At 41.1% G+C, this 267,990-nt stretch overlaps 1 protein-coding gene and 2 pseudogenes across 1 annotated transcript; 1 reads left to right on the top strand and 2 right to left on the bottom strand.

The window, feature by feature from the left end:
* The first annotated feature begins 15,514 nt into the window (after positions 1-15,514).
* On the top strand, positions 15,515-17,066 carry LOC131482534 (speedy protein A-like; annotated as a pseudogene).
* Positions 17,067-31,118: 14,052 nt separating this feature from the next.
* On the bottom strand, positions 31,119-237,497 carry GAREM1 (GRB2 associated regulator of MAPK1 subtype 1). The gene is made up of 6 exons (XM_004579563.4): positions 236,896-237,497; positions 162,732-162,872; positions 73,144-73,274; positions 55,616-56,788; positions 33,520-33,686; positions 31,119-32,208 (listed from the first exon to the last, which is right to left on the bottom strand). The coding sequence occupies exons 1-6, from the start codon at positions 237,014-237,016 to the stop codon at positions 31,314-31,316; spliced, it is 2,628 nt and encodes an 875-aa protein (XP_004579620.2). The 5' UTR covers positions 237,017-237,497; the 3' UTR covers positions 31,119-31,313.
* Positions 83,267-83,354, bottom strand: LOC118758133 (small nucleolar RNA SNORA70; annotated as a pseudogene).
* Positions 237,498-267,990: the final 30,493 nt, after the last annotated feature.

Here is a 267,990-nt window from a genome sequence, read left to right as displayed (position 1 = left end):
TGTTCATGATCTTCCTATATTATCAAGGCTAACTTACTTTATTTGAAGTCTGTGACTTATATGTCATGTGTATTCAAAAATGATCTTCACAGCAACATTTAACTAAGCAATTGCCCTCTGTATTATACTCAAGTTATCACATAAAATTACCCAAGTCTGAAGGAAAGAAACAAAAAACAAAAACAATGATTAGTGATTTTCAAACTTTTGATAACGGATTTCCAAATTGAATGATGGCAGTGTTAAATGTTCCCCCCCTTTTTTATTTTAAATTTTGAGTTATGTGGTACAATTTCATACAGGCTGGGATTCCCCCCAAACTTCCACCCCCAACAGATTTTCTCCATCTTACTACAATAGTGTAGTCCTTCATAAGGAATCATAATTCTATCAGTCTCTTATGTAAGTGTACCCCGCCCGACATTATTGGTGTGGGCAGTGTCAGACAGTCCAGCATCCCCTTGTCTACACAGGTCCAACAGTTTCATTGGGAATCCATCTTATGTAGAGACAGTTTTCTGAATTTCTGGTCCTTCTCTCTGGGGGACAAAAGAACTCCTAGAAACCCACCTAGAACACCCAGTAGACATCCTTTCTGTAGAGTGTCAGCAGTTTTAGGACTGTCCAGTTCAGACTCTTTGGTGAAATAGAGCAGTGTGTTCCTATTAAGTCTCTGGTAATTGTTCTTCAAACAGTCACTATAAGCCAATGTTGTTATCTTGTGACACTTCAGGCAGTCAATAAGCAAGATGCCTTGTGCATCGCAGAGAAACTGTGACCACGGCCTTTGCTCTCGACCAGTCCCTTTTGCTTGGTCTTGATCAGTTGCATCTTGGTAGCCACTGTTTTGATTGTGTTTTGTCCTCAGCGTCATTCTGATCAATCCTTCAATCTATTATATTCTTGAAAGAAATGTTTCAAGATCTTGATTCCACTTGCCTAAGATGTCCATTAAAAGCTCTGCCTTTGTGTGCAGATGAGCCAGGCACAACTTTTTGGCTCTTAGGCAGAAAAGGTGCTCAGCTTTAATGTCTCGGGCATCATTGTGTCAGCTGAATCCACTGAGATGCCTGTGGTATTGGCTACTGCTAACCATCAGTCTTTTACAACTAGGGCATGAGCAAGATCAACTTTTTCCTTCCAGATTGATGTGGTTAGTCTATCGTTGTGGCTGTCATGTTCAACATTATCTTGTCTCCTCTTAAAATGAGTTTTAGGGAATATAGAGTATTTCACCATTTTCTACCTAAACATCATCCTAAATTTGATGCCTGTTCTCATTTCAATGTTTAGCAAAATTCATATTGCTCTGATAGAGGCTCTTTTCAACCTACTGTTTAATCCTTCTTAGTCCCTCACACTGCCTTCTATCCATACATGTTCTAACAATGTAGTCAGAATTTATTTTAATGAAAAAGAATTGAAATCCATGAATATTTTGAAGGTTCATATATATTATGAATATTATATATATCAGTAAAATGATGTTCATCAACACCAAGTAGCTATATTGAGTACAGATTTTAGTTACCTGTTGGTTTCAGATTTTATGTTTTTAGGTAATATATGGATATTTGTCTTATAGTTGTTTCCAAACAATATAATGAGAGCATATAGCAGTTAATGTAGTAATGTGTGATTGGTAGTGACTATTTCTGCTTTTTAAATTCCACAAGAGCTGTTGTCTCAGGTATCCTTAAAGTGACTGTGGAGGCGGAGGCATCCCAGCCTGTCAGGATCCAGTACCTCCCAGGCATCCCAGCCTGTCAGGATCCAGTACCTCCCAGGATGTAACACCAGAGATTCTCCTTTGATTACTTTTTTCCACAGTCTCTCTACCCTGTGATTATTCAACATAAATGTCCTTGGGGCTCGTGTTGTGGCACGATGTGCTGAATTGTTGCCTGTAACAGTGACATTTGAGCACCAGTTCAAGTCCTGACTGCTCCACTTCTGATCCAACTTTGTACTGATGCTCCTGTAAAAGCAGCAGGAGATGGCCCTGATCTTTGTGTGGGACACATTCACTCACGTGGGAGACCTGAAGGAAGTTCCTGGATTCCTCCTGGTCCAGTCCTGGCCATACCAGCTATTTGTGGAGTAACCTGTGAATAAAAGTTTTCTCCCACTCTCCGTAGCTTTGCCTTTCAAATAAATAAAACCAATCTTTAAAAAAAATGTACGTGTTCTTGCATAATTAATTGTTTCCCAAATAGGTGGACCTCAAGACCTTCTAGCACACCTCCTAACATGTTCCTTCAACCCTGGAGAATGAGGATGCTGACCTTGGTCCATAGACCTGTTTCCATGCTGATGCTCGACAGTTCGATGTAGCACAGCAAGCTATCACACTGTGCTTGGCAGGCCCATAATTGTAAGTCTCTAAGGCCATTTGTTTCCATCAGTTTTGACTGATGAGGAGCAGCGGGTATTTCTGGAAACCAGCTAGAGTGATACTTCCCTGTGGTGATAACACAGAGCTGTTTGCAATTCATCAGGACCACTTGCTTTAAAGCTATGTGGTTCTTAAATAATTTTTAGTTTGGTATATTCTACCTTATTTTAAATCTTGCTTCTCCTGGAGGAGCAGCTTAGAAGGGAAAAAAGTTTCCTCTGGCTTATACTTTGGTCATTCATAGCCTAAGAGCAGACCGCTCTAGTTGTCTGGTGTATAGTGAAGCAGATGCAAAGGAAAGATCACATGGTGAGCCAGGAAGGAGGGAGCTAGGCTAAACTCAGCCGAAACAACCCAGTCTCCACTGAGAACCAGCCTCTGAGGCCAAATTCCAGTGGCAGATCTATGTATCTATGTATGTATCTATCTATCATCTATCTATAGGAAAGGTAGACATATTGAGAGAAGGAGAAAAATCATCCATCCGCTGGATTACTCCCCAAATGACCACAATGGCTGGAGCTGAGATGATCTGAAGCCAGGAGCCAGGTGCCTCCTCCAGGTTTCCTACTCAAAATTCGAGTCATCTAAAGATCACCCACTCTCCCCTACACCCAGACATCATAATTAAATAGATGTCCGCCTTGATCCAATAACCATTAACAAGACTTCTGGGTGCTTATAGGACATGTGACTGCTATGCAGACCAATACAGCAGTGCACAATTTCAGTTTGCGTTGACACTATTTACATAGAATTTAAGCACACCACATTTCATAGACAAAATGATTTTCCAGCAGAAACTCACAGACACTCATACGACTCTTTCCTGCTCTTTTTTCGTCCTGGGGGGGTATTAACGACTTTCTTAAATACCAAAGAGAGATGGAATATTGGTTAGTCTAAATGTTCAAATGATCTCGAATCTCTACTGATATTGTTACTGATAATATCAGAAGGAATGACTAGGGCTCCAATCAGACTATCTTGAGTACCATTAATAATATTGAAAAAACAATGAGAACAGCAGAGAGGACAGTTATCTTTGGTGTCCAGAGCATAAGGTCAAATTGCACCACTAACATCGGACTGCCAAAGCCAGTGAGTGCACCAGCGGCTCTCTGTGAGGTTGACTCCAGTGTGGAGATCCAGTTTATATCCAAAAGGAGGAGCTCACCCCGTTTACAATTATTAATGATAGGAAGTGTTCTTCAGAGCAATCAGATGGCTGGAAAATCTGTTTTGGAAAAACATCATTAATCATTGGTCATTTACACACCTGAAAGGTTCTAGTTCAAGTTAGGTGGAAACAGCAGCCAAGCTGGGTCATCCGTGAGCTTTTGGGGTCTTAGAGATCTTCACTCACCGGTCAGAAGGGAACTAAGGTTATTTTTGTGGGGAAGGGGAAGGCACGTGCCATGTAAGGGTGGGGAGTCAGGGGCTTAGGACTCTGTGAGCTATTTTGTGTGCACGATTCTGTTAAACCCACTAAGCAGTTTTTGTCCTTGGTGATCCTGTTTATCCTTATTTGGCAGAGGGCAAACACTACGTTTGGAATTGATTTTGATCAGGCTCAGAGTTTATGATGCTTTGACTAAGTGAGTTGTCCCCAGAGAAGAGGCCTGACTCAGCAAGTGGGAGGTGGCACTTACAAACTCCCTAAATACAACTTCTGGGACCAGCATTGTAGCACAGTGTGTAAAGTAGCAATGTGGAATAATGTTTACCCAAAAACAAAAGATGAGCTCTTAGCTCCCTTCCCTGACCCTGAAGATGAACGTTGGTGGCGCCATTCCTTTGACAATGACCAAGGTGGGCCAGTCTGCTTGCTAAGGGATGGGGATTGAGATATTAATTTTACCCCTTGGTTCTCCCTCAAGGGAAGAATGTATTCTTTTTTTAAAAAAAGATTTATTTATTTTTATTACAAAGTCAGATATACAGAGAGGAGGAGAGACAGAGAGGAAGATCTTCCGTCTGATGATTCACTCCCCAAGTGAGCCGCAACAGGCCGGTGCGCTCCGATCCGATGCCGGGAACCTGGAACCTCTTCCGGGTCTCCCACACGGGTGCAGGGTCCCAAAGCCTTGGGCCGTCCTCGACTGCTTTCCCAGGCCACAAGCAGGGAGCTGGATGGGAAGTGGAGCTGCCGGGATTAGAACCGGCGCCCATATGGGATCCTAGGGCATTCAAGGTGAGGACTTTAGCTGCTAGGCCACTGTGCCGGACCCAGAATGTATTCTTTAGACGGAATAACCCACTCTGGGAAGATTGAGAAATACAATTTTATATTCAAGAAAAATGACTCAGAGACCCACAAAATCCTAACTGCCTACCATCCAGTCTGACTCCTCACACACAATCATTTTGCAGCAAGTGATAGAATTTCAGTTTTAGCTTCCTAAGTAATTGGATTTTTAAAACATATTTTTCCAGTAACTACAATGAGGACATCTAGTCTGGAGTGAAATTTATTCGAAAGCAATGTGCTGCTAACTTAGCTAATGTGTGGAGTTTGCGGATCTTTCAAGTATTTCCAATATTATATGCTTGTATTCATACTCCATGGGTCACAATGAAAAGGTCTACTTTTTAAAATCATTGTTTGATATTTGTAGAACAAAAAGAAAAAGTAAGAATCACCCCAGGTCCCTAAGAATTTGCCTTTCCAGAACAAACAGCTTCCTGTTGTAGCTATCCCCTTCGTGAGACTTGGTCATTATAAACTTTAATGGCAGTGATTTGGTGCAACTGAGTGGCTAATGTTGTGAAATACTTTGCTTGGGATGTGAACTTGGAAACCCATCTCATGTCCTAACCCTGTGGAATTGTCGGGATGGTGTTGATAAAGCTGCAGCAGGTGAGATAAGGCAGCCCATCCCAGGATGTCCTATCAGCAACACCCCACTGGTGCTGATCTGTACATCTTGGCCACACAGTCCCACACTCATGCCAGAGTCCTCGGTGGCCACAGTTCAGCAGAACTTTCTGGTTTCCTCATCATCATTTCCTCTACAAGCTTGAAGACAATATTATGGTAAATATTTTAAAAAGGACTTCACATCAGGCCAGAATGGAATCCATTTCTCCTCTTGGAAGTTGACAGTCCCAAGAAACTCACTCATTTACTGTTCATGGTTTCTCTCCCATCTGAGTCTTCTGATGACTGGCTGGCCCTGCCTCATAGTGTTCCTTCTTCTGTTTTTAGCTTTTTGGATCAAGTGTAACCACAATCCAAGAAGGAACAAGGAAAGGGGAGAAATTGAAGAAGGGTGGCCTTCAGGGGGAGATGGGAGTTGGCTTGAGGTCTTGCTCTGAGACCCCCCCGATGAGTGACCTGCAAGCAGCCACAAAAGGAGCAACCCCCAAGAGACAGGGTCCCCTGAAACAGGCCCCTTTCCCCAGGTGTCACTCGGAGAGTGCCAGCTGGGAGCTCATGGGGGCCCCTGGCGCAGGAGTCCACAAGTATAATCAGCTGGTACCTGTCCAAGTCTATAAGGAACGAGAAAGGGTAGCTGCCTTTAAAGACAGAACAGTCACTGCTGGTTGAATCTTCCACATGTCAAAGAAAGACAAAATTCAGAGAGAGCTGAGGTTCAAGGTGACCACTCCCTCTACCCCAGCGGTAACATTCCGGGCCCCTGGGTATAAATAAAAATTTACAAGCTTGCTTAAGCAGATGGAGACTTTATTGGCTTGCAAACCTGAACCTTGGGAAGGTGGGGCTCAGGCTGGTCCTAGAATGACAGGAATCGGAAACATCTGTGCCACCAGGACTTCCTCTTGCCCTCTACTGCCCTCTGCTCCACCTCTCTGCGAGCTTTGTTCTCAGCACCAGCTCCCTGTTTGTGACTTTGTGACTGAGCTGTGTTTGCTGGTAGGACGGAAGAGGTCCTGGCAGCTCTGCCACACACTGGATGCTGTCCTTTCTGCCTCCGGCTCCCTCTTGATACCTGGCAGGAAGATTTCTGAAACTTGTTATTCCTTTGAAAGGCAAAGATAAACAGATTTTCCCCCCATCCACTGGTTTGTTCCCCAGAGGGGTAAGAAGCAGGCTGACGCCAGGAACTGGGAACTTATTCTATGTCTCCTAGGGTGTCGGGAACCCAGTACCAGCTGCCTCCCAGGAAGTTGACATAGGGAGTAGGACCAAGACTCATCGCACTCTGATGCAAGATGCAGGCACCCGAGCGCCACCTTAAGGTGGTTAGTAAACATCCTCCCTTGGTGGGGGAGACTTTGATCTGGCTTAGGCTACAATGTCAACTTCTTATGGTACGGGACCAGAGGCTCACGATGAACCAAATGTAGTTCAAGTGCACCCCCCTGTGGCCAAAATCAGGATGAAAACACAGCCGCTGGGAAGTGACTGGATTGGGTGGCTGCACTTCTGCAGCCAGTGGCTGCTATAAATAACGAAAGTTGGAATGTTTAGAATGTAATCATAATTTTTAAAAAGATTAGATAGTATTCCATTCCTCAACCAGCTGGTCACAGAGATCGTTGATTGTGCACTTTCCCATTTGAAAAACACTGCTGGTGCTGAGGAAGGAGTCTGGGAGTGTGGCCTTGTCTGCCTCTCTCGTGGACACTATTTCATCATCTCCCCATCTCCCTTCGGGCCATCTCCACCTTCTTCCCCAGTGGGCTGGTTTGTTCTGGAAGACTCCATTAATGGCAGGCGCTCCTCCTGGGGTTGCTGCTGGTGGAGCCAGGCCACCTGCCCCCGCATGCATCAGCCGGCTGCAGCTCCTACGTAGATGTTGTTTCACACCCTCTGACATGATGCTATGTTTTATCACAAAAGTGAAGGAAATCTCGGGGCCCGGCAGCGTGGCCTAGCGGCTAACGTCCTCGCCTTGAACGCGCCGGGATCCCATATGGGCGCCGGTTCTAATCCCGGCAGCTCCACTTCCCATCCAGCTCCCTGCTTGTGGCCTGGGAAAGCAGTCGAGGACGGCCCAATGCAATGGGACACTGCACCCGCATGGGAGACCCGGAAGAGGTTCCTGGTTCCCGGCTTTGGATCGGCGCAGCACCGGCCTGTTGCGGCTCACTTGGGGAGTGAATCATTGGACGGAAGATCTTCCTCTCTGTCTCTCCTCCTCTCTGTATACCCGGCTTTCCAATAAAAATGAATGAATCTTTAAAAAAAAAAAAGTGAAGGAAATCTCTTTCTTCAAAGCAGTGTTGGCAGCATGGGGAGAAAATTTCTACCACAGTGTTCCTTTTGCCTTTTCTTTGCATTTTACTGTTTCCCTAGGACGTGGATGACGAACCCAGAAGGATGCCTAGGGGAAAACCATCAGACCCCTGAACAGCATGAGAACTCAGAAATTCCACCTCACTGCCAAGAAACTGGGTACTGATTTTCTAACCAACTATAGATATGACATTTGCCCACTTCTTCTTCTTCTTCTTCAGATTTTGTTTTTTACTTGACAGTCAAATTTATAGAAAGAAGGAGAGACAGAGAGAAAGATCTTCCAATCCACTGGTTTACTCCCCAGGTAGCTGCAATGGCTGGTGCTAACCTGAACCAGGAGCCAGAAGCTTCTTTCAGGTCTCCTATGTGGGTGCAGGGTCCCAAGGTTTTGGGCCATCTTCCTCTGCTTTCTCAGGCTACAGTCAGGGAGCTGGATAGGAAGTGGAACACCCTGGACTCAAGCTGGTGCCCATAATGGATCCCAGTGCATGCAAGGCGAGGACTTTAACCACTAGGTTATCATGCCAGGCCCTCTTCTTTTTAAAAAAAAAAATATTTATTTTTTAGTTTATTTGAAAGATAGTGTTGTGGAGAGGGGAAGTAGGAGAGGCTGAGACAGTCTTCCATCTGCTGGCTCGTTTCCCAAGTGGCTGTAACACCCAGGGCCAGACCAGACCAGAGCCAGAAGCCTGGAATTCCATCTGAGCCTCCTACATGGTTGGCAGGGGTCCAAGCACTGGGGCACCTGCCGTTGCTTTAAGACACGCTGGCAAAGTCACTTTGTTATTTCCAATGCTGCAGGTGAGGTGTGATTCCCCACTCACACTTGAGCTTCTAAGGGTGTCCTTGTACAGTTGTACTGCAGTGTTCTGGATTCAGCACACCACCAAAAATGTTAATTCCAATTTCTGCTGAACGCTAGCACAAGCCCTGTTTCATTCATCCATTCAACAAATACTTTCTTTTATTCACTCACGCAACTAATATTTGTATGATCATTAACACATAGTTTCAAATTGAGAAACTTGTTCTTACTATGCTGGAAACTGTCCCACCGATAGCATTCATTTCCAAAAAGCAGTGAATGAAGGAGGTTTTTAGAAATGTAAGCATACTGCATGAAGGCTATGTCAGCTGGCTAATTTTATCAGCCTGTGTTTGGGTTTAGAAATCTTATGTCTATGTAGGGAACTCGGCATTGATAGTGATGCAATGCTTTCTGAGATTTTCTGGAACACTTGTGTCTTTCTTACCCGAGCATTTCTTACCTGTGTCATCTTACCAGGTGCCACAACTCCGCCCATTGTTTTTTTTTTTTTTTTTTTTTTTGGAACAAACTGAAAGAGAAGGACTTAGACCTCTTTCAGAAAGAAAATGAGTACAACTGAGAAAATACAGGTTTTTACTATTTTAAAACAGCCACATCTAAAAATTTGGTTTTCTCCCTCTGTTACAATCCCGCTGCCCACCTGCTTTGTATTCCCTTGCTCCCCTGTGGCTGATTTTACACCTTTTCCTGGCTTATTAACACTTGCCATTCAGTGGTCTGTCCTCACACATCCGTGGCAGCCACAGTCCAATTTAGCAGTGAAGTGACTGTTCCTGGCTGCGACACAGGCTAATTTGAACAATCTGTAGTCCTCTGTCTAGTTTATTTTAATTGTCAGCCTTCTGTGGGTGCTATCTCAGAGCCGGAGAGGACGTGTTTGTGGCTGAGTTCAGGGGAACAGATGCTCAGCTAATCTTCCCACGGAGAAGGTAACCAGGTTGACTAGCGCCACACCAGCTTGGGGGCTGTGTGCGTGTGTGGGGGGATGTGTGTGTTTCTGCTTTTGCAGCCTCATTTCATTTTAAATATTGGAATGCTTCTATGACAAGCTTTTAGAAAACGTGGCCAAATATTAGACTTTTGGGATTCTTGAGGTTCTTACTCATCTTTACATTCTGAACACACACTCTCTCTCTCTCACACACACACACACACACACACACACACACACACACACATTCTGCCCCTGTTAGCCACTTACTACGAACACTTGGGAGTACTCTGTATATATGCGCGGAGAAGAACTGGGTCGAGTAATGCAATCAAAAGACTGGTAGCCAAGGGCCCAGAGCTGTAGCCTAGCAGCTAAAATCCTTGCCTTTCATGCGCCAGGATCCCATGTGGGCACCGGTTCTAATCCCAGGTGGCCCCACTTCCCATCCAGCTTCCTGCTTATGGCCTGGAAAAGCAGTCGAGGACAGCACAAAGCTTTGGGACCCTGCAACTATGTAGGAAGCCTGGAAGCACTCCTGGCTCCTGGCTTTGGATTGGCTCAGTGCTGGCCGATGCAACTGCTTAGGGAGTGAATCAATGGATGGAAGCTCTTCCTTTCTGTTTCTTCTCCTCTCTTTATGTCTGACTTTCCAATAAAAATGAAATAAATCTTCAAAAAAAAAAAAGAATGATAGCCAAAAATAGCAATACATTTTAAGGAATTAATTTTGGGGGAAGATAGTTCAATCTCATTAGGAATACTAATTACTATTGCAGATAATTAGGCTTAGATCGTATTCAGGGGACATTTGTCACTCACCTATGAAATGCAATTGTGTCATTTTCCCTCTTAGAATGACAGTCCTCTTGTCTGGCATAAAATACTGGGAAATGAACAAAACATGTCACCACCAATTTTAAATCCTCATAAAATTTGCATTCAACACCATAACTGTTCAGCAAAATGACAGTACTTTCCTAAAATCCAGAATTCATTTCCTTGTTAGTTTACAGGATTTATTTTTGAAGTTGTTTTTCTGTGATTTGCCGCTTGCGTAGGTGTGACTTTAGTGCTACAATGTCCGAGGCCTTGGCTCTGATCGTGACCTTTGTCTGATGCATCGGGGTACGTGGGGGCTAGGAGTTAGGGAGGGGGGGATGTGCATTCCTAGCCACAAAACCTATTTCCCTGTGGAGATAATGTTTTCTTTGAGTGTACAGACAAAAACAAATCAACATACACAAGAAAACCAGCCCGAATTGGCGCACGTTAGGGGAAGGTTTAGAAGTTAAGTTTAACTGAAAGTGAATCGCCTGGCAGCTACTCCACTTGGGGTAGCCTACTCGGGAACAATAGAGAGACATCTGAATAAATTATAGCACCAGATGTTGGAGAGCCTGAAGAACGTCCACAAGCAGGTGTGCTCTAGGAATATATCCTAAAGAGACCTTGAAGCAGCCGTTGCAGGGGAGTGTTGAAAGCTAAGTGCCTGTCTTGGGAAACCTCCCCTCCGCTCCCACCTGTATGACACCTCCTCCTCTGACAGCCTCCTTTCGGGTGCTTCCGTTCTTGCTCCCTATTAATAGTCTGCTTGTCCTTCTTCTTCTTCCTTTTTTTAAAAAAGACATTTATTATTTAATTGTGAAATAGAGCAACAGAGAGGGAGAGACATGCGGAGAGAAAGACTTAAGTTCCCTGCCTAAAACTGAAGCCAGGATCCGGAAACTCTATCCCAGTCTCTTGCATGGGTGGCAGGGACCCAAACCTTCGATGCGGCGATACCTTGTCTGCTGCTGTCCCAGTTGCATTAACCGGAAGCAGGATTGGAAGCAGAATAGCAGGGACTCCAAACAGTACTTTTGCATGAGATGTAGGTGTCCCAAATGGTATCCCTTCTTTTCTTTTCTTCTCTCTTTTTTTTAAGATTTATTTTTCTTAGAAAGGCAGATATACAGAGAGAAGGAGGTACAAAAACAGATCTTCCATCCAAGGGTTCACTCCTCAAGCGGCCACAATGGTTGGAACCGAGCTGATCCAAAACCAGGAGCCTGGAGCTTCTTCCAGGTCTCCCACGTGGAAGGGGGTGGAGCGTTTCCAAGGTTTTGAACCATCCTCGACTGCTTTCCCAGGCCACAACACAGGCATGGAGTTGGATGGGAAATGGAGCAGCTGGGACATGAACCGGCGCCCATATGGGATCCCGGGACACGCAAGGTGAGGATTTAGCCACAAGGCCTTCATGCTTACTAATCCATTGTCCCACCCACTTGTCTCTCTGTTTGTACTTTGGTCACAACACCTAGACAGTTCCGACATACTTTCTTCACATGTCTATTCCTTTTCTCTCACCTATAATCCCCTTCAGGACTAACTTTGTATCTCCCAGTGTTTGTTCTGTCAGTGCCTGGCAGCCCCTAGTGTTGTGAGAAGCAACAGGTTGGGGCCAGTGTCACAAGTGGTAGAAGAATTTACAGTCAGATAGAGTTGGATTTATTGCCCATGTTGCAAGGATGCTGAGAGGTCATTCGCTGCACAAGGTAGCTTCATCATTGCCCGACTGGGTTTTGACTTTTTGTGGTCCAGTGAATTTCTCCAGTCAAATCATTTTCCTTTCTGGATGGAGCTGGGAAACTTGCACTGCCTTTAGCCAGGGACTTTTCAAGTCAGCTAAGTACCCTGGCAATCCTCCAAATGAAATATTTTTTTTTACCTTACTTATTTCACATGAAATATTTCATAACTCTGCACTCAGTGGATCTATCTTGACTCCACAGCTAGACAGAAAGCCAGATCTCGTGTTTTTTGGCATGTTCCCCAGGGGTTCAACATTGAGAGGAACAGAAATACTGGTAGGTAAAGATCTACTCATTGCAAGTCCTCAGACAAATGCACCCCAACTTCTTTCCTGTAGTTTCACTTGGTTTCGGTCAGGAAGTGCAATGGAAACCACCATTGGCTACAGGGAGATTTAGACCACAGAGAGATTCAGTTTTTTTTTTTTTTTTAGGAAATTAGATTTTTTATCCAATCAAAGTTGGAACTAGGTACTGGATTAATGAGTGGGAAGAAAAGAGATAAACGAGAGAATATGAGGTGTGGGGTTGATGTATTGGGCTCAGAATATTTGTGCAAAAGGTCAACTGATGTTCTCAAGGATAAAAAAAGTTTCCAGTAAAAGGCAAGCACAATTTTATAGCAGAAAATGATGACAGTAATTGTCTAGTTTGGCTGTTTGTTTCCTTGCTAATATTACATCACCGAGTCACACAAGCGTGGTGAAGAGGGGACAATAAAAATAAGTTATCAATGCACTATTAACTCGGTGTGCTCTCACCTATTAATAAGACATTGATGTCTCCTCTTATGCGTGTCCCATCGAGAGGCACTTTCTCATTACCTCCAAGCGGCATACACCAAATGGCTTTTTTAATATACTGATGCCTGTGGATGCTTGGTGCTAAAGACTTGTTTAAATGGTCAAAGATATCCTATTTAAGAAACAGGAAACACTTACATTGCACATTATCAACATTACAACAGAATCTCATTATCCATTAGCTGGTATTTGTGCGATTTATAACTCACTTTAGATTGAGTTTTGCAGAATTTCATGATCTTTGCCACATCATCAGCTGAAAACGTAGGTACCGCGCCTTTGCTCATCAGTTTGCTATTAGTAGCGAGGATTATGGCCTTGTGTTTTCAAGGCTGCAGAAGTCTTTTAGGAGATGTTGCTAATTAACTATTAAATAAATGCTTGGATGAAGTCATCATCATAACAAATAAGTGACTTGGAAATTGCTTTCCATAAAATGGAATGAGTTAAATTTCTTTCTTGGTGGTTTTCTTAACCTCTGCCTGTCTTCTCTGGATCTCAGCCAGAACACTCTGCAGTGTACTGCTGTTTAGACTTGTGCCCTCTTGCAAGTTTTCGAAGAAGGAGCTGGGGACCAAGTACTCCATGAAATGGCCTCTGGGAGTTAAAGATGTTTGACACAGCTGAGGATGTTTCTTTCCTTGGAAGCAGATCTGGCACATGCACCTGCTCATTCACACAGGCAGAGAAGGAAATCCAGGAAAGGCGAATGTTTCAAACCATAGCAAGAAGGCCACATTGTAACTTAGAGATCATCATTACATTGAATTTTTTTTTTCTTCTACCATTTTGAATGAGAAGTAGAAAAAGTAAAGCTAGGAAAAGTGTGTGTCTTGTAATTTTTTAAAAACAATGCCATGTTATTTCATTGGATTAAAAACTAAATATGTTTTGATTTTTAGTATATATAAGTAAAAGGAAAATATAGATATTTCATACACTTCATATTTGGCCTCTTTTACATCGATTTATTATTTATTCAAACTCAGAGTTACAGAAGAAAGAAGCGATAGGGAGAGAGATCTTTCATCTACTGATTCACCTTCCAGATGACTTCAATAGCCAGGACTAGATCAGGCTTAAACCGGGAGCCAGGCGCTCCACCCACGTCTCCCACATGGGTGGCAGGCACCCAAACCTTTGGGCCATCTTTTGCTATATTTTCTCAGTGCATTAGCTGGTAACTGGATCAGAAGTGAGGCAGCTGGAACATGAACAGTGCCCATCTGGGATGCCAGCATCACAGGCGGTGGCTTTATCTGTCATGTGTATATGGAATGCTCTGGTAGAAGGTGGCAGATTTACTTGCAACACTACAATACCAGCCCTTCTCCCCCGCTATCCTTTTTAAAAACATTACATGAAGATCTCACCCATTTTATCTGTAACTCTGCCTTTCAAATAAATAATCTTTTTTTTTTTTTTTTTTTTTTTTTTTTTAAGCAGTAGCTTACAACCCAGCAGCACAATGGGTCACTTAGACATGTTCACCTTTGGGGAGGAATGGCCCAGCAGTGCTGGAATGAGGACTTGGGAGCTGGGAAGAGGATGACAGGCCTAGAGCAGGGCATGATGGGAAGGAAACAAGGAGGAAAGGGCTGTTGTAATTTTGGAGGAAAGAAGAGAATTTGCTGCATTTGATCCACCAACTGCTCCAGGCACTCACCCACGCACTCAAGCATATACTACAAAATAGCCACCATGGGTAAATTGCATGAGCGCATTGCCGTGGTGGAAGATTAAGAGAGGAGACCCAGTTCTTGAACTCATAAATAGTATCCAAGTGCCAACTCTTCCAGGGCAAAGGTCAGCCCCTCTTGGTGCGTTCCCCACTTGCCATGCTGAGGACACAGAATGGCCGTCCCTGCCTGAGCTCAGGCACCAGCTTTGTCACTTTCCCGCTGGAGTTAGCTTTCCTCCTCCAAGGAAATGAAAGCCCAACTTTTCCTTATTAAAGCCTTTTTAGTTTCTTCAATACCATTGCTAAGACTGTGTTTAAACTTTTCAAAGTTGAAGAAAGGTAGATGCGGTTTATACTGGATAGAGGGGTAGAACAATTCATTAACTGGCCTTTGTGGAATATACAACACTTGTATTTTTGTTTTGATTGAACTTTTTAAAAAACATTTTTTCTGATTTGCCTCATACATCAATGTGCATTTTTCTTTTCAGTAAGGTCTATGATATCTACTGCTTTCATTTGTGGGTGCTGTGGTGGTAAGAATCATTACTTCTAGGCTGAGGGATGTAGAACAGCGAAAAGAGGAGGTAACTCTGTCCACTGACTGACTAGATTGCATGCCAAAGAAATCAGCTTCATTACTTCTCTTGCTTTAAAATCAAGTTTAAAAATAGAAAAAAATTTATTTCAGAATGGTTTAAAACAAGTTTGTTTTTTCAGGTTTATTTTTATTTATTGGAAAGACAGAGTGACAGAGAGGAGGCAAAAACAGAGAGAAAAAGAAATTTGGACCAAGGAAGATCTGGGAACCCAAAACTCCATCTGGGACTCCCATGTAGGTGGCAGAGCACTTGGGTCATCTTCTGCTACTTTTTTCAGGTGTATTAGCAGGAAGCCAGATTGAAAGCAGAGAAGCTACAACTTGAACTGGCAATACAGTATGGGATACTGACATTGCCTTGCCAATAAAAATAAATAAATCTTAAAATAAATTTACAAAACACTGAGGAGACACCTGGTCAACAGCTAGGATGAAACCAAGAAGCAGCCGGCTGCAGACTGCATCCCACAGCAGGACTTTTGGGAAACCAAAATGAGACACAATCAGGTGTATTGTGAGACGCCACCTACTGTCACTATTCATGTAAAACCAGGGCCAAATAGAGCACATCAGCCTAAAAAAGGCATTAATCTGAAGCATCCTATGTTAAAAGATAGTTGGCAAGCTTCGGAAAAAAAATGCACATAATAACAACAAATCTAAACGTCCCAAAGGACCTTACTAGTGATACAGCATCAGGAAATGACTGCTTTCTTTAAATTATTTGATGACGATTTAATTCAAGATTTCTTGTGGACGGGCTGCTGCTGTAAAATTGCAAACAAGTATCTTTTGGCATGACCTTTGTTTATTTCAAGAGGGCTAAATATACTATAAGTGCACATACCAGGATAAATTTCTTTATTGCATTGTACCTGGCTAACACTGTGGAAGAAGATGAGGAGGAGTCTAAGTATGAGATTTTCCTATGGGCTTTAGAGAAAAACTGGAGAAAACTGTTCCCTAATTTCCTAAAGTTAAGGGACCAGCTCTGGGACATAATTGAATATAGGGCTATTGTGAGCAGGCGATGCTGTGAGGAGGTTATGGCCATTGCACCAACCCACTGTATCTGGCAACGAGAACGTTCTGTGTATCACGGTGGAGCTGTCAGAAGCTACAACCGACATGAAGTTCAACTGCCCCGAGGACCTAGCGCCACGCCAGCAGATTGTTCACTCTGTGGTAGAAGAGGGAGCTGTGTTAGACTAGGACTGTCTTCAGCATCATCTTCACCCAGTGACACAGCAGAGGTGTAGCCACACAACTCATTTTCAATGAATGTGACAGCTAATCCTTTTCAAGTTTATAACTATTCTCAAGCCAATGATCATCCATCAAACAAAGAAAATGAAATTAATTTGATGAAGGAAGACAACACTACGCAGTGGTTTACAGGAAGTGAAGAATGAAGTGGCTCAACTTTGGCAATTTGGAATCACCAGTACAAAACGTCAGACTAACCGCGAGACGAGTGTCCAAATGCGACATTTAGAGCAGTTTTGCAGTATTATACATGTTTAGCTTTTGTTATTTTTTCAAAATTATTCGTAAAAGTTAAACCATAGTAATAGCTAAAAATAACAATCTATGAAAGTAATTTTCATCTATGGAAATTTGATTTTATTATGTCTCCATGTTAAAATTAGCTGCCGTCTTCTGGTGCACTCAAGCAAGGTGTGGTTGGAACTTCCTCAACTTGACAAGAAAAGCTAATTCAATGAAGAGAAAAACTTAGGTTATTCTATCGATTAGAAAATACCATTTGAAATGGCTTAAAAACTGTTCACCTCTGTGACCAGTCTGCCAGTGGGGAAGTCTAGCAAAATAAGGAAATGATCCATATGGAAAGTCACAATAGGATTCTTCTGCATAGAACAAAATATGTGCTATAAATTATAAGTTCACAAAACTGTTAAAGTAGAAAATTTCTATAAATACTAACTACAAACTACTTTCCCTTTGCTGTAGGGTTTTTTTTTCTCTTTTTTATTAGCATTTGTTTTCAAGCTATCCTGCCAGTTACGTATTGAAACAATTTGTGAATGATTATGTGATAACATATTTATGGTTGTAGAAACAAACGAATACATCCATAAATTATTTGATACTGGAAAAAAATTTACAAAACAAAAGTTGTGAGGTAGTAGTACAAAAATTCCCATGACCCCTACCTACCTTGTTTTCCCAGCTAGTATTTCCTATCAGTGTCTTTGACGTCATTCCTGTCCACATTCAGAGATTCCCAGGGACACTCCTGAGGGCATCCTGCAAGCAGCCGTGGTTCTGAAGGGTTAATTTCTGGTTTGGGGTGTTTCCTTCAGTGTGGGTAGAAACCTGGGAGATTGCAGCTGCTTGCATAAAAGGTGCGTAGAATGGGAAGGTGGTCTTTTGAGATCACATCAAAAGCTCCTACTCAGTGGCCTAAGTTTTCATTTCAGAATCCCAAAATGAGTTTAATGAAATGACTGACTTGCGTTAAGAAACTAGGTCTTGGCTTTCACCAGAATGTGCTGGGGGTGGCTGAGTCTTGACCCCAGCTGTCTGGAGTTTCTCTGAACTCTGGATTCCACATAGGCCTTGTCAGGAGCATTCAGTCATCAGTCACTCAACCAACCAGCCAGCTGGGCACTTACTATAGCCAGGTATTGTGCTATTGGTTAAAGACACATAAACTAATATGACCCACAATTTCCTTCTCTCAGGCCCTCAGAGACAAGAGGCTTTAATTAATCTATAGTTGTATCAAAAAGCTTATTTTACAAGTGGCATTTAGTCCAGTTGTTCAGATGCCTGCATACCACATTGGAATGTTTGGATTTGATTCCTGGCCCAGGCTCCTGACTCCAGCTCCCTACTGATGCAGACCCTGGGAAACAGCAGGTGACAGCTCAAGGAACTGAGCTCCTGCAATCCTCGTGGGAGACCTAGATTTAGATGCTGGCTGCTGGCCGTGGTCCCGGCCTGGTCTCAGCTGTTGGCAGGCTTTGGGAGCACGAACCAGAATATGGGAGTTCTCTGCATTTACGTTTCTTTCTGTCTCTCTGCTGCTGCTGGAATAAAAAGAAATAAGTTTTCAATCTATTCTTTTAAAAAAAGATTTATTTATTTTTATTGGAAAGTCAGATTTATAAAGAGAAGGAGAGACAGAAAGGTCTTTCATTTGCTGGTTCACTCCCCAAGATACTACCCTAGCCACAACAGCTGGAGCTGAGCCAATCTGAAGCCAGGAGCCAGGAGTTTCTTCCAGGTCTCCCACATGGGTACAGGGTCCCAAGGCATTGGGCCGTCCTTACCTGCTTTCCCAGTCCACAAGCAGGGAGCTGGATAGGAAGTGGAGCAGCTGGGATATGAACAAGCACCCAAATAGGATCCCAGGTATGCAAGGCGAGGATTTAGCCACTAGGCTATTGTGCTGGGCCCAAGAAATACATTTTAACAGTTTATTTTAAAGTCACCTTCATGTCCATTAGTCATTTCTTTTTTCCTTTCTTTCCTTTTCCTTTTCTCTTTTTGTCCTCTTGCCTCCTCTCTTTGCTTTCTTTTCAACCATGCAGATTGAAAGCTTGGCATACCTCATGGCCTCCTTCTCTCCAAACAGGAATGGTGGCAGGGTGTTGGATGAGAGATAGTCCTATGCTTTCATCCATGAAAACAGATTCATACACTTGTATATTTCAGTGAGGAGGGGAATCCTACTTCAATTAACAGGCAACTGTTTCTTCTGAAACAGGAAAAACTAAAAGCTAGTTGTGTCTGTCTGAGACCAACTACACATTTGTTGGGCTCAGCACAAAATGTAAACGAGCAGAAAGCAGCAGCAGGGGAATAGCCTGAGCCTGGGCACTTCTGAGTGTGAGGTCTCATGCTTAGCACATGAACTGCCAGGAGACTGGCCGTGCACTTACTCTACATGGGGAGGGCACGTTGCCTGTGCCCTCCCAACAGCTTCGCTCCTATTGAACCTCATGTCCGAGAAGAATTCAACTATTCCATCCCAAGATACTGCCCTAGACCAGCATTTCTTCCAACCTGGTCTGTGATTTCACGTTTGATGTTGGATAAATATTGTTAAATATAATCATCAGATTTTATTGAGAATTCTTCAAAGCCTTTAACATTGATAAGCAGTAATTCCAAGAGGTGAAATAGATTACACAGTACTCTGCAAAAATTGTTAATGGGTGTGAGACAATGAAAATGCGGGCACGAGTAAGAATTTGATCTCAGAAAGTGAATGATCTAACTTATCCTAGTGTTGAGTTTTATCCTCAACTTCTGGTTCATGTACCAAAAATAATTCCCAGGATGACCCCTGTCTCTATAACCATATGACATTGAACATGTATGAGTACATATGACTCACATGACTGACACTGTTTGAGCACCTATCCGCTGTCTGCTTTCCTCTTCTCTGCCACTCACAGAGTTCTGATTTGTTCAGGAATGAATTATTCACCTCTGTGACTCTTGCAGCTGTTATGGTTGTACATCCTCGCTTTAGCGAATTGGGCATCTGTGGATTGGCTCTTTTGGGAAACACCTTTCATGACTAAAAAGGGACAATGTTTAGTTGCTGGTGTCTTATTCTTCAGAGTTGCAACCATTCCTTCTGACTTACAGTCAAGAAAAGTATGTGTAGGTACAGGTTCCAAGTCATGAGGCGGAGGATGAAAGCTAAGAAGCAATAAGATTTATGGAACAGGAGCCCTGAAGGGGCCTGGCTCCCAGATGACCTCCCTGAGCCACTGGGTGAGTACCAGTTACCTCCTTTGGGCCTTTTGATAGTTTTGAAAACTGCACCCCACCTCGACTAAGCCATCCTGGTTGGGCTTTGGGTCTGTAGAGACAAACACAAGCTTGAGTGACAGACTACTTCCACTGCAACACTCCTAACACTGTTGCTGTGTTCTCTTGATGCCCTGTTCCCTGGTTTCTGTCCAGCTGCCCAGATTCAGCCTGGGGACAGCCCTCTAGGCCTTGTCTCTCACTGCTTCTAAGTTGTGACAGCTGTTCCCCAGCTGCTGCTGACGTTGCTAGCCCTGAAACATGGCCTCTAAAATTCCCCGGAGTCAGTGTGGTAGCTCTCTTTGAGGAAACCTCATGTTCTCCATGTTTGAATGTTTCAGAGGGCAGAGCAGATGGATGGAGAGAGGGTCCCTGGCGTTCAGGAATGCCCACAGTAGAGTCTCACCTAGCTTCTCTGCTGATGGATTCTGTGACTGGCTCCCCTCTCATCCTTTCAGCCAGGGGCAGGGCTGGCATGGAACCCATGGTTTGAGGATTGTCAGTCAATCAGGTGTTTACAAGTCCCACCAAAAGAAGTAGCTCATAAAACGCAAAGAGAATTTTTACGATTCTAGAGGTTCGGAAGACCAACAGTAAGGCACCAATAGATTTTGTGTCTGGTGAGGGCCCTCTTGTGGTAGATGGTGTCTTCTTGCTGGAATCCCTAAGGTGGAAGGGGCTAGCTAGTTCTCTGGGGAGGACCTGTGGCACCTGCAGCAGCAGTCTAGCTGGAGGCTGTACCCAGGAACTGCCAGGGGGTAAGGACTAGCCACAAGGCCCTGTAGCCATGGCAGGGCTGGGTACTGCGGCCAGGTCTGGAAACCAGAGAGCAGCCATGTTGGGTAACCCAAGAGCCAATGAAACATGTTGCCCACCGTGTATATTGGGTAGATTTCTTAGGGGGGATGTCATGAGTTGAGGAATTGGTGGGTGAATATTTAGTTGATATTAAAATTTCGAACCTGCCTTTAGCATCCATTTAGTATTTATTGAGAAGGTAAACTTCACTGTTTGAGAAGATGTTAGGCACCTTCCCCAAGTTATTTCTAAGGATTAACTCGTACAAGGGCAGACCAGCTACCCTTGCTTCCTCCTTCTGCCAGTGACAGCTAGACAATTTCTCCAACGCAGTGCACTAAAGTGATCTCTTTGACTATGAATAAAAACATATTTTTGAAAATCAAGGTAATAAAAAAAAAATGGAGAGGAAGACACAGAGAGGGAGAGTGAGCATAATTTCCAGCCGCTGCCTACTCCCAGGTACCTGTAGTGGTGCAGGCCTTGATGGAGGCTGAAGCAGGGAGCCATCAATTCCCCAGTGTATCACTGCTGTCCTCCTCTGCCAAGGTACCCTTGAACAGGAAGCGGGAATTGGGAGTGAGCCAGGATGTTAACATGGGGACTCCCATGTGGGGCATGGGCACCCCCAAAGGACATCTTCACTGCTGTTCCACATGCCAACCCCAGATGTTTTACAGCATCATAATGTGCTAGCTGGAGATGGAACGAAAAAAGAAAACTGGAAATCAGGACAAGGTGAAATTTAGGCTACATCTGGGAAAAGATCTAGGAAGTCCCTAGGAAAGCAGTGAGAGAAGAAGACCAGAAGAGAATGAGTTCATGGTCCTTATCTGGGCACACAGTGAGTTAAGGGAGCGGGTAAGTTGGGTCGAGAGGTGAGATGTGCCAGGAACAAAATCACAGCCCAGGAGCTGGGCGCTGGCCTCACTGGATCCTGCCTGTGAGTCAGCTCTTCCCCTGCCACGGCGACAGCTGACGTCTCCTTGGTAATCCTCCCAAGACAGTCACAAAACCTATGGGAGGGAGATCCTCCCAAAGTGGTCAATATTGGTAACTGGCCAGACAGAAAAAAATCAATCAATCAATCAATCAATCAATCATATGCCTCTTAAAGAAGTGGGCCATGCATCCTCTCTCAAGCTTTAAATCTGGGGAGTTACATTTACTGGTCATCTGAATAAAAACAAGCACTTTATCTTCTTCCATGTTCCAAACTGTTCTTTTGCAGTTAGTATCTGGAGCAGATAAGCTAATTATCTAAGCCTCCAAACAACACACAAGCAAAGATTAACTGATTCATAGTTCACAGTCCTTTGTAAGTTACTCTAAGAGTATGTTATGCAAGCTGCCTTTTCCTTCTGCCAGAACAAATAACTTCCACATCCATCTGTTACCCAGGATGAGGAACAGGCAAATCTTGCTTCCCCAAATGTTCTGCCGACAAGTAGTGTACACAGAACTGTCTCATGGCAACAAGACCTCACGTGGAGCTCTTATCCAACAGGAACACTACAAAGGAAGTTGACAGTCTCAAGGCCTGAGAGAGAACAGGCCAGAAAATAACCTGATTCAAAGTTTATCACCTTGAAAGAGCAGGTGAACATGTATAAAAATTGGGATATGGGTCATGCACCATAAGAGTTGGCGAACATTTTAAGTTTCGAAACAAGGAAGAGGACAGAAGGCCGAGCTGGGAAGTGTCCCGTGTCTGAAAAGGGCACCTGCTGATGTGGACAGCTCTAGATGCGGGATCGGAGCACCAGGGTGGCAGAGGGTTCAAGCCGCTTCCAGGACTCAGACTTGGAGACCCAGCGGGTGTGTGAGTGATCCTGCCTTGGACAGGTGAACAGTTACATAACTTCTCATGATTGCATTGGCTGCACTGACCGAATGATTTTTACTGCACTTTCAGCTTTAGAAAGGGGCCAATAGGAGACATATGCAGGATTGGTGTAGTATTCATGTTCATGTCGACAACTAACCCAAAGCGAGGGGCCTTCCTGTGTGGCATGGGGAAACGAAAAGACTGAGGAAAGCAATAGAGCAGAGGAGTTTACTATGAGTAAACCTCTCCTGTGTCCTGGTGGCCCACTACCAGAAGTCACATTGCTCCTAGGGACAAAAATCTAACTAACTATAGTTACATAAAAGTTTTAACTGGTAGCAACACCCCTTCAAGATGGCCACTTCAAACAAAAAAACAAAATCTGCACAGTCTCCACCTTAAAAGTTGATTCAAAAAAGGCTGCTTCTATTTTGTTGCCAGCTGTACTTTGAGAGTAGTGAAGAGCACACAAAGAATGAAGGATGTTAGCCGAGGTTTGATCATTTCTGGTTTTCTTAGGATTTCTTACTTTTGTTGTCGTTATTGTTGGTCCTTCCTTCCTGGATCCCTCAGGTAGGTTCACAGTTTGTTGTTCTAGGTGAAGTGGTGTCAAAGGACATGTTGCAAGGAAGTTTCAGTTTGAGGGTTTTGTTTCTCAAAAACAACGGACTTGGTGCGATGGCTCAGTGGCTAAATCCTTGCCTTGCATGTGCTGGGATCCCATGTGGGTGGGTGCCAGTTTGTGCACCAGCTGCTTCACTTCCCATCCAGCTCCCTTCTTGTAGCCTGGGAAAGCAGTAAAAGATGACCCAAAGCCTTGGGACCCTGCACCCGCTTGGGAGACCTAAAAGAAGTTCTTGGCTCCTGGCTTCGGATCAGCTCAGCTTTGGCCATTGTGGCCACTTGGGGAGTGAACCAGTGGACGAAAGACCTTTCTGCATCTCCTTTTTTCTGTAAATCTGCCTCTCCAATAAAAATAAATAAATCTTACAAAAAAGTTAACCAACAAGATAACAATAGTACTATATACTAATATATGTGTAATATATTTAACAAGCAATAAGTGCAACCTCTTCCTACTGAAGGGTTTCTAACTGGCATTATTCACTTTCAGAAATGCAGAGACACAGAATCAGGAGGTAGTAGGATATACAACAGGTTAATTCTGGCAACATCTTTACTCTTTGGCTACTTTTGACTCATTCTTCCCCACTTAGCGTTGGTTAGAGGTAATCCTTGGGTAGCCATTGGCTAAGTGGGGAAGTCTGACACCCTGTGGCCATATTTAGTCCTACAGTTGTTCCCCTGTCAGGAGCTGCACACTGTAAACTCTGCCTAGCAACTATCAGACATACAGTAGGACAAAGGTGTGTGTGCGAGTGTGCACGCATGTGTGCTGTCTCGAACTCTTCTATATTTCTGCATTCTATGCCTGTCTCGTTAGAAAGTCCAATGAGTCATACTTTTTGATCAAAGAGTAGGAGTGTGCAGAGCTTGTATTTTATGAGCAGTTTTCCCTTGATTTCTACCTCGCACACTGACCAGAAGTTACTAGTTTAGGTTTGTCTCCTGATTTTTTAGTCTTATAACCTGGAGGACTGGGGTAGAGCATTTCATTAATTAAAAATAAATATTAAAAGTTATTTTTTAAAAATCAAAGGTGTAGTAAATTGGGAGACTGTGCTGTAATTGAATGAATATGGAATAGGGAACCAGGAGATTTTATTTTAGCAGTGGTCTGTCCTAATCAAAATCTGCCTGTGTCAGGTTATTTTTCCCCCAATGGGTTGGTGGGTTGGTTGGCTGGTGGTTTGGTTGGTTTGTTTTTTTTTCTTTTTGGGTTAAGATTTATTTATTTTACTTGAAAGTTGGAGTTAGAGAGAGAGGGAGAAAAGGAGGGGAAGAAAGAGAGAGAGACAGAGAGAGAGACAGAGAGAGAGACAGAGACAGAGAGAAGGAGAGAAAGATCTTCCATTTGATGCTTCACTCCTAAGATGTCTGCAATGGCTGGGGCTGGGTTAGGCTGAAGCCAGGATCCTGGAGCTTCTTCTGTGTCTCCCACATAGGTGGCATGGGCCAAAGCACATGGGACATTTTCTGCTGCTTTCCCAGGTTATTAACAGGGAACTGAATGAGAAGTGGAGCAGCCAGGACACAAATCGGAGCCCATAAAGGGTGATGGCATCATAGGTGATGGCTTAACCAACTAAGCCACCACACTACTCCCTCTCCATGTGTTTCATTCCTATGGAGTGAAGAGGATGGGCCAGATCACTCGAAAGTTCCACTGTGGCTCTAAATTTCTATTATCTGTGCCACGGTGATATTTCTTTATCTTTTTTTAAGATTTATTTTTATGGGACAGTCATATGTACAGAGAGGAGGAGAGACAGAGAGGTGGATCTTCCTTCTGTTGCTTTGCTCTCCAAGTGGCTGCATCAGCTGGAGCTGAGCCAATCTGAAGCCAGGAGCCCGGAGCCTCTTCCGGGTCTCCCACTTGGGTGCAGGGTCCGAAAGTCTTGCGCCATCCTCCACTGCTTTCCCAGGCCATAAGCAGGGAGCTGGATGGGAAGCGGGGCTGCCAGGATTAGAACCGGCACTCATATGGGACCCCAGCACATGTGAGGTGAACACTTTAGCCACTAGGCTACACGCCAGGCCCACAGAGTCTATACTTTTAATTTCTGTGCTTCACTGCCTCCAGCTCTGAAACCATTCTTAGCTTTGGTCATTCAATCCTTTGTAGTACTTTTTAATTGCTTTTGTCGTTAAGATCTAATAGTTGAGTCTGCTTATGGGAACATGTGGATCTTTTCTGGTTCATTTTACATACATCATTCATTGGCCAATGACACAAATTCAATCTGAGATCCCTGAGTTTGCGTCTTCTTTCTCCACCTACTCAGATGAGCACAAAGGTCCAGTGGAATCATTCATCTGGCTTTGTGTCTTTCTATGACCACATGCTGGCCTCCTTGACTTTGGTCAAGGCAGAACTAGCCACCATTAGGAATGCAATGGCTTTCAGGAATCATTCAGCTAACTTTGAGAGCTTGTTTGGAGGTTCTAGCAGGGGAGTGCAGCTACTCATACACCCTTGACCGAAGACCCGTCCTCCTCTAGCAGGAATGGTCATCCTCTTTGAACCAGGGTGCAGCTTCAGGAGGGATGCACATGGAGCGGTGAGGGAGGAAGAGGACACCTGCCTAGCCAGCCAGACCAGCCGAATCAACCCTGGCTATCGATCGATGAAGTGACAGATGTCACAGCCAGATAGCCCTCATATCCTCAACCAACTTTTAAGAAGCATATGCTTCAAAAGATACAATGAAGTTGTGCCTGATACCAAGCAACTGAGAGCTCACAAAGGAAAAGGTAAGTCACACAGAGGAAGCTGCAGCAGCCCAAGGAAGTAGACTGAATGAGCTTGGGGATGATAACCTGTATATTCTGAATGATGTATGGGTTATTTAAGGGGTCTGGGATAGAAACGATCATGGTAGAGGACATTCTAAGGGAAAATTTGTTTCATTAAAATCAGATTTGATTTATTAAAGTTTCCGTACTACCCTAACCCCTTCTTTTTTTTTTCCCGCCCCTCCCGCCGCCGGGCCTAATCCCTTCTTAAAGATTTATTTATTTGAAAGAGCTTCAGGGGAGAGGGAGAGAGCCCACAGAGAAGTCTTGCATTTGCTGATTTGTTCCTTAAGTGGTTACAAAGGCTAGGGTTGGGTCAGGCCAAGGCCAGGAGTTAGGAGCTTCATCTGAATCTTCCAGGTGAGTAACAGTAGCCCAGACCCTTGAGACACCTCCCATTGCCTTTCCCAGGCTCATTAGCAAGGAGCTGGATTGGAGTGGAGCATCTGGCACTCAAGCAAGTACCCATATGGGAAGCTGGCAGAGGCTCTACCCGCTACACCACAATGCCGGTCCTGTTGCTATTTGATGCTTTCAATATGACTTTTCGCAATCTTAGATATTCAGGAACTGGATGACATTTGATTCCAACCTGTTGCATTTCAATCTCAAATTGATTTTGCATTATCCCATGGAGGAGTCAATGCCTTTGTTTGCTTGATCAAAATGCTCCCAGGACCTTGAGATAAATCCTTAGGATTCTTTTTTGCCAACCTATGTCAAACCTACAGTTCCTTCCAGCACACACCATTAGAAGGCAGGAAGGTGACCACAAAAACGGTTATTCACATGTTTTGTTCCTGTTAAACAGTAAGCAGGTTAATTAATAGGATGCATGCTTTGGAGATGAAGAGGAAAACCTAGGCCAGAAAATGCTGGCAGTCAAAGTTCAGGCTATGTAAGAACTCTCCTAACCAATCTCTTCAGCTTCTCAGTGAGCCACTGGAGGATGCTGCAGCTTGCTGGTGGCTTAGGACTTGTCTCCAGTGCTCTCTGCCACTTCTGCTCCCTGCTTCAGATACACTTAACAAAACGGAAGCCAAAGAGAGAATGAGTTTGTGTTACCTCCTTCTCTCCCTGCTCTTGCTCTTGAACATGTGTGTTCTTGTTTGCTCTTAAAGGTCACCAGTCCATCAATCTTCCTCTTCTCCATCTGTTGATCATACAGGTATTGGATTTTCTGTGAGCACCAGCCATTACCTAGTTACCAGGTTTTTCTGACTATTTAAAAAGCTGCAATCTCTTCATGCAGAATGGGCCTGCAGTACTAGGAATCCCTGAATACACATTCCCCACTTCTTACTGAGGGTGAACAGAATCCCATGCCTGACTCACTAAGGAACAACTGGCAGCACAACTTCAAACACTTATTTATTGGTAGACATTTCAGAACCATTTATATCAACACACACAATGAATTTTCTTAGACATAGTATACTGTTTCATCTTGAGGTACACATTGGGCCCATCATATAATGCTCTGGGAATAAATGCAACTGTTACCTTGTAGCTAACAATCCAAGTTTTCCAAGCAAAGACACAGCAGAGATGGTTACAATGTATTTTCAAAGAATATGCCATGTTCATGTAAGGAAAAATCCCCAGATTCATAATTGGGCTCAATTTTGAAGCTTAAACAGCATTTAAATGGAACTTCATCATGAAAATGGGAGAAAAATTTCATAGCTTAGAAATTATCTAAGCCCTACTACAAGAGATTGTAAACAAAGGAAATCTGCACTCTGATGTTTTACAAAAATTCAGAGGGTAAAATAAGAGCAGCAAAGTTACAGAAGGTATTTGTATCACAAAGAAACATTTTAAAACACCAAGTTTTGAGGAATAAAGGATGTGATTCAGTATGAGGAGGCCCTAAGGACCTGCCATATTACAACCCCATAGGATGAAAGTTCCACTTTGCACCATTTGTACTCTGGACTATTTACTCTTGCCCTAGCAGGCTCTAGATTACTGGAAAAATAGTAGAGACTGATAGAATGGATGCTTATGACAGCATTGAACGTCCAGTAGAAGGGGTTTCTAGAAGACTGAAATTAAAATTTCCTTTGAACAGTTTCCTAGGTTCTTTGAAGAATTCATTTTCTTTTTCAGTTTGTTATTCAAACCATTAATCATATGCATGAGGATGGAGAGCCCCTCTGTCCGTCCACACCCACTCCCTGAACTTCTCAGAAAGCTGTTCGGATGATGTGCCAGTGGTTCTGGAATGCGAATGGATGCCGTGTCTGTCAACATTTGGAATGGACTGTCCCAACAGTTCCCTTAAGATTGCCGTAGTTCTACATGAGACAAGAATAAACATTGCAATTTAGCTGAGTGGGTGAATCACTTCAACTTCATAAACTTGAACGGTCCATGTGGATGGAGCTAAGTAAGCATACATATCACAGTTCATAAACGTGAACAGCTCAGCTTATAGAGGAGAGGACGTGCAGACCTTTACAAAATCCTGAGATGGAACTTCCCCCTTTCAACGAGAATCACGACCACACTCTACATTTTAGCTGCTTGGCTTGGCTTATTGCTGATTTTCCTTTCCTATGGGGATAGGATGATTTTAGTCATGATTTTATGGACATCAAAAGGGTCCTGTTTATAAAGACACTGCCCCAAAGCACCACGGTCACTGTTCCAATTTCAGGGAAACTGCTAGAAGGGGAAGGAGTATTCAGTCTTGACCTGGATATCGTGTTTTCCATGCAAAGTCATGGCTCTCAGAAGGCAAGGGCCACTTCCTTCTCCTCCCTGTGCTGCATGGCTGGTCTGAATGCCTTGTCTAGTCAATGTTTTCTTCGGACAGCAGCCCGGCTCGGCAATGGCCATTATGTTGATGGATGTCTTTGGAGATGCCAGAAGAGTTTTGACCATTAGAAAAATTCCAAGTCAGTAAAAAGAAAACAGTAGTGAGAGACTCAGATACCAAGTTTTAATGGCCTTGGACATGGGAGGTTTATTTCGTGGCCCGGAACAGGAGCTGCCACGTCTTCCCTCCATGGGCTCTTTGAAGACAGCTCATACTCCAAGCTCCACACATCCAGTCGCCTGGAGGATTTCATGTTTGTTTTGCTCACATCATACATAGTCTCAGCAACTATGATTTTAAATAGAAACAATATATAAGGTCCCAGGGGAAAGGGCTGGGTCAAGTTTTCATAATTGTCAGGTGGTATCAGGGGAGTCCCTGGTACGTAAAAGGTGCTTAATAAATGTTAAACAGGGGAACCGAAGCCCACAATCCTCACTCTCAAGTAGCCTCTGGGTTGTCAAGCAATAAAAATTTGGCAAATGAAAAGAAAATCACACTTGTTTTGTGTAAGGTTTTTGCAAAGGAGAAAAGACAGAGGTCAGCTCCTTAGGGACAGCAACCATCCTGGGCACCCCAAACCAGCTCTCTTCCTAACCTTCTGAGTCCGAGAGTCCTGTTTAAGCATGTCAGACTGGCACCGGCCAATGCACGTGCAAAATCCTTTCAATTCTGTCTTTGCTGGTTTCATAGCAGAGGGAAGTCCTTCCCTTACACAGAGGGATGCTTTCACAATGTGATGTCCCCTCACAGGTGGCACGTGGGACTGGCAACCTCTTCAGAGATCTGATAGTTAATTTTGAAGAGGTGCTCCTGTGTGTCAGTTCTATGGGGCAATTGCTTTACTGTGAGTATACTGTTTCCATTTTGGAATATATATGAAAACAAATGCTTTTAAAAAAAAGAACAAAGAAAGACCTCTGGTGAAAAATTGGAATAGGCATCAATTCACCTGTACTCTATATAATATTGATTACAAACATGTATTTTTAATGCCAAGAACTAGAGCCATATTCCACAGGTCTACAAAAACAAGACTGGTGAGTCTTGTTACTTATTTTTGATGATCAGGAAGAGGAGATAAGAAAATGTGACCCGAATCTGCCAGTCAAGTTGACACCTTGGTGGTGGTTCAACCTCACCCTAACGGCCAGTGTGCACCTTGGTCACAGATCTGCATGTCCAGGATGTAGGACTGATTTTTCAGAGGTAGGGCTGTTTGCATGATGTCTTGCTGAGAGAACTAGAATTCTTCTAAGATTTATATCCCTTCCAAAAGTCAGGAATGATGAGACCATGATATTTTAGACTATTTAATCACATTTAGCACACACAAAAATCTCAGATTAATGTCTTGGGATACTTGGAATGATAATAATGTATTTTCTTTGGGAGAGAGGAAAGGAATTTACAAAATAAACAAGTACTCTGATATGCATGTTTAAAATTACTCAACAGATGCAGCACACACAATAATAAAGGCTGGTGCGTTGGATATGTGAGTTGTTCTGTTGCATGAAGCATGCTGAGGAGACCTGGCACACCCCAATGTTCTTCAGAGCTCTTACAGACAAGGGGCCACACCTTCAACTCAAGAATTACAATTCAACAGAGACTGCCATTTTCCCAAACAACAGCACGGGAGAGGACAGGCAAAAATCCCAGCCTGACAATGGGCTGACAACCAAGCTTACATTTTCAACACAGGCCCTTCCCTGATTTTTTTCTGCAAGTTTTCCATGATACAAGGTTTCTTGTGACTGGGTTCTGAGAATCTTTGAGTCATCCTGTCCACTATTCCTAAGAGAAATCACCCTAGTCAATGGTCCCCCATCTCAACGGATCTATGAAAGTGAGCACATGTTCTCTAACATATCAGATTACAAAATTCAGTCGACAACGTTTCTGTGTGTACGTTGAACCAATACTTGCAGATACACATCCACATGCGTGTTTTGCTGCTTCTCTGCCTCAATCAAGCAGTGGTTACAGGTAAGTCACGGTGCTCACGAATGATTTGTGTGAAAGGACATCCCTAGAAATTTGTATTTTTAAAGACCTATCCTCTTTCAACACATGACTTTTGCCAAAACGCCTCTCGAGAAAAAGATCCCCCCCCCAAGCATGTAACTGAAGTGTCATTTCATATTGTGAACATTTTCAGGCACAGAGTAATACAACTAGCATTAAACAATAGAATGACAGAGCACAGAGTACATAGTTAATTGTCTAAAGTCAACTCCCTCCAAAGAAGGGAACTGTTGTTCAGAAGTTTTCGTTTTTTTTTTTTAATTTTTATGTCTTTCGGCTTTGGCTACTTCGTAATAAATATCACACTTTCTCACATAAACCTACTTGGGTAACAATGATTTCTCTGAACATGCCTTTTTTCCTTCTAGCAGCTGTTGAGTGTTGAGTGACGTACAAGGCACACCTCTAAGTGTTCTGTACAACATTTTTATTGATGTACAAAATAGCCTGTTCACCATTCAAAAACGTCATCTGCATAGTAAGGTTCTCTTATCCTTATTTACAGAGAAGGTTTATAGTGCAAAAAACAAGAAACTGTGTCCCAGCCCAGCCCTTCTAGCACGCACCCTGATCAGTTCCGTCCCATGCTAGCTGGGGTTATTTGGCTATATTTTGGGCCTCCAGCCGTTAATGAATTGCATTATTTTCTTCACCTGCAGTTTGCTCAATTTGAAATCCTCTGAGAGGATTTCTTCTGTTAGCTGAACAAGCAAATTCCCATCAATCTTTTCAGTGGCAAAGAATGATATGACGTCTTCAGACAAACCGATGAACCGTAACGACTTAGACACTTCTTCTATGGAGAGTCCCGAGAGATCGGCAGGTGGTTGCCACGGGGAACCGTCACCACAGGACCTGGGCGCCAGCTGCAGGTGCAGTGGGGATGAAAATGGGTAGGAGATGGAGAAGATGTCCTGCATGCCCTTTTTAACAAAATACTGGTCCTCAGAGAGATCTGGAGACCCCGACTTGGGGTCTTCCTCAGCACCATCGATTTTCAGAGGCAAGGGAGGTGTTTCCGAGGCGGCTTTCTCTTCCACTGGCTTTGGAGCCCTGGGCGGTAAGGCAGGGCACGAGACACTCTGTTTTGCTATGCCAGCTGGGACGGTGCTCTCATCCGTGCTCTCCAGAGAGTAGCTGGCTGACTTGGGACAACCAGAGACACCACTACTGAATTCTGCTGTGCTTGGGCCAGGGGTGCTGCCCAGGGGCTCGCAGCTGTCAAAATCTAGGGGTGCTGGGCAGTTTCTCTTTGGTGTGCCTGGCGTCTTCTGTCGTGGGTAACTGTAACTCCTGCTCGGATCCAGCAGGAAGTCGCTCCGGGTCTGGCTCTCGGATGCTGCCGAGTAGTGGTTGGGCCACGAGAGCCTGGAGGCCAAGGCTTCCGTGGAAGGACTCCCGAACGGGGACTTCACATCCACAGAATCTGTGTTCCCGCGGGTGCATGGATAGCAGGACACAGGAGCACTTTCTGAAGGACTTGTGTCACTCTTAGTGACGCTGCATAAAAGGAAACAGAGAGGGTAATTAGCAGAAAATAATCATTATTGGAAAAAAAAAAGAGATTGAATCCCAAGCCTTTCATTATCAACAGATGTGATTTCCAAGTGTAAGAGCACAGTTGGAAAAAAAAAAAGTTTGGGATTTCTCATCATTCAATAAAGTACCTACTAGCCCTGCCAGGTTTCTAAGAATCTTAACAAAATACCTGGACAATGATGAATAAGTACCTAAGGATTTAAAGCAGTGCAGAAGAGAAGGAACCAAGACAGCTAAAAGCATCTCTTTGCTAGTAGGTGCTTGCATCATTATGGTGAGAGAAATTCGAAGGCCAGGCTTAGCTTTGCACCAACAGGTGTCAAGATTGATCTGTGGTGTCTGCAGTGGGCTCAGGGGGACTCGGAGAGGGTTGATGGGTGCCTCCTGCTGGCCATGCTTGTACGATGACATCACCATTACCTGTGACACGGCCTCTACCTGCAAGTCTGAAACAGGAAGAAACACTTCCCATAAATGCCTGGGCTTCTCTACCGGTGAGTGACAGGAGCCTTGACACTGCAAAATCCAGAGAACCAAAAATACCTACAGAAACAGGGCTGCTTTAACCCGTACACTGCAAAAGCAACAGCAAAGCGCTGTGTGTGCAAGGTGGGCGTCGGGCTGACGAGGGGGCAGACAGTGGAAGCAACCCCTGGAACCGAGGCTGTTGCTTCTGGAGGAGAATCATAGTATGTCCTAGAATCACCGTATATCAAAGCTGATGTCCTCCCGTCATGGGCTGCCCAAGAGAACAGGGTGGAGGGGGGGAATCTGTTTCTTCAGACAACAGTTGAGAGTTACATGGCGAAAGGTAAAGTGTAACTCAATCACATGCAAGAATTGCATTTTTTAAAAAAGTGCTGGCATTTGGCAACAATGGAAGATATTGTGTTGTCCTGTAGGAGTATGGAGGGCAGGAGAGGGGAAGCCAGGTGAGGCAGTGAAGGGGGCCTGGGTGCTGGCTGCAGGCGCTGTCCCAGTGGGAAGAATTGGATGCTGCCTAGCGAACACTGGAGCATTCAAGGGCTGTCGCCTGAGTCTCCACTCGGTTTTACTCCTGTATTTCTCGGTTACCTGGGGCAGCCTTTCTTCCCAGCACACCAGCCCTTGCCTCCGAACTCAAAACCAACAGGAGTCACAGCACACTCTTTTTGATAAAATCATGAAACAACTTCTCCCCACCCACCCAGCGAGGTACTGGTGACCTTGAAAAAGACTCTCAGGAACCAGGGGAGGAGCTGAGGTGGCCGGGGGCCTGTTTGTCAGACTTACATGTTGTGCAGCCCTGATGAGTAGTAGGACAAGGTGGGGCTGGGAGAGCGAGTTTGCGGCCGTGCTGGCTTGGCGGTGCGAGGAGGGATGGAGGGGCTTGTGGACAGAGGCTTGGCGCTTCGGGGCGGGACAGGCGGGGCATTCAGGAGCCGGCATTCTTCTCTGACCTAGTGCAGAAAAGAACACTACAGGTTAGCAGTGGGACTGACATGGCCGCCAGGGCCCAGCTGCAAGGTCCTCTGACCATGTGCCAACATCATGGCAGGGGTGAGGCTAGTGTGAGAAGATGGGAGGCAGCCACACAAAGGCTGCCAGAATCAACTTGGATGCCTGTGAAAAGATTGATTTTTTTTTTAATTTGAATGTTTTTATTATCGTTTTATGGTACAGTTTCACAGGCCCTGGATTTCCCTTACCATCGTCTCAAGTCACTTCCCCACCAACCCACTGAGTTCCCCTATATTATTACTATGTATAGTTCTTCATAAACAGTCATATGTCCATCATTGCAGGAATGGACAATGGCAGAGAGCCCAGCATCCTACTGTCAAGATAAAGTTAAGAGTTTCACTGGGAGTCCATCTTTACTCTGGAAGTAGAGATGCATACTGTTTTGTATCCTCACACTTGGATATGATAGTCTCCATTACAGTACTATACATCCTCTTAAATGAAAAGCCACAATACAAAATCAGCAACAAGAAGAAAAATAGAAATTTACAAAGCCATGAAGTTAAATAACCTGCTACTGGATATGACAGCCTCTATTACACAGTTACTGTAGATTCCCTTAAATGAAAAGCCATAAAAGAAAACCAACATCAGGAAGAAAAACGCCATGAAGTTAAATAACATGCTATTGAATGACTAATGTGTCGCTGGAGAAATGAAAAAGAAAATCAAGAACCTTCTTGGAGAAAATAATGCTAATGTATGATCTATGAGTCACTGAAGAATTTAATGAGAAACTGTGTTGAAGAGATGAAATTAAAACAAATCAAAATCCATGAGATATAGCTTCCCATGATCTTTGTTGGTGGGGCATGTCTCCTGTAGGCAACAAATAGACGGGTTTTGTTTATTTAATCCAGTCTACTAATCTACGATGTTTGATTGATGAGCTTTTTTTTAGATTGATGAGTTTAAGCCATTTACATTCAGGGTTAATATGAATGGGTGGTAATTTGGTCCTGGCATTTTAGCAAAGGTTTGTTAATTGTTTTAGTCTTCTGTTGTTATTTTACTGGGATGTTCTTCATATTTGCTTTTGGTTTTGGTGGGTGCTATTCCTCTTCTCTGTCAACAGAACACCTTAAAGTATCATTTGTAGGGGAAGTTTGGAAGAGGCATTTTCTTTTAACTTTTTTTTTTTAACTGTGGAGGAATTTTATTTCATTTTCAAAGTCAAAGGAAAGCTTTGCTGGGTACGTTATCCTGGGCCAGCAATTTTTTTTCTTTTAAAATCTGGAATATGTCGCTCCATTCTCTTCTGGCCTGTAGAATTTCCTGTGAGAGGTCAGCTTTGAATTTAATTGGCATTCCTTTATATGTCAATATATTTTTTTTTACGTGCACATTTAAGACTCTTTTCTTTATGTTAGATGGAAGAGAGCTTGATTATCACGTGTTGTGGTAAAGACCGCTTTTGGTCAAGCCTGTTGGGACTTCTGTGACCCTCCTGGATATTGTTTCCTAATTCTTTCTCTAGATTAGGGAAATTTTCCCTTATTATTTCACTCAATACACCTTTAGACCCAGTTTCTCTTTCTGCACCTTTTATCTCTTATATTTGGCCTTTTAATAATGTCTTTCAATTCTTGAATATCTTTTTTTTGGCTTTACCCAGCTCTGCTTCCAGTTTTTTGTTTGTTTCCTCCTGGAGACAGGAAATATCTTCCAGTTCTGAGATTCTTTTTTCTGCTTGCTTCATTCTATTTTGGAGACTCTCCATTGTGCTTTTAATTTGTTCCACTATATTCTTCTTTTCTGATATATCAGCATTCATTTGATTCATTTCCTGTGTGACATATTCCTTAAATTCCTTGAACTCCTATATTATGTGCTTCTCGTTGTTGATAAGAAGCTTTATAACAAGTGTTTTGAATTCTGTATCCCCCATTTTCTCAATGTATTCTTCAGTTAACTCTGAGGTTGCCAAAGGTTCTTTGTGTCTTTGTGTCTTTGTCTCTTTTTTTGCTCTTGGTCATTGTACTTCTGGTTAGCAGAGTCTTCTCCTTGGGGCAGGTTTCTAAGCTGTGTCACCCATAGGTCTACAATGCAATTTTACTTCCTGTGGTTGGTACACAGTTCTTTGTTTGAAGTCACTTGTGCCATTTCCTCCAGTGAGTTCCAGGTCTAGGTTCTTATGTTAGATTTCTATCACGGTCTCTGTAGCCCTAGCTCATGACTCACCACTCTCCATCTCCTGTGATACCATGCTAAGGCTGCACCATTATCTATACAACTTGTTCCCATTTCTGGTTGGAGCAGGTCCCAGGATTAAGGAGACACCAGGTATCCTATATAGCTAGGTTGTTGTTGGTGCTTATCTTGCTGGAACCTGTTGGTTGTCAGGTCTGAGGGCTACAAGGACCTATTTTGACCCGTACAATGCCAAAGTCGCTATTATTTTCCCCATGGGACCAAGGCAATGCACTGAGCTCAGTGAATCTGCTCCCAGCTCAGAGCATGTGCAGCTCACTGTTGTCCCTGTAGTCTTAAAGCTTGTGCCACAGTGTGCAAAATGGCACCTGACGTGCACTACTAGAGTTCCTGATCTCCTGGCCATCAGGTTTGGGAGCTACCCGGACATATCTTGGGTGGAACCTGTAGGATGCTAAGTTGTTGCAGTTCACTGAGTCAGAAATGAGTTCACTCCCAGCTCAGTGCATGCATGTGCAGTCCTCTCCCATATCTTTTGTCTCCCTATACAAAATGGCACCCCATTTGAACTGTGCTGTGAAATCCACCCTCTTCCCGCACCACCTGTATGGGACCTGCTGGTCTTCTCTGTTCCTGTTCAAATCAAACAGACCAGCAGGATGGGCAGTTCTTTGTCTGGGTTCACCTCCTGAGCTCCCGGTGAAAGTCCCTTCTCACCACACTGTTGTGTCCACTGCTTTCCTGTGTCTGTCAGACTCCAGGTGCCCCTCTGCCGTTGTTCTGTCCTCTCCTATTTCCTGAAGTGTGCCCTCTCTGCTTCACATTGGCTAATGTTTCTCTGGTTAAACGTTTCCTTACCCTATTCCGCTATCTTGATTCTCCTTCAACAGACTGATTTTGAAAGGAACAGCTTGGCCAATGCTCGCTGCTGCTGAAACGCAGCAAATAAGGTGGAAGAAAGCCAGTTTCCTTGGCTAAGGAGCTATGGAACCGCGAGGCAGAAGGGAACAAAAGTACTAAGGGGGAAGGATACACAGCGCTCATGAGTTCCACAGGGGAGTCCACCCTCAATCTGAGTTGCTTGTTCACTGTTCCAGTGGAATTCAGCTGGATTCAGACCAACCAGCTTTCTCCAGGCCTAACTTATCACGGATGGCATCATGGGTAAAGCTACCACCTGGGATGCCAGCACTCTATGCAGGTCTTGTTCCCAAATGGGCGCCGGTTTGTATTTTGGCTGCTCCACTTCTGATCCAGCTTCTTGTTGATGACCTAGGACAGCAAAAGATGAACCTCTTGGCCTTGACCTGGTCCAGACCTGGCCATTGCAGGTATCTGGGGGGTGGGGGGTGGGGGGTGAACCAGCAGCTGGAAGCTCTCTCTGTAACCGAGTTTCAAGTAAATCAAAAAACCTTAAATAAGTTTTCCTCTGTAAAGCTACATGGCAACCATGATAGAGCCTGTTAATCTGCAGAGCCTAGGTTAGGGCACCCAGGAAATCGCATTCCTAACAAGCTCCTGGATGAAGCAACTGCTCCAGGAGCTATTTTGAGAAACCAGGTTGTAAATGGAGAAATTCTGCAACTCCCCAAATCTAAATCCTGTCATTTTCTGAGGAAGTGGTTTCTTACCCTCTCTGTTTCTTTATATGGGCAAGGCTGCAAGTGGACTGTGACATATTCGCTTGGGGAGTCTGTCTACCATGACCCCATTGCTTCCCAGTCACCTCTGGTGTTTAAGAACACATTTCCCATTCAAATGCACACTCTTGGGCCTGGCACAGTAGTAGCCTAGTGGCTAAAGTCCTTGCCTTGCACAGGCCGGGATTCCGTATGGGCACCAGTTCCCATCCAGCTCCCTGCCTGTGTTGTGGCCTGGGAAAGCAGTCAAGGACAGCACAAAGGCTTGGGACTCTGCACCGGCGTGGGAAACTTGGAAGACACTCTGGGCTCCTGGTTTCGTATCACCTCAGCACCAACCATTGTAGTTGCTTGGGGCGTGAATCAGCGGACAGAAGATCCTCCTCTCTGTCTCTCTTCATCTCTGTATATCTGACTGTCTAACAAAAATACAATAAATCTTTTAAAAACAAAACAAAACAAACAAACAAAAACCCACAAAACATACAAGTGCACACTCTTCATGTACTTTACTAAATCAGACAGCAGGGGGCAGCCTGCACCTGGTTCTACTGGTCTACCCTCAACTACCAGGGCAAAAAAACCCCAGAGCTGACTGAGACTGTCAAAAATGTTGAGCTTTAATGCTCTCCTCTGCTTTTAGGACAAGCTCCCACTGATTTTTTCCCGCGCCTTTGCCTTCTACTCCTTTCTTTCAAGCAGTTGTAGGGTAACAGAATGAAAGAGGCACCTCCCAGTTTCTTGGCAGACAAGTTTTTGCTCAAGACAACAAGAAATGAGCTTACAGGATGACTTTGTACCTTTTGACAGCTTAACACGGCTTGCATACTACACCTCCAAGCCATACTCCATGCCTGATCACTTGCCATGGAAAACCAGCCAGTAGCAAAAGTCACATGACCTAGGGTGGCCTGGGAGCACTGAAGCTAGGCAAAATGAGGCAGTCTGAAAAGTTTCATGGCTGCCTTCCTTCCTGCAGCTAGGGCTCACCTGCAGGACCACGGCCCAGTCACAGTGGCCGCTGGGTTGCCAAGAGAGAATTTTTTTCAAAAGATTTGTTTCTGTTTATTTGAAAGCAGATCAGATTTATAGAGAGAAGGAGAGACAGGGAGAAAGCTCTTCCATCTGCTGGCTCACTCCCCAAGTGGCCGCACCAGCTGAAACTGAGCTGATACAGAGCCAGGAATAGGAGCTTCCTCTGGGTCTCCCACGTGGGTGCAGGGTCCCAAAGCTTTGGGCCGTCCTCAACTGTGTCCCAGGCCACAAACAGGGAGTTGGATGGGAAGTGGACCAGCCAGGACATGCACCAGCCCACATGTGGGATCTTGGCCTGTGCAAGGTGAGGATTTAGCCATTAGGCTATTGTGTGCCCTCAGCTCACCTTTTTTTTTTTTTTTTTTTGAAGTCTGGAGAAGCTATTTAGGCTAAAACTAAATATTCAGAGAAACAGATATCTTCCTTAACACTGGTGGCCTTCTTCCTATTGAGATTCACACAGGAGGTGAGGGGTGTTGGTCAGGCTCTGGCAGCTGACCTCTGAGAACCTAGGGAAAAGTGGGGCTTGCAGAATAAGAAGTGGCTCCGGGACAGGATCTCACCCCATTGTGGGATCTTTGTTGGATCCAGAAGACTAAAAAGGATGCTGGAGTTCTGGTTTGCGTCATCCTACTCCCTGGCTTTTGGGGGCAGGATAGGATTGTGCCCTCTGCTTCCCGTCCTGCTGGTGATCTGTATAGTGGCTAAGTTTCTTTCCCCTCTTGGGAAAAGTCTGCACAGCATAGGCTAAATGGCTGTGATCTCATTATGGGTGAACATGGTATTACTGATGCTTCAGCAACTGAAATCAGAGAAAATGGGAGGAGTCAGCCAGCTCACTTTTAGGTTTAAAAACAGATAATTTTTTGCTTCTTCATCATGGATTAGACTGGAAGGAGAGGGAAACCTGGCAAATGCTGAATTCAGAATTTTCTGAATTGTGGAATTAGTCACTCAATATGACACTTCATTAGACTATGTACCTGAGATGTCAATTTATGATATGAGAGAGCTGGTGCTGTGCCACAGCACATTAAGCTGGTGCTGGCACTGCTGGCATCCCATGGGAACACTAGCCCCAAGCTATCCAGCTCCCTGCTAATGCACCTGGGAGAGCAGCAGACAATGGCTCCAGGGCTTGGGCCTTGCTACCCACTGAGAGACCCAGATGAAGTTCCTGGCTCAGGCCCGGCCATTGCAGCTGTTTGGGGGATGAACCAGTGTGTGAAAGACCTCTCTCTTTCTCAAGTAAATAAAACTTTTTAAAAAGTTCATAGTTATTGTAACTTATCTTTTAATTTCATTTTTATGAGTTTTTTTTAAGAGTCATTTATTTTACTTGAAAGTCAGAGTTATATACATAGAGCGAGAAAGACAGATTTTCCGGCTGCCGGTTCATTCCCCAATTGGCCACAATGACCAGGGCTGGGTTGATCTGAAGCCAAGATCTTCTGGATCACTCACAAGAGTGGAGGGGTCCAAGGACTCGAGCCATCATCCTTTGCTGTTTTCCCAGATCATTAGCAGGGAGCTGGATCGAAAGTGGAGCAGCCAGGATTCGAACCAGTGCCCATATGGGATTCTGGAGCAAGAGGATTACCTTGATACACTACTGTACTGGCCCTTTATGTGAGTTTTTGAAATCACCTTTTTGGGGCCAGTACAGTGGAGCTAACCCTCTACAGTGCCAGCATCCTATGTGGGTGCTAGTTGCTCTGCTTCCAATTCAGCTCCCTGCTTATGGCCTGGGAAAGCAGCAGAGGATGGCTCAAGTCCTTGGACCCCTGTATTCTTGTGGGAGATCCAGAAGATCTTGGCTTCAGATCAACCCAGCCCTGGCCACTGTGGTCATTTGGGGGAGTGAACTAGCAGACAGAAGCTCTCTCTTTCTCTGTAACCCTTTCCAGTTAAATAAATAGTTTTTTTTTTTTAAAGCATCCTTATACACACTTAGTTTCAAGTGACTGGCCAGGTCTTGGAATTCAGAGCAGAGCAGAAGCCATCAGCACATGAATGTGATCTAAGGGAAGGGCTTTCTTCCTGTTCTGTAACGTACCATGTCCTGGCAGCCAAGGTTCCTCAGCCCTGGACTGTCCTGAGGACTTCCCACTAGGTTCCCATGGTGTATAGGGAAAGGAAGAGAAAAACGTGTTTGGAGGTTCCAGGGCTTGGTGTGGAAAAGCTTCTGAGGTGACCACAGGAGCCCTGAACCGAATGAGAAAGCTAATATGCATGCCTTCGTGGTTTCCACTCTGATAAGACAGGATGTCAGTGTGGACAAGCGCCTGGGGCCAGAGAGATTTTCCTCCAGGGTTATAGGAACACAGATTGTATAGCTGTGTAAAGTCATCTGGAAAGACCTTTGCTTTAAAAGGGACCCTGTCCATGAAAAGACTTTCAGGTGTCATTCTCTCGAGGAACAAAATGAGTGGCATGTGCTTGACCAGGCAGGTGGTGCAATGGCCCTTCGTGGGGGGACACAGTGATGCCCCAGCTAGCAAACCTCTAACTGATTTCGTTACTTTCAGTTTCTTGGACTGGCTGCTCCCATGTCCCATTTCCTCGAGTTTCATGGGAAGAATTCTATGGCTTGGCAGAACATACTCATTTTGGGATCTGAAAGTTATACAGGGTGACTGCTTCCTGTCTGTCTTCCTGCCTCTTACACCCTTGGAACCACAGTCATCCCACTTTGATTCAAATGGGACATTTACATCCAAGATGAAGGTGGCTGTGCTTTCAATGCATTTCATTGACAATAAAAGGCGATTTATAAGAATGGACAGCCTATCACAATTTCTAGCTTCCCTTCATATTTGATTTTACATGTATGTGCTGCATTTTCAGTGCATTCCTTCTAAAACCTCAGTATGTGGCTTTCATCATGTTCCTGATCATCTCCAGCAGGCCCCCTTGGCTTACTGGATAAAGGCCAGACTGTGGTCTGGCTGCCACACCCTTCCCTAGTTACTTCCTCTGTATTCCTCTCTCTGAATATGCAGGTCCACCTAGAGTAGTACATTCAGTGCCACCTGCACCTGCCCTGTGCTTTCTTACCTGAGGTTTCTGCTGACGATCCCCATTGAAACACCCCTTGCTCACAGCCCAGCCCTGAAGGCCATGTGCTGTCTGGGACCATTCCATGTAGGGACCAAGCCAGATCCCTATTTCTGCATACAGCTAGCCACTGTGATACTTTTTAATCTACATGTACATGTAATTAGCCTGGGAGTGAAAATGGTTATTACTGCCATGCAAAAGGCAGAATTTGGGGATCTGTCACGTCTGGCATAGATATGTCACATGAGATGTCAGGCAGAGGTTAAAAGATATTACTACAATTATAACAGAAAGGTACTGTTATTTTTACACACAGAACATAGACTGCCTTTTGTGATTTTATGCAGAAATTATTGAAAATTCATCTGCCTGGGTGTTATTCCTTTGTGTTAATGGAGAAGAAAAAAGGTGCCTGCAGAACTGGCAGCTACTCCACCTTCACCTCCACTACACTTTGACGTACCATGGAATAAACATGACAATGACTGTACTTCCAAACCAAGAGAGGTGGTGGCTTTGTCAGCCATCTCCAGAGTGCTCTCACTTCAAACATGAAGATAGAAAAAAACAACAACACGTGGAGTTCTGTAGACTGAAGTCTTCCTACCTAGTTCCAGTGTGAACGACTTGAACTGGCAACAGCAGGAGGAAGAGCTGCCTCTGCTGAGGTGAGCGTTGCCACTCACCCCAGACGGGCTGACCTTTGCCTGTCTGGGCGATTTCTGGGTGCTAGAAGCTTGGGTGTTCACAGAGTGGCTCCAGGCACTGTGGCCATCTTGTTTAGGACACGGCCCATGAGCACAAATGAGGTTTAAGGGACAGCCTGAAGGGCCACCTTCCACTTGTTGTCAGAGCCTGGCTTCACCCATAGGTCCCTGGCATGCAGCTTCACTATGCATTCGCTCCACTTCTAGCGCAGTCCTCTCCTGCCTGCTCCTTCTCAGAAAGCCATTGCCTCTTCTAAAATGCTCAAGGATTCAATTCTGATCGAATCAGAGACACCACTACCTCCATGTCAATACAACTCCCCTTGCTGCTCATGTAGCAGGGTGCTCTCCCAGGGGAAGTAGAAACTGATTTATCAAAAGGCGGTGATCAGGTTCACAGGGCATAATGCAATGAAGGTATATTCAAGAGACAGCCATTTAATACACTGAAACCACCTGAGAGTGGAAACTGAAGTAAGTGGTAAAAAGTATCTGTCCCTGGAACCAACAGCTTGGGTCATTGGTAGGTCCATTTCCTTTGTCACTGATTGAAGAACATGGCCATTGCATTCTCATTTGTCTCAATATGGTATTAATTCCATGTCACTATTTATTTGCTCATCAAATCCATGTGATTTCCTACAATGGGATCACTGAGCTTGGGTTAAGTATACAAAAATAGAAGAAAACTACAAACTACTTAAAAAAGAAATTGAACAAGACCTCAAAAGATGGAGTAACATCCCATGGTCCTGGATAGGTAAAATCAATATCATTAAAATGTCTATACTGCCAAAAGCAATATATACATTCAACGCAATCCCAATCAAATTGCCCAAAACATTCTTCATGGAAGTGGAAACAATGATCCAAAGATTCATCTGGAAACACAAAAAACCATGGATAGCTAGAACCATCCTGAAGAACAGGAAGTTAGCAGGGGGAATCACAGTTCCGGACCTCTGGACATACTATATAGGGCAGTGGTTATCAAAACAGCGTGGTACTGGCACAAAGATAGAGAGGAAGATCAATGGAGCAGAATAGAAACACCAGAAGGGAACCCAAACAGGTACAGCCAAATAATCTTTGACAAAAAGACAAACGACAATCCAGGCAAATGGGAAGGTCTGTTCAATAAATGCTGTTGGGACAACTGGTTAATAGCCTGCAAAAACAAAAAGATAGATCCACATCTCTCACCATACACTAAGATCAGATCTAAATGGACAACAGGTCTAAACCTACATCCAGAAACCTTCAAACTTTTGGAAGAAAATGTTGGAAACACACTGCAACACTTAGGGGTAGGCCCTCACTTCCTAAAAAAGACTCCAAAAGCAGTAGAAATCAAGACCAAAATAAACAATTGGGACCTCATCAAACTAAGAAGCTTCTGTACAGCTAGAGAAACAATCAACAAAGTAAAAAGGCAACCCACAGAATGGGAGAAGATCTTCGCACACGACATCTCCAGAATATACAAAGAGCTACAAAACAACCAAAATGTCAAAACAAACAAGCTACTCAAGAAATGGGCACGGGAAACGGGCAAACACTTCACAAAGGAACAAACCCAAATGGCAAATAAACATATGAAAAAATGCTCAAGTTCCCTGGCAATAAGGGAAATCCAAATTAAAACATCAATGAGGTACCACCTAACGCCAGTAAGACTGGCCCACATGAATAAAAGCACCAACAACACTTGTTGGCGAGGTTGCGGGGAAAAGGGAACCCTACTCCACTGCTGGTGGGGCTGCAGGCTGGTACAGCCTCTATGGAAATCAGTATGGAGAATATTCAAACAACTCAAAATCAACATACCATATGATCCAGCAATAGCACTCCTAGGAATATATCCAGAACAACTGTTTTACGAGAAACCAACATGCACTCCTATGTTCATAGCAGCACAATCAGTAATTGCAAAAACATGGAAGCAACCAAAATGCCCATCAACAGAGGATTGGATAAGAAAGCTATGGTTCACCTACTCCATGGAATACTACTCAGCTATTAAAAAAAACGAAATGCAGTTCTTTGTGGCCAAATGGGCCAAACTGGAAACCATAATGCTAAGGGAAATGAGCCAATCCCAAAAGGTTAAATACCACATGTTTGCCTTAATTTAAGATGATATGATGTTATGTATAACATGTTATGTTATGAATGTTATATGTTGTGTATAAACTAAAACTGAAATGTAAGTGAGGTGGTCACTGAAGGTGGCTAGGAACTCGCATTTACTTTTAACATATTGGTTAGTCATTACTATGTCAATTAATACCATAATGATGTAAATTTTTGCTGATGGTATGTTGGAGCTTTCAATTGACTGGGATGATACTCTGCTGGCTCTGTCTTCAGACCAGAGAGGGTATACCTAAGAAGCCGTTGAACTTGACTGGACAATAAGATGCTGGACTCTATCTTTGGTATACGCTTGCAATGGGGAAATCTCAACTGAACTTGAGCTGTGGTTATGCAACAAGGTGGAGGAATCCACCATGGTGAGAGGGTTTGGGGAGAGGTGGGGAGAACCCAAGTACCTATGTAACTGTGTCACATAATACAATGTAATTAATGAATTACAAATAATAAATAATAAAAAAAAGTATACAAAAATAAGACACCCATAAAGTTACTTATATGTATGTGAGAAAGGGAGAAAAAAAACACAAGTGAGATACACACTAGTAACAACAGAGGTATGTACGAGAGTACATGGGGGCACCACGAATTTACTGAAGGTAGGAGGAGGAAACTAAACTCCTGGGGAATTTTATGGAGGGAGTTCTAAGAAAGACAGACTGAGATTGTCCAGTGGGACACCAGATGCTGCTGCTGCGGTTTACGAGTGTGGGTGAGGCAACACACCCTGGTGCCACTTATCAGAAGGAACGTCAAACAGTTCAATATTCTTTCTACAGAGAAAATCCAAAGCTACCATGACACTAAGATTGTGGTGGAAGGACATAGAAGGTTGACGCCCCAAAGACAGACAGGAGAAGAAACACACAGAGAGAAAACCTTGAGACTTCTGGATATTCAAGGAGGATAGCCATGACCAGATGACAGTAAGAAGTTGAGAGATGGGGTGACTATGGAAGATGATGGTGTGAATGAACAGAGACTCCAGAAAGCCAAGCAAAGGGCTGGAGGAGATGCACCTGATGTGACAGTTAACAGGTCCCTGGTGAGCTTAGCAGATGAGGCTGGAGTCAAGCGTGGGGGGGCAGGTCAGAAAGCAGATTCTGCTAAGTTGCAGCTTGGGTGGGAGGTAAGATTAGTCAGGGAGGACAAGACCACAGTCTTTCCTGGACATTGGCTAGTTGTGACAAAAGGATATCAGACTGAGAAAGGCATGCCTATTTTATGTTTTCTAATTGTTTAAAGCTTGAAGAAACACAGAAATTGTGCCATAGTATGTGCATGCATGCCGGGCATGTAACTTGGAGGTCAAATGATAATGGACATGGGATCCTGTGCTCTTCTCTTTCACCTAAGAAGATGGAGAAAAGACAAACACTTTTTGTTACTGTTTGCTGTTGTCAAGCCATCACTGGCCATAGAGAGCCAGCGAAGGGTCCAAGGGGGGCTTGTCCCTCAAGAGCTAAGGCAAAGAGGAAACGCACCTAAAAGATCAAATGGCTCTGGACAGCTTCATGCATCTAGGTAAAACAGTTAGCCAAAAGTCAAACCTAACTTGATTTCTGGTTAAAAACAAATGGGCTGTTTTTTGGGCTTTAGAACACAATGCAGAAAAGTTTAACTTGTTTTCCTGATTCCTGAAATACACACACACCTTTCCTTTCCCCTCTGTGTTCCCTACTGTTTAGTGAGAAAAGAATCAGACACAGGATGAAGGACCAATCATTTGTGTAAAATAGACAACAAGATCTTGCTAAAGAGCTACATGTTAAAAATAATGCCTAAAATGTGTTCTTCATACAAAGTTTGTAGGTGCATGACTGGAAAAATTAGATGTGGATGTTTGTAGAACAAAATGTCAAAAACTACACACCATTAGAAGTCCATATTTATTACTTATGAACTCACTGCTTTTACTTCTTATGGCTTTTCTAAATTATTCATGGGGATTTAAAAGAATATAAGAAATAAAAGATGCACCAAGTATCTATAAAATAGCACCATGTACGATTGAAAGCTTTTTAGTGTGATAGTGTTTCTTGAAAAGATTTTGTTTATCAGAACTCAGAAACTCTCTATGCATGTCCTATGGCAGAAATCACAGCTCTTTACTAAGTGGACCAATGAGTTCAGAGAGGTAAACAAACACTTGACTGTGACACATTCTTTCCTGAAGAGTCTTCAGATTTCCTTTTTGGGGAAAAGGGAAAATTTCTTCTTTTTTATATGATTTATTTATTTTTATTGGAAAGGTAGATCTACAGAGAGAAAGAGACAGAGAGACTGAGCTGCCATCCACTGGTTCATTCCCCAAGTGGCAGCAATTGCCTAAGCTGAGTGAACCTGAAACCAGGAGCCAAGATCCTCCTCCAGGTCTCCCATGCTGGTGCAGGGTCCCAAAGCTTTGGGCCGTCCTTTGCTGCTTTCCCAGACTACAAGCTGGGGGGCTGGATGGGAAGTGAAGTAGCTGGGACTTGAAGCAGCACCCACATGGGATCCCAGTGGAGGGAGAATATTAGTTATTGAGCCATTGTATTAGTTCCAAAAGGGCAGTTTCATAGCAGTGGTTGCTGAGCTCCTAAATGGAAGGCACCAATTCAGAAATATACTTGCTGAGGGGGCCACATACTTCCTTAGTTGATGGTCTAACATCTACTGGCACAGGCCCAAGTTGGGGCAAGGACAGCTGTGGAGCTGCTGTTCAAAAATCACATGGCTTGAGACTGTGAGCAACCACTAAAGGAGATTCTGGAATATTTCAGGGGAGGAGGGATACTTTTTGTTTCTGTATTGACAATGCTTTAGGAACTACATCGCTGGAGGTGAGTGTGATGTAGAAAGCAGACCCACCTTTACGATGAGTTTCCCTCTCTAAAAAGCCAAATTGAGGATAATGCTGGCAATGCAAAGAAAGGAGGTTAACAACCATGCTTCCTTGAACTTGTCTTTTTGCCATCACTGCATGCTCTCTGCCCCATATTTTACATTTCTTCCCACACTCCCTCCTCCCAGATAACCAAATCATTACAGCCTTAAGAAATCTTATTTATAAAGAGGCTTTTATACAAAGAGTTCATAACCCTGTCATATAGCCACCAGTGGATATTTTCACTCAAAGAGAAATTAAAGTGACAAAGTGCAGTAAAAGAACTTCTATTTGATTCACTGGGCAAGGGCAAATGTGATGTATAGTCAGAATGCTCATTTTCAGATGCACAAATTTCTTTCTCCCAGTTTTGTACACTGAGAAGGACCTGAAGTACACCCTTCTCAGCCAAGGCCTGCAATCCCCAAGCCTCAGGCAAGGGAAGGCGGGGAGAGACCAGCAACCCCTCAATTGGAGGCAACAGGGCAAGTGGATCTGAAAAGAAGCACTTGTTTAAACTCTAGGGTGCTTCTGTAGGATCAGAAGAAGGTCTGTGCACTGGGGAATAAGAAAAAAAAAAAAAGATCTTCCAGAGCAAAGAGTAAAATGCATGGCAGATGCATGTAGATAACACAGAACCTTCTTAACCATGCAACAAACAAACCCAAAAACATATTTGAAAGACTGATAGAAAGGGAGAGGGGATGACACTCCATTTGTTGTTTCAATTCCTTAAATGGCCACAAAAGTCAGGGCTGGGCCATTCAGACACTAGCAGTCTGGAACTCCATCCAGGGTCTCTCACATGGGTGGCATGGGTACAAACATGTAAGCCAACTTCTCATCCTTTGTCAGGCGCATTAGTAGGGAACTGGATCAGAAATACAACAGCTGGGACTCAAACTGGCACTTCAAACTGGGATGCTGATGCGACAGGTGCCAGTTCAACTTGCTCTGCGATAGTACCAGTCCAATTAATGCTATTTTATATAAGTGGTACCTAAGAGTGCATATTTGAAACAACCCTTGTCTAGGAGAACACTATAGGCATCTCATCAGTCTGCTAGTCCCACAGGGTTTAGATAGACACAGAAGAAAACAGAACCCTCTTGGACTGGCAGCTTCCGTTTAGAAAGAACCTCCATGCAACAGAAAGCAGTTAATTTCAAAGTCACTAAAACACAATAATATTTTTGCCCTTATCCCATTTAAAAAATGAGAAATGAGGTATGCTTACTTACAGAGTGTGTCTTAGGAGTTTTAACTAAAATGCACTGTCCCCAGGAGAATGAATGAAACGTCCCAGGTGACTGACTCATTAGTGGAAGCCTGAGTGAATCTTTTGGTAGAGCTGCTATTTTGCAAAATAAATAACCATTTCCACATTCATATTTGTAGTACCTATACTTGAACATTAATATATTGGTCTTATTTAAGAAAACCTGTTCTTTAGATTCTTTTCCAATATAAACATTTGATAGAGGGAAAAAGCCCAAATATGAAACAAAAAATCAGAGTAGAATCTGTTTTCACAGCTACTCTCCAAACATTTTAACAGGACTTTCCAACGTGGGTGGCCACGTGAGGCCAGAATTCCACAGGATGTACACATACCGTGTTATGGGTTTTGGGGGGTATGGTATTGTATCCAAGGTTAACGTCCTAGCTTTGACATTTGTTTTTATGAAAGATTTATTTAATTTATTTGAAAGACAGAATTAGAGAAAGAGAGGGAGATGTATAGAAAGGAAGAGATCTTGTATCTGCCATTTCACTCCCCAATGGCTGCCCTGGCCAGGGCTGAGGTAGGTGAAAGCCAGGAACTTGGAATTCAATCTGGGTCTCCCACGTGGGTACAGGGGCCCAAACACTTAGGCCATCTTCTACTGCTTTCCCAGCCACATTAGCAGAGAGTGGATTAGAAGGGAAGTACCTGGGACTCTCTGAGCCCAAGTCCATATGGGTTGCTGGCAACAGCTTGTCTGGCTGTACCATGATGCTGCCCCAAGCGTTGATATTTCTATCCAGGGTATTAGTTTCCTGACATTTGTGCCAGTCAGAGAGTCACACAAGGCTTTCCCCAGGCATTCTATAATTTCTCAAAATCCTTCTCTACTCATTTAAGGGCTCCATGTTCCTAAGATCCACGGGTAAATCCACAGAATTTCTGCACTCTGTATTTTTCTTTTTCTTTTTTTTTTTGCTTAGGATGATGGAAAATTTCATGATGTCCTCACAGTGAAGACTACAACTTAACATCTATCTTACCAAGTAGACATTCTAAGAGCTGCATTAACAAAATGTTAACTTTTGAAATGAATATTATGTTTGGGCAATATTGTTAGAAGTTTAGCAAAATGACACTCCTCACAAGGCACTTTTGGGATGTGAAGATCAGCGGCCCTGTCTTGGGCTACGGCTGACTTTTCTGGCACAGCTGCCTAGGGTGACAGGCCCATCTCCATCCGGCATCTTGGGAAGGGTATTACATACCCGCAGGGAGTGACTGCCTGTCACTGCCCCTTTCTTAATGAAGGACAGAGGGAAAAATCCTCTTTAAAATAACTTTCTCTCTTCCCCTAAATTGGGACCCATCTTACATTAAATTATCACTCCTATTTACTCTGAATGCTTACTAAGTGACAGGGAAAAGTGCATACTTTGCATAATAAAATGATGCAGTGAGGAAGTTATTAACTCCACAGGAACTCACTTAGGGAGGCTAAATATTTTGTTCAAGGTATGAGGCCCCCGAGCAGCAGAGTGAGGGATCACACCCATGTGGGGCTCTTAGACATGGCAACCTGTGTGGTTAATGACCTACCACACAGTGTGACACATCCCCTCTCTCCCCCATTCCACTGAGAAGGGAAAGCTATCTCCTTGTATTTTATCACCGACTCACAGCCTGTCTCAGGCACATTCAGACCCTCCAACCTACATGTGTGGAGCTGAATCAATGTTTTCAAGCACCGACTAGATTAGGCGTGGTTACACTGGCATTAAACCCCAGAGCACAGCCTGCACAACAAAAGCCTTATGATAGACCTCTTGTTTCCTGATGATGAATCTATGGTACCAACTCTACTTTATAGTTCAACTTCTACATTATTTCTCATAAGCCATGGGGTATGTCCTTGCCCATCACAACGATGAACAAATTCATCAATACTGCTGGAAAATTTGGCTTAAGCCAGTGGGTGACAAGCTAGAGTCCTTTTACAATTTTTCTCCCAAGGATTGCAGGAGTTGTTGCCCAAGGAAAAGTGAATGGGTTTTTTTCTTTCTCTGTTACTGAAGACAGATGGAAGGTGGTTGATCACTGGCTCCTGAGGTCCCCAGGTTAGGCTCCTGCCACCCAAATAGTTACACAAAGAGTTATGATTCTATGTTTTTGATAATCATTTCTAACTCACTTCACAGCACTGAGAATCAAGCCTGGGAGCCAAACAGTCTATATATAGAACTCGGTACAGTAAAAAAATCTTCGTATCACTGTGTGCTCCAAAATGGCATTTTCTAAAAAGGAAAGAAAAAAAAAATCGAAGACAGCTCTGGAAGACTGCCACTTGTGCAGTGTATTGGGCTGAACGTTTCAGACACATCGATCAATACCTAGGGAATAAAAATGGTGACTAGGAGCTCAGTGGTGGAAGCCAGAGGATATGATTGGAGTAAATCCATGAGTCAGTAAGGTTAACTTATTTGTGAGATATTGTCAGGCTATGCTGCTCTGGGGTGCCTCGCAGAATTTTAAAAAGTGGAAATGCCGGGTTTGGCGCGGTAGCCTAGCAGCTGAAGTCCTCACCTTGCACACACTGGGATCCCATATGGGTGCCGGTTCATATCCCGGTGGCCCCATTTCCCATCCAGCTCCCTGCCTGTGGCCTGGGAAAGCAGTGAAAGATGACCCAAAGAGGCTCCGGGATCCTGGCTTCAGATTGGCTCAGCTCTGGCCATTGCAGCCGCTTGTGGAGTGAATCAATGGATGGAAGATCTTCCTCTCTGTCTCTCCTCCTCTCTGTATATCTGATTTTCCAATAAAAATAAGTAAATTCTTTTTTTTTAAGTGGAAAAGCCATCATCCACGGAGCTGGGCAGGCTCCCTGAGGCAGGGCTCAGTGGGAGCTAGGGGATCCAGGTAGCAGGGTCACTTCCACCCAATTAAGCCTGGAACTGGTGATTTTCCAGTGGAATGTTCCTGTGAGAGAGGGAAGAGTTTCTGAGAAGCAGTGTTCTGCTTAAAAGAAGAAAACTATCTTAAGCAGGCATTATAGAGACACACAGCGACACCAAGTACAAGGGACACTGACAAAGTGTCTTTACAGGACTGTGCTGGGGACTCTGCCACTGAGGATTTTCTGTTCAACCTCCCAGCCTTCAGTTACCCTGTTGAAGATACAGGTTGGAAAAGGCTGACAGGCACGGGCTGAATGATGTCAGGGCTGCAATACCATGCCAGAAACACAGCACATGTGGTGGCTGAATGGGACAGATTTATTCTCACTTTCCCAGAAAAAAAAGGAAGGTATTCAAGATCTGCTGCAGAGGAGTGGATGGTGTGATGCCTGGGACATCCACTTCCCATGGGAGCGTACAAGTTCCAAGTCCTAGCTACTGTGCTTCGGGTCCAGCTTTCTGTTGACAGAGGCTGGAATAGCAGATGATGGCTGAAATACTTCGACCTTTGCCCGTGACATCAGATGGGACTCCTGGCTCCAGGTTTCAGCCTGTCCCAGCTCCTGCTGCTGTGACCATCTGGGGAATGAACCGGTGAACTGAAGATGTCTCTAACTATCCTTCTGCTTTTCAAATAAATACATGAATCTTTAACAACCACTTCTGCTGGGGGAAAGAACAGACATTGATGGTCACAGCTGGGAGCCACAAGGGAATCAGAAGAATGGGCTGGTGTGCACCACCCACACCCAGATCTCAGCACAGCTGGGATGCTGTGTATCACCCCATGGCCTGGATCTCAATGCAGCTGGGTTACTAGTACCGTTCATTTGTCAATTGCTAGCTTTGCTTCCTTGCCATACTAGACACCCTTTCTCCTACTCCCCCATCACCCCTGCACCCTACACGGCTGATGATCTTGCGACCCAGGCTGTCATCGTCCCAGCCAAAGTCCTGTTGGAAGCTTCTCACCATCTTTAACGATGAGGTGGGATGGCTGTGAGAATCAAGGTGCACCTCAGCCCATGCTCATGTTACCGCAAACACTCTGTGAAGAGCTTCTATTCAGTCCTGTGGGAGCACTTTGAATTTATGCTCCATAAAGTTCTCTTTTGAAAATCACAAGCTGAAACCACATCTAACAATTATGACGTTCTCTGGATCCCACACACATCCTAAAGATGGAAAATTTGCTTCATGGTCACAGAACCCACAAAAAATATGACTTCATTGGAAATGCCTAAATTTTTAATAAAGAATATTAAATGATTTCAGGTGTTTATATAAAAAAATCCTGTACGTGTATAGGCTTCTGTAAACACAGGAATGCTCCAAAAGGATTCTCTTACGTCACAAGAAATTACAGCTTAGGCTGGAGGCCAACATCACTTTAAGAGATTTCTTTTAGTTTCAAATTTAACTCTCATGTTTTTGTTTCAGTACCAAGGTCAAGATCGGACCGCTTAATATTTATGTTCTTACTCATCTTTCATTAGCCACAGTAAAAACAAATGATGTTAGTTTCCTAACTCTAAACTTGATTACATAAATGACCCTGGGTGTGACCACCTTGGATGAATCCATCAGTCAGTCAACAAACATGAGTCGCAGCTATGTGAGAAGCAGGATCAAAGTTGAATAAGAAAAGCTCGTGTGACCTTATTACAACCTTCAAGGAACATCAACTGGACCCGTGAGTTAAGACATCCCTAAAGCTACCTAGAGCACTTGCCAGGAGGTGTATACCCTAGTTTTTACATTAAGATTTATCTGAGAGACACACAAAAGAAGGAGACAAAGTATTCCCATTTACTGGTTAGTTCCCTAAATGCCAGCAACAGGCCTAAGGCAGGGAAGTAGAAATGCAATTCAGGTCTCTTGCATGGTGTACGGGTGGCAGAAACCCAGTGAGTTGAGGCATTACTGCTGCCTCCCAAGGTCTGAAATAGCAGGAAGCTGGATTCTAGAATGGAGGCCAGGCAGGTACTCAGATGTGAAATGTGGATGCTTTCACTGTTAGGCTAAATGTTGTTCTCTCCCCTTGAATTTTACCTAGCTTCTTGGGAACACCCTCAGGGAACCTCTGACCCACCAAGACTCCTCTGCATATTCCATGACTCCACTGAATGAATGCAATGACCTCTGTGTTTGTGCCATATGATCCCATCCACAAAAGATCATCTATGGTGTGGGGCACGTCTAGACCTGCAGATTGTCAGGAGTTCTTAGGTTCTGGAACAAACAGTTGTAGGTGGATCATCTTTCAGGAAAGTTGGTGGCAACAAGAGCTCTTTATGGACATCTAAGCAGGCTGCCTAGTGCCAACTGCTGCCTAGTACTATGCCCCAGGCCCAGCCTTCAGCCACCACTGCCCTTCATGCAGGTGGGCCAGGAGAACTTCCTGGTTTGCCCCGGCTGTGCTAAAAGCTGCCCAGGCTCCTGCCCCCTTGCCCAGGCCATTGCCTGGGACTGTCTGGAATATTCCTATTTCCTGTCTCTCTGCCCTTCCAATATGGAGACTCCTAAATTCCTTAAAATGTCATAATTGTGAGCAAAACTTCTCTCATCCCTCAACCAGATGTTCCTTTTTCTCCTCCTAATCCTGACTTGCTCTCATTTCCATGGTCATTGTTTGAATTTGTCCAGCAGCCACCTCTGTTCATCTGCCATCCTCCCTGGAAGGCCCAACAGTTCCAGGGCTCAGAGCCCAGGTCTCACGGACAGCAGCTGTGTTTCCAGCATCTGGCCTAGTTAACTCTATGGTTTAGGAACCGGGTTCTACCTACCTCTAGAGTTCCAGAGAGATGTCCCAAGACCACTCAGGAGAAACAGATAGTGGGCAGGGAGCACAAGGAAGAGTCAGATTTATTTATTGGAAAGACAGATCAGATTTACAGAGAGAATGAGACACAGAGAAATGACCACAACAGCCGGAGATGAGCTAATTCAAAACCAGGAGTCAGGAACATCTTCCTGGTCTCCCATGCAGGTATAGGGTTCCAAGGCTTTGGGCCATCCTCTGCTGCTTTCCCGGGCAACAAGCTGGGAGCTGGATGGGAAGTGGAGCAGCTGATGAACCGGCACTCAAATGGGATCCTGGCACTTGGAAGGGGAGCATTAGTCAATTCAGCCATCATGCAACCCCCCTCCCCTGCTGCTATGAGTTCTAAATTTTTTAACTCTTCTGTATTGTGGTACTCATGTAAGTTTTTAAAAAAGTCTTCTACAGATAGACAAAAATGAATTCATTCTAATGGATATTGTTGAATAATTCATCAGAATCATTCCCAAATACTTTTAGCATGTTCTCCCTATAGCTATATAATGAAATTCAATGACCACAATGTAGTAAATTTCGAAGTAACTACCAAAGAACAAGGTTAAATTACAAGACCCTTTCTCTGTCTCCTTCTGATCTCTTTATATCAAAATGTGCTAAAAGGCTCAACAAGCTTTGATGAGTTATGTTTAAATAGACCCACGTGGGTGTCTGCTGACATGTGTGCATCTTCATGCACACACAGAAACATACCCATCCTGTATCTCAACCCAGTCTGCTTTCCCTCCCTCCCCCAAATACATTTCTGTCTTTCCCCTCACTGTAAAAGGCCCTCAGATCTGCCTCGCTGCTCAGGTTAAACATCGAGTTGTTATCAATTAGGTCCTTTCCTTCACGACCCATGGACAATTCATCAGTAAACACTGTTGGGTCTAACCCTGCAACAAACTCCCCTATCCCCGCCACCTGCCATGGTCCAGGGCACTGACACCTCACACCTGTGCCAGTCTCACTGTCTCTTCTCTGGCCTTCCAGTTGCCACTGTCTCCTCCCAACACAGAAGTCTAAGCCTTTCCTATGTCTCACCTAACACAGAGCAGCACTCTATCCTACCAGGCAAAAATAACAGGGCTAGCACTGATATTCCACTCCAACTCAAGCAAGTATGTTCATTCTGAGAATGTGCAATTTAGGGAGGTTTTGGTGTGTGTGTGTTAAAGAAAATTAGTGATGGAAAGATACAGCATGGAAAACAGAAAACATGGCACACAGTTGGAAAGCAGAAATGACTTACGGCTTCAGATTTGGGAGGCACTGGAGGTGGAGGTAGGGAAATATCTGAAGACTTCATGGCGACTCCCAGGGTCCCAGGGGCAGGAAGAGGTGAAGCTGTACATTTGGATCGGCCCGAACCTCGGAACTGCTCACACCTGCTCTTCTCGCTCTGGGAGCGAGTGAGAGGCTGCTGGCTGGCCTTGCCTTCCTCCAGCCACAGCTCTTCGTAAGGAAGTTCTGACTTGCCTGGGATGCCCGCTGAGTCTTCACTAGCTTCTGGGAAAAGGTAGTCACTCCCACTGTCACCAGAGTCCTGATAGGGCAGGATGTCATGAGGAAAAGGGGTCCATTCTCCCCCCAGGTCCCTGCAACCATGGAGGTTGACTTCGCTGTTGCCATGGAGATTGTTGCCATACACACAGACAGAAAGCCGGTGGAAGGACTGGGTGAGCTCATCACGCGCATAGCTAAGGGAATTGGGCACGTGGTTGTGGCCGGAGCACCGGCCCTTCTTGGGGCTCTTGCAGTCTTCATTCCAGTCAGTTTTCACATCACGGACGGCGCGTGAGTACTCATCAATGTCAAACTGTTCTTGGCAGATACCCAGCCAGTGATGGATCAGGGTTTCAGGCCATACCTCCCCCTTCACCAAGTGTTCTGGGAGGCTGAACTTAGGGACAGTCAAGTGCAAAGGGAAGTGCATGGGGAGGATCTTGTTGTTCCGCAACACACAGCAAACCACCACTGTCTTGGTCTGGATGTTCACGAACTTGTAGCGGTGCCCCTCGCGGATGAAGTGGAGGTCGTAGGGGTTCCTGGGAGGAGGGCTGGGCACAGTCACGTTCACAGGAAGTCTGGTTTTCTCTACAATGTTCCGGATGGTGTGCTCGCCCTCCTGCATCTGCAGTTCCAGGGGACTGCGAGTGCTGAACCTGCCCTTGCACTGGAAGGGGAGGCTGATGCTTTCATTGGTCCGGTGATTCATGCAAATGAGGCATGGCATTTTGCCTTTGCCCAGCTTGCTGATGGAGTTGAGCTTCCCAATCTTTTTGAAGATGGTGTTGAGTCGTGACTTTTCCTTGAAAGTCTTTGCATAAAGGATTTCTGCCTGTCCCATTAGAGTCAGCTCATCCCCGGTACACAGGGTGATGTTGTAAACTTCGGTGTCCTCATTGCATTCACCGGAAGCAACCTGTAACAGGATAAATCAAATTTTAGGCTCTTTTCCTTTGGTCAATTCACATCAGAAGCACACACACTTACAGGGGAAAGTTCTCTACTGTGTTTTAATACTGCATTTAGACACTCCAGTTCTTTTATAATATTTATGTGGCTAAGAAGAACTACTTGTGATATAAGGTATTACACTTTTAGAAACTTCCTGCTTTTCAAATGCCCAGCGGATGCATACTTACTTTGGGGCATTGAAATTATCTTCGTATCTTTTTTAGTGATAAATACTGCTTTTACAAACATCAATTTGTAGAAAATTTTTTTTCATTTTTCTTCATTTTTTAAACATCAAGTGATCAGCAGTTAGTACTCTGTTATTTTAGGTCAGCTCTAGGAAATTGTTTATTATTTAAAATTTTATTAACTTTTACTTTTTTTTAAAAGTATTTGTTTGAAAGGTAGAATCACGCTCATACACAGAGCAATGTTCTAATTGTTGGTTCACTCCTCAAATGCCTTAAATAGATGGGCTGAGCCAGGCTGAAGCCAGGTGCCAAAACTCCATGCAGATCACCTTGGGAGGAATCCAAGCACAAGAGCCACCATCTGCTGCCTCCTAGTCACATTAGTAGGAAGCTGGATTGGAAGTAGAGGTACGACTCAAACCCAGGCACCCCCAATAAGGATGTGGGCATTCCAAGTGATCACTTAACTCAATGTGTCACATGCGCACCACATTGCATCTTACTTTTGGTAAATTTTTTGACTTGAACAATTCATAATTGACAGAAAAGATTAAAAATGCTTTATTTCTTCCTTTTATGGTATAAATTACTCAGGTTCAGTAATCTATAGCAAATGTAAAATAAAATATAAGTGAAAAAATTCATATAAACTGACCACTAAAGAGAATTTCTATAGGGCCCAGTGCCATAGCCCAGTGGCTAAATCCTTGCCTTTCACATGCTGGGATTCATATGGGCGCCAGTTTGTGTCCTGGCTGCTCCACAGCTCCCTGCTTGTGGCCTGGGAAAGCAGCAGAGGATGGTCCAAACATGGACCCTGCATCCATGTGGGAGACGCGGACGAAGCTCCCGGTTTCAGATTGGCTCAGCTCTGGCTGTTGCGGCCACTTGGGGTGTGAATCAGCAGATGAAAGATCTTCCTCTCTGTCTCTCCTTCTTTTTGTAAACCTGACTTTCCAATTAAAAATAGTTTAAAAAATAATTTGGTAACAATTATTATACAAAAAGAAAGGAGAGAGCTATCCCTCTACCTCTGTTGCATGAAGACAATTTTGCCACTTGAATCTCTATCATCTGTTCATTTCCCCCTGTGAATGTACCTCATCGATTTTAACAGCGATGGAATGCATTCTACGAATGGACATGGCTTAATTTATTTTGATCAGTTCCTTATTTTTAGACATATGGTCTTCCAGTGTTAAGCAATTATGAGTAATACTGTGATGAACTTCTTGATAGTTTGGTTATTCCCTTAGGATAAAGCACCAGATGTAGAACTGCATGAACAAAAGTTGTATCTCTTCTTTTTGAAAAGCTGAACTATGTGTATTGTATCTCATCAAGGCTATAATTATCTATATTTCTATTACATGAAGTTATGAATTTCCACATGTATTTCTTTATTTTATTTTTATTGGAAAGTCAGACATACAGAGGAGAGACAGAGAGGAAGATCTTCCATCGATTCACTCCCCAAGTGGCTGCAATGGAGCTGTGCCAATCCGAAGCTAGGAGCCAGGAGCCTCTTCTTGGTTTCCCATATAGGTGCAGGGTCCCTAGGCTTTGGGTCATCCTCGACTGCTTTCCCAGGCCACAATCTGGAAGCCGGATGGAAAACAGGACTGCCGGAATACAAACAGGCGCCCATATGGAATCCTGTTGTGTGCAAGGCAAGGACTTTAGCTGCTAGGCTACTGTGCTGGGACCTCTGTATGCATTTCATGCTTACCAATGTGAAAGGTAAAGCATTTATCCTGAATTTATTTACTCATATTTTTATTTTAAAGATTTTCAGTTATTAAGTATAATAATTTTCTAAGATATTTATCTGGTTATTTGGATATCTTCTTACTGATTATTTTTATGTGACTGGAAAGTCAGATTGCTTGAACTTAAACTTTATAGTTTCTTTAAACCTTACTGCAGGCCCCGGTCTCCCAAGGATTAACTCCACAGCTTAGCTTGTTTCTCAGAGCATAACAGGATTGGTAATTTTGGCCTGATACATCTAGCCATTGGCTTAACCGCAAGTTCCTGCTTCCTATTTGTCAAGTTATCTGCCAGGGGATTGGATAAAACTCAAGGGATTTAGGGTGGCCACTAGAGGATTGGATAAACACTAGGAGGAACTGAAGGGATTTAGGGTTGCCACTACTGGGAGGAACTCGAAGGATTTAAGGTGGCCACTTGAGGACTGGATAAACACTGGGAGGAGCTAAGCAGAGTATAAAAGAAAGCCTGGAGTTGCAATAAAGATCAATCTGTCATCGATCGGCATTCGGTGTACTGCGTCTTGTGTTGTGTTGGCTCTCTGCGTATTGTCTTTTGTGTAACCCTAGTCCCTCCGCTCGGCTCGGGGTACGTGGCGACAAGGGCATTGCCAACACCTTACATTTTTTCCCTTCAGTGTAATCAGCATTTTGAAATCTTTCCTGTGTGCTTTTGCGCCTGGGTGCAAGGATTTGAGTAACGTGATATGGTGAGCTCTAAACTGGCGGTGCTTTTAGCTTCCCCTCCAACTGTGGGGACTTTGGCCAAGTCACTCATGAGTGGGTGAGCTACCTGCACCCGTTGGGTATGGATAGTAATGTTTCTGCTGTGTTGGAATGTACAGGTAGCTTCCCATAGCAAAGAATTATCCAGTCTGAAAGTTCAACAGTACTGAGACAGACATGTTGATATAACTGCCAATATCTTCTAGTCCTTTGATGGTTCCACTTACTATTTAACTGAATTTCCATCGGTGTATTATTTAGACAATTAACTGAGTGCCCAATTTATTTTCCAAATAGTTATACATTTCCTGACTTGTGAATTATACACTAAATCTATAAAAAACACATCCAAATGCATACTTTTTTGTATTTATTCAGGGTAACATTTATTCTAGTGAGTTATTTTCCTTCCCAACTGTTTAAATTTCTACATATTTATCACACAGTTTTAGATCTAGTAACAAAAATCCTCACGTGTGACATTCTGACTCACAAATTCGAAAGGCAAGAAACAAGAGAAACAAAAGCAAACGATAAATTACAGATTGATAGAGTCTATAATGTCTTTGAAACCTATGAAAAGATGTTCAACTTTCACTTAATAAGAAAAACTCAAAATTACAGTAAAGGGCATGGCATTCTGGTACAGCGGGTTAAACAGCTGCTTGCATATCTGCTTCCCATATCAGAATGCTGGTTCAAGTCCAGGATGCTCCACTTCCCATCCAGCTCCTTGCTCATGTGCCTGGGAAAGCAGTAGAGACACCATTTGTCATGTACCACTCACTGATAAACATCCAGAAGCTTGACCAAGACTCAGTGGATGAGGCTACGGGATAAAAGGCCTTCTGGTCCAAAGCTGGAGACAATGCAGCATGACAACAGCCCTGGTGGGGATCTGGACATCACAAAACCCAAAAAACACATGTGCTTGTCCCTCCACTTAGCCATCCTCTGTGTAAGAACTCACCCTGAAGACGTCCCTCCAACAGAGTAGAAATTCTGTGGACAAAGTGACTTACTACAGTATTGCCTGTATTGGTAAATATATCAGAAACAATCCAAATGCTTATACACAGGAGACTGATGGAATAAACTATGTTTTTTTTTTCACCCACACAAGAGTGTATACAAACTAGAATAGAGATGATGTGGGTGGACATTTGGTTTAGTGGTTCAGCTGCTGCTTGGGATTCCCACACCCCATTATGGAGTGCCTTGGTCTTATTCTTGCTACTCTGCTTTGGATCCAGCTTTCAGCTGATGTGTTTCTTGGGACACAGGAGATGATGCCCAAGTGCTTTGGTCTCTGCCACTCATACGGGAGACCTGGACAGAGCTTCTGGTTTCAACTTGGTCCAGCACTGGTTGTTGTGGGCATTCGTGGAGTGACCCAGCAGATGGTGCCTAGTTTATAAAATGGGAAGACTACCATTTGTTTTATTGGTCATGTGAATGCATGTAAACCAGTGTCAATAGTTTCTGCACTGTACGTTGTCTAAATGGATGTAATCCTTAGCATTACTTCTTCTGACAATAAAACACTTTACTTACTATAATTATTTCATGTGGCATTTCATATTTCTCTCTATATTTTCTTTAAGATTGATCGATTTTTACTGGAAAGGCAGATCTACAGAGTGGAGAGACAGAGAAAGATCTTTTGTCCACTGGTTCACTCCCGAAGTGACTGCTGAGCAGATACAAAACCCAGGAACTTCTTTCAGGTCTCCCATGTGTGCAGGGCCCACAGGCTTTGGGCCGTCCTCCACTGCCTTCTCAGGCTACAAGCAGGGAGCTGGATGGGAAGTTGACCAGCCAGGACATAAACTGGTGCCCATATGGGATCCCGGTACTTTCAAGGCGAGGAGTTAGCTATTGAGTCATTATGCCAGGACCTTTCTCTCTATATTGTAAAGATTTATTTACTTATTTATTTGAAAGACATTGTTACAGAGACATAAAAAGAAATAGACATGTCTTCCTTCTGTTGGCTCATGCCCCAAATGTCCACAACAGCCAGACCTGGGTCTGGCTAAAACCAGGAGCCTAAAATCTGCATCTGCTTTCCCAGCTACATTAGCAGGGAGCTAGACTGGAAGTGGAGAGCCAGGACTAAAACTGGTAACAACATGGGATGCCTGTATTGCAGGACCACAACATCTATAACTTTATACTTCAGTTCTAAGCTGTCTTACACTATGGTTTTAAAGCCCAAACCTCAACTTGTAAACATTATCCATCTCTCTGTACCAAAGACTTGCCCAAATTTTTGTTATATATGTTCTGCCAGAATAAAGCTTCATGTCAGGATAGAGCCTGAAATATCATTAGTCATATCTCTTTTTTAAAAGAATTATTTTATTTTTATTACAAAGTCAGATATACAGAGAAGAGGAGAGACAAAGAGGAAGATCTTCTGTCTGATGATTCACTCCCCAAGTGAGCGCAATGGCTGGTGTTGCGTGGATCTGAAGCTGGGAACCAGGAACCTCTTCCGGGTCTCCCACATGGGTGCAGGGTCCCAAAGCATAGGGCCATTCTCGACTGCCTTCCCAGGCCACAAGCAGGGAGCTGGATGGGAAGTGGAGCTGCCAGGATTAGAACCGGCGCCCACATGGGATCCCGGTGTGTTCAAGGCAAGGACTTTAGGAGCTAGGCCACAGCGCCGGGCCCCATTAGTCATATCTTGAAGGAAGTGAACATATGGAATAATTCAAAATATATCACTTTTGAATAGACTAAAACTGCAAAACTCTGAGTCACAGTGCTATACTTCCTTTTCACTGGAACTTTGTAAACAAATTGGCAGGTCCCCCATTTGGGTAAGCATGGAGACAGGGATGTTGAGATGAAGGGTATGAATGAGATTTGAGAAGCATATGAACACACACACAACACACACTCACTCATACGCAAACTATTCCCAGCAAAAATACAGAGAGCCAACAGGGCTTCCCAATGGGGAAGGAATAACAAAACTCATATTTCTCTTTAAATTGATACCAGATTTCTCTTTATAAGCATGTACCTTCCAGAATGAGGAAATTATAGGTGTAGCAAAGCACCAAATGAACTGAAATAGAAGTCAGCCAGCTTTGGAGATGTGAATCAGACAGTGCATGTACTAATGAAACAAGTCCAAATGACCCTTCTTAAATGATACTGTCTGGCCTTGTCAATGAAGTTATCTTGGCGTGTATGTGTGTGTACATCTTGGTAAGTTACTCCTACTTTCTTTTTTTTTTAATTTTAAAGATTTATTCATTTTATTACAGCCAGATATACACAGAGGAGGAGAGACAGAGAGGAAGATCTTCCGTCCGATGATTCACTCCCCAAGTGAGCCGCGACGGGCCAGTGCTGCGCCGATCCGATGCCGGGAACCTGGAACCTTCTCCAGGTCTCCCACGCGGGTGCAGTGTTCCAATGCATTGGGCCGTCCTCAACTGCTTTCCCAGGCCACAAGCAGGGAGCTGGATGGGAAGTGGAGCTGCCGGGATTAGAACTGGCGCCCATATGGGATCCTGGGGCGTTTAAGGCGAGGACTTTAGCCGCTAGGCCACGCCGCTGGGCCCAAGTTACTCCTACTTTCATACATAAAAATGTGTAACATATGTGAGTGCAATCTGCAATTCCGTGCCTCTAACTCTGATGTCATCATTAATGCCAGCAATTAGCCCTGCATAAATTCTTAGGCTAACTATATTAGAAGGCCAGTTTTGTGGTCGCTCTCAGTGACAGATGAAGAATCCCATAAACGAATGCTCTTTTTTGGCAGCTGAGCTGGGCTCCTTAGGTTTCTACAGATGTGATTGATTTGCATAATTTCCTTCCTCTTTTATTATTTTTTTTAACAGTGAAAGAAACAAAGCATTCTGTCTAAGTGCTTCGGTATGTGTGCCTGGTTAACATTTCCAGCTTCAATGCTTCCTGAGAGGAAGTAATTCAGAATGTGTTATCTAAACAACTCTAATAGGTCTAATCCAGGAAACAATCAGGACTTTGCTGTTCGTAATATCACTCAGTTATTACCCCATGGTCAGGAAACATCTTAACACCCGGATGTAAATTTTACACGCACACACTCTGATGGTTCTTAACAAACAAAACATACAACAGAGGTTAACATCCCAACTCTGCAGCAAAAATCAGGATTGACTGATATGTAGGTTAAACAGATAACATATCATTAATGTCATATCTTATACCAAATTCAACTTTTATAATTCTTTGAGAGAAAAAGGCAGAAAATGATAAAGAAAGCACATTAAGGGTTAAGATTGAATGTCAATCCTGAGTGCTCCCTCCAAGCCCCCTACAGGAAACAGGGCAAAGATGACAAGTAGGATGGCGATGGCTTGGTGATGGTACGGTGATGGCACGGCAGAGGGCTAGCCAGCGGGGAGTGCTGCAGAGGTTGCAAAACCTCAGATGATTAAAAAGAAAAAAAACATCAGAGCTGTCTTGAAACACTAAAATAATTAACCCTGCAATTGTGTTCAGTGTATCATCCTCAATGAATCTTGAAAATAAATGACATCTGACTCATCCTGAGGAAAATATGCATTTTTTTAAAACCACAAAATAAAAAAAAAATAGCTACATTTAAACTCATTTAATCTTCTCTCTGAAAATGCCTCTTTACATCAGGCAAAATTCAGGTAGCACAGCAGTCAGTCATCTCTGATGACGGGGGAAGGCAGCCAAGAACCAGGCAGTACATCAGCAGGTTTCTGAGCAGCCAGGAAGGCGGGAGGCTATTAGTGTTAGGACCTACAGGGAATGTCGCTGTGGACCTAACCGGTGTCCTGACTCCTGTCTAATCAAAGCTCTAGAACACAAGGTGAGCAGCTCCCAGCTCATGGCAGTGCATAGGTGGGAATGAGAAACTCAAGCTGGAAATACAGCCTACAGACTCCTACAGTAGATATCCTAACAGCACAAGACACAACAAACAGACCCCTCAGAAACCCACTTCTCCACAGGAACGTCTCATTGAGCTGTTCAGGGTTTTGATGAATTATAGAACAGGAGATGAAGGATAGTTTAAATTTGATCTAGGTTTCTCTATAAGATGGCAGAATATTACAAAATATTTTGTGAACTGGAGGAAAATTTAATCATTTTGGATAGCATCTGTTAAAAATCCATAGCCACCCCCAAAGCTGGCAAGCCAGATCACTTTGCTGCAAAGTCTTAAACAGCTCACAGAAATGATTTCTCTTTTGAAAACAACAGACAAACAAACAAACAAACCAAAAACAACTCAGGAAAAACCTGTCTCCCTGGCATTATTTAACACTTATAAAACAGAACAAGAAGATTCCTTTTCTGAATTACCAATACAGAAACAGGCGGTGATATTTTAAACTCAGGATGACTGCTACAAATGAATTGTACTCTGAAAACATAAGAAACCACAAAGATCACTAACACTTCAGCACTATTATTTTGCACTATTTTCCAGGACAATGATGGGACAGCTAATGTATACAGAATTCTAAACAAAATCTCCTTTGGTTTTGTCTGTACTTGAAAAGACAAATGTGGGAGAGCATAAATAATCCTGACAAGAGTAGAATCAAAAGCAGCCAAAGAGCTCTTCCATTAATGAATTTTCAAGGTCTTGTCTATAGCCGTTCTGTTAAAGTGAATAAAGAAAGTAAGATGAGACATGTTTAATTTGTTAACTGTGTTATCTATGGAAATAAGACACAGTTTAACAGGCTGGCCAAGAGGGAAGGTCTTTATTTCCTCAGTGCATTTTCAGATGGCAACTTTCAAAAGGTTAACTAATACATTAGGATAAAAGGCATACAGATTGCCTCTCATCTGTGACGTGGGAAAGAGACTGGTTGATTATCAGTGGCTTGGATGCCTTGGGAGAAATTTAAAGTTCAGTGTCAAGTTGCATGGATCATGTTAAAGTTTAGAACTCTTGTCTATCTATTTGGTGGTGCATTTCAGTCTCTTCAGTTTCTCTGTTACACTGCTTCTAGCCTTCAGACCACAAAGCAAGAGCCAAAGTCCTACTAGCTTGTTAACACCTTAACAATTTTGGGTTAAAACTTTACATTAATGTGTTGGAAGGGGTTCATTTTGAGTCATGATGTTCAACTGATGAGAAACTATGCTGATGGCGATAGAGAAAATATCAAGGCAATGTGCAGGATTTTATTATTATTCAAACACTGGCATCATACTCTCGTGTGAGTAAGATCTACAAAGCTGTATGGTTTTTGCATTCATAAGAGCTGCCAAAGTCTGTGTGTCAGACTGTAACTGTTCTAAAAACAAAAAATGAGGGGTTTGGCTTTGTATCAGACAAAATGCAGTAATGATTGAACATGTTTAGCTATTTTAAAATAAGAAATGAATTAACTATCCAAGCTATAGTGTCACTGTGAAAGTATATTCTGATTTCTGATCACATTCTTGAGTCTTACCTCAAATCCACAAATAGAATATGACAGACCTCAGACAGTGGCTGGATTGAAGTGGCTTTGCCTAAACAGGCTGGCGAACACCATTCTTACTTTTCATATGTGTTCAAAGTAGAATTAGTAGATGTCCAGATGCCAAATGTGACAACTATAAAACTTGAAGCTTGCAAATCTTAGTCATATTGAATTACTTATGGTATTTTATCATTTTACTCTTGGTTACATTTCTTAGCACAGATGCTCTCTGAATTACAATGGGATTACATCTTGATAAACCCACTGTAAGTTACAAATGCACTTAAGACACCTGATCTGCTGAACATTCTGGCTTAGCCACCAAGCATGCTGTAGTGTGTTGGCTGTTCACTCGCACGATTACAGGGCTGACAGGGAGCTGTGCTTGTTACCCCTCACAGCTTCACCAAACAGCATCACACTGCATGTTTCCAGCCTAGGAAAGATCCAAATCCAAAACTCAAAGGACAGATTCTAGGTAAGAAATCACATCACAGTCAAGTGAAAAATCCCCAAGTCAAGTCATCAGAGACTGGCACTGTGTGCTCTGGGTTAAGTCGCTGTTTGCAAGACCAGCAACTTATATCAAAGTGCCAGCTGTAGTCTTAGCAACTCCATTTCTGATCCAGCTTCCTGCTAATGTTCCTATCAAGGTAGGGGAAGATGGCCCAAGTACTTGGGTCCTTGCCACACATGTGGGAAAAGAGGATGGAGTTCCTGGCTTCTAATATTGGCCTGGCCCATCCTGGCTCCTACGGCCATTTGCGGTACCAGTGGCCTGCCCTGGATCATACAATATGGATAGTTTTTAAGAGTCTGAGCCAGCAGAAATGGTGCCCATCCTCCACACCTTCATGAAATCCCACACTCTGGGTTGCCTTTCCCAGCTGAGACAATGCAAACTTGTTTTGCCTTGGAGGGGAATCTGTAGTGGAACAGCTGAAAGCATGGGCCTCACCAGTTGAAATGAAAAAGACTGCAACGTTATATCAGGCTCCCTCAGGTTGGGGTGCAGTACTTTTAAATGCAGAGAGCCTGGGGTCTCTAGCAGTCAGGAGAGGATACCTTGGACCCAACGCCAAATCCAAGGCTGCTCCTTCTTCTCACACCCTCCAAACTGTCACTAGAGAGAGAATCTCTTTCAAAAGTGCATTTGTGGCTCATTAGTTTGATGGCAGGGAAAGCATGCATGGGAAAGTCTCTCACCATCACTGGATGAAGTTTGAAAGGCTGGAAGACATTTAAAATAACTCACTAAGAAATGCTGTAATAAGTCTCCAAAAACAGAATTTAAAGTGAATGGTATTTTGAAATAATAAAAAAAGCTATTATATACTAATCTTAACATGACGGACTCCTAATATAAGACACTGAGCATAAAGTATTAAAGAATAAGTGAAATAATCTGTGGTGGGACAAGGCTTACAAATGTGAGGCAATTTCAAATGCATTTATGTTCTGACTCGGATTAGCACATTTTTCTTTTTTTTTAAAAAGTAAATTATTTATTTGAAAGAGTTACACACACATGCACACACCTGCTTTTTCAATCCCCAGATAGCTAAAATAGCCTGGGCTGGACTAGGCTGAAATTAGGAGCTAACAAGCCTCCTGTCCACGTGGGTGATAGCTGCCCAAGTACTTGGTTCATCTTCTGCTGCGTTTTAGCAGAGAGCTGGATCAGAAGTGGAGCAGACGGGACAGGAATCAGCATCCCCGTGGGATGCTGGCATCATAAGCAGCAGTTTTACCTGCTACACTACAACACCACAGCACTGCACTGGCACAACTTTTCTTATGGGGATTGACAACAGCAAATTGTATCATCTCTTGCAACTACTCTGCTGTGCTTTTGGGCTAAAAGCAGCCAGAGACAAAATACAAACAAGTGGACACTGCTTTGCATAAAAACGTACAAAAATAGGCCTACCAGGTAATTGCAAAGGACTTGAACTGAACTGAACTGAAGGATCTCACCCCCAATCTGGAGATGAAGATTCCATGGGCCCAAGGGCTCTGACAACCTGTGTAAGCTCACAGTCACTGCCTGGACCTGGGGCTTGAACTCAGCTCCAAATGTAGAGCCTGTGTCACTATACACTCAGATTCATTCATTAGCTCACAATGACTTGTTTAGAGGGGAAAAAAAGGCCTTGGAATTGGTGTGGATTCTTAAAATTTCACTTTTTTAAAAATTACTAAGATATATAGCAATGAGCCTTTTCTGGGGACTGCCAACTCAGGAATAGGAATCTGCTGACTTAGGGAAAAAACATGAGAATAGAGTTGGTTGATGAAAAAATGAAAAGAAGTAAGAAAAAGCTGTTAGACGCATACACAATTAAGCAGGAAAGCAAGTAAACAGCAACAAAACTGTTTCCCTAAGGAAATCCAAAGCTGAATGGAAAAAAGTGTAAAAAAAAAAAAAACAGAGAGATAGGAGACTGCTGTTCATTTTCTTTCTTTCAAAGTTTCATTTTAGTTATTTAAAAAGACAGAATGACGGAGAAATTATATCTGCTGGTTCACTCCCCCAAATCACAGTAACAGGGTGGGCCACATGAAAACCAGAAGCCAGGAGCTCCATCTGGGTTTCCATGTGGACAACAGGAGCTGAGGTGTCTGGTTCATCTTCTGCCACCTTCTCAGATGCATTTTTAGCAGGGAGTTGGAGTGCAACTGGAGCAGCTGGAACTCACATTGGCGCTCAGATGGGATGCTGCTGTTGGCCTTGCAAGGGGTGCTTGAAGCTGCAAGGCCACATCAGCCCCTGACTGCTATTATGGACACATAATCTCTTTTACCTTCACAGGGAAGAGCAGCACAGAACACACTGTCCCATCTTACATTTTCAGTTTCTATGTTGCACCTCACTTTCTCAAATATTATCTACTTAAAAAGTTTCTGAACCCATCAGGAATGGGATTTTTACTGGAGTTGCACATCTTGCAGTCACACGTCCTCAACCAGTGAGGACTGGCTGTCTCAGAGCACACTCCGTGAACCCTTCTGTTGATCTGGGTTCCAAGCTTACATGGCAGAACCTCCACTCTGCCTGAGTCCAACTCTCCATCTACTCTGCTGCACCACCCTGTTTAACTTCCTCTTCAGGTCTCTCAGCCCATTATGATTTCCTTCCTGCCAAGGCTCCCAATGGCTTCCCACATTGCCAAATTCATGTTAGCTTTGAATCCTCTAACTCAACTGCTACATAGCATGTAGCACAGTTGCACATTTCTCCTTGAAACTTGGCTTCTGGGGCAGCCCCTGCTTTGAGTCCTTCTACCTCATTGCCATCCTTTTCAGCCTCTTCTTCTAGAACTCCAAATGGTTGGGGGAAATGTCTTGTTTTCTTCACCTAGGCTCCAGGTTGGGGTTTCTCAAGACTAGCACTAAGAACATTTGGGGTGGGATCACTTGTTGCTGTGGGGGAGCCTGACAAGTGTGCTCTATGGAATGCATAGGGGTGTTTCTGGCCTCTACTCATTACGAGGCAGGCAACAGCCTCCATCCCATAATCGTGACAATCAAAACTGTGTGCAGACATTACCAAATTCTCTTGAGGGCCAAACTCATCTACGGTTGACAACCACTAGTGGAGATAAACTCAACTAGAATGATGGCTTCAAATATCTCCCAGAAGTCAAGAAGGCCCAAAGACCTTTCTTCAAGCTCCAGACTAGCTGCTTTCTTGGAATCTTCATGCATTTGCTGGTTGAAGAGCTGGAAACTTCTTGTGCCCATCAATTGTGAAGGAATCAGGCAGATATTTTAAACATGTTGAGGTACTTTTTTAAGGACAAATTTTTCTTTAATTTCAATTTTAAGGAATGCTGTATTTCAAAACAACATAGCACTAGCCATTAAACTAAAATTTTGTTACTGTCTTGGAAGAAAAATCAGAACTAGCACTTTCTTTTTTCAATGTGTGCTTTATTCCAGGTTATGATTCATTTCAGCTTAGACTTCCGTATACCACAAATAGAGGTATATATCAATATTTCTTTCCAACAGTAATTGTATCTTTCTATTCTCAAGTTGCCAGTGAGTTATCAATTCTTAGCTGCAAGTGTCTGCTTTGATGGCTTATTCTAACGGTCTAATTCATGATGATTTTGAAGTGAAGAATAGAGGTAAAATTGTCAAAGGAGGTTTGAAATTTATCTTTTAAAAATGTTTTCCTGGATAATAGGCACATTTATGAATAAACATAACAGCTTCTCGTGTTTCTCTCCTTTGCTGGGAAGTTATAATCAAACACCTCATGTCTTTACACTCTCCACAGCTCTTACACAGATGTTATAAACAAAACTACTTCTAATTAAAGAAGATCATGACTTTCCACACTTATTTCTGGGCTAGGCAGTATCTAATTTTGCCATGATTCTCATCAGTTTATTTAATCACTTGGGAGCTTGTTCACTAAAGACGTAAACTTTTCCCTACTTTCTATGTAAAATTTCTGAGGTTCCTATATAAAATGGTTCTTTGAACAGAATTGAATAATATTTTAATGATTCATGCAAGCTAGATGTGATGGCTTTTAAAACTTTAGATGTAGCAGACTATACATATTAAATATTTAGTTTGCAAAACATGGAGTGTAACTCAAATCTTATTAGCTTCATGGAGGTTACAAGCTCACATTTCATACACTCACTTGTGCTTTTCAACATTTAAATGGCATCTTTGGTGTAAACATTTTAAAAATTAGTCAATCAATTCTATATAGTAAAAATTTCATTAAAAGGTATATGTTCAGCATTGAAAGGTCTGCATTTTAGTATTTTCTCAAACACTCTTGATTTGAATACAAAATTCACCAATAAAAAGCTGCCACAGGTATTTTAAAAAAAATGGTGCATGAAAACAGTATTAGTAAAAGACAGAAGGTTTTATATATATACGTGTATATGTGTGTGTGTGTGTATATATATATATATATATAAAGATTTATTTTTATTGGAATGGAAGATCAGATTTACGAAGAGAGGGAGAGCCAGAGAGAAAGATCTTCCATCTGCTGGTTCACTCCCCAAAGGTCTATAATGGCGAGTCCTGAGCTGATCCGAACCCAGGATCCAGAAGCATCTTCTGGGCCTCCCATGCAGGTACAAAAATCCCAAGGCTCTGAGCCATCCTCTACTGCTTTCCCAGGCCACAAGCAGGGAGCTGGGTGGGAAGTGGAGCAGCCAGGACATGAACTGGCACCCATTTGGGATCCTAGCACTTGCAAGATAAGGATTTAGCCTTTGAGCCATCATGCTATGCCCAGAAAGTTTTATATTTTAAGACAGGTGGAAATCTTAAAAGTCATAAAAATTTTATGTCTAACTTTTACCATTTATTAGTAAATTAGATCTTTTTAGAAAAGAGCTTCAAAGCATTAATTTTCTAAACAATGCTTTTTCATATAGATAATCTTTGATATGTTTTAGGGAGAGGTTTAAATTAGATCAAGGCACTAGTGAAATAGAACTTGGTTAATCTCTGCAAATGAATCTTAGTAAGTTTAAATATAACCGACCTTGACTTCGCCTATACCTGCAGGTGTGACCATCTGGGGAGTGAACCAGCGGATAAAAGACATCTCTTTTTCTGTAATTCTGCTTCTAAAATAAAGTTCTCACAATTTTTCAATGTAAAGGCAGGGTGGTTTTGATGTCTCATAACCTGGACCACTGAAGAAACTAAAACTACATAAATGCTTTTGTAAATAAGTATGCTTTACTTGTAAAGATTTTTTGACGTATAAAACTTCACCCTCCCTAATTACAAAACTAAGAAAGCACAAAAGCTTTGGCTAATTTAATAACTGAGTTCCGTGAGCAGTCTGTCCCAGGCATTTCCCTGCTTTCCAGAAGTGTGTGGGTGGAGTGACTCATCCATCCACAAAGACACTGGTGCGTGTTATGGGCTAAGATACCTTGCAGTCTGGTGGGTTTTTTTTCCTTTTTTTACATTGAGTGGATTTCTAAGAAATAAGAACCTTGTCCCTAAATGTTGAAATGTCTACAGAACATGACTTAGCTGGACTTCCTGCTGAAGTGACATTAAAAAGGAAATCCTTTCAATGAACACTTTCTAAAATGTTTTAGCATGTCAGTGGATGTTGCAGGAGAAAACGCAGGAGATTTTCAGCACCCGGACTGGCTTCTGTCTGGTTGCCTGAAATAGGTGGTGGCCTGGCTCCTCTAGTCAGTGCCTTCTCAGTATCAGGGCTTGTCAAAGGACCTCACTTAACACGAACAAGGGGGAATGCACACTCTTTTAAGAATGCAAAACAAATCAAGCACAGCAAATACATTTTAGCTTTTCTCTGGGTTATATGTATTTTTTCTTTTTCTTCTCCCCATGGTGGACTTGTTGTACTCAAGGGGATACATCATGGGAATGTAACAGAAATTAATATGTTCATAGGAAACAGAGAGAAATAAGTCCTCATGCATGCACTACAAGAATGGACTCACAATGAAATGACTGACAATCTCCTACATTATTGGGAGACACCCCCGTGGCAGCATGATAGACTTATGAAAATTCATGAAAGACACCCATTGTAAGACTGGAGGGGAGAAGAGACGGAAGGGGAGGGAACTTGAGGAGGCAAAAGGGGGACCCCAGTTCCAACTAAACTGTACCAACTGTATCAACTAAACTGTATGAACTAAGAAAAAGAAAAAATGCAAAACAAATGAAGTACAGCAAATACAATTTAGTTTTCTTCTGGGTAAGATTCTATACATCCATTAATCTCTGCATGTATCGAAATAGATAGTCTGTAAAGAATGGATATTGCTAAACTCGGGGTACACTCTGGAATACCTCTATCCCTGCTGCCACACGCCCTTTTTAAAAATATTGTTGGTATTCGCTTCATCATTTGCCTGCTGCTCCTACAAGTGGAACAGCCAGCTTCATGGACTTGGTCCAAAAAATGGTTACACATTAGGAACTGAAGCCCAAATTAAGAAAAAAAAAATTAGATAATGCCAATAAATATAGTATACTGTCAGGCAATCAGGTTAGCTCTTCAATGCATGAAATTCCACCCACTAATTCATGAGGAAGTTGGGACTTTCCTGGGAAGCCCAGATGTGCACTTACTGTGTACACACAGTTGGAAGTTAAGTGACTTTAGAGAAGGTAAATATTTAGTTCTTGAAGAGCTACCTTCACGTTGAATGTTATTTCCTCCATGACGTATACGCGTTCAGGAAACGCTTTAGCCACCTCTTCCACACTGTTGAAATATTGTACTGGCTCCTTTATATCTCGGTCTTGCTCCAGCAGCTTGAATTGCCCTAAAACACAGGATAACCAAAAGAGATGTGAAATGTTTATGCTGAATACCTGTCACTGTGGTGACAGCTTCCTCCTTGTTCATGCCAACTCTCTTAATTAGATTTCTGTTCATCATCACTTGTTTTAAAAGTTGGCATGGCAACCGACTTTGTTAAACCAGCACACATTATATGTGTGTTTAGGTATCAGTTTAAAGATCAAAACAGGGTTTTTTCCCCTTTTGCTTACATTCTGAGGCTCTTATCAGAGACGCCAAAATCAAACTGACGTGGATGCTTGTCATTTGATCCTAAAAGTGAAAGCTTTGCTGCTCATGGTTTTTGACAGTATACTGTCATTCAGTTGTAGTAATACCTGCATATATTATAACCTAAAAGCAAGGCCTCAATAATAATCCAGCAAAATTATTTTTTTAAGTTAGCACTTAGGAATTTGTAAATAGAATAACATAATATATTAGATTCCTGGCTTTCACAGAATTTATATTTTTGGTTTTATTTTTATGTATGTTATTTGAAAGATGCACACATATACATTCATGGCAGAGATAAACACAGTGATCTTGCATTTGCTGGTTCATCCCCTAGATGCCTGCAGCAGTCAGGACTAGATCAGCCAGAGGCCAAGAAATAGGAACTCAGGGTCTCTCAAGTGGGTGGCTGAGACCCAAGTATTTGAGCCATGACCTGCAGCCTCCTGGGATGAGCATGGGTAGGAAGCTCTATTTGAAGCAGCATAGTCAGGACTCAAGCCAGACACCATAATATGGGATGTAGGTGTCATTTCAATCACTGTGTTACACACCCTGATACTTTTGGAACCTGAGCGCAATTTAATGATGCGTGAATCACATCAGGAGTTCAAGAGCTGCTGGACACTGCTGAGGCACAGCGTGAAGAGCGAACAGAGAGGCCGGCTGTAGAGTGAGTGCCATACTCCTTCCCTCTTACATTACTGTGGATGAAATTCATGTGAGTGGTGTATGGAATCATAGTATTCACAATGTGGAAGATGTATGAAGAACTTGAACGTATTCTTTAAAATGTCAAGCATCTATTATGTTGTTTACACCATATCAATATTTATGACACAGCTGCTACATTCTGGAGTTGTGTTCAGTCTAGAACAAGAGTCCATCAAGTCAAGGACACAAGGTTTCTTGGCACTTAGTTTCTGAATTCTGTTTACAACAACATAAAAGCTGTTATGAGGCATATCTCAGCACATGTCTACCCAGCATTAGGCAGAAACTGGACAATTTTCATTCATACACTCACACACACTTTTGGTGTCTATCAGGTACCCCAGATATCCCAACAGGAGATATACAGCAATCACAGAAGGAAGTGGGCAGTGTGCATATGTCAGAAGGTGCCACTAATAATGGGACAGAGCAGGAGGATGAGAATGTAGGGTAGTCAGAGCAGGTGCTGCTGAGAAGGTGAACTTGAAGGCAGGTGAGAATGAGACATAGCGGGAGCTGGGGATGGAGTTCTCTGAATTGTAAACATAAGCAACTGAGACTCAGCTAGGCCTGCTGCCAGAGTGGCTGCTGAGAGGGGAATATGGGGCGATCGGGAAGATAGGCTGCCAGGGAGATAAAGGATGGTTAGATCATCAAGGCTGATAGCAACTCTGTTCTCCAACTCAGTGGAGAAAGCATGACGTTACTGGTGCTGCAGAGGATCCTTGTGGTGATTATGTTGAGAAGACTGCAAAGGTGCAAGGCAGAGAAGCAGGGACAGCAGGGAGGAAGTCATGAGAAGGTGTTCCAAGCAACTGAAGAAACTGTTACCATGAAGCAAGAAAGTGCAGGCTTGAAGGATGGAGGGAAGATTAGGAGTTTAATCTAAGATGTCTACTGGATGCACAAATGGAGAAAGCTCAAAAGCTCTTAGATGGACATACAAACAGGGAAGCAAGGACAGGGTCTCTGGAAATGATCAGCTGGAAGTCATCAATATACTGATGCTATTTAAAGTCATCCCATTGGAGCCCGTTTTGTGGTGAAGTGGGTTCAGCTTCCATCGGTGACACCAGCAGCATCCATGAGTGCTGGTTCAAGTTCCATCTGATCCAGCTCCTTGCTAATGCACCTGAGGAAGCAGCAAAAGATGACACAAACAACTTGGGTCCCGGCACTCATGTGGGAGACCCGGGGAAAGACCTAGCACCAGGCTTTAGCCTGGTTCGGCTCTGATCGTTGTGGCCATTTAGGGAGTGAAGCACTGGATGGAACATCTCTCTAAGTCCTCCTGTCAAACAAATAAATATTTTTTAAAAAGCGATGCCCCTTCCAGGACAATGCTGTCAGGTTTGAGACAAGAGAGTGAAGAGTTCTATGGGCTATGTCCAAGGAGACGGAGATGGACTTGTAGGGGAATGAGGTCAACCAGAAGGGTGTGCATCCTTGAAGCCAGTATGCTTCAAGAAACAGAGGGATGCCAAGATAGGACACTGCAATGTGGACTAAGAGCTGGGATTTAACAACTTGTATTTAACTAGGGACTTTGATAACAGCAGGGGAATGGCTGCTCTAGAAGCCTGATGGACCAGCATTTCAGGGAGCCCAAAGAATGAGGTGAAGATGCCAGTGTAGCACTTTAGAATGCCTGGACTGGATTTAATACTTCAGTTCCTGCTTTCAGCTGCCTGCCAACACAGACCCTGGGACTTATGGTGATTGGGCCCAAGTGAATGGGTTCCTGTTACCCACGTGGGAGACTTGGACTGAATTCCTAGTTTTTAGCTTTGGTCCTGGCCTAACCCCAATTGTGGCAGCCATTTGGGGAGTGAACCAGTGCATGGGGGAGGGCTCTCTCTGCCACTCAAATAAAATTTAAAAAGAGGAGACTGAAAAGGAAGACATCAAGGATCACAAGAATGAATATCACATATTTGGGGGGTTCTGCTAGAGAGGGAAGAGACATGATATGGTGGCTACAGGCAGGCAGGAAGTAGAAGTGGAGTTCAGGTTACGTTTGTTTCCCTTAATATGATGGATGTTGATGGAACAACTAATAGGGAGAAGTTGATGATGGGAGGGATTACCAGAGCATTGCTGTTGAGCAGGCAAAGGGCATGTTTCTAACATGGGAATGCAGGGGCAGCCTTGAGACAGTCTAGGCAGCTTTTCTCTGGGTCCTTTTCATTGCTAGAAAATTTGAAGCTGAAGTTGGAAGGAAGGTGTCAGGGAGGTTAGAGTTGGTTGGGCTTTGCCACAGCATCAGCTGTCAGAGGCTTGCACTGGGGGTTAATTCTGTCAAGTTAAACCACAGAACCACCTGGAGAGTGCATAATCCGGGAGTGGGAGTGGCCTAGGAGGGCAATAGTGGGCACCTCCCTCTTGGGTTACCACTCCCACTGGAGAGCATGAAAACCAGGACAGGGGCAGGGGTGGCTAGACAGAACAGCATCCACCAGTACGTGTGTGGGCTGCATAACAGGGTAGGTTGGGTTGCACTAGGCTTCAATGCATTCAAAGCAAACCAGAGGGTGGGGCTGTGAGCCTCTCCAGCTAAGGTCAGACACACAGGGACAAGCACTAAATAGGCAGAGATCTGCACCCCACCAAAGGCTGTGACACTGCTAAACGAGTATGACAAGTGAGAAGGGTGAAGGAAGGGCAAGTGCAAGGGAGTGATTATGAACAACAAGCTGAGTAAAGAGGGACCCAAGACCTTGGGTGGGAGGAAGAGGGACACTGAGAAAAGTAGTATGACCAATGCATTTTGGATTATGATGAAGTATTTTTTTCCCCCACTCTAGAAGAGTGAGCTCAAAAGCTAGGCAGAAGAGAGTGGCTGAGTTAAAATGTCTCCTGGAATCCAAAACCTTAAGAAGCACTTTCCAGGGATTAATTCAAGTCAAGGGTAGAGCAGATGAGCACTGGAAATTATCTCCCAAGACAAAACAGACAAGCTTTCAGGATCATGATGGGACCGACTGGGGGAAAAAGTAGTCAACAGTGGTGTTAAAATCTGTAGGTCTATTTGGTTGGAATTTCCGGAATCCAAGGAGAGAGGCACAAGATATTTTCCAGCAATTCCAATGACTGGAGTGATTATTTGCATTTTCTAATTTGTTAGATGAGTAAGAAAGGAAATTGTAGATTTGGAACCTGAACACAATTCAAGCCGTGTACCACAAAACCAAGCATAGTTTCATAAAAAGATGACATCATCTTTAAGAATATGACATAATTTATGTTAAATTTATGATTAATATTTTAGAAAATTTTCCTAAGAAATAGGGATCTGTATGTATGCCAGCTACTCATTAGGTGGTTGGCAGATATTAAAATCTTTGAGTCCAAGGATTATCTAAAAGCTACATTGCCTATAAAATTCTGCTATCCCTTCAGAAATGCATACATGGGCTAAAGATGCATTAGTGTGTCCTAACATTATTCTTTAATGTATCAGATATTACTTCATATATTAGTCTTGTGTAACAGAAATAGTGCAAATCACTTAATGCTGCTAAATTTTCTGCTAATCACACTTTTTAAAAAGGGGGAAAGAAGTGCAACTAGTCTTTTTAAAGATTTATTTATCAGAAAGTCAGATTTACAGAGAGAAGGAGAAACAGAGATACGAGATACAGATTTTCCATCTACTGGTTCACTCCACAAGTAGCTGCACTGGCCAGAGCTGAGCCAAAGCCATGGGCTTTCTGCGGGTCTATCACATGGGCACAGGGTTCCAAGGCTTTGGACCATGTTTCATTGCTTTCCAGGGTATAAGCAAGGAGCTGGAGGGGAAGTGGAGCAGTTAGGACAGGAACCGGTCTCCATATGGAATCCCAGTGTGTGCAAGGTGAGGACCTGAGCCACTAGGCTAACATGCTGGGCCCTGAAATTAATTTTAGCAGTAAGTTTTATTTAAGTGAATTCACTATAAATTCATCAAAACATCATTAATGATGTAAATGCGAATCTTATCCTCATGGACCATTGTCATCCAGATGAGCATCATTTTATACTTTCCCTGCCACATGCAGTCAGAGGTTACCATGTTGGACAGGGCAGCACTGTGCATCTGCATTCCTGTGAAACTGTGATTGTAGACACTGCTCAAGTCCTTAAAGGACAACAGAACCATGCTGAAGAAGCACAACAGCTCCTGGAAAAATAATAATTCTCCTTATATGCTATCTGCAAGGATGGCTGAACTTTTGATTCAAATAGTGATGCCTTGGATTCTTGGTAGAACCACTTTTATCCTCTTTTCTCTTTATCAATTTTAACATTTGAAATATCAGAAAAATGGATGGCTTAATGAATATCCTCTTTTTCATAGTTTCCCCAGACTGTGCTTCTGTGCACATGTATTGTATTAAAAACATTCACCTATGATATGTTAAATTATCTAAAACTAAATACCTATTTTCTATTACTTATACTGCACAAATGGTTTTAAACTCTAAATAACCTAAACCTAATAAATGTCTTCTTAATGTAACATTGTTCTCATCCAAGCACAGAATGTTTGTTTATTACTAAGACTCCACCTTGGACATAACTAAACTGTGTCACTCTCCCAGCCCCTAAACTTGAGAAGTTACATTACAGTAAATGTGACACGGGAGATACGCACAATTTGAAAGATATTAGAGCTAACATTAACCAACAAAGAACTAATTCCATGCAAATCATTATAAAAATGTGTAAGTTGAAAAAAAACAGGGAGAGATTAAAGGGTTTTAGACTGAAAAAGATCCTTGCATTTTATCTAACACACCCCCTCTTGCCTGGACTGTAACTCAGTGGAAACAGAATCCCCAGAATAATAAGCATCCACTACCATCCACTGTTTACGCCCATGTTCCCAGTCTGCCCTAGCCCATTAATGCTTCCAGACCAATTACTCCCTGGCATTCTGGGTCTGTCAACAAAGGGGCTCTTCATAGATCTCTCTAATTCAGTCTTTGTTTAGAGGTTGACATGTCAGAGTACCAGCTGAGTTCTACCAGATGATGGATCAAATCAAATACCTGAGAGATATCCAGTAATAAAGAGGCTACTGGAATTCATTTCCTGTAGACACCCTTTGTCTATTTGACACAAACCATCCTCACATTCATTCACAGACTGAATCTACCTATGTTCTGTTTCCTGGCCTCTTAGTGGGTTCTCCCAGCTATGCAGTGCAAGATATGAAGCCAAACTTGCTGCAGCCACTGCTGACACCAGCATCACACAACATAATGTAATACGTGAACACCGGGTCACAGTATGTATGTGACTTCTTGTTGCATGGGATTGGTAAACCTCTACTGTAAATATTTCAGGCTGCATGGGCTACATGCTCTCTATTGTAACTATTCAAGTACTTACAGACTATACATTAATGAATGAGAGCAGATGCATTCCAATTTGACTTTATTTACAAAAACAGGCAACAGGTCAGATCTGAGGTCAGACTAAGTCTACCAATCACTGTCACACTAGTAGCTGAAAGACAGCACATGAGAAGTGATGACCAGTCCTTTTCTCTCCACACCGCTGAACATTACACCTGTGTCTCTTTCCCGCCACGCCACTACATTCTGCATGTTTTTTTCTTACAGGGCAGTTTTCTTTTAATGGGAGTGTAAAATCAACAAGGGTATGTTGTAGACACGGACTTGCATTTGAAGAATGAGGCAAATACCCAGAAAACATGAATTCCTATATTTTCTCACTATGCCTGGCAAGACCAATCTCTGTAAACATTTACTTAGCTTGTATTCTTTCACAAAAGGGCGTGACATTCTCAGATTAACTTTGAGTACTCTGGAAAAGGCACTGAGCTATCGCGTTACCATGTTGTCTGTGACTGTTGTGGCCTGAATTCCCGACTCCTCAGAGTCAGACCTTAGAGACAATCTAGAGTTAAGAGACAGCTCCTTGCAAAGAGTAAAATCAATTTACATAACACATATTCCCACAACCCCCACATGGGGGAACTAATTTTTTAACAGACCATTTCATGAATAACAGAGTCTTTTGTGCCACCAAATGAAAACAGGTGGAGAGGGTGGAAACATCTGTTCTGAGCTGTTACTGTCAGTCTCAGTTCTTGAAGAGGGAGGAAACTGCATTGTCTTTCAACAGCTTTGATGATTTCATGATATGTCTACCATCGTGGGAGCCGCTCCACCTGCAGGCCCCTGAAACTCCCAGGAACTAGTCAGCAACAAGGTCATGTCACCCATTACAGTTCAAATGCATTTAAGAATTTCGGAAAGGGAAAGATTAAGGCTATATCTCAGGATGTATTTCTAAAACTGTATTTCATAATTAATGTTAATTTAAGAAACCTTCCATCCAGAAAATTCCCATTTTCTGGGCATGCGCCTTAAGAAAACTGCAGTGATTTACCTTGCCCTGGGTAAGCACTAAGCATAGCTAAGAGGCTCCACACGGTCTCTTCTGCATCTAAGTGTCTAGCACCTGTTCAATGGTGAAGAAGCTCTCCTGTACTACAGCACACTCTCCTGTATTTATGACAGGAACGGCATTTGTCAAAAGTGAAAAACAGCTGCAGATTTTACTGCTCAGAGCAACAAAAGTGAGATGCGCAGAAATGACAGGGAGAATTGGAGATGGTAGAATTCGGGTCCAACAAGTTTGCTATTTGCTGGGAGGTTTAAGACTACAGCAGTCAGTGCAGATGTAACCCTGTCACTGGCAAAGATGGAGCTTTCCATGAGTGACGCTTCACTGGTTCCCATCATTGCTGACACCACAGCACAAGGTAAATCCTTTTTTATGGCTCTATCTGCATCATCCACCTTCCTTTAGCCCCATGGCCCTCTTTATGTGTGTCAATAAAGAGAAATGCAATGAGAACCTTCTCCTGCAGTGTCCACTTGTGGGTTGATAACTCAGGTGTGTAACAGCATTCTTCTTCACTGCTACGAGCAGAAGCACATTGCAGAAGTCATCCCAAGCTATAAAATAGAAAATAAAGCAAGAGCAACAAGCATGGCAACAGAACACCCAAGCAGCTGAAGGATGGATACACTGAGCAAAATGGTTAACAAAAGAGAATCCTGGAATACTGAAAATGCCTTGAAGTGGATGGAGTGGGCATCCTGGAGTTACTCAGTCTGGCCCTCCAGCTCATACTACCAATGCAAGGTATGACACTGGTGCTTCCTAAACAAAGAATGAATGAAACTGATGTTTCAAGTCAGTTGTGCAAATGAAAAATGATATACTTAATTTTTATAAAGCAAGATATACAAATTTTTTATTATTCATTCATTCATTCATGTATTTATTTTGGAGGGAGGGAAAAAGAAGGGAGGTAGAGAAAAAACAAGTAAAGGGAGGCAGAAAGGGTTCTAATCGGTTGGTTCACGCCCCAAATGTCTGCAACATCTAGCGCATGGCCAAGCTGAATCTGTAAGTCAGAAACTCAATCCAGGCCTCACAAATGGGTGGTAAGGGTTTAACTACTTGCGGGATTCTTGCTGCTTCCTAGAAAGCACATTAGCAGGTAGCTGATGAGGACTCAAACCTCTAGGTACTTTGAAATGTTTCAGGACTCTAAAAGCATTAGGTCAATCACCTGCCTCAAAATGCATCTTAAGTAGCTCAAAACCTGGACCTTAAAACCATCATGTGAAGAAATGAGCAATTCTCATGTGATAAGAACAGCAAATTAGCCACGGTTTTTCAAGAGGTATACAAATTTGGGTAGAAATCAAGATCAGCAACACTTGTATTTCTATCTGATGCAGGCATGCATATGGAGTCTCTCTACAGAGTTCAAACGTACAAGTAGGATTTTCACGTAAAAAATACAGACTTTATTAACTGGAATAGCAGCAATCAAGAGAGTGCCTTTGTAAACTTTTATAGAAATGTGCACTTTCACCAAAAATACATGAATCCTCATTTACATAAACATTTCATACCATGAATGCTACCTAGTTTCTTTTTCTTGAGTAACAGAGTTCTGAAGATTTGATAACTGTGATTCCCAACAGTTTAGTACAGTTAGAGGGTATAGAAAAAGGTATTTTCCTCTTCATCTTACTCTCGTCTCCTTGGGGAGGCAGTTCTATCATTACTTCACATATGTGTCCAGAGGTGTTATCTGTTCGTCTGATCTACATACATAATGCAACTCTTTTTAACATAAAAAGTTATGCAGTTTATAGAGTTATCTAATCATTGCATACAAACTGGTCTCATTTTTAAGAGCTGCACAGCATTCTACCATACACACATGACATAGCTGAATTATTGGTTCCCTACTGATGGATTAACTCATTTCAATCTTTTGAAGCCACACTGATGTTGCAATTAATATTTCTGCACCAAAGGCTTGCTTGAACAGTGAACCCAAGACTATTCATGGGAAAATGTCTAAATACAGAATTGCTGGTTCAAGGGTAAACGCATTTAATTCTGGATAGATACTGCCAAGTTGAGTGTATGTTTGTGCTCACTAATACTCCCACCAATTTCATTTCCTCATGCCTTTCCTAACAATTTATTGTCAAAACTTTAAAAAAGAATCACTGCTAATCTGAGAGGTGGAAAGTGATATCTCACTGGGCTTTTGATTTTTCACTATAAAGGAAACAAATATTCATTTGGTAGGGAGTAGGATTATCAGTTGGCAGGATTAAGGAGGGAACAGTGAGGAAGGTTTTCTGGGTGCAGAGTCCACCACTTGTCCAGCGCACCAGGACTAGGGATGTGGCCGAGTCCAACCCATCTGGAATGAGCCGCTTCTCAAGCACCCAGTCTTTAAATTAATTCACATTAAATTTAGTAAAGCCCCATTTCTTTGAGATATAGATCTTTTGCTGGCCAGGGAACTTGGTTTTGTCCCTCCAGAGGGTCTCAAGCATGTGTTTCCTGTTCTACAGCTTATTGTGGATGGACACAGTGAGTTGGCCAATATGAACTGTGGCTACTGTACCAAGAGGACTTTCCTAAGCCTAGAGCTGGAACCACATGAGGTCAGAGGCATGGAGAGCCCCTGGGAAGGGTTGTTTTCAAGGTCACCTAGGGCAATCCACACAAGCAACAAGCTGTGTGCACCACCAAGGAAGCTGCTTTTGGCAGCCCTGGGCCTCTGTGAGGAAAGGATGTCACTACTTCTGTAATTTATATTTTCTACCCTGTGAATTTTATTACCAATCCTTGAAATTTCTTCTAATCTTGAAGTTTTATAACTGAAACGCTAGGGGCTGGTATGTGGTACAGCAAGTTAAACTGCTACCACTTCTAGCATTCCACATGAGTGCTGGTACAAGTCCAGGCTGCTTTGTTTCTGATCCAGCTCTCTATAAGCGAGCCTGGAAAAGCAGGCCCACATGTGTGGGCCTCTGAACCAAGTGGGAGATTCATATGAAGTGCCTGGTTTCAGCCTAGGCAAGCCGTTGGCAGCTGTGGCCACTTGGGCATTGAAGCAGCAAATGGAAGATCTCTCTCTTTAATTCTGCCTTTCAATTAAATAAATACATCTATTTTTAAAAAGTGGAAAGGCAAACTTGAAATACTATGATATGGCATTGACTATTCTACAATCTGGTTCCCTATGTCACTTTTTATGATTTTGGGGAGAGAGGAAGAAAATGCAAATGGTATTATGGACAAAGAAACCCCTGATGAGGGCATGGAGCAAGTCTCAGCACAGTGGCTCCAAGCAGTAAATAACCAGAGAGAACAGAAACTTAGCCAAAGAGCAGAGAGAAATCATCAGTTGTAAAACAATGACTTCCATAATAAACAATCAGTGGGTATTTCTATTTACCTTCATACAAGATTTTTTATAAAACACAGGGCCAATTACTAGTTTCAGTTCTGAAACTCCGTCCTTGAACTTAAACTAGATATACTTGGATTTAAAACTGAATCATTCTGGAAAACGTGTTCTAACCAATAAGCTACTCTGTGACATGCAAACAATTTTCACAGTTTTTGGAAAATGGAAAATTTACGTTTATTTTATGTATCAATTTGGCCAGCTGCTTACCTAGAATGATTAGAATTTGGGCGAAGCAAATTTTATTGTGAACATGATGGAAATTCAACAGCTCTTAGATTTGGACATAGTTCAATATAGTAGAAATCTTGGAGCTACCTTCATCTTTTTCCTGCATCTTGCCTTTTCTGTGCCTGAACTCTTCCCTCAGCACTTACTGAGGTTGGACCTGGACAAGGACCTGGTTGAGGTCCTTGTCATGCTATCCTAGTATTACTACTTCAGATTTCAAGCTCATTTCCATCTCTGCACTTCCATTGTCCCATTATTCACCTTAACAGAAACCTACCTCACTCAAGGACCTGAGTGTTCCTTAAATACTTGCAGACAAAATGAACAAATAAGTAAACATAATAGTTCTTTCATCTCTAGCCACCAAGTCGAGGCTCCTCTGCCTGGGCTTTCATGTCCCTCCTTGATCTGGTTCCACTCAGTTTATGCAAACACTTCCCTACCACTTGCACAATTCACCTCTGCTCAATGCTCTCTTCTCAGTATGTGCAAAACGACAGAACATTTGTATGCCTTTGAAAGTTTTGTGTTCAACTACATTCTCACTTTTTTCTTTTCTCTCTCATCTCTCCTGGGGGCCTGCTCCAACGTCTGGGCAGCAAGGACAAGTTGACAACACATCAATCTTCCTCTCCAATCAGATCTTTCCTGAATGCCACCTTGGTATACTTGATATCTACTACTTATCTCCAAAGCTCTCCTGCGATGATCCAAACATTGACCATGCAAAACTAAATCCCATCTTTTTTAAAAAAATATTTTATTTCTAAAAACCTTTATTCATTTTTTAATGCATTTGAAATGCAAAGTGAAAGCATAAGAGAGAGCCAGAGAGATGAGAGAGAAAAGGATCTCTATGCACTGATTCACCAAACACCCACAACATCCAGAGTTGCACCAGGCAAAGGCCAGGAGCTTGGAATTCCACCTGGATCTCCAACATGAATGGTAAGGACTCAAAGGCTTGAGCCTCTCCTCTTGCGTCCCAGGAACTCATATGGGATGTGTGTGTCCCAAGCAGTAGCTTACTGTCACAATACCCATAATCTTTTTATTATTTGAATTAAGCATCCACTATTATTAGAAGCCAGATGGTCCAGCACAATAACCTAGTGGCTAAAGTCCTTGCCTTGAAAGCACTGGGGTCCCAAATGAGTGCCGGTTCTAATCCCGGCAGCCTTGCTTCTCATCCAGCTCCCTGCTTGTGGCCTGGGAATGCAGTTGAGGACGGCCCAATGCATTGGGACCCTGCACCCGTGTGGGAGACCCAGAAGCAGCTCTGGGCTCCTAGCTTCAGACTGGCTCAGCTCCAGCTGTTGTGGCTGCTTGGGGAGTGAACCATAGGATGGAAGATTTTCCTGTCTCTCCTCCTCTCTGTATATCTGACTTTCCAATAAAAATAAATAAATCTTCAAAAGAAAAAAAGAAAACAGAGTGGTCTTGCTGTCAATCTCAACTACATCTACTTTCCTGTGTCAATCAGTTCCTTTCACTCTCCACTGCTATTGTGCATTCCCAACAGCAGCTTCACTTTTACTAGCCTCCCCAGTGACTGCCTTGCCTCTAGACTTCCACTTTAGGAAAGCATTCTTGACATCGCTGCTGAAAACTAAAATTTAATCATATTTAAATTTAAGATAATCTGAACAGGATTTATTTATCATAGATTACTGGTAAGAGTGGGCTGAAGGGAACCACAAAGGGCTAGTCATCAAGAGAATATGCCACCAGTACACTGAAGAAGCAAAATTAGGGAGAAGTTACTGGAATAAGAAAGTTGAGTAATAAAAAGGTAGAGAAAATAACCTTATGGCTCCAGCACCTGCTGATTCCCAAAGTTAATAAACCTAGATTTAAAAAAAATTCGTAAAATATATCCAATTTTAAATGGTTTCTAACAGTTGCTCAGACAAAAAAATCTCAGCAAAGCCAACGACTGCTCTGCATTTCTGAGAAATGGTAGGGCATAAGTGTGGTTTAACTAAGGGCTTATAATGTCAACGATCTAGTTGGCACTATTTGCAATTGTGTGAGCGTTGATTAAGAAATGTTCGGGAAATTAAAGTGGGAAGTACAGGCGCCAGAGACACTTCATTCGTCCCCAGTCTGAAACCATGGACTGAAGGGGAAGGCCTGTGTTTACAGCTTTTGGTGAAACACTATGGAGTTACTAGTCAGCTTTTCATTACTTTAATTAGGACAGCTGAAAGCAGCTTCTTTGGAAGGAAAAGGCTTATTCTAGCTTACAGATGAATTCACAGATGAAGTGGCCTATTATTCTACGTTCCAGCAGATGTTGGCAATGGTGGTGCAGGTGTGGGAAACCATCATGGTGAGCCAGGAAACAGACCTACAGAGCAGGTGTAGTGGCTTACATAATTCACTGTCTTCCAAGAACTCTCCAGAGTGCAAGCACCCAATCACCTAAAAGACCTTCCACAAATTCCACCTCTCACAGGCAATAATTATAATAAAGTCTCCACCCTTAATCCATCAACCATTCTGGGAAACCCAGGGTTTAAACAGCCACATGGGTTTGGGGAGCCAAGTCCTGGTCAATTAATAATGACAAGAAAGCTCATTCAATACCTACACTGTTGACAGTGCATCTCTAGCCAGATGTACCCAAATGCTTTCTGCTTCTATTGGTTTGACAAATGTGTTCAATCTGAAAGAAATGTTTATAAAGGAAGGTGGATCCTGACAGGCTCTGAAGGCCAGGATATGCTCAGAATCAGCTTTGTGAAAGACTTAGATGAGAGAATAATAGCAAACAAGTAACTTTTAAAAAAGGATTTAATTTATTGGAAAGTCAGATACACAGAGAGGAGGAGAGACAGGAAGATTTTTCGTTGTTGATTCACACACCCCACCCTACCCCCAAGTGGCCACAACGGCTGGAGCTAAGCCAATCTGAAGCCAAGAGTTTGGAAGTCTCTTTCAGGTCTCCCACTCTGGTGCAGGATCCCATGGCTTTGGGCCATCCTCTCCTACTTTCCCAGGCCACAAGCTCGGAGCTGGATGGGAAGCAGGGCCGCCGGCATTAGAACAGGCGCCCATATGGGATCTTGGAGAATGCAAGGCAAGGAATTTAGCCACTGGGCTATCGAGCCGGGCCTGACAACTCACTCTTTAAGAGACATAATCAAATTTGGAAAGACAAATGGAAGAGAAGGAGCCTTATCCATAGACAAGAGTCATTTTGGAGTGACTTAGCACAATGGGCAGCTCTCTCCTTTGGCGTTACTCCTCTCAAAAATTCAGAGTTGTGCAGAGTGTCTCTGAGAGTCTCCTGAGGCAGAAACTGCAGTCTGCAGGATTAATCAAGGAATCTGCTTTTGTTGGAGTACACCAGTACCAAATTCAGGATTGAAACTAGTAATCCCAAATCCACCTTTAACCATGCTGCATCCAACACCCTTAGGAAGACATCAGTGGGTTGAGGAGTTGGCTGTGTCATGTCTATTCTTGGGAAAAAAATGTCTAAGAAGAGCCATTTACCAATGATACATGCAATGAATTATTTTTTTGTTTGTTTGTTTAGTCTGAAGGGCTATCCAGGTTCCTTCATTTAATCCCTAAAATGATTGTGGAAATCGGTCAAACGATAAAGTACATCTTCATTTAAATATCACTTAGGGTTACTGCGGCACGGAAGGTTGTCTGTGGAGTCACTGGGAATATACACCATCCTGTCCAGTAAGAACGTAGCGCCCTTGTACAATGTCCAGCACTATAGCAGCTCCTTCCATTAAGGATCAAAGCTCTACATTTAAAAACAGCTAACAGCATGGTTCCAATATGCAAAAGGCATATTTGAGGCAGGGTCTTTTTGAAGAGCTATAAAATGACCTATTTACCGAAAAAAAAAGAAAGCAGCCAAAGTTAAAACTTAAGAGAACCGGAAGTCATACACTACGAAACAAAAGCATCTTAAAAAAATTTGGAACAGGAAAAAGAGAATGAGAATGGGAGATACAGAAACAGGGAGACTAATAAAAAGGAAGGGCATGGGAACCAACACACAAAAAATATGCTACATCCACATTTAGGTTCCAACCCAGACCAACCACACCAGAGAGACCACACCAACACCAATGGACAAAGCAGGGCAGACAAACACACCATGCAAAATTCAAGTTGCGGTCTAGGAGCTTTAAATATGCTGGTTCTTAGAATACATGCTTCTCTTCCATGCCTTATGGAAGTACTTAAGAAGAAAATTTTAAAAAGGACAAGAAAAAAGAAAAAACAAAGTCAAGCTGCATGACCAGAATGTGGAGAGAGAGAGAGAGGAAAAACACTCAAGGAGGTTAAATTCCACCCTTCCTTCTCTATTGAAACATGACCCCATCCTTGGCTTCTTCTTTGCTCCTTTTTCCACAGCTAACAGTCAACTCCCACACACCAGTGGGACCACAGAGGAGAGACAATAACACAAGCAGCTGTTCAAGCTTGGTTTTCATTAGGGAAAAAAAGTGCCTCGAGTATAAGAGGTTTAGTTTTTAATCTCTGTGCCAAAACTGAAGTGATTATAACTCCATGGACAGAGAGACGTGGGATTCCTTAGAGGTGTACAGTAGGGCAAACACAGCATCATAGAACGCAGGTGGGTGGAGGGTTCTGTTTCTAACACCCATGTGACTCAGTGCACTGAAAGCTAGAAAAGACGCAAAAAACAATAATTAAAAAAATCATACTGTACAGGTCTTCCATTGCATTTCTATAAAGGGTTAGGGACACATTTATTTTCTCCTAATTCTTACGATACAAACACAAGTAATGTAGCTAGGGAAGACACTTAAATTCATATGTGAAAGAAGCCAACTTGAGAAGGTGACATCCTGTATGATTTCAACTACAGGACATCCTGGAAAAGGCAACACTGTGCAGAGAGCAAAGCGATCAGAGGTTGTTGACAGTAAAAGGGACTAGGGAATGAAGATATGGAACTCAGAAATCCGTTAGGTGGACACAAGTCATTATACAGTTGCCAACAGAATGAACAACCTCAAGAGTGAACCCTCATATAAATACAGTCCTTGGGTGGTAATGAAGTGGCAATATAGGGTCATCAATGGCAACACATGCACCGCTTTGGTAGAAGATGCTGACAGTAGCATAGGTTATGCATGCATAGGAGCAGAGGGTATCCTGGAAATTTCCTGTTTTAGATTTCTTTTTTTGGAAAGGCAACATTACAGAGAGAAGGAGAGGCAGAGACACAACTGGGACACAAACTGGCACCCAGATGGGATGTTAACACCTGCAGGTGGAGGATTAGCAATCACGCTGGTTCCTACTACTGGAAATGTTGGCACCTTGCAATTCTGCTGAGAATCTAGAATTGTTCTAAAAAATAAAGTCTGAATAAAAATAAAGGTAACTCTAAAATTTTATATTTAGCAAATATATTTAGCAATAGTCACTGAGTGTCATTTTGCATTTATATCTTGCAAATCAGTTCATACTCTTCTGGAGTTCAAATTCTGCCTTTTCCTCCTACCATGAAATGTGGAAAAGTTGTTCTCTCCATACCTCTGACTGCTTCCAAATTCTACAGGGCATACATTCCCCACATCAGGCTTATCAGGCTGACCAAACATACACAAAGGATTTAGCACTGTAAGCTGATAAGGGCTTGAGCATGTGGCATGAAGACACACTTGTCATCAATGAAAAGAAGAATCATTGTGCTGTTTGGTTTTTCTTAAGGGGAGAAGCTATTAACTCTTTCGAAAATGAATCTTGGAAAAGCTCTTCCAGAACATGAGACGTCAGAAAGTACTCTAAATTCGTCACAAACAGCAGTCAGAAAGAAGGGAAGCGAGCAGAGAGAACTTCAGAATTGCAGGGCAATTCACTGTTAACTGCTTGGGAATTACAGATCTGGGAAACATGGAGATAAGGAAACAGAAAGTCAAATGCTGCTTTCTTAACCCAGTGCTGGTGATGGATAATTTCAATTAAGATGTTTCACACTTAAAATAGAATTATTCCAACATATTTGTAGCTACAACAGCCACTAGAGTCCTCTGTTTGTTAGGAATCTGATGACAGTGCAGCAAAAATGAAAAATCTGTAAAATGAAAAGGTTCTACGTTAGAGGCAGCCACTCTCTGTTGTAAGATTTTTAAATTAAAAAACAGAGAAGCAAATAGCCATGTAGCTGCAACCTCATTTTTGCGAAAATTTTGATTAACAGCATGCGTTCAAACATGTGTGCAAACACATACCTGTGTCCTATACCCAGACCAGTGCATGGTTTTCTCTCCCACCCCCTCACAAAGGAACTATTTTCTCTTCTTTCATTTAGTCTTTGCGGACAAAATGCCCCCGGTTCTTGCTCCAATACTTCATTTTCCTCCAAATGCCTCCACTTTCACTCGGCACTGTTCTAGCTTATTGAGCATTCTCTAGTGCCTTTCAGGTTTTGACCCTGTTCCATGTTAAACAGGCTGTGCTGCAAGTGTAGGAGGGTGCTCAGTACAATACTCTCGCCAACAAGGGCAGTTATGTAAACAGGGCTGCTGCTGGCAGCGATGTCTGATGGGATAAACAAGGCTGGAGAGGAAAAGTACTTGTGGAGAGCAGTGGCTTCTTCAGGGAGCAGAGATACCTTGGAAGGGAGAAATGCTCTCATTTCTGATGCAGTATCAGGCGTCTAATAAACAGAAACCTCCAGCAGAAATTCACAAGCACAATAATGAATGAGTCATTAATTATGGGTTCTGATACTGTACTAAAAAGTTCAGGTTTTCTTTTTTCATTTTTTTAGAAGTTTCTCATGTTTAAAAACTTGACTTCTTTCAAAAAGAAAAATTAAAAACATTTAAAGTACCAGAGAGATGAGAAAGACATCTCCAGAATCTATAATATTCAAGAACTACAGCACTTAATGAAGCCAACAGGAATAAAAAACACACAGAAATTCCAACTCATGAAACCAGATAATGTGACAAAGAAAGGATGATTAGAAAATGAATGAGGTAAAGTTTTGTTTACAATGTTACTGCCAAACAGATACTATGAGGGGATATGCAGTGTCTGAGCTTGTACTGTTGGCACGTAAGACACAATGCAGTATTCAAGTATTTTTGTGTAAGTTCAACACATCCACACTTAGTGAGATGCTACTTAATTTAGTTTCCACTAAGGAGACAGTGTGAGCAGTGGACAAGGAGTCCAACTTTGGAACGCGCAGACCAGGGTTTGAACCTCAGCCTCTCCCCTTAGACATGGATGCTGTGTAGTATTTACATACATTTGACTGGGCTTCAACTTTCTCACAAATAAAATGAGGTTGGGGAGACCCACATCTTGAGTCTGTTGTATGCAGAGATCGAATGAGACAATGCTCAGAAAAGGCAGCATGCTTTAAAAGCAATATATGGTGAACTTAATTTTTCCTGAGGAGATTAAATCATTAAAACAACGAAAAATAAAGAGCTCAAGGTTAAACCAGGTATACACTAGTAAAAATTATCAGAAGCACAGCATCTGCTAAAAGCTTCTGCTTTCCACAAATTTTTATACAATAATTGACATAGATAAATATTTTATACTTAATGAATATAAAATCAAAAACTAGAAAAACAGCATTAAATCTCTAAAAGTTTTTGTTTACACATAGTATGTTGTCCTTCAAACATCATTACACAATTAGCAGATAGACAAATGGACAGACAAGACATGGACAAATGATCATGACCCTTCTGCCTTCTGACCAGATTCCATGTGTTGGCCCAGTATGTGAGCAAGAGACCCCATTTCCTAATGCAGTCATGTTGAAGAGCTGATGGGCTGTGTAGTGACGCTCCTTCTCTTAGACAGGCTCTTCTTAGTGTCATGTGTGCTGACAGCATCCTTTGAGGAACATGTATCCATCAAGAGCTTTGACACACATTTGATTTCACTGCTTTCTAAACTTTTAGATATGCCCTGATCAGCTTTCCAGGCTTAATGGATATAACAGACTTAGGAGCTGGATCTCCTGCTATACACACGTCTGGTACTTATCAATTGAAGCTACCATCAAATACTTGGTTATAACAACAACAGGTGACATAAAATCTTCTTGTGAATTGGCCAGTAGGGTCTAAGCCCTATTAACAAGGCTCCTAACCAGCACCTCAGCATTTTAGCACTTAATACATTCAGGCAACAAATTTCTCCATATTTTAGCTATTAGTCAAAGTAATGTATGAATTTCAAACATTTACCTATTTATGACTCTGTTCAAGGCAGAACAGCACACAAAGTGCTAAAGCTATTCCAAAGGAACTCCAAGATTAACAGGTGTAAAATACTTAGAAATATCTGTGCTTGCTTCTTTCTCTTTCATCTACATATAGGATTGAATTTTCCCAACATCTATCTGATTTTTATGATGCAAATGATATAGGGAAGTATGCTTGCTTTGTATGTCCTATAAAGAATTTAAAAATCCAAAATTATCAGAGAACTGATAAACTGAATCCTTTAGATTATACCAGGAGAGGACCTAAATCAATGCTGGATAATGGATATAATATGTTCAACATTAGACAAGCAGAATAGACAATGTCGGGTATACAATACAGTCTTTTTTTTCCCCCAGCAATTACACTCTGCTTCTACTTAAAGTCTAGTTGATACTTTGCAAGACTGGGTTAAAAGCATGTTGAAATCATTTTCACAAATGCAACTTTCACTAGTCATTGGGATATAATGTTTCCCGCCATTTCAATGAATAAAAACATTTTTTTTTGTCGAATAAAGGCAGAATGAAGACAAATGGAAGAAAAAGAAAATCTGTATAATATACAGTTATCACCACAGCCCTGGAACACTATTTAGCCTTTGGTGTTTGTGAAACTAGTTTACCACATGAAGAAAAACTGAAATGAACTCCCACCTGGGGACACAGAAGGGCTTCATAATAAAAAGCTACAAGCCACACAATAACTGCATTAAATTAATGATATTTGCTTGATAAAGGGTACTATAGGAAAAGCTGACAGGTAACAGAGCATAAGATGCTTGTATAACTTAAAATTGGAAGGGACTGATGGTGGAAATACTCACTGAAGTCCACCAACACAGTGATGGGTAAAGAACATGAACAGGCAGTGTAATAAGGAACTCATCCTAAAGGTCAGTAAGCACGTGAAGAGATGCTCCAGAAGTCAAATTCAGAACCAATCAAGAGCTACTACTTCACACCTGTAAGGATGCAGAATGGTGAATTCCTCATGTGGGTGACGAATCCTATTGGACTACAAGGGAATTGAGGAGGGCACAACCATTCTAGAGACCTCTGAAACCATTAGTCTTGTTGACTTTACATACACATTCCAAAGCACCCACAATTAGAATTTCTGGGCATGAGTTCCAAGAAATGTTCACTCAGGACAACAGGGGGTCCACATGAAGATTTTCATGACAGTGTCCTTATTGCTGCCCACCCTTGGGAGAACACCTGAACACAGGAAGTGATTTTGAAACAGAATCTCTGAGTAATGCAGAAGAAAATAAAATGTTGAAGAAATGAGATTAAAAGCACAATTTATGAAAATCACAAATAATTGATATACTTACTGTGATTTTGTAAAATCAGATCCATAGGAAAAAATAGAAACACAACATAACACATTAAAAGGTTGCATACAAGGGGGTAGGAGGGAATGTACTCCCAGGATAATAAAATAAGATCTTTACACACATTTTGTTTTTGGGAAGAACAAAGATTAGGAATTTTTACATTTACTTAACAGATCATAAAGGAAAAGAGGAATGGATGGGAGAAAGGAAGGAGGAAAGAACACATTATGAGTGCTCCCAACCAAGCACTGGGCTTGATGGATAAATTAAACTATACTGTGTTGATCAGCACCTTCTTCCAAATTCCACATTGGTTTCCCCCACTGCAGATATGTTATGACCTAAACATTCCTTAACCGGACAATATAATAAGCATTGTAGCTCACACAAAATATTCTTTTCTTCCTTCTGTTTCATCATTTCCACCAAACTTATGTCATACACATAATTATAAAGACATTTTCCCTCTTTGATTCTACTATCATGCATTTTGAATGTAGCGGTAATAAGGTATCTGAAGAACATTTCTGCTTTTTTTCTTATGTATTTATTTTCAAAGTCAGAGTAAAAGAGAGACAGAGATAGAGATAGATAGATAGAATCTTCCCTTCCCTAGTTTATTCCCCAAATGGCTGCAAAAGTCAGTTCTGGGCTAGACTGAAGCCAGGAGCTTCTTCTGGGTTTCCTACATGGATGGTAGGAGCCCAAAGTCTTGGGCCAACTTCTACTGCATTCCCAGCCATTAGCAGGGAGCTGGATTAGAAGTGGACCAACTAGGACTCAAACTGGTGCCCATATGGGAAGCTGGCAGTCCAAGCAGCGCCTCTACCCTCTGTGCCTCAATGACTGGCTCCTCTCTTCTAAGTTTAAAAACACCAAGACTGCTTTTGGAGTCATGCCTTTCCTGTGTTATATGACACCCTCCACCAATGAGAACTTCTCAACCAGTTTCAGAGACTGAAATGTTTAACATTTCTTTACATATACTACGGATTCCTCAGCTGATTAAAATGAAATTAGTAGTCACATGGAAGGGAAAACTGATTGAAACAGCTTTCCATAGTGATGTATCCCAATGCAAGTTAAACTACCCACTGTTACACTGGGTAAAAACTAATTAGCTAAACAGTGGGATTAACATTTCATTGTACAGGCAAAATATTAGTCCATGAATCATGACAGTAATACAATCAAACTGCAAAGGAGTGGTATAAATCAGTGGTTCTCGAACACTGGTGTGTATCACAACCATCTGGAAGACTGGACCCCCATTGGCTCTCTGACTCAGAAGGCTTGCAGCACAGTTGAAACTGCATTTCCAACAAATTCCCAAGTGATGCCAGAGGAGAAAGCACACACAACAGCATTGCAGATGATTAGGAAGAGCCTAGCGGTGGGCTGAGCTTTGGATATATAGCAGCACGTGAAGAGGGAGGACAAGGAGAAAAAGATGGTGGTAAGAGAATCAGGCCAGCAGAGCCATGGGTTGGAGCGAGAAACAGCAGGAACGGTCTGCTGGACGTGGTGACAGGTGAGAAGCTTGAAGGGACTCGCAATACACAGAGATGCTGTGAGTACACAACTGACAAGAACCATGCACCTCCCACATGGTTCTTTCCTCTGCTATGCGCCTTGTCCACTGACCACATTGTACTTAAAAAAAATTAATATTTGTTTATTTATGTATTTAAATTTTTACTGGAAAGTCAGATTTAAAGAAAGAAGGAGAGACAGAGAAAAAGATCTTCCATCTGCTGATTTACTCCCCAAGTAGCCCCAATGGCTGATCTGAAGCCATCTGAACCTGATCTTAGCCAGCAACCAGGAGTTTCTTTTATGTCTCCCATGCAGGTGCAGGGTCCCAAGGCTTTAGGCCATCCTCATCTGCTTTTCCAGGCCACAAGCAGGGGCAGCTGGAAGGGATGTGGAGCAGCTGGGATATGAACTGGTGCCCATAGGCATCCTGGTGCATGCAAGGTGAGGACTTCAGCCACTAGGCTACCGTGCCAGGCCCCACACTGCACTTTTGACACCGAAGATAAGAAACTCCGAGGTATATTACTAATTACCCCAGTCAATGGCTGCTTCTGTCTGCCACACTTGCATTTATGCCAATTTTAATTGAATTCAATTCTGTAAAATTAGTGGTCATCTGTGAGAGTCAAGGCTGAGCAGTATCTTCAGAGTGTTACCCAGTGTGCCTCTCCAAAATAACCTTGCTCAATCAATGAGTGTTGCTTGCAGGATGTCAAACCAAGCTAATGGGAGCACAATATACTCTGCTGACTCACGATTCTTTCTTTTTATTTATAGCCCAGTGGCTCTGTCTTCCATACTCCTCCACTGGGCAGAGCCAAAGGTGTATTCTAACAGAAGGCACTTTACAATCAGCCCTAACTAATTCAAACAGCGACCCAGGATACAGGAAGGGAACTCAAACCCCTGCCAAAAATTCTGCAAGAGTTGCCCCTCCAAGTAATTTATAATCTATTTTCCCTCTCCATGCTAACAGACAGTACTGGGATTACCAGTAAGAGAGGCTAAAGTGATGCTTGTTGGTTCGTTCCTGGGTAGAGTGTGGTAGAGTCTTATTTACCATATACGAGGATGCTGGGAGGGCTGAGTGAAGTAAGTCTAAACAAGGATTTAGTGTGGGGCTCGGCACTTCACGCTTTTTCGATGGAACCTGTCATTTCCAAATTTTGAATGTTGGTCTCATATCTGTCCCCCAGAAGCCTCACTAGGCTCTTTTCTGAACATGCTGGCACTGAAATCAGTGTTAACATATACTAAGTTAGTGCTGGCAATGCCTGAATCCTGCATAGCAGTGCCTGAGTAGGACTCCCACCTCACTTCTTATCCAGCTTCCTGCTAATGAGCACATAGGGAGGCAGCAGATGATGCTTATGTACCTGGGTCCTTGCCATTCACATGAAGACCTGAGTCAAGTTCCTTGGTCCTGGCTTTGGTCTGGCCCACTCGCACTTGTTGTAGGCTTATGGGAAGGGAACAACTGGATGGAATATTCCTGACACTGTTTCAAATAAACTTTTAAAAATGTAGTAAAATAAAAACGCTTGGCACATTAGGAAAAAATTTCAGTGGTTAACATGGTAGCCTAGGTCATTGATTGAGATGATAACGACAAACTAAAGCCAGCAAAGGAGGGTCCAGTTTATGGGAGAACAGATTCTTTTCTTTAGAGAAGGTGAGGCTGACACAGAAATACATTCAGTGGCCACTGTACTGTTGAATGGGAGAAATCAATATTACAGCATCAAACTATGGGAGTGTACAGTGCAATCTGTGAAGACTGGATTTTTGGGAAGAATAAGAGAGAGGAAGGTAAGAGGAGAGGAATGACAGTTGGAGAAAAAGAAGAACAGATCGGAGTCTTAAGATCAAATAGTAGGAATGAACTAAATAAAACAGAAGAAAGAGAAGATAAAGGAAGTCCAGGATAACAGGAGGCCAAGTTCCAAAGATAGGTCCCACAATGTCCAGGGTTGCAGAAGGTCAGACAGCAGACATGGATAAGATCATGATCTGATGATGAGACATCATTATAATGTCAGAATCCAGTTTTCAAGGACAAGGTGACAGCTGAGATAAGCCAAGCCCCAAAAGGCCTTGTCATGATCAGCATTCAAATTACTGCTGGACATGTCATGATCAGTTCTTTAAATTTTTATTTAAAAGTTTCAGAGAGAAAGAGAGAGAGAGTGAGAGAACACACACACAGGATAATAGTGGGGGTGGAAGAATTCTGGTCTCCTGTTTCCTCCTCCAAATTCCAGAGACAGCCATGGCTGCACTGAGGTCAAAGCTGGGATCCAGGACCTCACTCCAGTTCTCCCATGTGGCATAAACCCAAGTCCTCTCATGGCCTGCATTAGTAGGAAGCTGAAGTTGAGAGCTGGAGCTGGGAACCAAACCCAGATACTCTGAAAGGGGAGACAGCATCTTAACTGTGAAGTCAAGTATCTGCCCCCCTCTACCACCAGATCTTCAAGAGTTCTTAAGGAACATTTATTACTTTCTGGGCTAGGAGTACCAACTGGAATGACTGGAAAGTGAGCCTACTCTTTGTAAGGCCTCGAAGTCCTTGAATAAGGCAAGCCTCTGCATCGTTGGCCTTTGTAAATGCTCCTCTGGGGCAAACAGTGACACCCTTCATGAAGTGTATGCAGTATGTGTTTGTGTATATATTTTTCTCTCCAATTTTGGAAATTACCTATAGGTGCTCATCACTGGTGCGAACCATAGAAGCTGGAGCAGCTGTACTAGTTGGCAGCAAAACTCGATTTCTGCTCCACCTAAGAACAAGAGCCATCAGCACACAGGTTGGGCCTGGGAGGACTTGGGGGGATGATTCAGGGTAGGAAGCATCAGGGATGCTGAGCACCATATTGTGCACTGAGAAGTAAAGAACATTATGAAATTACAGTCAGAGAGAAGCAGGTGTCAATGGAGAGGAAGAGCAAAAGCCCACACAAACTTAACTGAGCCAAACATTTCAATTGTCAGCTTAATTTAGATCCTTTTCCATCTGAAAATCTCTAAGAGAAAAGCTTTATGGGAAGCTTAGTCAATCACCCTGAGGTAGCTGAATCTCTCAGGTGCTTCTGACGAGTGATGTTAAAGCCCAGACATATATTTAGACTTGTCTGGGCACAGCTCTGAGGCACCTGCCACCCTGAGATGTCTAAATAATTACTTTTGTTGGAAAATCTGCCACCAAGTTTTTATTGACCAAGACTTGTCCCTTTACAGTGAAAACAAGTAGTGATGTGTAAATACAACAGTTCCATAATTGGGGGATGGGGACAGGATGAGATGAACAGACGGGTGAAGCACAAAGCTCCAATTTCATTTTCCCCTGAGTGGGTCTCCTGGGCAGAGGGAGAAAACCATGAGATGGTCTATGATGGGAGCAGTTTTGCTGGCAGAGGCTGCCCTGCCAGGGAACGTGACATGTATACAAGTGGAACAGAAATAAAACCGTAATAAAACTCATCTCTCACTTAATGCTTATTTAAAATTTTTCTTATCAATGTTAATTTTGCCAAAAATCAATGCTATCCTTGCTGCCTCGTTCTCTTACAACATCTCTCATGAGCTAAGGAGGGAAACCCGACCCCTACTAAACTATCACATCTCTGCCTCAGCTCAATGAAAATCCCATGATTCTTTCAATTTTCCCTGCTCACCATAAAAGTGAGAAACAGGTTTGGGTAGATATGTGTGGGAGCCATTAGCAGAGCTGACAAAAATATCATAGACACCTGTGGCACTCGGGGGTGGCTGGCATCACCCTCTCTGCCAGAGAATGCCCACTCTGATGAGAAAGCTTTGAGGAGAGCTCTTTCCACCCACTCCTTCCTTCCTCCTCAAATATAGCCACCTCCCTCCACTGCCAATGTTCAGATCGGCACAATGATTAATGACCCAGGCAAGAACTTAATTTCCTGTCCAGAAGTCCAAGGCTGATTTCCAATAAAAGAACTCGTTCACACCGACCATTTCCTCTCCACAGCTTCTAATCTTTTATTCAACTCTGGACATTCTTCCTCTCAGTGTGAAAGCTGAATCAATTTTTGAACTTCTATGTGGTGACACTTCCAAAGAATTACAGAGGGGGAAAGCTGGAAGGGGAACTTATATGCAACATAATTTGACGACTTCTTTTCTTGGAATTCAAACAAGACTGGGGTCAAAGGCTTTGTTCACACCATTCTGTGGGCACATGGTCAAGCTGCAAGTGACAAGGGAATTACTACTGCAAAAGGGCACAGCCTGGGTCCCCAGTGGTCTCATTAAGTAGTTACCTTTCATCAAGCAGTCTATTATAAGCTGAGAACTAAGCACCATGGGGAATTCAGGTGAAACAAATGAAAACAAGTGTTGGCAAAACCCATCAGACACAGTGCTTCATTAAATTATTTCATATATACCCACTGCAAATGGAGTGAGTTGTCCTGATTTGAACTACCTGTTGCCATCTCTTCCCCTCATTTCTTACAAGTGCTTGATGGATAATACCACTGCTTTCAGTGAAATTAACTTGGAAAAACAGAGGTTCTTTTGAAACAGACGCTAGTGACCACATAATAGAATGTCTTCTTCAGATGTGTGAATTACCACAGACAGTCCTAGTTATAATTCAGGAACTACTGTCTGGGTTGATTCCTAATCCTGACATAGACAAGTGAGAGTATTGGTAAGTGGCATGGGATGTGCTGAACAGAACGGGGTACTAAGTAACACCAGGATGGGCATTGGGTGACAGAAGATGCAGAAAACAGCAACACCAGCATTGCCAGGTAGAGTAATGGACGAGATTCCAGCACATATTCAGCTTCACTTACACCTTGCGCCCCTCACTAACTAATTTATTCTGTCTGAGGCACAGCATCCTCATTAGAGAGTACACCATATTTAAGGCATGCATGCTCATCAGTGCATATGAAAGCACCCAGCACAGTGCCTGGCAAGTATTAGTGTTCTCTTATTACTTTATTGAATTTAAATATCTTCATTATCTCAAGTTATACACAGATACTTATAAAAAAAAGCTTTTGGAAAAGCAAAATTAAAAGATGTTTATTTTTAGTGCTTTTTTAAAAATCCATGATAGTTTTTTAATAGTATTTTCCATGAATTTTAGAAAGACCTCTTATACTTTCATCCTAATCAGTACATTTCAACCTTTAGTAAGTATGGAATGCATAGGGTATCCACGGGCTATACAGGCAAAGAGGCTGCCGGAGATGCCAATGTCCCATATCTGAGTGTTTAGGTTCCAATTTTGGCTGTAATTCTAATTCTAGTCTCTTGGTAAAGTACACTCTGGGAGGCAAGAGATGATGGTTCAAGTACCTGAGACCTGCCATCCATAACTGGAGATCCAGTTTGAGTTCCTGGCTCCCAGTTTTGGCCTGACCCTGTCCTGATGGCTGCATATAACTGGGGACTGAATCATCATACAGCAGGTACCTTGATCTCCCACACACACAAAAAGGAGATATTTTAATCTCACTTCATTATGAAAGTTAGCACACAGTGAGAATGGGTTTCAATAAGTATAGTCTGTATTGGTTCTGACCTATTCCCAACTCAAAAGCTCTGAGAATAAAAGTTAAGTATGAATTGTAGTCATAGATTATGATGACATCAGTTTAAACACTGAAACAGAAAGAAGCAAGAGCTGGCGCCAGTTTTGTGGTAGTATGTTTAGATGCTGCCTGGAATACTAGCATCCCATATGAGTGCAGGTTTGAGTCAAAGCTGTTCCATTTCTGATCCAGGTCTCTGTTAATGTGCGTAGGAAAGCAGTGGAAGATGGCTGAAACACTGGGGTCCATGCCAGCCTCATGGGAGATGTGGACAAAGCTCACGTCTTTGGTCTGGCCCAGCACCAGCTACTGTAGCCATCTAAGGAGTGAACCAGATGGAAGATCTTTTCTCTCTCTGGCATTCCACCTTTCAAATAAATTTAAAAATCTTTTAAAAAGTAGAAATTAACAAATAGAATAGAATAAAGTAAGATTAAAAAAACCCATGGGTTTTGGAACAGATGGGATCTACTTGCTGGCAATGAGAGTTGGCTGGATTATTTAATTTCCTTGAAACTCACCTTCCTCATTTAGAGCCAGATCTCTGCCATCAACTTCACAGGTTATTACGAGGATTAAGTATCATTAGCAGGTGTATACTAAATAGTGTGATTCCTGTCTCCGAGTAGGTGACACAGTATTAAAGATACTCAGTCTAAGACTCCTTAGGTGAATGCCATTGGCTTGATTTCATTTATTCATAGAACAGTGCTGTCATTATCTCTTCTGCCTACTGCATAGATTTGTTATGGAAATCCAACGAGGAAATTCAGGAAGAAGTTAAAAACTGTAAGCTATAAGGTATATTCATGGGAAAAATATGCATCCACTGTGTTTTTGGTATTGTTTTTGGAAAACTAATCTCTAGAAAACCTGCTTTTTCTGCTTTAATGGGCTGATTATATCAGGGCTGAGATTAATAAAGCCATATACAATTTCCTTATGAAAGACCAAGTGGAGTTTTGGCTGTAAACTTAAATTTTATCCACACAAACCAGAACACATGAGAGCATGTAACAGACACAGGAAAAGTTTTTAAAAAGTTGCAATATTATGTAAGTGGAGGCAGTTAACACACATTTCATTATACTACAGCCCCATCCCTGGCACTCGGCTTGAAAGCAGTAACTCATGAAAATGCTGCAGCTCTGTGTGCTATTACCCAGCTTATCCACTTAAGAGTAAAACTGTGGCTGAGGCTTATTGCTTCCCATCCACATTAGTCATAGGAAAAAAAGTACAAGACATGCTTCATGACCTTTGAAAACGAGATGATCTAAGGTAGGATGTGAATTTTTCAAAACTAAAATCTTTATCACATTTAATTTGATAATGAGGGGGGATATGAGCCTTTAAAATTGCCAAGAGTTAGAGAGGCCAGAAGATTGTTCCAACAGCTATAGAATGCCTCAGAGGGACATCATTTCTACTGAAAACTCAAGGAGTGCTCCAAATTCTCCCAGCCTAAAATTAGTGGGTGGTTTGCTCAATCATCACCCAGAGAACTCAGCCAGTCTGCCACTCGTAACTTGGACAGCTTTTCTATCCTAGCTAGCCCTCTCAGACACAGTATTTTGAACTTCTTGGTTGAATGTAAAAACACATTAGCTAACTAACCAAACAAATTGAAGGGAGGCAATACCACCAGACCCAAACCTGGCAGACATCATGACTATATAAACATCATCTTAAAGGCTATGGGGCACTGGGAGCACAGCAGGGAGGTGGCTTCATTAGTTTCAGTACTTAGTCATCCACAAATACAGTCAACAACAACAACAAAAATACAGACCTAGAAGGGAAAGCACTTCAAACCTGAATTTCTCTATTTTCCAAGTAGTTTGAGATACACACAACCCCATGCAGTGAATGGCGTGGAATTAAGGCAAGGAATTTAGCAATATGTCTTCATTTTTCCCTTCCAAAACTCAGGTAGGAGTTCATAACATTATTCTTTATAGGCGTTCTGTCTCCCCTTGGAAATAAGGCATTTGTGGGGGAGGCAGCGAAGGGCTCAATTCAAAGGCAAAAGAACCAACTTAAAACTAATCACTCAGTAGTCATCATATTGGCATGGAAGCTAACATGTCTCAGTCTTGGCTTCCTCATCCTCAAAATGAAAAGCAATGATGAAATGCTCATTGATGGGAGCAGGTGCTTCAGTTCTGAGTGGCAATAAGAAATATAAAGCAAAATAGAGAAGTCATGCTGCTTCCAACATCCTTCAAGCAACAGTAAGGTCCCTTTACCAGCACAAGTAATCAAGGCCTGTAACAGAGTCTAGATTCTAGATGTTTTAAGTCACTTGACATTTCAGCAATGAGATGATCTGACTAAACTCTAAGTCTTACAAGAAGCCAACTTTTTACAGATCTGTGGCATCTCAGGGCTTTCACGGAACAAATGACAAAGGAAATGGATCTGACCACTCGTTTGGTGTCAATGTGCTCCACCACAGTACTTGGGAATTTGGTGAAAGTTTTATTTTAGACATCTTTGTGAAATTACGTTTATGGATGGGATTAACAATTTTAAAGAAATGACATTTATTTGAAAGGCAAAATTTAAAAAGAGGCATAGAGATCTGCCATCCACTAGTTCACTCCCCAAAATGGCTGCAACAGCTGGAACTGGGCTGAGCCAAAGCCAGGGGCCTGAAACTTCATTCAGGTCCCCCACATGGGTGCAGGAGTCCACGCACTTGGGCCATCTTCAGCTGCTATCCCAGGCCATTATCAGGGAGGCAGGATGCAAACTGTAGCCCATTTGGGACACTGGCATTGTAGGTGGAGGCTTAATCTGCTGTGTCACAATGCAGTTTCCAGGATCAACACTGACATTGAGTATAATGAATTGCCTTCCATAATGAGAATGTGCCTCGCCCAATCAGCCTTAAAGCCTTCAGAGGAAAAAGACAAGAGATACCAGAGGGAGGAAGGAGAAATTGTGCCATTAGATGACCTTTGGACTCAAACTGCAACTTTATACTAGGTTCTCAGCCAGCTGGCTGAAACTAGATTTGCACCTCTATATTGTGTGGGCCAAGTCCTTAAAATAAGTGTCCCATCTTTCCCCTCCACTTGGTTCAGTTTCTCTGGAAAAGCCAAACTTGTATGTTGTGCTTTATCCTTTTTAATTTTCTTTAACACTAGGCCATGGGAATTTATTTCACTGATTTCTGCTCTGAGGCTGATGTGAGTGCTAGTTGAGGGGCCCACTGATGAGGGGTGGGAGAAGCATGCCTACGATTCCTGTATACCTTTCACTGGAAACACCACCCTGCTGCTGGGGAAAATGACATTTCTATGTGCCACAGCTTCCCTGATGTCCTCTAACAGAATTTTTTGAAATTATAAAGAACTTGAGCTAACTTTTGGGGTAAACAAAACTTTACATGAGTATTTTTCAAGGTTCTACAACCAGATAGCCTAGACAAAACATATGGAAGGATTACATTCCTTGTTGGTTGAAGAGTAGACTGCTGCCTGGCCCACCCTTCTCCCATCTGCAGCATCACCTTCCACAGACCCATATGTTCCACCTCTGCCTCTAGCCCAGGCCATCACAATACCTCAATATCTTGCAGGCACTGAAACAGAATATCCGTTATCTGAAACAGTTGGGATAAGTATCCTTTCAGAATTTGGAGTTTAATGGGTCTTGAAGTATTCGCATAGATTTTCCTAGTTGAACACCCCAACTGCAAACTAAGAAGCTTTTTGAACATAATTTTGAATATCAAAATATTTTGGGTTATAGATGCTCAATGTATGTACAAATTTTATTTCACAGTATTTCTCTCTAAAGGTGGTTTCCCCTATACGTCTTAACATTCCAAATAAAAGTTGCTACCCATAAAGTAATAAAATCAGGAACCCAGAAGTTACCTTTTTTATCACTCATGCTTCATGTCTACTTAGCTACACAGTGTGACTTGTTTCATTTAAATATTTCTGGAAGCTGTTCCCACTGTTCCATCCTTGCTGGCCCTTTCCTCTCTACAATGAGGAATAGTCTAGCTCCACCTACCTGTCTACCATACAGGTGCTGGAGTGACCACTAACTGTTTTTAACTTGAAAGTCAGAAGGGGTGGGGAATGAGGGGGTGATGGGAGTGAGTGGAGGGGGAGAGACAAAAGAGAAATGAGAGAGGAGAGAGAGAGAGACAGAGAAAGAGAGAAAAAGATATTGACTGACTGACTGTCCATCTGGTAGTTTACTTTTCAAGTGTCTGCAACAGTTGGGTCTGGGCCAGGTTGAAGCTAGGAACATCAATCTAGGTCTCCCACATGGGTGGCAGAGACCCAAGTACTGGATTAATCACCTGTTCCCTGATACCCACATCAATGTATACATTGGAAGAAAGCCAGAATTAGAAATGGATCTGTGACTTGAACCCAGACACTTCAATATAGGATGCAGACATACCAAGCCATATAACTGCTGCACCATTTGCTCGTTCTGCAGGGACCATTATAAATTGCCACCTAATCCAACAGTCATGGTTCTGGTTATAAGGTTTTACCAGACCCTCAAAGATGTCCATACGTAACTCAAAGTCCTTAGCAGAGATGACAACTTTCTTTGAAATGCAGCAGCTTCTCTCAAGTCAAGCGTTACTACCATCAACCTCTTAGGGAGCCTACATTCTCTCCTCCACAGTTAACTTCATTCACTTTCATGGGATAATTTTTCTTCAAGTAGACCAACATGTTAGGCAATTAGGGATTTAATAATGTGTAAAGTAGGCAATCTTGGCCTCTTAGAGGTTCTGGTCAAGTGATGGGATGGGCAGGATTTTGGTTATTAAAGAAACACATAATCACAATCACAATAAATACTCTACAGGGAAAAGTGCCATGAGGTCCTGAGAATCAAAACTTGACTGAGGGGCCTAGAAAACAACTTTTCAAGAAAGCAACTTTGACCTGAGACCAGAAGGATGAGCAAAGGTCAGGTTGCAGGAACTGAGAGAAGAGTGGCATGATGGGGATGCAGAAGGCAAGGGAAAGAGAAGCGGCTTATGATACTGCTGCTGGCAGGCAGGCCCTATCACACAGAGCTTTGAAGCTGGCAGGGAAAATTTTCCCCAGACCTATATGCTCTCTTCCTTTAAACCTTTCTTGGGCCTGGCACGCTAACCAATTGGCTAAAACCTTTGCCTTGCTTGCACTGGGATCCCATATGGGCGCTGGTTCTAATTCCGGCAACCCTGCTTCCCATCCAGCTCCCTGCTTGTGGCCTGGGAAAGTTGTTCAGCGTTGCCTAAGGCCTTGAGACCCTGCACCTGCATGGAAGACCTAGAAGAAGCCCCTGGCTCCTGGTTTTGGATCGGCTCAGCTCTGGCTGTTGCAGCTGCTTGAGGAGTGAATCAGCAGACGGAGATCTTGCTCTGTGTCTCTCCTCCTCTGTATATCTGTCTTTCCAATAAATAAATAAATAAATAAATAAATAAATCTTTAAAAAAAGAAGCATGAGAGAAGGCACTGATATTTAGGTTATCAGGGTACAAAACAGATTGTAAACATAAATGCTCACTTATTATGCCTATTCATTCTAAATGAGAGAGAAGGAACTGTTCAGTTTGATGAGAGAAGAGCAATTTACTCTAGCTAGAAATGCTAAAGTACTTGAATCATATCTTATATGTTAAATTCTATAGGCAAGAAAAAAAATTAAGCCTGAAGAGATCTGGTTCTAATAAAACATTTTCAAACTGGCAAAGGATAAAACACATACATTTATATCCGAATTTATAATAATGAAGTGGTGGGTCAGAAAGCTAATGAGTAGCGTACAATTTATAAGCAAAGTGGACAAATGAAATGTAAGAGCAAATGAAATACATGCAGAGCATAGCGAACTCCTGATTCAGGGAACAGATTTAGTATAATAATTTCATTTGTGGAAGAGTTAAAGATAATTACAAACATTTATGTACTAGGAGCTCTTTATCATGAATCCATTATTGCCACCAAAGCATGGGATGTCTTCCCTATCAACCATATTTCAACTGAAATCTCAGCCAAAACTAAAATTGGGCCAAAGCTATAATTGTTAGAAACCACTCAATAATGAATTAGTAAATAAAAATTCATGATATGAAAAAAAATGCTGGACAAATTCATTCCACTTGAAATTACACAACTTTCCAAGTAGGGTTATAAATAGCAAAACTTTAGGAAGTTTCCCATTTACAACTTGATAAAGCAATGACAGTTGGGTTAATTTAACAATGAACATGGAAAATGCCTGCTTCTGGCTGAATCTTCCTAAAGAAATAGTTATTTGCCTCTCAGGAAGGAAAGTAACTGATGGATTTCTGGCAAGCAGTCACACTGCTGAGCTGATGACAATAACACACTGGGGCAACCTGACCTGGTTCTAAGATTTGGGAGATGATGATGCTGTTGACATAGGTGACCAGGAAAAGGATTCTGTTAGAGGCAGACTGCCTCTGATGCAGCAGTTAATCATCCCAATGCTATACTGAACATGATTTCCATTAGAATTACAGGAAGTCTATTTTTAATAATAACACACTCACAGCTGGCTTTAACTCTAATTCGAGTTAAAGTTACAGAATTCCCGCATAAACTGATGTGTTTATCAAAAGCTGACAATACTAACATGAACATATTGCTTAATTACAGAAAGATTCAAAATCAAGAAAGTTTAGAATTTTTAATGTAATGATTAGATGCAAACATTCTGGTATACCCTTACATAAAACAAAAATACTAATTCACTTAGATCTACCTATACAATTAGACCATCTTTTGAAGGAAATGTCCTCTAAGTACTCTGCAAATATTTCATAAATATATGTGAATTTTCTCATGCAGTGATAGATAAATTGTTGCATAAATTGATGGTTCTTTCATTTCAGATCACATACAAAATAAAATTCCAATACAACTCAACGATTTGAGCTCTCTTTTAATGTTAGGGGAACAAATGACTTATTGTTCTGCTTATTTTTTAGTGCATTAATGTGACGGGAATCAGAAACACCACTGAATTATACTCCTGGTTTTATCAGACATTGAAAAGTAAAAGGAGGCAGAATCAATGGATCTTGGAGAACTTCACAGGATTCGAGTTTAAAACTTTTAATAAGATTCTCCAAACAGAAACCTAACATTAAAAGAATGTTTACAAAGCAGTGTTGAACTGCAGGGGAGAAAAAGCCTTGCAGACAGCTATAGATCTGAAAAGAGCTTCCCTACAAAAGAGAAGGAGGTCGGTCACCAGAGCTGAAGAGAAGAGAGGAGACACTGTGTCGGCCTGTCTCACTCGATTCAGTCTCCATTCCCTGCTGTGTTCACACTACATTTCTGTTTGGAAAGTCTGAATGTAAACTTGCCCCATGAGAGCCAGATTCAAGTCCTTTAATTTATGGAAATATGCATACACTGTATCCTCAAATGCTGGCTGTGTACATTCAATGACAAAAAGGAAGTTATTTTTTTTAAGATAAAAAGAAATAGCTGAGAGAATAAAAGAGTAAAGTATTAGTAACAAGACCACTAAAATCAAACAACAATAAACCACAGAACAACACTCACATAAAGAAAGAAAGCATCACCCTACAGACATGAACCTCATCAACCTGTTAAGACATGGCTTCCCCAGCATTCTAGTTAACTGTTTATGAGAAAAGGGGTGAAATTGGAGCTCATACTGGGAGTGAGACAAAAAACAAAACAAACAAATAAAAACAAACAAAAAATCCCCAAAAAACAAACAAAAAAATTTAAATGGAATCAAGTCTAGAAAAATGGCCTTTCAAAGGTGAACTGAAAAAAATTGTATTAAAGTTGGATAACATAATGTGTTGGGCCAATAAAAAACATAAAAGGAAAGATTTCTTGGTGGAGAAGTGCAATATTTAACAAATGCCATGAGATGCATAAAACAGGTAACTTAAAATCACTGAAAGGGGCCCGTGTTACAGTACAATGGGTTAAGCTATCTCCTACAAAACCCACATAGACACTGGTTCATGTCCTGGTTGGTCCACTTCTGATCAAGCTGCATGCTAATGTGCCTGAAAAGCCAGCAAACCATGGTCTACATGCTTGGGTCTATCCACTCAAATGGGAGATCTGGAGGAGGCTCCGGTTTCCTGGCTTTGGCCTGGCCTAGGCCCAGCTATTCTGGCCACTTGAGGACTCAACTGGCAGATGGAAAATCTCTTTCTCTGCCTATTCCTCTTTGTGTAATGCTGCCTTTCAATTAAACAACTCTTAAAAAAACAAAACAACATCACAGGAAAAACAAATCAATATCAATTAACAAACTACTTATGCAAAAGTATGATATAAGAATATAGTTATTAACAGTTCATAAGAGTTACCATCATGGAGACACATTAGTATTTAAGTATGTGTGACTTAGTGTATAATTTTGTCTACCATTTCATTCCAAGTAACTATTAGCATGTCTGAATATCTCTATTATGTTCTGTTGTAGAACTTCACCCTAAACTCATTGAATTTGATCTATCGCAATCATGAATTCATTTCAGGAAATTTGGATATGGATGCTGACACTGCTGGAATTCACACCCTTTTCAAGCTCTGAGAAATTTTAGAGAGCATGATGAGGAGTTCTAAGATGGGAATAAAACCTTATTTGAGACCTTCTTGCTAATTTGAAAACTACTTTTGGAATCTATAATTATTTCTTAAAATAGAGATTTTTTAAATCTCTGTATTCAAACTAGATTTTAATTTGCCTAGTTTAAACTTGTTTCAAAACTACTATAAAAAAAACACAAAGGAATGTGCTAAAAATTATCAAAAGGATACTGTTACCATAGAGAAACCTAACAGGATTAAACATACAATTCACAACAATTTGAGTTTATGAATTGAAATCTCATCAGAAGTCATCATATACTGTTCAGTGAGAACAAAGGATAGAGTACTAGCATTTTGCCCATAATTAACAATACTTCTCCAAGTGTTTTATGGTTAGTAACTGTCTTAAGACATCATCCCATTATTTTCAATGAGTCAAAACTTACTGATTTAAAGAAAATTGTCTTTAACCCATATTATGATAAAAGAAATGAAACATGGGAAATATACAACACTAGCTTAGGAAGTAAAAAAAAAAGCCCAGTATAAAAATTAGTAGCCATTCCATTTTTCCTACCATATAAAAGTGCAATTTGCAAATTTAAATGAGAAGATATAAAAACATTGAAACATATTAAAACTCAATTATTTGCCAGTATTGTTCCTTATATTACTTAGGTCATTACTGTCTATGAACTGGAAAAAATCCATATAAATGGGGTCAGTGTGCAGCTCAATGGGTGCCAGTTTGTGGCCTGGATGCCCCACTTCTGATCCAGCTCTCTGCTTGTGGCCTGGGAGGGCAGTGAAGGTTGGGTCAGTTCCTTGTGACTCTGCACCCATGTGGGAGATCTAGGAGAAGCTCCTGGCTCCCAGTTTTGGATTGGTTCAGCTCTGAACATTTTAGCCAGTTGGGGAGTGAACCAGTGCCTGGAAGAGCTTTCTTTCTCTTCTCTCTCTATCTCTGCTTTTCAAATCAAAATAAATCTTAAAAAAAAAAAAAGAAATCCATGCAAACACACTCATATGTTAGATATGTATGTAGAATTCTACTGAGGATTAACATTTATAACCGAATTGATCATATTTAGGCTATTATTCCTAATATGTAGTTCAACTCAGGCTCACTCTGTGAAATGAGTCAGGCTATCTGTTTATCAAGGATCACTTCTGAACTGGAATTCTACGCACTGCTTTGAATTATATGTCATAACTAGATCACATGCAGCAGATGTAAAACAGAACAGGTTTCAATTTAAAATCTTGTTCTTTACAAGTCCATAAAATATTACACATACATATTTCAAACACTGGAAGGACTGAACTCTTCATGGTTGTTGTAACTTCTTCATAAATGCAGCACCTATTATGCTTACTAGGACAAGGTACACACAAAGGTAAAATATTCTCTCTGTTGCCTTCTTTCTAAAATAATGTTCAAGACTTACTCCACTTTTCTTTTTTCTGTTCTTTCTTAAACATTTATTCATTTATTTTGAAAATCAGAGACAAAAAGAATGTGTGTATCTTCCATCTGCTGGTTCATTCCCCAGATCGCTGCAATGCCCAGCGTTAGTTCAGGCTGCACGCAGGAGCCAATAACTTCAACAGTATCTCCCACGTGATGGCAAGGGGTCCAAATACTTGGGCCATCCTCTGCTGTTTTCTCAAGCCAGGAGCTGGATCAGAAGTGGAGCAGCCGAGATATACGATATGGGATGCCAGTATTGTAGGTGCCAGTTTTATTTGCTGTGTTATCATGCTGACCCTTTTAAAGATTTATCTTTTTATTTTGAAAGTCAGATATACAGAGAGAGAAAGAAACCCACAGGGAGGGACTGAATCATTCAATTTTTCTAATATTTATGGCCTATCAACCAATCAATTTACTAAATAACTAAAAATAATTATCTACAACACAGTGGCTTCTTAACAGGTAGCCAAGAATCAAGAAAGATTGTGAAAACATTCAAGATTTCTGAACATTACTTATAGGGATTACTTTACAAAACTAAGAAGTCTTCACTATTTGTGAAATGGAATAGTTCAAAATAAATGAAACATTATATTGTAAATAAATCTATTATAAATTTTTATAAGATAAATAAAATTTCTATGAGGGAATGCAAAATTAACAAAATCTTCAATTTACATCAGCAGATATTACTGGCTTCACTACCTGATAAACTTCTGGTCATTCTGTTATTTCCTTAATCAACAAATAGAAAATGTACATTAGTGGCCTTGTAGTCTGTCACATTGTTAGAGATGGCTAATTTTGAAAAAGTGGCATATGAAGTACTAAAAAGAAGGCACACTTTTAAAAAAAACCTAACTCAGAAACCTCAATGAGCTCGAAAAGGACATTTGCTTGATACATGAAACACACTGCATGAGAAATGTGAACATTCTTGGTCAACTGACATCATCATGACAGCTTTGGCAGGGCTCCAAGTGTCTGAAGCAGAACCAAGTCTTGTTTATGAAGTGGGAGAAAGAAACTTAAGCCTTCTGATTTACACCTTGGCAGCTGACAGTGATAGTAAAAAGAAAGGGAACACTTTTTATGTACAGTAACTGGCAAGTTTCAGTGAAGAAATGAGAAGAGAAAAAAAGGCTATTTGCAAAGTTTAAAAAAAAAAAGACTCCCCCACTCCTTCCCAGAATGAGTCAGTCTCTCTCCTCTCTAAATATATACACAGAGAGACATAAAAAAGCCTATTTATGAAAGTCATATAACCATCTTGCAGTTTGGAAAGTAAGAAGTAAAATTACTCCTAACAGTTCATCTGTAATAGAACTAGCATTATAATTCACTATATTGGAATTGGAGCTATAATTAAGTCTATTCTTGCCCCCTAACACAACCAAAGTCTTTCAATGTGTTAAACATGGACCCAAATGTATCTACATTAGATATAAGGAATAATAAATATTTCTATTCTAACTTGTGATATTTCTGTTATGTGTTTGCTACTACCTGAAACTAAAGAAAACTCTTCTTCAGGAAATGTAAAACTGTCATTTAAGTACAGTTTCAAAAATAGTTTTACATATCAAGTGGATTCTCCTCATAATCTGTGAATCATTTTAAAGTTTGCTCCTGCATGCTTCTCTATTATTTAGCAAGTAACAGACTGAGTTTTCCTTTCTATTTTATGTGCGAAAAAGCTAACATGATTATGAAAACACCAAAGTTCACACAGTAGTGATAAAAAGCAATGGCCTAATAGTTTCAAAAAAACACACAACCCTTTACTGCTGAAGTTTTACATTTCTGTTCCATTTGAAATGTTACAGCATATCAGAAATGAAAAGTGTGATGCTTTATTAAAATTATAATTCATCACACAAGTTCCTGCCTTTTGATAAATGTTTTTGAATAGTGTGTCCATTTTAAACTAGGAAGAAAGTCAATATTAGTAAAACAAATTGTGAGAAAAGTCACTCAGAAATTTCTCTAGGAACCGAAATCTTAATTTATTCAATCTTTGGTAAGAAATCTGATGCTTCTGTGTTATCAACTTCCGGTTTTATGTTTCCTGTTGTATTTTCTTAAATCATCTTTCAAAGCCAAATCAGTGTTGTTTGTCTTGATGTCTTGCCTAGGATGTAATTTTCATTCAGTTGCATTAGAGCAGAAAAGAACACCCCTACACTGCATGAAGTGTGCCTGAGTGCCTTAGTCACATATCCTTTCTAGTCCTAATCATACATTCACTTTCTTGGTACTCCAATGGTATTTAAAAGGTTATCTTTAGATTTATTACTCATTAGTATGACTCAAATTTATCAGGGAAGGCTTTTGTAAAACTATTGATGCAAGCAAAAGAACAACAATTATAGTCCTTAGCCCTAACACGAATAAAGGTTCAGACATTTTCCAGGAAAAAGCACCAAAGTGCACATTAAAGGTTCTACCTGACACCAGTTCCATGCAATGCCTTTAAGTTCCTGAACACTCACTTCAGGTGGCTAAATTTAACTAAGAGCACTGTGGGAATGCTTACCTCAAGGATGACCTTAAAACATTCAATGTCCTGGTAATCTGGTTAAAACATATTCTACATGACATCCTGGAGAATGAAAATGTGTCTCCAAAGGAAAATTTTTTTCAGGCCTATCGTTTGCAACAGAAAGCACCACTAACATCAGCTACATATATATGTATGTGTATAACAAAAACAAAAACAAAACCAAAAACCAAAGTTTGCTTGGTATGACACGATACCACAGTTTAAGTCTCATTAGCTACCTCACATTCAAATCCTTAATACCTTCTTTAAAATGAGGCTTAAAATATTCATTTCCATGCCATAGAAAAATGCTTGTGAAAAGAAATCTTTTTTTTCAGTAGAGGTACACAGCTGTTGATATGTAGATTTATGGGATTATATGTATCTGAAATACAAATAGAGTATGTTGAAATTGCCCAAACCTAAATGCAAGAACAATATAAATTAAAATGATTAAAAAGTGCTTTAAGGGCTACAGTTTCTCAAAGTTAAAACAAACCAACACACACCCCCTCTCTCCACACCTCCAACCTCAAACAAAGCCTTTCTGAGCAGCTGCAGGAAACACCCTTATCAGAAAACAGGTTGTCACCCACTTACAAATGTGTGGCATTCCAAAAGTTCATTATTAGTCATCTCTTCAAAACTTTTCCCAGAGAAACAGGATTACAATTAGGGATTAAGTTGCCAGAACAGTCCGCAAAAACTGACTTACAACTAAGATCACTGGGAAAAATGTATCCTGTGGCCAATCCCACATGGGTGGCAATAAGCTTTCCATGTTATTCTGCCATGAGTGAGTGAGAAATTCTGTCCCTCCTACTATGAGCCCAGAATGCGATCTCAATAGCCCCTCCTGGAATCTCATGGGGTACAAGGGTCACAAACAGGCCAAGGAGTGGCTTCTAGGGGGGGCCACAGTTTCAGACGACAAATCCAGAGTTTTGGGGATGACTACTGGAATGGGAACCTGGGGGCAGAGTGGCGAGGATAGAGATGAGATGGAGCAGAAGAGAAAGAGAGAGAGGGGCTGAGGATGGGACTAATGCGAGCAGATAGTTACTCCTGCCTCTTCTCTGACAGACCTCCTTCCCAGGATCAGAGCTGGAAGTAACTGGGATTATGAACTAAGGCAAGAATCTATGAAAGAAAAGCTTGGGAGGATGATGTGAAGGTGAGAGAATTCCAGGTTAAAGGGGGGCCTGGTGAAGGGGATGCTATCTAGTCGTAGCCCCACCCTGGATCTCCTGATGACTCCCTTCTGCAGCTACTACTAATATGCACATGGTATAATTTCAGAAAACAAACATACTCAATATATAAACGACAGGGGTACCTAGCAGCCAAGAAGCCCATGTCCTGTATTGAAAAAAACTGGATTTACTTCCCAATTCTATTCCCTGATTCTACTTTCTTACTAATGCTCTCTGGAAGGCAATGGCCCAAGTGGTTGGGTCTTTGTCACTCACACAGGAGACCTAGACTGAGTTCCTGGGTCTTGGGTTTTGCTGGGCTAGTCCTGGCTATTGTAGGCATCTGGGAAAGCAAAGTAGCAGATGGGAACTCTCTGTCTCTTGAAAAGTGCACTGACTACTAAATAAATAAATAAAATATTTATACCCAAAATATAAACACCCAGTCAATATTTTATTAGGGAGAGAGCAACTCACATTAAGTCTCTGAACTATAAATCTCCATATCCCAACTAGATTTCTTGAGAAGTCAATTTTTAGAAAAGTCAGACATTAATATGAAAAGAAAAGTTGGTGATTTTTTTTCTAACTGCATAATAATGAAGACAGAAACATTTATTGTTTTCAATAAATATTTTTGTTAATGTACAGCCAAAGTTTTAGACTTTTGTAGTTCGAAAAGTACAGACAGAGAAAAAGATCAACAGATCACCCTCCACTGATTCACTCCTCAAATGTTGTGACAAATGCGTTGGGCCAGCCTGAATCCAGAATGGTGGAATCTGATTCAGCTTTTCCATGTGTGTGGCAGGGACTCAGCCACCAATCACTGCTACCTCCTAGCATGCACATTAGCAGAAATGTACACAGGAAATGGAGCTGCGACTTGAACCCCGACACTCTGATAACAGCATGTGAACATTTCAAGTGGCAACTTAACTACTGCACCAAAAGATTCAGAAAACTGCTGAACCATACAAATTTATTTCTTGATAATAATACTTTCATAATGGAGGTATCTTAACCACCACCTGACTTTTGAGATAATGATGTACTTACATGATAACTAAATTGTTAATGCACATCCAAAAAATTTTTAAACCTAAGCCCATATACAAAACATAAAATATAAAACATATTTTGATAAGCCCTTGAATGCTGCTTAAGCATAATGTCTTCCCTGGGATCTTCCTTAACAGACAGCCTTATTTAACCTTTGACTTGTTATTTACATTAGGTAAATGTACATTGAAACCTACATAAAGTTTATAAACAGATGAAACATCAAAGATGAGTCTCAGGAGGACAAAGGACCAATCAATCTACCACACTGAAATCATACCACCTCTGGCAAGTGGACTGCTAGATGCCTCACGAAACTACTGTATGATGTCCCTCTGCTCAGTGGGAACACTAGGATATAGGATCTGGACCTTTATGACTCGGAACTGATAGGAGTCTGAGAAACACTCACAGGGGAAGGAAATGTGGTGATAGAAGGAATAAAATTCACACAGGCAAGGAAAGAATGCTTTGTCCCTAGAAGGATTATTACCCCTTTTATGAATAAGTTGATTAATAATTATGTTTGAATGATTACAAATAAAAGATGGTCTGTTGTTCTAAGTTAAGAACTAATTGATCCATAAAGGAATTACAGACAACATATGGAAATCATCTTAATAATCTAAACTGACAAATTCATTAGCATTATAAGATTCTCACAAAAACTAAAGGATCATTTGGTACCAGAGACTGGGCTTTGTTTGTTTCACATCCATATTTTATATATGCTTCAGTAAAACTCCAAATTAATGGTGGAAATAGGAAAGAATTATGTGAAAGAGGTTCATAGATTTTATGTGTGCTATTGATAATGTGGTTTGAAAGTATGGAAAGAATTAAGATACGCAGAGTTGCCAAGTCTAAGATCATTGTATTATGCAATACACATTCTATTGACATCCAGAATAATGACATATTTTCAACAAACATTTGCTACATGACTGAATAAATGTTAAGACAAACAAGGGACAAGCCATGCCTCCCTTTCTTTTGTTTGGAATAGCTTGTGTAGCACTGGGGTAAAGTCCTCTTGAAACATTTGGTAGAATTCAGCAGTGAAGTCATCTGGGCTAGGACTTTTCTTGATTGGGAAGGATCTAACCACTGATTCAATCTCAGTATTTGCTATTAATTGTCTCATGATTCAATATTGGTAGATTGTATGCTATGAAAATTTCTGATTTGTTGGCATACAGTTGCTTGTAATAGTTCCTAATAATTTTATATATGTTGGAGGCATCTGTTATATTTCCGTTTTCATCTCTGATCCTATTGATATGTATCTTCTCTTTTTTTTCTAATTAGTTGGGCTGGTGGGGAATCTATTTTGTTGATTTTCTCAAAGAACCAGCTCTTTGCTCCTGCTAATCTTATGTATTGTTCTTTTGGTCTCCATTTGGTTTATTTCTTCCTTTTTCCTGCTAATCTTGGGATTATTTTGCTGTTGTTTTTCTAGCTCCTTCAAATGTATGGTTACCTCACTTACTTGGTGCTTTTCTAATTTCTTCACATAAGCATTTGTTAAGATCAACTTTCCTCTTAACTCTGCCTTGTGTCCCATAAGTTTTGATATGTTGTGTTGATGCCTTCATTTGTTTCAAGTGATTTTTAAATTTCCCCTTTGATTTGTTCTCTTACTCATTGTTCATTTAGCAGCATATTATTTACTCTAAAAGTATTTGCATGTCTTCTTGGGGTATTTTGGATTATTGGTCTCTAGTTTCATTCCATGATGGTCTGTGAAGATGCATGGTATAATCTGAATTTTTTAAAAATTTGCTGAGGCTTCTTTTGTGGACTATAACATGGTTAATTCTAGAGAAAGTTCTATGTGTTGATGAAAAAAAATGTATTCTCAGTCTGTAGGATGAAAGACTCAGTAGATATCAATTAAGTCCATTTGCTATAGTGTTGTCAAGGTGAGCTCTGTTGTTTCCTTGCTGAGTTTCTGCATCGTTGATCTATTCATTGATGTTAATGGGGTATTAAGGTCCATCACTATTACTGTACTGGAGTCTATTTCTCCCTCTAAATCCACTAATATTTGTTACACGTAGGTAGGTGCCCTGGCATTTGGTGTGTATACAACTATTATGGTGATCTCTTCTTGCTGGATGGATCCTTTGATCATTATGTAATGTCCTTATTCATCTTTTTATATGCTTTTCATGTCAAAGTCTATATTACCTGACATAAGAATGGCTATGCCAGCTCATTTTCTACAATAAGACATTGAAACAATCCAGATGCCCATCAAAAGAGGACTGAATAAACAACTGTGGTACATCTACTCCATGGAATACTACTCAGCCTTTAAACAGAATGAAATTCTATCATTTGCAACCAAATAGTCCCAACTAGGGACCATTATGCTCAATCAAAAAAAGTCAATCCCCAAAGGACAAATGTCATATGTTCTCTCTGATCTAAGGCAACCTCCTTCGAAAATACAAGATCAATAGTCCTTTCAATACTGTTTTGATTTTCATTTCTTCAAAATAGTTTCTTTTCCTTCTTAAATTCTTCAGACTCATCTATCATACAGTAGCATCATTTTCTTCAAGAAGATATTTATTTTCATTTATTCAGTGACACATTGGTCATTGAGTAGCATGTTACCTAGCTTCGTGTTGTTGTAAATCTTCTATCTTTCTTTCTGTTGGTTTTGTTTTATGTTTTTTCATTTAAGGGGATGTACAGTCACTTTGTAATAGAGACAATCATATTTAGATACGAAGATACAATGCAGTATGCATCTCTTCTTCCATCAAAGATGGATTCTCAATGAAACTGTTGATTTTATCTTGACAATGGGTTGTTGGTCTCTTTGCCACTGTCCATGCCTATAATATCTATATATACTTAAGTAGCAGAATGATGGACTTATGACTGTTTATGAAGGACTATACTACTGTAATAATATATGGGAAACCAGAGGAAGGAGAAGGATACTTGGGGAGGGTGTTGGGGAAATCCCAGAGCCTTATAAAACTGTATCATAAAATAATAATAATAATTTACTAAAGGAACAAATTATTTTTCTGCTATTAAAAAAATCAATTCTGCCTCTATGATCTCCTCAAAATGAAGACTTCTTTCTCTTCTATCTGCAATATAAACTTAAAGCTTTAGTGCACTGAATATAGGATGGAAATAAGCTAAATCCGCTCTGAGCGATTTTTCATAATAACAGTACTGACATGTTGATTATCTAGAATGTATTAGAAGAAAAATTGAGAGATGGCAGTGTCCAACTCCCTCAAGGCAGTATTTGACTTGGCTTGGGAAAGCTAAATGAGTGGATTGAGTCACAAAGCAGGCTGGAAACTAGAAATCCTTTTTTCAAAAAAATTTTTTGAATGGGTCCATTCCAGAGTTTTTCTCTGTTGACTACATTTAAGTGAATATTTTTCTGAGAAAATCAAGAGATTATCAGCAAAATAAATAGAGACTGCCTGATAATGTTTCCCACAGAGATGACAGTGTTGAAGAGATTTTGGTTCAGAAAATTTCACAAAGCAAACTTTCTTTCCAGCCAAGGCCATTCATTGAACAGAAATTGGGACTGGGATTAAAAAAATTTAAGGACAAAATGCCTAATGGGCAGTCAAAATTGAAGAGTTCATGGCTAATTATGGTTTTTTTTTTTTAAATTAACCAACAGTTACAGAATTTTACAAATTTACATCTAATTACTTTCTCAAAAACTTTAAGAGCAAGATGCTTATGATGAAAAACAAAATAGTAGATTGTATCTTTGGATAAATAGGTAACATTTTCTTTTACAACACGATTTTGTATATTGGGAATACATTTTAGAAATGGCTGTTTTATCTGGATTGCTATAACAATTGTAAATTTTACTTTAATACATGAAGAAAAGAAGAAAAAATGGTCAAAACACTAGTTACACACCATGTCAGTAACCAACAGGGTAAAATAAAATCATAAAGATTTACAGGTATTAGAAATTTCTTTTCTCATTTTAATCCTTTTAAACAGTGATAAACAAAAATTATTTCATCCCATTATTTATAAATATTCAGGAACAAAGGATCTTGTTTCTAGAACCTTAACATTCTCACATTTGATTTACATTACCAGAAAGAACAAACAGCTCCTTAACAAGTGAAAAATATTCTACAAAAGAAATGGAAGATGTCTAAGCAAATGAATTTATCGAAACGTTCTAAGCCTACTAAACTGAATATTATTTAGGTCAACACAATTACTGAAAAATAAAGAACACTCAGTGTAGAGGAGGAAAATTCCATAGTTATGGGAAAAGCTTATTTTAGAAAATTAATATATCTACAAATGCTCTCTGTTGCTACGAGCAACACACTTACAAACACATTCTATTGGCTGACTCAGGTCATGAATATCTTCTACATAGACCTTGCTATTCTAAAGAAGCATATTTTCTTTCATTCAGGATTTCTAAGGAAACAGCTCTCATATTAGGCAACTCAACATCTGGATTGTTGGTTTTTTTTTTTTAAGAAATAAAATGGGAAAAGCATGAATCACTGCAGAGCAGGTCAGGTTAGCAATTTTTTCCTATTTCAAAATAAGCTGGTCTTTAAAACCTTTCCTTGAGAAAATGAGGAATTCAAAAATACACAGATAATTATGTATTAAGGATTTCTTCTTGTCTACTGACCATGTCCTCTCATCTCCCCTGTTTGTTTTTCTACGTTTTAACATACAAGGTGTTTAACTTTGTTTAATTCCACAAAGCAAACACACCTACAAGAAAGAGGAGTGAAATAATTCAACTTTTGTTGCTATGTTTTCATATCACAAAGATGATTAAATAACTGTTCAATTTCCTCTTCCTCTGATTCTTGGAATAAATTCATAGAACAAGGCTATCCAGAATGACTGCTCCCAACATTATCATACATTATCCCCACTCAGGGGACACCAAATACTGAACATGTATTGTGTATGTTCTTATAGCCTCTCCTACAGTAAGCATGTTATCATGCCATATCACAAGTAAGAAAGCTGAGTCTCACTGGAATTAAACCATTTGTCCCAGGCAACACAAAGAACAAAGACCAGACCAAGTATTTCAATTTATTTTATCTAGGGCCAAACATCTTCAATAAGGTATGAAAACTGCCTCCTAAGAGAGTCATCATTATCATGAAACTGGAAGGCCCAGGGCGTCTGGTTTTGCTGTTTAAATATTCCAACAATGGCTTCCCATTATATATATTTTACATAGTTTAAAAGCTCTCTGAGAGGTAGTGGCAGGATAGGGATAGAGAGTGAAGTAGAGGGATGGGAGAGAGGGAAAGAAAGAAAATGAAGAGATGGATCTGCTACTCACTGGTTTGCTCCCTAAATGCTCACAACAACCAGGGTAAGGCCAGGAGGAAGCCAGCAGCTGGGAATTCAATCCAGGTATGCCATGTAAGTGGCAGAAACTGACCACTGGAGCCATCATCACTGTCTCGTGGGCTGTACCTGAGCAGGAACCCGGAATCACGAGCTGGATCCAGGCTAACTGGCCTAGTATCTATAATTTTTAAAATAAAACCCTGAATAATGAGGTTGGTTCTGGCTTCTCTGGCCCCTCACTGCAGTTCCATTCTCTCACTCCTCTCTTTCTGAGCAGATATTACACTGCACCTCTGTTCATCTCTTGCATAGAAGCAGCTTGGTTTTCCTTCATGTCCTCCACATTCTCTGTTTCCAGGGCCTGCAATACTTTCTCTTGATTCATGTAAGTTTCAGCTTGCAAGTCATTCCATCAAAAAACAAAACAAAACAAAACAAACATTAAGTCCTTCATTGACATTAGCCTCTCCTTTGCAATGCTCCAACAACACCTTGAACTTTTTCATCTACAGTTTTTATCTCCATGGGCAACTCTGTAATTTCATCTCTGCCTTTCTGGACTATGAATTCCCCAATGACAGAGACAGAAACCATCTTGCTCAGGCTTTTTATCTTTGCAGCCCAGCACTGTGATCTAAACAGGATAACAGACTGGAAAACAAGGAAGGTCTCTGATCACATCATCAGCTTTACCTAGTGTCCTGGGTTATCCCCAGATCTACGTTCTAGGTCTTCTTGCTGGACAGACCTATCTGTTCGTTACTTCATCTCTTCTCTCCCTAATCTCTAGCCCTTATCACAGAACTGGAATGTCAACCCTCTCAATTTGGAGGCCTTTTTCGCTCTGGCTGGGAGCTTGAAGGTTTGGCAGCATAAAGTTCCATGGCTTTAGTCTGCCTATGGAGGAAGTGGCAGAGGAGACTCATATCCTAAAAGCACACCAGGTTTGTGTGAGCCCGTCAATTGGCCCACATAGTCCATTTTGCAGGTAAGGCTTATAAACTGTCCTATTCAACAAAGAAGTAAGAGTTGCTTGCAGGAGACACTGTTCACTACACGAAATGCACCTTTTTGGGGTGGTAATAAAGGGCCAGGGTTTGTGCTCGTTGTGTCCTCCTTGCTGGGAAAAGTGTCACAACTTTGGGCACCTGGACCTGGACATTGGTCTATGCTTCCCCTTTCCCCCTATCAGGCTGCAAGCTTCACTTCCTACTTTTTGTTCATAGAACACTGGTATTTTTCCTGTGAAAACCAATTCATGTTGTATGTAGTTCAGAAGTAAAAATAACCTTTTCTCATACCAAGTATCCTCTTTAAAAGGCTACAGACTCTGGGCCTGGCGGCATGGCCTAGCGGCTAAAGTCCTCGCCTTGAGAGCCCCGGGATCCCATATGGGTGCCAGTTCTAATCCCGGCAGCTCCACTTCCCATCCAGCTCCCTGCTTGTGGCCTGGGAAAACAGTCGAGGACGGCCCAATGCATTGGGACACTGCACCCACGTGGGAGACCCGGAAGAGGTTCCTAGTTCCCGGCTTCGAATCGGCGTGCATCGGCCCTTTGCGGCTCACTTGGGGAGTGAATCATCGGATGGAACATCTTCCTCTCTGTCTCTCCTCTTCTGTGTATATCTGGCTGTAATAAAATGAATAAATCTTTAAAAAAAAAGGCTACAGACTCAAATCACTCACACACACACACACACACACACCTCTGTCTGGGGTGTTGAGCATTCCATACTTTTGAATTCCCTTGTGAGGTATGTCAGCTTACTCCAATCTTTGTGGCCATATCAATGTCTGGGTGGTGAAAACAAGAGGCCACCAGAAGGTCAGGGTCACAGGAAGTACTAGCAATCTCACTGGAACCAGAATCCAAACAATGTATTTACTAGAAGCAGGCTTGGCTACATTATTTGTTGGCTTTGGCACAAAATGGACACATGGGGCCCCTTGTTCCTAAATTAGTAAAACTTTAAAACAGTGACAGTCCAGCATTAAATGACAAACTGGGTCCTGCTGACTGTACAGGAAACGAGTTTGTGAAACCAAATGAAGTGGGAGCATAGGCCAGTCTTCCTCAGACGACCCAGCTAGGCAGGTTATAGCTGAATGGTCTTCAAAAATTTTCATGGGAAATGCTTATTATGAAAAAAGCATGCGTGGACCCGAAGCTTCTGTTCTGCACCAAAAATAAACTTTATTACTGACTTGTTATAGCATCTCTGAACAGAATTTGAGGCAAGAATGGTAAGACATAAATGTGAAACAGCTCCTAATAGAATAAAACAAATTGGAAAAAAATATTGAAGAACTTTTAATTTATCATGAACTTTGGGTAGAGGAATGATCAAACTATAGTGATTTATGAAAAGCCAATGAGGACAAATGTCCCCCAAGAAGTCACAATATTACCAATGGATAATTCATCTTAAGAAGGTATGAGCCAAGTTGGAGATGAAATCTGCACTGGCAGGCATCCACAGCAACTTGCCAGGGAAAAAAATTACTTTTATTCAAGCACTAATTGAAGAGGATTGCGGATTAATGGCAGAAACAAAAACCAACACATGGGCATCTCAAGTGATTCAGCTTAAACAATTCTGATTGAAAAATTAAAATGGAGCAAAACTTATGCTGGATCAGTGCCAAAACTGTTGCATCTGGATTAGCTGCAGACAACACAAAGGAGAATTTAAGCAAATGGGATCCAAAGGGGATCAAAATCCTGAGTGATTTTTTTTTTTGTTGGTTTCTAAAGAATTGGAACAGGAGATGAAACACAGCTTTGTAAGTAGATTCCTGAAAACAAAGTACAATCAAAGCAATGGCTACCAAGAAATGGATTTGGTCCAAGCACAGTAATAGCAGATGCATCAATAAAAGGGTCATGACAATAGTGTTTTGGGTTGCTTGAGGCATTGTGCTTGTTGGCTTTCTGGAGGGCCAAAGAACAGTAACATCTGCTCATATGGGACCGTCTGAAGAAAGTCAGTTAAAGATTTAGCAAGAAAAAAAAAAAAGCTTCACTAGGAAGTCCATCACTGTGACAATGTTCACTGCTATCAGCAAACATGACCAATACTTTGAGTTTCCATGGAAAATCATTAGGCATCCACTTCACATCTGATTTGGCTCATTCTCACTTCTCTTCTGATGTTACAAAAGCTTTAAAAGGCACCAATTTTTCTTTGTGTTGACATAATTAACTTCCAAGGACTCAGTTTTTTTAAGGGGTAAATGGAATGGATCATATTGTCACTTATAAAAGCATCTTGAACTTGGCTGGAGCATATGTTGAGAAATAAAAACTTAAGATTTATATGCAACATTTAATTCTATTTTCCATAAACTTTTTGGAGCCTTCCCATATCTATAACATTCCTATGTAGTTTCAAAACTGTATGTGGTATATGGAAGTTTGTGTAAAAATACAAATAAATTTTTAAAAGTCTGATTTTTGTGCCTTAATAAAACTAAAACCTGTCCACAACTTTTATAATCAGATGGTACCAAAGTGCTTATAATCATTAAAAAATGAAAAAGCAGTGGCTCCAAGCTCACATGTACTCGCCCAATTTCTGCTCAACAGAAGTGTATGTTTTTAATCACAAGCACTGTCTTCTGCTACTAATCTCCATGTTTTTGAATATGAATGACCCTTGTACAACACCTATCGATTTTTCAGTTGGAGGCTTACCACACCACCTACCTGACATGTCAAAACACACCAGGCCTGCTGCCCTCAGTCTGATTTTAGGATAGTTTGTGTTTATAATCAATAATCATGTTTGTATCATTCTGTTCTCAGTGGAGTTCAAGGAAATGGATATCCTTTCCTATGCAACATTTATTTTTTCCCTTGGTATATAAATCACTACCCTAATTATTAAGGTAGCTGTCATTAGTTCTGCTTTCTCTCTTTTTAAAAAGATTATTACCTCCCCTTATTCCAACACCTAAATCCATTCCACTTAGGAAACATCTCTCACTCGCATGTTGAGCCCGCGGAGGCTTGCTTTCTTTTTCTAAAATGGTTTGAACAAGATATGGCTCCCCAAATTTACACAGGTATTTTCACCCCAATGTTGTAAGGTTAAAATTTAATGGATTCGTGGTGAAAGGCTTGATTTCCTGAGGGCACCTGGGAGACCTCTGGGCCATCAGGAGATTGCTGGTGGTTGGTAGCTTTCATGAGATGTGGCTACTGTCATCACAGTGTGCTTCCTGTTCCTGCATCCTCGTTTGCTCCGTGGTACTTCATGTGTCCCACCACTGCCATCTTCCAAACACCAGATGCCTAACCTAATAGGGCTCCTCAACTGTGTGAGCCTCCAATACTTTGTTGACGTAAACCTTCTTCCCTCAATAGCTTCTCTGAAATACTTTAATAAAAAGCTAATTTAAATACTTTATCTGTACTCTTTACTTTTGAAATAGCTGGAGAATCGCTATTTTATTAGAACCCCAAAAGTTGTGAATACAAATCCTTATTTGGGGATTAACAGTCCCAGGAAAGGATCATCCTACCTTAAGGAATTCTGCTTTATCGATGGGACAGCTTAAAGACAGATGCAGAGGCTGGACACAATCCTCAATGCGCTGACCTCCTCAGAACTTCTGTTGCTGTTCCTGTCATTTTATCCCCACTACTACTACTCCACTCCTCTAGAGCTTGTATAAATTATGAATGAAAAGTCCATGATTTATTACAGAGACTTGTTAACATCTTGCATTCTTTGTCATCTGTGTCTTCCTGAGGGCCTATATCTTTTTGTTCCTTCATTTCGTTTTCCAGAGTTTGAGAGAACACTAAATACCTGTTTAAGTCACATATTTAATCAACATTTCCCTTTTGCCTCAGATTTGAACCAGAAATACCATTAATTGTGTATGCACTTCCAATGATGTGCAAATATTCTCCCACTTAATATTCGTTTAAAAATACTAAAATCTTGTGGGGCTAGCATTTTGGCACAGTGGATTAAGCTATGCCTGTAAAACCAACAGCCTGTATCAGAACTCTGATTTGAGTTTTATTGATCTGCTTATGACACAGCTCTCTGCAAATGCACCTGGGAAAGCAGGGAAACACAGCTGAAGTGTCTGGTCCCTGTCACCAAGTGGGACACAAGAACGGAGTTTCTGGTTCCTGGCATTGGCCTGGCCTATCATGGCTGTTGCAGTCATTTGGGAAGTGAACCAGTGGATGGCCTGTCTTCCCACGCTCCCAATCTGTCATTCTACATTTCAAAGAGATAAAATATATTTAAATAAAAACACTAAAAATCTCATAAACAATGAGCTTTTGCTCTTTATTTAACTGTCAAATTTTCCCAAGTAAATACATGAAAACAAAGTGTAGGTCTGCCAGCTCCTCTTCAGCAGGTGGGTTTTTCTTTCCTTCCTGTCATGACTACCATTGCCTTATAACCTTCCACAGGACAGTATTCATCTGAGGAAAACTTACTTTGGGATCACTACAGGAAATCCTAAAATCTCAGAATTGCTTCTTCCCTCTCCAGCCCTACATAGCTGGCCTACTGCGTTACTTATCTGCATAAAGACTGGCTATTTAAAGCTTTAAAATCCATTTTGCTTATTTCAGAGGCATGGAGAAAGATAAAGAGAAAGAGGCAGGGGAAGAGAAGAGCGAGCAAGTGAGAGAAAATGAATGAGAATATGAATCAATTTTCACCCATTTATTCATTGCCCAAATGCCAACAACAGCTGTTGCTAGATGAGGGCAAAGCCAGGAGCTAAATGCAGGCCTCCCATGTGGTTTCAACTACCTGGGTCTTCATTTTCAGTCTCCCAGTGTCTGCAATCATCCCAAGGCCAACCAACCAGACTCTGGCTGCTTTTATCGTTCATGGTGAGGAAGACAAATCCATAAGAACCAAAATATCCTAAACTAAATTTAAAAAGCTGAGATGTTCTGCCTCAACAAAATTAAGAATGAAGAACTAAAATATCACTGGAGAACAATTGGAGCTTATTAACTTTTAAGAGAATGCTTAACCACAAATTCATCTGATGCACACGCAAACTTTTTAAAATTTTGATGATAGGAAACTAGTTTCAAACCAAAGTATTTGGAAACTGTACATTTCTTTTTTCCCCTCCAAAACTAAGAGGAAATGGAATGAAGACATTCTAGGATTTTACATTAGTTTTTTATAGTTTTCCAATGTCCTATGTAAGCCATTTATTTTAGGAAAATTTGTAAATTGTTTCTATTTTTTAACAGTTTATAAATACACTATGTTTACCTCACACACACATCAACATCAAGATGTTCAACGGATTAAGCAGAAGAAGGAACGGAATGGAATCTATTGCCTTTACAATACTCGTTCAATCGTTTCTGGAAGACACACTTGCCAAGATAATTAAAATGATGCATATGGAGTATATCTTACACTGGTGTCCATTGTTCATTCCAAGTGTAATTATCTTTATGCATAGCTTCACAATAACAATTTGCAAAAAATGGCACAAAAATGAAAGTTTATAAGCCCTCTCTATCACCTTCAATTACTAGTAGCAAGTACAAATTGGGTCTGACAAGGACAGAAGACAGAAGCACAGTGCCAGACACAGAACATCCTCTAGACTTCTGGGCCAGAGCTATGTTCTTCAGAATTTTCCCATACCAAGTATTATAGCTACAAGAATTCTTTTTTTAGCATACAGTTTCTCAATATCTCATCTCTCTGTCAGTCACACTTCTTGTCCATTTCTATACATCTATATTTAGAGCATTCAAATGTATATCTCTCAGACATAAATTATTTCCCAGGAAAAGATCTTTCGTACAGAGCTTTCTAGTAATTAGAGTGGTTAGTGATCTAACCTCCACTGTATTCTTGAACTTAACGTTCTTCAAATAAAAAGTAATATTTTCTTTCAGTCGTTAAATATAATCAACAGTTAAATACAACGGAGCTAATCAACTTGAAGGCACTTGAAAAAGTTTATAGAAAATGGAATGGAAAAGACAAAGTATATTTTGAACTAACTGGTAAAAAATAGCCTTATGGACAATTGTAATCTGTCCATATATTGGTTTTAAAAGCAATTTATAGAAAATTATTGAAAACAAAAACTTCAATTACAAAATGACTGAAAGACAAATTTATACAATTTAATCATACGAGAACTAAGCTAACGTTTAACAGGCTAAAACCCTTCACATTGTGCAAGATAAGAGGGATAATCTAACCATCTATTTATCCCCTCATCTGCCCTTCTAGTTTGTTTCAAAAGAGAAAAATTTGAGATATTTTAACTGTCAAAACAAAAATGGGTACTGATGAGAAAATGATATTTATCAGCCATGCTTGCATTTTTAAAGAAGTAATAACCCACTAATTATATACTTACTATGTATCTCTTGGTAAAATTGGCAATCTACATTTGTACTAAATCATTTTATACTCGCTGGCTAAGACTGCTTTTCCAAGAAATCCTATGGTAAAAACATCCATTATGTAATAAAAGTACAATTATGAAATTCTATAATCCAGATTACAACACTGGAATACAGAAAATACTTCCTACACAGAAGATATGTAAATGCCAATTATATAATCATTTAATATATATATCTTTTAATATGGATTCATTTATCAAGTTTCCTTAAATTTGTGTAAGCCATAATTATAGTTTGTTAGTATTCAATTTTGTCAGTAACTTATACAGGCTTAGTCTTAAGCACAAACTGTTGAACCTGTCTAAACAAAACCAGAAATGTCCCTGAAAAACTGAACATAATATGATTTCCCTAGTGATTACCACAGATTATATATCTTGAAGGAAATACTTTCCTCTCTCAAGGCAAACAAATATTACTTAAAGAACACTAATTCAGAACAATAAAAAAATATAATTAGGACCTTTGTGTATGAAGGATTAACTTTCATTTTGGGAGGAAATAATGGATATGTTTTAATCGTATTAAACTGTGATGTTTTATTCTGGCCTGGGAGATATTTCAACTTACTTGATATAAAGGGAAAAAAAACAAGAAAACCTAGCCTTTCATATCAAGAAACACCATCATTCTACACACATACCTACTAAAGCAGAAGATATCAGATACTCTGTTCAATGTACAAATACTCTGTCCACTGTACAAACACGAAGATCTCCTACAATTTCAAGACTGTACGGTCTAAATACCTCATACAGAGTAGTAACACATAATACAGACACCAGAGGCAAAGCTCTTTTTCATTGCGATGAGGTGGTGGCAACTTGACTTTGAGAACACCAAGGATGGTGACAAGGTCCTCCCCTAGTTTGCCACTCCTACCTGCCTACCTCACCTCACCCAAATCTTATTTCAGAATTTCTCCCATTTTCACACTCAATTGCTCTTTGCTACTACTTCTGTGTTACCAGCACCTCATCAAAAGCTTTACTGTTAGCCCAAATCCCAACTGCTCCAAGCTCATCCTGGAAGGAAGGCATCACTAGAATAATGCACTAAGAAGAAAAAGTGTTTTTCATAGAGAACTGAGCCTCGGGAGGCAACACATTTGATAAGTAGACACTAAATGAAGAACACTACTGTGAGGGGAGGATATGTGAAGGAAGCCCTTTATATAATTTTTCGTAAATAAAACAACATCAAGATTTGCCCCTAATTGGTGATTCAGTAACATCTCTCCCTTGTTTCTTTTGGAACTGTTGGTACTAACAGTTCAAATATAATTTTATTTTCAGTGAATTACGTTAACACCTCCCCCTGCCTATGACACTTCTCTTCTCCCTTGGCACTAGACTGTCCACATATCCCAGCTTTGGTCCTAGTTGGCACATGATCCTCTGGGTTTCTACCTAGTCTAGTTAAGAGTCCAGTCTAGATGTTTTAGAGTACTTTGTGTTCCTGCTTAGAGTCCTACTTAACTCCTTACGTTATAACGGACAGGCTTAGGACTTCTTTGTGTCCCAATGACTAGTGCAGTGGTTGGAATAAAAATTCTTCTACAAATACCTGCAACATGAAGAAATCTATAAAGTTATGACAAGGCCAACCCCCCTAAAAAGGCAAAAAAGAGAAGAGATTTCAAAGTATATCTGCATATTTATGTCAGTCTAGAAACTTATTCACTGAGATCCATCCATTCAAAAACCTACATAGCTATTAGACAGGAAAACTGTGATCATGCTCTTTTAATAGTTTTTAATAGTTTTCCTCACATGCTTTTTTTTATTATTATTTTTAATTCATTAATTACATTGTATTATGTAACACAGTTTCATAGGTACTTGGATTCTCCCCACCCCTCCCCAAACCCTCCCACATGCTTTTATAACAAAGTCTAATGGTCACATACTATGGTTTAGTTAAAATCACTACCTAAAACGTAGCTGACCAGAGTTAACTGGCAGTGATGCAAGAAAGAAAAGTGATTTAGATTATGTTTTGTTTTCAGCTAACTGGGAGGTCCACATATCAAAACTGGATTGGCAGGTTTTAGTTGTGGATAAGTCCAACAAACACTCTGGAAAAACCAGTGAGTGGAATTTAGATTCTCAGTGATGTAGTTTTGGTTGTCAGCAGGTGAAATGTAAGGTTGAGAAATGAAGTAGCATCACATTAACGTCATGCACTTAGCTGTGAACATACTGTACACAAAAAATACTCTGATATTAAGTTATTTTTATTCAAACGTAGTTAATTGAAGAGAGGTAGGTTACACAGACAGGGCAAGCTGAAAACTGAAATATCTAATCTGCTCTAAGCCACTGCATACTGCCATTAACGTACAGGATGAAAAATTAACTTTTTTAAAACCTTGTATGTCTTTCAGAGGGATCTTATCATACAATGAAAAATTAGAGTATTTTACTTTATTTAAAAGAAGTCTATATTTGGGGCCAGTGCTGTGATGTAGTAGGTAAAGCCACCATCTACAGTGCGGCACCCTATACAGGTGCTGATTTGCGACCTGGCTGTTCCACTTTCAATCCAGCTCCTTGCTAACACACTTGAGAAACAGCCTGAGCCTCTGGACCCAGGTTGGAGATCTGGAAGAGATTCCTGGTTTCTGGGTTTGGACCAACCATATGGGGAATGAACCACAGCATGAAAGACCTCTCTCTCTTTCTGTAACTCTGCCTTTCAAACACATCTATCTATATCTATTTAATTATATATATTACATAAATAATATATGTCATCATATTTGTAAGGGAAGGTATTTGGCCTAGTAGCTAAGTAGTCCACTAGCAGGCATCATTACAGTAGATGGGCTCAAGTCCTGGTCCTGCGTCCCAATTCCAGTCATCTGCAGGTGCACATCTTGGAGGCAACAGGCTATGGCTCAGGCAGTTTGGACTCTGCCACCCACACTGGAGACCTAAAATGAGCTTCCAGTTTCTGGCTTTGGTCCACTCCTTATTGAGAAGTGAACTGGCACTTGGGAGCTAGCTGTATCTGTCACTGTCATTTTAAAAATACAAATCCTTTCACTTTCTACAAAGTCAAAGAAAAGCATTTCTACTTATCAATTTGATCAATTACTATTTTTCAGAGTATTGCTTCAACACATATTGCTTACGTTTTATGTTCCAGAATTTACATCAGACACTGATTTCTGATTGTAGAGGAACACTCCAGTTTCTCTGTATGTGCATCTAACTTGAGCTTGAAATGTGACTCAGTCAAATGCCTTCTGCTTTCTCCAAACCATTTAGTTTTATAACATGGCTGGATAACCCAAATTTCACTAATTTATAAGAAAGTAGATTCCTATGAGAAGTTTCTCACTCTTTATTCACCTGGCTTTGAGATTAAGCCACATAGGACAAGAACACAAGAATAATCTCTCCACATGTTCTCATTGCCCAAGTCCACATTTTCTTTGTTTTGTTATTGGGCATTTTCAAACTATGCATTTAATTGGGTCTTAGGTGATACAGGGATGATGAACAGAGTCCAATCCCAACTCTGTGGGAGCCAGGAAGACACACAACATTAATTCTCATACAGAGCACAAGGCTGCAGGGAAGTGAGGACAGCACAGCCAGCATGTTCACAGACGGACGACTGACCGCCTGGGGAGCCAGGTATGCCTTCACATGGGAGCTGACATTTCACCTGGTGACTGAGAGCTGTACAGAGAGCCAGAGGACTATGAAAAAAAGTCTGAGATGTTCACTCCTAAACTACTACCCATCTCTTCTCTTTCCTCTAGGTACATCAAGTGCATTCCTATTTCCACTTAACCTATTCTTTCATCTACCATTCCCTTTGTCCCCCTGAAATGCTGAACATTTTTCCGGGCACGGCACAGGCCAAACCTTGGTCTATGACAAAGCACCACAGGCCACCATTCCTCCTCTCCAAACCTAACTCCTACAGTTGTCATGGGTATTCCTCAGTCAACCCTAAGCATCTTGACTTGTGCTGGCACTTGTGTTTAAGCTTAGCCCCGGGCCTGGCGTCATAGCATAGCAGTCTAAGTCCTTGCCTTGAAAGCACCAGGATCCCAGATGGGTGCTGGTTCTAATCCCGGCAGCACCATTTCCTATCCAGCTCCCTGCTTGTGGCCTGGGAAAGCAGTCAAGGATGGCCCAAAGCCTTGGGACCCTGCACCCGCGTGGGAGACGTGGAGGAAGTTCCTGGCTCCTGGCTTCGGATCAGCACAGCATCGGCCATTGTGGTCACTTGGAGAGTGAATCATCGGACAGAAGATCTTCATCTGTGTCTTTCCTCCTCTTTGCATATCTGACTTTCCAATAAAAATAAATAAATTAAAAAAAAATAAGCTTAGCCCCTCTGTCCTTGAAGGCATCATGACACCATGGGGTTCTTTCCAGGTATCTGACATCATTGCCAGCATCTTCAGGGAAACACTGCTTAGTAATTGTCTTGCCCAAGAGGAACGAATGGATCAAATAGGGCTACATTCACTGTATCCAAAACTTTCTCGAATTTCTGCTACTTGGTACCTGTGGATCTTCACATGGTTTGCATGTGTCACTGTTGTCAAGTAATTTCACAGATTTATTGGTCTAAAATGCTGCACAGAACTGGAATAGAAGTCCTGATGTTCCTTCAGTTGGCAAAAATACTATTCTTTTTCTATCCTAAAATCTTTGCTCTTCCTGCATTATTTACATCCTTTAGCTGGTTGGAACTCTATTTTTTTGTTAGGTCACAGATTCTGTAGACTTTGGTGCTAAGGATTAAATGGTGAAATTAATATTTTAAAAAAAGGAAACGGATATATTGACCCTTTACAACCCTACCCTGGAGTTGTTTTGTTACTCATTGTTTCTCATTCTTTCGCATACTCTTCTTCACTGTTGTATCTTTCACACATCCAACATTAATGAGCTCTTTCAAAAAATACGCTCTGCATTTTGACCAGCAATCCGGGAAACTAATTTCCCTCAATCATAATAACAACAGTCTAAGTGTTAACATACAGCTAACCCAGAAAAATCTGCTTTGTGAACTCAACATACAACCTAGCAAAACTGTCTGCATCTGACCTGAACAGTGCCACACTGCTGGCAGGATCAGAACAGGATGGCATCTGAATGTTGCTTCTGTTTCGCCATTCCCACAAATAACTTCGACAGCAACTCCATTCTGCACAACTGTACCTAGCAGAGACATGCTGAGAGCAGCACAGTGAGTGACAGCTGAAGCTAATTTCAAGTGAATATTTGTATGACAAACGCTAAATGCTTTTAAAGAGATGTAGAAACACTTTCCATAATATAAATTCGGACAATGATTCTAAATACTCCCTATCTATGTATATTAATTATTTTTGTATAATTTTGAGCAGAGATAGTAGAAAACTAGTTTTGCAAAGATTGTTAGATTTTTGAAATCCAATCACTTTATAATCAAACTCTTTCTACTTCCATCACTAAAAGAAACTTTGTTGGTAATGTCATTTGCTTTAGGTTAAAAAATTGCACACAATAGATAACCAAATCTCAAGTTCCCAGAGCCTTTTAAAGTAAAACAACAACAGTTTCATGGTTACAAATAACTAGTAAATTTTGGAAATACCATGTCTCTCTTTTTTTTGTAGGAGGAAGAAAGGCCTATTATGCAAAATAAACTAATTTTTTCCTGACTACCTAAATCACGTCACAGGGCATCTTGTAAATGAAGAAGAAATCACTTATAACTGCAGTAAATTTTCTGATATCACTCAGACATAACAGTTATGTTTCTGGCATCTTTCTCCCAGAATATGGATTTGTCCATGTCATGTTCACAGTAATGAGCAGAGACTGTGCAACCAGACACTTAGCTGGTCGTCCTGAGTCTGCCAACTACCTGCACATGTATTTTCATTCAATTGTCAGATTTTGGAGGTAAATAAGATGAACTTTTCTTTCTGCTGCGGTTGCTACAGCATTATCGGAAGGTGGTTAATGGTGGTCGTTTGGCACAGCAGCTGAGATGCTTATATTTTCTATATTGGAGAGCCCAGATTTGATACCAATCTCTGGCTCCTGATCCCAACTTCCTGCTTATACAGAACCAGGGAGGCAGCCGTGATGGCTCAAGTAATTGTTTCTCTGTTACTTACTTGGGAAAACTGGATTGAGTTCCTGGCTCCCCACTTCAGTTCCTGGCCCAGCAATGGCTGTGTTAGGCATTTGAGAAGCACTGTGCCTTTCCCTCTCCACCTCTCTAAATAAATAAATAGATAAATAAATATTGCTTGGGAGATTCTATTTATAGAGACTGTAGACAAGGAAGTTTTAAAAATTTCCATTGTTCTGATATACTGCATGCTACATGGCAATTTTAAGGTAAATGGGGTCACCTAGTTTACACCCACATGCTTACAAAGCATTATGAATTTTTAAAATGGTTCCAGCACTCAACATTTACAATTGTGCTTTATATGAAGCAAGTTATATAAGCCAGTGATGCTCAGTTGATAAGCAATACTCCTCTGATTAGTGAATCTCTCATATTTCTCTTGTAGTTAAAGTTTCAAAATCAAATAAATGCTGTATAATACCTAAAACAAGTTTAAATACAAGTGGTTAACTTCAAACAATTCAAGCAAAGTTCTCCTTACTTTCATCAGGTAGACTGGCAATCAGTTACAGAAGCCAACTTAATATTAAGATTATGGTTAGACACAATGGAATATTATTCAGCTATGAAAAAGAATGAAATTCTATCATTTGCAACAAAATATACCGAACTGGAGTATATCATGTTGAGTGAAGTAAGACAGACTTAGACAAATACTGAATGTTCTTATATGTAGGAGCTAAAATTTTAAAAACTAACAAAGAAAAAAAGAAATAGGAAATATTTGCATATATCATTATTATTAAAAACAGTTTTGTAAAAATTTCTTTTACACTTTTATCAAACACTTAATTACATCATAGTATTATAGTCTGAATGCTGATTACTTTAACATTTATTGTATATGGATAAAAATGGTCATTTTCCCATTCAATTATTATTTATAACTGTTGTGTATATTGCCACTAAACTAGGACCTTTTTCTTTTTCTTTTTTTTTTTTAAAGATTTATTCATTTTATTACAGCCAGATATACACAGAGGAGGAGAGACAGAGAGGAAGATCTTCTGTCCAATGATTCACTTCCCAAGTGAGCCGCAAAGGGCCAATGCGTGCCGATCCAAAGCCGGGAACTAGGAACCTCTTCCGGGTCTCCCACGTGGGTGCAGTGTCCCAATGCACTGAACCGTTCTCAACTGCTTTCCCAGGCCACAAGCAGGGAGCTGGATGGGAAGTGGAGCTGCCGGGATTAGAACCGGCGCCCATATGGGATCCCGGGGCTTTCAAGGCGAGGACTTTAGCCGCTAGGCCACGCCGCCGGGTAAACTAGGACCTTTTTCATTTTTACTTGTTAAGCTTCTTTTCTGGCTAAATATCAAGCCTTCTTCCTGCAATGTAAATATAGGACATGTTATCCCAAAATCTTAAAGGAAAACACAGGGAGAAGGAAGGAAAGTGGAAGGGAAAAAGGAAATAGCATTATGTTCTTAGACTGGTAACAAACCACACTGACTCTGTTAAAAACTAATTAAAATTAAAATAAAAAAAACCTAAAAGATTGTTTTCAAGAGTCAGCATTGAGATAGAACTGGGTATCGCTTCTCAGTCTTTTAGTTAAGATCAAGTGAGACAGAACCAGGTCAGGCAACTGATTGTATTGATGGTTCTCATATAGGTGATTGGGCTTCAAGTCCCAGCTGCTCTGTTTCTAACCCAGTTACCTGCTAATGCACTTGTGAAGGTAGAAGATAATGGCTGCCTTAAGTACTTGGGCCCTTGCTACCTTCTTGGTAAGACCAGGATGGAGTTCTTGGCTCCTGGCTTCAGTCTGTCCCTGATTTGGCTATTGGGGCCATGTAGAAAGTGAACCAGCGGATGGAAGATTTCTCTGCTTCTCTCTCTGTCACTGTCTTCCAATTTACAACCTTGACAAATCTCAGTGATTATCAGCAATTAGGAGTGCATTAAAACATCAATGTCTTGATTCAAGATTCACTGTCTTGTTAAATGTTGGTTCCTCTGATGGGTACTAAGAGATATAAAAGATAATCTGTACTTGCTCTTCAAGAGCTCTGGACTTACTGAGGAAAGGTCAATGATAAATGAGAACATGCAGGGCCAGAGACAGAGGATGGCAGCAATACTAACGAGGCATGAGACTTCCTGCATGATGGACAACTAGGCCAATCCATCCCAGACGGGGAGGACAGTAGGACCACAGCAAAAGGACACAGAGGTGACCGAGCACATGGAGGGAACTACAACAATACTGCACACCTGCATGGGCAGGACCCAGATGACGGGGAGCTCTGCTTGGTCATGTCAAGGAACCTGAACTTTCTTTGCTGTTCTGGGGATCCATGAACAGTTTAACACATGAGATGGGCAGAACATTAAGGACTTCTCTGGCTACTCAGTGGGCAATGAATTTTAGAGGGACTATCCAGAGGCAATTAAAGAACCTCTTTAATGAAAAAAATGAAGAGGAGTTGAATTAGGGCAGCAGAACGAGGGTATTATTATTATTTCTTAAAGGCACATTTGCAGAGGAGATATAATCAGTGGGACTTTTCATCACAGGATGTGGGGGACGAAGTCGTGGGAAGACTGAGATTTCTGGCTTGGGTGGTGATGTCACTGAACAGGATACAGGAAGAACAGCAAGTCTATGGTGGGCAGCATGTTTGAAACGAGCTGTACTAAGCTGAACTGGACATTCCTACAGACGTGAGTGAAAGAGCTGGAAACAGGAACCTGGGATGTATAGTGATGCTGGGGCAGTTGGAGGAGCAGAATGTCAAGAAGAAAGACATGAACAAGAGTCTCAAACGCAGGAGAAAGATCCAGCAAGATTAAGGATGGAAAATACCTCTTAGACATAAAAAGCAGGACTCAGAACCTTGGTAAAAGCTCCCTTAGTAAAGCTCATAGAACTAAAGTCAGACCAAAGTGAGCTATGAAGTAAATCAGACTGAGGCAATAGTTAATGAATGGGGATATTTGGCTAAGGATCTGTTACCCGTCAAAATAGGGCTGAACGGGACATTGGGTTGCTTGGTTCATTACTGTAGCTGAAGTTTCAACACTAGGAGTAGCCATCATTAACATGGTGACCAGCCATTTATACATTTCTCTGTGTGTTGTATGTGGACTCACATGCAGACACAGGAAATCACCACCGGCCAGATACAATGAATTTCATCGTTCTACCTAAGTTTTCAGTATCACAACACACAAAGGAAGCATAACTTCTTTAAATCAAAATCTAATACTTAGATGTGATACGCACATCCCTTGACCAGACAAGCCTGTTTCTTACTGAGAAATAAAACAGAGCAGTCAGCTAAGCAAACAGACACACCCTATCCTACTGATTTTTAGAACGCAGAAAAGAAATTATCTACTTTGAATGTTCCCAGGGATTTAAATCTTTAATCACATGAATAGGCTCTAAGGGAAACAACCTCTTTGCAAGCGGCAGGTGGTGGGGGGGTCCCGACAATATATACCCAAAAAGCAGCGCCCAGTGAGTCATCAGAGAGGGACAAGTCCCACCTTGTGAAGCTTCTACACCTGCCTTCTACCTCAAAGCCACTGAAGAAAAGCAACACACAAAGTTTCCAAGGGCTCTGTCGCAATGTCAACAAAGCTGAGAATACTGGTTAGACTGGCCCAGTCAGCTGATTGGGTGCTGGATTTGGCTTTGCTTCACTCTACCAGGAAACGGGGCAAGAGGTCAGAAATGTAACATAGAAAAAGCAGCCCACAAGACTTCCGGAGAACAGAGCAGGACACAGCGGTCACTGCAGATTCATTTTACTTACAGCTCTGTCCCTGCTCCTCCTCCTCTCACTGCTCTCAAGCCAACTGCCCTTTCATAAAGGCACCCCAGCACACAGCAGAATGAACGCTTCTGATAAAGCTTTTCTGTGTTCACCAGTCTCCCTGGACATTAATGCCGTATCTCTAAATATAGTGGATACATAAGAATTTAATTTTTAATGAGTAAAAAACTAAATAGTCACATGGCCTAACTGGAGGGGCACATAAAATTGCTCTATCAACTTGGAAGATAATTCTGCTTCTTGCTTATATTATAATGTTCAAACTCAACTCTTTCTGTACATGTTTTAACGAAAGGAAATAATTTCCTACTTAGGTCAAAATTCAGTTTCATTGGTGGAAAGAGGTATCCTTCTACAACTGCTGTGGACTGAATATCTGGGTCCTATAATGCGACAGTATTTGAAGGTGAGGGGAGGTGACCGGATCGAAAGGGTGGAACCCTCCAGAATGGAACTACTGCCATTATAAAATCCTCACCCTTCCTGCCACACACATAGGAAGAAGGTTCAATGAACCAGAAAGCAGCCCTCCCTCACCAGCCACTCAATCTTCCTTCACCTAGGACTTTCTAGTCTCCCAGAACTATGAGAACTAGATGTCTGTGATTTATATTCCTCCAGCCAGTGTAGGGCACTTTCTTGGGAGAATCCAAAACACTCCATAAGCAACCAACAGGTTCTTTAGAAGTTGAATCAAAGAGGGTGTGAATCATTGTGTCTCCTGCTGGGCACTTGCATTTTACCCTTCATGGCTGAGTTTTCCAGGAAACAGGACACACACTGTCCCTGTCCCTTCCTCCCTTTCATTCACAGACTTCAAGTGGAAAATGGAATACAGTGGAAAAAGGACTTCCACTGTGTGAACAACCTATATAGATAACTTCTACTGATCTGAGTAAAGTTTCTTGAAAACGAGGAGGAAGACACCATAAAATAGGCTCCTTCTGCCCAGAAGTATTTTCATAAAACACTGTTGGAGCTGGTTACTGTGTGCCATCAGGATTTTTTTTCAATCTCTAGAGAGACATGAACCTGGTAATTCTCTATGCTCTATGGCAGACTAGATTTACTGCCAATGATGTCAATTTATGGGTAGTCGCAAATGGGTATGTTGTAAACCATAAGTACAGAAAAAAAGGTCTGGCAAAATGAACACACTGCTTTCCAGCTAAGTAAACCATGCCAACATAGTGCACATCACTGAGGAACAATGTAGCCACAGTCTTTATTTTGCCAAAAACACTGATTGGGAGCCTTGAACACCTACAATCTTTTATGTGGTTTCAGCAGCTTATGTAGACCGAGATTCAACTGGGTTCACTTCTCACGTATGAAATGCTTTAACTTCCATCAAAAGATCACGAATCCAGCATTCACACTGCATATTTTCTATAAAATATTTCACAAATATTTGATACAGGATCGTCAACGACAACGAGAACATTCAAGTAGATGACACGCTATGAGAGGTCAAGTGAGGAGGCATGGTCCTAAACTCCTTCTCTGGGAAGTTAGCTAACATTTTACATTGTATCCAATCGTGATACTCTGGCTCTGCCAAATTGGAGTACTTCCCTTAAATGGCAGGTTGGCTTAGCTGCTTTTAGATCAGTTACTTAACTATTCATACCTCTTGCAAATGACATTCTCTTTGCCACCTGTGTCACTATGACAATGTTCTACCTCTAGCTTAAGCCAAATTGATAGTAAACAATTATACTATATCCTAGGCTAGATTCTGCCTGGATGAAAGTAAAACAGTATGGCACCAACAAAAGTTATAAAATTTGCATTAGCAAGTAACCTGGGAAAACTGGCCCATCCAAATGACAAGGGATGATGGAAAAGTGGAGAATGTAGGGGAAAAGGGAAATATCAGTATGATTTTAAAAACAAAAACCATTTCCTAGAATCTGTGCTTTTAAGAACTTTATTACACAATGTAATTACTGAAGTTAAATAATAAATAATTAAAAAAAAAAGAACTTTATTACATGTACTATTTGCCAAGTAATTAAATAGCTGTTTAATTCAACTGTTTAACTACTTACTTTATACCTGGTACCCTAAGAAATACTATGAAGGCTGCAAAGGTAAGATGAAACACTACATTCAAGAGTACACGACCAAGCAGTGGGCATATGCAAAAGACACATTATCAGGTCCCATACAGGGTTCAAATAAAGTGCTATGGAATTTATATGAAGAAAAAGCCCTTCCAATTGGTGATTCAAGTGAGGTCATTTAGGATGGCTTCAGAATCACATTTATTCTTATTTTTAATTTTTATTGGAAAGTCAGATTTACGTAGAGAGGATGAGACAGAGACAAAGATCTTCTGTCTGCTGATGCACTCCACAAGTGACTGCAATGGCCAGAATCAAGCTGATCTGAAGCCAAGAGCCAGAAGCTTCTTTCAGATGTCCCATGGGCTCTCCTTGACTGCTTTCCCAGGTCACAAGCAGGGAGCTGGATGGGAAGTGGGTCCGCCACATACAAACCGGCGCCCATACGGGATCCTGGTGTGTACAAGGCCAGGAATTCAGCCATTAGGCTACCGTGCCAGGGCTGAAAAGAATACATTTTATGCCACAAATAATATTAATGCCATGAGAATTAGCAGAACAAGGGCTTCTACTTTCACACCTGGTTTTCTGTGACTTAACAACTAGAATCTTTCCTCCTATCTAAAATGACATTGGGAAGTTTGTTATCCAGGTTCACCCCTTCACTGGCTGTGTGGTATGGCATATATCCCCTAGTATTTTCTGGGCCTCGGTTTCATCATTTATAGTATAAGGATAATAGTAACTCTCTCATACACTTGTCATGAGGATGAAAGAAACTGATAACAACCGAAGAGTAACTGCCAATTTTTTCTCTATCGCTGATTCTCTACTGCAAACATATCTCCCTATGGAAATTTTATTTCTGATGTACCTAGCAGGCCAAAGAACCAGATAAATGTTTTCAGCTGCCTTCCACTGCTGTTATTTTGCAGTTGATGTAGGAAGACAGAAGAGGAAGCGAGATTTTATAAACATTAGAAAGGAATGGAAAATATTGTAGATTCTGTGATTGTCTTACTAGAAAGTCCAAGAAAAACAAACAGGTAAAAGATTATAATCAACATCAGAATTTAGTGGCCACATGCAACATTAGGATAAAAGTCACTAACGTGTCAAACATACTAGAAAGGTAAGCAAATTAAAGTGTAATTTTCATGAAGCAATACAGAGTGGCACCCAGAACTTGTTCTTATTTCCTTTGTAAAGTTTTTGGCTTACTTTGAATGGTGGCAATTCAACCCTGAAGTGTAAGCACCTTGTTTATTCCACAAGATAAGTGATCATTGGTATATGAAAATATGCAAAATGTTATGTATAGATTTGTTTAAACACTCAAAAGTGCTTTTCCTAAATGTACATGGAGAATCTTATGAAAAGATTTCCTCCAAACTTCTATTTTGAGTTATTATCATTGATCTGTACAATACTTCAGTCATTTGCCTGGACATGTTAAGGCATAATGGATAGTTCTCATAAAATTGTTGGCCATATTTTGTTTTTCAAATTCAACTAAGTCCACGCAAACTCCTTGTTAGAAACTAAGGTCACCAGGCAGGTAGGTGTTTGGTCGAGTGGTTGAAGTTACTACTTAGTATACCTGAATCTCCTATCAGACAACCTGTTTGACTTAAACCTTTCACAGCTCTTCTACTTCCAATTCAGCTTCCTGCTAACGTGCCCTGGAAGGCAGCAACAGGTAATGGCTCAAGTACTTGGATCCCTGTCAATCAAATGAGAAATCCAGCTCAAGTGGGCAGGTTCCTGGCTTCTGTTTGGTCCAGCCCCTGTTGTTATGTCTGTATAGGAAGTGAACCGGCAGTCAGATGATCTAAAAAAAATCAATCAATCTCTTTCTCCCTTTCAAATAAAATAAAACAAATCAAAATGTTAAGGTATATAGCAATTCAGATGAGGCTGCCAAGCAGAAATGGTGGCAGTAGACATTTAAGAAGGATAATTCTCTCAGCCTCTTGTAAATGTAGTGCTGGAATCTAGTACCTGCCCTGGGATGGGCTTATAAAGTTAGTATTAAGCCTTGACAAAGTTTATAGCCCGGATATAGATTGTATAGACAGGACAGCCTTATACCATCACTTTTTATGATCTACTCATTAACACAATCAGTTCCAAATCACTGCATCTGACTGCCAGTCAGTGCCTTTATCCAGAGATCTCCAATTTGACTTCATGCAGGACAGTGGTGATTTTTATGAGACGTAATTCAAGTGACTGACCATTCCACTTGGCAGCTTTTGAATGAGTTGGCTTTCTGAAGTGACTCTTGATGACTCACCAATTTTACTGCAACCAATAGAATTATACTAGCCTTGAATTCAATGTGATCAATGTAAGATACAGAAGTCCCACAACTCAGATGAACTTGTGGGCAGTAAAGGGAGGGGCGTGGTTGCAGGGGAGGCATTAGCTTGGGATTTGCAGTACTATGCATATTTAGTATTATTCTACTGAGGGTTCAAAAGAATAGCATGGCTCAGTGGGGTGAAATTGGTGGATTCTGTGCTTTTCTTTCCAGCTTGCTTTTACAATGCATTAAGAGTAGTGCACTGAACAAGCTATGGAAATAATCCCACTGGCATATACTTGGCATTGGTTGGGGGCAGACCAGATTGAACCTGTTCACATCATCCGCTGGCAAATCCAAGCACCAGAACAGATTGTGGGTCGGGCCAGGTTCGGTTGTGACAAATACCAGTACACATTAAGGAATGCCAAGGTGAGATCAGCCGTACCAGATGTGGTTGCAGCGCCCAAACAACACATGTGAAAACTGGGGGGAGGAGGCAAAGCTGACAGGGGAATGTGGGCTCCCTTGCTCGACAACTACTTCCATTGGAAAGCGTGAGTCGGGATGGGGGCAGACCAGCTAGGCAGGGCTATAACACCTGTGGGCCTCATATGAGCTAGATAAGGGCAGGGCCACAGTGGGCTGACTGTCCTGACTGGTGCAAGCAAAAATTAGAGTGGGTGACGGTTGGTTGGGCTTAGCTGCAGCATCAACTGGCAGAGGCTGGCACTGGGAGCTAATTCTGTCAAGTCAAATGCCAGAACCATCTGGAGAGTACATAATCCAGGAGTGGGAGTGGCCTAGTAGAGAGATAGTGGGCACCTCCCTCGGGGTTACCACTCTCACTGGGCAGCACGAAAACTAGGACAGGGGCAGGCATGGCTAGACAGAAAGGCACCTGCCACTAAGTGTGTGGGCTGAATAGTAGGTTGGTTGGGTTGAACTAGGCTTCAATGCCCATTGACATGTACCAGAGCTAAATGGGATGTGGGACAGACTGAACAAGCCTGTGGTACACACTGGCAAGCATGGGAACCAGGGTAGGGCACAGGCCTGGTGGGGGTTATGGGGAGTCATCCCAACTAGGCTGCAGCTCCCACTGGTTTGTGTGAGGACCGAGTATGAAGTGGGTAGGATCGAGCTGGACTACAACACTCACTGGCTCACGAGGAAGACAGGGCTGGAAACAGAACTGACCCAACAATAGCAATGACCAGCATGTGCGTAAGCTGATTGGCGCAACGGATGGTGTTGGACCCTGTACTGGCAAACTCACACAAGAATCAGGTCTGGGAACATCTCAGATGAAGTTTCTTTGGAGATCCCTTCAACTGAACTGCTGATCTCAGAACCCCAACCATGAAGAGACTATGTCAGCCAGTGGACTCTGAATAGGTTTCCTTGCGACTGGAACGGCGAGACTGGCAGCAATCCAGAACTGTTGAACTATCAAAACTGCTTGAGCAGGACCCTCAGAGCGTGCCTCACATTGGGGATCTGGGATGGGTGGGAGGCTAGGTGGGGCTTTTCCCTTTGTTTCTCCCCTGATCCCAGATACAGGGAAAAAAATGATAATATCAGTGTGGAAACAATGGTATTACCCACTTTCACCCTGTAGCCCTTACTTAATCAACCAAGTAAGATTATTAAAATAATAATTTTAAAAAATTAAAAAAGAGCAGTGCACTCTCAGATGTGCCTTGATTGTCTTAATACCTGCTGCCAAATTTTTGGAATAGCATGTACATTTCCAGATGTTTAGAATGTTGACTATATTGACTATAGAAGTATGGTAAGCTATAAAGAACTATCCTTTTGCAAATTCTTATTTTTAGTAAGTCTAAATTTTTCTGAGTCCGTTATGGACAGGTTCTTGACATCTTCTTTAGGACCATGTGTGTGGTCTTTATGCTTAAAACAAATGATATTTGGGCCTGGCACAGTAGCCTGGTCGCTGAAGTCCTTACCTTGCACAGGTCAGGATCCCTTATTGGTGCCAATTCTAATTCCTGTATCTGTCTCTCCTCCTCTCTGTGTATCTTCCTAAATATACACATAAAAATAATAAATATATAAATAAATCTTTCTAAAAAATTATTATTTTCATGACATAAATACTAGTGCTTCTTGTCTTAAGCTGTTAGGAAGGAGGGGATAAACTTGAGCCTTTGCCAGGAATCCCAGAGCTGACTCAAGGTGGATCTTTTCACTTGGACATCTTGGAGCCTGCGCCTTTCATGGTGTAGCATTACTCCTTGTGCAGTGTGCCACTGGGAGAGGACTTCGTTCCAAACAGCAACATCTTGATAACTGACACAAGGCAACTCACCAGAACTGTCATATAAAAGAGATCATTTCTTTTTGTTATTATTACTATTACTGAGTGCCAGAGAAACAGAGACAGAGAGAACAAATGTTGATTTCCTACCCACTGGTTCCCTCTCCAAATGCCTGCAATGGCCAGGGCTGGGTCAGGCACAAACCAAGAGCCAAGACTCCATCTGAATCTCTGACATGGATGGCAGGGATCCAACGGCTTGAGCCTTCACCCTTGCTGTCTCCCAGTGCTCACACTATCAGGACACTTGACTCAGGAATGGAGCTGAACTTGAACCCTAGCTCTGACTAAAATGCAGACATCCCAACAGCAGAGTAATTACCAGGTCAAACACCATACTGATAATTTCTTAATGGCTTCTGAATCAGGTAAAATGCACCAGCTGCTTTTCCACCTACCACCCTGTAATACTTGCCTGCTACAGAACAGTGTGTGTATTTGAGCATTTAGGAGAACAGGGTGGATATGAGGTTATAAAGGTCAGGAATTCTGTAGTCCCACCTAAACGTCTTTGTTCTTTTACGTTTCCTCAGTCATCTACTCTCTAGGACCAGACATGAGGGCATTGTTCAAAGAGCAGGATGATTTATCCCCAACACACTGATAACTGAGAATCACTGAAGAGCTCTGCATGGGGCTCAATGGGACACAGGAAAAGCAATAAGCAGCTGTGAGCTTTACTAGCTAGACAAGCTCCTATTAAGAAGACTACCTGTGAATGCTGGCTGACAACAAAGGTAAGGTAAAAGAGACATGAAGAAACAGGAAGAACAACTACAGCCTCACTCAAAGTGCTTTCTCAGGTGATCCTATTGCCCTTCTCTCCATGACTCATGCAGCTGGCCTGAGACTCTACAGAAGGTTCTCTGAGTCCTGAGCAGACAGAAGGAACAATTGAATGTATTCTTTGCGACCTTGACTTATGCAATGTGCTAGTTACAAAGCACCCTTGCCACCTGTGGCCACAAGGATACCTGCAAAACAAAGATTGCCATGGGTGTGAGTTCAGTGCTCATGGCACTCAGTCTGAATCTATTGGGTTCACACAGACTTTCCGATCTGGCCAGTAGGCAGCCTGCAGGCTGAGTTGCAGAGGCCCTGCAAGTGGGTGGCTCTGGTTCTGGAGTCTAACTTCACCTACTGACTGAAGGACATTGGCCTCTTGTTCCCTCATCTAGACAAGGACAACTTCTGCATTAAATGAATCAGTGGTGATGGGCGATGCCCTGGCCGAGCCACTCTGGTGGGTGCTCTCTGAGGACTTACAGTTGTTGGTTATAACTCCCACAGCTGCCTCCCCTCCAGCTGCCCACACAGAACCCTTGCCAAGCACCTAGTAAGTATTCACTAAGTCAGTTAACATCTGGATAGGTCCACAGATCTGCAGCAACTGTTTCAAAGTAGTCCCCCCTTCCTAAATTTGAATTCTGTACAGTAACCCAAACTTTTTTTTTAAACGTACGTTCACTAAAATGTGGGAAAGATAAAATAACAACAGAGGAGAAACTATGATACACTGGGGTGAGGAGGTATTGGGAAACAGGATTGCAAATGTTGACGTAACAAATCATTTTATGGACCAGACTTCATGTAGACGTACATTGCGTTGTGAACAGCTAAAAGTGGGTCGCAATGTTGTTTTACAATTTGTTTATTCTAAGGACCTACAGATAAAAAGTTCAGGAAGAGCAAGAAAGCCAAGATAGGTTTGGAAGATAAACAAAGCTTTGCAACCGAAAGGGTTGCTCCATTGCTACCCCCTGAATTTTTGTACCATGACATGCATGGCTGTCTCCAATCTCCCACAGTGAGTGGTAAAAAGTAATGAGGATCGGCAACCTGTTCAACATTTGTGTCTGGGCGATGTCTGGCTGGGTTTTGCAAATCAACTGACACTCATTATCTAGATAATATTTGTCCGGTGGCCTTTGTCTGTTAAAAAAAAGCAAGAATTAAATAATATTGCCATGTGAGGGCTGGGCCCTCCTCCTGGTGGCAGCTGTCCTGGGCAGTATATCTGGCAGCATCCTTGGCTCACACCCATCAAATTACAGAATTTCTCCCTCCTCCATCTGTGACAACCAAAATTATCAAGATATTTCCATGTGATTCTAGCGTAGAGAAGGGGATGTAGCTTTTTGACCTGGTAGGGAAACACAAGGTAAACAAAGAAAACAGTCATTCTTTTGCTTAAAATAAGGAAGTAACAGGGCTATTACAATCACAACACATTCCTTAACAGGTATTTTAATCTTCACAAATCTATCTATAATGTACACAGTCCCCTTCACAGGACAATCTATCATAGCAGCGAAAGTACATTGCCAGAATATTTCACTCAATACGTATATCCTTCCTAGATTTTTGACACAAAGAACAAAAATTCCTGATGGATATAGGAAACACGTTACGTGCCAAACAGAGGCAAAACGATCAAAATTTTATGGTATAAATCTTTAGAGTTTGGCATTTTTGAATGCCATTTTTTTAAATCCATCATTGATCCTTTACTCTGAATACATCTCCCTGTATGTGCCTTTTTCTAGCCTAACATCCAATACCTGAGAGGATGGTAAACTTGTGTTATAAGGTCTTGAATATCCCAAAAGATCCACAAGGGCTTTAAAAAGAAATAAGAAAAACATTTTCTTACTGTATTACTAGGAAAGACTTGAACGATTTTATGTATTATTTAGTGACGAGAGATAGAGAAACGTCCCATCTGCTGGTTCACTCCCTGAATGCTTGCAATGGCTAGAACTGAACAGGCCAAGTTGGAGAAGTGGGGACTCAATTCATGGTTCTTGCAAGGGTAGCCGGAACTCCACTATGTAAGCCATCATCAGTGGAACACTGGACTCAAGGGTCACAGCCAGGCACTCTGTGGCACGTGGGTGACGTAACCACCAGGCCAAATGCCTGTCCTCTGATGACCTTCCTGTTAACAAATTTATTTCATGGGAAAAGAGTGTTTCAGCACCAAAGAAAATGTTAGAAATAAAGCCGTTTAGCAAAAGTGTGCACAAGCAAGTGCCTGTGCCTGGGAGACAGACAGAAATAAAATCTATTTCCTGAAATACTGCTCAAAAAGAGTTTTGAAAAAAAATCTGAGATCTATTTCCCTCTCCTTTTCTTTATTTCGCACTTCTAGATATCACCTTTCACTTTTTCAGCATTTCCCTGCTAGACTGGTTCAGGTTGTCATTGTTTTTCATTAGGTCTATTTCCTTACCAGTCTTCCACTTGCAGTTTCTCATCTCAGGCTCCACCCCCAACTACTTTTCACTCACTTGGAGGGCAGTGGGGCGGGGAAGAGCCTGCTGTCCTGTTATCTTTTTTATTTTTTAAGACACAGATTCCTTGACTCCTTGAGTTTTCATCATTCAGGGGTGGAATCCAAATCCTTGCCTTTTGCTCCAAATCAGATTTCCAACTCCATCTCCTAAACACCCCTCTGTCCCACAACTATGTGACGTGACCTTTGCTGTTGCCTACAACCCAGAGCTCTGTTCAAGTGAGTACCATCTAGAATGTTTTTTGTTGCCACTTTCATTCAAAGACCCTCACCTCTTACTCTGAGACAGAAGCACTGCTCCTTAGGCAACAATTCTGCATGCTGCTAGCACCTCTCTGAGAGTCATCCCAATCACCTCTTGCTTGTGGCTCTGTCTGCATCACGGGAATAAAAAAATCAAACTCACTTCCCAGGCATCTCTGTAAATCAAATAAACGTGTCCTTTCAAGATGAGTCAATTTCACTGGATCAAAATTATTGATGGAGCCTTTCACATTACTCAAGTCTGTGCTAGCTCCAACAAGAAGCAGGACTTCTTCAAAGAGTTTTAGTAATAGGAAGGATGAGAGTGAAACACAAAATCGTCTCTGGCACCAACTATCAACAGGGATTCCACTGAGGAAGGAAGACAGGCCTTCTATCTACATGGTGTACAAGATTAGGGAATCTTCTCGTGGAAGGAGTTGTTTGTGGTGGGATTTCACAGCTGGGTGGAATAGTTATAGGTAAGGAGACAGGGGTAATAAAAAGAAGCATGTTACCACACTCACCCCGGGCTCTCTAAACCAACCTAAAATTGCTATTGCAGCCACACCATGGCCCAGAAGTGCCACTGAATGAAAACATGCCACACAGCTGCTGACCTTCCTACCATGACTTATAGCCTATTATAATATTGTATCAATATTATATTATTATTTAATAAAATTTTCATGGCTGATCCTCCTACTCCCATCATGCACCTTATGCTATAGCACTTCTGGGACTTCTCCAGAGAGGCCAGAAATACGGTATTTACCAAATTCCTAGAGATTACTGCCCTTCTTAGGAAAATTTGACCCAAAGCACCACCCCTTTTGCCTCTAAATCACACAAAATGATGGCCTCATATCTTGAAGGACATAACTTAAGCCACAGCTTGCCCACACTCCTGTACTAAATGTGCAATTTCATTTTGCTAACACATTTTCCTCTGATAACCTTTATATATGTTACATCTTCAAATTGCATGCTTGAGTTAGTGTGTTCATATTAGGAACTAGACTTATCCATCCTGCAACATAATTATGCTGTGTGAGCATCGTGGGCACAAGCAGCAGAACACAGTTAAGGAGGGGTAGTCCACAAGGCAATAAGAATATGCCTGGTGAGGCTGGTGTTCATTGGTGTCCACTGGATGACAACGTCTGAAGCCAAACAGATTCTAGACCTAAGAAGTGCCCAGCATTAGACCCAGCTTTCTCCTTCCTGGCGAAGCCTCTGAGGGTCCTGGCCAGTTGGTAAAGTCACAAAGTTATATTTGACAAAAAACAAAAACAAATTTGTAACAGAGAAGAATGATTGGAGGGTCTTTAAAGCAGATGAGACACTTCTGGGGTAGGCTGAAGAAGACAGCAGCTCTGACAGGGACTATGGATGGAGAATCAACAAGACCCAACTCACAGGGAGCCTGGGAGCAAGGCAGGGAGTGTGCCCAGGGCGGGCAGAGGACTGGGAGTCTTACACAATGTGACTCGCTTCATGAATGGAAAAAATTGAGGCTGTGAAATGGTGTGAAAGGCTGTAGGGAGAAATACAACACTCACCGACTATCACATTTACAGAGGGCACAAGGGATGAATGGAGAACTAAAGTGCTTCAAATGTGTATGTGCCCACTTCATTTCCCTTACCTGAAATGATTTTTAACATCCAGAAAATAAAAGCTCAACATTCATTTTGCTTGTCTCACATGCTTGATTCTATTAGGGCCAAACTCAAGATACTCTATAAACCAGTTCTAACAAGTTGGAGGCAAGGCGTAATGTGTGCCTTACTTTAAAATCAACATGGAAATGTCTGAATCATCTATCCTCTTTCTCCAAATGTCAGGAAAGTTTGCCTGGTACACATGGTTTGTTATTTTTCTGTTACAGCACTCTCAAAAACTACCTGGATAGGCCAGAGTTTTAACAGAAAGCCAGCACACGACATCCCTTGACTGTGAGTCACAGAAGTATAGTGCAGTGATTTCAGGAGTCTTAACTAGTATTACAATTCATTTTGGAACACATATTAAAAACTGTTTTCCAAAAGGAAAAAAATCAACTTGAGGCAATTCCTAAAGACTGAAAGAAAACATTTTAAAAGGTCACACTACTTCTTAGAGGTACACATCCAATATGGAAATCAAATTTCAGAGTGAGACAAACACATTCCCACCTCTGCTATAAACACTCCATTAATGGTGTGGTCACAGGTGGCTTGTTCAAAGTTTCCACCTGCTGCTAATCACATTATCTCATAAGTTAAATTATACTTGAGTAGAGGCAGTCCTTTCAAGTACCAACTTTCCACTGGTACTCAAAGAGAAGTAGAAAGAAAAATGAAAAACAGCAACCTAATAGTTTTAAACTCAAAATGCCACGTTTTGTGCCAGAGTTTTAACTTTCTGGATCCCAGGTTTTGTGTTTGCAGGATCAGTACACAATTTGCAAGTACTATGAGAATCAACAGGCTTCGACAACAAAAAACAAACAACTCCAACCAAGGGATCCTAATTTTTTTTCACTGAAGTTATTTTACTAGTGCTTATGGGACAACCAAGAGAAAGTCACGCAGTATGACACGAAATAATCCCCAATGTATTTTCTCATATTGCTTCTGTCTGTATCTCCCATAAAACTTAAGAATAAAACAATGAAAAACATGCTCTACATATATCTATCCATTTTCCTACATCTCTTTTTAAAGGCTTGTTGTTTCTTTGAAAGGCAGGGAAAAAAGAAAAATGCAGACTAAGGAAAGGAGGGGGGAGAAAAGGGAGAGAAAAGGATTGGAGAGATTTCTTTTATCTGTTGGTTCACCCCCAAATGGCTGCAAAGGCCAGGGCTGGGTCAGGCCTAAGGCCAGGAGCCTGAACTCCACCTGGGCCTTCCACGTGTGTCGCAGGAGCTCAAGCACATGAGCCATTTTCACTTTTATTTCCAAGGAAAATCATCACAGAGTTGGAGCAGAAGTAGAACAGGTAGGACTGGAACCAGTACTGAGGGAAGCCTGAATCACAGGTGCCAAAGGCTGGGCCTATCCTCTGGCCCTCTCAAGACTGAGAACCTTACCACTCTCCATGGCAATCCCTAAAAGGAGTCACAATCAAATCTTCAAAGCGACCACTAGCTGGGACAGCTCTGCTGTTTGGGAAAACAAAATCATTCTTTCCTTAGTTCAACCTTTTACTGTGTTGTTTCCACAAACATTTGATACCAGAGCAAAGCAAGGCTCTGAAAAGTTAACTTTTACCCCTGGAGAAATCCTTAACAAGAATTAGCTAAGGCAGAATGGTTTTGGTAATAGCACTACTTAATGTTGATTAAAAATTAAAGACTGGCACTGCAGTGTTGTAGCTTAAGTCTCTGGCTGTGGTGCCAGCATCCCATATGGGTGTCAGTTCAAGCCCCAGCTGATATCACTGTTGATTAAGTTCCCTACTTATGTGTCTGGGAAGATAGTGGCAGATGGCCCAGGTCCCTGGGCACCTGCACATTCATGGGAAACCTGGAAGAAGCTCCTGGCTCCTGGCTTTAGACAGGCCCAGCTCTTATTTGGGAGTGAACCAGTGAATGGAAGATCTTCTTTCTCTTTCTCTCTGTAACAAAGTAAAATAAAGGAATCTTTAAAGAATTCTAAGAATACATAATTAATTCTTCTGCTAGTTGTTAGTCACTCAGTCCATTTTCTCTTTATTACTAAAAATTTCAACAATATCAAAACTCAGGATAATGAACCCTCATATACCTTTTACTTAACTTTGCTAGCTTTTGGCAGCTTTGCAGATATTCGATTGCTTTTTTGTTCCTTTTCTTTTTTTTCTTCTCAAGATTTTTTAGTTTTATTGGAAAGGTAGATTTACAGAGAGGAAGAGATATAAAGAGAAAGATCTTCCACTGCTGGTTCACTTCCCAAGTGGCCACAATAGCTGGAGCTTAGCTGACTTGAAGTCAGGAGCCAGGAGCTTCTTCCGGGTTTGCCACGTGGGTATAGGGTACCAAACCTTTGGGCCATTTTCTACTGCTTTCCCAGGCCACAAGCAGGGAGTTGGATGTGAAGTAGAACAACCGGGACACGAACTGGTGCCTATATGGGATCCTGGTCATGGAAGGCAAGGATTTAGCAACTAGACTGCCATATTGGACCCTCTGCTTTTTCTTGAGTTCGAACTATTTTACAAATTACACTCACATTTTACTCTTAAATAGTTCAGTATACATCTCTAAAAAATAAAGATATTTTCCTTCATAACTGATACTAACAAACATCACAACTATGAAATCAAAATAATTCCCTAATATCTCATCATGGGTATCATTTCTGCTCAAATTTCTATGGCTCTAGTTCTTCAACAATGAGAAGTCAGATTGGAAAACTCTACCAAAATAATGACAACTATCAAGTCATTCTTCTAGCAAAGACAGATGTTGATATCCTCTCTTCTGAATTAAGCTGTGTGAATACTGACGTGTACATGATATACTTTTAGAGCAGCTACAGGATTTCAATAATAAAGAAAAGTGAAGACAGAGAATGATGGGGCTCAGAGCTTGATACCCTGAAGAATGTCACTCAAGTGGCTGAAGACTTTGAATAGAGAGCACCAGAAAGACCCCAGGAGCACAGACTCTCTCTCACCTTCTTGGTTCTCTTTCTCCCCACTGAGGCAGGCCACAGAAACAAAGAAATCCTCTTCCTCAAGGCAAGTCAGAGAAACTAGAATGCTTCTCCCCCAAAGCCAGCCATAAAACTCAGAAACATTACTCTCCTTTTCCTTGCCTTTCTGTTAACAACTGGCCCTAAAGAAATTATCTGACCACTTGAATAGATCACAAGATCCTCTTTCCAGTATCCCCAGAAGGAAGGGATGCTACAGAGCACCCAGGAAGAATGAAGAGATGGGTTTCCCTTTTCAGACCATTACCCTTTGTTAACCTAACTGTGGAAATGAACACTCTGCCCTGGGTCTTTGGGTTTCATTTCTGAAGGCTCCCATGTCAATAGAAATCTGAAATTAAACCAATCCATTATGCTTTTTGCTTGTTAACCTGGCTTTTGTTATAGGAGTGGTCACTCTTATGCAAGAGGGCTGAAAAAAGTGATCACACTTCCCTACTCCTAAAGAAATAGGAAATGCCTGTTGAAAAAGGAGTCAGAGAAAGAGGTGGGTGTTTAGTGCAATGGTTAGGAAGTCACTTGGGTTATGCCACATGGAAGTGCCTGGGTTTGAGTCCTGTTTTAGCTCCCAGTGGCAGCTCCCTGCTAAAGTGTACCCTGGGGCCAGCCGTGGAGGGCTCAAGTACTTCGTTTCCTGCTACCTACCCATGGGAGAGATCCAGATGATGTTCTTGGCTCTCTACTTGAGTCTCCCACCCAGCTTTGGCTGTAGTAGGCATTTGGTCAGGAGATCTCCACTTCTCTCTGCCTTTTGTCTGAATCAAACTTTTTTAAATGCCAGGAACAATTTCACGGATTACCTGTCCAGTGTATGAATATCACTTAGTTTATCCCTTTTTCATCTTCTGAATTATTCCTCTAGACAGACTGCTCAAATTTCATCATTTTTAAAGATGAATTACTAAAAAACATTTAACTCCTATGTCCTCTCTCGATACCCCCATTCATACAAAACATTATGATCAAAAGAGTAGATTTTTTCTTGCTTTCCTACTTTCCACTAGATTCTAAACCCCTATATTATCGAACTCTTATCAGAACTGTTCAGTAAAAAAAAAAAAAAAAAAAAGAAACCATCCTATTGAACACCCACTAATTTAATTAGCTTACTAAATAAAAGAATGATTCCCAGGATGGATCCAGTGGTTAACACTCTGTTAGGATGGTCAGGTCTCATATCAGAGTGCCTAGATTCAACACTCAGTTCTGGTTCCTGATCCCAGTTCCCCTGCTACAGACCCTAGGTGACAGAGGCAATTGCTCCAGTTTCCTACATGGGACTGCAGAACTGAGTTCCAGGCTCCCAGCTTCAGCGCTCTGGGCACTAAGGACATCTGGGGAATGATTCAACACATGTGAGACTACCATCTTTCTCTTTCAAAAACTGTATTCCTTTCCCAGGCTTCCGGCTTTTGATATAACAATGTCCCCTAACCCAAGGAGATCCTCTCTAGCACTGAAATGACCCCCCCCCCAAGAAATCTCTACTGTCCCTTCTTCGTGGTAGCTAACAGTCGGGTCTGTCACCTATGTGCACGACTTAGAAGTCTGTAAAGGCCAAAACTCATGTGCCTACTTAAATTTTCCCTAGTGTCAGAACAAAAATGGGGAGCTACATATGAAGGAAAGAGTAATAAAAGGTTTACTCAACTCTAACTTACCACTTCTCTAGGATGGTTAGGCAGCTTCCAGGTAGAATACACTTTCTACTACTTCTCAGCAGATACTGGTCTGGATTCATATCGTGCTTACCAGTTGTGTACCATGCCAAGATACTTAATATCAGTGAACCAAACACAACTCAAATTTGTGCCAAATATATATAATAGAACCCGCATCATACTTTTGTTGTGGAAATAAGTAACATGCTGAGTTAGCAAGGTGCCTAGGGAAGAGTAGGCACTAAATAAATTTTAGCTATTCTAACTAGGATCTAAATATTCAGTCATGAACAGCTATTTCTTGGATATTGAATATTTATTAATGGCACAATTATCAGAAATAAATACTCTTTGGCATACTATATTAGCTCTTGGGATATTGAAAAAGAAAGTTTGGTTATTTCCTATTTCATCACATAAGCTTTGTCCCATGCAACAGACAAAGCCCAAGTATTGTTCAACACTAGTAGCTACTTTTGTAAATGGATGACTCATGCTAATTAAACTTACTATTCAGGAGAATAAAATTAACTTGTTTCAACATTTTCTTTTGTTCAGTAATTACAATTCAAAGTTATGTTAGATGCCACATTACTATAATTTTGCCCATGAGGCAGACATTGCACATCCTACATTTTTAAGAACAGGTTCTGCTGATTTAAGTCCAGGTGCTTGCTGAATAAGGAAGAGACTTGAAGACTGCCTAAGCAATTCCCACCAACTTCACACTCAGTGTCACTTATTTCTGTACACAGTGCAGCTAGGAGGAAGTAGTGGGATCATTATAGCTTTTACAGATTTGTAGGAGGATGAGAATTTAAAAATAGAAGCCCAGCGTGGCTGGAGTTTATCTCAGATGCTCATGTTCCAGTAGCAAGCTGTTCGTCCACAATGACAGCAGCATTCTGGCGACTAATTTGAAATGTTCACAAACCCACTCAGAATTCCATGACTGCACATGGGTGGACCCTAAACAACTAGATGCCTCATCCTACGATCCCTCTGGCTTTGAAAGCTGTGTCTGTCTGGATTCTTTGTTGGCTTTTGGGAGAGAGGGGAGCGAGGAGGTATTGTTGATTGTGTGTTCAGCGTGTGCCAGCACGGTGCTGCCTCACTGACATGTTGGGTCTCAGAGAATCTTCATGGCATTTTCCAATGTACATCTACATATTTTTAAAAAAGATTTGGAGCTTAGGAAGGTAAATAAAACTCCCAAGGAAAGAGACCGCCCAGGGGCCTTAAGTTGACTTTAGCTTTAAAGAAAGTAAAAGTCAAATTATGAATAGTAAATTTGGATGGTAGTCCTGGGAATCAGTGCTCCGAATGAGGACCCAGAGATGGGAACGTGTGCACTTACCAATTTGGGTCGGCTTGACCGAGCACTCTGGGAAGCACAGAACAAGTGAACTGGGTAAATACATATGTGAATTATAAAATAAAAACCACTCCTATTTAGAAACTCTTCAGGTTTTTCAATTTTTAAAAACAGGGTTTTTTTTAAAATTTAAGAAGCCAGCTAAAAAAGACAGATAGTGCAGAGTAGGTTAGCAATGTCTCATGATGTTACAAGCAGTTCTAAATTTTTATTTTCATTTTATTTGAAAGGCACAAAGATGGGATAGAGATCGATCTTCCATCTGCTAGTTCACTCTCCAAATGCCTGCAACAGCTGGCATCCAGGCCAGAAAGAAGCCAGGAACCAGGAACTCCACACAGGTCTCCCACACGGGTGGCAGGGAAACCAAGTTTTGCTGCCTCCCAGGGTATAAAATAGGAAGCTGTGTCAGTAAAAGTGGAACCAGGACTCGATCAAAACACTCTGGTATGGAATATGGGTGTCCTAGAGGTGAGTATTCACTTCTATACCAAATGCTCACCCCAGCATTCACCCCTAGCCCCACCTCACCACCTAATAGCAGCTCCAAAACAGGTGTTTTAAGTATTCCAAGAGATTCTGGGTTCTGTATTCCAGTCTCAGGAAATCTCCGCTTTTTTGGTACCAATGAAAAAGTAGATAGTTAAAATTCACCTGTGATGCTTAAAAAAAAAAAAACTCACATGAAAGTGACAACCTCCTTTATTACAGTCTGCTGATTTTTCCTGAGTGGTTTATCCTCTGTTAAGCAACATTATGGACACTTGAGTGAGCACATTTTCTCCCTTGGAATCAATTATTTGTTATACCAAGAAAATTCCTTTAATTTAAAAACTAAAAAGCATTTTTCCAGAATAAAAAATGGTCTTTATTTATTCCCACCACATTTGATAATTCCAAAATCAAAAACAAGAAGATCCTGATCACCATTTCAGAGCACAGTTCTGATGGGAACTTCCTGTCATACTTCTCTTTTCTCAAAGTCTTATGAAATTACTTCTTTTCACATGAAGACTTTCACGAACGTCTCATCCAGAATATTGGAAAGGCACTCTCAATTGTGATTTCTTGGTAATTTCTTAAAATTACCACTTTGCAGCATTTGTCTGAGTACAGCTGCAATGGATGGCTGCCTAGGCTGTGCCCTTCTCAACTCCAAGGGAGTCCACTTGTAAAGACCAGCAAGGGAGGAGTGCTGCCCAGAACTGGACAGTGTAGCAGCACTGGCTGAAGCAGTCCACCCAGACAAAGGAATGGTTGCTACTTACGGCAGAAAACAACAGTGTGCTTGAAAAACTGATGAGACACACACAGAAACACACTCAGATGATTAAACCTGGGACACACTGAACATCAGTTTAAATCAGAAAATTAATATATCAGAACACTCTAGAATGATAAAATGATAAGTAAGTTCACAAGAGAAGTAAAGAAGCACCCAGGGGAGGAGAATACATTTTCCTGCAGCAAGGTGACTACTAAAACATATCAAAGGGAATGATGGAGGTTAAGTGAGAAAAGCATCTTTCTGCCTCCTTCACATTAAAAAACGGAATCAGACCATCAACAGCTGCTTGATCAGAGTCAAGGTGAGGGGCAAGAAGTCTGACAGAAAGAGGGGTTGTGGAGTCTTAAATTATCCCCTCTGATTTCCTGGTAGTCACTCAGTAAATGGTAATTATGTAGCACAGAAATTAGATGAAAATCCACCCAAATGATAAAAATGAGTGTCACCAAGAAGGGGCAATGGGGGACAGCCCTTGCCTTCCATCTGATTCTGGAGAAGGATTCATTGCACACATGGTGATCCAGCCAAATCCGTGACCTACATCTAATCACCAGGATGCAGGGAAATCCAAGTGAAGGGCTACTGTATGAAACAGCTTGTCTTCATTCTTGAAAAAATGTCTAAACAGCAAGGCTTAGATAACAGTAAAATAAAATAGACAGTCCTAGACTGGATGCTGTCCTAGAGAGAAAAAAATGCATCAAAGGACATTAATGGGACAACTGGCAAAATTGAAAGTGTACTGTAGATTAAAGTATTAAATTTCCTCAATTTGCTAACAGTAATATGGTTACATAAAAGGATATCTTAGTTTTTAGGAAATACACAGTGAAGTATTATGGGGAAATATGCTGTCTCCTCTCAACTAGCTCAGAAAAACTGTACTCATATACATGAATATTTGTATATGTATTTGGAAGATGAGAAGGAATAATACAAATGATGATTAAAAATGGATAAAACTTGGCTGGGTTTTGGTACAGTGGTTACGCTACCTCTGGGAACACCTGCATTCCATGGAATGATTGTTGAAGCCCTTACCTCGCTTTTCCATTTCAGTTTCTTATGAATGAGTACTCCTGAAAACACAGATCCAGCAAGTACCTGGATCTTTGCGATTCACATGGGGGGCTGGGACTGAGTTCCTGGCTCCTGGTTTCAGCCAGGGCAGTGCCAGCTGTTGCAGGTTGTTGGCCAGTGAATCAACAGATGGGAAAAAATTAAAAAATAGCTAAAACTGGGCAACCCATATTAAGGAGTATATTACACGATTGCAACCTCAAATTAATAAGTTTAAAGAAGCCAAACAGTGGCCAAACGATTTTGAGATGTATCGGTGTTCAACAAGCTTTTAATGAGCAGCTAAGTCATTCAACCTATAATTGGTAGTGCAAGATACAGGGTTAAATTCTTAGAAACATTTTGTTACTCTCATTACTATAATGATCTCCATTAAAAATTTATGAAACGCTCATTAAGTGGTAAGCTCCATAAAAGGTATTCCACTTGCCTTACCTATTTTAATCTTCTCAATTATCTTAGGAGAAGGGTACTATAATTACCTCTCTTTCACAGATGAGAAAACAGAGATTTACAGAAGTGTCATAACTTACCCTACGGAAAAGGAATTTATACAACCAGGGAATCAGGAACCACAAATCCAACCACGTTGCTTGGTAACAAAGATGGTGGGGCTTACTAATTACTAACTGCTTGTTATTGTTCCATGAAGAATGAGAGATCAAACTCAACCAAGATGAAGTTCTGACAAATTAGTTAAATATGCATGTGTTTATTTTCTTAATTAAAATTGAAGACAAATGAGCTAGCAAACATAAAAAAAAGATATTTTTGTTCTTTCTAATGTACTCTGTACTCTCTTTCTCAAAAGTCTGAACTTGGTTACCAACACATTCTTCATGACAAAATACAACCTACAACAACTTCTGCAATGATGTTGTCAGGATACATGAGTCTCAATTTTACACTGGAATTAAAATGAATTGTCCTCTTGCTTGCCTGTTAGTCTAAAGGGTTTTTATTAAAACTAGTAAATTATTAAATTAATCCATAAACGCTTTAAACAACTTTGCTCAACTTTTTCCTAAGACGTGAATACCTACAGCAAAACAGTCAGTGATTTCTATTGGTGTCTCAAAACTTACTCCTAAGCTTCTTGCTGAAGCAGCTTAGGGGACCACATGACTCTCAGGCGGCCAGCAAGCTATGCCACAAACCTCCATATGAGCACTGATTTCTCTTCTAGCAGCCCCACTTTTGCTCCAGTTCCATGCTAATGGCCTGGGGAAAGGAATGGAAGATGGCTCCAGCGTTTGGTCCCTGCACCCTTTGGGGAGATCTGGATAAAGCACTGGCTCCTGGCTTCTGCCTAGCTCAGCACTGACCACTGTAACCAATGTGAGAAAGAACCTATAGATGCAAGATATTCTATCTTTAACAGCAAAATGACTGTCAAGACTACCATTTGGTCTAATGGCAAATGACCCATCTGGTCATATTTCTAGTTTTCCTTCCTGTATAGGGTTTTCTTTCCTTTCAAGTCAAGTGATGTGATAGTAGTGCTCTTATTTTAGACTTGACATCTCAATTTCATTAAAAAAAAAAGTATGATTTGCAATAAAATGCTTGCTTTCCCAGAAGTGTACCATCATCTTCCTTACAAATACAAAATTAGCTGCTGACCATATCTTTCTTCCCAGTGGAAGCTGGATGACTTTAATATCAAAACACACACAGGTTCAAAATTCTGCAATATTTCTAAAATGTGCAGCAGTTTGAAGATACCTTAACACTTGACACTATGGATGTTAATTCCAGAACAATGGGCTCCCCAACCTTGGTTGCATAGTTAAATCATAGGGGATCTTTTAAAATCCTGATGCCAGCTTGATTTCAGCCCAATGACACCGGCACCTCTGGATATGTGTCTCAGTAATGATTGATTTATAAAGTTTCTCAGGTGATTGCCAGGTGCAGTAAGTGTGAGTTTCCAAGCCATCAAGTAATATATCTTTGATGCACAGATGCGGATGATTCATTAGAATTTATTATAACTGGTCTAACTTGCTAACGAGTGCATAGTTCAACTGAAAAATAAGACAGAAGCGTATGTAGAAAAAAAGTAACAAAATGAAGACTGAATACAGGGGCCAGTGAACCATGACACACAATGAACATTATCAGGAGACCACCTGGGGCGGCAGAGGAGGGTGCAACACCGTGAGAGCGTCTGACACAGCGCAGGTGAGAGAGGGCACGTCTGAAATGGAAGCATGCCCAGTGTGCTCAGACACTGGGATGTCCATTCTAGCCCTGGTTGAAGGTTCACTCTGCAGGGAAACAATCTGGAGAAAGAGGCTGGAGCTGGCCTCAGGAAGGCAAAGAATCCACTGGTGGTGCGCAGTGTGTCAAAGGAGGTGAGCAAATGACAAGACCTAAGTAACTTCTGAAAAGAGTGATTTGACAGATATTCACTATGGTTTTTGGACAAAAAAATGAAAGCTCACCACACTAGTAGAAGAACAGAGAAGATTTAAAACCAGATATATGACAAAGCATTGCAGCGATTTCCCTTTCTATTCAGTCTTCCACAGAAAGGAACCAGAGTTTGAATCTGAAAAAATATGCATCTTATGGCTCCCTCCACAGGTACAGTAACTACTCAGAGCTCAGACAGGGCAGGATGGAAGACTTGTCCCATTCTCTGCTCCCATGAAAACTGCCTCCATTTTCCTGAGGCATCCTCTCAGCTGCCAATTATTTCTGCATCTGTATCCTTCTCTTGTTTCCATCAAGGAGACTCAAAGGCTAGGATATATAATTTTAGAGGAAAATGTTTTCTTACTTTTTTTTAAAATAAGGTTTTCTGACAAGCTCAGTGATGCCTGTGTCATAAAGGTATTTGAAAGGCTAGGACTCATAATGGGCACCACTTACACAGCCATTAGATACTTGCTGACATTTGCTACTCTTCTAGACAGTGGGGCTGCAGCAAGATTCCCCTCCAAACAGGCAACTTAGAATTTCACAGGGATCATTCAAAAAATACAGTGACGATCTAGGGCCACAAAATTTATGACTGTAGTTGGTTAAAGTATCTGGCTATAGATATTTAAGATATTGAACAACAAGAGGGAAAACAATAGGGTTCTTTTAAATAATGAACTGTACGCAATAGGGGAAATTGTAGGCTAGTGTAAGCTTGCCATTAAAAATGCATTTAGAATCACCATTATTGGAAGTTTATTCTAGTCACTAGATGTATCTCAAGCTCCCTAAACAGTGCTGGCACATGCAATGTGGTAAAAAAAAAAAAAACAATTAAAGGCATTGCTGAATGGAATGGACCTCAATGTGAGATGCGGGGCAATTTTCACTCTCATCTATCTAAGGCAGTGAGGTCAACTCAGCTGCAGGTTTCAAATGTCTCACTGAAAAGATAGACATGTCTAGGTATTTAATCTTTCTATTCAATGTTGTAAAAAGCAGAATACACTGCTCATTTCTGAACTGACGTCTCGCCCATCTCGTGAACTACTCATGAATGACTACCCAGTCATTCACAAATCTCTGCTCTATGTTGTCTACAGGATTACCCAGAGCACTTGGAGTTCAGAGATTATCTATACCTGTTGATTTTAATTCCAAGAGTACAGCTAAATTCTCTGTCACATTTCCATCTTTAAACTATTTAATGAGGATCTGATTTTGCATGATTTAGAACTAGCGATGATAAGTCAGTCTGTACTTTCTCTGAGATAGAAAATACACAGAAGTCCTTGATTCTTCTTTCTCTACATCACTATGCCCTCTAGTTTTCAGACAATTTCTACTCTTCTCTGTGGAGGCAGAGCAGCTATTCAAGAGCTCCTTGCCTTCTCTTGTCGCTGGAGAGGAGTCTTACCTGCATAATGTACTGGAATTTCTATCTTTGGCCCAATGACATAGTGACCCTCCTCCAGGCTATGGGCAGTGATGGTGGTCCACTGACGGCATGAATGAATCAGAAGGTAGTCATTTTCCCGCAGCCCTTCTATGCATTCTCCTGGAAAACACAATGTTTACATACAAACACTTAGTCTTTACTCTTTAATAATATTTCACACTAAAACATTGTAAACATTGTTAACATAGAATTGATTGCTCATCCACAAATATGATAAAGTTCATTTCTGGGCTGGCAAAAAATAGAAGTTGGTAATTAATTATACAAAAGATTCTGTTTTCTGCTTTTTTGGCAAAGAGATACCCACTTTTCTCATTAAGCTGAAAATACTATATCTCAATGCTAGTCAAAACAAACATTTAAGCACTGCCTATAATATTTAGCATAATTGAGGTGTTTTATACACACTATTTCACATGGTAAGACAATGCTACTGAAGTGTAAGTACTGTTCCTTCTTTGAAGATGAAAGAAATCAAGGTTTTAAATGTTACTGAGTGGGAATTTAAACCAAGGTCATAATGATTCCAAAAAATTAATAATCACCATATCATTTCTTCCCAGAGAACTTAAAATGCTTGCACATTAAAAAAAAGTATGCAGTTGCCAATTCTTTCTGGCTTTCTACCAAGCCATTCCATACAATGAAGTGTCACAACATACATATACAACTATTTTTCATTTTAATATATTCTATATAATTAAAAGTTATTATATATGTAACACTGTTTACAAATGGCATTTATAGAGCTCTCAAAAGTTCTTAGAAGTTTCAATATTTTTTTCAACAAATCTTGGAGCCTGTAATGAGTGCCATGTTTATCCCAGCTATAAGTCATCTAGTTTGTTTCCAAGACACCTTGCAATGATTAATTATTAAGACAGTCTTAATGCAGAGACAGCTTTTCTTTGTAGTAGAAAATATTTTTTAAAAATCACTAGCTTTATCCCTGGGGAAAGAAGGGAGAAAAACAGACTTAGAGGAGACATTAACAGGAGAGGGAGAATCCGACTCACCAGAAAGAATCTTTAAAACCAGCCTCCACTGACTTTGATAAAGAGACCTCCTGGAGGCCACTCACACTCCTGAGCACTCTGCATCTCAATCGTGTTAGAGCAGGAAGGAAAGATCTGAAACAGGAGCTGCCAAAGAAAAATTATGTAACCCCCCTGTGGATGGTCCTACCAAGAGACAGGGCAGGCATGCAAAGCAGGAAGAGTGACGAGGGGATGTGTCCCACTTATACGTGACCTGGGGCAGGAACCTTCTCTTCAGCTCTAATGGGGGTAATTAGAAGCAAGCCCTGCCTCATGTTACAGATGTGAAGATATATACAAGTGACAATGAAGAGAAATGAATAGCACCAAGTCCGGCGTGTTTCTGCCTATAAAGACAATGCCATGATAATTCGTAATAGCAGAATGGTAAACCTCTCCCTGTTACTAAAGGACTATATACCACTGTGATAACAGGGTTAGTGGGGTGAGGGGAGGAGGAGGATGAGAGCAGAAAGCAGGGTGGGAGGAAGGGGAGAGAGAAGAAGGAAGCTACAAAATTTTTATCATGGAAAATGATAATAAAAATTATCAGAAAATTTTTAAAAGAAAAAAATGATCAGGAAAAATCAGTATTAGTTTTATTGTGTGCTCTTCCCCTAACATTTAATCCTTACCCACACATGGTAAGTTAGGTCATAGTTACTGTTTAATAGCTTGGAAAGTGCCCTTTACACCAGTGCAGAAACATGCCCAGAGCTGCACAGGTGAGAAGCAACAAAAACTGACCTTGGGTCATTCTACATCTCTCCTTGCCCTTCCCACACCACAGAGCTCTTGACCTTGAAAACCTCTGACAATTTCTAATGAACAGGGGGACTATGATCTTTAGCTTCAAGTGTCAACATTCATTCAACTCACTGGACAAGCACTGTTTGTTCTGATCAGCAGGGATACATCAGTGAACCAAACATTATCCAACATGGAGGAGACGGCCATTGCCAACAACAAACATGAGTAGCTGAGTTGCAGGTTAACTAAAAGGTGAGAGACGTTATGCAAAAAGTGAAAATAGATAAATAAATGGCAAGAGGATCAGAGTAGGCGCAAATTGTGTATTTACTATTTTAAAATACTCCTCATTCACTGCATCAATGAACATTCAGTGAGTATCCCTGATAAGCAGGCAGTGGGGGAGTTGGCAAAAATATCATGAAGATTTGGTCTGTGCACTGACCCTGACATTCTCCTTGGCAAAATGAGATCACATGTAGTTTTATGAAACATAGGATGGGACCGCTGCTTAGCAAGAGGGACAAGAAATTCAGAGTTAGAGGGACTTCAGCAGAGAAGATTAGGAATACCAGAAAAGGGAAAAGAGCATTTGGGCTGCTACTTCTTTGAACAAAAATGAGAGGGAGGCATTGGGGAGTCCTAGTGGGGTCATGGCTAAGACAATGACTGGAGCTCTGCCTTAGAAAAATTACTCTGGTGGTACTGTAAGAGATGGATCTGGGAAGGGAGAAAATAGAGCCATGGGGCTTATGCAGGAAACTCACAAGTATAACACACTGTCATTCAGGGAAAAAAGAAGGATGTCATTTTCTCCAACTAAATTGTTGTATCATAAAAACTGTTTTAATTTTATTCCACAATGGGCTCTAAAGAGACAGTCAAGCAACAACTGCAGTCAAGTTAATCAGAATGAAAATTTAATGTTAAATCCTACTGCTAGCTGTTTTAGCAAATACTCTGGCAAGAGGATTCAGAATGATTTTCAAACCCATAAAGTAGTAAGAAGCCCATGCCTGCTTTGCAGCTTCGTCTATCTTATTTTTTTGAACAACTGAACTGTGTGCTTGCTTTAGGCAAAATAAGTTTCACGAATAAAACTTGATATAATCATTTAAAAATATCTGCAGGAAGGCCACTAACACAGATAGCACATTAAATGAATTCATAAAGTAAACAACTTTCTGTGATATAATTATCCCCTTGCTCAACTACTATGTATAACGTACTACAATGTATATATTTAGCTCAATGATGTAGTAACAACAAGTCTAAAAGAACTGTGTGTGAAACACCAAAATATGTGAACATCATCCTTAATCTTCCCCACATGGAGCATGTTTTTAGAAAATATGCTACTTGCCTGGTTTGACTCATTTCTTCAAGCCTTATATACCCATTAAAACCACTTGCAACAACAGGACAACTAGACTCCATGAAATCTTCAAGCCCAGTCTGCTTTTCAATTATTGCTTAAAGTTATTCCTTATATTTCTGCTAAACTAGATTTCATCGATTGATTGATTGCCTGTTCAACTTCTTATCTGGAAAAGCATCAAGCCTTTTTACTCCAAATTTAACATGTTATCCCAAGACAGAAAATGAACAAGTGTGTAAGCATGCTCTCATCCAATGGTTTAATCCCTACCTAAATATCCACAAAGAGCCAGAATGAACCAGGAACCCAATTCAGGTCTTCCAAATGGTAGTAGGAAGCTAACTACTTGAGCCAACACCTGTCTCCTAAGTCGCACATGAGCAAAAAGCTGGAATCAGAACTGGAACCAGTACTGAACTTCGGCATTTGGAAATGGGATCCAGGTATCCCAAAAGGTATCTTCATTACTATGCCAAATTCTCACCCTAAAACATGAAACTTTTTCACTGCTGACATCTTCCTTTCTAAGAGGAAAATTTCACATTTGGCCCCACATAATGGGTTGCACTTGGAATTGCAGGTGTGCTAAATATATGATATAAACATTTCTCAGGCTCTAAGTGTACTTGAAACTTAAATCAATTTTGCTTGTAAGATTTAGGTCGCAGGTCGCATCTCAGGGTGTCTCATTATATATATATATGCCAGTATTTTAAATTCTGAAATAAACCTGAAATCTGAAAGGTGTACATTCCCAATCATTCAACATAAGGGATATTCAATCTGCTTAAGTGTATTTTGATGACTAAATGTAATCGGTTTTTTTAAAACATTTTGAAATCTCATTTTATTATTCTTACAAAAAATTTTAATGATTCAGGTCCACAGGCTCAAGAATGTTTTTAAATCTGTCTGTTTCATTTGATTATTTTACTGCTAGGGTTCTGATAACTACAGAGAACAAAACAGACTTATACTCATGCTGGTTTCTTGTCTGCTTTTTCCATTCTCACGTTGTGTCATGACTACGGTAGCTAGTAAATTTCAATATATTTTTTCTTGCTCACACGTTTGTTTCTTTGATCTTGGTACTGTATTTCATATCCGAGTAACATCAGGCTCAGATAATGGTTTGGAGCTACAGAAGGTGTGAACTTAAATCTTTTCAACTCCTAGAATTCCTAACTCTGCAGAGCAAATATATAATCTTATACTACCAATTTTTCAGTTTAAACAGGGTTTTTAATCCTGATTAGATTTATTTCTTTTCATCACCTTAATAGATTATTGTCTATGGGGGACACTTATGTTTTGTCACTGATTAACAAGAACCCACTTCAAATAACCAGGTTTGTTAACAAATGTGTGACGAGAATCACACTGGCTGAATTTAGCATTGTGTTTATCTGATATGGACATACACTGTTTCTTATAACTAAATCTATCAACAATGGCTAAATTCATAGGTTCTATTTTGTGTGATTACTTAATACAGATCTAACGTTAACAATGTGCATTGTTTTTCTTTTATCTCTGTCAAGAGAAAAGCTGTTCAAGCTGTTAGGGGCTGAGTATAGGTTGGGAGTCGCATAAGGCAAAATGAGTTGCAGGAACTTTCTACAGTTTCCTTGTCAAGTCCTGCATCTTAAGTCCACACCATGACATGCCAAAGCAGCATGCACCTAAGTCCAATGATGCACCTAAGTCTCCTTCCACACCAGTACAAAGGAGATGTCATACATGCACATTGGCTGAACTCCACCTACAGATGCCACAAAACTTTCTCTGAAGATTTTATGTGCACTAAATCCACACCCCACCCTGATTTCTATATTCAATTAGTGCATTCATTCCCATCCCCCCCTTAAGAGGATCACTGGACAGCAGTCATTCAACTACTTGGTCTTTTCTTGAGCTCTCAGCTTGAGGGCAGCTTGCTTTCTCGCTGGCCCTCTCACGGGGATACACCTAAATGTATGCTGACTCGCTCACTTTAAGTAAATGCTGCTGTCATCACTGCACATTACTTATGTCCCTGATCGTATGCAGAAGCAAGAGTCTGGAACGAAAAGCTGGGAAACACATTCCTACAACAAAATCTACAATTGTGCTGGTACTTCCTCACTACTACTAATAAACAGTGTGGTATAATTTAATCATGTTTACATGACCTTATAATCTGTTTCTGGTAGAAACTTTGGATAGATGCTCAAAATACACGGAGTCTCTTACAACTGAAATGTTTTAAAAATACCTGCAGTGGCAGGGGGTAATGATACTAAATGCATTTCTTCCATCCAGGCATCCTGTGAACAGTCACCACGTACACTGTCCCTGTGTTAAGTGCTGCCATGTGACTAGCTCAAGTCAACAGGGTGTGTGTGTGTGTGTGTGTGTGTGTGTGTGTGTGTAGAAAAGGCCTTTCCCATTTCCTGTTCTGCCCTTACCCGCAAGAGCAGCTCACAAGCCATCCTCTGTGTGCGCCTTTCTTGGTCAACACTAAATATTGATTCCGAGGGAAATCTTGGAGTAAGCTGAAGACAGCAAGTCTGTTGGCAGTCATGGTTTCTTAATTAACACATGGTAGAACAAACCAACTACCTAAGCCCTGATCACACACTGAGCTGTGACATGAGAAATCCTTTCTGCTGGGAGAGTATGCCAGAACTGGGTTGTGGCTCCTCTTTTCCTACAGTAGTAGTTAGCTCAGCTGAAATAAAACTTTAGCAGGCACAGATTTCAACACCAACACAGTCTCCTAATTCTAACAATCAAGGTTTTTGTTTTGAGGCTATTCCGAACATTTATTTCTTATAAAAACCAATATATCTTACCTCACAAAGGTAGTGAAGACTAAAAAAATTCCTCATTGTTTCAGCTACATTTAGTCCTATACCCACCCGAGGTTTTGAATGAAATGCTACTTCATCAGCATCTGCAAACATTTTCAATGTGCTAGGTTCTAGTGTTTTTATAGTCTCCAAACAAGGAAGAAATACTTGTTGGGAGAATAGAATAGGACATTGAACTAACATTCCAAAGGATGACAACCCAAATGACATGGTGACTATAGAAAGGGTATAAATGAAAGAGCTGATGTCAGCAAAATGCTGCAGAACAATGAAGGAACAATCATGAAATATGACATCTAAAATGCTTTCTGCAATGCAAAGGCATAAGGTACTGCAAAGGGGAAGTAACAGAAGGGGAGGGAAATCATAAAAGAAATAACTAATTGGCAACTATTAAGCGAAAAAAATTATTAAGCAACCAGGAAGGATGTGGTTGCAGGAAATCACTGAAGCACAGGTAATCATTTTTAAATCAATGGAAACATAAAGAACAAAGATTTCCTCTTTAGGAATGAAAGTTCTAAGAACAGGAGAAGAAATTGCTTTCAGCCTAATGGTTGAGGTATCAAAACAAAGTGTAGCGCTGAACTGAAGAGGAACAAACACAGACAGCAATCAAGACAAATGCTTCTAGAAAAGCACTGTGTGTGGCTGAGACAGGGCAAAACTTCTGATCCCATGAAAGTAAAAGAAAATCAGTGTCCTGTGTCTGGGTAGACACAATGAGTGGTCTCAGTACTGCAAAAGTCACCTACGACATCCCTACTAGTGCCAGCGACTTGCACGCACCTGCATTTCTGCTCTTCATCCACTTCAACAGCACAGCCCAATCGTAAGGCAATTCAGTTGTGAGCACAAAGACAGACAGGGTACTGGAAAAACCACCACCACTCAAGACAGTAACAGCATCACCGGCACTTCACTGCTGTCGTCAACATTCACCAACCTGAGAACACACCTGCCTGGCTGCTTCTCCCAGGCGCGTGATGAGTGGACTCTGTAGCCCAACAGAAGCTTAGACTTCAGGGTACCTGCTCATTTGGAAACAACTAAAAACTCAAAAGGAGGTGGGTGTGGAAAGGAGAAAGTCCCATGCCAGACCAATGGAATCAGAATCTTTGGACATGGGACTAGGAGCCTACAGGGTCTCAAATCTGTTACCACAGTTCCAAGCAAAGATCCTGGTGGATGATTTAGTTCTTGAACATGTGGTCAACAGGGAATGAGACAAAACAGAACAGGTGCATAGAAAGTATCAGCCCCACAGCAAGCTTCCCAAAAATATTACTGCTAATGACTACACTCCAATGTCGCAGACACAAGATTCTCTCGGGCAGGTGAGCTATTACGGCATTATCTGTCTCTTGCTTCATCGCTTTACCTTACTTAACATTCTAAACACATACACACCATTTCCAAATTAGAGCATATCACTTATGACAGAAACTTTCCTTGTCCTTTTCTGAGAACAGGGTCAACCAAACAGCTGGCACCACTAAACTATTGATGAGAACAGTGACAGGTCATTTTTCTCTACTTTGCGCCCACAAACTGATATATAGATGTACATCAACTATCAGATAAAACTAAAGGTATTTTCCTCCTTTTTGTTTCATAATTTGCAATAAAAATAGGGCAATTCCATTTTCTCAGAACTCTGTATTTAAATATTTCTCAGAACTCTGTATTTAAACGTAATAGGAAGCTTTTCCTCAAGAAGGACTGTTGACTTAACCACAATAACCCAGGGTAATCTATTGTTGCTGGATGATTCACTTTTAACTACAGATTGGCACAGACTATTTGTCATTCACCAATATTCCAGACACTCTTGGTCCTAGTAATAGTTCCCTTACATTAACTGGGTACATGGTTACCCAGAATCTACATACTCTATCCACAGCAAGTAAGTATAGCAATTACCCAAGTTATAGCCAATGAAAGTGGTGTGCACAACTGCCATGGTTACCATTTTTAAGAAATTTTTAACATATTAGGATATTCAGTCAAGTTTATAATTCTATAGTTTTGGTATATTCACTGAATTGTCACCATAGGCTAATCTCAGAACATTAATTACTCTAAAAAATCATATACTTATTATTAATTATTCCCTGCTCCTAACCTCAGTCTTATGGCAATCATGAATCTATTTTCTATACCTATAAACTTACCTAATATGAACAGTGAATCATAAAACACAAGGTTTATTATATTTTTTTCCATAATATTTTCAAGGCCCATCTATGTTAAACATGTATTAGTACTTCATTACTTTTTATGGCTAAATAATACTTGATTACACAGACACACCATATTTATTTAATCATTTGTCATATGACATAAATCAGAACTAGCTAGCTTGCATGGTTAATTGAGTAAACCTGCAATGAATACTTGTGTACAGGTTTTTGCCAAGACACATTTTCACACTGCTGAATTTCTAGGGTGTGCAATTGCTGTTTGTAGGGTAACTTTGAGATGAGAAATCAGAATTTCTTCCAAAGTGGCTGCAAATGGGGGTTTTATCCTCCTATATTCAGCAATGCTAGTTACTGTCTATATTTTACAAATTAATTGAGGCTATATATATATGTACATATATATATATATATAATACGTTAAGAATTTTGCTGCCACAGGACTCTAGCAGAACATATGAACCATTATCAAGACAAAAACTAATTTGCTAAATTTAAACAAATTTTAGTAAAAATGATTACCAAAGGAAGCAAGTTTAAGCCTGAATTCTGGTTGTAAAGTTTGAAAAATGTCTGGTATCTAATTTTTCATGGAGAACAATGATGAGACACCTCTCCTAGGATTTACTATGAATAGAATGTACAACACCATTAAGTATCTCAGCGATATCACATAGTAACACAGAAAGAAAAGTTGCATTATTTTTGCTAACCTGAATCTGTTTCATGAAAGATCAGAACATTACCCTAATCATCAATAAAAAACAGTGTCATACATTTAATAAAACTCTTTGGTTGTACCTATGTACAGGTAAGAAATATTTTGTAAACTCACAATGTGAAAGGGTGACCATTACGAAAACCAAAAACTAACTCTTCCCTCTGCAGCTCCACTTGGCCAGAAAACTGCCATACAGGTATTTAGAAGCTTCCCAGTTTCTGAAAATGGGTGAGAATTTAATGGAAAGCAACATGATTCTTTGGAGCAGAATATATAACATGCCACTCAGATCTGAAAGGTTTTTTTCTTCCTTTGTAGTCTCAAGGATGTTTTACTGGAAAACATTTTAAGTTAAGCCACATAAATATTGTCATGGCAGATGTTGACTAGTCTAAAAGTAGTTTCCAGTTCTTTTATTGGCCAAAAGTATGAGAAAAATTCACATTCCCTTAGCACCTGTTTTGAGTGTATTCACAAGAAATGAAAAATCTCCTATCCCCCTGCCTAGTCGACTAGCTCTTTAAGCCCAACATTCTCTATTTCTCCATCCTGTTTGAAATCCACAAGACCTCTGGGGACGGGGGGGGGGCATATAAAAAGGCATTCTAAATGAATCATCTTGGCCATAAATTAGAACAGGTTCATATCAAATCAGTCTAAACAGAAATTAAGCACTTGGGTTTTATTCAACATTACAGTCCTCAGGGAAAGCAGAATAAAGACTGTTTTTTATCCTCCAAGTATCTTCCAATTTTATCCTCTTACTCCAAACATCAACAATGTACATTGTCTAATATCATATTTTTGGTAAACACTTTATTCAAAGTTCCCAGGACTATAATCTTGAGTTCTAAGCAAGAGACAGAACTGTGTTTATATGTTCTATGATTCCCCACTAAGTATTGGTAAGAAGGAAACTGAAACTGGTTTAGAGATAGCATTAAGTGGTAATAAACTCAAAGAACTTCATGATGAAATCTAAGCAAAAAAGAGCATACAAAACCAAAGAAAAGATTAAGGGTATATTATTACTTCTCTGCAAATGAACTCTTCAACAATGGAATCATTTTTTTTCCAAAAAATTTTACCAAAAGCTAGACATAATAGATTTCTGCTATGTGAAACAGAAGATGCATAATGAAGTCAAAATTGAACATTTAAGTTTTGAAATACTGAACTGTACCTAACATTGAGAAAATAAGCATTCTAGCCAATTTTCAGAAAAACCAGATGAGTAATTGTACTTACCAGTATTTTTACAATGTCAGAAATATATTCTCTCCTAGTACAACGCCTGCACACACAATGCAGTAAGAAGGGAGAAGGGTCAGATTACAAAAGAAAGTCATTCTTTGAAAACCCATTAAACTGTAGTGTATGGACATTCTCCTCTCAGTACGTCTTGCACATTCAGGCTGTCTTCTTGTGTTGGACAGTGAATAGAGGGTGGCATACCTGGTTTTCTGTGATACGTATATTCAACACACCATAAACGGCAAATTGAGACCAGAAACAACTGAGACTGGCAGCAGCAGGCAGGCATCAACTCAGACTCCATCACACATTCAAGGCCAAGTTGCCAAGCATATTTCATAGGACCTTCATGCTTCCAAAAATTTAAATTGATGTAAAATGACTCCACTGGGCAGGTGGTGCACAGTGTGGGCCTCACACTGAGGTTTACTTTAAAATGCAATTCTAATATTTATTAAATGCACTGGTAGTAACTTCAAGCTTTGGTGATCTCACATTTAAAATGATAGTTATCACATTTTAAGGCACTCTGGAATGACTGACTGAGGATAATGTACCAGGAGCAGGTGCTGTTTAGGATATCAACAGGAACATCAGTTGAACTAGGGCTAATTTGCTCTGGATCTAGCTTCCTGCTAATATCCAAGTACTGGGTTCCTGGAAGCCACATGGGAGACCTGAAAGGAGTTCCTAGCTCCCAGTTTCAGCTTGGCCCAACCCTAGCCATTGAGAGACCTTGGGAACTGAACCAGCAGGTAGAAGATCTGTTCTTGCCTCCATCTCCCTCATTCTGTCATTCATATATATAAAGACATTTTAAAATAAATATAAAGGACTTCCTCTCAACAAACAAGACTGGACTTATGTTCTTCCTCAACCAGTTACAATCTTGTTAGCTGGCTCATGCACATACTACAATTTCTCAGTTCAAATGAGAAAAGTGCCACCAAAAGTACCATGACTTGCACTTTGTTTCACCTCAACTAGTACAATAAACGAGTGATTTCATCTGATTTCATCAGGTGTAAATGTCATGTAAAGCCCAACAACTTTGAGAGGAAAAACTGAGCCACACCTGAAACTCAGAGATTTTCAGTGTCGTTTAGTTTCAAATGTTATTATGACAAATAAAATGACCATAAAATAGGAAGCAAATTCAAAAATATAACCTGCAGAAGTTACATTTGATGTGTATTGTTATGAGATATCTGAATTACATATTTGACTACAGTTCTTAGAATTTTTTTGCATTGGAGATTTCCAAAAGTACCACCTACTCTTGAAAACAAAATAAAATTTCAAAGAGACAAAGTAAGACTAATACATATGACAACACTAAAAACAAATGATGTTAATAAAGACATTATATTAAAACAGAAATAAGTAGAACTAAAAAAAAAAAACTCAGGTCAAAGTTTACAGACAGATCAATAAAGATATAATGGGCCTGACAGAAACACAAAGTGTCCATGGAGAGCACAATTTCTTAAAATAGAACTGGGCACAACACAAAATCCTAAAAATAAAAAAAATTGTGGGGAATAAAAGACCTAGGAGTTTAGATTCAGAAAGATGTTGTCAAACTGGTACTGTGGTTTACTGTCACTTCCCAATCAGTTCTATTGCTTCAGATCACTTATTTTTCTTATTCTTCGAGGCCAAACATAAGGAAAATCACTTTGACATTGGTCTACTCCAATGGCTATTTCCTAAAGTTGCAATCTGAGACTGAGGAAGAGTTAAGTTGTTTGAGAGGAGGCACGTTATAAGACGGTACTCAAGTGCACTATGTGGACATATATTTTTTAAAACAAAAAATATTTTAACGATCTAAAGTATATCAGTTGGGCCCGGCGGCGTGGCCTAGCGGCTAAAGTCCTCACCTTGAAAACCCCGGGAATCCATATGGGCGCCGGTTCTATTCCCGGCAGCTCCACTTCCCATCCAGCTCCCTGCTTGTGGCCTGGGAAAGCAGTCGAGGACGGCCCAAGGATTTGGGACCCTGTACCCGCATGGGAGACCCGGAAGAGGTTCCAGGTTCCCGGCATCGGATCGGTGCACACCAGCCGTTGTGGCTCACTTGGGGAGTGAATCATCAGATGGATGATCTTCCTATCTGTCTCTCCTCCTCTCTGTATATCTGACTTTGTAATAAAATAAATAAATCTTTAAAAAAAATAATAATGTCAGCAATTCCATAAAAATGATCACTATTTGCAAACCTTAAATTATGCTACGGTGAAAAAAAATAAGTTACACTGAAATGTAATGGTTTTCACAGACATTGACAAAATAAGCAGCAGTACAGCATGGTGTGATGAATAAAGGCAGCTTCCATCAAGATCCATCAATGAGTCACTATGTCAAGTTGATTGAATGACTCAGAGTGGTCAAGGCTTGCTCAGACAGACAGACAGTCAAAGAGAAACTGCTGGAATATAGCTAAGCAGATATAAATAGATCTTTTTTCAGTCATGGGCAAACCTAATTAAAGAAGCTTCCCTGAAGAATGTAGATGCATTAAAAATGAATAAGAAACATTTTCAATCCTATCCATTTTCCCAATGTAGGTCTCAGAAACAAATCATCTTACAAATTACCCAGTGGACCAGTGTCCAGAATGTTATTCCATTAACTTACAAAATGAAGAATATTTTCATTTTCATATTCACTTTTTTTCTCCATGTGGAAGACAAATACTAGATAGAGGACCTTAAACACCAAAGAAGCTAAAATAGAACAGCGGTGTGCATATTCATCTAACAGAACCACCTGCATTCTAAGTGAGACACTGAATGAGGGACTTCCTTCCTGGCACGTTCACGCCTCCAACGAGCCAATGCCCATAACCCCATGGAAGGTCACAGGTTCCTTGTTGCCATGCACTGGGCACTTCTTCACTTCACCCTGTCTAGGTCCAAGTCCTACTTCTACTATGAAATAGCCACAAACTTCTTTTCTGCTTGTTTTCTGCAGATAGAATATGAAGAGCATCTCATTATCACAGGTAACTGCAACATGACATCACATCACCAAGAATTAACTTAGGAAAGTAACGTCACATTCAGCAAGCTGATAGTTTAACAAAATTAACAGGACAAGTAAAGCTTCCCATACCTTCCCACAGACGTTGTAACCAATATTGAATGTTTTCATATGACATAACCAGTAGGTTTGGATTTAGAGTTTAAAAGCAAAAAAAAATTTAAAAAGTGGTAAGGGGAGAGTAGGGAGGAAATAAATGGATTCTTCTCATGCAGTGTAGTAGTGGTTCTTATGGTCACAGCAAGAAAGCACCTGACACCAGAGAGAGGCTAATGATGCACTTCTCAGGACCAATAATCAGCAATGATAAAAATGAAGAGCTTATCACATCTTCTAATAGCCTAAACATAGGTAAAGACATCTGGCACTAAAAGGTTGGGTTCTCTGCTCAGGCTTAAAAGCAAGTTGTCCCCCAGCTAGATTCTTGTATCTTGGGGTCCTCTTCCAGAATGCATTCCTGTTGGCAAATTCAACTGCAGTTATGATTGATATCCCCTGCTTTCCTGACAGCTACTGCCTAAAGACTGTCCTCCATGTCTGAAGGCCTTTCAGGTCCTTGTCCCATCTCCATCTTTGCAAAGGAAATGGCCTCATGTTCATGTTTCATGTTTCTCATGTTCATTTTCTGTGTTTCACATACATTCTCTTCTGTAACCAGCCAAGAAAACAAAATGAAAACTTATGTGCACCCCCAAATTTATCTTAGGGACATAGCAACACAGAGAAAGATCTTTTACTCAGTTGTAGCATGGCATGTTCAACTCTCACTTGCAACGCTGGCATCCCATATGGATGCCAGTTTGTGTCCTAGGTGCTCCGCTTCTGATCCAGCTCCCTGGGAGGGTAGTGAAAGATGGTCCAAGTGCTTGGTCCCCTGCACTCATGTGAGAATCCCTGTCTTCAGCTCCTTTTTTCAGCCTGGCCCAGGATTTGCGTCTATCAACTAAACAACAAAACAAAACAAAACCACGCTCCCATCCATTGGTTCACTCCCCTAATGACCACAATGCCTAGGACTAGTCCCTGAGGCTAAAGCTAGGAGCTCCTAACTGAATCCAGGTCTCCCACAAGGCTGGCAGGAACCCAACTACTTGAGTCACCATCATTTCCTCCAATGGTCAGCATTTGCAGGAAGCTAGTTCCAGGAGCCAGAAATGGAAACTGAAACCAGGTACTACAGTGAGTGACACAAACACCTATCTTAAACCAGTATCTTCCCTGTTAGGCTAACTGCCTAGCCATAGAGAAAATTCTTGATTTTTAATAGGTTGGCCTGATTAGGATATAACAATAATAATCTCCTTATAATGCATCAAATATTTTAAGGTTTGTATATTAACATCTTCTAAGATAATACTAGTAGGAGGTAGAACCTTTGGGTGGAGTCTGGATCATGAGAATACAGCCTTCAAGAATAGGATAAATCTAGGCCCAGCTAAATGGCTAAATGGCTAAATTCTTGCCTAACACATGCCAGGATCCCATATAGGCACTAGTTTGTATCCCTGTTGCTCCACTTCCCATCTGCATCCATGTGGAAGACCCAGAAAAAGCTCCTGGCTTCAGATCGACTCAGCTCTAGCCGTTGTGGCCACTTGGGGAGTGGACCAGCAGACAGAAAATCTTTCTCTCCGTAAATCTGCCTTTCCAATAAAAATAAATAAATCTTTAAAACAAAACAGCATTAATCTCTTCATGTATTCCAGAAGTCTCTCATGTCTTTCTTGCCATCTGGGAGCACAAGAAGTCAGCATCTGCAACCCAAACAGGGGCCAGTATGAGAACCCAACCATACTGCACCACATTTACATCATCAAGAAATGTGGTTCATAACTCAGTCACTCTGTGGGACTTTCTTAAAGCAGCCCAAACTAAGACATTCCTTATATTAAAGCCAACCAATTAGTGACTATATCTGTAAGATGTCCTTTCTGTATAGGTAACAATACGATCCGATGTAACAATGGAAGCAACAGGCCATCTCAGAACTCCACTTGTCACAGATGTTAATAAAGAAGAAACTCAATACTCTAGAACACAGAAGAGACAGAAATGACATGCAGAGCATTATGGGTAAAGTGCTGTATTTAGACAGTAATTTTCAGAGAGACATGACGGGCAAAAAGCAATCAGAATTCATCTGTATTCTGAGATTTTTACAATATAAAAACTCATTGCCTCCCTTTTGAAAAGAAGACAGCCATGCTTCATTAAAAATGTGACTCAGCTAAAAACCACCATTCACTCAGACCCCCAAGACAATCTACAATCCTACCAATTTAGTTGAGAAATAAATGCAGCCAAAACCTAGTCATCTGTATTTAAGAAGAGCATTTGAAATAATTTTCCACAATTTCACTTGGCTTTTAAAAGCTAATTGAGTGTAATTGCAGCTTCAAATAGTTTCAAAACTATTACTCCAAACATTAGGCTTCAGATTCAAGACTTCTTTGCTATGTTCTTTGGATTGTACTTTCTGACCACAGACTGGAAGGGGAAAGGAGGGGGAGCTGGCGAATCTACTGCTGGGCCCTGAATTCCCCTCCCTTTGGATTCTACCTTTTTAACCTCTCCTGCCATCCTGTCTGGGACTAAGTCTCCCAACATGGTTGCACAGGCACTGAAGTCTCCTGGTGGCTCCCATTCATCCAAATGACAGTCAGAAAAACCACACACCTGTTGGGTTTATAAGTAACATTTCCATTTAACTTGGGGCCAATGGAATTCAAAGCCGGATTTTAGTTGCACAGATTTCCAATGCTTGTATGGTTGTATTGGTATGCTTCCTGTTCTGCCAAGGCTGGATGGTGTACCTGCCCCCATATTTGTGCTGCACTGCCTACTTAAGAGAAACATTTATAAATACTTCCTGGAAGAAACAGAAAGAAACGTGCCCCCAGAGTCCTTCCCAGGAAGGGCAATCAAGAAAGGGCCACTGAAGCAATATTCACCCCCCACCACCAATCCATTGGTCTGTCCTGACAACAGCTGCATGTAAAGCTACAACTAACTGTCAAGCTCAGGTCTGGTAACTTGAAGTGAGCTCTTACTGTCTCTGAGCTTCAGTTCTCCCTTCAACAAAATGCAGGTATTCACAATCATGTCTGCTTGTGAAGATTAAGTGAATTTGTAAAACACTTGGGCCAGGCCACCGGTTCACAGTAAGCAATGAATCTTGGCTACTGTGAACATTATGTCACCTTACTCACTTAAACCGCATCCCCTTATCCTCACTCCCTCTCCTTTTGATTTACTGCTAGTTCTGGTGCCTTCTCACTCACCTGCTGCTGGAATCTTACCAAATGCAAACCTGCTCCCACCTTCGTTCACTTGGAAATCTTTGTCAACTCCTGAGTATTCAGAGAAAAAAAGTCAACTTCCAAAGGGTATGGGATGAAATCCTCCATGTTCTACCTACAACAAACACGATGGAAATGTAGAAGGGATGGCAGGTCCAGTAAGGTGTATAGGTGAGCACCAGCGTGGCCCCCTATGCTATCTGAGATCTACATGGATTTTTCTCAGATTTGTCATATTGCCTAAAACACACTACCCACCCCTCCACCTCACACCTGTCTCTACAGCCCCACGAGGTCTCTGTAAGTGAACTCTTCCTCACCTAATGCCTAGGACAACTCTGAGGTTTCTAGTGTCCCTAATGCCTAGGATAACTGTGAGGATCCTTGAGACCTTCCCAAGCTAGATAAAAGTTACCCGTGCAGCACATGCCGTATGTCTCTTCCTTTGGCATGAGGCACCAACAAAAACTATTTAAGGTTCTCTCCTCAAAGCCTCTACTCCCCTATACAAGCTTCCTCCTGCTTGAAATGATGCTCCTGCACCTGTTGAATTTTGTTCCCTGTGAAGCTCGAGCTAGTATCTGCCTTCCATCTGTAGCTGGCACAGCTTCCTTCTTTCCTCTCCTAGTATTCTATATACATGTCTCCCAGGGCTCTTGTAATTGTAGTGGCATTTCCCAATTGTGGGTCTGCTTTCACACCAGACAGGCAGCTCAAGACCTTGGCAGTTTAAGTACTTAATAGGGATGTTTAGCGAACGCCTGCATAGCAGGCGTTCTGCTGTCATTTCCCATTCTTCAAATCTAGGATGAGAACCTCCCGATGCAACACTATTTCTTACAGGAAAATCAGGATAGGAGGAAGGTCTTTCCTCAGAATCATGACAAGGGGATTTTTGTTACCACAGCATCCAACACACAAATGCTGTCAATTCCTGGGTTAGACAACAGAAATTTATGTGAAAGTTTGATTTAATGTCCAAACAAAATTGTTTTAAAGTAACAATTTTAAATGGAGCAGTAATAATTGAATTTGAAACCAGAGCATTTCTGAATTAGAAGATGGCTGGGAGAATCCAAAAGACAACTGTTTTTATGTCACACCCAGTGTGCACAAGGCAGTGGGCAGGGACGACACTAAGACCCAGATTCATGCCTCTTCGTTTGGACAATTCTGTCACCTAAAAATAAAAATCAAGTCACCTATTCCACAAAATATGTGAGATCTTCAGATTTCGTATAAGTACAAACCCAGTTAATCATGTATCTCGGTGTAGTATCAAAGCTAACACAGTCCAAGTGAACACTGTGAAGCAACAGAACAATAGATAGCTGGCTGGGAAGTTGGAGGGCAGAGATTGAATCCCAGCTTGACCCTAGCTGTATGCTCCTTGTTAAGTCACAAGATCTCAGAGGGAGTTTTTGAATCTGAAAAATGAGAACAGTAACTCTTTCATAAAATGTGAGGATTCAGTGAGAATCTCGGTGAGTGCATTCGGAGAACCATAAATGTCAAACACAATTGCCTGCTATTAATAGAATAAAAGGTAGTATCACATCACATTGTATTTTTTTAAGTGCTGGAACTAGTCCCTGATTGATTATTCTGTTTATCCTTATATAATTTTTTTTTAAACTCTGGCATTTTTTCCCAATGGAATCATACCAACACCAAATTAAGTGGGGGGCAGGAAGGGAGTAGGAGATAGAACTCAAATATGCAATAATTGAATAATTCAAGGATTTCCTTAGGCTCCAAAATACCTCTTTAAAATAAGGTCACAAGAATAGCAGCATTCTACGATGATATACCTTTAGATTGCTACTGGTAAATTCAGACTTCAAGTTTCACACAGTTTAGTATCAGTTAAACACTTAAGTTTTAAAAATCATTAAAGATCATTTAAAGCTTTTCTTTTAAGGATATTTAAGGAAGAAAATAATCACACATTATGATGTTTTAGACATCAACATGCAAGTTTATTATTTTATGTGGTGCATCTGATCACAGATTTGACATGTGTTAAAAATAATTGTACACTCAAATGTCCTACATGGGAGTATTTTCACTTGCTAAAATTTATGAGGAATCCAATTCAAGACAAATGCTTAATGTGCATTATAAATCAAATATTTAAAAAGTTTTGACAGTTATTTCTCATTTCAGATATTGAACCTCACTTATATGCTACCCTAAACAGATACATTTGGGATCCCATTTTTAGGAAAAAAAAAAAAACCTTGGTGACATCGGGGTATAATCTGAGATGAGCTGCTAGGATAAAGGGTAAGACAGAAGCAACAAAGGGGAAAAAATCATGAATGTGGCTCAGGGTTGTAACCTGTACTGGGTGCTTGGCTAACATAAATCAGATTAGTAGGGTCTCATTCATTTTAAACAAACAAGACAAACTCTGGGGTTCTGAAATAACAAACTACATGAAGATATTTTATATACTTGGACCAAGACAAACTCATTGTCCTTCACCATACATATTTTAATGCATTGAATAAAACTGCTTTCAAATAAAGCTTCAAACATGCTTTACATTGCTACTGACTTCCATATAAACAGAACTTCTAAACATCAGATGTTTTAGCCACTTTCCTTTGTGAAATATCCTCATAACATTCTTTTAATTCAGCATGTTGTCAAATAGTACTTCTGAAGCACTATTCTCAGTGACTAAAACAGAACAGCCCCTTGTTCTATGTTGTAACTTGGCAGGGACAACGTCCAGAGAGGCCAGCCTTCGGAAGGGTATATCAGAACTGTTCTAAAGAAAGATCACAACACTAAGGCCCAAGAAAAAGGCACTTAAAATTCTCTCCCAGTCCCAATTTAGTGTTTGTGATGGAGTAAAGGGTCAACCAAATGATCGCCTGGCTCCTCAATGCCACTATTTTTACCCCAGTGGGTTGGCATACATTAATTTGCTATTGCTCATTTTTATATTCTACCATATCTGTGTTGAGTACGTCTATTAACTCAGCCTCCTCCACTTAAGAAAAATCTACAGTACACATTTTCCATATTTAATGATAAGAAACATGTTTACTTAACCAATTTGCTGAACTACCACTGTGACAAAAATTTTTATTTGGAGACTTTACGCACTAACTACTGTGAAAATTTCCAGAGGAAAAGTATTTCCATTTTGAAAACGGAGTTTAATGTTGCTTGAGGTGCACAGTGATTCCAAGTATATATATAAACATTTGGGAGTACATAGACTTTAATAACTCACTAATTGATCAGGTCTAAGAAACTCTGTAATTTCATAAAAAGTATTTCCTGTGCTCTATATTTTATAATCTTAACACAGAGGATAGCTGGATTTGTAAAGAGAGACATGGACTAACACCAATGAAAGAACCAATAAATAAAAGATAACACAAGAAAAAATTAATTTTGTGGTCAAGACTGTAAGTCAACAAAGATTAAGTGAAAGTCTACACTCTACTTCCTATTGAGCCAATCACTCACATACATGGACAGCAAGTCTGACTGTGGAGTTCATGCCTCTTACTCTTTTGCAACCGTGGCTTTTTTTTAACCCAACATAAACATCTCTTGAATGACTTCCCTGTCTCAGTTTTTACAGAGAGGAAACAATTGATTAGCATTCTGCTCAGAGACAACTCCCGCCTTAGTCAAAAACCAGAACTGGCTCTTCTCTCAGAAGACTCACACTTCCCTTTCTCTTGAGCCCTGTTTTTACATAATCCTTTGATTACTATGATGGCTTTCCATGGCTGTTTCCAGTTTTCCTTCTTGGACTGTAGAAACCAGAAGAGAAAGGAGTGTTTAACTATGGCCTTACCAACAATGGGCAATGCAGAATTATTTTTCTGTTGTTAAAACCTGTATTATGTAATTGACATTAAAGTATCAATCCTAGAATCTAAGGTAAATAAATGGCAGCAATTCCAGCTTCTGACTGCCTGGTACTTTTCAACACACAGCCCTGTTCTTCCCATTTTTATTTCAGGTATCTGCATGTGAATCTTCAAATGCATCATGACCATTTCCTTTATTCTACCAAAGTTCTTCTTTCTCTGAAAGGCAGAGTGACAGAAGGAGACAGATTTTCCACTCAATGCTTCTCTCTCCAGTTGCTGGCTAAGGGTAGGGCATGGCTAGGTCAAAGCTTGCAGTCAGCAACTCCATCTAGGTCACCAGGGACCTCCAAGTAGTTCAGTCTTCACCAGCGTGTGCCTTAGCAGGAGGCTGGATCAGAATCACAGGTGGACTCAAAGCGAGGCACTGAAACATGGAATGCACAAGTCCTAAGCAGTGGATTAACTGCTGTGCCATAATGCCTGCTCCAGGCATTAGAATTAAATCAAGTTAACCAATCTATTACTACCTGTATAGTTAATAAGCTTGGCACTCAATTTATCAGTTTACTTCTAAGATTGCTGGAGTTTCTCTCATTGCCTCAACTTTCCAACACAGCTATGGGGATCTGGGGGAGGTGTTTATATCTGGAGAGCCAGATGCAGTTGCAGTGCAGAGAAACAAGACAGCATTTTCGCAAGAGCAGGAGCTCTTAACATTGGTGTGGACTGAAGCACCCATACCACTAACTGTACAACAACAGTAGCTACCATTTGCTAAGCAGCATTGATTTCCCGGGAGCCATGTTAAGTATTGCTTCTAAAGGTCACTAGTTAGATAAGCTCTTTGTTCCAAATGAACAGATGACAGGAACTAAAGTTCAAACAGGTGAAATATCTAGCCCAAAGTCTCTCTGTTAATAAGTGACTGAGTTGGAGGGGAAAAAAAACCAGAGGTGCTCCTGTCTCCATGAGCTTGATGTGGAAATCGAAAGCTCAGTTTTGACGTGGGGACAGTGTGCAAAGTAAGGTGACTGTGGACCGGGTGGAATACTACTGCTGTCAGAGACAGGAACAAAGGAGCTGGGGAAAGCAGCATACCGCCTACAACAGCACATGAACATTTCCACTCCAACAGACTGCACTGTTACATTCTGCCAAATTACAAAAAATTAAAGTCAGACATATGGAGATAAGTGATACTCTGTGTTTAAATTAAGCATCTAACCTTGGAGAGAAAAACCGGCATTAAACTCACTTAGACAACTAAAATGACTCACAAATATTTCCAATCTTCCTTCCAACCATAAAAAATGTGACCTTTCAAAACTGCCACATCATTTACGGATATATTAAAGCTATATTTTCTAAATTTGAAAGTCAAATTCCTTAGGTCTGAAAAGAGTTCCAACACACAGCAGCTTGAGTAAAGGGAAGAAAAGAAGAGGGGTCTGGCGGAATCTATATAAAATGGCATGAAAAATGTGACTATGGATGGAGAAGTATATAATATAGATTATTCTAAAAGTGGTAATGGGTTACATAAGAGGAAAGGGAAGTCATCCCTTCATAATAGCATTAGGGATGCAGTGATCTTTGAGCTACATTGCAGCCACCTGGAAGAAAGCTGGTGCAACAGCTTGCAAAATAAAAGGAACAAAACACTACATTTCCAAGTTTGATACTCTGTATTCTTCCTGAGGGCCACACACCATCAGAGACTAAATATAATAGGCTGGTAAATCTAAACATGGAATTGCAACAGCTAACTTCTGGGGGTCCTCTCTAAATTTAATCCTTAACCACAGTAAGTCACTCTTTCTAAAGGTAAAGGGAATATCTGATACATTTATGCTTGAATGTATCAACTTTCCAGACACAGCTAAAAGGCTCCAGAATGGACTTGTGACCCAGGCTGAGCCACTGGATCACCATCTACCTTATCAGTTCCCCGTTTCAATTGTTTCGCACATTCCTGTCCTTGGATTCTTTGACAGGCCTAAATTCAATTTTTGAATAAGAGGCTCAAGTTTGTATTGTATCATTTTCACAGCACTAATGAGAGTTCACATTTTAAAAGCATTTACAGACAGTGTTTTATGTTTCTTTGTGTACTGCTTCTCCCCTTAAAAATTGTTATCTAAAATGAAGACAGCATATCATCTGTTTTATTAGTGGGAGTAGGAGGAAGGAAAATATCAATTTTGGAATTTCTAATCTATGTGTCCATATTACCTTTCAGTCTCTTTCCGAGAATAAAGGAAAATGCCTCCATCTCAAATTTTATTTCTTGCTTAGTTTCATTTGCATCAGTAACATCCAACTTAATAGAAACTACACATAATTCTACACTATCTATTGGAAATGTATTCCTCTTACACCTTTGCAATGATAGTCAAACCCATGTTAATTTTATGCTGCTTAGGATTATTTCTATCATGAGAATCAAGTATAAATATTCACAAAAAACGTTAACTTTCTGGAAAGTCATGTCTGCCTCTCAGAATCAGTTATCAATAACCAGGCTTAAATCTTTCAGCAAAATCAATGCTTTCTTCAGTTGTTGTCACCATCACCTCAGGGCCGAGGCTACACGCCATCTTGCATTTTGGTGTTTCCATGTTTCTGAACTACATAATACAATACTTCAAATTCTCCAAATGAATTCAAGCTGTGAAGATAGGAGCTGAAAAAAGCCAGAGAACATTTCAGTTTGCTGGCTGTTTCCAGTTTAGGTCTATGATAATGTTTTAATCTATGCTGATAAAGAAAACTTTTTCAATGAGAAACCCTGATCTAATTAGAAGTGAACCTTAATTGTAAATGATCGGCTGCATGTCCAGCTCACCCCATCTTAATGCAGGAGAGGAATGACATCCTATAAACCTTAACTGTTTTGGCCTTTGAACAAACACATAAGGTTGAAAAAAAGAACAACCTGACAGATACTTGGCTACTTGCTATACTATAAAGATTGGTTAACAGGTTCAAGACAGACTAGAAATAATGGTTGATGATGGACGATAAAGTAATATGAAACCAAGAGGCATTACTTGCTGACATTTTGGTTACAAATGTCATGTCACTATATTACATTTTCACCTGAACTCAGAAAGATAATGGCGGACATACGAATTTTTTCAAAAGTCCTATCCTTTTTAACTATCAAGCATATTGTATGTCAAGTGTCATGTTGGAATCACCAATCAAGTCATAGATTACTGTTCACAGGCCGATACCAAGGACTGTGGTGAGAACAGACAACAGTTGTTGCTGAGTAGGATCAAAGTGAGAGGTGGTAAGTGCAAAAAGCAATTGGCCATGAAATCCAACTTTACATGCTGTAAGTCCCAGAAAATGCATCAGATAAAACTGTTTTTTTTTCTAATTTGATTTTTTATTATATTTTTGACAATCTTTACATAGTTAATTAGGGAAAAAAGGTTCAAGGGCTATAGGGAAGGGGTAAGACTAGTATTTCCATATTGTTTCCTTTATGTATCTGAGGTAAAGGGGGATATTGAGGGAGAAGCCCCACCCAGTTTCCCACCCTCCCCAAGTCCCAGATATGGGGCATGCTCTGAGATACTTGCTTAAGTGCTTTTGATAGTTCACCAGTTATGAATCACTGCCAGTCTCGCCACTCCAAGCACGATGAGGTCGTTGAAGAACCCACTGATTGACATAGTCCATCATAGAGTCTCCATTTGCCCAGTATTTCGCTGCCAACATATAGCTGAGGTGGTTGGTTGACTTGTTCTGTCTTCTGTCTTTTCTTGGTTAGGGTTCTGAGTCTGGCATTTCCACTGGGGAGTTCCCCAAAGAAACTTTGAGGTATTCCCAAGACCAGATTCTTGTGTGTTCTAGCAAGCACAGGGTCCAGCACAGTCCATCACCCCAATCAGCTGGTGGTTGCAATTGCTGGGTTGGTTCTGTTTTCAGCCCCGACTTCCACTGGAACCAATGGGTATTGCAGTCCAGCCTGGTTCTGCCCAACACATTCTCGGACCTCACATAACCCAGCAGGAGCTGCAGCCTAGTTGGAGTGACCCACATTAACCCCCACCAGGCCCGCCCCCTACCCTGGTTTGCCAGTATGTGTAGCAGACTAGTCCAGTCTGTCCCACATCCCATTTGGCTCTTGTACATGTCAATGGGTATTAAAGCTTAGTTCCTTCTAACCAGCTCAACTATCCAGCCCTCATGGATGTTGTTGAGGCTTCTCTGTCTAGCCACCCCGGCCCCACCGTCCTAGTTTTTGTGCCCTCCCGTGGGAGTGGTAACCCAAGAGGGAGGAGCCTACTATTTCCCTCCCAGGTCTCTCTCACTCCTGGATTACGCACTCTGCAGGTGGTTCTGTGGTTTGACTTGACAGAATTAGCCCCCAGTGCCAGCTTCTGCCAGCTGATGCTGAAGCTAAGCACAAACAACCCTCACCCACTCTAATTTTTGTTTGCACCAGTGGGAACAATGAGCCCAGACTGGCTTTTCCTTGATCTAGTTCACCGCACAGGTGTTGTAGCCTTGCTTAGTCTGGTCTGCCCCCATCCCAGCCCACGCTCTCCAGTGGCAGTAGCTGTCCGGCAAGGGGACCCCCCACTTATTCCCCTTGCAGGCTCTGCCCCCTCTCTTCCTGGTTCTCATGCGTGTACTGGTTGGGTGCTGCAGTGACATGCGGTACAGGCAACCTCACCTTGGCATTTCGTATTGTGCACTGGTTTTTGTCGCGATCAAACCTGGCTCGACCCACACTCTGTTTTGGTGCTCGGATTTGCCAGTAGATGACATGAACTGATTCAGCCTGGTCTGCCCCCGACCCATGCCAAATGTATGCCAGTGGGAAACTTTCCATGGCCTATTCTGGGCTGTTTCCTATCATGCTTCTTGCGCTTACCTGCAGGGACTGTGTCCTGCCACAGGAGTTGCCCAGGCTCCTCCATCAGATCCCCTCCCAATGCCAGATTTTGTGCATACCAGGGGGTCCATGAGCCAGACCTACTCAGTCCATCTCCTGTTCTAGCAGGAACAGTGGCTTTTCTTGACTGGCCTTCAACCCAATCTGGCTCTTGCTGTTGGATGTTTCAGCCCAGTCATGGCTCGTCCATACCCACAGACAGCTCACATATGGCTCAGTAGGGGTTGAGATCTAGGCTAGTCCAACCAACATCTCCCCTGGTCCTCCAGGACACCAGATGGTGTTGGGGTCTGACCTGGCCCGGTGCATCCAGTCCCAGTCCACACTTGTGCCAAGGGAGACTACAACCATTTCCTGATCAGAACGCAGCCCCCATTCCAGCCCATGCGCCCATTAGTGGGAACCTCAACCCAGTTAGGGTGTCCCCTTAGCTCCCCAACCAGGCCTGTTCCCAGCCATAGATAATGCGCTTGCCAGTGGTTGCTCTGACTCAGCTTAGCTCAGCCCCTCACCTGTACCCACCTCTGCCTTAGTCACTGTGGCTTAGCGTCCCTGGCTCATGCAGACCAGTAGGTGCAAGAGCCTATCTCGGCATGACCTGTGCTCCATGCTGGTTTCTAATTTTGCTTGTGGGCTAAGGTTTGCTCAGTCCTGTCCGGTACACCCTGTTCCATTACCAATTCACACATAAGCCAGCTGTTGGAGCTACTTTGCCCAGCTTGTCCGACCCCCAGGTCTGGACCACATGTTCACCAGCGGGAGCTATGACTCGCCAAAGGCGTTTCCCAAGTTCCTCCACTTGATCCACTCCCCAACCCAGTTCTCATACATGCCAATGGGTTTTACCAGTGCCTGGCTCAGTCTGGCCTTCCATTTGGCCTTGTATGAGTTGGTGAATGTTGCAGTCCGGCCCACCCCACACCCTATTCAGGATGCACATTCGGGTGCTGCTGCCTTGACAAGTCCAGACTGTTGAGGGTTCCTTTACCTGTGATTGATGGCAAGCTCCTTGGTCACACCTAGCTTAGTCCATCACCACCCAAACTCTTGAGCTAACCAGTGGGGCTAGATTTTCCACAGGTTGTGGCTCACACATCTCCCACAGACTCTACCCCCGGATATGGTTCTCAAGTGCTAGTTAATGTCATGGCCCTGCCTAATGTGACCCGTCTGCTGATCCATCATCATTTCAGGTAATAGGATATCCTGGACAAGCCCTGAGCCTTAGCTTTTGCATGAACTGGTGTTCAGTGCTCAGCATTGTTAAGTGATTACAAGTTCTACAAAGGAAGAGTTACTGTCATTGGGAATCTTTAGGATTGACTCACATCCCAGAAGCACTGTGGGTTCAACCTGGAACTACCTAAGCAGCGATTTAAATAATCAAAACCCCAGAGCTCCCTATCCAGGCAGCCAGCAAGCGGAGCCTGGCGCCAAAAGGCCTGCTGGCTGCCCGGGGACAGCTCACATGGTGGCTGGAGTGTGGGATCCAGGCATGAGATGCCCCGTCCTGAGGCCCACCAGCAGCCGGGAGGCTGCCGGAAGTTTAAACCCCCAGACCCAAGGTCACGCCCCTCCCCAATACCATTCACAGCCCGATGAGGGTAGTGGGTGGGCCCCGGACCTACCCAGTCATGGAGACTTCCCCCCTCGGTGTACTCACCCCAAAGGGAGCAGCCCCCAGAGCCCAGGCAAGCCCAGGGACAGCTTACCACGTGCACATGTGGCTGGCGTGTTAGTTATAACTGTTTTAGAGCCGACTGATTATTCTAGGTACCTTAAAAATGTGAAAATCAGTCTTACCCAATGAAACTAACTGCATTACCAAAGAATGGCACACACTGGCATAGACAACTACACCGACAACAATGGGAGGAGCTGACTGTAATATCTTTGGTGTTAAATACACAATGCTTTGGTTACAAAATGTAAGAGATAAAAACCTGTGCACAATCACTGAATTCTTGTCACTAAATTCCCTTCTTACAGGGGTATGGGTTCAAAGACTTGGGATCAGAATGATCTCTACTCTTGGATATTAGAGGGTTGAGCAAGTAAGTGAATGTACTTTAAGCCAGAGGCGTTGGCTTTTCAGAATTCTTCCAATTCTCTTGATAAGGCATAGTACACCCTACTCTTTCTCTCCTTTGAAGATGATTCTAAATCCTGGACTCAGTGCACCATTCTGAGGACTCTGTAAGAGTGAGCAGCAGCAGGAGGGATGAGGAACATGAGCATAAGGTGACATAGCTGCACAGGGGAGTCTTCAGGCAATCCAGTGGTGCTGATGACAGTAGCAACTGCTGAGCATGTTGCTAAAACTATAAAGGAGGGGAATCTTGCTGACCTGAGAAATAATGGCCCCAAGTGTATGAGATAAAGCACTGTTGCTTTTCTCGGTTTCTCTTGCTACTAGCCTTGTCTGCATATGAAATGCTGGGAATGCATAGCAGAGGTAAAAACTCAAAACTTTTGACTTTCTGGTCCTGGGACTAGGAAAGGGACTTCTAGAGAACAGTAAAATGTCAGGGAAATCACAGTGAGGAAGGTGTTCAACAGAGTTATCCCAGAGAGTTGAACTCCTGGGTCACTTCTGCATATGCATGGATCTGACCTTCATCTACTGGACGCTTCTTCAGACTCAATCACAGGCTCAGTGCCACTGCTCCAGATGAAGACTGACAACAGGATGGTACATACAGATGTCATATCTGATATAGAGGGTTAAATCAGAGGATGAATAGATAGATATTATCCAGCATGAACAATAGAAAGAAAAAAAGATTAATGAAATCACTAAGTTCCCAGGATACTACAGAATTATCACTGCAAATCTAATGGGAAAAAAGAGAAAGAAGACTGACATATCTTGAAATCTAGCAAATGATAGACATTTATAGATTCTAGAATCTCAGCAGGTATAAAAGAGGACAAGCCCGAAGAAGTCTATGCTCTGACACATCACAAACTGCTGAATAATGGAAGCCAAAGAAGAAAAATCCTGTGGGCAGCAGGATTGCAAAGATGTTTCATCTATAGGGAAACAGTAACTCAAATGGATATTGATTTTTTTCATCAGAAATCATGGAGTCCAAAAAGAAGTAAAATAAAAGAACTCCACACAATCCAGAATTCTACATCCCAAAATATCCTTGACAACTTAAGGTGAAATCAAGGCATTCTCAGACATAGAAAAATGTGAAGATAAAATAATCTTTTGTCAACATATCTTCTCTGGAAGAAATGCCAAAGATCTTCAAGTAGAAGGGAAATGCTACCAGAAGGAAATCTGGAACACCAGGAATGAAAAAAAGGCAAGAGAGCGACCAGTGTGATAGTGTAGTGGTTAAATTAAGTCCTCGCCTTGAACACGCCGGGATCCCATATGGGCGCTGGTTCGTATCCCAGTGGTCCCGCTTCCCATCCAGCTCCCTGTTTGTGGCTTGGGAAAGCAGTAGAGGACAGATCAAAGCCTTGGGACCCTGCACCCGTGTGGGAGATCAAGAAGAGGCTCCTGGCTTTGGATCGGCTCAGTTCCAGCCATTGCGGCTGCTTGGGGAGTGAACCGTCAAACGGATCTTCTTTTCTGTCTCCTCCTCTCTGTATATCTACTTTTCCAATAAAAATAAATAATTTTTTTTTAAAAAGCAACAGAAACAGTAAATAAACAGGTGGTTATAACACACTGCTCTTCCTATTTTATTAAAACACACACAATGGTTAAAAGCAAAAGTTTTGATAATACCTGGGATTTTCCATGTATGTGAAGAGCTATTAAAACAGAGTGATTAGAAAGAAATGAGTAACATAAAATAATTACAGTATCTCAGAAAAGGTATAAGTGAACCATTCAATTTTTACTTAAGAAACAAGAAAAAGAACAAAACTAACTCAAGAAAATTACAAAAAAGGAAATAAGGGCAGCAACTTTAAAAAACCGTAAGGAGAAATCAATAAAATTAAACTAAGCAACAGAGAAAAAATCTAAAGCTAAGTTGAAAGGATCAATAAAATTGCCAAATCTCTGTTCACTGATTTAAAAAAAATGCCAAAAATCATCAGTAATAAGGAACTGAGTATTCAACAGAAAAAAAATAACATGGATAATAATCGCTCAACACAAACAATTCAGACAAAATGGGAGAACTTCCAAAAAATCACAACTATCAAACTCAATGAACAAGAAACATGACATGAATTGTTTTCTACCAACAAAATTAAATTTGTACTTAGAAAATTTCCCACACAAAAGCAATCCTAAACCCTAGATACTTTCACTGACAAATTTTACCAAACATATAATGAGAAAAATACCACCGATTTTACACAGTCTCTCCCAGAAAACAGACTGGAATACCACCTGGAGAGCCAAAGAAGATGCATTCTGCCAGACCAGCATCACCAGGACAAAATTAGATAAACTCAATACAAGAACTGACAATTACACTAACAACCCCATAAACTTAGGGGTAAAAATTTTCAACCAAGTACTAATAGTAATATGACCATATCACTGCTAAACACAATTTATTCCAGGAATATAATACTTGCAATAGTTGAAAAAACTTTACAAACCAGCAAAAGAATATTCCTAGTATTTTCTTTTTTACTTTTAAAAATAGTTTATTTAGCCACTTAAAAAAGACAAAGATGCTCTAGCTGTCGGTTCATTCCTCAAATGTCTGCAGCAGCTGAGGCTGGGCCAGGCTGATGCTAGGAGCCAGGAACTCAACTCAGGTGTTCTGAGTGGGTGGCAGGAACCCAACTATATGAACTGTCATTTGTTTCCCCACAAAGTGCATAGAAGCAGAAAGCTAAAACTGGGAGAGGTGATGGAACTTGAACCCACGCACCCTGATGTTGAACATAAAAAATAATTGTAAAGTCAGATTTACAAAGAGAAGAAGAGGCAGAGAAAGATCTTTCAGCTACTGGCTCATGCCATAAATGGTTATAACAGCTGGTATGAGCTGATCGGCAGCCAGGAGCCAGGAACTTCTGGGTCTCAAGGCTTTGGGAGTCATCCTCCACTGCTTTCCTCGTCTATAAGCAGGGAGCTGGATAGGCCATTAAGAAGCCAGGATATGAACTAATGCCCATATGGGATCCCAGAGCTTGCACAGGGAAGATTAACCAATTGAGCAATTGTGTTAGGCTCAGGATGTAAGCATTTTTTATTCACTATGCCAAATATCCTACTTGAAAATCCTTCTACCCTGATAAAGGGCATCAAACACACACACACACACACACACACACACACACACACACACACACACACACACACACACACACACACACACACACACACACACACACACACACACACACACACACACACACACACACACACACACACGGCGCAGAGGTAATGGCTCAACAGGCTAATTTTCAGCCTGCCAATGCCTGCATCCCATATGGGCACTGGTTCATGGCTTGACTGCTGCACTTCCACTCCAGCTCCCTGCTTATGGCCTGGGAAAGCAGGGGAGGGTGGCCCCAAAAGCCTTGGGATCCTGTACCTGCATGGGAGACCTGGCAGAAGCTCCTGGGCTTGGATCAGTTCAGCTCTCACCTTTGCAGCCATTTGTGGAGTGAACCAGTGAATGGAAGATCTTTGTCTCTCCTTGCCTTTGTGCCTTTCCAACAAAAATAAATAAAATCTTTTAAACACACACATACATACAGACCAAGAAGAAAAACTGAAAAAAAAAGAAAAAAAAAACCACACCCAACACCTAACATTATATTTTCCAGTGTAAGATCAAAAGCAAGGACATTCATCCACTGTTACTCAACATAATACTAGAAGTCCTAGCTACTGCAATTAAGAAATAAAAAAAAGAAATGTAAAGCATACATTTTACTTAAGAAACCAGAACTCAAATTCTCCTTATTTGCAGAGGTGATCTAAATTCCAACAAATCTATAAAAATGTTCAGAGCTAATAAGTAAAGGATAAATCAAGTTAATTGAGAACAATCAACAGTGCTAAAGACAATGAACAACTGGAAACAATTTTAAAAATTAATGCTGCTGTAGGCATTTAAACCACTGATTAAGACACCTGTACCCTACATTGTATGCACTGCCTTGGTTCAATGCTTACCCCGTCTCCTAATTCTAGCTTCCCGATAATGCAGGCTCTGAGAGGCACTAGCTCAACTACTTTGATTCCTGCCACCCACGGGGGAGACCCAGACTGCGATTCCATCTGTGTTCTTGGTCTATCTTTGGCCATGGAGGGCATTTAGAGAGCAAACAGCAGATACCAGAAGCTCTCTGCGATCCCAAATTAAAAATAACAACAACAACAAAATGAAAATACAAAACTACTTACAATGGTCCAGAAAAAAAGGTGAACTGAAATATAAATCTAACTTAAAGTACAGGATCCATAAACTGAAAATGAAAAAAGCTTTCCAAGGAAAGTTAAACCTCTAAATAAATGAAGAAGCATGGCATGTTCACAGATTGAAAGCTCATTATAGGTAAGATGTCAGTTCTCCCCCAAACAATTCACAGAATAAATACAATTACAACAGATATTCTAGCAGGTTTTTCTTGGCAGAACAACCTGGCGCTAATGCATATTCTGAAAGACAAACAACTAAAACCGCCAAACACTGTTTGACCAGAAGAAGAGTTGGAAGACATACATACCTGCTCTTAAGGCTTACTATAATCAAGACGGTATGGTACTGATGAATGGACAGACACGAGACTAAAGCAGAAGAAAAGAGAATACGAAATGAATCTACCAGTTTTTGATAATGAAAGCTGATTCCTCACTGTTGGAGGGGAAAAAAGTTACAAACAAGCAAAGGGGAACTGTTCAAATAAATACTGTTGTTCTACCGGATTTATACAGTTGGAATTCTTTAATCTACACATGGATGCACATGGAGTATAATGTGCATGTGTGTGTGTGTGAGAGAGAGAGAAAAAGAGAGAGAGAGAACTTGTTATTACGCTTATGTGTATTTCCTATCTCTGCTGGGAGTTCAGAAACAGTATTATTCTAGTAACAATACACACACGATGCGTGGATCTCCAAAAAGAAACCAGGGCTTCTTGAAGAAGCCGTTAATTACTAGGTTGTGGTAGGAATATCAGAAAATAATCCTGAAAGTATCTTATGTCAGAAAAATATGAAAGTATTAGATAAAAAAGAGGATGGAGGCACCATGAAGGATGCCGAAACTAGAATGAGTGCTCCCTATGGCCAAAGTTGGGGCAATCCAAGTAACAACGTAAACAGGCACAAAACTTGATAATAAACTCAGACCAAAAAAAAAAAATACTTACAGGTCATACTGATTAAAAAAAATGGTAACAAATACAGGAGTCAACACATCTTCAGAAGATTTGCAATTAATAAATGTGGAAGAAATGTGGGCAGTGGGAAATTCCCATCAGAAATCACTATAACCTTGCGACAGGCAAGATCCACAGCCAAATGTTAAAAGGAGTATGCAAAGGTTTAAGGAGATTCAGCATGTATGCACAGGCTTCAAGTCTCTCCTGCAAACGCATATTAATTACTCAGGGAGCACAAGTAACTCTTCCCTGGAGAAACCCAGTAGGGAGCAGCTTGAAGCCAGCAAGATGGACATCAACTATTGCTGGCACAATGCATGACGGACAGCACATCCATCTGACTTCATGTCCAGCCAGTGACGCACAACCTCTACACACGTCATCAGAAAAAAGCATGCCATATCCTGCAAAACGTTTGACCCGCATTTTTCAAAAGTGTCAAAATCAAGACCTCTAAGGAGGCTGAGAAACTATCCTAGAGAAATCTTAGGAGGCAAGACGAATGCAATATGGGATACCAGACAAAAACCTGAAACAAAAAAATCAAAACACAGCAAAGAAAACTCAAAAAACGCAAGTAAAGTCTAGAGTTTGGTTAGTACTAGTATTCGTCAAAAGTCGGTAGAAATATATTATAATGGAAATGGCTTTTTAAAAAATTGCATCAAGATAAACTTATCTTCAAATTTCACCGACTTTTGGGGGTACTTCTTCCATCATTACACTGGGGCCGTGAGCATCTGACATAGTGGTCAAGACGCTGGCTGGGATGCCCGCATCCCATTTTAGGGTGCTTGGACTGCAGCCTTGGCTCTGCGGCTGATTTCAGCTTCATGCAAACACATTTTGGGAGGCACCACGAGATGGCTTACATAGCTGGGTACCTGCCACCCACATGGACGCTTAGACTGCATTCCTGCTCCAGGGTTCAGCTGGCCCAGCCCCAGCCACTGAGGGCATTTGGGGAAACAACCAGTGAATGCCACATCTCTTCCACTCTCTTGCTCTCATTCTCTCACTCTCTTCTGGTCTCTCAAGAAAACTAGTGAGTTTTTATTTTAAGGGTTAGATGAAGAAAATGGTAAATTAAGAGAGCGAGATACTACTGTGGTCATAAATCTCATGCCAATTGTGAGGTTATTATGCCAGACGGCACCTGAGAGCAGGTGAAAAACACAGGTGAGCAGGATTCATGTTCGAGTTCCTAGACTGTGTCAGATCGGTTTGGGTGTTTTTCCTGTATGATCTTAGAAATCTTACAGCTACCTTGCGAGAAGAGTATTACTAACCCTGATTTATACATAAAACAAATGGTATCTTATATTTCATAGTTAACAGAATTTCAACATCAGGTGTGAATAATTTCAAAGTCTTTACTGCATCCATCTGTTGAAAAGAGACTTATTTTCCTCAGATAAAGGGCAAAACTTTAGACTAACAGGAATGAAAAGGATCAAAGTGGATGAAATAATATGAGAATAAAGATGCTGTAAGGCAGAACTAATGAGCTTGTTAAATAATAAAGGAAAGATGATGATGGAAGAGATCTTAGATTAGTAGTTTCCATACAAGAACTTGAAGACCAGGCAAGATGGAAAAGGCCACATTAGACGCTGTATAGAACCAGACTGCATAGAAAGCTGTTCTACAGAGAACCATTGAAGGGCAAGTGTGTGAAGTAGAACAAACAAAGCATGCAATCAAAGACCTTTATACCCTAGTAATTACTGCAGCTCTGATTTACACACTGAGAGTGAACAGTGTTGTATGTGTCACTTGCAGAGGCTTAAATCTAGTGATTTGCATGTAAGAAAAGTAATTATTATGGAAATAAGTGGGCATATCTTACCTATATCCTCCACACCTTCCGTGAGCAGGCCATTAATCATATTGAAGACCTTCAACCATATCTGGCTTTGACGCCCATCTACTGCTCTAGCTCCAGCTCTAGTCTCCAGACACCACTAATGCAGGCCCTGGGAGGCAGAGATGATAGCTCAAGTCACTGTGCTCCTAAAATCCAGGAGACAGACCTGGATTGAGTTCCTGGCTCTTGGTTTTGATCTGGCCCAACCCAAGCTATTGTAAGCTTTTCGGGAGTGCACTTACAGACAGAACACACTTCTGTCTCTGCATTTTCTTTGCCTCTCAAATAAGTTGATTTTTTTAAAATTAAAAACAAGGGGTAAGCATTTGACCCAGAATTAAGAAGCCAGTTGGGATGCCAGTACCCCATACTGGAATGTCAGGTTTGAGCCCAGGCCCTGATTTCAGTTCTAGCTTCCTGCTCGTCTGTACTCTGAGAGGCAGCAGGTGATAATTCAAGTACTTGGATGCCTGCCACATACATGGAAAACCCAGATGCAGTTCTGTGTTTCCTAGCTTTGACCTATCCTAGCTCTGCCTATTGTGAACATTTGGAGAGTCTCTCTCTTTCAAATAAATAAAGATGAATGTAATTTTTTAAAGCAAAACCATTCATGGAATAATATTTAATTCAAAAAGAAGAGGCTTCAAATTAATGCCTAGAACTTAAATCTGGGCTAAATGTTATAATATTAAAAGCAATGCCTCTGTTTATAGCCAAATTTCACTGTTCTTTCTTATACAATTCATTAACCTGATGAAGCAGCAAACCTGTGAAACATTTACACAGTTTCATTACTAATAGCTACCACCCTATCTACAATAAGTGCAATCACAAATTTTATTTTTAAAGTAAATCAGGATAATACAAATAGTTTAAGAAAAAACATCTATTCTAACTTGATAATTCAGATTTAAAACTGACAGAATGCAGAGACTCACACATTCTGAATAGCTTCCCAGCTGTGGGACCTTAGGCCATATCTTTTGAGCTAACCCATCACTTGAATTCAATAAGAACCTATGTGTATAGCTCCCATCCTCACATCTGCATATGGGCGCCCTTTAATATGTAGGTCAAAGGAAAGTGACCACAGCACATGGCTCCTTCACACATGGGTGATCAAGCCATTATATAATGATATGTAATCTGGCAAAAGCGACACCGAGCAATAAACAAGTGACCAGCCAAAGCAGTGTGTTGTAATGAAAACAGCATCTGACTGAGCCCAGAGACACAGGCATCGGCTACAACTGGACCGTCACTCAGCAATGACCTTGGGAAGTGTATACACTGTTGCCTGTGTTTGCTGCCCTTTCCCTGGGATGAAGCGGACAGGGTAGCTTCATCTCAATGCTTCCTTCCAAAGTCGTTGGTGCCCAGCATGCTGTAGAACACCCGTAAGAAGACCACTGCCTATGGAGATAGCTGGACCTACAGACAACAAACTAGGTGGCTTTGAACACAAGCAAATAGCCATACTGTGCTTACTCTCTTCTGGGGAAAGCTGCTGCTTTAAATTACTCAGAAATGTGCTTGTCTCAGCTCTTATGGTCTTCACCTTCTCCAAGTACACAAACTGAGCTTACCTTGAAACCATGTTTACTGCCTTGTAATATTCCACTTAAAAACAGCTGAACTGGCCTTTTCAGAAGGGTGAACCAATATCCAACAGTTCAAACTAACCAAAACCCAGCAATGCTAAAACTTAAGAGAAGGGGCTGGTACCATTGCTCAACAGGCTAATCCTTTACTTTCAAGCACCAACATCCCATACGGACACCGGTTCATTTCCCAGCTGCTCCACTTCGAATCCAGCTCTCTTCTTATCAACTAGGAAAGCAGCAGAGGATGGTCCAAAGCCTTGGGACCCTGCATACCCACGTGGGAGACCCATAAGAGGCCCCTGGCTTTGGATCAGTTTAGTTCTGGCCATTGCAGCCATTTAGGGAGTGAAACAGCAGATGGAAAATCTTTATCTCTCCCTTTCTCTCTGTATGTCTACCTTTGTAATAAAAATATATAAATCTTCAAAAAAAATAAAAGAAAATGTATGAACCAAAATATTGTTCCTATAAAAATTATAGGGACCCCCACATTCTCACTAATTCTATTCTTTTTTATTCAGAAATAATGAACTTTAGCTACCATTTCTGTCCTGGGCAAAAAATATCAGGAAAGGGAGTGGGGTGTTAAGCCTGGCAATAGGGATGCCTGCATATCCCACACTGGAGGCCTGAGTTTGATTCCTCCTCTTCACTCCAGTCCCCTGCCGGGGGAACCAGCTGTGATGGTTTAAGTAAGTAGGTCCATCCAATCTGTGAGAGCTGGGTTGTGTTCCCAGCTCCTGGAGGTAGGCGGCTGTGGCCTAGTCAGCACTGCTGCAGACATCCAGGCAGCAATAGGGCATACATGCCCTCAGTGTGCCTGACTCTATCAAGTAAGTAAATAAAACAGGAAATAAACAGAAATATTAGAGCATGCAGTAATTAATAGTATAAAATTCTCTACTATTAAGGATATTAGAGTGTGAAATAGCTAATATAAATAAAAGCCCCAAATAAAGGGCTTTATCTTGGGGCCAAAATCTTTTTGCACTAGAGGAAAGCTAACTTGCCATGTGAGATGCGGTCCTGGGGTGTGCATCAGCCCTGGGAATTTATGGCTACAGACCATGCCCTTCCTTCCACAGGTCTCGCTAAGCCTTCACACTCTCGTCACCTTGGCAGTCTGCCTGGCTCCTGCGATGACAGCTAGCTCCTCTACAGGGTCCTGGAGGCAACTGGCATCATTACCAAACAGACTCTTCCCCTCAGGGAGCTATGACCAACAGAATTGCCCAGACAGCGGGATTTAGGAACCAAAATCACCTCCACTCTTTGCAGAACCCAAGAGAAAGGAGCATGAAGAGCAAAAATACAACAAAGTCTCAACCTGATAAATAACACTACAACATGAAAACAAGGAACTTCAGTGGATGGATAAGTACATAATGGCACCTTCCACTTTATCTTTCGGTAGTGATCTAACTGCTGAATCTTAGATTTCTTATCTATAAAATGAAAACTATAGTAATACCACTTTCCAAGATGGCTTTCAAAATACTGCCAGTAAATGGTTTAAGAGAGTTAACATGGAAATAAAGAGTGAAGCAGTCTCTTGGGGAGCCTGAATTGGAGGCATCTTGTCTGCCAAGCCGAAGCTTCAGGGATTGGAGGAAGATGAAGGAGAGAGGCCCAGCTTTGCTTTATATCCCCCGTCCCCCAGCACTTACTCCCATGAGTAATGTTAGCTTATTTCAGAAAGGACAAAGAGGGAGCAGTACACATGACTTGAAAAACACTTGCTGTTGATCCCACCCAGCCCATGCCACCAGTCTAATTCCAACAAGCTTTACTGCCTTCTGGGAGCAGACACTGTTATTTGCAAGATTGCCAGAGCTTACAGGACACAAATGCAGAGGATGTTCATGGTAGCAGTCTGCAGTAGACGGTGCTGTTCTTAATCCATAGACAAGGCAGGTCACTCCAATTCTATAGCTCACCTGATTGATCCTGTGGTCACAACATCAGTTATCTAACATGAAAAATTTGAAAGAAGAGTTCTTTCCACCAAGACAGAGAAGGACTAAAACAGGGTTGTGTGAGAATAAGAAACTTGGTTCTAGGCTAGGCTGACATCAGACAAGCCTGGGATTGTCCCCCAAAGAAGTCAAGCAGACACACTGTTTGTATAAGGATAGACTACCAACAATTGCTTGGATCAATCTGTTTCTGACAGAGTGATGCTTTGAAAGGTTTCTGTAGTCTGGTTAAACCTCTTTGACTGCAGAAGAACTACTGGATTTACAACTCTGTATGTTGGGCCTTATCCTGGGTTCTAGAACAATAAACATTGAAGACGCAGGGGACAATGCTAACGTTGCAAGGTTACAGGGTGGCCAAGTAATGTTAAAGATAACAACTTCTAGAGGTCAGAGGTTGACAGCACTGAGTACAATGTTGGTTAGTAGAGCCATACAACAGCAATTCCCAACAATCATCATCTACTAAACTCCATTCTTTTTCTCTATCTCTCCGCACCTCATACTCTTTTGCCATGGATTCCTATTGCTAGGCTCCCAGAGCAGAAGCTGCCTGAAGTCTCTGTCTCATTCCTGTTAGTCAACATGGCCCTCCGAATGCAGATTCCGCATCTCTGAGCCATTCTCCTCTCTACTGGCAGGCCTCCTGAGTTTGTTCCTTCCTCTTGATGATATCAGTCATTTACTAATGTATTTAACACAGGTATTACTTTTAAGGGGATTATTTATTTACTTGAGAGGCAGAGCAACATAGAGAGCGTGAAGACCCAGAGCTTCCATCTGCTGGTTCACTCCCCAAATGGCTGCAATAGAAAGGTCTGGACCAAGCTATAGCCAGGGGCTAGAAACTACATCCTGGTCTTCCAGATGGGTGGTAGAAGCCCAAATACTTGGGCCATCTTCCATTTAATGGATGCCAAGTGCAGCACCTGAGATTCGAACCACTACTCCGATATGGGACACCAGCATTGAAGGTGGTGATGTAATCCACTGTGCCACAATGCTGGCCTCAACACTCGAATCAATCCTCAACATATCAGGCAATGTTTTAGCAGGGGTGGAGAGTCTTTCTTCTACCAAGAACCATTTGGATATTTATAACATAGTTTTGCGGGCCACACAAAATTACCAACTTAAAAATGAGCCTGGTATAGGTTCATTCAATGTCAAGCACCACTTGCAGTTACCCTCATGGCCAGATCAAATGATTTCACAGGTATTATACAGCCCATAGACTGAACGTTCCTCATCTTCATTTTAAGTTGCTACATTAAAAACTCTTCAGGTGTTAATTATCATCCTCCCATTTTGTAGATGAAGAAAATCATGCACAGAAAGTGAAGTAACGTAAGTTAATTTCCATGTGGTACAATGGGCTTCTGGAAAATGATATTTTAACTTTAGGTCCTTGGCCTATACATATTTCCAAAGTCAAGTTCCCTCTCTTTCTAAAAAGAGATTTACTGATTTATTTGAGAGGCAGAGCAACACACACGCAGACACAGAGAGGGAGTGAGTGAGCGGGAAGGACACAGAGAGATCTTACATCTACTGTTTCACTGCCCAAATGGCTGTAAGAACCAAATTTGGGCTAGCTTGAACCCTAGAACTCCATCTAAGTATCCTACAAGGGGGTTTGGGGGGTCAGGGATACAGGCATTGAAACACCTTCCAATGCCTTTCCAGGCACAGTAGTACAGAGCTGGATCAGAAATAAAACAGCCAATACTAGAACCAGAGCTCCAATATGAGATGCTGGCATTACACACAATGGCTTAAATTGCTATGCCACCACACTCCCCCTCTGTTCCCATACCCAGAACAAATTCTCAACCAGCCTGCTCAATACCTAATTATTACACTGCCTATTCTTTGTTACCATTAATAGTAATTAGCACAAGCACAGTCAGGGAATGATGAACCCCATTACACGTGATAGAAGTTTTAAGTCTGGGACTTCTTCTATTGTTACAATACTAAATTTCGTCTCTGAGATAAATGTCCAAAACTGGGAGGTGTTTTATCGTCAGTACCTCCAAAGGGCACTTGGGATGTTTCCCTTACTGCTTGTGTACACACACACATTAGAGCTGTGGAACGAGTGCCAGCAGCTTGGAAGAAAATACAGGAGACAGCAGTGGCATTCCTAAGAAACGCTGTGTCAACAATGCTGTTGATGGCACAGAGGCCTGTATTGTGTGCCCTTCCACTACCGGCCGAGTGGAAACGCAAAACACAAGAGTTCAGCTCTGAACAGGACAAAACATTAGGAACTCTCACTTGCCCAAGAATGAAAATCAGTGTAAGTTTCCAAGAGACTATTTAATAAACATGAAATAAATTTTTAGGTTATATAAAGCAACGGTAGAGCCTGCCACCTCTTCTGCCCCTTTGTTAGCCATATGTAAAACAACAGTACCTCTTAAGATGAATGCTTCCTTAAGACATAAGAAAATAAAGAGCTTCACATCATAGGGGCACCAGGACACTACCTCCTTCTTGAGAGGGAAGAACCCTTGAAAAAGCCTATAGGTACAGAGACAAGATCTCAGAGTTCATATACATTTAGATACATAGAAAACCAGTATATGCATTGATATTACTTTCCCATATTTAGGTTAGAACTCAGGCTACGTGTGAACTGGCAACCAGACTCCAGTGTCTCCAGAATTCCTTGTAAAACAGGAGACAATGTCAATATTTCACTCAGCTAGAGTTGTTAGGAGGACTGAACAACCCAGCTAAACAAAGCACACTGACTGGTAGAAAGTGGAGACATAGACTATGTTAAATGCTCCCAGCAATGAAGACCTTACTTTTGAAACAAAGTTGAAGCACATGAGTAAAAAGTTGCTACCTGCTGCACCCAAGCACACCGACTTACTAAACTTGAATGGTTTTTCTGCCTCTACAAAACAACTTGATCACCCAGACACATGCATCTTGTAAATGCAAAGACATTTTCCCTGACAACCAGACCCCAGAGCAGCCCCTACTGCAGCTTTATTTCCCTGTTTCTGTAATTGGATCTGAACCCAAACGGCTCCTTCTTCAAACGGCTCCTTCGGACATCAGACAAGCTAATCTCTCCCTATACAGCCCACCCTGCCAACTCTGCAACAAAAGACAAGTGCCCTTAAAGTCATCTGGAGAAACAATGTGCCGATATTTTTGCTACATTCCAAAAGACAGCAAACTTCCTGTCTCTAGTGCAGCCAAGAAGTCTCTGGGAAGGTTACTGCAACAGCAGTTCCAAGCAATTCACAACTACCCACAGAATGCAACCCCATGTGGCTAGAAGCTGTTGCTGGCATATTCAAAGCAGGTGCAAACTGTAATTTGTTTTCCCAGAAGAAATCCCTCTGAAGTGCTAGGCATGGCTTTGCCAAACACTAAATTACTGAGCTGTTACATGAAAATAATTATTGATGTACCACTGAAAAACTTTAAAAACTACATTGCAAATCTGCTATTCTATTTAATGCTAGTAAGTAAATTAGTTTATGGCTTTGTATAAGGTTCATTACTATGGTAGTTCTTATCACATAATTCTCAATTTTATTCTTATTAACAAGAAATATGAAACTATACTATTTCATGGAATTTTTTTTACAACATGGAAAGCAGAGTGAACCTAAATGAAAAATAGAAACTGACTTCTGTGACTTCAGTGCAAAAATGCCACTTCAGTTTTTTATTTATCATGTGACATTTGAGACTGGCAGGGATTCTTTGAAATACAAAGTATACTTCAAGAGACCTTGACACCTTTAAATTTAAAACACGGTATGTACAAGAAGCAATGTCACCGAATGCTGAAGGAAATACACTAAAGAATGAGAAAAACATCCTGCCATATGGTAAAATGAAAAGAAGATGTCTGTAAAATAAAACTTGAGAGCATATTATTTGAGGAGGAGAACAGAGGCGGCGACGCTGGCCAGGCTCAGCTCTGGGTTGGACATTAGTTTCCAGCTCTTACAGCACAGGGGATGTGGCAGGCTCCAAGTCACCTGCATGTCTTAAGCTTTGACCTCTCCTCAGCAGCTCTGTTCATGTGCAGATAAGAGGCTAATGGGAAGAGAGATGCTTTCACTGAAAGATCCCAAACAAATGTTCTCACAAAATGAAGATATTGTTCTAGAACAGAGACCAACTGTTCAGGTTCACAGAGCAAGAGCCTTCAGCCCTACACTGACGTGTACTTGCTATTGTAAAAGAGAACATGTGTATTCTTCAATTCATAATGACATTAGTTTAAAAAAAACTAAAACGAATCACTTCAAGCCAGTCAGCAGTTTCCCCCCAAATGGCCAAACATAAGGCAGAAAAGAATTAAGAATAATTTTTTTCCTGAAACTTTTCATGTCATTTCACATGAACTGAAACATCAGAAAAACTTCAAGCAGCTTTTAAAAAGCACAGATAACACATCATTAAAGTTATTAAAAGTCAACTCAACACAGATCAAAGATCCAAATTAAAAACTAAAACTATAAAGCTCTTCAATAAATACCTAGGTATAAATATTTGTGGCCTTCAATTTGGCAGATTTTTTTTTTTAAATATGAGAAACAAAGGTACAAAAGTGACAAGGAAAAAGTAAACTGGATTTCATCGAATTAAAAATACTAGTGCTTCAAAGGATACTACCAAGGAAAAGATAACCCACATAGCAGTAGTAGAAAATATCTGTAAAGACATTCATCTGCTAAAGCAGTTGTATCCAGAATGCACAGGAATTCTAACAACTCAACAGTAAAGATAAATAACCCAATTTAAAGCTGAGCAAATAATTTCAAGGAACGTATCTCCAAAGAAGTTAAACAAATAGCAACAAGTTCTTGAGAAGCAGCTCAACCTCATTAGTCATTAGAGAAATGCAAATGAAAGTGACAGTAAGATAGCACATAACACCTGCTACAAGGACTAAAATCAAGAGAAGCAATAAGGACATGCAGAAATGGGATCCTTACATACTGCGAAAACGTAAAATGGTACAGACATTTTGGAAAACAGTAAGGTGGTCCCTCAAATAATTAAATGTAGATTATCATGACCCAGCAATTCCACTCAGATGTGTGTTCAAGAAAAATATAAAAAAGATACCCATATAATAATTTAGGTACACGTTTCCATTACCGCTTTTTATAACAGCCCAACTTGGAAAAGAATCCAAATGCCTACCAACTGATGAATGGGTAAACAAAATGGTTAGGTTTATGTGAGGGAAAATTATTTAGCCAAGAAAAATAATGAATTACTTGTTAAGAGCCACAGACTCATGGGCCTTAGACTTGGCCTACCTGACAGCCTGTTGCATTGCAAAGCCTGCTTGGGCAAGCAGGGTTACAGCAAGCAGGATATTAGGCCAAAACATCCTCTGTAGAGCAAGCAAAATAGAACCTCCACCCTTGTTCCTGTTCAAATAATTAGCTCCTCCCCTGTTTCAATATAGATGATTAGTTCCTTCCCTGCTTCAATGAAGATAATTACTCCCAGGAAACCCCTTCCCTTCTCCTCCTCCCCTAGAGAGGAAGGTATATATGTGAGGAGTAAAAATAGAAACGCATTCTTTTCCACCAAGTAGGAGTGTCCGTGTGTTTCTTGGGCCAGCAGCCCGGGCCTACCAGCCCGGCATTCCCAGTCCACCCTCAGGGTTTGAGCGTTGTGTCCTGCAGGTCCGGACAATTACTGGTAATTGAAATCATTTAGCTAAGTAAAATAAGCCAGTTTTTTTAAGTTACATTTTGTATCATTCTGCTTATACAAAATGTCTAGCATAGGTAGGATGTCCACACAAAGAATTTAGTGGTTGTTAGGTCATACAGAAAGGGAGGATGAGGCATGACTGTTAATGGACACTAGGTTTCATTTGCTAGTGATAAAAATATTGAATAAGTTAGTGGTATGACTGCACAACTGGGTAAATTTACTAAAAACTACAGAACTGTGCACTTCAAAAGGGTTACTTTCATGGTATATGAGTATATTCCTCAAAAAAGCTATTAGTAGGGTCCAGCATGATGGCTCAATTGTCTAATTCTCCCTTGGCAAGTGCTGGTATCTTCTATGGGCACAGGTTTGTGTCCTGAATACTCCACCTCCCATTCAGCTGTCTCCATATGGCCTAGGAAAAGCAGTGGAGGATGGCCCAATTCCTTAGGAAGATGCTTCTGGACCCTGGCTTTAAACTTCTTCAGCTCCTGCCATTGCTGCCATTTGGGAGTGAAGCAACAGATGGGTCATCTTTCTCTCTCATTCTCTCTGTAAATCTGCCTTTCTGACAAAAATAAACTTTTTTTCTTAAAAAGTTTTTAAAAGGTGATCTCTTTCTCCTCATTTGCTGCAAAGCTTCTTTAATGACAATGCCTCTTTGGACCTTAGTTTCTGCATGTCAGCTGTTTGGGTAGTAGGAATAAAGGCCTTCTGCTATTCCAATGAGGTTATATTAAATATAAATCACAGCAAAAAAAATCCATTGCATATATGGTAGTCATTAGAAATCGCCCAATCTATTCTGGAGTAGGTAGAGTTATCACATAAGGAATCAAACAAATACTTTCCAAAACCAAAGAGACCACAGTTAAATCAGCTGGATGAATGCATCCCTAGGAATCCCAACCACCCAACAATGCAGGGCCCAGTTAAGCTGCCCCAACTCAGCCTTAGTGCATTATCCTAGCAACGGCAAGATAAAAATGGTCAGGATCCCCTTCCCTAGTTTGGCTGATTCAGATTATGCTACTGTTGAACACATGGGTTCTTGAGGTAAACTATCTCAAAGATTAAGAGAAGGCCATATCTAGGTAAGGGGTGATGAGAGATAAAGGAAAACACAATAGGTCCTTCACAGCTGGCTAACTCCCATCTGTCCTTGTAGATAGCACAGGTAAAACTTCCTCCAGCAAGCTCACCTGCCCTCCTCCGGAATCCTGAGTCTGGCCCTATCAGATCTTCCTGACCATCTTCCATGAACAGAAAATAAATCTATTAGAATGATTAAGAGTGTTCTGCTCCTTAAATGGGGATACTTATGCCCCAACAGCATCACCCTCTGCTGTTTGAAAAAAAAAAAAAAAAAAGAGGAAGAAGAAAATAAATGCTATAAATTTTCAAGTCTTGTCAAAATCATTAAATACAACAGTATCTAGAATTCATTAATTAATGATTTCTCTTTAAGCATAAAGCAGAAATCTTCCAATGAAAGATAACAGTCAAGATGAAAGGCTAAAGCTGAAGACTCTCAGTTTAACCAGCCAAAGTTCTAGGTGTAAATATGATTTTTGTCTTCAGGGTTCTACTAGTCAATCTTATGATACCACAACAAATCATTTCCGCTCCCAAAGAATTTAAAATCCCTGTAGTTAAGCATACACATTTAATTAGCATAACAAAGGATACTAGAATAAAGCCACCTTGTATAAGCTAAACTCGTTTTTCCAGCACAAAGCATGTAAGGAAACAACAGCATGATAAAAATTATTCTGTGTCAGCAGTAGAAGCATGTTTCTCTAAGAAATGTGATGCTGAGATAAATGCATACTGACCTTCAACAGAAATGTTCAGTCACCAGAGTACCACACCATACAAATTAATTCAAATACCAGAAGAGGAAATTGAAACAATGATTGGAACACAAGGATTTGTAGTAGAAATCTGCAATGATTTATGTACCACTTTTTCAAAATTGAGCAAGTGTTCACAAGTGTTAATGGTTATCAAAATGAACTCTCCATTTCTCAGACAACAGCTTGCCCATAAAACATGTATTTGTGTGTGTACAATTGCCTATCATTATTACAATATTCAAGGTCATGTGCAGTAACAATATTTTCACCTTTAAAGAAACATACAGTTAGAGAGCAAGAGAGTGCAAAAGTACAACAAAGAAAGATATCTTCTACCCACTGATTCACTCCCCAAAAGGCTACCACACCCAGGGATGGGCCCTGCTGAAGCCAGGAGGCCTTTCACTGGGCCTCCCACTTGGATGGCAGGGGGCCAAGTACTTGGGCCATCCTCCTCTGCTTTCCCAGGCACATAAGAGGGAGCAGCATCCTAAGTGGAACAGCCAGGACTTAAATGCAGTGCTCATACAGCGTATGCTGGAGGTGGCCACTTTAACAACCTGCACCACAATACCAGCTCCAGTGCTTCCATTTTCATAATCAAAAGAATCACACTGTTCATTTCCAGGTGACTTCAGCTAATCATGACTAGATGAGGAAGCAAGCATTATTATCTCCACTTCACCCACAATACACATAAATACATCGCCCAAGCCAGGACAGCTCTGAGAATGAAAGAGGGCATGATGTGAATTAATTATTTGAATTGTGTTGACGCAAGAGCTGTGACTTGGGACCACCAGATAAACGGTCATGCTGAGGTCTTTCATATGAAGTAATGAAAGAACATTCTTATTCTGTATGAACTTGGATTCACACATAAGCACAACAGGCACCTGGAGTGCAATCCATACTGCCTGTCATTCCAAAGAACAACTCCCCAAACATCCAAACAAGAAGTTGATGAATGCGCTGCCACTGTTTCTCAGGTTCCCATTTGGCTAAGGCTGTGGGTTCATCAGTATGACTCAGACAAGGCTTCCAAAGCCAGTGATTACTGCTTCCACTGACAGTTTTTTTTTTTAATCCCCTTGCAATTCCTATAATTATTCTAGGAATGTAACTGTGGGAGTTAAATTTTCAAGACACTGGGATGATGAAACTCTTTACCGAATGACAACAGAAAGATCCATCCATGGTGAATGTCACCAGGCACAGCCTCTAAAATAATCACTGGGCAGTGGTATCTTATTAAGGGGCGCTCACTGTATATGTCACCCGAGCAGGCTCAACTGCCAGGAGCCATCAATGGCCCTGATTGTGCGGTATACACAGAGAACTCTAATGATATGCAACTCTGCTACTTTTAAAACTATATACGCTGTTCCTACGACAAGCAGCACCACAGTGTCTCACAGCAAGTGTCATCAGCTGATTTACATTCAGTAGGAAGCTGTGAGTAGGTTTCTGACAGGTCATTAACATTTAGTATACAAATCATTCCTCCATCTTTCAAGCCAAAGATTTTCTGAACAGAGTATTTGTTACCAAATCTAAGACAGTTGACTTGTTTATATTACAAAATATCCAACTAAATCCCCTAGTCTAATTTTAATCATATATATTGAAAGGCATATTAAACAAAACCATTAAACAAACTTCTAAGTCCTAGTAGTACTGATAAATGTACTTTTATGCATATGATAAAAAATAATGTGCTTGGTTTTACAGAATTGTAAGCCCTTTGAAAGAAAACACAGGCATAACAATGCAAATTTTTCTTCTATCAATGTAGTGATGAAATCTAGAACGCCATAACCTATTTGTTTTACAGGGGAGCAATAAATGATGAATAATTGCATCTCCAGAGCAGTATATATTTAGTTTTTTTAAAAATCTCTACCAAGCCTACTGTAAGAATTGTCTGAAAATGATGTAATTCTAAAAAAGAAAAAATGATGTAACTCCAGTACTCAAAGGCAAAGTACTACATTTTTTAATCCCATGAGATTAAGGGCATTATATTTTTCTCACATTTGCCTTACATATCATAGTCATCTTCAAAAATTATTATTCCCACAGAGAGCTAGACATTTTAATAATCACCCAGGGAAACATACCTCTTAGACACCATACTGTTTTTTCTTTTTTTTTTTTTTTCATTTTTTATTGGAAAGCCGGATATACAGAGAGGAGGAGAGACAGAGAGGAAGATCTTCCGTCCGATGATTCACTCCCCAAGTGAGCCGCAACGGGCCGATGCACGCCGATCCGAAGCCGGGAACCTGGAACCTCTTCCGGGTCTCCCACGCGGGTGCAGTGTCCCAAGACTTTGGGCCGTCCTCAACTGCTTTCCCAGGCCACAAGCAGGGAGCTGGGTGGGAAGTGGAGCTGCCGGGATTAGAACCGGCGCCCATATGGGATCCCGGGGCTTTCAAGGCGAGGACTTTAGCCGCTAGGCCACGCCGCCGGGCCCCAGACACCATACTGTTGAACTTCACTGTAGGAACTACTAAAGAGTTTGGCTTGCCAGATTCTATGGCATGCAGTGTGTGTTAAAATATTTACTTCAAATGGACCAAAAAGACGTGAAGGGCAATAGAGAACACTGCTTAGAGCAAACATTTGCCACTGTGCAGATAGATAATATGGTGGCCGAAAGATCAAGAAGTGATGCATGTATGATAATACACAATTGTCAGCAACTTTCCTTTATCTGCAGATACATTTCCAGACCCTCAGCAGATGGCTGAAACAGCAAGCAACAGCATTCATCATGGTTTTTTCCCATGATAAAATTAACAGATTAAAGTAACAATAAAACAGAACAGTGACAATGCACTGTAATGAAAGCTCCATGAACTTGACCAGTTTATTCTAACTCATTTACCCAAATCAGAGGCTGGCTACTCTCTCCACCCCTGAGAATATCTTAGTGTCTTGCACACACCCTCTTCTTCCAATGTGATCTGATACAATGCCCACATGATGAGATACCATGAAATAGATGATGCAGGCATTGGGTACCCTGCTTCAGGCTACTCATTCTGATACCAAGGAAGCCAATCTGATAACCTGAGCTTTCATTAAATCCCTAGGAACATATACAGTGTAGACACAGTGGCCAAAGGATGACACAGGGCCTGGCACAATGGCTCAATTGGCTAATTCTCCCTTAGCAAGCACCGGGATCCTATATGGGTGCCAATTTACATCCCAGCTGCTGTACTTCCTATCTAGCTCCCTGCTTGTGTCCTGGGAAAGCAGCTGTGGATGGATCAAAGCCTTGGGACCCTGTACCTGCATGGGAAATCCGGAAGAAGCTCCTGGCTCCTGGCGTCGGATCAGCTCAGCTCTCACTGTTATAGGCCTTTTGGCAGTGAACCAGTAGATGGAAGATCTTTCTCTCCTTCTCTCCATAAATCTGCCTTTCCAATAAAAATAAATAAAACTTTAAAAAAAAAAAGGATGACATATGTCCTGGGAAGAGCAGAGTAGCATGGTGCAAGACTACATCACGCTACTCAAATGATGACTTAAAACACACAAACGAAGGCTGGCACAGTCGTGTGGTAAGCTAATCCTCCGCCTGCAGCACCAGCATCCCAAATGGGCACTGGTTGTGATCCACCTGCTCCACTTCTGTCCAGTTCTCTGCTTGTGTCCTGGGATGCCAAAGTCCTTGGGACCCTGCACCAGCATGGGAGACCCAGAGGAAGCTCCTGGCTCCTGGCTCTGGATCGGCTCAGCTTCAGGTGATGCAGCCATTTGGGGAGTGACCCAGCAGATGAAAGATATCTACATACACACTTCTCTCTCTCTGCAAATCTGCCTCACTAATTATAACAAACGAGATCTTTTAAAGTACGAACTGCTTATATCTGGAATTTTCCATGTAATATTTTTGTACTCAAGAGCTGACCACAAGTGACTGAAATTATAGAAATCAAAACCATAGATAGAGGGAAGTACTGCTCAGTATTTCTTTTTGAAGATTCACTCCATGGACACAAGTTGAGAATAGAAACATTTCTCTTCTACTTTCTCCCCTCTTCCCACTCTGTCCCTGAATTTGCTTTTGTGATTTCCCCACCTTTTAAACATATTTGGTTAAAAAAAAAATGTTTACTTACTAATTTGCCAGAGACATCTACCCAGCAAGTCACTCCCGAAATGGTCAAAGTGGCCTGGACTTGGCCAGGCAAAGGTCAGGAGCCAGAGTGGCCGAAGTTCAAGCACCTGGGCCACCTTTCATTGCTTTCACAGGCACATCAGCAGGGAGCTGGATGGGAAGTAGGGCAGTTGGGACACAAAGTCGTGCTCCCATGGGGATACTCACAACTCAAGTCACAGCTTACCCCTCTGTGTCACAGGGTTTGATGTGGGTTTCTTTCACTCCATTTTCAGAGATACCTATCATTTATCAAGGAACATGCATTAATCACATTAATTACATGCATATCTGTTTTGCACAGTCTTCACACATGTCTTCTCTCATCTATGTGGATGAACGACCCTAGCGTCAATGAAAACTGGGTAAAAACTGATGGCTTAGAATAAGAGCTGGTGAACTTTTGTCAAATGTCCAATAGTGAAGATTTTAGGAATGTGGCTCATCCAATCTCTGTCACATCTATTCACTTTCTCTACCACAATGCAAAAGCAGACACAGACAGTGTGGACAAATTAGTGCGTTCATTCTAATAAAACTACACTTTCCTCAACAAGCAACAGGCCCAAATAGGCCCACCAGGCACAGCTGCCACTCTGAGTTGGCTGAGTTAGGGTAAGCTCACTGCTATTTGGCGGGGAACAATGCAAGCAAAGCAAAATCAGCCTCGTGCAAATGCTGTGCATATCCATTTCTGAGAAGTCTTATATCAGCAGTTGTACTCTGCTGCATGGAACTTGGTTCCACAGCCAGACAGCACCCAAGGATCATGCGACATTAGAACATTGCAGCCCAGGGCCTGTATTGTGGCTTCAGGCAGGGGTGGAGGCAGCACACAAACACTCTCTACCCTGTGAAAAAACTGTTCCTACGCATGTCCATTTGCTGTTTCAGCAGATATTCAATAAGCAAGAGCTTCTGCCAAAGCTGTAATCAATAAACTATGAAAAAATACTAGCTAGTACAGATATCTACTGATGGAAATGGATCTATTTGTTTACATGGAAGCCTATGTGTGGCCACACTTCCAGCGTCTGTGCTCCTACTTGTATCTTTTGATGGCACTAGCCTATTTCTGCCTGGCTGTGGCATTTCCTATTTTACCCTGTAACATAAAACTTGCTACTCTTCAGTTAGGAGAAATGATGTGACTACAGGTGTGGGCTATATAGCAGATGGACAAGAGCACAAGCTCTCTGGAAAGAAGGTTGGAGTTTCTTCAAGCCCCAGCACAAAGAATGTTGAAGTGTATCACCATCTATATGAGATATACCCATGTATCATTAAGAACAATTTGGAAATACAAATCTTTTTGCATAGCTTGTATTATGTTATAATACTGTTCCATAGGCTCTGCGATTTCTCCTCTCCCCTCCCCACACGGATTCTCCCTCTAATATTGCAATAGTAGTCCTTCATAGAGTCCTAAGTCCATCATTCTGCTATTTAACAGCATCTTAACACTGTAGGTATGGACGATGGCAGAATCCAGCATCCTACTCTCAAGATAAACTCAACAATTTCAGTTGGAGTCCATCTTTTATTTGGAAGTAGAGATTCATATTGTATTATATCCTCACATTTGGATATGATAGTCTCTATTACAGTTCCTCTATATCCCCCTTAAATGAAAATCCATAAAACAAAATGAACAAGAGGAAGAGAAATAGAAAATTTACAACAATATGAGGTTCAATAACATAATACTGAATGATCAATGTGTTGCTGGAATAAGATTTTCAAAAGCCAAGAAGGATGGATAACCTTTATTTTGCTGTTGCTTGTCACCTACCACTCTAAACGCTTCTTACTGGGAGATAAACAGCATTAAAAAAAAAAAAAAGAAAGAAAGAAAGAAAAGAAAAAACCAACCTTCTGCAGTTAGGAATGTTCAGTATTCAGTTTCATTCCCTCTTCTATTAGTAGTCCTGTGGGCACCTTGTGGCTCTCTCCGCTTCAATTAGTGGCTCTTCTTGGTACTTTCACTCACAGTGGCTCAGTTTTTTAAATAAAAATGATTGACAAAAAGGCTAATTTTGTAATGTGCAATATGAATTTGGAAAAATTCCATACGAGTCCAAGCACTAGAAAAGGCAAGCTAGGGTCAAAAAGGACAGTTTCTAGAACCATTTCAGCTACTGGCTTCTTCACTTTCCAGCCATGCGGCCCTGTACAAATGATTCCTTATATCAAGGTATTCTTGGAGAAATGAATAAAATAATGGATATAAAGTGTTGTACAATAGCAAGCACCACAATTAGCCCTCAGTAAGCATTAACTATAATTATCACACATGAGTAAACAACAATGGCTTTGCTTATTTGTGGAACATGAGGCAGTTAATTTTAATAGTTTTACCTGACTCTGTCAAAAAGGAAAACAACTACAGCCCCACTCTTTAAAAGTTTTAATCATTGATACAAGAGTGTTATTCAAAAGATTGAGGGAATTTAAAAAATTTAATATAAATGGAATTAAAAATTTATTTTGATACAGTTTTTGAAATCCAAGCATAATTTTTCCAGAAGAGACATTTATTATAATTATTTTTTGGAAGATACCCTGGAGAAGTTTGATAAATAACTGTTCACCTTGACTGTGTCTACTAGGGTAGTTCATCAGAATTTCCTTCAAAGAAATAACAGTGACAGGCACTAAGCCAGATTTGCTTTCTTTTTCCTTATAAATACATGATCTAAAAGAAAAGAATTCTTGGGAAAATCACATGTCTACATAAAAAGTTTACAAAGATAGTAATTTAGGTATAAAACTATTGAGGACAGCTAGAAACAAGCTTAAGAATCCTAAAAGAGAAGGGACGATAGAGAAAACAGGTCTTAGATATGCTCCTCAGGCAATGGGAAAAGTGCTAGGAAATATTTCCCTTTTCCAGTAATTGCAGCTATAAAAAGAATATCATTACAGCTAGGTTAAGCCAATGTCTTTCTGTCGGAGGCACAGAAAAATGTTAAGATATTCTAATTTAGAGTACTTAGCAGTCTTAGTATCAATCAACTTATACACAATCTTTTAACTACAATGGCTTTTCTTTACAATGCTTTTCATTTTTGCTGAGTCAGAAAATTGGCTGAAATTCTGCAAAATCTGCGGACATCTTTTAAATTACTAAATGCAAGTCAGCAATTGTATCTAAAAATGCTATATCCTAGTTAAGTGATTAATTCAACCCCTATGCCAAATTTTAGGTAAAACTATTTAGAAGTCTGAATGTGCTGGTAAAAAAAAAAACATACAGATTAGGGCTTTGAAACATTTTCAACTACAAGCTTATTAACCTTGATCTTCTACCATTATTCGCACTGGCTCTTTTTCTCCCGATCAATGTTATTCACATCCGAGGCATGAGTTACAACTACTGTATTCAAATCACCCAATACTGTATCTCCAGCAAGCCCAGATTTCTAACTCTTGGACTGAATCTCTCTCAAATACCTGAACACAGCTATAAATCATCATACTTGATTCCCACAGTGCTCACCATTAACTTACTGGAATTTGCTCCTGCATATGGGAAGATGGTACATTTCTATCCTGCCAAAAGTTGGTGTGGCTGTGGAATTCACCAGTAAGGATGATGAAGAAGTGGGAGATGAGGTGCAGCATTCCTGGGCAGAAGCTTCTTTAAATGGCCAGTGCAGGATTTGCCATATTCTATCTCAACAACCATGGACACAGAAATACAGGACTAGTAAGTAGGTCTAGGGCTTCCAACATAGAAAAAGAGGTAGAGCAGAATCCTTTCCCACCCTTCAGCCAACTCTGGAAAAACACACTGCACACAGTAAACCCTTGCTGTTTTAAACCACTGCCTGATCTGGCCTATGCCAATACACTCACCGGCAATCTACTTCACCACCTGTGTTCTTACCATTGATAAAACATCCAAGTAAACTCGGGATTGCATGAAGTTCCCATTTTCCTCATTTCTCATATATCAATATGCAGTTCTGGTAGTCTCAACTTCAAATGTTTCCCACTTTGTCCTTTTGATTACATGTCACCTCTCTCCTTGATCACAAACTATAGCTTCCAAATATTGTCTTTTTCATTTTAAACCTTTTCTGCTCTAAATGAGCTTCCAAAACGACACCTGCACAATCCATGTAGAAAAACATGGAGCCTTTCCCCTAAATAAAGCACCTTAAATTTGTCCCTACTGTTCACATGTGAGGAGTTTCCTGCAGAGTCTGCTGGGAATTCTGGGAATAAGGATGGGCCACCCACCTGCACACTGACCTTGCCTGTGAAGCTGTGACACAGCTACCTGTAGCAGGTGGTGTTCAAAACTCAGTCAAGAAAACACTACAGCCTGTGATGTAATTTGTTCTGAAACACTGGAGTAGTTTCAAACTTCTTCGTGAAAACTGAACAGACATAGTCCAGCTTGCTTTCTAGACAGAACGAAAGAGGGACAGAGTTTCTCATTAGCTTCACAGGGACACACAGCCCAAGATTCCTCATCAGCCTCTTCTGAAACTGCTACTGATACAAGTTAACTCCATTAACACCACATAATACTGCTGCTTGTTATTTACTAATTTTTATGTTGGAGTTCATTAGAGTTCCGGTCCCACTGGATTCTGTTACAATCTAATATCAACAATTACTTGAGCTCAGAACGGGAAGAAAGGTTGAGTTACTAGTTAAACCATGAGGTAAAGGTCAAACTCCAATATATTTCAGCTCTTCAAAATCAGCTTCGAACTTGTCTTTTGGGCCTGCTCCTTTCACACTGTTAAAACAGCTCCGTTCAACAGGCTCCAAATCTCTCATGGGAATACCATTCTCCTGCTTTGAAACTTGGCAAAATCATACTCATTCTTCAATGACTAGCTCAGTCGTCAGTTAATGTTTTCAGTGAAACCTACCCCAAGAGCTTTTGGCAACACTAGGTCCCTGGCAAGAAGTAAATCCATGTTTAGAACAGGAAAATATTTAATTGTCTAAGAATTGACTTACCCAGTGGGCCTATGAACTCCCTGAGGCTCAAGTCTACATTTGATTATCTTCTGTCCCAAGCACTTGTAAGCCATCAGGCACATGAGCCATAGCTTTTAAGTGAATAGCATGGTGAAAACCGTATACCATGCTCCCACTTTTCGAATCAACTTATTGACAGACAGTAGGGGAAACTACTATTTTTAAACTCCAAAAGAAATTCCGTATTTATGAACCACCGATTTAAAAAACATGGCATTTTGCTTAACTATGGGCTAGTAAAACGCCAACAGGTGTACATCTACGTATATGTAGGTACAATAGTTTCCTGTGGCTGCTGTAGTGAATTAACACAAACTGGCTAGATTAAAACAATAGAAATTTAGTCTCTCACAGTTCTGAAGGTCAAAGTTCCAAAGCCAAGGTCTTGACCTTCCTTTGAAGGCCCCAGGATGGATTCAGTTCCCTGGTTCTTCTGGTTTCTCATCACCCCAGGTCAACTGGCTTGAAGACCTAATGCTCTAATCTCTGCTTCTGTCTCTTTGTGCTCACTCTGTTTCCTCCTTTTCTATCTCAATCTCGCTCTCTCGTAAGGACAGATTTACAGCCCTTTCAGGTAATCGAGGATGACCTCATCTTATGATTGTTGATTACATTTGCCAAGATCTTTTTCCAAATAAGGCAGCAATTACAGGTTCCAGGAATCTGGATATGGTCACATCTTTTGGGAATCACCATTCAACCTACTACCAGTATGTGTGTGTGTGTGTGTGTGTGTGTGTGTGTGTGTGTGTGTGTGTTGTACATAATGTGTTGTATATAGTAGCCACCCACAAAAAAAAACCTCACAAAAGTTATTAAAGCTCTCTATTAAACATCTACATGTTGTCTAAGCAATACAGTTTGGAACCCATGTTGGGAGTTGGGAACACAAATATGAATACAAAAGATGCAACTGCTGGTTTTAGAGCAGTCAGGCTCTGCTATTCTTTAAAGCTGTAAAATGTAGTATGTGGGACCCTGACAAAATGATGGTTGGGGAGTATTCTGTGACATCCAGTTTATCTCCTATCCTGCACTAAGACATTCACAGAAGCTCTCTGTTGCACATGTTTGTTTTGCGCACTGAGTTATTTGACCCAATGATCTTCTCTGAAACTATTACAATTCACGTACTTTAAGATGTCATCATTGGTAAGATTCTCAGTGTAACACTCATGACAGAATAAACACCTCTGATTAAACCATGTCATGCCATTACTTATTAGACACATCCTGATTTCTGATATACTAAAATGTGTACCTTAGCCAATCACTGAAGTGTGCTAATTTTCATTCTGAAATATGTACTCACAAAAAAGCAGCACAAATTAAAGAGCTTTTGATGAAACGATATGGCCCAATTTCAATGATCTGCCAGCAAAATTTTAATGTTAAATTGGCTTTATCCACCTTTGGAATATTTTTAAACTTCTTTCCATCAGGCTAATAGACAGACATGTAAGTAAGTCTTAGAATAAGACATTCTCATTATTGGGTTTTGTTTAGTCATGAGGAGCCAGAGCTATAGAAACAAACCTAAATTACATGAGCAATAACAGGAAGGAGTGTCTATTAGGATCATTATCATCTCTTTCCTTGCCCAGAACCTGCTAAAAAGTTAGAAAGTGAAGGATGGAGTACAGGCTTCTGTGTGTGGACTGGGGTGGAGCTGGCAAGGATGAGAGAACTTCATAAAGTCTGTGGAGAAATGGAATGAAAACCTAAGTTCATTTTGATGCAAAAGAAATTTTGGACCCATAGTTTTTTCATAATGTGTATTTCTCAACATTTTGAAAAACACATGCATTAAAAGAAAACTTCACAAAAACCCCTTTAATTCCATTTCCCACAAATATTTTCAAGTACCTAATTTTCAAGGGAGAAACCAGAATATCCCTCAACGTTTGTGATCCAACTGGTGGGACGCCATATTAGGTCCTGAGAAATGTACAAGAGAAGACAGGGTTCCTGTTCTTAGACAGTTCAGAAAATTAAAAATAGGATAAAATCTAAAAACAGGATAAAACTTTTAAATGCAAGGAGTTCCGAAATAATGTTTCTTAAGGAATCCAGGAAGAAATTTTTACTAACGGCCATTTTACCCAAGGGTCATAAAGTACTAGACCAAGTTTCAGAGAACATGGGTTCTCCTGCTTAAAGTTCTGACTTGTTTTCATTTTATTTCAAAGACAGAGAGGCGGACAGAAGACAGACCACTGACTCACTTCCCAAATGCCTGCAAGAGTCAAGGATGGGTCAGTCAAAAAGCAAGAGCCCAGAACTTGGTTCAGGTCTCCTAACCACACACCATGCTCTGTGGCCTCCCAGGAAACAGCAGGAAGCTTCCCTGGAAGTGGAAGAACTGAGGCAGGAGTTAGACATTTAGATGTGGAACACAAGGGGTCCCAAGCAGCAACTTACCTGTGATAAATGCCTGCTCAAAAGTTCGAATTTTCATTCTGAGATATGCACACTGTCCCACTTTTTTTCTAAAAACATTTAGATCTGGTTTTTGCATGTGAGATTAAGAAGAATCGGAAAGACAAGTCCAACAAAGACTTTGGGAGAGCTAAACAAAATGTAAGAGGGATTTATTTTAAGTCTTTCAAAATGGACAACTGTGAGTCACTACAGAATTTTAAAGGAACAGACAAGTACACGAAGTAAAAGTATGCCCTTCATGAAAAAGACATGGAGGAAATACTTATATATCTCAAGTAAGCTAAAGTTGAAGGCAATTTTCAGATCATCCTTGATTCTTAATTTTTTCTCCTCCACCCTTTCCCTCTCCCTCTCTCTCACACAAAATTGAATAACAGCTTTGTGAATTATTATCTTGAAACAAATTCCACCCTGGAGAAAACTTACTGCCAAAGTATCTGGACTATTCCTCCAGAAGGTGCTTAACAACTTACTATAACTTCTGAGACCCACCCTGGGAACTCTGGCTTCAAAATGAACTTAAGTCTTTAGAAAAGTGAATCTTGGGTCTCCTACAACCACTGAAGAAGAGTACGTGGAGATGAGCAGTCATTCTAGCTACAATTTCTATTCTTTGCAGAATTAAAGGATTGTTTTCAGATTTCATTAACCTGATGTGTCTTAGCAATCTCAAAACAGGACCTCAAAAGACATGTATGGTTGAAATTTATTTTTCTAGCGTTAAAGAGAAAACTAAATGTGACAAAGATAGTCCATGACAGTAAGAAAGAGATTTTTTAAAATAAATCGGCCAACACAATAGCAGTCTGGAGGAAAATAAAAATCTTACATCATAACAAAAAATTAATTCCAGATGGGGTGAAGACCAATAAAAAAAACTTCAAATCTTCTGAGACAATCTGAGAGACCACATATAATCTAGGTGTCAGGAGAACCTTTCTTAGCCAAGATTAAAAATAGAAAAATGATATTTGTCCATGTGAAAATAAAAACTCTTAAATAAAAATACAGAAACAAATTCAATAGACAAGACCAATGTAAACATGAACAGTTCCTCATAACATAAGCATAACCTCCAGAAATTGTAAAGAGTAAACCAATAACAGAGAATTCAAAGTATTATTACAGTTCTTAAAAATTCAAAAAGTAGGGCCTGATGTGATAGTCTAGTGACTAAAGTCCTCACATTGCACCCACTGGGACCCCATATGGGAACTGGTTCGTGTCCCAGCTGCTCTACTTCCCATCCTGCTCCCTGCTTGTGGCCTGGGAAAGCAGTAGAGGATGGCCTAAAGCCTCGGGACCCTGCACCTGAGTCGGAGACACAGAAGAGGCTCCTGGCTTCGGATCAGCTCAGCTCTAGCCATTGTAGCCACTTGGGGAGTGAATCAGTGGACGCAAGATGTTTCTGTCTTTCCTCCTCTCTATAAATCTGACTTCCCAATAAAAATAAATCTTAAAATAGTTCAAAAAGTAAACTCATATATAAAAAGAGCAGACTGGGGTTAGAGTTGTGGTATAAGAGGTAAAATCCCTGCCTGTGACACTAGCATCCCATATGGATACTGGTTGGAGTGCAGCTGCTCCACTTCCAATCCAGCTTCCTTGTAACATGCTTAGAACAGCAGCCAAGTCCATGGGCCACTGCCATCCACATGGATACCCAAAAGAATGTCCTGGCTGATTGGGGAGAGCTGCGATACTCATTGGTTCCAATGGAAGATCAATCAACCACCTCAGCTATATGCTTCCAGCGGAAAACTGGACAAGGGGAAACTAAGATGGACTATGTCAATCAGTGGACTCTGCACCAGCCTCATCATACCTGGACTGTTGCTGATGATATGTTGGAGCTTCTAATTGATCGAGGATCGAGGTGACGCTCTGCTGGCTCTGCCTTCAAACCTGAGAGGGCCTCCCTAAGAGGCCGTTGAACTTGAACTGGACAAGTGGGATGCTGGACTCTGTATGGTGTGAGCTTTTAATTAGGGAATCTCAACGGAACTTGAGCTGTGGTTATGCATCAAGGTGAAGGAATTCACCATGGGGGAAGGGTTTGGGGTGAAGGGGGGGAATCCCAGTACCTATGAAATTGTGTCATGTAATACAATGTAATTAATGAATAAATGAATATTAAAAAAAAAAGAATGTCCTGGCTGTGCATCCACCCAGCTCTGTCCATTATGGTCAGATGGGAAGTGAACCAGTGGATAGAATCAATGAATCCATCAAAATCAATCAGTCTCTCTCACTGTCTTCTAATTCTGCCTTTCAAATAAAAAATATTTTTAAAGGAGCAAATAATCACTAATAAGGAGATACAAACCATCACAGCAATAAATCTCACTTGACATTCACTAAACTGACCAACTTTTTACAAAAACATGGTGACAACCCTGTTTGACACGGGTGTGCAAAACAGCAATCTCACATCTCTATGACAGAAATGAGATTTTTTTATGGAGTCTCTGGACAGTATTTTGGCAACATCTATTACATAAATCTGCCTCTGTAAACTAAGAGTTGATGGGGATCTGAGACGTTTTCTCCTAGCAAGATCTGGTATGAGTTCTCGCATGTGAGATTAAGAGAATCAGGGAGACAATGCTATCAAAGATGCTCTGGGGAGGGAAAGTGAAAGATGCCAGATAGCAACCACAGAAACTTCCAGAAATAATGAACAAATGGACGGCATCACATGCACAGAGTTTTAGCGAGCTAAATGCCAACAACCAGGAACAAATTGAACATCAATCAATAGATGACTGAGTTATTCCTCAATATGGAAAATAACAGTTACCAAACAAGGAATGAATTTGTATTACATGAAATAATCCAAAGACCTCTGTGAGTGATATAAACAAGAGGACAGAAAGAACTTACAATATAAGCCCACTTTAATAAAATAATGATAGAGGGGCCAGTGTTAGGGTATAGTGGGGTTAAGCTACTGTCTGTGATACCAGCATCCCATTTGAGAACCTATTCTGACAGTTTGTGTTCTGGCTGCTCCGCTCCTGATCCAACTTCCTACTACTGACTGTGCTCAAGAAAGCAGCAGAGGATGGTCAGAGGCCCAAGCTCCCCTGCTACCCATGTGTGAGATCATTTGAGTTACAGGCTGCAGGAGTCAGCTTGGCCCATCCTTCGCCACTGCAGACACTTGGGTAGTGAACCAGCAAACAAAAGCTCTCTTTCTGTTGTCTCTTCCCCTCCTTCCCTCTTTCCTTTTCTAATAATAAAATTTTAAAAGTAAAATAATGATAGACTTCTGTCTCTGTCCAGGTGTTTGCTATGTTGGTACAGGATTAGCTGAGTACATAAAACCATGAAGATGGCACTATAGTTTACAGCAGATTACACATACACAGGTAAGAATGGAAAAGTGGGGGGTTGATGTGGAGGAAAAAGGCTTTTTTAAAAAAATAGTTGACCTGAAGACTCCCAAAGCCTCACCAAGGACTATCAGTACGACCACCGAGGACTACATCCCTACTGCCAAGGAGACCACGGGGGAAAAGGAGTGCCTTAGGAGGCCAAGAACTCTGAGGTCACCCACCCCCATTTGGACCTACAATGTGGGATGGAAGAAGCCCAATTCCTGCCTTGCAGGATCCAGGGTCATCGGAACGACAACCAGGATCCCTGAGCAGTCCACAGAAACAGAAGAACAGTAAACTTCCTTCGGAACTAGGGAGAGGAGCTTTCTCTGGCCCTTGCCTGCTTCCAACTTTGGGTCCCCACCCTTTTTTGTAAGGACCATCAGGATTGCTCCAGAAACCCCTCGTAACAAACAAACATATGAACAAACAAACTAGAATAAATAGACAGAGAACAATTAGGAAAGCTTAGAAACAGACAGGAAGCGGCCAGCTGGGATGCACTTATAACTCACTGGGTCGGACACAAAGATCAGTTACTCCTCTCTGGGGTGTTGAGGATTTCTCTGCACACCCCTCCCAAAAACGTTCACCTAAACTGTTGACATTTGTCCTGTTAAAGTTATAGAGTTAGACTACCCGAAAAACAACCAGGTTCAGCAAAATCATGCTTCAATGCTATAAAATGCTAAATACTAACATTGAAATAGACAAGAGACAGCTGAATAGCAATCTACAGCCATTTTAAAGTATATAGAACATGGTTGAATATAAACCAAAATTGAAATGTCTATGAGGAAGTCACAGGTGGTGGTCGAGAACATGCATTTCCCTAGTAACATATTGGTTAATCAATACCATGTCAATTAATGCCATAATGTTGTAAATGGTTGTAAATATTATGTTGGTTTTTTTACTTGATTGGGATGATACTCTGCTGGTTTTACCTTCAGACCAGAGATGGTCTCACCAAGAAGCCATTGAACTTACCAGGACAATAAGATGCTGGACTTTATGACTGGTCAAAACCTCCAATGAAAGAATCTCAACTGAATTTGAACTATGGAAATGCAACAAGGTGGAGCAATCCACCGTGGTGGGGGGGAAGGTTTGGGGAGGGGCGGGGGGAATTCCAGTGCATAAAAAAAATGTGTCACATAATGCAATGAAATAAATAAATAAATAAAATAGTTGAAAGCCTCTTTTATATAAAGGTATGGGTGTGTATATAAATAGGGGGTACATCAAATAGCTGATGTTTATCTCTGGGTAGCGAGATATTAGGACTATCTCTAAAAATATTTTTATATATTCAGATCCTTCAAAATACATACATTATGTTTCTAATTCAGGGAATAAAGTTTTGCTTCATTGTAAAAATCTAAAAACTAGGTACACTATCAACGGTTATTTAGACTTAATTGATGCGTCCTTCCTTCTCTCTCCTTTAGCCTCTACCCAGCACAAACCCCCTTTGCTTTCAGTGTTTAACTGCTCAGATTAAAAGCTCTCCATATAGTCAAAAATAAAGGGAAGAAGGCTGAGGGTTGGGTGAGCACAATTCATAAGCCACTTGGTCCACTAGGAAATTACTCTGAGATTTCTTCCCCAGTACTGAAGTTTTCTTGTCCATCAATTTTAGTAACCGTCACCTCAACACCCTGAGTAATACAGCTATGTATAGAGACTCAGGGTGCTCAGTTGCCAGACTGGTTGTATTTTATTCACTGGCAATCACAGGATATGTACAGAGGGAATTAGACTGGGATTTCCTTCCCTTACCTCTCTTACCTTCTTAGGCCATTACAGCAAAAATTTACACAGATACTCAACAGAAGAAATGACATTCAAAGGATTACCTGTGTCTGTGTTTCTCTAAGTGATGTGTGAATTTCTCTTATTTATTCTCTAATGTCAGGACCTAGATTGCGAGCTTCAATAGATTTTGAAGGTGCTGCAGTCCATCTCTCACTAAGAAGAGTTCGTTAGGAATTATATGTGAAAAACAATGCCACATTTGTACACATACCAATTTAATTCCTTCTCTTTAGAGTCAAATACTGACCAATATAGTTTGTCAGCTCAGTTTCATGAAATGCACAGGATTGATCCACAGGCAAGTATCTTGGAACACTCCATGATCTGAACACAAATGAAAGTAAACTTGAGAACACACAGCATGGGTTTACTAAAATTATCATGAGATGACTTCATTCTATGCAGTGGAAAGTGGTTCTTTCTTCCAAAGGACCAGCCACAGCAGTGATTATCAAGCATTTAAATCCAATACCCAGCTTGATAAAGAAATGTAAATCCATTATAATTCTTCAATTTCAAAACAAGAGCTAGGGCTTGGCAGCGTGGCCTAGTGGCTAAGGTCCTCGCCTTGATCCCATATGGCCGCTGGTTCTAATCCCGGCAGCTCCACTTCCTCTCTATCTCTCCTCCTCTCAGTATATCTGACTTTGTAATAAAAATAAAAATAAATCTTTAAAAAAAAAAACAAAAAACAAAAAAAACAAGAGCTAATACACACAGAAACATTAACTGAAAAGCAATAGAAGTATAAAATGTGATGAACCCATGTGAGACTTGAAGATTACCTATAAGCATCCTGTTGAAAACCAAAAATCAAGTACATTTTTAATAACAAGAACTTTGAAAAGTAATTGCCAATGAAGTGAACAAAGCACTGGGAAAATTCACAGAAGAAGGCCATTTATATTACTGAAACTGTTTTACAAGTAATAGGAAACAGTAAAAGTGCCCAATTTTAATTATTTGTATCGGAAAGACTGAAAAACAAATAATATTCTGCTATATAAGCCTTATTCACTGACGACGGTATAGTTTCCTGGGTGCAACTTATTAATCTAAACATAAATTTTCACCAATAAATCCACTTGCAAAAAAGCAAAACAATCTAAAACTGACAAATTCAAGTACAGACAGCCTCAAAGGCAGCAGACATAAAACATCTGATGTCTCACAGTTAGAGAAACAATCAGATTGACATTTACTGGACATGGCAGAATTCTACACAGTAAAAGAAATTTTATTTTCAAAGAACAATAAGGAAGGAAAAATTTCTAGGATAAAATGCAAAATGTATTCACTGTATTTGCAAGAAAAGCAGTGACAGAGAGATCTTCATCCATCGCTTCACTCCCTAACAGGCTGCAACTGCCAGAACCGGGTCTGGCTGAAGGAAGGGGTCAGGAACTGCATCTGGGTCTCCCACCTGGGTGGCAGGGACCCAATTACTTGGGTCATTAACTGCTGCCTCCCAGCCTGTGCATAAGCCAGAAGCCAGAATGAAGCTTGAAACTGAGACTGGATATGGAATATAGGTTTCTCAAGCAGATTCCTACTGTGGTGCCAAATGTGAAACTTAAAAAACAGTTTTATAAACAGCTTGCTCCCACTTTTACAAAGATTTTCTATATACACACCATGCCTGAATAATAGCAAAATACTAATAGTTTTATAACAAGTGACATGTTCTTTATAATGAAAAGAGATATTTCAACTTTCTCTAATGATGATATCTGGAAAAAAGTAAATATTATTATTACCCTTAAGGACAACCACAAAACCTCTGGTGAAAGAACAGAGCAGGATGGGGTGGGGAGAAAGGAAGAAAGAAAGACCTTTAACAATCATGTAATTATCCCACTGCTGTGTCTATCCAAGCAGAGGAAGTCCGAAGTGCATGCAAGCCAAAAAGAACGAGAGGGCACCTTCAAAACAATTCCTTGCAAACACACAACTTCTCAGCATCTACTTATCAAGCACTTTCATCTCTAGTAATGTGCTGTTTTAACCCATCAACCCTAATGGTTTAGTTTATAACCCCCCAAGTGCAAAGAGGAAGATGAGGCCAGAAGCTCATGCCGCCTCAGCTAGTTGGAAATCAAAACTAGTTATAGGTAAGAGTAAGCTTTTTGAGTAGGGGGGGGGAGTGAAGAAAAATCATCAAAGCAACAATGTGAAGGCTTTCCCTCCGGCTCCTCCTGCCGAAGGAAGCATTGGGTATTGTGTGCAGAGCTGCCTTTTCTCACTCCCATGCAGGACTAAGTCCTGACCCATGAAACAGAAGGAAAGCACTTTTTGCTTCTTCTTGTCTGGGATGTTGTCACCTTAACTGGAACTCCAGTCGATATCTAGGACCACCAAGTGGCCTTAAGAGTGAAAACCACTTGTAGAATACGACAGAACAGAAAGACACAAACAGCCTGGCTCCCTGGTGCCAGGAACCACCGTCTCAGTTCTGGAGCACAGACCTCCAGGTTTACTGACATGAAAGGAAAGAAATCTCCACAATGTATTAGTTATACTAATAATGGGCATCCCTGCTAAGCACAGCTGAAATTAACCTTAATAAATTCACATGAGCACAGTAAGTTTGTGAAAAGTTCTTCTGGTCTCCATCCACCCCCCTTCTTTTTAGCTGGTCATAAGACAGGACTAAAATAAACAGAAAAAAAACAACAGTAGAGTATCTTAATAAAGCTTTCTGTTACTTAGTATTTATTTTTAAGTAGCAATTTGAAACTTCTAGACTACAAAGGCTTGCCCAGCTTCTCTTTAGACATACTACATTAAATTGTTTCTTAACATACTTTAACAGATGCTTGAACGATTCTGTGGATTGGCGGGACACAGTAAGAACGAAGTTGACATTATTTTACGTATTACAACCTGTAACACTGAAGATGCTCAAAAGCAGGAGTAACAGTGGAGTAACAAACACGAGATCTCTTGACACTGGCCACCCTCTACTTTCCCAGCGCTGCTAGGGGAAGAGAGTAGCAGACCAAAGTTACTACAGCACAATCTCAGGTGGATGTCCCAGAGTACTGTTTTTTTTTTTTCAACTGAGCATGCTCAGGTGTTTTGTTAACCTTTGTTTTGGAAGAGAACAGTCATAAGCAGAGCTTTCTAATCACCTTCAAGGTCACAGATTTAAACATGGAGGCACAAGCATGAACCCTTTTCTGTTCTAGATAGTTGAAAATAATTCCCTGATTGGAGGAAGGTAAAACCTTTCATTTCTAACATTCTTAAAGTGTGGTGAGAGGAAAATTATCACCTTTAAAAAAGGATATGGTCAAGAAAATTTTTTCTCAGTAGGAAAAACACAACAGAAGTTACTATAAATCTGTATAGAGATACATCCACGCACACTGTTCACAGATAACAACAACCCTCTATGCTGTAAACATGAGTAGTGCACTGTGCATGCTAAATATTAACTGGAATAACATCTTCATAACCATAAAAATTCGTATTGCATTTTAAGTTCCATAGATTGGTATTTATTAAACAACCATTAAACCATCAAAGCCCAAGTGGTATTTAAATACTTCAAACTAGGTTAACAATTAGCAGAATCAATTACAAACACTTGCCCTATAATTTAAGTAATTTTGCCACAGAACTAAAAGGGCCTTGGGAGCATCTTATTCCCTCATCTTTTACCACTATGTAGTACTCAGAGAATAAAAGGAAACTCATTGTCTGGGATTAAGACAGTATGGCTTCAAGTCAATCTTGGGGCTATTCTAGGAAGATGACAACTGTACCAAATTAGCAGTTATAGTTTTGTTACACTACTTGAACCAAGTGCTTTGCTTTGCTTACAAGTAAAACTGCTGGTGTCCAGAGATGAGTCAATGCAAAAGCTATCTGGTTAAGACCTCCGACTGTAGTAAGAGCTTTTCTAGTTTCAAAGATTTATGGTATTCTAGTTCATACACTCAGGAGTCATGTGAACAGCTTGATGACATCAAATAGGAAACATTCACTCATTGAAAACTAACATGTAAAGGAAGTATTTTAATCTGCTTCAGACAAAAGAACAAAAACGTGAGAAAGAAATCTACAAAGGCGTTGCATTTTTCAGAACAAATTTAAATTACTGATAACAAATGGCCCTAACAAACATTATTTTATGAAGCAGGTAGCCATCAAGTCTCTCTTTTCCCTGTTGCTAATATGCTTCAACCCATGTATTTAACAATAGAATGCCTAGGGCATGGCACGATGGCTCAAGTGGCTAACCCTCACCTTTACAGGTGCCGGAATTCCAAGTGGGTGCTGGTTAATGTCCCAACTGCTCCACTTCCCATCCAGCTCCTTGTAATGTGACTGGGAAAACAGCAGAGGATGGCCTGAAGCCTTAGCACTGTATATACCCATGAGGGAGACCGGGAGGAGGCTCCTGGCTTCGGATCTGCTCAGCTCCAGCCATTGCAGCCATTTGGGGTGTGAACCAATGGACAGGGGATCTTTGTCTTCCCTTCTCTCTGTAGATCCTTCTTTCCAATAAAAATAAAATAAACTTAAAAAAGAGAGAGAGAATGCCTATCTTGAAAGAAACAAACGTGAAATTGGATTTCAGAGTCCCCAAATCAGCATTCCTAATGCTACAATGTTTCAAGATCCTATAATTTTTAATACTGACAACTGCTCATTGATTTATCAAAAACTTGCTGAGTGCCACCTAATGCCAAGCCTGTCACAGGAGCTGTGAAAAGGTAGGAATGATTTTAGATGTCTTCAACCTAAGTCAACAGTCTTGTGAATTTGGGAACAGGAACAGAGCAGGAAAGTGGAAATGTCTTCGTCTAGAACCCCATGAAAGTTAAGACACTTCAGCATATATTTCATATTTTGTCCAGCATGACAAAATAATACATAAACCAGCAATAAGCATTATTCTTCTCATGAATGATAGTCTTCGTAGAGCGGCAGCTCAGTAAGGGAAAAAACAGATACCTCAGGAATTTCAAACAAAAACAAATGACTTTTCAAGCTGGTTCTCAAGAACTCACTACTCCAATCAGGCAGCCAATGAATGAAGGAGACTAAAACACTCCCTCTTTAAACCGTGATGCAGATGATCACAGCAGTCAGTCGTTTTCCTTTCACAGGTGAACTGAGTACCTGAAGCTTTTTACTGGCAGTGTGGACACTCATCTCACTGAAGATCTTCAAAACAGACATGCTACTTGAAAAACAAGGACATCAAAAAAGCAATGCTTAAGTCTTGTCTTTGGGTCTAAATGCAACACTAACACGAACGCATCTCATGTACATTACTGCACTGAAGTCTCAGAGTAGGAGCCCCAAGAGGCCACAGGTTTTTTTCCTGATTTGTTCAGCACGACAGTGCCAACATCTACAAACAGGTGTAATCTAATAAATGCCAGTAGAAAAAAAGAAATTGCTAAATCTGAGGAAGCAAAAACAATGTCCAGCATGGGAAAACTACAAATGAAAGGGGTGACGAGGAATGACCAGGATCACACAGTTCTGAAATGCTGTACCAGAGCAGAGCTCTCTGAGCTCCTGGCACCCTTTAAATCATCTTTTTCCTATTCTGAGCACAGAAACCTAACTATTCCTAATATCAGGAGAAATAAAGCCACGAGACAAGCAAAGCACATTCTGGATGAAGATTTTCACTCTGTTACTTCAGGGGAAAACATTCTACATCAATATATTGATGTATCCAATCACCAATTACCGGTAGTCTTTGAGAACTTTCATCAATTTCAGAGATAAGACATGGATCTACAAAGACTCCTGACATCTGTAAGCAGCCATGTGGAGCCTCCCTGGGGTCCAAGTGTCCACCGTGCTGTTCCTCTACCTGCAAGGATGTAAATAAGGGAAGTGCAGCAGTACCTGCGCACAAAGCGAAAGCCAGTGTCTTCCCTCCCTATACGACGAAGACAGGATCAGGTCTGACTCCTCCACCCACTCAGGAGGGAGAGCTCCTGTTGCTCTGCTTGCGCTGTCCTCAATACCTGCCTATCTTTGTCTTCAATCTATTCCCGTCAGGCCATGCAGACTTGCTCTCCCTTTCTCTTTGTACATACAGAGCCATTAAGTCATCTTTTCCTGTCCTGGTATACATGCTGGAAGCAAACCCAGCAGCATCAGAGCTGTAAGACACTCAGTTTCCAGACTGAAGCCTTCCAAACATGCCCTTGGAAACTGTCCCTTCACAATGGTCCTTTCCCTGCTTTACAAAAATATGACATTCATGTTGCCCTTCATAGATCTTCTAACAAATGTCACCCTGGGATACAAACATGAAAAGTATAAAAATGTTGATACATGTTGAGGTCTGACAGGATCCAGTATTTGGGTAGCAATTCCATCAATAAATCAAGTTATTTCCGTTTTTTCAATATAAAAAGCATTATGGTTGAAAAAAACATAAAATATTGGATTTCAATTTACATACTTCTTTGTTACAGAAAAGGGAACAGGGTGATCAATAAAACACTTGCAGGCATTAAATTGTATTACACTGGAATGACCTTCTATATACACAAGCAAGGAAATGGAAACAGGAATTTAAGGAGAAAAAGAAAAGGTTTAGGAACAGATGCTGAGTCCAGGTGGTTAAGCTGCCACCTGCTACCCTGGCTCCCCACTGATCCACCTAGAATTCAGCTTTCTGCAAACTCACCTGGGAAGAGCAGACACTGGTTCAACTACCCGAATCCCTGTCATTCACACGGAAGACCAGATGGAGCTTCTGGCTCCTAGTTTTGGCTTGGCCCAGCCCCAGCTAATGTGGGTATTTGGGGAATGAACCAGCGGATGAGAGACCGCTTTCTCTCCCTCTGTCATTTTGCCTTTCAGATAAATACATACATAAATCCTTAATTAAAAAGAAAATGTATAAAACGTTCAACTGTTGAGTCTACTCATACATTTGAACATAACATTGAGGACCAAATATAAAGTCTGTTCATTTTTAAAATGATGTAACAATGTAATTTTAAAATATCAATGTGTACAATATGCTGAGAAACTATACCCTTTAAATTCAGAATAAAAAGCTTTAATAAACAAGTTTAAAATACGCATAAGGTGCAGAATTTCATGTTCTGGGACTTACAGGAGCAAAAAAATTAGAAGAACCTTGCTATAGCGTAAACCTTTCCAAGGTGAAATAATGGAAAAGCGAAGTGAACAACTCCCCACCAACCCAGCAAGTGAGGATGACTGGAAGCAGAACGGGGATTAATACTCTCTGTACTTTTCTTGGTCCTTAAACACATTCTTTGAATCTGGTTCCACAGCCAACCATTTACAAGACCGATGATGATTTTAAGCATCTGACTTTAAGCGCACCGCTGACGGCATTAGACCTCAGTTGCTGAAACGGATCGTATCAAAACTCCCAAGGAAACTTCCTGGGGAGCTCTCTAGAAAGACCTATGGGACAACACTTCACCCATAAAGGTTCACCAATTTTGTATTTATCTTAGCACATAAAGACATGTCATTACTGGGGCTGTCACATTAAACGCATCTGTCCAGTTGTCACTTGGGAGTGACAACAACTCTGCAACAAAGCAGAGATGGCTTTATATCATGTGCAGTGCTTTACATATGGCCAATGTACCAAGATGTCACCTCAACAGACAGACCCAAAGTCCCCACAAACTCCCTGTCTTCCTTCCTCCTTTGATTCTGCAACCTCTCTCCTGCCCTCTGCTTCTTCCCAGGTCCTCCTTGGGGAAGCAGAAAGGCATCTAATTATGATGAACAACGCCAGTGCTTAATTCAGTGTCTATGCTGTTTTAAAAATATTGACTTTCCCGGCTTCAAGCTCCTGAGTGAGACAGTGAGGCTATTTAGAGCAGGCAGCCCTACCCACACCTCCTTTCCTTTAGCATGGGAGGTAGCGCAGCCTGAGATAAGAGGTGAGCCTTCAGAGACAGAGAGTCGGCCAGAAATCCCACTGCTCCATTTACTGGATATGAGTCTTTCATTTGATTTCTTAAGGGTCCCCAAGTCCCTGCAATAGAGTTGTACTTTTCAAAGGTCAGGAAATGCAATTAGAAGATAGAGTTAGGCTAACGAAAATAATTTTGAAATTCATGCATTTTTTTTTCATAATAACAAGGCTCCACCAACATGTGGAGATCCCTGTATGCACAAATACAACCTTTTTTTGCAACAAAATATGAATACACATCTTTTATTTCCATTTTTCATAAACATATTAAACTACTGACATATGTATTTATATGCACATATATTTGTAGCATCCAGAAATATACCAACACATAGTCAGCATTCAATAATCATTAGTTACAAAATTCAATTTTTAATGTTCTTTCATGACTGCTTAAAATTAGCCAATATTTCTCTTTTGGCACAATGTCAACTAGTGGCATGTTTTTCATTTTCTTTCTACTCTCTTTTTAAAACAAGTGATTTGGAAAATGACTACCTTTCATGTCTAAGTATAGGGTGGGCGTGTGTGTGTGTGTGGAAAATGTACCTGCAGTACTAAAACTGGCAAGAAAGACATACACAGCATGAGGACTGAAAGAAACCGGGGACTTCACAGACAGCATTTATAGACATGGCAACATGTCCTCCGCCTTTCCGAAACAATTCTGTGGAATGGGTTTAAAACTGAGTACAGAAACTATGATAGAGTCTTAAAGTCTACTTAAATTATTACATTGCCGAAAACATACTTTCCCCCCACCAAATTAGCCAAGTTTAAGCAAAAAGGAAAAAAAAGAGTCAATACTCTAAGAGTGTGGGCAAGTGGTCCTTCCACAGGGCTCACGTTAGGGTACAGGGGTCTAACTTGAAGTCTGAAACAACTGAACAGCATGTATCAAAGGATTACGGGAGATTCAGAGCAGGCCTTTATGACAACAGTGAACACACTGCTGGGAATACCTCCATCTGTGCCAGAGTGCCCCGGGTGAACTAACAGCTCCATACTGGCTTAGTCCAAGCTCCTGCTGCTAATGAACACCTTGGGAAGCAGAGTGTGGCTCAGGTTGTTGAGTTCCTCTCACCCACATAGGAGACACACTCCTTGGCTGCTGGGCTCTGGCCCGGCCCAACGCCAGCTGCTACAAGCATTTGGGAAATTAACCAGTGGATGGAAGATCTCTCTCTCCTCATCTCTAATGCTGCCTATCAAATTAAATAAAAATATTTTTCAATAAGGCAGGATGATGCTGTAATCAACCATGTAGAAGGGCATGCATTATATCATATATTTCAGCACAGAATGAAACAAACTAATGGCCACGAAAGGAGACTAGATCATAATGATACAGCAATCCTGTGGAATACTATGCAGCTATTAGAAACAATCTTAGCAAAATGTTTTAAATGAGATGGGATTGGGCCTGCTGTAGTAGCCTAGTGGTTAAAATCCTTGTCTTGCATGCACAAGAATCCCATATGGGAGCCAGTTTGTGTCCCAGGGGCCTCCACTTTCCATTCAGCTACCTGCTTGTGGCCTGGAAAAGCACTCAAGGATGGCTCAAAGCCTTGGGACCCTGCACACGCGTGTAAGACCCAAAAGAGGCTCCTGGCTTCGGATCACTTTGGCTCTGGCCACTGCAACCACTTGGGGAGTGAATCAGAAGATGGGAGACCTTTCTCTGTCTCTCCTTCTCTTTGCATATCTGACTTTCCAATGAAAACAAATAAACCTTCTAAAAAAATGAGATGGGATTGTTAAATAAAAGCAACAAGGTATAAAGCGGTACTGAGTTCCATACTAGTGGGTCACTCTGTGTGCCAACATCACAGGCTGTGTCCCTGCTACTGTGTGAGCCGCTGGCAGTCGCAAGCAGTAATAAGAGAAATGTACAATGAAGAATTGGAATGACACAGAGTGCTGAAAATCCATCCCACAGCTTGAAAGGACACAGTGTTAACGACTTGCAACCCACGTCCTCATTCTGAAGAGAAGTGTGGGATGAGCGCACTGCTGATTCAGACCCTTTTTATGAATGGCAGGGATAGGAAAGTGGTAATAAAACTTGCGCCTGAAACTGATGTTCAGCCTCTTCAAATTTTCAGGTTAATGAAGCTTTTGAGTGAGTTTCACAACCACACCACAACAACACTCTCTGCCCAAAGTTCTGGCAGAGAGCACAGAGATGGTAGAAGCCTGCAAAAGGTGAGGACTGCAATACACACAGCTGCACAGGGCAGGCCCAGGTGTGAGACCAGGAACACACACACACACAGGAACACCCAGACGCACAATGACAGCACAGAACACCATCCCACCCCTCTCTCCAGACACCACCTGTCTGCCCCTGGATTCAGCAGCTACACTCCTGTGTACTTGAGTACTAGTTAACAATTCCTAACTTAACCCCAATGCCCAGCACTGCCACCAACCCATTCCACCACAAGAGCAGGCATGCTGGTTTGTTTCCCAGCCTCACAAACTTCTCTGCATTTATGCTTCACCCCTACAGGTCAAACAGTAACAAATGCCTTTGGTCATTTTACACAGCTCATGTTACAGGCTCCTTTATCCCAGAAAACAAGGAGTAATCCAAGTGCCTGTGACTTCAAATGACATCCTTCTGCTCCGAGCTGCGCTGTCTACCTGGTGGCCTATTTCGGGGATGTCCGCAGCTTGTTCTGCCTGCCTGAATCCAGGTGCTTCCCGCAAATTGCTGACCCAGATCCCTACCCCCAACTCCCACCCTTACCCCTGCAGAATCTTTCTGCAGGTCTTTCCTGCAGAATCTGAAATCGCATGAAACTAAAACTCATCTGAAGTTATTGTGAAAAGAAGCAAAGGTGATGGCATTCAACCGCCACCTTGCGTACCACAACGTTGACACCGAAAGGTCTCTACTAGACGCCACACCACACAACCAACAGTTGACACCACAACACACAACCAACAGTTGTGAGCCCTTCGGCTAGGTTTTGGTGGTCTGTCCATTTCAGGAAACACGTGTTTCTGAGCTCTGAGCTCAGAGTTCCAAATCAATACACGTTTTAGTGGCTTAATTTTTTTTTCCCTCCCAGGCTGGAAATAACGCTAAGCTAATAATTAACCTTAAACATACCATCACTCCTGCTAAAAACATTGTCTTCACTCAGCCCTAAATTACTTTCAGTTGGGTTAAACAAAACAGACAAGCTGTAATAAAAAGTCTCTGAGAAATGTGATCCCTTTCATTGGTCACCTAGGAGATTTTTCTTCTTAAATCTTCAGCTTCCAGGCGGGCGGAGAAGAGGGGGATGGGGGAGGGAGGACGGGTAGGGGAGGGAGCACCCAAAACAAGACGCCACCAAGATCACAATTATTATCGTAAGAAAGTTGCTTAAGATAACTCTTCAGGGTTTCGCAGGTTGAGTAATTCGTGCAGGCGGGGAGCAGGGACACAGCTCGCTTCCAAGATTAGTATCAGCAGAGGTTTCCCCGATGTTGATTTTTTTTTTTTTTTTTTTGGCGTCCTTTTTAATTACACTGCAAGGTCTCTGATTTCCACCTCTCTGGCTGCTGCCGGTAGGGATTGAAGAGCGACGCGCCAGAGCTGCGGCAGCCGCTCGGGCCAACTCTGGCGCTGGCGGGGTGTGGGGGCTGGCAGCCCACTCCCCACCAGCTCCCACCCGCCGAGACCAGGCGCGCACACCCGCGCCGAGCCCGCCTGCCCCGCGTCCCAGCCAGGACTCACCGCTGTCCAGGCGCGCGATCTGGGGCAGCCGGTAAGTGCTGACCAGCAGGTCGAGAGGCACTGCCACCGAGCTCCACTTCACATCCTTGAGGCTGCAGCCCAGCGAGGGCGCCGGGTCCATCGCGCCCTCCGCCGGCACCACCCGCGCCTCGGCGGCCGCCGCTGCTCGCGCTCGCGTTCCGGGGCGCGCGGGAGGCGCCGAGCAGCTCCGACGGCGGGCAGCCGTGCCGGGAGCGGGGGCGCGCGGCGACTGAAGCGGCCCGCGGAGAAGGGGCCGGTTCCCGGCTCAGCTTGGGCTGCGGCTGTTGTGGAGGCTGCTGCTGCTGCGGGGCATGGCTGGGGCGCCCCCGCGTGCCCTCAAGCCCGGAGTGGACTCGGAGCAGCCCTGCGGCTGCAGGCGACGGCGGTGGCCCGGTTGGCAGCGGCGGCTCCCGCTCCGCCTCCAACTCTGGCCCCGGGTCTGCAGCTGCGGCGGCCGCCCGCTCGCCTCCTCCTCCTCTCACCCCTCCTTCCCTCCGCCTCGAGCTTGTGAGGAGGAGCCGCGGGTCTGAGAAACGCCATAGCAGCGCTCCCAGCACTGACTAATCAACAAGGTGCGAGCAACGCCTGCGCAGCTCGGGGAGACACCGCCCCCGCCCCCGCCTCCCCGGCGCCGCCCGCTCCACCCCTGCGCGCCCTCAGCCTCCCGGCGGCCTGACGGACTCGGCTCGGCGGCTCCCCCGGCCCTGGCCGGCGGCACCGGAGGCTCCACTCTCTCCGTAAGCTTTAGCTCTCGCTCCCCCGTCCGACCGCTCGGGCGCCCTGCAGCCGCGCGTTCCACTCCTTCCCTGTCCCGGGCCCTTCCCGCCGCCCAGGGTTGAACAGAGAACTCGGGGATGTTTTCTCTATAGTGCCGGCGTCCCGCGCCCCTCTCACTCCTTACCCCTGCGACGAGTGGCTAATGCGACCCCACCTACCCTAGACCAACTGGGGCCTTCTCTCTTGGTGCCCGATTCCCGAGACCTTCTGCAGGTGGTCCGGAGAGTCCGGGGACCCATGAGCCTGGGAAATGTGTGCATGGAAACTTTTGAACCCTACAGACAAGTTACTCGCACCAAGCATAATGAAGAGGCACCCAGTAGCAGTAAGGCGAAAGGTAGCCAAGGCATACGCGAAGGAAGGCGACATTCCTTTCGCTAGCCCCTCAGTTGTAAGCAGGAACTGCCCGGAGTAGCTGGAGGTGAGGCCTCCCACAGCCATGGATAGCCCAACAGTGAGGCAAAATAGGCTACTACCGGGAGGACCGTCAGCTGTCTTCACATGCTTTTCCGGCTAAGCTCTCTTGCAAGTGTGGCAAGTTGGAATCATTCCTTCTGTTTTCACTACCGACACTTAAGTAATTTTGCAAGATTGCACCAGCCACAGAAGGCCATCCCAGGACTCCAGCCCCCAGGTTTCTTTCCATGATAAATCTGTTTTCCGCAATATTTTACATGGCCTATTCCATGTGGCCAGAGCTCAGTCAGACTCCAAAGGTGTCTGGGGGATAAGTGTTTCTCCAACCATGCCTAACTTTCATCTGCTAATCTATATTAAAACACACACACATACGGTGTTAAGTGGGCTGAGCTGCAAAGCTTGTATGTCAGCTCTGTCTGCCACATGCAGTTGGCGTTCAGAATTTGATCAGGCAAAACAAGCACCTGCTTGCTGCACTAACCCACAGGCCTCCAGGTCATCCCATGCCCACAGGTAGCCTACCTTAAGAAGTCTTGTGCCAGGCACCAGTGCGATGGCTGGTTAATCCTCCACCTACCAGCGCTGGCATCCCCTGTAGGCACCGATTTTTTCGCGATTTCTGCCCTGGCTGCTCCACCTCCTATCCTGTTCCCTGCTTGTGGGCTGAGAAAACCTTAAGACCCTGCACCTGTGTGGGAGACCTGGAAGAAGCTCCTGGCTCCTTGCTTAGGATCAGCTCAGCTGCAGCTGTTGTGGCTATTTGGGGGAGAGAACAGCAGATGGAAGATCTTCCTGGCTATCTCTCCAAAAAAAAAAAAAAATCTGTCTTTCAAATCAAAATAAATATAACTTTAAAAAAGAAGGAAAAAAGGTCTGTGTCAATAAAAAAAAAACATTCCATTTCCATTTGCAGGAAATAAAAAGTTCTTTTACACTCAGCCTGTTGGTCCTCTCACTTAAAAGCATGCATGATCATTTTCGCAAAATTCTGCTGAAGTTTGACCTTTGTAGTGTTCACATTAATTTTTGAAGAAGTCTTGAAAAGAGGGAGTGGGAATTATTTTAGTACTATATATTTTTAGCTCAGAGGCACAGGCCCATAAAATTTTGAGATTTGCTTACTTGAAGAAGAATGTTTCGAAACTATCAAGGGCTAAGTGCCAGCTATTTTCCCCCCTAAATAATCCTTTCTGGAAATGAAACTCAGATTTCCAAAATGACGTCTAAGGAAACATCTAAGATTGGATAGGGTCAGGGGTCCTTCCACCAGCAAGTTGATCCTAAATCTGCATGTGGTAGGTTGATTGGAAAAAAAAATAACTTGCTGTTATATTATATCCTCTTTAAAAGCTTCAGGGAACATGAAAAGTAATTCCCTGTCACAGAAGATTTGGTGACTTAGGACCTAAGGACAAAATAAAAAGAAAGAAGATTAATGTAATCAACTCTGTTTAAATCAATAAAGCACTTACATTAGGTTTGCTCTTATTGCTGAGCTTGCAAAACAGGTTTGGTTTTCATGTTGAGTATGAAAGGGAAGAAATGAACAGCAACCTCGTGGTTTCATAGGCTAAAGGAGGTTTTAGGGAAAGATCTGAAAGAGTTTGGGTTAAGCTGTGAAAACCATCAGCTGTGAAGGGCCGTCTTTCAGTCTGGCTGAGCTCACTTCCAGACATGTGTTTATTCAGATTACTGGATGCTGGCTAGCCATATATGTAGACCATCACAGTTGGGCACAGGGGCGAAACTTACAGAATTTTAAAGTTTATAAAAAAAGGAATGTTCAGGGAAAGTGTTCTGTGAGGTGAAATTTGATGCCCTGTTCCATACAGTACACCTTTAGAAACAGATTTGTGAGAGGAGTCATATTAGGGTGATTAAAAATATTGACTCCAGGGGCTAGCATTGTGTAACCTGTATTGCCAGCATCCCATATGAGTGCCACACTGCCTTACTTTCAATCCTGCGCCCTGGTAATGTGCCTGGGAAAGCAGCAGAGGATGGTCCAAATGCTTCCGCCACTGAAATCAAGATGGAATTCCAGGTTCTTGACTTCAGCCTGGCCCAGCCATGGACATTGCAGCCATCAGCAAATGGAAAATCTTTCTTTCTTTCTGTGTGTTCCTCTTTTGTTGTAATTCTGTCTTCCAAATAAACAAGTAAAACTTTGAAAAGTATATAAATTCCCGAGCCTGATGGCTGACGTTTGATTAGTTAGTGGCTCAGCTTCTGTTTAGTCTTAAGAAATTTGTTGCTTTCTCCTCTGAGAAATGAGGATGACAGCAGTACTCATCTCTTAGGGTTAATGGGAGAAGGTGGTCAAATACTCTACGTTGAGCTTATGGACCCTTGTCTGTTATACCAGAAATGCTATGGAAGGACTTGCCATGAGAAGATAAAGCGCTATGTATGTGGCTTTGAAGAGCCAAATTGTGACAGAGGAAGAAATAAATGCAGATGCAAGGAAATGGGTAGATTTGGGAGAAAATGGCTATTTCAGCGTAGGAGTAGAGCATTTCTCAAGTGGGAATCTTGGCTATAAGACTTCACAACTATAGAGACTGTGGGGTTAACTTATTTCACAGTGCCCCATCCTGTACTCAGTAGCTCTAGGGAGTTCAAATGCTGATTCCAAAAGAATCTAATGCTATTAATAAACTTAGAGGTGAAGCAGGCCTGCAATGTTGAAGAACTCCTATGATAGACACCAGTTTCCTAGCTGTGAATATATTGTTTGTACATAACTTGTTCATGCTGTGACATATCAACTTTGCCAGATAAAAATAATACATGTTGCTTTTCTTGACATCAGAGTGTCCTGGGTCACATAATTCTCCGGCAGTCAAACGTGTTATCAAAGTTCACAGCCCCTAATGATTGTCTGGGCCTCCAGCTTCTTCCTCCTCCTCCTCTTCTTCTTCTTTTTTTTTTCCAATTATTTGCCATGCTGTAGGCAGAATTAACACACAGTTCACTCCCTTGCTAAAACCATGTACAGTGTTTGTATTTGCACTGGCTGTGGAATAAAGTATAATGCTCTCTTATGGCCTGAAAGGCTCTTTCCGTGTGTGCTTCAGTCCGCCTTCTCAGCCTCATCACTACATCCGATCTTAGACACCCTATGATCCAGTGGTACTGCATTCTTACAGTGGCCTAAAGATGCCAGGTTGATGCGATATCCTTTCAGGGATTCTCTCAGATTGCAATACCCTTTTCCTTTCCTTTTATGAAAAACTCTCACTCAGCTCCAACTTCTTGCATTGCCTAACGTCCTGTATCTCTTCCTCAAGGGTATTCCTTGTTCTAACTAGTGCACCTGGCCATACCATGATTTAACGTGCTAATTGGGTTATGATTTATGATCTGTGTTATGTTGCTTTCCCTAGTTTTAGTCACCTCTCTCTGCAGCTCCTGTAGCATGCCTAGTACAGGGAAAGTGCTCAGTTAACGTTTGTCAAATTGTGTAATCAATGGACTGAATGGTCTTCCTACTCCATACTATTGTAGGTCACTGCATTTCTATGTAACAATTGGTATTCATCAAGCCTAGCAATTTTTTGAGGTTTTAAAGATTTGACTTCCATAGGACAATGTTTGTGATCAGATTGATCCATGATACTTTTCATCCATCTTGTATTCCATTGAAATTGAGATTTTTCACTCTTGTCACCAAACTGGAGAATATACTTCTAGGCTAAGCTAACATTTGCAACCTTTAGTAAAGCTGTTAGTATTTCTGTTAATATTTGGTAGGTTATTTGCGCTGTCTCTTACTGAGCCTTTATCCATCTGAAGGGCTTGATTTATTACTTTGCATCTCTGTCTAGCACTTGGCATTCAGTAGACCGTCTGTGTGTGTGTGATAAATAGATTGTATGTCCATATGGTGAATTGATAGACAAGTGTATATTTAGCAAATGGACCAAAGTACCATAAAAAAGCATATCACACTTTCAGAAACTCCTTAAAACATCCAAAATTTACTTTGTCATCTCTTCCCCACCCCCTTTTTTTGCTTTATTTATTTATTTGAAAGTCAAAGTTATAGAGAAAGGTGCAGGGGAGAGAAGTCTTCCATCCACTGGTTCACTGCTACAAATGGCCACAGCAACAGGATTGGCCCAGGCTGAAGCCAAGAGATGGAAGCTTCTTCAAGATCAACCATGTCAGTGAGGGGTCCAAGCATTTGGGCCATCCTTCACTACTTACCAGGAAAATTAGCAGGGAGCTGAATTGGAAGTAAAACATATGGGACACAAACCAATACCCATATGGGATGCCAGTGCTACAGGTGGAAGCTTAACTTGCTATGCCACACAAACCCACTGTTTTACTTTTGACATACGGCATTTCCTCCTATGTCAAGCACCAGATAATACAAGTATGACACAGCCATTATAAGAATATTAAGGGAATATATTGTACATTGTAAATTGGATTTAATGGAAGCATGCTTGTTTTCAAAACAATACATAACAATTCCATTTAAAAATAAGTATATTGTGACCCAGAAAATATATGTGTTATACACGACTGAGTCAATTATTTGACTCAAGTGTTAGAAGTGTGGAATGTTATGGAGTACAGCCAGTGATTTTTCCTTTACCTCTCCTTGTATACACTTCCCCCCCACGTCCTAATTAGGCCAGGATGTTGGATGCAGATGAGTCCAATTAGTCTTTTTAGCTACAAGCCCAGTTCCTGTTCCTGCCCATCCAATGAGAGCCAATTAACTCCTTAACTCACAACACTTAGGTATTTGCTCCTGCCCACCTGTGACTCACCTATTAACTGAGAGGAGAGAGTATTGCATGGTTGTGTAACCACGCCCCCCACAAGCCCCTTTAAAAGGCCAGTGAAGCGGGTCTCACTCTCTTTCTGGTCAGGTGTTTCTGTTACTCTGGCACCTTGACTCTTGGATGATCCAAGACAGGTAATCCCCTGAGCATGGTCCCTGTATACTGCTTTGATTGGGCTTGTGATCTGTTACTTTAATGTATTCTGTTATCACCAAGCTTGGTTAATAAAGACTCCTTAATAAAATCTTAAACATGTCTGGTGTGATCTCGCTTGCACCCCGTAACACATGCATATGAAGAGTCTGAAAAATTTCTGGGTAATATGTATTATGAAAAAGCTATTCATGAATTCTCATTAAAAGTAAACTTATCTTTTATATCTTCGGTGAACTTTTTGTAATGCCCTCATATAACTGACACAGAAGTTTTACAGAATGATATTTGCATGCTACATCTTGATTTTTTTTTTCATGTTTTGTGTTTAATTTCTCAGGACTAGTCATGACTCACTAAATTTATTTCACAACTCATAATGGATCAGCATCTGCAGGCTTAAAACTCTAAATAATAATTCACATTATGCATGAACTATTTCCAGTTCTTCAGAACAGTGCTATGGTTAAAGTTGTAGGAAATTCTAAAATCAAGAATAATTGGGTATAAAAGACACACGGTAGGAAATCATTCAACTTACATAACTCACATGGATGTGAATGCATGTGGGTGTCCATGTGAATTTGTGAGTCAGTGTAGAACTTCGTATGTTTTAAGTTTAGGTTGATGAAGAAGCTAGCTCTTTGTAATTAGTACTTTTACTCCAGGCCAAACTGCAGATCCCAATTTGAGGAGATGGCAATAATGAGACGTAATCTTAGTCCACTTTGTATTATTTTATTTATTTATTTATTTATTTTTATATCATGGGGGTGAAAAGAAAATAATCTCCTGTCTCTGGTTTACTCCTTAGATGCCTTCTTCTGGTTCACTCTAACTAGGGCTGGGCCAGCCAAAGCCAGGAGGCAGAACCTTCATCCAGGTCTCCCATGGGTGTGGTAAGTACCCTCCTACAGCTGAACCAGCCCCTGAAGCTTCCCAGCGTACATTTTTCAGAAAGATAGAATCAGGAGTGAATCTCAGACTCAAACACAGGTATTCTGATGTGAGCTGCAGGCGTCCAAAGCAGTAGGTTAACTGCTGAATCCAATATCCACCCCTGGCTTCAGAATGACACGAAAGGCTTCCCAGAAGGGTAGTTAAGTGAGTCACAGGGTATCTATATTTTTATGCAGTCTCAATAAGCCATTTCTAAAAATAAAGTGGAATATTAACTCATCACTAATTCTTCATCCCACTTATATTAATAAGTTGTTTTAAATAATGCACTTAAACATGGAGCCTAGTAGGCTATATCACTTATGAAGTAGACAAGCTCAAGTTCTTTGCATCTCAATCAGTCTGTGACTCATGATATAATTTGTATTTTTTCCCTCAGGGAATTTATTTAATATGACAAAATGTTCACAGGACAATGTTTTTTTCATGTTTACTAAGGCCGTGTAATAATGAATATTATTAAAAGGGCTCACTAGTGTTCTAGGTATTTCCAGGATGCAGGAAAGTTTACTGCTGTTCTGATGATTTGAAGCTTCAAAGGATGTTCAGTGTCAGAGATGGTTAAAGACAGTACCTACCTGTAAGCCTCCCCCGTAAAAGATAGTGAGAGCTCAGCTCCCTGGTGACAAATCCTCTAAACAAAGACCATCGTGCCTGTTTTCCTGAGTTGCACATGTTTTGCTGGTCATTTGTTGTCAACAGAGAAAAGAGGAGGACAATAAAGATTGCAGTTATGCTGGAGTCCTCGCTCGGACTCCAGGATACATTTCTCTAAATGGGATGCCTTTTCTCTGACTTCTCTCATGTTTCTAGTGCCTTGTCTATGAAGGCCAGAGAATGTCATGAACTTACAGCAAATTTCAGTTCTCTAGTACATTTCCACTCATTTCCCCCAGAAGTCATTAAATAATTTTCCAGAATGATGTTTAAAATGTCAGCTTCATAAAATATTACAATACAGAGAAATTCAACAGAGAAATATTGGGACCTATCAACCTATCACCCAGACTCAATGATCACTCTTCATATTTGGTGCATATTCTCCTTATTTTGGTAGATGTGGGTGTACACCCCTTTAACTTGTAGTAAACTACAATATAATTTTGTAGTCTAACTTATCATCGAGCAATATCTTGTACACATTTTTCCACTTTGATATATATTACAAAAGATGATATATATTACAAAAGACTATAGTATTTTATCATGTACGAAGACCATGATTTATCCAACCTTCTTTTTTGATTGACGCCTTCACTGTTGATACTTTTTATACTATCAGTAAGCCCTTTGTGATTGTCCTTATTAACAAAAGTTTTATCAGAGCCATGGCTTTTCCTCTTACTGGAAGTTCCCTTGTGAAGAACTGCTCTGTTGGAAGGTATGAACATTTCCGCAAGCCTTTGATGTGATTTTTAATTTTTGAAACTCTATGAATTTCCACTTCCACTTCCTAGAAACAGGATTCTATTAATTTGTTATGTAATTATGCCAAAATTTTTAAGATATTTATGAGAATATTAAGAAATAATTAAACATCCCTGGGTTAGCCACTAGTCTACATGATTGTATGAATAGACAAGAAATTTAGTAATAGATCCTGAAAAGGGATTACTCCTTCCCTAACTTAACAAATGGAAGAACTTACAAATGTGTAGCTATTGTAGGAGGTAAAATTTTTAAAAATTTCTATGCAAAAATACTGGGGTACAATAAGAGGATATAAAAAGTAAGGATAAGGCAGTATGGAGATATTTATATATACATTGTGAGTATAATGTTTTTCATACCTCTGATCCAGGCCTACCTTTGTAGTTTCTCCATGAAATGATCCTGAATTCATAACTGTTTTTAATTTCTGTATTTTAATATTAGATATAAACATGTCCTTTTAAATTCTCACCATTATATGTAAGTAAAAGATAAACAAGCCTTTAAGCAAACACAGAACTTAAGTGGATCTAACCTCAGAGTCACACTACACATAAATAGGCACTGGGGAATCATGGCAGGCAAAGACCATTGAGTTCCATTTTGCTCTAAACTATCCCAGCTAATGTAGTGGAATATGGCACCATTACAGTGATTACAAACTCTCTGTTGGATTCTGTCAGTGGTTCTAACTTTATACCCATGAACAAAGAGTCTTCTTTTCCTCCCCAAATTCCCATCCAAATTCTATTTTAATATGCATTTACATAGCACTATTTTTATATCTCATGTGATTAAAATAAACATGTTTTTGCTACATCATTTTCTGTGCCAACTTGAAGTTCTACTTATTATATTCCAAATAATTTATCCATATACTGTCATACACCTCACAATCATACGTGATCTATTATAGTATACTTAATCATAGTCAACTTTATCATGGTATTTTCCCAAGGACTGCAGTCATTTGTCACATTTTTGAATTAATAAAAAAGAAAAACACTAAAAAAGAAATCACTAAAAAAATCACTAAAAAAGAAAACACATTTATGTAAGATTATAGAACTTGAATGTTATTATATACACTCTTATAAATACTTTGCATTTGCCATTTAATTAGAGACTAAATATATTGACTATAAAATACTTAAAATGTTCCAGTATTTCTATTACATTTGTAACTCATCAGGAGTTTAACACAAGAATGTATTTATTTTAATTAGTAAAAAAGCAACCAAATCTGTTCTATTGTTGATAGACTTCTTGTGCTAACTAATCCCTTTTCAAAAGAGAAACACACTACAGTATATCCATTTTTCCTTCACTAAATGTCTAAGTGCATTTTGATTAAATTAGCATGTAAATGCCCATACTTCAGTGCCCACTCTTCATTCATTCATTCATCAATCTATCCACTCATTCAGTAAATACTTAATTGAGTTCTCATGTGCTAGGCACCATTCATGCCAGTAGAGATAGAAAGATGACTTTCAGGGAGAGCCAGAAATTCTTTTTTTTTTATTAATTACATTGCATTATGTGACATAGTTTTATAGGCACTGGGACTCCCCCCACCCCACACAAACCCTCCCCCCGTGGTGGATTCCTCCACCTTGTTGCATTACCACAGTTCAAATCCAGTTGAGATTCTTTCATTGCAAGCATATACCAAGCATAGCGTCCAGCATCTTATTGTCCAGACAAATTCAATGGTTTCTTGGGGAGACCTTCTCTGGTCTGAAGGTAGAGCTGGCAGAGTATTATCCCGATCAATTAAAAGCCCCAACATAACATCAACAACAATTTATAACGTTATGGAATTAATCGACATGGTATTGAGTAACCAATATGTTAAAAGAAAAAAAATGCAAGTTCTTAACTACATCCTGTGACTTCTTCATTGACATTTCAATTTTAGTTTATATACAACCGGCTGCCACAAACCTTAAAATGGTTATGGATTACTATTCAGCTGTCTTGTGTCTGTTTTCATTATAGTATTTAGCATTTTATAGGATTGAAGCATAATTTTGCTGAACATGGCTTTCTTTTGAGTAGTCTAGACTGGCTTATAACTCTAACAAGACATATGTCAACAGTTTAGGTGCAGAGCAGTTTTAGGAAGGGTGTGCAGGAAAATCTTCAGTACCCTAGTGAGGAGTGACTAATCTTTGTTTCCCACCTAGTAAAGTATAAGTGAATCCACGCTGACCGTTTCCTGTTTGATTCTAAGCTTTCCTTGTTCATCTCTATCTACTCTAGAGTTTTTGTTTGTTTGTTTTGAGGGGTGTCCGGAGCGATCTTGATGGTCATTGCCAGAGCGGGTGGGGACCCAAAGTTGGAACCAAGCAAGGACCAGAGAAAGCTCCTCTCCCAAGTCCCGAAGGAAGTTTACTGTTCTTCTGTTTCTGCGGACCGCTCAGTGCTCCTAGAGCCAGAAATTCTAATTCTAATTACAGTCTGATGTGGTAAGACTCCGAGGTTAACTACTGGTGCTCTGTAACTACAGAAAGAACCTCTTACCTGGCAGGAAGTTTGAGGAGCGCAACCCATACTAGCAAGCAGGCTGGAGAGCTTGTTTGCCAAGTCAAGACAAAGACTGGGAAAGAATGTGAGGTAAAAGAGACCCTGAGAGAAGCAGCATGGGGTCCAGAAGCAGTAGGAGAGGAGCAGTTATTAGTTCAGTTCTGCAGTTTCTTGAGGGTTGAGGTAGGGAGTGGCAAAGATGCACTTGTGAAATAGGAGTCAGACTGCACAGAGACTTGTGCTATGAAGGCACTTGGGCTGACCTTACAGGACCGATGCCGGATGATCTGCTAATGATGGAAGCTATTGGGACAGCTATGTGCGGCATTAACCAGACTGAGTTGGAGTTTTTGGAGGGAGTACAAAGCTAAATTTGATGAGGTTTAAGACTGAAGAGTGAGAAAATAGGCAGTGAAAGAAACTGGTGAGAGTGACCAAGGCTTTAGCGAGGACATTGCATTTTCAGGGTTGGAAATAAGGGGACAAATACAGTATACTTATTAAGGAAGTAAAATCTTCAGATTTTAAAGTTCAGAATTTGCTGATTAATTCACACCTTCTACTAAAGCAGATTTCCAAAATTGATCCTGAATCCCCTGGACAGTAGACAGATGTAATTGTGAAGAATTCAGTATGATGAAGCTGATAACTAGTACCTAGGGACAACTATAAGGAATCAACAGAAACTTTGAAATAAAAGCAAAAATATTGAACTCTCAAGAAAACCATGATTAATTGGAGTGGAGGTGAAATAAATAAGCAACACCTTGAAGGGTCGAGACAGTATTCAGGTCAGAACAGCTTTCCTTGACAGTGTCAAGACTCAGCAGATTCTAGCAGCATGGTTTATCTCTGGCAGAAACTAATAAATTGACCTTCTTTGTTCTAATTACACATGTGCTTAGCAACTGAAATTCCTTGTGACTTGTTGCTTCGTCTCCGGAAATGGTTATTCTATTAATAGAAGAGAATACTACTTTATGTATATGAGCAAGCTGGCCATCAAGTGTATAATGTAAAGATCTTTCTTACATCTTGTGGAAGAAGATGTAAATTTGATACATGCAATTATCTATTTTCAGTGAAACTTTAAATGTTTACTCAGTCATTCAACTTTTGAGAATCTGCCTTAAGTAGACTAGCCTAACTATAGAAAATAAATTTGCAGCATAAATATATTGAACTTCCCAAATGTATTTGTAAAAGGAGAGAATTTTAGAAGTCTTTCTCACACTTCAGAAGCAAATATTTCTTATTGTGGTAAATCACTGCGTGGGTCATTGAAAGGCAGTGCCGCCAAGTTTTCTTTCCAAGAAGAATAAATTATCACAATTCTTAGGTGATTTAAATACTGGTATAATGTATCTTATCAAAGTCACCTCCATTACATTTTGTCTCTAATGTAATTCATACTAGTCTATAAGGAAAGATAATAGAGTTTTCAAATGCTTCTAATTTTTTAGGTTTTGATCTTTTAGTATATGCTATTCAGCTGGAAGGACAGAATCACATTCTGAGACATGCATATTTAGTAAGTTTTATGTTTCTAATAGTACGGAATGGTATTAACTTCTGGACTGGGCTGATGTCTAGAAAGCTGATACTTTTTATCTTTTCAAAATCATTTTATTCATTTGGAAGACAGAGAGAGAGAGAGAGAGAGAGAAATCCACTTTCAGTGCTTCATTCCCAAATGCACATACAACAGCTAAGGCAAGGCCAGGCCAGCACCAGGAACAGAGAACTCAATTCCCAGTTCTCAGATGGGTGCTAGGCATCCAACCACCTGAGCCAACCTCACTGCCTCCCAAGGTGTATATTAGCAGAAAGCTGGAGTTGGGAATAGAGGCAGCACTTTAACCTAGCATTCCAATATGGAAGGTAAGCATTCCCACTACTAAAAAATGCTGGCTTCTATAAAGCTGATTTAAAATTTTCTTTAACCTTCGAACTAATGATTTTCAAAGCTACTGAAGAAGTCAAATGAGTTTATGTCCTGCTACTTTGCTCAAAAATGTCAGTAAGTGAGATTAAACCAGAAAGTGGGAAGTGAATGACAAGAAAACTTAACTAAGGTGTATGTAAAAATATAATTCTTGTAAAAATCTGAAATTGACTTGGCACTTTGTTAATTTTAATGTTTCCAGTAAGGTTGTGTAATATCAAAAAGCAAATTCCATGTCTAGAAGAAAGATGACAGTAATTTGTTACAGTATTTGACCTTTTCACATTAGTCAGAATTCCATATAGGATGAAAGGGTTAGTAAAGTTCTTACATTAGTAAATTTCTTTGATGGCAAGCTATACATTGGCATATCAGTTATGTTTTTGGTTCAGAAGTGAAGTAGCTGGCACAAGAACCAGTAACTTTACTGGATACTGGCATCATAGGTAGTGGTCTTACCTGTTAAGACACAAGGCTGGGCCCCAAATAACATCAACTCGAAGGCAACGAGGGAAGAATTTTATTTCATTTTCAAAGATAAAGGAAATCTTTGCTGGGTACATTATTCCTGATGGCAATTTTTTCCTTTTAAAGCATATGTTTTCTAATTGTTCAGTGCAAGATACCATAGCCATCCATTTGTATAAGCTGAATAATTTTTCCTGTTAAAATAGTCTCTATCTGGACCTGGCGCGGTGACCTAGTGGCTAAAGCCCTCACCTTGCACACACCAGGATCCCATGTGGGCTCCGGTTCTAATCCCAGCAGCTCTGCTTCCCATCCAGCTCCCTGCTTGTAGCCTGGGAAAGCAGTCGAGGACAGCCCAAGGCCTTGGGACTCTGCATCCATGTGGGAGACCCAGAAAAGGCTCCTGACTCATGGCTTCGGATCAGCTCAGCTCCGGCCATTGCGGCTGCTTGGGGAGTGAATCATCAGACGGAAGATCCCCAAAGACAGAATTAAAGTTTATTTTCTTAGTGTTCCTACTCCTGTTAAGCAGCACTTTTCCTATCACATTGCCTATACTTACTCATACATCCATCCCATTCTTATTTATGGGAGATTTTTCTTTTGAAAACGATGTATTTATTTATTTAAAAGGGAGGGAGAGGGATGCATAAATACACGTGTGTGCGCACACACACACACACACACACGTAAGAGGAAGGGGAAGAAGGGAGAGGGAGAGAGAGACTGGCCAGGCCAAAGCCAGGAGCCTAGGACTTCGTTCTCCCATGAAGACAGCAGGGGCCTAAGTACTTGTATCATCATTTACTGCTTTCCTAGGTTCATTAACAGGGATCTGGATGAGGAGTGGAGCAGCCAGAACTTGTACTACCATTCATATGGGATGCAGGCATTACAAAGACAGTGTAGCCCTCTGAACCACAATGCCAGTCATAGAAGATTACTTTTAAGTAATTTTTAAAAATCTGCGGGTCAACCCGACTGGGCTGCAGACCCCACTGGTTGATGAAAGAGTAGAATGCATGCTGGGCAGAACCAGGCTGGACTGCAACACCCTTGGTTCCAGTGCAAGCCGGGACTGAGAACGGAGCCAGCCCAGCGATTGCAACCACCAACTGATTGTGGCGATGGACTGTGCTGGAACCGGTGCTAGCTGGAACATGCGGGAATCTGATCTGGGAATACCTCTAAGTCTCTTTGGTGATCTCCCCAATCGAACTGCTGGACTCAGAGCCCTGGCTAGGAGAGGACGGAGGATGGAACAGGTCAATCAACCACCTCAGCTAAACGTTGGGCAGCGAAATACTGGGCAAACGAAGACTCCATGATGGACTGTGACAATCAGTGGCTTCTTCAATGACCTAATCGAGCTGGGAGGGATATGACTGGCAGCGATCCATAACTGGAAGACTATAAAGACCACTTGAGCAAGTATCTCAGCATGCCCCACATCTGGGACCTTGGGCGGGTGGGAGACTGGGTGGGGATTCTCCCTCAATATTCCCCTTCACCTCAGATATATAAATAATCTAATAAAATATATATTAAAAAAAAAAAAAAAAAAAAAAAACATAGATTGATTCAATTCACAATGTGAATCAAATCAAAATGCAGATTTTTCCCAGGACCCCAGCACCATCCTTGAACCCTCTACCACCCTCTGTCCTGATACTACCGTCTGATTTCCATCCTGGATATTAGTTATGTCTGTTTTTAAACTTCATCTAAATGAATTCATGGATTCTTTCTGTTCCATTGTTTTGCTGAACACATTGGCTGGATTTGTTCATGTTGCAAATAGCAGTATTTTGTTGATGATCACTGCTGTATGTGGTAGGCACTGCCTGGTGTGAATAAACTACAGTTACATAATTTAAAAAAAAAAAAAAAAAAAAAAAAAAAAAAAAAAAAAAAAATCTGCATTTGCAAAGGCTTGGCCAGTCTTTTGTGAACTGAATTTTATTGAGAATCTGCTTTACATTTTTTAGGACATGTAAAGAGATTTTCCCTTTAGTTCTAATAATAATCCTGTGGGAGATATATTATTAATCTTTTTCAACATATAAAAACAACCACCAGAAAGGATTAACCAGTCATCCTAGGCCTAGCATTCAGTAAGTAGAGATTGGAGTAACTTACCTGTTCTTGTTCTGTAACTACACTGTCTTCTGCTTATTCCTGGAGCCAACTTCAGCTGTTTCCAAAGTCTGTATTCACCAACAGTCTCTGTAGGGATACAAGACTGAGGAAACGCTATTATTTGTTTGATACTAGTATCTGAGAGAGCCATACTGTTTACCTGGAATGAACAATGGTGCCTTTGCTTGGGACATATTCACCTCTAAGAATGTGTATTCCTCCTAGGCACAGCCACCTAGAAATAATCATCAGATCATACTCTGATATGGGCTTTTGCTTGCAAATCTAACCTTACAGATGCTTATACTCTAGGAAGGAATTTAAGGCAAATTTAAGGCTGGTAAGGGACATTAATATACATGAGGATAAGGCTATTAAAGAGTGTTCTGTTTTCTGGTCTTTATGATCACATACTTCTGCACTTTAATGCTTGTTTTAATTTCTTGCCAGCTAAATGTCCTGGATAAGCCACTTTTATCTCCCTAGACCACAGTTTCCTCAGCTGTAAAATAGGGGTAAAGACATAGTTCTTATGGGTTGTGTAAGACAATGGTCATCCTATATATGATAGGCATTATTGCTATTTTTATACCAGAGAAACATAGTCTTCAGAAGCAATGAATAAGTTGGGTTTGTCTGTCTGGGCTAAATGTCTCTGGGAATACCTCTCTATTTAATGTCACCAATTGATCTCTCAAAGTCAATTCACAGACAACCATGGAAGCCCCCAAGCAGAGATTAATGCCCCAGCAAGAACTGAAAGAGAACACAAATATCTTTCCCTTCTATTCATGTGTAGCAGCTTATAGGAGCATTAGAGTAGGATGTGTCATAAATTTTATACAGATACTGTACATTAAATATACATATGATTATACTCCATCTGGAATGAGAATAGCATCAATTATGAGTATTATGTGTCAGTCACTATTCTATAAACCAAACTGGGCTCATAATGAAGTCTATACATGGTCTTCTGTTCTCCTTGTAAACAAGCGCGGAAGTCCTGTGGTGATCTATTAAAGGTTTTTCTGTATCCTTCCCTTGCTGCTTCTGATCCTTTTAGGCTCTTACAAGCAAACCGTTGATCATGGCTAAAAGCAGCTAAGTGCTTTCTTTCCTAGTGCTTAGCAGTTTCTCTGGAAGTCAGCAGACAATAATGTAGCCCTTAATAAAGACTCAGACCAAATTTAGTGAGTGGAGGAAAGAGCATGATATAAAGTTAAGGAAACATGGCCTTTCAAGAAGACTAATGAAGACAAATACTTTCAAGGTAATGTTTAAGTCATGTGGCTGTAAATGTTTTTCTTTGCAAATGGCTTTTGAATTTCAGTCCTTCAGAAAATAGAGTACTGAAAGAAATAAAATGAGCTAGTTGCAAAAATGACAGGACTCAAATATTGTAACTTATACATAACAAATCTCAGCTTATAAGGTGATGGATACACAATTTTCTCTGAACCCATGGATAGAAATAAGAGTAAATTCTGAGTTATTCTTCTCACTGTTCACCATAAAGGAAAGATCCCTACCCCAGGAGGTGTGTTGTCCTTTTGGGTAGTCTGCTAAACAGAGGCCGTATCCTTGCCTTTTTCCCAACCATTACTTTGACATCATAGTCACTCTTGAAAGCTACTGGAAGTTCTAAAGAGACACATTAGTTTTAACCCAGGATCAGCCAACAGTTTTCTTCTCTGCCCCTGCTGAACTGATATTACTCATTCTACCAAAAGCTTAATTTGGGGGCATAGAATGATACAATTAAGAAATGAAACATTGTGGGAGTGGTGCAGTAGTGTAATAGGTCTGCTTCTCCATGTTCAATGCCAGCATCCCATAAGGGCACTGGTTCATGTACTGGATGTTCCACTTCTGATCCAGCTCCCTGCTGATGGTCTGGGAAAGCAGTGCAGAATGGATCAAGACTTTGGGCCCCTGTTTATATGTGGGAGGTCTTAAGGAAGCTCCTAGCTCCTGACTTAGCTTCAGTCATCAAGTGGAAGATCACTCTCTATCTCTGCTCTGTAATTCTGCCTTTCAGATAAAAACCAGTAGATCTTTTTTTAATGTCATGCTAATGATAATATTTTAAAAATAAAGAGTATGCAATTAAATTTTTTTAATTATTTCATTTTATGACAGTTTCATAGGCTCTGGGATTCCCCAAATCCTCTCCCCAAGCCCTCCCCCCATATTGAATCTTTCCATATTATTAGAGTAGTACAATTCATAACCAGTCATGACTCCTTCATTGAGGACATGGAGCATGCAGAGAGTCCAGCATCTTATTGTCTAGATAAATTCAACAGTTTCATTGGGAAACCATCCTTGGTCTGAAAGTAGAGCTGGCAGAATATCATGCCCTCCAATGAAAAGGCACTACACAACTTAAACAGCAGAAAGAAACATGGAAATTTACAACATCGTGAAGCTAATTGACATGGTATTGAGTGACCAATATGTTAGAAGATGCAAGTTCTTAACCACATCCCGTAACTACTTCACTGACATCTCAATTTTACTTTATATACAACCGGCTGCCACAAACCTTAAAATGGTTATAGGGTACTATTCAGCTGTCTTGTGTCTATTTTTGTTTTTATATTTAGCAGCTTATAGTATTCAAGCGTGATTTTTACTGAACTTGGCAAATTTTAGGATAGTCCAAACAGCCTTATAACTCTAACAAGCCATATGTTAACAATTGAGTAGCAGAACAGTTTTAGGAGGGGTGTGCAGAGAAATCTTCTATACCTTAGTGAGAAGTAACTGATCTTTGTGTTCTACCTAGTAAGGTATATGGGAGTCCAAGCTGACTGTTTCCTGTCTGTTCTAAGGTTTCCTTATTGGTCTCTGTCTATCTGATCTAATTTTGGGGGCTCCGGAGCAACCCTGATGGTCATTGCAAGAGAGGGTGGGGAGCCAAAATTGGAACTAAGACCAGAGAAAGCTCCTCTCCTATGTCTCAAAGGAAGTTTACTGCTCTTTTGTTTCTGAGGACCACTTAGGGCTCCTAGCTGTTGTTCTGATGACATCAGATCCTGTGATGAAGGATCAGGGCCTCTTCCATCCCATGTGAGAGATCCGATAGGGAATGGTTGTCCTCAGAGTTCTCGGCCTACAAGGGCGCTCCAGCTCCCTATGATCTCCTTGGCAGTTGGGATATAGTCCTTGGTGCCCATACTGATAGTCCTTGGTAAGGTACTGGGAGTCTCCGGGGTTAGGATACAAGCCTCTTCCTGTCCTCCTGCTCCACTCTGGGGTTCCTCCCATCCCCATGCTCTGTGCACATGACCTCCTGTTAAGAGGTTGTCAGGATCGCTCTTGGATCCCACTCTATGTCTTTATAGTTTTTGCTAATGTCTAATGCAGATTCAAGTCTGCTGTCTGTAGGTTACCTGCTACAATATTGATAGATTATACTTAACATCTTCCTCACACACTCTAAGAAGGTGGAAGATTTCTCTGTTCTCCTGACCTGTTGAGGAATAGCATAGGGTATTAAAAGCCTATCAGGCTTTCAGTTCTTTGATGTAGATTATAAGCAGTCTGTCTCATTGATTATTGGTTCATTGGTTACATCATTTGTTTATTTGTCTTTGACCTCCTGTGCGTTTGGTGTCTTTTCTAAGAAGACTTTCCCCATTCCTATATCTTGGAGTGTGCTTCCTAGGTTTTCCTTTAATCGTTTGATGGTTTCTGGGTGTAGATTTAGGTCCTTCAACCATTTAGAGCTGATTCTTTTTTTTTAAAGATTTATTCATTTTTATTACAGCCAGATATACACAGAGGAGGAGAGACAGAGAGGAAGATCTTCCGTCCAATGTTTCACTCCCCAAATGAGCCGCAACAGGCCGATGCACGCTGATCCGATGCTGGGAGCCTGGAACCTCTTCCGGGTCTCCCACGTGGGTGCAGGGTCCCAAAGCATTGGGCCGTCCTCGACTGCTTTCCCAGGCCACAAGCGGGGAGCTGGATAGGAAGTGGAGCTGCCGGGATTAGAACCGGCGCCCATATGGGATCCCGGGGCATTCAAGGAGAGGACTTTAGCCGCTAGGCCACGCCGCCTGGCCTTAGAGCTGATTCTTATATAATATGACAGGTGTCGGTCTTGCTTCTTAATTCTGTAGGCTGCTATGAAATTGTCCTAATAGTGTTTGTTGAATAGACCAGGCTTTTTTCCCTGGATTGCTTTCACTTTTTCTTAGTTGACTATACATGTGTGGACTCTCTTCTGGTGTTTTGAATTCTATTCCATTGATCTTCTCTGTTTCTGTATCATACCAGACTGCTTTTTGGTGACCACTTTCAGTCTTGAGGTGTGGAATTGTGATTTTTATTCTTCAGAATAGCTTTGGCTATTGGTGGTCTCTTGTGTTTACAGATGAACTTTTGTATCTTTTTTTTATTTCTGAGATTTATGTTGTAAGGATTTTGTTTGGAATTGCATTGAATCTGTATATTGCTCTTGGTAATATGGTCATTTTGATGATGTTGATTCTGCCAATCCAGAAACATGGTAAGTTTCTCCATTTTTCAAGATCTTCTTAATTCCTTTTTAAATGTTTTATAGTTTTTGTCATAGAGGTCTTCCACATATTTAGTTAGCATAATTCCTAGGTATTTAAGATTCCTCTCCGCTATCTTAAAGGGGACTATACTTACAAAGTCTCTTATGAGTTCCAATAGTCTCTTGACTGAATCTTTTGGTTCCCCTATGTAGAGAATCATGTCATCTGCAAATAGAGATAATTTCATTTCTTCTTTTCCAATTTGGATTCCTTTAATTCTTTTTTCTTGCCTAATAGCTCTGGCAAGGACTTCCAATACTATATTGAAGAGTAGTGTGGTGACAGTGGACATCCCTGTCTATTTCCAGATTTTAACAGAAGGCTTCCAATCTTTCTCCACTTAGTACGATGCTGGCGTTGGGTTTTTCATAAATTGCTTTGATTGTGTTGTAGAATGTTCCTTCTATGTCTATCTTGTGTAGGGTTTTCAGCATGAAGTGGTGTTGGATTTTATCAAATGCCTTATCTGCATCTATTGAGAGAATCGTATGGTTTTTATTTTTCATTATATTGATGTGATGCATCACATTTATTGATTTGCAAATGTGGAACCATCCCTCCATGCCTGGGATGAATCCTACCTGGTCTGGGTGAATGATCTACCTGATGTACTGTTGGATCATGTGGGCTAGTATTTTGTTGAGGATGTTTGCATTTATATCAAGGATATTGGTCTGTAGTTTTCTTTTTCTGTTGTTTATCTGGCTTTGGTATTAAGGTAATATTGGCTTCATAGAAAGAGTTTTGAAGAATTGCCACTCTTTCTATTGTTTGGAAAAGCTTGTGTAGGATTGGGGTAAGTTCCTCTTGAAAAGTTTGGCAGATTCATCAGTGAAGCCATCTGGTCCAGGACTTTTCTTGGTTCGGAGGTCTTTAATTACTGATTCAATCTCAGTGCATGTTATTGGTCTATGTAGATTGTTAATTGCTGCTTGATTCAATTTTGGTGGATTGTATCTGTCCAAAAATCTATCCATCTCTTCTAAGTCTTGTGCTTTATTTGCACATAGTTGCTTGTAATAATTCCTGATAGTTCTCTATTTCTGCAGCATCTTGTTACATCTACTTTCTCATCTCTGGTGCTATTGATGTGTATCTTCTCCTTGTTTTCTTTAGTTGGGCTAGTGGAGAGTCTATTTTGTTGATTTTCTCAAAGAAACAGCTCTTTGATTCATTGATCTTATGTATAGTTCTCTTGGTCTCCTATTGGTTTATTTTGCCCTTATTTTGATTATTTCTTTTTCCTGCTAATCTTAGGATTGTTTTGCTGTTGTTTTTGCAGTTCCTTTAACTGTAAGGTAAGCACATTTACTTGATGTTTTTCTAGTTTCTTAACATAAGCATTGCTTGAGATGAACTTTCCTCTTAACACTGCCTTGATTGTGTCCCAGAAGTTTTGATATGTTGTGTAGTTGCTTTCATTTGTTTCAAGCAATTTTTAAATTTCCCCTTGGATTTCCTCTCTAATCCATTGCTCCTTTCATAACATTTTATTCAGTCTCCATGTGTTTGCAAATGTTCCTGGGTGTTTTGACTTCTTGGTTTCTAACTTCACTCCTTGATGGTTTGAGAAGATGCATGGTATAATTTTGATTTTTTAAAATTTGCTGAGCCTTGTTTTGTGGCCCATAACATGGTCTATTCTGGAGCAGGTTCCATGCACTGATGAAAAAAAAAAGTGTATTCTCTATCTGTAGGATGAATGGTTTGATAGATATCAACTAAGTCCATTTGCTCTAGTTTTGTTCTTGGGTGAGTTCTGTTATTTCTTTGCTGAGTTTCTGGTTTTTTTTTTTATCTTTCCATTGTTGTTAATGGGGTATTAAGGTCACCCACTATGACTGCATTGGAGTCTATTTCTCCCTTTAAGTCTATTAATGTTTGTTTCACATAGCTAGGTTCCTTAGCATTTGGCACATATATATTTATTATGGTGAGCTCCTCTTGCTAAATGGATCCCTTGATCTTTATATGGTATCCTTCGTTATCTCTTTTAATGTTTTCACATCAAATTCTTTATCATCTGATACAAGAATGGCTACTCTCACACATTTTTTCCTTCCCATTCACTTGGAATAGTTTCTTCCATTCTTTCACTTGCAGTTTCCTCCTATTTTTGTTGGTGAAGATGTGTCTCCTGTAAGCAGCAGATAGATGAATTTTGTTTTTTGATCCAGTCCTCTAACCTTTTGCATTTTCTCATGAAAAGTTTGAGTGATGCCCTTGGTCTAGAACATAGCTAATTGATATATAGACCGATTATCTTAGTGTTCATTAATTTTTGTGTACAAATTATGACACAGCTAGTCTCATAATTTCTCTACCTGGTTTTCCCTTTATTTATTCTGATAGAATGCTGAATTTCTCAAAAATTTATACCTGAAAGTCTTTGAGGGATTTTTTAAAAAATGTGCCCCTGAGATGTTGCTATTGCTGCTCTTAACATGTTGATATTTATCATGGGATAAAATGAACGAGTATGTTGGCTTACTTTATTTAGACTTTTGGCATGGGAGTAAGGAAATCAAGAAGTAATATGTGAAGGATTAAATAACAACATAGTAGTCTTAATTATGATAGGAAATATTAATTGGATCTTAGTGTTTTTAACTCTGTTCTCTGCAAAGGCTGAGAAGCAGTGATGATTCAAATAGCGACCAGAATCCTTAGCATTTAGTTTTATTATGAAGAAATGGTTGATTATGGATCCAGGATAAGAGCTTTGCATGTCAGAAAGCAAGTAGGCAATCCAAAAATAATAGGCATGAAATACCGGACTTAGGAGCCAACTCCGTAGGCTCTCCTTGGCTAATTTAAGATGTAATATTTGAATTGGATTGGAATTCATTAAATAAATTCATGAACTAACCTATTGATCATATTAGAAGGTACCAGGAAGCCTATTTAGTATTGTAAGAACTGGCAAACAGAGAAAATTTCAAGCATCATCCTGCCTTTTTAAAAAACAGAATATAAATGTATCTTCAAGTAACTAAATATTTGATGAAGTAAAATATCCTTTACTAGAAGTAACTGCATTCCAACTAAGCAGTGAACATAGACTTGGAAGAGGATGTCAACAATTCACAGAATATGAATTTAAAGGCAAGTTATTTTGATGTAAAATACAATTTTCCATGATTTTTTTCAAGATCTCCTATGTCACTGTTACATACTCTTACTAATTGGTAGGTCTAGCATCATAGAAACAGTCACCCAAAATGTCCTTTCTGATGGAAGTACCCACTATCATCTGTGGAGTAGTCTGGACAAAATGTGAAGTGAAGTAATCTAGACAAAATAACAGCATATTTACAAGTACAGAAGACAGAAGAACATGTTTGACAATGCTGTAATGATGCCCTATGACAATCTAGACAGTGGGGCACAGTATATTCAATCAGAAACTAGAGAGAAATCTCAGAGTTTAAGAGGGGAATCGAAGATCAAAAGAGACTAAAATAAAAACACACAAGGCTTTGTATTAGCTTAATTTTGATCCTTATTTAGCCAAACTTCTGCAATAATAGTATGGAAAATTGCAACACTGACTTACTAACACTGATACTAAGTAATTATTATTTGTTTTAGATTGCTAACAGGTAGTTTCAATGCTTTGAGAGCAATTTAACTCTGAGAGATAACTAACGATAGTGCTACAAACGAAGTGATTTATGTGACTGACTTGCTTCTAAATATCCAAGGTTGGAAGTGGCATTTGGCCTAGTCGTCCAAACACTGGCACTCCATGTCAGAATGCATAGGTTTAGCATCCAGCTCCGGCCCTTAACTGTCATTCCCTGCTAGTGTGGACTGTGGAAGCAGCAGTGAGTGCTGAAGGGATTATTTTCCTGCCATACACTTGGAAGACCTAGATTGAGTTCTTTCTATAGGCTCTGACGTTTGCCCGGCATTGACTGTCATGAGAACTTGGGGATTGGGTCTCTCTGTCTCTCTTGCTTTTACTCTATTCTCCTATCCCCCCTTACCTCTCCACTTTCTTTCTTTTTTAAAAAAACTTATTTTATTTTTATTAGAAAGTCAGTTGTACAGAGAGGAGAGATAGAGAGGAAGATCTTCTGTCCTATGATTCATTCCCTAAGTGGCTGCAATGGCTTCAACTGAGCCGATCAGAAGCCAGGAGCTCGGAGCCTCTTTCGGGTCTCCTCTGTGAGGTACAGGGTCCCAAGGCTTTGGGCCATCCTCGATTGCTTTTCCAGACCACAAGCAGGGAGCTGGATGGGAAGTGGAGCTGCTGGGATACAAACGAGTGCCCATATGGGGTACTAGCACGTTCAATGCGAGGACTTTAGCCACTATGCTACCGTGCCAGGCCCTCTTCTCCACTTTTCAAATAAATAAATAAGTGGAATCCAGAAGGAGTTAATAGATATGGGTATAAATAAAACAAAATTGACCATGAATAGATAATTGTTGAAATTAGGGCATAGATACATGGGAATTCACTTTAATCATCTGTTCCATTTTTGCATGTGTTTGAAAATGTCTTTGGGACAGGCGTGATGGCTTGGCAGGCTAATCCTCTGTTTGCCAGTGCCAGCATCCCATATGTGTGCCAGTTTGTGTCCTAGCTGCTCTACTTCTGATCAAGCTTCCTGGGGAAGCAACAGAGTCTGGCTCAAGTGCTTGAGCCCTTGAACCCAAATGGGAGACCCAGAAGAAGCTACTAGATCCTGGGTTTGAGGAAGCTCAGCTCTGGCCCTGGCGGCCATCTGGGGAGTGATTTGGCAGGTGGAAGATGTCTCTCTGCCTCTCCTCTTTGTCTATCTGCTTTCCAGATAAAAATAAATAAATTTTTAAAGGAAAATGATAAGAAAGTTTTAAATTGTACCTTTAACTTATTCTGTTGGGACAATGGACAGATGACATTTGCACGGACTTCTTTTACTTAGGATATTCCTCAACAAACTCCCTTCCATTTCCTCTCAACATATTTCAAACAAGCATGTTTTGTTACTATTAAAGGTAACTATTAACAACGATGGATCTGAGAGTCCCTATCATAACAGAATGTCTACATGGTGGGATGCTGAATATTTATTCTCCTCAAACCGATCATAACTTTTTAGTACTTATTTTACAAAAGTGAGATCATTCAGAGCATGCTGTTATTCTACATTTTTCTATTATTATAATCTACCATGACTATTTTTATCTGAGTAATTATACTTTTCATAACAGTTTTAAATGGTTCCTGGTATTCTATAATGTAGATGAGTTTATGACTTATAAAATGACTTTGTTATAAAAACAAATGCATACATCCAAAAACATAATAGCCATTTGGTTGTCAGCCAAAATTTCTGATGCTGTTTGGCTAGATTGCTCTAAAAGCTTTTCACTTTCCTTTTTTTATTTTTTAAGATTTCATTTATTTCACGAAGGATTATCCAGGAAGAGGAGCCCTATATGGGAATATAAACATATATTTATCTTAAAACCTGATAACAAACAAAATGGCATGCTACAGTATCAGGATTCACAGGCTTTTTATTGTACAGTAGGATTTGTGGCATAGATGAAGATATTAGATTATTGTAGTTTGGGTGCAATTACTGGAGCTAGAAATGGGACAACTGCCAGGTGAGGAAGGCTGAGAGCTCCATTGTACACAGTGCTATGCTGGAACTTGCTCATGCGATTATTCAGAGACCGCTGTGTACAACTTTCCCCAACCGTGTGTTCAAGGATATTGCATTAGTAGTTTGAAGTTGGGGAAAGTATTTAAATAAGAGCATCTTTTTAATATTGCAGACTATTTTGTTAAATATTCATCAGTGTCTGACTATCCCCAGTGCCACTATTCTGTCTGGAAGCTCCTGTTCGGGACCATAGCAGGGCAATGTAAAAAGTCTGGGATTCCTTGGGTCAATAGAAGACAAAATCCCAGGAAACTACCAGAATACACTAGTACCATTGTTTATTGATAGATTAAATTTAGGTATTATCAATAGACTTCTTACTATGTCACCCAAGGTTTGGTTATCTTCTGTCTCACTTGTAGCCCTACATTCTTAGAATATTCTTAAGTCAATATTCAGTGTTTACATTATGTTGACTGGGTACTATTCACAGCTCAGCTAAGAGCAGTGTGGTGATTATAGTTCCTTACTTGACCTGCTTTTCTGACTTTTTCAGAAATTGATTATCGATTCACTTTTATTTTGCATAATCTTCAATACAAGACTAATTATTCCTAGTTAGTTAGCAATGTATTTTATAAAAGAGTTCCCATTTTTTTTCATATAATCAAAGTTCTGTTCAGTTTTCCAGGAGCCATCTCTTCTAGAAAATTTCATTCTTCAACCACAAACTAGACTGGTTAATTTTTGTATCTGTTAAATAACTATTGTTGTGGGATTTTTTTCTTCCTTTTTTAAAAGATTTACTTATTTTTATTGGAAAGGCAGATATACAAGAGAAGAAGATATAGAGAGAAAGATCTTCCATCTGCAGGTTCACTCCCCAAATAGCTGCAATGGCTGGAGCTGAGCTGATCCGAAGCCAGGAGCTCCGAGTGTCTTCCGGGTCTCCCATGTGGACACAGGTTCCCAAGGCTTTGAGCCATCCTGGACTGCTTTCCCAGTCACATTATCAGGGAGCTGGATGGGAAGTGGAGCAACCTGGATTAGAACTGGCTCTCATATGAAATCCCGGCGTGTGCAATGCAAGGACTTTTAGCTGCTAGGCTATCGCAGCAGGCACCATAGAACTTTTGAATTCGTGTAAGAATCTACTCTTGATGGGTAATGTTGGAATCTTGTAGTGGTGCGCTTGGTAATGTTTCCTCTCCTATAGTCATTATGCTGAAGTGGGGATCTCTTTCAATTAGAAATTTAAGATTTTCAGTCTTTCTGAATCGGCTCCTATAATCATCATGGAGACATTATGCATGTTCTTCTTTCCTTCTATACTTCTGTATCTTGGTAGTTAGATAGTCTTGACCAAACTAAGGCTCAATTATTTTGGCTGGATTACTTCACTGATCATGTTAGGTACTTTCCTCAGTACCCAGAATGACTGATTCTCTCATATTCTCTCTCTCTCTCTCTCTCTCTCTCTCTGGTGATTATAGTAGCATTTGTAATTATTGCTTAGACCCATCAATTTTGTTGGGGTTTCCTGAAAACATTACATCTTTATTCATTGAATAGTTGGAATTTGATATTTCTACTAAGGAAAATTTTGCCACATAAACTCTTTGGTTACTTGAAAATAGTATATTTAAAAAAGAAAACTAAGCAGGATAATGCTTTATTTAGCCATTTGAAAAATATCGTGGAGTCACTAGGCATGTTATCTCTACTTGGTGTCTGGGCAACTCCATCAGTTCACAGGTGTTAGGTGGGACCTGGAATAATAAAGATCTGGGAGACAATTCAGGGTATAGCTCAGGTTGTTTTGGCACATGAACTCTGTGGCAAGTAGAAATGGAGACTGCTCCAAGTGCTGTACAGAGCATCCAACAAACCCCGATAGCAGAATCTCAACACAAACTTCCCAGAGTTTGGAAGAAGGCTATGTTCTATTCACCTAACAACTACTCATTACAAAAGAAGACCCTGATTGGCTGCTGGTCTTGGAATAGATTGAATGCTTCACTATAGTATATCCAAATTGCCAAACTGGTGTTTTCTGATCCACCGAACTATAAAATTGGATGTGCACAGTGCATTCTATTATAAAATGGAAGTAGTATATATCAGGGGTCAGCAAATTTTATCTGTAGATTACCAAATAGTTTAGGCTTTGCAGGCTATATGGTCTCTGTTGCAATTATTTAACTCTGGTGCTATAGCACAAGAGTGGTCTTGATCGTAACAATATGTAAATGAATGAATGTGGCTGTGTACCAATAAAGCGTTAATGGCTGATACTGAAGTTTGAATTTCAGATAATTTTATGTGTTATGAGATATTATTTTTATTTTATTCAACCTTTTCAAAATGCAAAAATAATAGTTTGCAAAGAATGTAAGATACAAGAGATGGGAGACTACATTTGGCTTAGAGATGGTGATTTGCCAGTCTCTGGCATATTTGGGACCAAAACCAAGCAGGTCTAGAAGGTACAACAAATGGTCCAGAATGAATTTGTGACTTAGACTATCATGGTGCTTCTCTCCATTAAGCTTCTCTATGATGAGTTTAAAGAAGATAAAAAGGAGTGGGCTTAGTAAATCGATGGATATGCTTGCTATGCTGGCAACAGGAAGACAGGGATAGCCATGAATCCAACACCAGTGGCAACTTTGGACAGTACTCATGGTTATCTACTTTGTGTATGAAGATGGAAGGCTGGAGAAGCAGGTCTAAATTAACTAAAGAGAAGTAGTTGACAATAGATTGTATACTCAATGACTTAGACAGGACATTGCTAGAATATTGATAACAGTGTGGGTGTGGGAAGAGATATTTGGATGAAGTTCTTGGAATAGATGGTGCATGATGATATTTCTGTGCCACATGGATGCCCATCAGAATCTATCCGTATGGAAAAGGATCTCCCTAATCTGGACTCATCCCATCATTGTCAGCCTCTTTCTGCAGATACCACAGTGCATGCTTCCTTGGTTGTATGGCTGGGGAGCACTGGTGACTGTGTACACATTTTCCAATTTGATCTGTTACCAGTATTGATTTGACTATTACCACTTGCAGAGTGATTCAGATTTTATTATATTGTGATCACTGTCATTGTCCTTAATAGGAATAGGCAAGTGAATAGCAAGGGAATGTCCCATGGATTGCTTGTGCCCACATTTTTTAGTAGCAACTCCATATTCCTATAATGAACAGGGTTGTTTATCATTCCTGGTATGTTGACTCATTTGGTGCATACAGATCTACCATCATAAGGATCCTAGAATTCTCAGACACCTGTGATAGCTTTAAATGTAGTGGGAATCTTATACCATAGTAAGATCATTATCCTCTGTAAACCAGGCTTCTGGATCCCAGAGCCTAACATATAGAGGTGGGAAGCACAAAGTTTTCAATAGGGTTATTACTAGAAAGTGGAATTAGTCACTTCAGTTATTAGTATTTGATCAGTTAACTCATAGATCCTCTGGGGGATACAGTATGATATAACAGCCTTGGTTTAAGGTGTAGAATGCATACTGAAGAACGTTACTTCATCCTCAATGCTCATCTTTTAAGCTGGTGCCTTAGACTCACTTTTAAGAGATCCTGATAATGCTTAATTGGGCTGTCAAGTTCTGGATAATTATATACATAGTTATCATAATTCATATATATATATAAATTGAGTGCTGGTCAAAAATCTGCACAGGCAGCAAAGTTAATGGCATTCTGGGAACACGTGTCAGTCCCCGTTATGGTTTCTGATAGCGGAGGAGTCTAACAACTTGCTACACACACACACACACACACACACACACACACTGATAGATTTTGGCCTTTTCCATATTGAGATATTCACAACAGAACTATCTGGTTTACCACTGCTAAGAGGGAACCCAACTTAGGAGACATGCACAGTATCCATTTTTTTGCTACTTTGGACAATTTATGTGTCTTGTGAAAGGAGTAGAGAGGCTGAGCACAGAGAGGTGACCCACCTCTCCTTGTTTGCTGTGTAGTTCAACCAGAACGATGCGGGCCTCTCAAAATGAGCAGCCTTCTCCAATGTATCACAGACATGTGATGGAGCTGTGTTCTCTAAGAGTAGTATGTTGCCTACAAAACATGAAGAGGCTTGCCAACTGCTCTGCTACAACATTTTAGAAGGTGCTAAGTGAGATAATTCACCATTTACCTTGGAGCTAATTTTCTGGCATGCCTCAAACTACTGGACTACTGAAAAGCTCATTGATGTGGCATTCCTTAACTTTTTAAAGACTGTCTGGAGCTCCTAGGTCATGCCAGGCTATTCAGAGTATTAGCACTTACTGCTCATCAGCAATATAGCAGGCCAATGTGAGGCTCAACTTCATTTGGGCCTTACCACCAGTAAAGAGCAGGAGAGATGTAGACCACAACTGTGGATGTAGTCTGTTGTTCATCCCAGTCATATCTGAACTGCTTCCGATTCTCCTTTCTCACAGAATATGAAAGGGTATGTGCTCACTGAAATATTCTTTAGTGGAAGGTGAGACTGGCATTTGTTGTAGGCTAAGTTTATGGTATTTCACTGTCATCTGATCTTTCTAGATCTCTCTAGGGCTAGACTGGCAAAATAAACAAGAGTAGAATAGTGATGCTAATTACTTCCATTCTACACAGGAGGTGGCATTTTTCTTAGGTTATTTTGGCAGACTTAAGAGGATCAATTGGAAGCAGAGACTGCTTCCAGATCTTTTGAGCATCCTCCTGCCACTGAGGCGAGAGGACAAGGATGTCACTGTCAAAGATGGAATTGCCAGGTGCAAGGTGGCCATCCCAGATAATAGGTCAAATTCAAAGTATCATTTAAGTCATACTTCACTTCTTTCCACAGGATAAACAAGAGGCCAAGACAGCAAATAATGACAGCTTGGAATTTCTGGAAAAAAAAAAAAAAGAGGTCCCTGCTGTTTTGTAGACCCTGGGGCTGATAGGGAGGAGAGACAAGGAATTCAATGTACAAAACACTGAGTTAGACTGGGGAGAAGTGTCCCAAGCTCCACAACATGGGGGTCTCAACAGAGGCATCTGAAGAGTGACCCTCTGCAGGTCTTCCTCAAATAAACAAGGTTTCCAGTGGGCATCAAGGCCAAGAATAGAGAGCATGTGTGAGAGCATGGGCTGGCAGGTCCTGAGTTCTCAACTGCAGGTCCCTTCAGCGCCTGCGCTGGGCTTGCTGTACCCACATCTAGGATGAGAACAGGCAACCTGCCCTCCGCCTGAAGCCTGTAGAT

This window comes from Ochotona princeps, chromosome 18, assembly GCF_030435755.1.
Source record: "Ochotona princeps isolate mOchPri1 chromosome 18, mOchPri1.hap1, whole genome shotgun sequence".
NCBI lineage: Eukaryota > Metazoa > Chordata > Mammalia > Lagomorpha > Ochotonidae > Ochotona > Ochotona princeps.
This window is presented reverse-complemented; position numbering and strand designations above follow the sequence as displayed.

Coding starts and splice junctions, on each gene's coding strand:
- GAREM1 (XM_004579563.4), bottom strand. CDS start 237,016: ATGGACCCGGCGCCCTCGCTGGGCTGCAGCCTCAAGGATGTGAAGTGG. Junction 56,789..73,143: donor AAATAACATTCAACGTGAAG/GTAGCTCTTCAA, acceptor ATCCTGTTACAG/GTTGCTTCCGGTGAATGCAA. Junction 33,687..55,615: donor TGCCTCCCAAATCTGAAGCC/GTAAGTCATTTC, acceptor TTTCTGCACTAG/GTCAGAGAAGAATGCCGGCT.